This window comes from Neodiprion fabricii, chromosome 5 (genome assembly GCF_021155785.1).
Source record: "Neodiprion fabricii isolate iyNeoFabr1 chromosome 5, iyNeoFabr1.1, whole genome shotgun sequence".
In the NCBI taxonomy this organism is placed as follows: Eukaryota; Metazoa; Arthropoda; class Insecta; order Hymenoptera; family Diprionidae; genus Neodiprion; species Neodiprion fabricii.
The window spans coordinates 33,993,075-34,203,987 of NC_060243.1; the positions used below are offsets into that span (position 1 = coordinate 33,993,075).

General features: G+C 39.6%; 28 protein-coding genes and 2 long non-coding RNA genes across 88 annotated transcripts; 14 read left to right on the top strand and 16 right to left on the bottom strand.

Moving 5' to 3' along the window:
* Positions 1-2,842: 2,842 nt before the first annotated feature.
* On the bottom strand, positions 2,843-5,267 carry LOC124183647 (protein FAM185A-like). 3 transcript variants are annotated; one of them, XM_046572372.1, is made up of 5 exons: positions 4,895-5,264; positions 4,428-4,692; positions 3,846-4,051; positions 3,526-3,709; positions 2,843-3,453 (listed from the first exon to the last, which is right to left on the bottom strand). In XM_046572372.1, the coding sequence occupies exons 2-5, from the start codon at positions 4,594-4,596 to the stop codon at positions 3,128-3,130; spliced, it is 885 nt and encodes a 294-aa protein (XP_046428328.1). In that variant the 5' UTR covers positions 4,597-4,692; positions 4,895-5,264; the 3' UTR covers positions 2,843-3,127. The 3 variants fall into 3 exon arrangements, with proteins under 3 accessions (XP_046428328.1, XP_046428327.1, XP_046428326.1); XM_046572371.1 differs by having other exon boundaries at positions 2,843-3,444; positions 4,428-5,267; XM_046572370.1 differs by having other exon boundaries at positions 4,428-5,265.
* A 135-nt stretch (positions 5,268-5,402) lies between these two features.
* Positions 5,403-12,630, top strand: LOC124183648. 2 transcript variants are annotated; one of them, XM_046572373.1, is made up of 5 exons: positions 5,403-5,529; positions 6,650-6,715; positions 11,486-12,008; positions 12,094-12,256; positions 12,376-12,630. In XM_046572373.1, exons 2-5 carry the CDS (start codon positions 6,672-6,674, stop codon positions 12,483-12,485), a joined length of 840 nt encoding a protein of 279 aa, XP_046428329.1. In that variant the 5' UTR covers positions 5,403-5,529; positions 6,650-6,671; the 3' UTR covers positions 12,486-12,630. The 2 variants fall into 2 exon arrangements, with proteins under 2 accessions (XP_046428329.1, XP_046428330.1); XM_046572374.1 differs by lacking the exon at positions 5,403-5,529 and having other exon boundaries at positions 6,631-6,715.
* On the bottom strand, positions 5,552-13,225 carry LOC124183646 (mitochondrial tRNA-specific 2-thiouridylase 1). 2 transcript variants are annotated; one of them, XM_046572369.1, is made up of 8 exons: positions 13,028-13,225; positions 7,224-7,372; positions 6,992-7,157; positions 6,741-6,925; positions 6,434-6,660; positions 6,198-6,365; positions 5,895-6,129; positions 5,552-5,793 (listed from the first exon to the last, which is right to left on the bottom strand). In XM_046572369.1, the coding sequence occupies exons 2-8, from the start codon at positions 7,306-7,308 to the stop codon at positions 5,771-5,773; spliced, it is 1,089 nt and encodes a 362-aa protein (XP_046428325.1). In that variant the 5' UTR covers positions 7,309-7,372; positions 13,028-13,225; the 3' UTR covers positions 5,552-5,770. The 2 variants fall into 2 exon arrangements, with proteins under 2 accessions (XP_046428325.1, XP_046428324.1); XM_046572368.1 differs by having other exon boundaries at positions 5,902-6,129; positions 13,028-13,223.
* On the top strand, positions 7,864-11,306 carry LOC124183640 (presequence protease, mitochondrial). Its single transcript, XM_046572358.1, has 2 exons — positions 7,864-8,029; positions 8,156-11,306. Exon 2 carries the CDS (start codon positions 8,158-8,160, stop codon positions 11,209-11,211), a length of 3,054 nt encoding a protein of 1,017 aa, XP_046428314.1. The 5' UTR covers positions 7,864-8,029; positions 8,156-8,157; the 3' UTR covers positions 11,212-11,306.
* A 134-nt stretch (positions 13,226-13,359) lies between the features above and the next one.
* Positions 13,360-17,198, top strand: LOC124183649. Of its 3 annotated transcripts, none has more exons than XM_046572375.1 (4): positions 13,360-13,546; positions 13,693-13,994; positions 14,101-14,355; positions 14,517-17,198. In XM_046572375.1, the coding sequence occupies exons 2-4, from the start codon at positions 13,770-13,772 to the stop codon at positions 14,745-14,747; spliced, it is 711 nt and encodes a 236-aa protein (XP_046428331.1). In that variant the 5' UTR covers positions 13,360-13,546; positions 13,693-13,769; the 3' UTR covers positions 14,748-17,198. The 3 variants fall into 3 exon arrangements, with proteins under 3 accessions (XP_046428331.1, XP_046428334.1, XP_046428333.1); XM_046572378.1 differs by having other exon boundaries at positions 14,571-17,198; XM_046572377.1 differs by having other exon boundaries at positions 13,752-13,994.
* Positions 17,199-18,223: 1,025 nt separating this feature from the next.
* On the top strand, positions 18,224-21,799 carry LOC124183645 (membrane-bound alkaline phosphatase-like). Its single transcript, XM_046572366.1, has 7 exons — positions 18,224-18,323; positions 19,133-19,237; positions 19,436-19,656; positions 19,744-20,109; positions 20,450-20,792; positions 20,876-21,187; positions 21,444-21,799. The coding sequence occupies exons 1-7, from the start codon at positions 18,248-18,250 to the stop codon at positions 21,629-21,631; spliced, it is 1,611 nt and encodes a 536-aa protein (XP_046428322.1). The 5' UTR covers positions 18,224-18,247; the 3' UTR covers positions 21,632-21,799.
* A 1,370-nt stretch (positions 21,800-23,169) lies between these two features.
* Positions 23,170-26,498, top strand: LOC124183644 (membrane-bound alkaline phosphatase-like). Its single transcript, XM_046572365.1, has 7 exons — positions 23,170-23,351; positions 24,040-24,153; positions 24,342-24,562; positions 24,665-25,030; positions 25,099-25,441; positions 25,538-25,849; positions 26,238-26,498. The coding sequence occupies exons 1-7, from the start codon at positions 23,276-23,278 to the stop codon at positions 26,423-26,425; spliced, it is 1,620 nt and encodes a 539-aa protein (XP_046428321.1). The 5' UTR covers positions 23,170-23,275; the 3' UTR covers positions 26,426-26,498.
* A 2,975-nt stretch (positions 26,499-29,473) lies between these two features.
* Positions 29,474-35,323, top strand: LOC124183641 (sodium-dependent nutrient amino acid transporter 1-like). Its single transcript, XM_046572360.1, has 10 exons — positions 29,474-29,713; positions 31,062-31,121; positions 31,201-31,281; positions 31,344-31,828; positions 32,284-32,658; positions 32,749-32,938; positions 33,023-33,199; positions 33,263-33,539; positions 33,611-33,705; positions 34,378-35,323. Exons 1-10 carry the CDS (start codon positions 29,699-29,701, stop codon positions 34,546-34,548), a joined length of 1,926 nt encoding a protein of 641 aa, XP_046428316.1. The 5' UTR covers positions 29,474-29,698; the 3' UTR covers positions 34,549-35,323.
* Positions 35,037-37,010, bottom strand: LOC124183651. The gene is made up of 3 exons (XM_046572379.1): positions 36,754-37,010; positions 36,567-36,644; positions 35,037-35,479 (listed from the first exon to the last, which is right to left on the bottom strand). Exons 1-3 carry the CDS (start codon positions 36,967-36,969, stop codon positions 35,387-35,389), a joined length of 387 nt encoding a protein of 128 aa, XP_046428335.1. The 5' UTR covers positions 36,970-37,010; the 3' UTR covers positions 35,037-35,386.
* Positions 37,011-38,068: 1,058 nt separating this feature from the next.
* On the top strand, positions 38,069-42,991 carry LOC124183642 (sodium-dependent nutrient amino acid transporter 1-like). Of its 2 annotated transcripts, none has more exons than XM_046572361.1 (9): positions 38,069-38,214; positions 39,552-39,912; positions 40,208-40,478; positions 40,552-40,926; positions 40,998-41,187; positions 41,526-41,702; positions 41,777-41,876; positions 41,956-42,227; positions 42,599-42,991. In XM_046572361.1, exons 2-9 carry the CDS (start codon positions 39,561-39,563, stop codon positions 42,776-42,778), a joined length of 1,917 nt encoding a protein of 638 aa, XP_046428317.1. In that variant the 5' UTR covers positions 38,069-38,214; positions 39,552-39,560; the 3' UTR covers positions 42,779-42,991. The 2 variants fall into 2 exon arrangements, with proteins under 2 accessions (XP_046428317.1, XP_046428318.1); XM_046572362.1 differs by lacking the exon at positions 38,069-38,214 and adding an exon at positions 38,749-38,902.
* Positions 42,910-47,386, bottom strand: LOC124183643 (sodium-dependent nutrient amino acid transporter 1-like). 2 transcript variants are annotated; one of them, XM_046572364.1, is made up of 9 exons: positions 47,084-47,386; positions 46,089-46,392; positions 45,318-45,534; positions 44,874-45,248; positions 44,215-44,581; positions 44,054-44,153; positions 43,565-43,741; positions 43,388-43,482; positions 42,910-43,312 (listed from the first exon to the last, which is right to left on the bottom strand). In XM_046572364.1, the coding sequence occupies exons 1-9, from the start codon at positions 47,120-47,122 to the stop codon at positions 43,166-43,168; spliced, it is 1,821 nt and encodes a 606-aa protein (XP_046428320.1). In that variant the 5' UTR covers positions 47,123-47,386; the 3' UTR covers positions 42,910-43,165. The 2 variants fall into 2 exon arrangements, with proteins under 2 accessions (XP_046428320.1, XP_046428319.1); XM_046572363.1 differs by lacking the exon at positions 47,084-47,386 and adding an exon at positions 46,542-46,811.
* Positions 47,387-47,572: 186 nt separating this feature from the next.
* LOC124182809 (sodium-dependent nutrient amino acid transporter 1-like) lies at positions 47,573-52,261 on the bottom strand. Its single transcript, XM_046570526.1, has 8 exons — positions 51,194-52,261; positions 50,410-50,656; positions 50,055-50,280; positions 49,605-49,979; positions 49,174-49,540; positions 48,785-49,061; positions 48,613-48,707; positions 47,573-48,534 (listed from the first exon to the last, which is right to left on the bottom strand). Exons 1-8 carry the CDS (start codon positions 51,227-51,229, stop codon positions 48,400-48,402), a joined length of 1,758 nt encoding a protein of 585 aa, XP_046426482.1. The 5' UTR covers positions 51,230-52,261; the 3' UTR covers positions 47,573-48,399.
* Positions 52,262-52,828: 567 nt separating this feature from the next.
* On the bottom strand, positions 52,829-58,672 carry LOC124182730 (vang-like protein 2). The gene is made up of 4 exons (XM_046570341.1): positions 57,803-58,672; positions 56,907-57,501; positions 56,663-56,821; positions 52,829-56,581 (listed from the first exon to the last, which is right to left on the bottom strand). Exons 1-4 carry the CDS (start codon positions 57,943-57,945, stop codon positions 55,745-55,747), a joined length of 1,734 nt encoding a protein of 577 aa, XP_046426297.1. The 5' UTR covers positions 57,946-58,672; the 3' UTR covers positions 52,829-55,744.
* A 939-nt stretch (positions 58,673-59,611) lies between these two features.
* LOC124182734 (zinc finger Ran-binding domain-containing protein 2) lies at positions 59,612-62,798 on the top strand. 16 transcript variants are annotated; one of them, XM_046570350.1, is made up of 8 exons: positions 59,614-60,015; positions 60,316-60,368; positions 60,639-60,720; positions 60,805-61,144; positions 61,365-61,465; positions 61,537-61,578; positions 61,779-61,874; positions 62,049-62,798. In XM_046570350.1, exons 1-7 carry the CDS (start codon positions 59,945-59,947, stop codon positions 61,837-61,839), a joined length of 750 nt encoding a protein of 249 aa, XP_046426306.1. In that variant the 5' UTR covers positions 59,614-59,944; the 3' UTR covers positions 61,840-61,874; positions 62,049-62,798. The 16 variants fall into 16 exon arrangements, 13 of the variants coding, with proteins under 13 accessions (XP_046426317.1, XP_046426306.1, XP_046426307.1 ...); XM_046570351.1 differs by having other exon boundaries at positions 61,779-61,861; XM_046570349.1 differs by having other exon boundaries at positions 59,615-60,015; positions 61,779-61,856.
* Positions 62,348-70,020, bottom strand: LOC124182736 (protein BCL9 homolog). Its single transcript, XM_046570362.1, has 9 exons — positions 68,553-70,020; positions 68,237-68,478; positions 67,625-67,910; positions 67,053-67,417; positions 66,510-66,972; positions 66,116-66,326; positions 65,512-65,967; positions 64,755-65,322; positions 62,348-64,640 (listed from the first exon to the last, which is right to left on the bottom strand). The coding sequence occupies exons 1-9, from the start codon at positions 68,848-68,850 to the stop codon at positions 63,909-63,911; spliced, it is 3,621 nt and encodes a 1,206-aa protein (XP_046426318.1). The 5' UTR covers positions 68,851-70,020; the 3' UTR covers positions 62,348-63,908.
* A 171-nt stretch (positions 70,021-70,191) lies between these two features.
* LOC124182726 (RING finger protein unkempt) lies at positions 70,192-81,265 on the top strand. Of its 16 annotated transcripts, none has more exons than XM_046570318.1 (12): positions 70,192-70,822; positions 70,909-71,139; positions 72,456-72,878; positions 72,972-73,195; positions 73,833-73,957; positions 74,164-74,355; positions 74,446-74,638; positions 74,771-75,042; positions 75,160-75,369; positions 75,518-75,697; positions 76,202-76,381; positions 76,603-81,265. In XM_046570318.1, the coding sequence occupies exons 1-12, from the start codon at positions 70,740-70,742 to the stop codon at positions 76,765-76,767; spliced, it is 2,478 nt and encodes an 825-aa protein (XP_046426274.1). In that variant the 5' UTR covers positions 70,192-70,739; the 3' UTR covers positions 76,768-81,265. The 16 variants fall into 16 exon arrangements, with proteins under 16 accessions (XP_046426274.1, XP_046426272.1, XP_046426269.1 ...); XM_046570316.1 differs by having other exon boundaries at positions 72,972-73,174; positions 73,809-73,957; XM_046570313.1 differs by having other exon boundaries at positions 70,193-70,822; positions 73,818-73,957.
* LOC124182733 (cyclin-dependent kinase 20-like) lies at positions 81,209-83,787 on the bottom strand. The gene is made up of 5 exons (XM_046570347.1): positions 83,243-83,787; positions 82,984-83,172; positions 82,496-82,732; positions 81,972-82,199; positions 81,209-81,905 (listed from the first exon to the last, which is right to left on the bottom strand). Exons 1-5 carry the CDS (start codon positions 83,426-83,428, stop codon positions 81,747-81,749), a joined length of 999 nt encoding a protein of 332 aa, XP_046426303.1. The 5' UTR covers positions 83,429-83,787; the 3' UTR covers positions 81,209-81,746.
* Positions 83,788-84,935: 1,148 nt separating this feature from the next.
* LOC124182732 (inactive selenide, water dikinase-like protein) lies at positions 84,936-88,075 on the bottom strand. Of its 2 annotated transcripts, none has more exons than XM_046570345.1 (6): positions 87,447-88,075; positions 86,901-87,005; positions 86,419-86,680; positions 86,038-86,228; positions 85,540-85,784; positions 84,936-85,287 (listed from the first exon to the last, which is right to left on the bottom strand). In XM_046570345.1, exons 1-6 carry the CDS (start codon positions 87,730-87,732, stop codon positions 85,135-85,137), a joined length of 1,242 nt encoding a protein of 413 aa, XP_046426301.1. In that variant the 5' UTR covers positions 87,733-88,075; the 3' UTR covers positions 84,936-85,134. The 2 variants fall into 2 exon arrangements, with proteins under 2 accessions (XP_046426301.1, XP_046426302.1); XM_046570346.1 differs by lacking the exon at positions 87,447-88,075 and adding an exon at positions 87,075-87,165.
* A 2,702-nt stretch (positions 88,076-90,777) lies between these two features.
* On the top strand, positions 90,778-104,431 carry LOC124182731 (ceramide kinase). Of its 2 annotated transcripts, none has more exons than XM_046570342.1 (8): positions 90,778-91,277; positions 100,008-100,238; positions 100,357-100,550; positions 100,647-101,022; positions 101,493-101,645; positions 101,743-101,939; positions 102,029-102,204; positions 102,283-104,431. In XM_046570342.1, the coding sequence occupies exons 1-8, from the start codon at positions 91,151-91,153 to the stop codon at positions 102,362-102,364; spliced, it is 1,536 nt and encodes a 511-aa protein (XP_046426298.1). In that variant the 5' UTR covers positions 90,778-91,150; the 3' UTR covers positions 102,365-104,431. The 2 variants fall into 2 exon arrangements, with proteins under 2 accessions (XP_046426298.1, XP_046426299.1); XM_046570343.1 differs by lacking the exon at positions 90,778-91,277 and adding an exon at positions 99,611-99,892.
* A 3,045-nt stretch (positions 104,432-107,476) lies between these two features.
* On the bottom strand, positions 107,477-152,156 carry LOC124182728 (nuclear factor 1 C-type). 10 transcript variants are annotated; one of them, XM_046570332.1, is made up of 12 exons: positions 151,106-152,153; positions 143,715-143,870; positions 130,726-130,917; positions 130,426-130,609; positions 125,269-125,322; positions 124,041-124,136; positions 122,244-122,381; positions 121,446-121,592; positions 115,259-115,446; positions 113,759-114,106; positions 112,682-112,916; positions 107,477-111,914 (listed from the first exon to the last, which is right to left on the bottom strand). In XM_046570332.1, the coding sequence occupies exons 1-12, from the start codon at positions 151,184-151,186 to the stop codon at positions 111,685-111,687; spliced, it is 2,049 nt and encodes a 682-aa protein (XP_046426288.1). In that variant the 5' UTR covers positions 151,187-152,153; the 3' UTR covers positions 107,477-111,684. The 10 variants fall into 10 exon arrangements, with proteins under 10 accessions (XP_046426288.1, XP_046426287.1, XP_046426289.1 ...); XM_046570331.1 differs by having other exon boundaries at positions 113,759-114,112; XM_046570333.1 differs by having other exon boundaries at positions 113,759-114,076; positions 151,106-152,152.
* LOC124182738 lies at positions 134,043-134,521 on the top strand. The gene is made up of 2 exons (XR_006870849.1): positions 134,043-134,105; positions 134,368-134,521. It is a non-coding gene; the product is annotated as an uncharacterized LOC124182738 (long non-coding RNA).
* On the bottom strand, positions 146,565-148,198 carry LOC124182737. The gene is made up of 2 exons (XR_006870848.1): positions 147,932-148,198; positions 146,565-146,647 (listed from the first exon to the last, which is right to left on the bottom strand). It is a non-coding gene; the product is annotated as an uncharacterized LOC124182737 (long non-coding RNA).
* An 885-nt stretch (positions 152,157-153,041) lies between the features above and the next one.
* Positions 153,042-154,800, bottom strand: LOC124184086 (actin-related protein 2/3 complex subunit 4). Its single transcript, XM_046573497.1, has 4 exons — positions 154,521-154,800; positions 153,738-154,064; positions 153,485-153,655; positions 153,042-153,394 (listed from the first exon to the last, which is right to left on the bottom strand). The coding sequence occupies exons 1-4, from the start codon at positions 154,521-154,523 to the stop codon at positions 153,389-153,391; spliced, it is 507 nt and encodes a 168-aa protein (XP_046429453.1). The 5' UTR covers positions 154,524-154,800; the 3' UTR covers positions 153,042-153,388.
* Positions 154,801-155,030: 230 nt separating this feature from the next.
* On the top strand, positions 155,031-163,838 carry LOC124184083 (CTTNBP2 N-terminal-like protein). Of its 2 annotated transcripts, XM_046573490.1 has the most exons (8): positions 155,031-155,889; positions 156,848-156,949; positions 157,050-157,274; positions 157,398-158,022; positions 158,116-158,211; positions 158,348-158,463; positions 160,172-160,576; positions 160,778-163,838. In XM_046573490.1, exons 1-8 carry the CDS (start codon positions 155,695-155,697, stop codon positions 160,790-160,792), a joined length of 1,779 nt encoding a protein of 592 aa, XP_046429446.1. In that variant the 5' UTR covers positions 155,031-155,694; the 3' UTR covers positions 160,793-163,838. The 2 variants fall into 2 exon arrangements, with proteins under 2 accessions (XP_046429446.1, XP_046429445.1); XM_046573489.1 differs by having other exon boundaries at positions 160,172-163,838.
* A 237-nt stretch (positions 163,839-164,075) lies between these two features.
* LOC124184084 (integrator complex subunit 12-like) lies at positions 164,076-166,921 on the top strand. Of its 6 annotated transcripts, none has more exons than XM_046573495.1 (5): positions 164,076-164,772; positions 165,417-165,597; positions 165,831-166,199; positions 166,322-166,397; positions 166,479-166,921. In XM_046573495.1, exons 2-5 carry the CDS (start codon positions 165,439-165,441, stop codon positions 166,769-166,771), a joined length of 897 nt encoding a protein of 298 aa, XP_046429451.1. In that variant the 5' UTR covers positions 164,076-164,772; positions 165,417-165,438; the 3' UTR covers positions 166,772-166,921. The 6 variants fall into 6 exon arrangements, with proteins under 6 accessions (XP_046429451.1, XP_046429449.1, XP_046429447.1 ...); XM_046573493.1 differs by having other exon boundaries at positions 164,076-164,765; XM_046573491.1 differs by having other exon boundaries at positions 164,709-165,032.
* Positions 166,922-167,039: 118 nt separating this feature from the next.
* On the bottom strand, positions 167,040-179,754 carry LOC124184082 (plexin-B). Its single transcript, XM_046573488.1, has 7 exons — positions 179,186-179,754; positions 177,300-177,866; positions 176,060-176,985; positions 175,574-175,977; positions 174,969-175,467; positions 170,892-174,584; positions 167,040-170,792 (listed from the first exon to the last, which is right to left on the bottom strand). The coding sequence occupies exons 2-7, from the start codon at positions 177,694-177,696 to the stop codon at positions 170,685-170,687; spliced, it is 6,027 nt and encodes a 2,008-aa protein (XP_046429444.1). The 5' UTR covers positions 177,697-177,866; positions 179,186-179,754; the 3' UTR covers positions 167,040-170,684.
* Positions 179,755-180,770: 1,016 nt separating this feature from the next.
* On the bottom strand, positions 180,771-186,493 carry LOC124182283 (plasminogen activator inhibitor 1 RNA-binding protein-like). Of its 2 annotated transcripts, XM_046569317.1 has the most exons (7): positions 186,101-186,493; positions 184,568-184,721; positions 184,271-184,471; positions 183,697-183,708; positions 183,203-183,274; positions 182,470-183,091; positions 180,771-182,309 (listed from the first exon to the last, which is right to left on the bottom strand). In XM_046569317.1, the coding sequence occupies exons 1-7, from the start codon at positions 186,360-186,362 to the stop codon at positions 182,223-182,225; spliced, it is 1,410 nt and encodes a 469-aa protein (XP_046425273.1). In that variant the 5' UTR covers positions 186,363-186,493; the 3' UTR covers positions 180,771-182,222. The 2 variants fall into 2 exon arrangements, with proteins under 2 accessions (XP_046425273.1, XP_046425275.1); XM_046569319.1 differs by lacking the exon at positions 183,697-183,708 and having other exon boundaries at positions 186,101-186,492.
* Positions 186,494-187,005: 512 nt separating this feature from the next.
* LOC124182568 lies at positions 187,006-192,594 on the top strand. Of its 2 annotated transcripts, none has more exons than XM_046570010.1 (2): positions 187,006-187,561; positions 188,979-192,594. In XM_046570010.1, the coding sequence occupies exons 1-2, from the start codon at positions 187,144-187,146 to the stop codon at positions 190,469-190,471; spliced, it is 1,911 nt and encodes a 636-aa protein (XP_046425966.1). In that variant the 5' UTR covers positions 187,006-187,143; the 3' UTR covers positions 190,472-192,594. The 2 variants fall into 2 exon arrangements, with proteins under 2 accessions (XP_046425966.1, XP_046425967.1); XM_046570011.1 differs by lacking the exon at positions 187,006-187,561 and adding an exon at positions 188,122-188,357.
* LOC124182567 lies at positions 191,509-199,648 on the bottom strand. Of its 2 annotated transcripts, XM_046570007.1 has the most exons (8): positions 199,473-199,648; positions 199,143-199,229; positions 196,734-198,926; positions 196,462-196,624; positions 196,191-196,351; positions 195,898-196,111; positions 194,960-195,823; positions 191,509-194,872 (listed from the first exon to the last, which is right to left on the bottom strand). In XM_046570007.1, the coding sequence occupies exons 2-8, from the start codon at positions 199,221-199,223 to the stop codon at positions 193,137-193,139; spliced, it is 5,412 nt and encodes a 1,803-aa protein (XP_046425963.1). In that variant the 5' UTR covers positions 199,224-199,229; positions 199,473-199,648; the 3' UTR covers positions 191,509-193,136. The 2 variants fall into 2 exon arrangements, with proteins under 2 accessions (XP_046425963.1, XP_046425964.1); XM_046570008.1 differs by lacking the exon at positions 199,473-199,648 and having other exon boundaries at positions 199,090-199,149.
* A 3,956-nt stretch (positions 199,649-203,604) lies between these two features.
* LOC124182365 lies at positions 203,605-209,117 on the bottom strand. The gene is made up of 5 exons (XM_046569516.1): positions 208,605-209,117; positions 207,662-207,738; positions 206,583-207,578; positions 206,176-206,505; positions 203,605-206,025 (listed from the first exon to the last, which is right to left on the bottom strand). Exons 1-5 carry the CDS (start codon positions 209,092-209,094, stop codon positions 203,749-203,751), a joined length of 4,170 nt encoding a protein of 1,389 aa, XP_046425472.1. The 5' UTR covers positions 209,095-209,117; the 3' UTR covers positions 203,605-203,748.
* Between the last annotated feature and the right edge of the window lie 1,796 nt (positions 209,118-210,913).

The following is a 210,913-nucleotide window of genomic DNA, read 5'->3' on the forward strand; positions in this document are numbered from 1 at the left end:
ATTCCTTACCGTCCGCGAATTCGATCTTGTAATGCGGCATTTCGTAGATAACACGTATAATATGCGCCTACGTATGGGTATGTGTTTATTCATTTAGTTACTTTCAGTATAATACTTATATTTCCTCTCTTTCCCTTCGTTTTTATCTTTCCTGAGAAATATCAACCTGTTATGTATATATCTACTAGATCCATAGAACTCTACACTCTGCACTTTTTAGGTAATAACAGTCATGATTGTAATTACAAATTTCTTGCCTGAAGCTCAATTTTCTGCACTCTGGAAGAGATTAGTGATAGAATGTATGTTTGTGCAAAATGATTGACATTACGTGCGTTACTATCCTCGGTGAATTGAAAACTTATATACTTATTGTTAAAAGAATATAATAAGTTCAGAAACAAGAAATTTTGCATTGTGTCATCAGTTTCAAATTTTTCATTCGGCCATTTTCGATATCATCGCTAGAGTTCATCAAACAAACCGACAGACTTTTCCCTTTTCACTCTGATATAAAGTATCACGAAAACAATATTTCCGGCTTGTTTTTATTACGTTTCAAATATAACGGAACAAAATAAACTGCAGTAAGATACAGAGTACATAAAGTACATCATATAGTTTTTTTCGACCAGTCGAACGACATGCATTCGACATCTTTCCCCGTATACATATACCGCATTCTGCATAAACGTTAACATCTTTCCGTGTCATATGCGCCGAGAATATTTCGCTGCAGCCGACCTGCTCGCAGCCTCTTGCCGGCATGAGCTAAAGCTTTTACCTCGGTGTAGCCGTCACGTGGTGTAGAGAATGGGAGCTGGTATCTGCAGGGGTCCCATTGTGGCCGGATGCCATTTAGCCGTGGCTACGACAGCGGTTGCTACCGCGTGGGTGTTCAATAGAACGGCGAGCGATTAAACGACCCCGGGGGCGATTTTGGGACACGCGCGGCGTTCCACCCTGCGGGCATTCAACGGCGCTCACTCTTGCGGCTAATTCACACTCTTATTTATTTAATTGCACCGAGGTCAGCACGACCACACCTGGACTGCTCGTCAGCTCACCATCCCCGACTTGATCTGTACGCTCATACACGTGTTCGTGCATATATAAGGAATCTACACGCGATGTGTCAGGTTCCACTACAACACGTGCTTGTGTTGTATTTTTATATTCGCGTATAACAAAATAGCGACTAGCGCGTATGTCATCAAAGGATTACTCGTATATCTTCGGTGTTTTTTCATCTACTTTTTATCTTCAACCATACCTCTGCATCGACACTCGATCAGCCTGAATATATAGTGTGTCCCTGCGCGCGTGTGTGTACGTCGCTACAAGAGTGGCTGCACCCTAGTTGCCGTGTGTTTGACGGGCAAGGGGAGAGGGGGGAGAACGACCGGGGCGAGTATAATCAAATTTAAAATTCCCAACGCGGACGAGAGTTGGCGCGGCGTCCAATGAAAGAGTAAACCGACGAATGTAATCAAATCGGATCCCGCGCGTTGTCACATGACTCCGAATAAGCGCCGCTGGCCCGGAGCCCCGCGGTTCTCGTCCTCCGTCGATCGAATCGGCCCGCGAGATTTCCCCAGGGTGAAAATGAAAGCCTCCGAGACGCCCCCCTCCGTGTCTCCGCCTCCCCCGCCTCCGAATCTTCCTTCTGAGAGTCGCAAAACTCAACGCCCGGGTTCGACAGCCGTCATCAAAAGTTACAAAACAAGGGTACCTCTTAGAACTCCTTTTGAAGGATACCGAAATTCCTCTCCGAGTCTGACGTTCGACACTTCCCCCATCCCTGTCTTGTAAAATACACTTCCAAGAATATCATGGCTTATTCATTTTTTTTTAAATTTCATTACCTGCAGATTCATATTGTTTCTTGAAACAACTGATAAAACTTCACAGCAGCCTGCATGGTGTACGAATTTCTGTAATTACAATCCAATTCGGAGTCTCGGTTTGGATTAGCACTAATTATGAAGTGTATAATAGAAGTAGGGATATCTTAGGGTTAGAATAAGTGAGCTGATTTTGGGTGGAAATATGGGTGGCGATGTTAAACGTTAGTTGCCCGTAAGTGTAACCGTATAACCACAGATTTTTATACATAGGCATAGAAATCTGCGTGTGTAACTGACTTCAAAATTCAATTTTGTGTCAATCAGCGCCACGTCGGTTATTCTGTGTACCTTTATTTGCCTACAAAATTTGACCACATTTTAAACGCGTCGTCCATTAGAGAGTATGAGTGCCATCCTTCCGCACTCTCCACAGGGCCAAATCATTCTGCAGCAATGAGTGGGGAGATATACTTATAAGCTATCGCGACACATCACACACCAAGCGAGTGTTTAAGTCAGTTTAAGTACGTGCTAGGCCGCTGGTGTCGCTAGGCCCTGGGTCAGCCCCTTGACATCACTGCTCGTATACTAAAAATTGTACGCGTCTTGTCCCCGTTTTTTAGTTCCTCTACGTAGCGCTAGTAGTAGACTTCTGACACGCTCGCTGCTCTGGCTGACCGCGCGCCAGCTCGTCAGGTAGCTACTAGCGCCACTAGCGGTGGAAATTGGCGGCAGAATCGAGGCACATTTTGCGAACCACTTTTAGCACCGTGTGTCAGGGGGCTGCCCTGGGTCAATTGACTCGGGATAAAGCGCTTGCTGACATCTCGTGAGCGTTTTGAAACACGAACCCCTTCCCGGTTCCCGACTGTTGGGTAGCACAACATCATGTTCCCGCTCGAACTTTACGTTGCACCCGTTTGGATTTATTTACCCTGCAGTATATGTTACCGACTTGGGCAATAGGTTAAAATAATGCGACATCGGACAAAGAATTTGACAAACAGAAATACTTTTATTCAACAGTCGCGTCAGTATTACAGAGATTCACGCTTAGGTATATATCGGCGTTCACAAGACGCAAGGTAGGTATCGTACATGCATATGCACCATTTGGAATGGCACGCAATCAATCGACGACGATGATTGTCTTTAATGTCCTACGTATATATGTGAAAAACTTGATATAAAAATATAAATGAAAATAAACATTTTTTTCTCATAGTTTTATTATTGTTATGCTTCAACGTGTAGTCGCTCATTGTTCTCAAGAGGTAAGCCTAGCGCAGGAGCCTTCCAAGGTTCAAAGTGTCTGCCCAGCTCGCTTTACTTACCTTGATACTTTTATCCGACATTACATCGAGAGAGGTATCTCCCTTAAAAGTTTTAAACCGCTGAACATTGCGGGTGTGCTCTTCCATACCGTTTATACTACCATCGACATCGAGTCTGCCAGCCTTCAGGTTTAACTGTATGTCATTTTGTTCGGGTACTACGAGGTTGACATCGCCTGACGAGGATATGCTGGAATTAGCCGATAAACGAACAACACGTACCCTGGAGGGTCCTGTATTCAACTTCGCATCCAAGGATCCGTCTAGACAAACTATAAAAGTCAAAAATACATCAGGTTGCGGTGAAAAACCCCTTAAATAAACCATCTACTGCGACAACTTACGTATATTCAATCCTCCGTTTCCCGGTATGTCGATGGTAGAATCCATGTGGAGGTTGTTCAGGGTAAGATTACCGTTCTCAGTGGTGAAATATGAATTGGTACAGTAACTGCTGCCTATGTCGACATCCCCGTTTTCTGTGGACACCTTTAAATCCGTGCCCAAAAATTTATCGGCACGAACTGTCTGTAATAGAAAAAAGAAAAACCAAAAGAAAAACCAACGGAGGATGAAAAAGTAACGCAGAAAAAAAACAAAAAGAAAAATAAAACCCATCTGACTGTATGTATACGTATCACGCAAGAGACGGGTGAAATCTCACCCCTCTGTCGACAGTGTTGATTTCAATATTTCCTTGAAGAGTGCGACGCAGAGTAACGGAACCACCATCGTCAGACGACAGTATCATTTGACTCGCTTGCAACTTCTCCCCAGTTATATTACCCGCCGCGGTTCTTACTATGATCGAGTCTGATACCATGCCAGAAACATTGACGCTGCTCATACCGGCTGCCCGGACATCAACATCTGAAAAAAGTGAAGCGCAATTCGTGATACCTGTTTTCAGCTGATTTAAAACCATCTACCAAATTATATATCGTGGCTAACTTGTGAAATGAATAGGTATTTTTGCTAAACCCCGACGCACAATGGAATTACTGAACCCTAGTACGAAACCATGCATAGAAGTATCTGAAGAGTAATTATACCTCACTTATGCAGCGCTCAATTGATAGACACTAAAACTGGGATAAGACGAAAGGGCGTAATTTATCGCGTCTTCATACTTGCAAAAGTTTGAAACTCTGATCTCACGATTGTTAGCCTCAGAGCTACGTGACCTAAGCAATTTTAAACTGATTCATAACATTTATATTACGAAACAAAGTTCGTTTTTTCTTACCAAACCGGATTGGTGACTCTATGAGGCATTTGGCATTGGCGGGAATCGGCGTATCTCCTTTGACTTCCCAGACTTCGCGGTCATTTACTTCGACAGAGATAAGACTAGAGGGCCGGTTCTCCACGGCAGAGTCTTCAACAACCAGGACACGGACGAGGAGGGTATTCATATCAGGATACCTTTCGAAGTCGGTGGGTCGAATTTCAACGTCGCAAGGTACCTCGACGACCACCTTACCAAAAGGATTAACATTCTTTGCGACCTCCTGAAGAACGACCGCTCGCTTATTCTCATACTCGGTGGAACCTCCAAAGCAACGACTGCCCGCCGGAATATTCGCGTACAGTTTTTGGTTCAGACGAAGATACGATAGGAAAAATCGCCCACACGCCGTATTCATTCTGATACCTCCGCTGACCGAGAGCCAAGGAACCTAACTAAATGTAACTAACTTAACCTAGTCTAACCTTATCTATGTTCGTCTAACCCAGCCTACCCATTCGCACCCCTTTGGAGATATTTAGATGGCTTCGGTGTGTGGGAAATAGAGATTATCAGAGTCTACTCGAAAAGTGAAGAAACAGGGTAAGACGTCTTCAGAGACCCGGCAGCCAAATACAACTGGCTCCCTGGCTTTGAATGTATAATTACGGTACCGGCAACACACAACGAGGACCGGCCGACAAGTCTCAGGTTCTACTTTTTAGTACTGTGACCTTATCAACTCTTGAGGATTAGCTGTAGGATTGGGATTGTTCAGAAAAATCTAATTCGGCGATGCGTTCACATTCCAACGCACGTATTTACTTGATGAGAGGCGCGGCTATGCCGACTCTTATGTCAAAGCTTTCATTTGACAGATAATGCAAGAGAATAGGAACATGCATAAAACTCGGCCAATCGTAACGTTCTCTGGTCGAGCTACGCCATTGGTATGGGCTATCAAGTGAGTATTTTTCCTTTAGCTGTCCGTGGGGATTCGCAAAGCTTTCCCGCGCTCTGCAAGAACCTTAACCTCAAAGTTCAAAATATAGTCCGACGAATTCGTACGATCAGAATCGGTTGTCTTCTAGGATACACAAAAGCCTGCAGGGACGTAAAGGTAAAATAACGGCAACTCAACGTTTAAAAAATAAATATTTTATCAACTACATGGTAACAAAAGTATCATAATATTTTAATGCAAGACTGAATTATGCCTGGCCTCCTGAATTGGACGTTTTAAAGAATTCTGGCATTCCTCAGAATCATCCTGCTCCTCTTGTATATCTTTTCTGTTACTTTGATTTAATGAGTAAAGCGACGGTCCTACGTTCAGCATTTGTGCACCTCCTAGGCACTCGTTAGCCAAATACAACGCAGCAAACTGTCAGAATAAAACGTGGAATTAATCTTTGGAACTTCTATCAAACTAATCTCTTGTGAAACAAAATGTTCTATATATTTTCGGAAAACAAAAATATCGACCTCTTACCTGCCCTGGCGTCACAGCGCGAAGTGGCTTGTTGATACGGATAATCAATCGATTGTCGAGGGTTTGGAGTATTTTGCACGGAACGAGAGGATGGGTGTGTTGAAAGCGAAAATTGCAATTGAGAATGCCTTGGCGTTTAACTAAGTCTTCCATGCCAGGGTCGATCCAGTGAACCCTTGAAGTTAGTGCCAATTCCGTGTATAACGCAGGGTGGTTGGTTCCTTGAACCTGTGCATATTCCATAGAAATTAGGGTAGACCTTGCTATTGTTGCCAATTAAGAACATGCAAACGTACCACGAGAATATCATTGGATTTGGAATCTTTACGGAAAACAAAGTATGGCCTTCGGACACCTCCGATTCTACATCCCTGTCCCAAAGTCCAGTGGTGAATGCCGTTGTGCTTTCCGACGACTGTGCCGGTATCTAAGTCTATAAAGTTACCGGGTTTTTTGTCCACGTACTGAAAACAAAGGTGACTTTGTTTTTGGAATAAGTTCATTTATCGCTAGACTTTGTACAGATACGGACCTCCGAGATGAAGTCTTGAAAACGGCGTTTACCGATGAAACATATTCCTGTACTCTCTCTCTTATTAGCGACGTTATACAGGCCGTTTTCTCGTGCAATTTTCACAACATCCTTTTTGTAATATTCTCCTAACGGAAACATAGTTAGCCTGAGAGAATCTTGGGGTATTTGGCACAAAAAGAATGTTTGATCTTTTATTGCATCTTTCGCTTGCAGGAGTTTCACGTCTGCAACCAACATGGAAAGGGATCAAACTGTTGCCGCCATCGCTCATCAGAAAAGGTGCGTATTTTCCATTGTTCCTTACTTTTGTTTGAGACATAGCGTTGGAGGTAAGTACCAAAACTAGTATTTGCATAATGTCCAGTAGCGACTGCATCCGCACCCAGCTTGTTAGTCGAGTAATCAAAAAAGCTGCGAAACTTGATGAACTTGTTGCAACGGATATCTGGGTTGGGCGTATACCCACTCTCATAATCCTTCAGTAAATTACTAAAATAGAAATTCTCTTTATCGTAACAGTCTCTAAACGGCGTCAAGCACCAAGGGATGCTGTACCTGAAGACTTCGTTCCAGTACTCCTTGACGAAGTCGATGCGAGTCAGAGGCACCCCAAGTCTATCGCATACGCGTTCCGCATCTTTGTAATCTTGTTCGATCGTACATGTCCCGATCTCTTCGTTTGCATCCCAATTTTGCATGAAGACTCCAACGACATCGAAGCCTATAAAAGTGGAGAAAAGGTTTGCGTGATACAGCTGTTTGTTTCGCAGCTTTTAGAATCGCCAACCTTTTCTCTTCAATAGCAAGGCCGACACGGCGCTGTCCACGCCCCCAGACATGCCTACGACCACCCTCCGGATCCCCGAACGCATAATCTACCCGTCAATGTGCTCCTAGTCTAACCTCACTTAGATTCCGTGGACCCTGTTTACTCCACTGTAAAGTGTAAAAGTTTAAGCACGTGGAGTTGATGCGTTCGGAGAAAACCATAGATTAGGTGCGTCAGATAGAGTGGTTCGGAGGTGGTGACTGTAAGTTCGTTAACGAAAGTACACAAAAGTCACGGTTAGGTTAGGTTAGCGCTAGTAGAGAATCCCCAAAAGGCTAGAAAAGTAAGTCGCGATAAAGCGACTGCATCTTTATCAACTATCGTAAGTAAGCACATGCATTACATGCTCGACTTTTAAATCAGCTTTAATACTGTTAGGTGAATATCCACAGAAAGACTACGTTTCCGTCAACGACGTCTCCATCGAATATTCGAGGGTCGCCTAAAGGGGGTGCTGTGGTTGATTTCAACGTTGATGTATATATCTCTAAATATCGAAGTTCAAGTATCTACGCGAAAACGGGTTTATCAGCTCTGTTCTCTACGCAATTCTGAAGAATAACACTCCAACACATTTTCATTTGATGCGTTACTTCATATGGTTGCGTTACTTCATATGGACTTTATAAGCCAATCACATTGGCCTACAACAGCAAAAGCACCAATGAATTTATAGATCCGACCGTGTCAGGGACAGTCACGAGATAGTCATAAGAACGCATGTCCCCATTACCGAGCAGCGGAGTCAAAAGCCGGGTTTATAGGTTAGTTCCTTTAATCACGCAACCAACAACCTCATTCGGCAGTGCTAGTTATTGCATCAGCCAGTGAGGAGTTATCGGTCTTAGTAATTTTGATCGCGAAATCATTCTCAAATAAATTTCCATCAGCGATGTCTCGCCTCCTCGAGGTGGCCTGCAAAAGAGGGTTGCTGAGACGGCGGTCACAATTCGGCATCGCTCGAGCCTCTCTCGACGCGCGAGTCGCCGTCAGCGGTAAACCACTCGTCGACGCTTATAAGGAGGGTCAGAATATCCACGGATTCCGCGTCAACCAGGTTGCTGATGTGGAAGAGTTGAACCTGACTGCCGTGAGATTGGAGCATCTTGCGACTGCTGCGCAGTACTTCCATCTGCGACGAGAAGATGGGAACAATGCTTTCGCTGTCGGGTTCAGAACGACTCCAACCGACTCGACGGGACTTCCGCATATCTTGGAGCATACAACCCTCTGCGGGAGTGAGAAGTTTCCTTGTCGTGATCCATTTTTCAAAATGCTGCGTAGGTCTCTTGCGACCTTCATGAACGCAATGACTGGTCCAGACTACACAGTCTATCCATTTTCAACCCAGAACCTGAAGGACTTCAGGAACCTACAGGCTGTTTATCTGGACTCCGTTTTCAAACCAAACTTGAGGCTTCTAGATTTCAGACAAGAAGGCTGGCGCCTTGAACATGCCAACGTCAATGATAAGACGTCGCCTATCGTCTTTAAAGGTGTTGTGTTTAATGAGATGAAAGGCGCATTCAGCCAGAATGAGAGCATTTTTGCCGAACGTCTTCTCAATTCTATCTTACCCAGTCATACTTACGCAGTAATATCTGGAGGAGACCCTCTTGTTATACCCCAGCTCACCCATCAAGATCTAGTCAACTTTCACGCTAAATACTACCATCCCTCCAATGCTCGCTTTTTCTCTTATGGCAATTTCCCTCTTGAAGATCACTTGAGATTTGTAAATGATGAATATCTTTGCAAGTTCGATCATGTTGACGCATCAGCAACCAGGGTACCACCTGAAAAACGATGGAATCAACCTAAATCGGAACATATACAATGCAGGCCTGATCCCATGGCTACAGATCCGGAGAAGCAGAGCTCTATCGCAGTTGGCTGGCTGTGTTCTGACATCACTAATGTTCAGGAAACTTTTGAGTTGTACGTTCTCTCACAGCTTCTCCTGAAGGGTCCAAATTCTGCATTCTATAAGTCGCTGGTGGAGCCAAACATTGGTGGAGGTTTCAGTCCTGTCACTGGATACGATTCCCATTCCAGGGATACCACTTTTGTTGTTGGCTTACAAGGCGTTTCGCCACAAGATTTTTCCAAAGTTGATGAAATCGTTCAGAGCACTGTAGCCCATGTTGTGAACAATGGATTTGAACAGAGCCATGTTGAGGCTGTTCTTCATGGTATAGAACTGAACATTAAACACCAGACTTCTAACTTCGGACTCAATCTATTACTGAGCATGACTCCGCTCTGGAACCACGAGGGTGACATTGTGCAAGCAATGAAAGTGAATCAAGCAGTTGCCACGCTTAGAAAATCCCTGGAACGCAATCCTAGACACCTATGTGATCTAGTGAACAAATATCTCAAGGAAAACAAGCACAGGCTTACATTGACAATGTCACCAGACGAGACATACGAAGAACAAAAGAATGCCGCTGAGCGTGCTATCCTTGCCCAAAAATTGGATCGCCTCTCCCCTCAGGAATTTGATAAGATCTTTGAAGAAGGACAGGCACTGGTTGCAGAACAAGAGAAAAAGGAAGATACAAGCGTACTGCCCTCCTTGAAAATTGAAGACTTAGAGGACGACATACAACGTGTCCCCCTTATTGACCTTCATGTATCCGGTGTTCCTTTACAACTCGCCATTCAACCGACTAATGACGTCACCTACTTCCGAGGAATCCTAAACATTGCGGATCTCGATGATGAGCTCAAAGATTTGGTCCCACTTTTTAATACAATTGTCGCAAAGATGGGTACCGCTAACTATGACTACAGAACTTTCGATCAAATGACACAGCTCAAAACAGGTGGTCTGAGCCTCTCCCATCATATCGCTGAGCTGAAGAATCACATATGTAAATTCGAGGAGGGGATCCTCTTTCAGTCGTATTGTTTGGACAGAAACTCTGCTGATATGTGGAAGTTGTGGGAAGAGCTTTTCAATAACGTTGATCTAACCGACATGAAGAGGTTTGAAACCTTGGTGAAGGTGACAGCAGCCAATGTGGCGAATGGAATTGCTGATTTAGGACATATATATGCGCTAAGCAGCTCGGCCAGCCTTGTCTCGCCGATAGCTAGGCGTCGCGAAAGCTTATCTGGACTTGACTTTGTTGAAAAAATGAAGAGAATTGCCCAGGCTGAAGATTTGAGCCCTGTACTTAGCCAAATGCAGCAGATTGCCAAAAAAATTTTAAATAAAAAGCAGTTGAGGTCAGCTCTCAATTTATCGTCAGGTAGCAAGGATAATAGCTTGCTCGAGATCCAGTCTTTCTATGAGAAACTGCAAGGCGAAGCGGCACTAAAGTCACGTCTTATTACCGACGGAAAAGGGCTGGTGCAAGAGAACCAAGGCATTCATCATGTTCTTCCCTTCCCAGTGAACTATGCCTCCAAATCCATACTCACTGTCCCCTATCAGGATTCACGCTTTGCAGCTCTACGAGTGCTCTCGAAGCTTGTTACCTCTGTTTATCTTCACCCTGAAGTGAGAGAAAAGGGGGGTGCTTACGGAGGTGGTGCAAAACTGTCCTCAGATGGTGTATTTTCGTTTTTCTCATATCGAGACCCGAACTCCACACACACTCTGGAAGCATTCGATAGAACGTACGAATTCCTACAAAAGTACACACTGTCTCAAGAAGAGATCGACGAGGCTAAGCTCGGCATTTTTCAACATGTAGACTCTCCCGTGCCACCAGGACACCAGGGAATGACAAAGTTTATCCATGATCTGTCAGACGACGAAGTACAGTTACACAGAATTCAGCTGAAGGCTGTTACCAAAGATCAGTTGATGGCTGTTGCTGAGGAGTTTCTTAAACCAGAATCGACAGGGGTTCTGATAGGCAGATCGCTGATAGGACGCCCAAATCCAGCACTTCAAGAGCGGCCTGAAAAGTGGACAGTCGTTTCACACCAATAGGAGACTGTGGGGTAGCTCAAATCGAATAACATATTAATTGTTTTCATTTAACTTCAATAAATTATCCAACTGTTTACAATTTTCTAGTGAATCGATTACTGTGTTTCATTACTTATCCTTGTCCGAAAAATTAGGTCTCTATGTTCTGTGAAAGTTCCGTATGTTGCAATGCAAGATTCTTTTATCGTCTCTCACTTCAGGAGAAGAACAGTAAAACCTGTAGGCAGAGACAAAGTTTTCTCAAAAAAATTCAAATATTTCTTCATCATTTCAGTCAACCACCCACTGCTCAGGATTACTATTACTTCAGATGCCATGCAGTGGGTGAGAGCAGCCCAAGTACTCCTTGCAAGAAGACTACCACCGATTCGGAGCCTGGCGTTCTGCCAATCTTTAATAGATACAATATTCTCAACGGGGCTAGACCCCACGTACCAGTTACAGTCGAGGACATACCAGAGTATTTTACTGAGGATAACTATCGACATTGTGTCAGTACAATAAGGACTATCGGTATCGTCAGAAGATATGAACACGAGTCCTATATGCTAGAATCTGTGAACCAGACGACAAATCGAGTTCAGATTCCATTGACGAGAGGGATTAATCGTGACCTGCGGACTTACAAGAGTATCAAGCGCATCATTGGCTCAGGGAAAGAACGTAAGGTAACAAAAAAAAAGAAACTGAAACAAGCAGAAACGAACGCAAATGAAAATAGTACAAAAGTCTCGGCAACAGATCTTCCATATCCAGACTTTATCCAAGACCCATTGCAGATGGGAGATACGAGAGTGGTGAGTAAACGCATCCAAATTTGTGGTAATGGTGAAACGTTTGTATGAGAAAATCGACCTTAATAAACTGTGTTTCATATCTCAGAAAGATGGGACAGTTTACTTGGTACTGGGAACCCTGCAGTGGGTAAAAGGTGAACCTATGATCGATGCTCACAGATTCATCTATGTGCATGACCTAAAGTCTACGTACGAGTCATTCATGCTACAGCATGCTATAGCCCGCCGTCACATTGATTTCTACAAACGTAAGTTGGGGGTTATTGTTAGTCTTGAACTGATACGCAGTACCGTTACTACGTTTATTTTAACATACCCTAACACACTTATCTCTATTTCAAATAATAATTTGATCTCTCTTGTGCAGCCCATCCCGAGGAGATTAGAGAAGTCGTCCGAAGACCGAACGAAAAGAGGGAGCCAGCTTTTCCACGAACAAAGCCAACGTGTAAACGTGCGAACAATTGGCAAAAATGAAGTTAAGACCTGACCAGAAAGCAGAGCAGATTATATATGTGATTATAGTGCGTAAAGTTCAACGGTATATGATGTAATGTGTTTAAGTTAAAGGTTTCTTTGAATATTTTTATATCTTATAATAAAATGGAATGAAGTTTGGATTTCTGAATTTTTTTTGCTGTACTCAACTTGAGTCATTACGCATTCGTTTTCTTTTGAGAAATTACGTGGGTACAGGGTCTGACTGAATTGATATAGCGGTTTTCAATGACAGCCGAAATTTTTCTAAAAAATATGAAACGCAAAATATGTTAGTCTTCCTTTGTTGACGTTCTTGGAAAAGAAACCGCTCAATTTCAGAATCGATTAGGTAAAACGCTTGTCTTACTAAAAGCGGTTTTGAGCGAACACTGGCGTAGCAATCAAAGTGTACCAAATAAATTGCCTCAATTGAATTTTCATCAGTCGGTGGTCATTTCACAGTCATAATAATAGCCGACACTGCATTATACATCTGGGTACAAGCGATAGTAACATTTGTTCAAGTCATCTTTACGTACCGACCGTTTCCCGACTTGAGTTGCGCAACGCAGAGGGCGCCGCTTAACGATGAATTTACCTCGTTCATTTTCAATTTCGCCCCCATTAGGTTAGTAGTCACTAGTCAACGGGTTAGCAGTCGTTCTAGATCTTGTCAACGTACAAAGTTGTGTCTCCTCCTCTCTGCCTTCCCGGTGGGGACTATAAATTCGAGCCACTGTCAGATTTTTGACAGCTAGGAAGCGAAAAGGAGAAAGCGCAACAGTGAAAACGCGTTTATGCGTTGCGCGCGCAGATATTTTGCGGGAAAATACGTTTTGGCAGACTTCACACATGCGCACTTGGAGGGATAAAACAAGACAGCCATAGTGCTGTGTATATCCTCCTCGCACTCTCATGACGGTAATGTGACGTCAGGCGAAGCTTCCAATTGGCAGGTTGCGATCAGTCGTGTGTGCATCACAGATTCCGTATTGCGTTGTTTAAGGAACCTCCTGTCAGTTGTTTGCAGTAGAAAACTGGTTCCTCGCCGCCTTTGGGTTGGTCCTGTTTTTCAATCGTTTCGTATTACATACACGAGGCCGTGCAGTGTCTGATTCTCGTCGTGTGTATTTTGTTTTCTTGTCTCAACTTCATCGATCGCGACACCAATGTTTTGTTTTTTGCTTTCTGCACTCAACCGTAGCGGAGACAACTTCTAACGTGTTTCGTGTGGCCGAACTTACGAGTCTAAAATCATCGCAGGTCACGACTAAACGAGGGATGCCCGACAACGGGGCTGTTTACCAGCCAACCACCGTTGGCTACTCCTACGACACCGGGGTCGATGGCTTTTTGGGTGTCGGTTCGGTCACCAGGCATAAGCTCGGCCTCAGAAAATGGCTCGAATGGGTCAGCCTCTCCACCGCAGTCCCTCTAATATCGGCGGGCCTCATCTTCCTCATCGTCGCCCTGGTGTCCAGCGAATCAACCGGTCCTCAAATTGAGGTGCTTTCAAACAACGCTAAAACACGGCCGTTACTTAGTCGCTATTTTTACGTTATTACTATTACCATCGGAAACAATGTGACAATGCATAACTGTATGTCCTCAGGCCAAACAGATTCAGATTACCAAACCTATCGAAGTTCAGCCGATGCCGGTTGCTTCCGATACCAACAGCACTAAGAAATGCTCACGACCGATTAATCGGAATCGATATAGCGGTGATGATTCGAATGGAAGAACAATGACCATTGGCGCGACATTGTTGGCATTTGGTTTTCTTCTTGGCCTGGTTTGGGGATGGCTCCGGTTTTACAAGAAGAGAGAATCGCCCAGGAATGAGCCATCTGGGGGTGGAGGACAAGTATGTACATATTAGCGAGATGCCCTTGTATAGCATATGAACTGAAGAACTGAATGAGTAGCCCCCGTGATTAATTTCGTCCCGAATGTTTTACGCCTGTTTTTCTACCCCGCTTGTTTGTTTCTTTACCTTACGCACCACTTTTGTTATTATGATAAAAGATGTTGGGCGGTTTGAACCCGTCAACTGACTTGCTGGTGGGTTCCCCTTCGCAGTACGGGCCGGTACTCACCGAGGTCCCAAGTCACCCGAAAATAAAGCAGATCACCAATCACCAGAATACTACTTCTGCGCTCTCTGACCAGGAAGAGGAGACTAGGACCCTAATGCAAGAACCTCCGTCTTTCAGCCCTAACTCCAACAACACCAGCAAAAATCAGCATCCAGAATGAACTCCTGCTCGACTTGAAGTGGAGTATTGAGCTTAAAAAAGTCTGGACAGAATTAATAATTTCAAGTAACCTGTTCGTATTTATCCGAGCAGCCAGCAATCTGTTCGTCTTTATTTTTATTTATTTTTTGTTTTACTGAATTTTCAATCAACCAACCAATGCCAGTTGAATTATCAAATACGATCCGGTTATACCCGCATGTTACCGAAAAATTTGACGTTTTATGTGTAGAAACTAAAGATGTGTGAAATGACCGAGCTGGTAAAGAGTCTCTTATTTTGTTCTGTACGTAATTAAATTTGTACAAAAAAGAGAAGAGACCTCTTACATACGGTTGTATAGTATATGCGTATTTCTGACTGCTTTTCTTAATCTTCGATGGTCGGGCAATTGCCGCGTTTTCTATTTATATATTGCAAATTTACTTGTTCTGTTTAGTGCCTGAATCGGCTTTGTGACATAAACGTGAGATCTATAAACTACTAATTATACACTTACTTTATGTTTGACTAATAAAATAAGACCTATTGTTTCGCGCAAAGTGCTTTCGCATTTCTATTTTTTAATTTTTCATTCTTCTAGAATCTTGTTCTATTAATTTTATATTCGAGGCATTGATATTCAAATTGTTTAATTCATAAATTCGATTAACTTCGCACATTTTTTAATATCGCCTAAGTCCCCTTCAGATATAAGTAGCGATATTATTAAACAAAGTTGATTCAATTCTTTTACGCTTATAGTCTAAAAAAAAGGAGAGGCGAAAAAAGCATAGGTATATGAAAAGGTAATTTTATTCAATTACTTCGATACTGGTAATTTTAAGACTAATATTTTCTATTCAATTTTATAGACTGATGATTTAATTTTAATCGAGTAATATGGATCTATATCTATGAATGCTGTCAGTCTTGTCGTTACAAAGTTAGGGTATCGACAAGTTGGCATATTTTATTGCGTCCTCGTGTGCAAAATCACGCTCTCATTGATTACTTAAGAAAGATGTGTGTATATATATTGGCGATTTGATTGATTTACTCATTAATATATTATGTGTTTTACAGGTTGTCTCAACTTACATAAATCGTGCATTAGAATATCGGAAATGAGGACTACTATCGAAAAATGGTTCGGATGATAATATTATAGTTTCGAGGAGAACACACGATGGACACCGATATCAGTTTCGTTGTAAGTAGTACTTCTTGCGAGAAACTAGCACGAACGTAGTTTTCTTGAATTGTACCCAACCTTTTCCTGGAACAGATGTTGTACTTTACGTTAGTGCACATTCAGCCATACGCGATTAAGGTTCATACCATTCACGGATCACCAGTTACGACTATTCGCAACTCGAAAATTTTTCATGATACTAAGTTCCGGGAAAATAGTATCAATAATAACAATTTTGAGGTATCGTAAGGTCCAGTGCAATACTCTGCTCGCCACACCACAGCATTTCCAACGTCGGCTGCAACTCTGTATTCAGACAGAGGAAAATGTGTTTGAACATTTAATAAACTCTTGAAACAATCGTGCTTTTACCCAAAATGATTGCGATTGAAAAAGTACCTCACAATAAAGAAGTATTTAAATACATGAATGCAGCATCGCTAACAGTAATTGCATTTCAAACAGAACATGTATCATGACTTCCCGAGTTTCGAACAGTCATAACTCGCGATCTGTGAATGACATGAACTTGTATCACGTACAGCTAAATTCGCATTACCGTGAGGTACAACATTCTTTCCGGAAAAACAATCGGTTGCTATTCCAGAAAACTACCTTCATGCTAGTTTCTCACAAGCAGTACTAATCAAAACCAAACTGGTACCATTATGTAACCCCCTCGACATTGGAATATTCTCATCGGAACCATTTTTCGATGGTACTCCTCATTTCTAAAATATTGTAATGCACAGTTTAAGTTGCACACCCGTGTACATCTATATCATTGTATATACCTCAGACAATACTTAGGCACAAGGCACAATGTCCCAAAATTTAACGTCCTAAAAAGAATTTTACAACCCAACAAACGTTTTGGATTACCATGTCGTATTTGAGATGATGAATTTTGGGATGGTGGACATAATTTGGCCGACTTTTGGACAAATTTTGGCTATCGCATTTTCTGGGACGTATAGATGCAAACAAATTTGTATATAATACAACAATTGGATATATGTATTAATTAATATATTAAGAAAAATTCAAAATGCAAAATAACTTATAAAAAAAAGAAAATTTAAATTTAAGTGAGTTGATTGACTTACTCAACGTCTTTATGACATTAAATGTATGTATGTACCTATTAGTGTCTATTGGTATCTATTGCTTTACTAGGCAAACGTCTACGAAGTACTGGCACTGCTAAATCTTACTAAATATGCTATACTAAATATTCAAAAATTAATTAATGAATAATAAATTTATTTTCATTTTTAACAATGCATATTTTACATAATTTATATTTTCTCACTTTTTCAGAGATCAAAATTACGATTAATTAACTGATACGATACCATTAATTAAGTTGAACCGTTTGATATGGCTTATGAAGTGTCCAACTTATAACTGTTACCTGAATCACCATTTCATTCGATAATCTCTTTGCGTAGCTAAAATTGAAATCATCTTAATCTGTGTGCTGATTGTATCAAACTCAGGGCGTAATGGTCTTGAATGACTTTATGCCTAACGGCAGCGTGCGAGCTTCGAGGCGAGCCCAAAACTTGGGTTTATTAGGAGCATGGCATTGCCATGCTTTGCGAATGTTTATCAAATCATAAGTGTGATAAAGGGCAGGTGTTTATCGGTAAAAAGAATCCGCAGAATCAACGAATCAGAGGCAATTACAAAATTGTCATAGAAGCAGAAAACGCCTGATCACAATCAGCAATGACACTAGAATAAGCAAAATTCCATACTCGACAACAATCGCAACACTATGTAATGAATAATCATTTTTGATCAACTGTACTGCGGGTTGTCGATTATAAAAATATTGCACAATTTGATGTGCGAATGCGAATCAATTAAATTATCGTGGGATGTTAACGTGCATCGTTTATTTGATAATCCCCTATCACCCACTTGTACACAATCTTTGAGACCATTATCTCTAATCACTCCAAGCTCTTTGAGTGCGCAGTGCAGTTCACGTGACCACAAAGGCGAGATCCTAACTCACGGATTAAGAAATCAGTAAATTATTGGCATTCACGCACCTTTCCATTACACGTGTAATGTGTCGTCAAACGACATGACACGCCCGAATATATGAATGCAAGATAATGCTTTGTAGGTACATACCATGAGTCTCAACACGTGTCGGGGAGAAGAGGGCTCGCCATGAAATCTTATATTAGAAGTTCTGGTCGCCGACTTCCTTACAACAGTTAGATCGGTACCGGGAGGAGGTTCCTTGTGACTTTAGTACTTAATTATTTTTTTTCTCTCTTCGGCCTTAGCTGAAATCCAGGTTTTCGATCACTATGAAACCTTTACTGCACTTCTTCCTCCTTGCTGTGAGTGTGGCGGCTGTTGCTGGGCGTCCCAGTTTGACGTCAGGTAAATATCGATCGGGATATTGCAACGAGTCTAGATTCAAAGTTGTATCTTGAGGGTGGTGATGTTAAAATACATCACGTACGCCGTACTGCCAATCTTCACGTGTTAAGTCATAAGATCTTTTGCAAGAATTCAGCGTGTAATTTATTACATGATTTATCTTATAAAATCGTAAAAATACATCAAAAATCACGTATTCAATTTAAAAAGCGCGAACCATCAGACATATCTACCAGATCAAAAATCCTATTAAATCACTATAGATCAATAATCTAGTAAATCGGATGATTTGTGTTTTTGTAATTTGTTATGTAATTTGTTATATGTTTTATTGAATTTACAAGAAAATCATGTAATAAATTACATGTTGAATTCTTTCAAAACATTTTATGATTTAAAACATCAACATTTTCAGTAGGGGTGACTTCATGCCATAGTTTTTGGTTTCACGATTTCCACGTTAGGAGCTGCAGTTATATTCAAGTTTAATGCTATACGGTCACGTTTTATGCACGTTTATTGTTATCCTGATATTACTTAAGCGCATGATAATTTTGTGTTAGCTGCGGCTGGTGCTTGAACAAATAACTTTTATCTAATCCCATCGATAATAAGCGATTGGCAGAAAAAACAAGCAAAAATTCGAATCGTTGGAGTAACAGATTTTTACTAGCGATGGAAATTTGTTCGGAAACAAAGAATAGGCTTAGTATTGAGTCTATAACTATGTGAACTTAATTCAAAGGATAGCAAATACATAAAAGTACGCAAAGACCTCGAGATGTGAGAATAAGTAATTTTTTTCGCAGAGGAAGCGGAGGAATCGCGGTGGCATCCGAATTCTCTGGAAAAACTAGATAGGTCAGAGAGATCCCTGGGAAAATTAGGTGTTGCTGATCTTTCGAATGAAACGAGTACGTAATGTAAACATAAACAAAGTGCAGGAACCTGTGCTATGGTCTCATCAGTCATAAAACCATAACTGATTTCGTGTATGACTTATAATTTACCGAACAACTATTGATTCTTTTTATAAATATGTTGTATCATTTCTTCCGTAAGTGTCACACTGATGACCCTATGTGACAATTTTCTTCGTCTTGATTTGACAGCCACAGCTTACTGGTACAATGACGGGCAAACCGCGCTCAAGTCGAAGGCAAAAAACAGGCTGAACACAAACAAAGCAAAGAATGTAATCATGTTCCTCGGTGACGGAATGTCAATTCCTACTTTAATGGCTGCTCGAACGTATCTTGGACAGCTCCATGGGTACAGTGGAGAGGAGCATTCTTTGCACTGGGAAACGTTTCCCTTCACTGGATTCTCCAAGGTGACATAACTATAGACAACAGGCTTCTTCTAGATTCTGGGAAAGATGGTCAAGCTCAGAATTTCAGTACCCTTTAACTGCTTCCAGACCTACAATCTTAACCGGCAAGTAGCTGACTCTGCAAGTACAGCGACGGCTTACCTCTGCGGAGTTAAGACTAACAACGGACAGCTTGGTGTCAACGGTATCGTGACTCGCGGAGATTGCGAAGCCTCAACTGACACTGATAATCATGTGTCGTCCATTGCCGAATGGGCTCTGAACGAAGGAAAATCGGCCGGAATTGTTACGACTACGAGGGTGACACACGCCTCACCCGCTGGAGCATACGCGCACACCTCTGAGCGAAATTGGGAGACCGACGCAGACGTGACGGACGACGGTTACAACCCCACAGTTTGCAAGGACATAGCAACGCAGCTCGTGACTGAATACCCTGGAAAAGACTTTCAAGTAAGTCCTTGACTGATAACCGGAGTAATGGTCGGTTAGCTAATGCGCAAGGTAGTATTGAAAAATGTCCTCATTACGTCAGAGCCTGGTTGTCGGTGCCATTTTATCACCACATAACCTAAGTTTTTAATTCTGATGGAGGCAAATCGTAATTCTTGGGCTTTTAATTTGCTCATGTCACATAAATTAATCAAACATAATCATTAATATGCCTGTTCCTACCATCCATACGCATCAAAACACGGTCAACGGTCAGCTGCCAACCCGATTGCATTAGTTTAATTTTTTTCCACCAGGTAATGCATTGCATAATGACAATCCCAATAATGAAGTATTTCAGGTTGTTTTAGGCGGTGGACGTCGAACGTTTCTCCCAAACTCAACCGTCGACGACGAAGGTAGTTACGGTTATAGAGAAGATGGTGTGGATTTGATCGAGACCTGGAAGCAGAACAAGGCTGATCGTAACAGCTCGTACAGTTACGTTTGGAACCGAAGTGGCCTCCGGAACGTAATAGACAATCCCGACGATGTCGACTACGTCTTGGGACTCTTCGAGAGTTCCCACTGTCAGTACCACCTGGAATCGACCCCCGAAACTGAGCCCACTCTCGCAGAGATGACGGAAGCGGCCATAAAGATCCTACGGAAGAATGACAACGGGTACTTCCTATTCGTGGAGGGTACGTAGAAGGGTGCAAATTCCGTCGCAACAGAGTGAGAGATTAAACTATAAGCTACCGATTCCTTCTTCCAACTCCAATAGGTGGCCGCATTGATCATGCCCATCATTCGTCGTATGCGCACCTTGCCTTGGACGAAACGGTGGAAATGGCGGCCGCGGTTCGTGTTGCGGACCAGCTGACCGAGGAGAGCGACACCCTTATTGTTGTGACGTCAGACCACGCACACGTCATGAGTATATCCGGATACCCAAGTCGCGGAAACGATATTCTCGGGGTCGCCGATATTAGCGGAGTTGACAATCTTCCCTACACAACGCTGAGCTACGCCAACGGTCCTGGATACAAAACGCCATCCAATAGTACCCGATACGACATCTCTGACGACGATTTGAGTAAGACGTTTTGCTTGTTAGGTGTTGTCACATACATTGAAAACCAAAAAATGCGGTTTGGACTTGTATGGAATATTTTCTGGTGTGAATCTAACACTATCTAACGTTCAAGTTCTGAATTGACCAGAAAAAAATAAGACTATAGTGGTTGACACCGGCTACTATTAGTCAATTTTAACATAGCATTTTATACAGTGTAGACATTAGCCATTTCGCAAACGTTTTTTTCAACCGCTTTTACTCACAAACCTTGCAGCTCTTGTGAGGTACGAATACGCTGCGACCGTTCCACTGTCTTCGGAAACTCACGGCGGAGACGACGTGGCGATATTTGCTCGTGGTCCGTGGTCCCACCTCTTTTCCGGTACCCTAGAGCAAAGCAGCATTGCCCACTTCATGGCGTACGCAGCCTGTATTGGTACAGGCCTCACGGCTTGCACGTGATGATAGGTGGCAAATCCGTTTTCCCAGCATTTGAGGATTTCAAGACTGAGCACGGATGATACAAAATCCTTATATTTTGTAGCCTTGATTGTGCGTTTGGCCGTTATTCAACGAGTGTGAAAAATTCAAGTCATTGTGTTTTCTGAAATAAAGAATAATTCGCAATTACGTAGTACCCGTATAATTTTTTTCACATACCTTCGTTGAAACATAGTCTGATTAATTACCTACGTTTGATGTGCTCCTGTGTAAGACACTCGAGAATGGCCCGTTACAAAATCATTACTAATTTCTCGCTCATTGTCGAATTTTATCTTTAAAACTAATCGCTGCATTGATCTGACGCATTATTACCACGTCAAAGTATCATTGAGCCCCAGTTTCCTGTACTCCCATCATCCCGGCTAAATTACACGTGACAGAAGTCTTGCACGTTGATTAAATGAGCAAGATAATCAGCAGCAGAGCATATAAATTCACTGTAAGCAATTGAGTCGAAATCGTGAGACTTGTGAGCCGTGAAAATGTGACAACTGTGACGTTTTTATGTAGGTAAATAAATTAATCGTTTCAAATTATCATGTTGTTATATTATGCATGCATACTGATATTTTGGATTCCGCAGGTCCACGTGGATTCGGTTTTTGCTTACGCAATTGCGCACAAGATTTTTATATAATATTTTTAATCCTAGAACGGTAAGGTTTTTCTTTTTTACTTATTTCGGTATTGTGGGGTGAAAAAACGCCCCAATTTTGTAAATTCCATCTCTCGGGTACATCGCATCGTTAATAGTCCTATAGGGTACGATTTTATTCGTTTTTTAATAAAGAATCACGTGGGCCAAAAACGTTTTTGCTCGAGTTGTAAGAAATTGGTCGAAAATTGATGTGTCTCGAGTCGAGAACGTAAATTGTTCACTTGCGGCCGGAAATTTAAATTCGCGTGGGGTGTCCCCCCCGCCCCGCCGTTACTGTTCTAGGATTAACGCAAGAAATTATTCACTAATAAATTGGAAGTGGAATCCTTCGTAGGGTGCGAAAATTAATTCGTTGTAGATTAATCAAAACATATTTCAGATGAGCTGTATAATTATGCTAGATCTGTGATGAACTGTTTATTGATGTGTCAACTGTTGTTTACTATAATTACGTAGCCAAGCGATGTCAAATTAATTTTAGCCATACCCAACGAATTCCTTAAACAGAAACAAGAGTAGGTATAACATATCATAAATGCCGAATATTCGCACTTCACGTACTTATAAAGTTTCAATTAACAACGAAGTCCACGTCCCACTGACCATAGTAATCTCTGTCTCTTTAAAATGTTGATCTCAAGTTACGATTTGAGCGTAATTATCAATCGTAACATCGTACTTTCAAGATTATTTCTTATTAGGTAATCCTGTGATGTACAGACGTTAACATGTTCCGTATATCTAACGGCAGATAACACTTACCAATGTGAATCCATCTTTGCTTCGGGGCGAAGAGGGCAGCCGTTTAGGCTTATAAGTATAAGTTCTTCGAGGTAGTAGCCTTTCAGCAGTTAGATCATTGCCGTGAAGTGCTTGATTGCCATATCATCAGTTGTCCGTCGCCACTGCGTTTCTTGGTGATCGGTCCCTGCTCTTTGGTCACCATGACGTCACTGCGGCACATCCTACCGGTTGCCCTGATCGTGGCGGTGGTAGCTGGTCGTCCGGACATATCCCGAGGTAAATATGCTTTCAATGTTAACATGCGATCACACAGGTGTCATGAAATATTGAACTTGACTGTCTATCACAATTAAGTCTTATTTTAGTTAAGATACAGTTGTTTTACTTGAAAATATGTGAAGTGGGTGAAGTGGCTTCGATTGTGATAAGCGATTATAGAAGAAAAAACGTTGCTTTTTATGGAAAAACAAAACCGCAGTCGACAACTGATCACGAAAACGTTTAATATTTGGTATAGCAAAGGCTTTTCCATCGATTAATTTGGTCTACACGGGTTTGAGATATTCTTGAATCAGAACACCTTCTGATAATCGTATACCTTACAGTCTATAACATCTCTGATAACCTTGTTCACCATATCTCATCGTTTCAATTTTTCACCTGCCTACATTTATCGATTAGAACATCATCCACTCGACGTCTGTCTAAAGGTTATTGCATGATGGATATAATTCATCGCACATCCATTGGACTTCTGCGACATCACGGGATATAAATTATCGGGTGTGATAATCATCTCATGCGTTATTAGATTTCAATTATTGGTGGTGTTGTACCAACGAGAATTGTGGTTGAGAATCCCATTGAAAGTTTATCGGACCAATTGTAGGTATAAACGGGTATCGTTTATGGAATGTGTAAGCTATCAGGATTAAGACTGTGCAAAATCATTTTTCTTTAATAGCGGACATAGAGGAAGAATATTGGCACCAGACTGGCAGGTACACTGCTGGGCGATCACTGGATAGATCTGGATCACAGACTAGTCGAAGTTCAGCTGATCTTGAGGATGAAACGAGTAAGAATTATTTGTTCTCAATTTACTCTGAGAACACCTTGCTATTGTCTGGTAAAACACCGTAAATGGCTAAGGCGTTCAGAAATTTGATAGTGAAATTCCTACTCTCAAGACTTTCTAATTGTAAGTTTAGTATGCCAATCTCTAAGGAACTGTGACTTCAATACCATATGAGATATAATTGACAGCCTCAGCTTACTGGAATAACCTGGCGCAGTCTATGCTAAAGACGAAAACAAAAGTACGTCAGAATACAAATCAAGCTAAAAATATCATCATCTTCCTTGGAGACGGCATGTCCATTCCCACTTTGGCGGCTGCGCGAATGTACCTGGGACAGCTGAAGGGTGAAACTGGAGAAGAGGATGAATTGCACTGGGAATCATTTCCCTACAGCGGTCTTTCCAAGGTATTATACTACAGTTCGCTTTAAGAATCAATGGATTTACTTCAGAGTCGTTGGAACGTGTGGCAAAGTTTATCGTGCATATTGAAACAACTTTGTTCGTAGACCTACTGCGTGGATTCACAAGTCGCTGATTCCGCCTGTTCAGCAACGGCGTATCTCACCGGAGTTAAGACGAACGATGGAGTGATCGGCTTGAACGCTGGAGTGTCCTACGGAGATTGCGAGGCCATGACCAATACCAGCAACCACTTATCGTCCATTGCCCAGTGGGCTTTGGAAGGAGGAAAATCAGCCGGTATTGTGACCACGACCAGAGTAACGCACGCTTCGCCGTCAGGCACGTATGCAAGAACCGCTGACAGAAATTGGGAGTCCGACGCTGACGTAAATGACGACGGTTTCAACGCCTCGGTCTGTCTGGACATCGCGACTCAGCTCATCACGACGTATCCTGGTCAAGATTTCCAGGTACCTACAAGACTCGAACTTTGAATTGTCTCTTTACCAGGGAATGTGCGAATGAGTAATTAACGCAGGTAATCCTCGGTGGTGGACGTCGTGAATTTCTCCCGACCACAACCGTCGACGACGAGGGTGATTACGGGTACAGAGAAGACGGCGTCGACCTTATCGAGACCTGGAAGCAGGACAAAACTGATCGCGACAGCTCGTATAGTTACGTTTGGAACAGAAGCGGACTCCGACAGATTATCGACAACCCCGACGATGTTGACTACCTTCTAGGTCTGTTTGAGAGCAGTCACTGCCAGTACCAATTGGAGGCGGATCCAGTGACGGAACCGACTCTCACCGAGATGACTGAAGCGGCGATAAAGATTCTGCAGAAAAACAGCAACGGGTATTTCCTCTTCGTCGAAGGCAAGTCATGGATTGCAACGATTCGTTTGACAGAATTTTGAAAAAACGCATTGTAACTACGATTCGCTCATTTCTGCTCTATTCAAACCCGGACAGGGGGTCGCATAGATCACGCTCATCACAGCACCTACACTCGCTTGGCTTTGGCTGAGACGGTGGAACTCGCATCGGCCGTTCGTATTGCCGATGAAATGACGGACGAAAGCGACACCTTGATTCTCGTGACAGCGGATCACGCTCACGTCATGAGTTTATCCGGATATCCAGTGCGCGGTAACGACATCTTAGGACTGTCTGGCATCAATGGCGCGGATGGTCTGCCATACACGACCCTCAGCTACGCAAACGGGCCTGGATACAAAACGCCTTCGAACAGCACTCGCTATGACCTTTCGGAAGACGACTTTAGTAAGCCGTTCTGCTTCCCTTTCGTCGCGTTTACGCTGCCCTGATGAAAATGATTTCTACGATTTTCAATTTTTCGAGAAATTGTTAGACATTTCATACAATTTTGTGCAAAAAAATGGTTTTCCTACAAAATCGTAAATATGCATAGTTTGTCATAAAAACTTGTAGATTTTCATGAAAATTTGTATCTTGTCAGCAAAAAATTTACAAGCTACTACAATTTGTTAACGAAAATTAACAATTCTTCACGATAAACTATTCGTATTTACAATTTTCTTAGAAATAATACGAAATGTTCCAATTTCTGTAATTATTCGTAGTAGTAGAAATTTTCATCAAGGTGATCGTACAGCGTTGACATCGTTTGTAATTTTTTGTCACCTTGCAGCCTACGTAAGATACGAATATCCCGCAATGGTCCCCCTCAATTCGGAAACCCATGGCGGAGACGACGTCGCTATCTTCACTCGTGGTCCATGGTCGCATCTGTTTACCGGAACTCTGGAACAGAACACCATTCCTCACTTCATGGCGTACGCCGCTTGTATTGGCAGCGGCCTCACGGCTTGCACGTGAAACTTTCAGGCAGTTCGGCGTGATCCATAATTACCTCAGAATATTAATAAACATTAATTTTTTCCAAGCCGAATGTTGAATTGAATTAATCAGTCGAAAGATCCTGCGTTTCCTACCCAATCCTCCGCCGAAAATGTCGAAATCTCTTGTACACAACCGAACGAAACTTTATACAGTATATCCTTATACAGGTTGAGGAAAAAGTATAGAAACCCCTCAAAATTTCGCGGGGTTCGGTGAAAAACTAATTGCTCAGGTTAAATCATAAGTCATTTTTAACAAAGGATTCAATGATAACCTTCGATTTAACCTTAAACCTCATCTTCAAGGTCATTTAGAGATCAACTTTGATTTTTTAAGTCGGTACATCCATTTTTAATGTTAGAATCGAATAGAGCGGGAAATTTTACATTTCTTAAATTTCTTCTGAAAATTTCCCACTCTTTCTGATTCTGGCACAAAAAATGGGGGTTCCCATTTGAAAGATCAAAGTTGATCTCAAAATAATCTTGAAGGTGAGGTTCAAGGTGCAATCAAAGGTCAGGCTTCGATCCCTTGTTAAAAATGACCTAAGATTGAACTTTGGTAATTTTTTTTCTCACCAAACCCCGCCAGGCTACTAAGGTTTTTCATACTTTTTCCTCACCCTGTATATTACGTATAATTTTTTAGTTCCGTGAACGGTATAGATTGTAGATTTTTAGTTAACATGATGTTAACGACAGTGTAGCCATAACGAGTGCAACGGATATTATACAATGACATGAGTATCTGTAAACAGTAAATAACAAAAGGTTCTCCTGGTCATGGGAAATAGCCATGAATGTCAGAGGTTTTTTAATCCGTTCCTCAGCAACGAGGTATGAATTATTAATGCGTTTTTGCCTAAATTAAAAATTAAAAAAATAAATTTTCCTCAACCAAATTAGAGGAGTCGGAAGTAATGCAAACTTTTTTATCATACTCGTTTATCTCTATTTCGTACTGCGCGAATTCATCATAAAACATTGTTGATCAGTCTTCTGATCGTGGGATACAAATGAAAAACGTCTAGCGTCCATTGTATGTCAAAGAGTGAATATTTATCACCCGATCGTTCCACCGAGATGGGTATCGGTGAATAGAAGTTGTTTGTTCGAAATAAATTGCAGTTGAAAAGAAAAATTGCGTAGGCACGTATATTGACAATGGTTAACAATACTGCGACGTTGACATCGGAGATCATAATATGTATTGTTGCGAATATCTGCTTCGAAAAATATTTTCTCACAGTTACGAGACAAAGAAACAGCCAATGCAACGGGCATTTTCCACGATCGTGGGATTACTAATAAACGATTTCCGCCTATGCGCACTGTATTAAAAAAAATCCTCAGAGACTTTTCCTCCGAATGATGTTAAATCTAGGCTTGCTGTACTCGCAGTTTTTCAACATTCCTCCGTATCCTCGATACACGGTGTCTCAATAACGTGCGAAAGTGAGAGTGACAGTGAGAGTAAGATAATGCTTTGTGCCGTGCCGTGCCTTTCCATGCAAGGTTCAAATCGCTGAGTTATGTATACCCCATACACACACATTATACACCTGCTTCTACTGCAATCGTTGCGTGATTTCAGATCAACGTAACATCGTAAAATGCCAGTTCTACATTCAGGGTTTCCATGCTTTTTGGAATCTGAAATTCCCCGACTATTCCAGGTATTCCCGCATGAAAATAGGATTGTTCCAGTAATCTGTCTAGAAATATACCACTGATGATTGCCAAATTTATTTACACATTACTTACTAATATCTTCAATCTTACCTACATACTAACTATCTTACTGTCTAACTACCAATTTACAAACAATAGCCTGCGATTTCCCGTGAGAAAAAAAAAACGAAAGAAGGTTTGTCATTAAATAATAAATATACAATGTACGAAGTGATGCGACGAAAATACATTTTGATTGCAATCTTTTCTTTCTTAACATTTACTTTGTATAAGAACGAGTTTATTTCTTCGACAGTCTCAAAATTCCCTGAGCTTTACAAGTTTCTAGGCTTGCGCGTGCCAATTCTCGACATTCCCGTCTCCAGACTGAAGTGGGAAAACCAAAAATTTGTCCCGTCTTTCAGCGATTGACGCGACCAGATGGAGATCGGTAGTCTGAATGTATTATAAGATTATGACTGACGTCATGCATGACGCGTTCGCGGAATAGTCGAGGACCTTTACACACATGAGGATAACCTCGAGTTAGATCTGACTTTTAAGAATCCATACCGGAATTTCCTTGAGCGTTGTACATGTAGCTACACCATAACTTTGACGTATATGTGCTCTCACAGCCGGGATTCAGCGTGTTAAATCAGATCAGCAACAGACACAGGTACATAATTTAAGAATGCGGAGCTCAGTGCACTCGGAATTGTCATTCTGTCAACGTATTTGTATAGGGTCTACGAAACTTTCTCATTTTTGATCAGCGAATCATGGATTATAATGTTACATGAATATGAGTTGATTTGTTCGAATGTATGACAAAAAGTAAATAAGAAAGTGTGAAAGACTCGCTCCACTTCGACATCTACGTGCAAGAGAGTATATATTAGGTATAACCAGAGTTCGGTGAATTGGACCATAACGATTTCGATATTTAGGAATTTTTATCCTTTCAGAAAAGATTCAAAAAAGTGTTCACATCTCCACGGTCAGGTTATAGCAGCGTTGCTATAAATGCTACGATTCATTGGCAGTTACCGTTAATAATGGCACTGAAGTCTGCAACGCCACGAGCAAATGAAAGAGTCCGAAAAGAATGTTCCTGCTATTAAACTTTTTTTTCTCGTACCATGGCTCACACTAATTTAGCGATGCTGCGGTAAAAGAGGCTGCCCAAAACATAAACGTTCCCGCGGACCACATTCTGGACGAAGCAAGGGAGAAAAAGAGGATGATAAAAAATATCCGGTGGTAGCCGAATAGCTGAGGTCAGAGAGGCGAAGTACAACTATCCCTACTTCGTAACGAACGATGTTAAACTTTTCCAACTGGTGATCACCGACAGGCAGTAAGTGGTTCGACTTCGGCAGAACAGCACCTGCAGATCTCCTCCTCCTTCGCTGCTGTCCACCTGCTCCCGTAAATCGCGTCGAAAGCAGTATATCACCCTGTAGTGGTCCATAGTCTGTGGGTTTCGATTCTGGGTGTTATGCTCACGCAGTGTCCACCCGCATTTGAATCGCTAGACTTGGGTTGGTGAGGCAATTGGGACCAACCCGCGGGCAGGATGGTCGTGCCAAAGGTGGGTAGGCGATATTCCAATAAACCCTTATAACACTGTCAGAAAATTCACGGTGTCAATTAAAGTCCAAACATCGTCGGTGTAAATCGGTCGATACTCGACACCAAGTGGTCTTAAAATCAACACCAAAATGGTGTGGACTTCTACAGAATATTCATTTAACACCGCATTTCCAACAGTGTAACTTCAAAATTGTGAGAGAAAATCAGAGCGGCGATATAAGTCGCGAAAAAGTGCTCGTCTCGTGAACATTGATTGAAAAAAAGAATCGGTCGGGAATCGTTACGCATACGTATATATTTCGCAAAGGTTGTCTGTCAAGCCGAGTACATGATGTAGTCATGTTTTGTATACCAAGACGTAAATTGGTAAGATACATTTGTGAAATCGGTAAAAAAAAAAAATTGAGAACACGTTTTATCTCGCAATCGCAGTAGTGTAATACATTCCGAAAGTGTGGACACCGTGAAGTTTGGATGGTTTGGTTTTTCTTGTGCAGGTACCGTGCAACTGAATGATGCGTATAAAATATACTTGCTACTTCGGCATTGATCAATAAATTATGGCCAGCGAACAACTATGCGTCAAAGAATAGCATTGAAAATAGAAAGTGCCCTAAGACGGAATCTCGACTCAAGTCCGTTTAACATCGGGATTCATGCTTTGCAATACACGCGAGTCCCTTTAAAACAATTAACATACTTTTGGCACTACCCGATGTCGAAGCGTATTTCATAGTCAAGAAAATCGACGTTTACGGTTTCATTATAAATCCGAACAGTTTTTTAACTGCTCGCTATCTTCCGAGGATTTTAAATTGGCACAGTTTATAGAATACTTGTTCTCACAAGACGACCGATTTCTGGAGAATGTGACGAGCCCAGGAAAAATCAGGTTCTGAATATTGGTTTTGTAATAATATATGCACACGGCCGCGTCGCATCAACTAGGCGATGCAAAAAGTGAAGGTCGAAATCAGCTAGTTACCATTCATGGCAGAGTGAACGTCAATAGAACAACTCGCGACAGCGAGATAGCATTTCGTGTTTGCGATCTTGCGATACTTTCATAGTCAACGGTAATAAAAGCCGGTAAATTATCGACCCAGCATTCGATTCGATATAACAATTTCAAACCATAGCCGAACTATTCGCATGCCGGTGTTATACGGAATACTCATATATTCGTAGATGCCTGTAAGACTAGTCGGTCACGCGTTATGTCATTATTAAGCACGTGGGGAATACCGTGGCTCGCACACAAACCAGAATCGCGGCGAAATATATTTCAGATTACGACTGGTGCCCCTTTCATCAGCCGTTGCGTAACCTGAGTGTTTCTTTCGTAGGATGGGAGGCGGAATCCGTCCTTTCTCGGCGACGACGGTGCAGCCGTCGATCTGGGTAAGGTGAGTACGATATCAAGACGAGTTTGTTCGGTGTGATTCCACCCCATCGGCAATTTCTGATCCTTGAACAATATTTCAGGAAATCGCGAGGGAGTATGGGAATAATGATTCCAACTTCGGTCACTTTCAAACGCCGTCCACCGCACCTAAGGAACAAATGGTAAGCTGGTCCTAAGCCTCTTCGAATCCCGTAATAAAACATGGTCGTCATCACGATTTCAGACCATAGCCGAGGACGGCGAGGAGCGAGCGACTTGGGGAAGTGGACTCGAGTTTTTGATGTCTTGTATCGCGATGTCCATTGGCCTGGGCAACGTGTGGCGATTTCCTTTCACGGCGTACGAAAACGGTGGCGGTGCCTTCCTCATTCCGTATATAATCGTCCTCTTCGTCGTCGGCAAGCCGTTCTACTATCTCGAAATGATAATGGGCCAGTTCACCAGCAGATCATCGGTCAAGATGTGGGCCCTGGCTCCTGGCTTTAAAGGTGTCGGCTGGGCGCAGATGTTCTCGATGATCTCCGTCGGGACGTATTACTGCTCTCTGATGTCCTTGACGCTATTTTATCTGATCAAAAGTTTCAGCTACGAACTCCCGTGGTCTAGGTGCCTTGAGGAGTGGGATGGCTGCGTGGACTCTGTCAAGTCCAACGATTCAGTAATAGCCGGAAACGGGACAATGAGAAGTTCCGCGGAGCTATACTTCTCGTGAGTTCTCCTATCAAAAGATAAGCCAACTCACAAGGAAGGTATCAAAGGTCGATCTCTTCGATTTGATTTCTTTTGTAATATGTTATAGTAGACTAAAAACCACCCTTTAAAGTAAGGCAGGTCAAGAGGTGATTTGGCAGTTTCACCCACAAAAACATAATATTTTTTAACCAATCCAACTGGAGAAGTCTTCTCATAACGAGAAATGAACAACGCAATTCTCTCAGTATTAAAAAAAAAAATTAAAACTGCAAAATTTCCACTCGACATGCCTTATTTTGGAGGGTGGTTACTCCCCCTTAAAGTGTTTGATGGCAGATACAAAAAATGCACATCACTCGGTTTTTAGTTTACTATAACATATTACAAAAGGAATCAAATCGAAGAGATCGACCTGGGATACCTTTCTTGTCAGTGCAGGATAAAATTTACAACATCTCGTTATACTATAGGAAAACTGTTCTGAGGGAAAAGGAGAACATTGATGATGGCATCGGGCTACCTGATTGGAGGCTTACGTTGTGCCTACTTTTCGCATGGTGTTGTATATTCGGCGTACTTGCCCGCGGAGTGAAGGGATCCGGGAAGGCGGCCTACTTTCTGGCCATCTTTCCCTACATAATTATGATAGCTCTGCTCATCCGAGCTGTGACCCTCGAAGGCGCCATCGACGGAATCATTTTCTTCATCAAACCGAATTGGGAGAAACTGTTCGACCCGAACGTCTGGTACGCAGCGGTTACGCAGTGTTTCTTCTCTCTGTCGGTTTGCTTTGGCGGAGTGGTTATGTACTCGTCGTACAACGAATTCGACCACAACATATACAGGTATATTTCGATAAATCTAGACAGTTTCGCTCCCACGTAATCAGGTTTTTAAGGATAGTGAACCATGCGATAATTCTGACTCTTCCTCAGAGACGCGATGGTTGTAACGACCCTCGACACTTTCACCAGTCTCATGGCTGGCTTCACGATATTTGGAATACTCGGTAATCTCGCCCACGAACTCGGCACCGACGATATTCGCAACGTTGTTCGGGGAGGCACTGGTCTCGCCTTCATATCGTATCCAGACGCCATCGCCAAGTTTTCGGTGTTGCCACAGGTACGTTTACGATTAGCTTCTCTCGCGTTCCTATTGCACGTGAGAATTAACTGAGTAAATCCATCTCTCAACTGGTCATTTCAGGCCTTCTCCTTTCTATTCTTTCTCATGCTATACGTATTGGGCATCGGCAGCGCCATTGCCTTGGCCGGTGGAATTAACAGCGTGATCTGCGACCAGTTCCCAACGTGGAAACACTGGCACGTTGTCCTAGGAACGTCCATCTTTGGGTTTCTGGTTGGAATGGTCTACTGCACCCCGGTAAGTATGCAAATTCATGTAATTCAACCGTTGGTCTGACGATTTCTTTCACCCCGAAAACAGGGAGGCCAGTTTGTGCTTCAGTTAGTCGATTACTACGCAGGATCCTTCATCGTCTTTGTACTCGCCACGTTTGAGGTGACTGGTATATTTTGGGTCTACGGACTGGAGAACTTCATCGACGATGTTGAGTTCATGCTCGACAGACGGCCGTCGGTTTACTGGAGGCTATGTTGGGGCGTCGTGACGCCGGTTCTTCTCGCTGCGATTCTTATTTACACGATCGCGATAATGGAGCCGTTGAAGTACAGCGGTATTTCGTATCCAGACAGTGCCCACAGTAAGATCATTCTCCCTGATCGACAGTACGTTTCTTAAATTCAAAAATATTCATCCGTGGATACATTTCAGCTGCTGGATGGCTGCTCATGACATTTGGAGCTATCCAAATTCCCCTGTGGATGGGGGTGACGATAATTTCCAAGCGAAATCTGGGGCTACCCGAGGTGAGTTGCTTTTCGGGTTAAACAAGTACTACTAACAAGTTCACGGAGCCTAGATATAAGGAGAATGATCGAAATAGGTTTTTTTTGTTTTTATTTGCGGCCAGAAAAAAGGAGAAATATCATTTTCTCACAATGTCCATGAGGGTAGAACTGGTGATATCAATGTCAGGTTGACGGCGTCCGTTTGTTATTGTTTGTATCACGTGGTATGACGGGCATTCTCCTTCTTGAATTTAACAAACCTGACGTTAGCAACTCTAGCGCCTCTAGTGTAGAAAGATCTTATTCTAGATTTTCGGCCGTTTCTTATGCATTACGATCGTTTTCCCTATATCTCCCCATTTTTGGCGCAGAATTAGTAATGTTAATTTCTTCCACTCGGCTCGTTCCTCTTCTACGGTCGTTCGAAACATGTAAAACAAGCAGCTGTCAACATTTGGTCATCACTTAATACTCATAATATTTGAACGACCAAAGAACACAGACGCTCTGAGTGTCAAAAATCGGTACTACTAACTCTGCGCTAAAATGTGGCCCAATTTTGTATTCCGGAATTTCGTCTCCTACTCTGTTACTTTATGAATCCTACTATCGCTGGTTCAAGCGTAGTCCGCAATTTGAAGCAGCAGACTATATCACAATTTTCAATAACCGTTATTTCCGCACCTGCAGATGATATACGCCGCTTTTGAGCCTTCCAAACACTGGGGCCCAAAAAACCCGGCCCGACTGGCTTCCTGGCGCGAATTCAAGGAATGTGCTAGAAAAAGACGAGCCGAGAGGACCGCCTCAAAGGCTAAGCAGATCCTATACGTGCTGGTAGGCTGCGAGGAAAAGTTGTGATCTAAATCCCAGTTACATGGAATATTCATCATCACCATTGACGCTTTGCCGATTGCCAATTAGATTTAACAGGATAAGGCACTTTACACGTAATTTTTTTATTTCTCGACTTTATTACGCTACGTTTGTAAGACACATGCCAAGTGCAAGCACATCAGGCCAATCAATGTATAGTATAAATATCACAAAGGTAAAAAATTAGATCGCTAGAAACTTGCTAAATCAAAACTTCGAGAAGTTGCACTTGTTATAATTGATACTGTTATTATTATTGTTTTTATTTTTATTATTATTATTATTATTATTATCATATCTGTTTTGTAAGGGAACATAAATTTCTTTGCGAAATTTTTTTTATAACCATCTCGTGTTATACGGTCATTGCAGTAACAAACATTTCCTAATAATTGTATTCACTGTTTGTTGCTAATTTATTATTACTCACAATCTATGTGCTACCTCCATGATGGAAAATGGTATTTACTCAACGGGAGATATCAACGCTTGTTTTTTTTTTTTTTTGTTTCATTCTAGCTACGCTGTGCGTATACATAGATATGTAATATATACGAGTTCCGATTGCAAAAAGGGCAATGATTCACGGCTGTGTTTCGCAATTATCAGTATTTCTTTTAGTAAATAAGTTGACGGTTTTTCGTGTGTAGAAAAAAGAGAGTACAATTTTATCTCTTGGCAATGATGACATAGCAAAAAAGTGGACAAAAAATATTAATCAATTATACGTATATCTATTTAAATACATACTGTATACCTACTTTATACTCATTTCTATCGACATTGAGATGACGGGAACCTTCATTCATATGAAGCAGGCATCCTAGTCCGCTTCGTAATCGATAAAATTCCAGTCCTCGACCAACTCTTCTTCCATATCCTGGACACGATCCAAGTCCTCCGGTTCAGAGACCACCTATTGACGAAAATGTCGGAGTCAAGTTTACGAATACCGTCAATGGATTAACAGATTGACTGGTACGAGTTTTCCAGATTTCCTGCCAAAACCGGTAGCCACACACGTTGACTGAACCGACCAAATTAGACCAAAATTGGTACGCGGAGTTTTTTTGGGTCCCTGGTCCTAAAACTTATTTTTTGAATTTGTTACACCCTGGGAGTAAAAATAGGGGTGGGTCAGGGTAAATTTTCCGTTTTATTATGAATTTCGTTGTTATATTGAAATTCGAAATTTTGGAATCTGCGGTTTCATTGCGAACGCTAATTTTATGAACTGCCACCCCCTGAGGATGAAGATAGGGGCTTTTCAGGGTAAATTTTAAGTTTCATTGTAAATTTTTTCACCTTCAGTTGCAGATTTAGGTATGCAGTTTTATTTTAACTATGGCTAAGTTTTTACTACTTTATGCTTATTTTTCTCTTCTTTTAGTCTCCAATTTTGGATTCATAGTAACCGAAAAAAAACCCAACTGATGATTTTCAGATCGACTGTCTAGTTCTACAAAAGTTTCAAGTATTGCCGTCGCCATTTTGGATCCTCTATTTTTCAATTCTTTAAATCTGATAAGGGAGTCATCATCGGCGTCTCAAAAAAGAACCCAGTAATGATTTTTAGATGAACTGCCTAGTTTTACAAAAATTTCTATTATTGTCGTTGCCATTTTGTATCCTTCAATTCTGTTAACGAATTCATCATCAGCGACTCCAAAACTCCCCGTGTAACAAGTTTTAAAAGACTTATTCCACTTCTTGACTTTTTGGTACAAGGGTGCTGAGGCCTGGTCGTAATTACCGGTAATTAAAGCCACCATTTTCAGTCCCTCATATTAAATTCTTCAATTCTGCTTACCAATTCGGATTCAACGACCCCAAAGACGATAGTTTACCAATTTTTGTTCAAATCCATCGAGAAATAACAGAGTTATTAAAAAATGTGCATGTATTCAGCATTACCTGTCAATCGGTCAATAAGGAACCCCGATAATGAAATAAAAAGCAAGCTTCAAAGCTGCTCGATGAATCGATAAAAACCCAACTCTGACCTTGATTCGAAGTCTTTCTCTCTCAGCCTGAAGCTCAGCGTCGAATTCTTTCTGCTTTTGTGCACGCTCTTCACAAATCTTCAACCATAAAATAGATCGAACGATATTCAGTCGAGTATCATTGTGATCTGATTTCAGTGTTTACTCATGTATTTTACATAACCAGTAGACCTGCATATCTCTGTACCTTGTAGTTGAGAAGCCAGTGACCGAGATACTCAGCAGGATTGTAAGGCTTTTTGCTGGTAATGTCGCTGAGGGCCTTCGTCAAGGGATTTCTGAAATTACTCATCAAGTAAAAACCCTCGAGAGTCATATACTCTTCCGAATAAGACTGCATCGATGGGCAAGATTCTTCCGACCGGCTGCGTTGCTCAGCCAATACTTGCCAAGTGCCCAACATTCGAGCTATCTCTTCGTCAGTGAAACCCAATGCTTTCAATAATCTGAATAAAATCGTCACGGTACTTAGTAGCGGTTTTTTTACATTCGTTTACTTGAACAGAAATTGGAAACCGGTAGCAGATACACGACTCCGAGTGACCTTTAAACTTGCAAACTGGTTTTAGGATAAGCTGGTTCACCTGATTGTCTCGTCGTTGAGCCCGTAGGTAAGAATCCGTTTCAACAGATCGTCGCTGATGCCTTTGCTTCGAAGTAGATCAGCGAGATCATTTTCAAGGTCACGCTTCCCTTCATTGGCGATCAATTCGACGAGCCGTAGAGCTGCGGATGTCTTGTCTGGGTCATCGAACAGTTCCCTCCCATCAGCTCCGAATGTCTGGCCAGCTTTGAAACTCCGTATATCGTCCGGATCCAGACCCGACAGCCTCATCAGTTCGGTCTACGATATAGAAATTCACCATATGAACCGTTCGCCGAGTACAACCCGAGCACAAGGACGTTCTGGAAATCAAATTACCTCTCGATCCCCGATTCCAGAGAGTAGCGAGAGCGACGACAGCAGCAACTGACGCAATTCCCGCTTCGTGTAAGGTCCAGCTGTTACTTCCACGTGGGTGCCGGTCTTCTCAAGGACAACCTTCTCCGGCATTTCTTTGTACGGTGGTCTCGACATTCTCGCTTCTTTCGGTGTGCAAGTTAAACGGAACAGAATAAAGGCGAGGATGGTGATCACGACGAAAGTATGGTTATCTCTCTGGAGACGATCACGAATTGCCTCGCTACTGAGACAACTGACAATCACCTCCGTGTCAACATTGAGTAACAATTGATGTTGATGGGCTCGAATCCTGACGGCCGTTGGAAAAATACTTACTGATTATAACACAGAAATATTACCTGGTCATTCACGGAATGCGTCTCACATTACAGCTTCAGCAATGGAAAGATAAATCAAGGTTGAAGTGTGACAGGAGAAGCGCTCGTTATCATTGTAACGTAGCTCTGTCGTAAATGCAGTATGACAGAAAACGATTAATCAGATAAGATGGGCCTCGATCCTTCATGCAAAGTACTCGTACGACCGAAGTTTATTACTTGCCGAGCTGTACTGCAGTCGCATTGGATCTTACCGTGCAGCTCCGCGAAATAGAAAGTGGTGCACATGGAATAGCCAGTTTTGAAGAACCAAGGACGCGTCACAGGACGCGTTAAAGGACGCGGAAGGAGGAAGGCCGCTTACAGGGTAGGGAATGAAGATATTTCCGGAAGTGTTCGTTGACCAAATCATTTTCAGTGATACCAGGTATCCAATTTCGTGCCTCTGTTCTGTTATGGCTAACGGCGACAAGTTTCGAAGTGAACATAACATCAACTAATCTTGCAGGTGGCACAATAGCTTGGGATAAATCCTGTGAAAAGTAAATTTTTTCGGTTTATTACCATCTCGCTTGGGAGTATAATTTCTTTAGGAGTTTACACTCGCTTATGGACAAGGCTTACAAAGAGCCGTAAGAATTGAGTGATATTACTGAATAAATACGACATCTGTGTACTGAATGAAAAAATAACAGTCAAGGCCAGACATTATCTATTTCAAGGGTAACTTGGTGGAAAATATCTCAAAAAGTCAAAATTAATCTTATCTATAATAGAACAAAGTGATATGAGGCACTGCCGTAGGTACCTGAGATAATAAAAGTTGCCGTAAATCATTTTAGCACAAGTATTAGAGATTCTTTCGTTTTCAAGTTCCTGCGTTCTACGTTATGTACCATTAGTGCTGTACGTAATATATTAATACCTCGAGTAGGGTATATCAGTGCACAGACGATGAAACGCTAAATGAATTCCAATGAAAATTAAGTGATTGATCGGGGTGATAACGGGTGCTGCGTAGCGTAAAGCGTCCACAGATTAAGTCGTGCAGACAGGTGATAATCCCACATTATCACATATACCCAGCAAAGTTACTCGTGTCAAAATTTTTTATCTCTTAATTCAACATCATAAATTTCTTATCACGTTTCACAAAAATACCTTGAGTGAAAGCCACACATTACGGTATATCCCCAATATTATGAATTTCTCGATGCTGCGCGATCAACCCTGAAAATGACCGCTCTACTAGGCAGTCAAACTGGATCAGTGTAGATGAGCTTCACATCTGATCAGACAAAAATATCGTCGATACGACGAATAAAGCGGCAGCAAAAAAAGTCGGATAACTTATCAGATGTTTAGGCAACGGTAACCTGGATTAATTTTTTGCTTTTGCTACTTGTTTTGGGAACAAATTAAAAATGATGGAACAGAAAACTTGGTTGAAAAAATTACTGTCGATCACGGATAGATTTTTGTCGGGAAATTGAAGAGTCCATTTAGCGGGTCTGAGGCATAGTATTAGCAGAATTAGTGTCAATGATTTTACTGGAAACTCATAATTTCCTTTCTAAATTTCTATATGCTCGGAGCAACTTGCATATAAATTACATACTGGAATTAAATTCACAAGGCCCGCAGTCTGTGCGAGTGTTCAGTCAACCTCTGATTGCCCGGCTGATCATATCTGTTCACATTTAGAAAAACGAGATGAACGGTAGTGACAATCTGGGTTACGAAAATGGCTCGGTCAATGATGGTGGAAAGACAATTGTGGATAGAAAAGAAGAGGCCAAATCACCGCAGTCAGTGGAAACCGAGAGAGCTACCTGGGGAAACAGTATCGAGTTCCTCATGTCTTGCATCGCGTTATCCATCGGATTTGGCAACGTATGGCGGTTTCCATTTACTGCTTACGAAAACGGAGGTGGTGCATTTCTAATTCCATACATAATTGTGTTATTCCTGATTGGTAAACCGTTTTATTATCTGGAGATGATTATCGGTCAATTTTGCAGCAGTTCCCATATCAAAGTCTGGAGAATTTCACCGGGTTTCAAAGGTATGTATAAGTGTTGCAGTATTCTACGTATATCTGAGCGCGTCAATTTATCAATAAAAATTCAAAATTATGATCAAACGACTTTTCAAAACATTTCTCGTGTGAAGTTCTACCATATCTTTCCGGATGACCAAGTGACTGCCAAAGCCATTCTCCGTTATTAACATACATGTTAAAAACAAACGAATACGAAGGGCTTCAAAAATGAACACCAATTTTGTGCAACACAAGATGAGTCTGGTTTAATGTGACGTACCGTTGATCGAGCCTAACCGTTCCGATTCGACACTTCCAGGTGTGGGATGGGCCCAAATGTGTTCGCTCGCAATCCTCGCGTCTTATTACTGCTCGCTGATGGCCCTGAACTTGTTCTACTTGTTTGCCTCATTCGCCTCAGAATTGCCTTGGGCACGATGCCGAGAAGAATGGGGCGAAAACTGCGTTGACTCCGGAATAGGTCTGAATAGAATTTTGCGAAGTGAGACGAACTCCACAGCCAACTCATCGTCGTTTGGAAAAACGTTGCGTTCTGTGGACCAGCAAAGCTCCGCAGAGTTGTATTTCCTGTGAGACAGTCCCTTCATCCTTTGTCTGCATAAACTCAGCTGTCTGCAATTCATCTGATGATTTCGCTTGCAGGAAGGAAGTCCTGAAGGAGTACGACAACATAGACAACGGAATCGGGCTACCGGACTGGCGGCTGACCCTCTGTCTTCTTGGTAGCTGGGCTTGCATCTGTGCGGTACTTTCACGCGGGGTAAAAAGCACCGGAAAAGCTTCCTACTTCCTCGCGATATTTCCGTATGTCATTATGATAGCGCTCCTAATCAGAGCCTCGACCTTGGACGGCGCGGGGAACGGGATCCTCTTCTTCATCACTCCAGACTGGGAAAAGATTCTCGACCCACAAGTTTGGTACGCGGCCATTACTCAGTGCTTCTTTTCGCTATCGGTCTGCTTCGGCTCGATCATTATGTACTCCTCCCATAACGAATTCAGACACAACATTTACCGGTGAGCAGCACTCCGATATGGTGTTTGATAGTTGTGAGACTTCTCATGTGCATTTTCAATGCCGATTACAGAGACGCGATGATTGTCACGACCCTCGACACCTTCACAAGCATGATGGCCGGCTGCACCATTTTCGGAATATTGGGAAACCTAGCCTATGAGACTGGAAGTGACGACATCAGCACTGTGGTTCGCGGAGGAACTGGTCTGGCCTTTGTTTCTTATCCAGACGCAATTGCAAAGTTCAATACTGTACCTCAGGTATGGAAAAACTGTCCGATTCCGCTATTGGAAAATGTCCTCATGAGCCTGGTTGACCGCGCTAATTTATCACCGCATAAACAAAGTTTTTAATTTTAATGGTGGCAAATCGTCATTATTGGGGTTTAAAATGACTCACGTCACATAAATTAATGAAACTTAATCATCAACATACCTGTTCTACCATCCACACGCGAAAAAACAAGGCCAACGGTCAGCTGTCAGCCTGGTTGCATAAGTTTGATTTTTTTTTTACGAGATGACGCATTGCAAGGTGACAATTCCACCAATAGACATCGCGTTATTGATACTTTTCTTTCTTTTCATCACTTACACAGCTTTTTTCGGTTTTGTTCTTCACGATGATGTTCGTTCTGGGCATTGGCAGCGGCGTAGGGATGAGTTCTGGTATTATAACCGGGCTATGCGACCAGTTCCCGAACCTTAAGCGCTGGCAAGTTATGATTGGCACTGCTGCAACAGGTTTTGCTTTTGGAACAGTTTACGTCACTCCCGTAAGTCTTAGCTGAAGAATCAAATGACGTCACCTCAGTCGAGGTTGTGATTTGATTATAGAATTCTGTTTCAGGGTGGCCAGTTCATCTTGACTCTTGTAGATTACTACGGGGCTTCCTTCATTGTCTTCATCTTAGCCACCTTCGAAATTATAGGCATCATTTGGGTTTACGGTGAGTCATCCACATCTCAAAGTTGGACCACAAATTAATTCAGAGAAACTCGTTCCTTGTCAATGATTAACCGCTGCAGGCTTGGAAAACTTCTTGGAAGACATAGAATTCATGCTGGATAGAAAAGTCGGAATGTACTGGCGCCTCTGCTGGTTTCTTATAGTGCCATTAGCTCTGATCGGTGTCTTCATTTACACCACCATAGAGATGACCCCGTTGACATACGGTGATGTGGCATTTCCACCGAGTGCCCATGCTGCTGGATGGACACTGACTGCTATTGGAGTTTTACAAATACCCATTTGGATGGCGATAGCGCTCATGAAGTATAAAAATTTGTCCTTCAAAGCGGTGAGTGTTGTGCGGTTGAATACTGAAACCGGGGTTCTTGATGCTTTCAGTCACAGTGGGATGCTTAGCGTCTAACCTCGAAAATTTCCATGTCCTAGCCTTATCACAGTTTGTTTACAACTTCAAATGATCTTTGTTACTTCGTATAAACGTAAGAACCCTCGAGTAACAAGTTTCGCGCAGAATCATCGAATTCTGATAGTTTTTGCGATTTTATATCCGTCATGTTCAATCCGCCACCTTGGACTTAGAAATTATAAAAATCGGACGTCAGATTCGTAATCAGCAACCTCAATCACCCCCCAATAACTAACTGCAGGCTAAAATATTGATATAGAATATGCATCTTTGTTTTCTCAAATTTTTGCTAGATGGTGCAATCGGCATTTCGACCGGCAGCTAAGTGGGGCCCTCGACTAACGCATCATCGTCAAGAATGGCTGATTTTCAAGGATGAAAAAGCCAGGCAAGGAGAGAGCAGGACGCAATCGTGGTTTGTCCAAAAACTCCACGTACTGTTCAACATTGAAGAGACTAAATCCAAAACTTAGCCATGCGTCATATTCGAAGAATCACGAGAGGGCACTATGGTGCATATCTTACGTTTCGAAATTGCATACAGCTACAAGCCCGCTCTCAATGCTATTCACAGCGAGCTATTCTAGGATTTTTTATAAAGTGGTAGGTACATCAACCGCATGAAAGTCAGTCATCATAATTTGAATTGATCAATTAGCAGCATCACCGAATTAATTTTTAATCCAAATGTATTCTCTCTAGTCATCTTGATGACCTTGTTTCATTAAACGCAACGCATATATTTTGTTGAGAACTGTAACTGGTTATTATAATAAATAAGCATTTGAATAATCCTACAGCACACTATACAAATTGTTTGAAATAGAAAAATATATCGATTGACAAATACTGTGCGTTTATCATCTGCCAACTAATACCGCCCAGAACTTTTCTCCCACTGTATTCAGCTTCCGTTCTCGGATTAATCGTTTTATCTCCTTGAATTCTTCCCATTTCCTTTTGGTTTCTGGATCTTTCGGTCCCCATTCGGCTGTTGGTTTAAATATCTAAAAGTCAAAAGTGAAACTCTTATACACAAGTATATAAATTAAAAAATCATGTATGATAAATTTGATACATACGTCGGACCATGGCTTATCTCTGTTCTGCAATCCGGTGATCATAGCCCATGCTGGAAATTGCACGATTCCAAAAAAAAGTAACGCCCATCCAGCAGCTGTAATAAATATTGTTAGATCATTTTGTACGTAGACATTGCCGTGTACAACTCTGGTATTTCAATCAATTTTATCGTTCACCGTAGGCTGATGTAGGATATTCCACGTCATTGTACACCAACGGGGTTATATTGATGAGGAAATAAATGAGGATGGTAAAGAGCATGAGAGGCGTCAACAGGCCCCAGCAGAATCGCCAGTAGAAAGACGGACGTTTCCCAGTCATGAATTCAATATCATCGAGAAAATTATCAACTCCTGAATCGGGCAGATAATATCTACTGTCATAATTTTTCTCAATTGTTTTGACCGGTGTTTTAAAGCAGTGATGCTCTATCGAGAATCGGATAATGGACAGATTTGTCATGCCTGTTCTTGATGAACTGACAGTATTACTTATCTTTATCGAATAAAAGATAACTTCGGTCTTTATTCAATAAGAATCAAATAAAAACAAATGACAACAAAAAATATGTTGACCAGTGTATTGGAATTACTGTTGTTCCGTAAAAAGTAGATAAACCTTACACTGGCTCGTAAATTTTTGACGCTATCAAATATGAACGTTACCGTAGATCCAAGAAATGCCGACCACTTCGAAGCACGCGAGACAAACCAGGATAAAAGTTCCGCCAAAGTAGTCGATCAAATTCAGTATGTATTGACCTCCCTTCGAAAAAAGAAAGATATACTGTATCAAGTGGCGATGAAAGAAATTATGCATCACTCACCGGAGTGCAGTAGATCGTCCCGAACAGAAATCCGACGATGCCGACTCCCAGTGCCACCATCCAATGCACAGAACTTGGAAACTGGTCCATGATGACACTGATCAACACATTGGAAACAGCTACGGCTGTTCCAACACCCAGGACGAATAGCATCAGGAAGAAGAGGACTGCAAAAAGTTGGGGAACGACAGTGAACTTGGCCAATGCGTCGGGATATGATATGAAGGCCAGTCCAGTTCCGCTCCGTACTACAGTGCTTATATCGTCACTACCCAATTCATAGGCCAAATTTCCGAGGATGCCAAATATCGTAGTGCCGGCGAGAAGACTTGTGAATAGGTCCAGGGTCGTCACGATGGTGCAGTCTCTGGAATGTTGAAAAATCAAGAGTAACTTAATAGAGTTAATGCAATTTCGTGGTTTTTTACAGAAAGTTTTTTGTAGTATCTTTATATCTTTCTAATTCCTAGTTAGATCCCTACATATATGCCTAGAGCTAAGTTGACTAACCTGATATGTACTCCGACAGAGACAAACGCTCTCTGCATACAGCCATGTCGTAATACAGACAGGTTATAATAAAGAGTTTTTTTAATCCTAAAACATCCAGCTCTAAAATACCCCATAATATTTCTGGATCGTAAATTTATAAAACAAACCTTTTAACGTTGTGGCGAAAGTCGTTGTACGATGCGTACATGGTGACTGCCCCAAAACATACGCCGAGTGAAAAGAAAGCCTGGGTAACAGCTGCGTACCATACTTGAGGTTCGAAAATTTTCGTCCAAATCGGTTTGTACAAGAAGACGATGCCGTTGATCGCCCCCGGCAGAGTTACGGCTCTAACCAAGAGTACGATCATCATTGTGTAGGGGAACAAGGCCAGGAAGTAAGACGCCTTTCCCGCGCTTTTCATACCGCGTGAAAGAACAAGGATAACAGCAAGCCAACTTCCGGCTAAGCAAAGAACAAGTCTCCAGGACGGAGTACCAATTCCGTTGCTGATGTCGTCGGTCTCGTTCAGCACAACGTTTCTGAAAATTCAAGTCATGTTGTCAGTGGTTTTGTTTGTTCGATAGAGTGCAGGTTGGTGCAATGCTTACAGGAAGAAGAGCTCTGCAGAGCTTGATTGCGGACTGTTTGAAGTTGCGTTGCTGACTCCGGATGAACTATAACAAGTGTCGCCCCATTCTTCACGGCACGTAGCCCACGGCAAAACCGATTGAAAGCTTGACAGCAGGTAAAATAACGTCAGAGCCATTAGCGCGCAGTAATATGTGGTTATGGAAAAGACTGCAACCGTGACACCGAAACCGATACCTGGAGGATAGTATATTGCGTAACAAGGAGGCAAACTCGGTTTTTTCAAGCGAAACGTAAGTTTGCAATATGAGTCGTGAGTGAGCCGAAAACGAATATTGCAAATTCGCGAGGCGAAAAGACCGTTGCCTCCTTGTTGCACACGATTCTTTACACAACAAGAGTATGTTACGGGTTTTTTCACGTAGCACGAAATTGAGGTTAGGTTCGCATAATGTCAGATTTGTTCGCGACGGCGCACGCGCACAGTGCGAAAAAGACTACTTTCAACTCCTAGGACTTGAATGTAGTCTTTTCAGTACTCCGTGCATGCGCATTCGTACTCATTCGACCGTCATAGAAACAGGTACGTAGTGCACAGAAACACTCATGGAAAAACGCGTCAAACATACTCGCGTTATGTAAAAGCTATTTGTGCAAATCTTGAAAGTTGTACTTGGCCATTACGTGTTGCGTGGGTATAATCACGATGCTGAGAATATTATTCTTTAACACACTATCCCGAAAAATTGGAGTGTCTCAAAGTTCGGAGACAATTGCAATTCGTAAGGTACCTTTGAACGCTGGTGATACCGACCAAATTTCAACGCAGGATCTGCTACTGAATTGGCCAAGGATCATCTCCATGTAGTAAAACGGTTTTCCGATAATGAAGAGCACAACGAGATACGGGATGAGAAAGGCTCCACCACCGTTTTCGTACGCGGTGTACGGAAACCGCCACACGTTTCCGAAACCAACGGAAAAAGCCACGCATGACATTAAGAATTCCATTCCACTGCCCCACTTGGCCCTGGAGTTCCCATTTTTCGCAATTTCCAAGTCCTCGTTAGCAGCTCCGGAATCAGTGTTTTTATCCTGCATTTGTTCATCGGAAGAATGAGCATGAATTCAGCATATTCCAAATAACACAATAGTATTTTATCTACAAGTCTAGATGATAAATAAATGGTTCTTCAGGCGTTGAAACCATGACATCACTGCAAATTATATTCTGTACTGTTCACCTTGGAAGGACCATTGAACCTCATCGAGATTGCAGATTGCATTATAAGGCTTGTGGAGGCTCCTTCACAAATTCACTAAACAGATTAATACTTTAATACGTTCAACAAGAACGAGTAGATTGTCTGTTAACATGACGCAACGAAACGATGCCTCAATATAGAAATATTTCCCCAAGGTCTGACAAGTATTACTGCCATACGATTAAATGTAAGTGCTCAAACAGCTCATCAATAACTATTGAACGCGGTGATCACTCCTTGTCTGGCAGCGATCGAACCGTGTTGTAAAATTGAGCTACCTTAATCCAGGGTCATCCCTCATTGTCTCATCTTGTCAAGTGTCAACAAAATCTATATGAGGTCAAATAGTCCCCATGGGCCACGTGAGCTTGCATCAAAACAAACTTCGGTCACGTATAATTCTTCGGATGATTGAATAGGCGTCTCCAAGATTTGTACTTGATACATATTATATTAACATGCGACAAAATAAAAAACGAACGATATAGCTCACGTCGGATTTCGCAGTCGTGCATACGCACCTTGTCATTGTCCATGATACGGTGGATATGGTTCAACATCTACCCTACGAACATCTCCGTCCTTCCGAGTCGATCACATGAGAACAACTACTCAAAGTTTCAATGTACTTATCCACGAGTTGAGCGGTGCTTGTTATTATTGTTACTTACCACGAATTGAACCGAATTCCTGCGAGACCGCACGATGTCAATTTCGGACGTTCGTTAAATCCGGGCAATAGTTCCGGAAAACGGATAAAAAAAATAATTGGTTGCCAATTTTGAACTTTCGCATATAAATACGTTTGCGATTTTATCTTGGTTCTGTGCGTAATCTTGCACTTTGAGAATCGGCAAGGGTTTGCAGAGTTTTAATTCCTATACGCTGTCCGCATTTTGGAAAAGCCTTGGGCTAAATATTAACCGACGATAAGTTATTATACAGATAATATTTTGCGACGTTTATAACACCGTCGGTGGAATAGGCGTGGAAATAAGCGTGACGCGAAATAGTAAAAAAAAAATTTATTTGTCCAATAAACATTGCAAATCCTATAATCACCCATTTGAGGCTATCGCTGAGGAATTGTGTTTTGGGGAGCACTATCTTTATCCGATGACCAATAACTCACGCAGTAAAATTGTATTAGAGATAAGCGTTATTGCGATATTTTCCATCGTCCACAAGTCATTTCAGACGCCATAAACGTCTTGCAACTGATTATGAATAACACGGTACGCAACATCTTATCCTCACAAAGTTTGACAATGAAAGTAAATCTCAAGCCTACTAAATTGCAAGAACACATAGCTTGAAGTGGGACGAGTTGGCACACCGCTTGCACAAGTTTAAAGCATGCAGTTTGCGCGACGCTTAGTTTATCTGTAACTCTTGCAAACATCGTAGAGCTACGCGAAACGTGCCAACGACTGGCCTTTGTACAAAGCTGCCGTGTAACCGTTCGCACCAAGCCAAAACGACCAAATGCTGTCAATAAAGTTTACACCTGCCTAGGCTATAAGCATTGACTCCCTACTTCCAGGCTTCTAAAAATGTATATCTGGAGTTAGTTCATTGTTTACATTATACAAAGTAATTGCACTGGAAGTAGACGCGTATTTTTTTATTCTTTTGCAGGTGTTATCTTATTCTATTCTGTTTGTTTTTTGCTTAACCGCGTGACATGCCATGAAGCTCACTGTGAGCTGAATATATTCGATCTTAAAAGGTTTGAGTGAAAAATTGTAAGGTGGTCGAAACGATACTGCAATTATGGTAGATTTAGATGATTGGTATGCATATACATAGATTCGATCTAGGTGTAATTTGATGAAAGCTACTTGAAAAAGAGATCATAAAGTCCGTTCGAAGAAGATTTCGCTTTCATGTCTTTGAAGGACTCCCACTCGAGGCGATGCTTGGGGTCGGTCGGACCCCACTTGGAGGTAGGTTGAAAAGCATTCCTGAATGTCTGGCAAAGGGAAAACATTCGCTATAGAAAAGCATTGAAAATTTTTACACACAATTCACGCATGCCCTTTTCACTGACCTCTGCAACCGAAGAGCTTTTCTTTGTATACAGCTGATAAACGATCCATCCAAAGATCTGCAACACTGCAAAGCCCAGGATCGCCCAACCAGCGGCTAGAGACGCATTCATGAAATCGGTCAAAATTGTGATTGAAACTGGCAAAGATGGCGAGGCGCAACATGTCACAAACCGTAAGCAGAAGTTGGGAACATAGTGTCATTGTATGTCGGCGGCTCGTATATTGCTACCGTGTATACCAGAATCACGATCATCAAAAGGGGAGTGACGATCATCCAACAAACTCTCCAATAAATCCCGGGCCTCACGCCTGTCATGAATTCCACATCATCAATGAACTTCCGGAGACCGTAGATCCAAAAGACTGTCAGAATTTCTACGGTCCCAACAATTATGGCGACGAATGTCCCGCCGTAGTAATCCACAAGGGTCAATATCCACTGTCCGCCCTGTAAGATAGAGGGAGAGATGCTATCAGCGAAATTCCTATTGTGATTAATCGTGAAATCCGTTAATGGGTCTTCGCTGATCGCCGATACCCGCATTGGCTATCAATCTTACCGGCGTGACGTAAACAAGGCCGATACAATAACCGACGACGGATATGATGAGCATGATTTTCCACTGGTTGACGTGAGGAAACCGATCGCAAACCACACTGAACGCCGCACCGCAGAGCGCCATGGCACTGCCCACTCCAAGGACCAACATCATGACGAAGAAGAGGACCGAAAAGAGCTGGGGAACGAACGTGAACCTGGCCAAGGCTTCCGGGTACGAAATAAAAGCCAGGCCAGTTCCGCCCCGAACTACGGTGCTCACGTCATCCGTCCCCATTTCGTAGGCCAGGTTACCAAGGATTCCGAATATCGTGCAGCCGGCAATGAGGCTGGTGAACGTGTCCAGGGTCGTGACGATCATTACATCCCTACAAGCAGCTATGGGTTGTACATAACTGGACGTTGGTGCTGTTGACGGGCTTGATCACTTACCTGTAAAGCTTGTGGTTGAAGTTGTTGTAGGAAGAATACATCACGATAGCCCCAAAGCAGACACTGAGAGAGAAGAAACACTGCGTTATGGCAGCGTACCAGACTGTTGGTGACCAAAGCTTAGTCCAGTCTGGAGTAATAAAGAACATGATTCCGATCCCGGAACCGGAAAGGGTCACCGCCCTGATCAGAAGTGCGATCATGACAACGTAGGGGAAAAGTGCGAGGAAGTAGGCAGCCTTTCCTGAACTCTTGACCCCGCGAAAGAGAACCATGTAAACAGCGATCCAACTGACAAGCAAACAGAGGCTGAGCTGCCAAGATGGTGTTCCAATGCCTTCGTCAATGGAGTCAACCTCGTTGAGAACAACCTTTCTGAAATAAAGATCGACGGTTGGTTTTTTTGTCTAGGTTTGGTTTACAGCCGATGCGTGTTTGTCGATTTCCTACAGGAAGTATAACTCAGCTGAACTCTGTAGCGAGCCGTTTCCGGTAACTGCAGTAATGTTCACGGAGCCTCCAGAGTCGAAACAAGTCGATCCCCATTCCTCACGACACGTTGCCCAAGGGAGTTCCGACTGGAAACTGACCACCAAATAGAACAGGGTTATGGCCATCAACACTGTGTAGTACGAAACAACGCATAGCGCAGCTATCAGCTGGCCATATCCGATCCCTGAGAGTAGAAAATTAACCAAGCATCAATATTTCTAGTTGCCATTAGCAAGGTCCTTTGCCTAGGTTTGCAAGTACAGTTTTATTGGTAAATCGGGAGTCAAGAATTAACTAAAGAACACCTTCCCACCTTTCATAGCCGGGGAAAGCGACCATACTTTAATGCACGACTTGCTCGTAAATTGGCCCAGGATTGCCTCCAAATAATAGAATGGCTTGCCGACTATTAGTAGGACGATTATGTATGGAATGAGGAAAGCTCCGCCGCCATTTTGGTACGCTGTATAAGGAAATCTCCAGATGTTACCCAACCCTACGGAAGTCGCAATGCAGGACATCAGGAACTCTAAGCCCCCTCCCCATTCTGCTCTGATTGCCTGAAAAGTTTTCACTATTTTTACGAATATGAATTCACAAAGAATTTTCGAATGCTAATAAATAACTAGGGACAAGATCGATACTAAAATGTTTAGTAGTTCCAGCTTGAATAATTCCTAAAAACTGAGTAAGAAATCCTTGTCTAGACTAGAATACCCGCTTCAAGAGCTTTTCACCAAGTTTCCAACAAAATTACGATATAGCATAGTAAAGAAAAATCTTTGTCGCAATACACGTTGAAAAAGTGAATTCTTACGAATACTCAAAGAATGAAGAAAGATTGCAAAACAGATTAGATATATTCAAGTATGAAATACTGCAAAACGTATTCATCAGAAAATATGCAAATATACATTTATAACGTATACAGTGAAAGAATCAAAGTTTACCAAGTAATAGTGGTCTTCAAAAATTATAAAATTATTGAAGTCATTGTTTGTATAAATTTAATTCCAATTAAAATTAACGGTTATAGAATTACCCTACTTTGTTCTAATTGTAAGTAATTAAGCTTTGCATCAATTAAAAAACGTTACCTGCGGCTTGTTCTCTGAAACGACCATCTTTTCCATACCATATAGAGATTAATAAACCCTTAAAACGAACAATCGACACCTGCAGAAATTTTTCAACCGGGTTAAAAAGTTCGTTTCCGTTCCTTCATAAACGGTTCACCAGGGTTGTGATACCTTTCGTTGTTCCCAGTTAACGCTCAGCAATGTTCACTCACAGCCGGCAAAACCGCACTGCGAGCACGCCGCGGGTAAACTCGAGTCACAGTGATATTTTTTTGGTTTACTGACTGAACGAGGGATTGACGTCTCGCTGTTTGTCTGCGTCACATACCTACTCTTGAACAGTTCGACAAGGTGCGTCCTTGAGCAATTGTAACAGTTATCTCTTATCCGGCACATATTACGCATCTGCAGAAGACGTTCTGGATAAGATAGAGCAACGCAATGCGAAGATTTCGACACGAAGGAATCGTGGACGCACTATTAATCATCCTTCGTGTACTAGGGCTGACAGGCGCGGCAAAATTACTAGGGTATAGTTGTGGAGCACTCCGCACGTCGAAATTTAGTACATGTAGATATCCAAATCTTAGATATTTGCAGTTTCGAAATATTAAATTTATATAACGCGAGCACGTTTTACGCGATTTTCCATACGTTTTTTACGTACACCAGATGCTCGTTTTTATGACGATCAAGTGAGTCTGCGAACGCGCATGTGCGGAGTACTGCAAAGATCACTTTCAAGCCTTAGGAGTTGAAAGTGGTTTTTTCTGTACTGCGCGCATGCGCGGTCGTGAACATATCTGACATTACGCGACCCTAACCTCAATTTCGTGAAAAAACTCTCAACGTATTCTTCATATATAAAGAATCGTGTGCAACAACGAGGCAACGGTCTTTTTGCCTCGCGTATTCGCAATATTCATCTTCACCTCACCTACGACTGATATTGCAAACTTGACCTCTCGAAAAGACCGAGGTTGCCGCCTTATTACACAATATTCTATTTGTTTAAATTACTAGAATATCAATGATTCTGCATGATCACTTATTGGACGATGTAGCTATAATGCATATTCACCAAGATGTAGCTGAAGTATTAGATCTTAATAACCTTCTGATAAACGAATTCATCAAGCTTAACAATTACCGAAAGGCAACTTTAAGTATATCAAAGAAAAATAAGTGTATTTTGTATAAAAAAGACCGAAAATCTTAACGGCGTTATTTAATGCTAGTACAAATTAACCCCCCTCCCTTCGCACACACACCTACACTGAGCACCTACACACTCGAAAATATACATTCTGCCGCGTCTGATAGAGCAATTCGTCGTATTGGTAGTTCAACTACCGAACGATAAACAATAAAGTTACGAACACCTGGACGGAATTGATACCGGGATGATAGAGCCCCCTTCTCAATGCTGTCAAAAATATCGACCCCATTGTAAACCATAATCGGGAAATAGTTGATAGGTAAATGAACAGCACGAATAAAGAAATATCTGTTTTCTAAAAAAGAACAAAAAAAAAAAAAGCAGAAGAGGAAAAAAAAACTTCAAGGGTGAAATTGCAATTCTGTTAATATCGGTCTATTCTTTTGACAGTCGTTTCAGCATCGCACTGTATGTTAATATTGAAAGCACGCTTAATGGAGACGGTCGAGACGAGATTTGAAATTCGCTGTAAAAGCATTAGTTATTTTTGCGTTAATTTTGGGAAAAGTTACAAGGTCATTTTTCGTTACGTATCAATGACTCAAGTATTTCGCTTTAGAAAAAACAAAAATCCCATTTATGACGAGGATTAATTTTTGGCCATTCTGATACTCTTAGCTTTGGATACAGATAATTATCATTCATCGACGAGTGGTTAAAAAGGGTAATTGTTGTATCAGATCGCTTTCGACACAATCCCTGGTTAAATCTAGCTTTAATTAAAAAGATACGATAATGACGAGTTACACAGGTTTTTTGATTTCATCGATTTGACAATTAGTCATTTGACTACATAGTAACATCGCTACGTTAAATATTGTCATCGGGTAGTCTGTTTTTTAATTGGACAGAGAATTCACCAGCAAGTAGTTATCAGGAAAATATCAAGACGTAAAATGTATCACCGATAACAAAGTGAGACTTTGCAATTATTTCGATCACTTTATCTCGACAACTCAACGGAATTTGGTATTCTTCTTTGATCTATCGTATTGAAATTTTTATATCATATTGTCTAAAATACAACTTCACAGAATTGTTGTGACACGAAGAAAAAGATTGTATGGTAGGGTAGCTCAGGCCTGCGATAATCCATATCAGGAATTATTATTATTCACCAACATAGCTGCTAATCGATTTTATCGGTACTTTTTTAATCCCGTACTATATAATTGTTTTGAATTACAGACAACTTCGTCCAACGACAAAGATGGATTGTATGGTAGAGTAGCATCGATCATAATCGATCTTTTGACTGACTGATCATAATGGAAATTGCCGCAGAATACATTTTTATAATACAACTGTATCGTAGGGTGGTTCTTATTTTGGTATTGTCGGAATTTCTTCGCGTTCACTCCCCAAAAGTAATTGACATATATTATAAATTACTTTAAGACTATATATCATTAAAAAAATTCTTCTAGCTATTTGGCAGGAAATTTAATGCCCTGCAAAAAAGATCTCTTGTAAAATTCTGGTAAATATTTATTATGGTATCAACGAAGAACTGACTTAATTTTTTTCACTAATATTGTGACAAATATTAATTTTACAAAAATTTTACGTGCGACCTTTTTTGTAGAGCAATAAATTTTCTATAGAATAGCCAGAGGATTCAAATGTATGCATTTTTCCATATAAAAGTTCGACTGCTTGACAGGGCATGTTAGAGTTATCGGAAAAATTCAGGTTTCGCCAGATTTTTTTTTATACATATATATTGATTACTTCTAGGGGGGAGCGCAAAGAAGTTCCGATATGACCAAAATAAGAACCACCCTACTGTGTAGGTACTCTGTATAAAGTATAGTATTAAAAAATGATGCGATCACTAGGTAGATTTTCTATCTCTAATGCTATGAAATCGTCTGTGACACCTATCTCATCTCTTTATTTGCGTAACATGTAATTAATATTTAAATAAAATTTTACATTTTGGGGTTTTGTCTTTGAAGGTAATTATTTGACTCTGTTATTTTTCGTTTTTGCAACGTGTATTCTCATATTTTAATTGTCTTTTCACGCGCCACGCATATAAATAAAAAATAGTTGCATAAAAAAGCTACACTAGGTACAATAAAAAGGGCATAGTACAAAATAAGTACAAAAAAGGCTTTAGCTATACAATTATGTGCATGTATATAGTATATACTAATACGTATCATAAATTCATAATTGTACGATTTGAAATAGCCTGATAACTATTACAATTACAATTACAATAATTATTTTTGCTATTACTTACGGTTAATAACGTTAAATAATTATTATACTACAGTAGACAGTACGTCGCGACGATAGTATTAAACTATACATAAAATTATGATATGTAGCCGCAAATGAGCCAATCAGATCCTTGTTCCGTTCTTACCTGTTTAAAAATAATTTGTGGATTGTTATGAAAAAAAAATTTGAGCTACAAACCGCTTGGCCAGCAACGTTTGCAGACAGTTTATCTAAGACTTATAAGTAATCACGTCGTCTGTAAGCTCCCTGACTTGACACATTGGCATAGCATTACAATCGGCACGCTCAGACATAGGTATCATGAATATCATTGCAAAGATTGTGCGCACTGTGATAGCGGACATTGCAATTTTATCTATAATAAACTTCCTTCCACTTTTATTTTCGTTTCTCTCTATTTTCCCTGCCATACAAACGACAGAGTTCACACCTCAAGCTTTGAACACGAATTGATAATGGACTCTATAATTGTAAAATAGAAAATAAAATTTTTAAAAAGAACATAGGCTCTACAGCTTGCAATTTTTACGTATCTTAAGTAATCAATACATATGTCGCATATTTGTTCAGTATGCAATTTACCTAGTTTTACGAATAGCACTATCGCAATTATAAGGTTGATTTTATTTCAAATACCACAGACATTAAGAAAAAAAAAACCTAGTGCGTATCTTCAATAGATAACGAATAATCATTTCCACGTGTAGAATAGGTAAAACAGAAATAATTTGTTCATCGCGATGTTTATATTTGTGTTGGCCTCCATGAAAAATTTATATCATACTTTAAAAACGTGTTGTAACTAATTTCATGACCTATCCAATTGCTTCTACACTTTACACGCATCATAAAAACAATTACGTTATCTAGTGGATACGTCTGTATAACTCGGTCAATGTATTTCGAAATATAACGAGTTTTCTCCATACGGAACGGCTTGTATCCCCTTGAACCACAACTTACGAGCTAAGTAAAATCAATTAAAGCAATTCTCCCAAAATCGTTACCAGATTTCATCCGCCATTTTTTTCAGCTTCATCACTAATACTTTATAACTAATCTCTTTTGTGACCTACTATTATTATTTTATTTTGTTAAGGCTAAACAGAAGTCTCGGAATTAAGTCGTAGCAAAAATTTGTTAGACTTGGGATGTGCGAGTTGCTCGGTGAGATTAAAATGCGGTATCCTATGCACTGTGCAAAGCAACGCGATTTCGCCCTGCCGTAGTTGAAATTCACAACCAGAGGTCAGAGATCTCGACGGCAATTCCCCTTCGCAAACTAAAGCCCAATGCTGAGACCTCCTCTGCCGTTCTTTTTCATTAGCCAGGACAGGACCCGGAGCGAAAAACGGCTCCAGGAAGGCACGAGGGGCCGCATCTTGGGCGAGACACCTAGCGAGCCGCCCCAAAATCGATTCTACCGAGTGTCGAGGCTGCTGACGCGTTACCCGTAAATATTTCTGAAGGGCCCGCGCCATAGATGGAAAAACAGCCTGTGCCGCCTCCATCGGATCCATTGGGCCCGGATTTGGTGCGGATTCGGCCTCCGAATGGAGGCGTTTTATGTGAGCGAACGCCTCCTCGGCAGCGGTGATTAGACGTGCCTTACGCTTTCTCACCCGACGCTCGTAATCGTGTTCCTCGTAAAAACGCTCGTTATGACTTGAGTCACGCCGACGGGCTTGAGCTGCGAGGACTGCTCGGTCCCCACCAGCTCCACGTTGAGTGACAGTGGTCCCGGAGCCACCGTCAACCTCGTAGAACTTGAAACTGGACTGTTTTCTATTGGATTTCGAAACCGGCAGGCGCTCTAGATAAGGATTGTAAACAGGAAACTCTGTGTAATACTTTTTCAGAACCCATACAGCCGCTCTCTGGATTGACAATTGCCCTATAGCATAAGATCTCGATTCTCCGTCTGGAGATCGTACTACCTGTAATAATCAACAATCGCGTATTAATTGGTTTTGACAGAGTAAACGTTCAACTTGAATTTTCTGAGCAAAATATTTTACCTTGAGATAAAACGTGGGCTGCAGGTGACGAATTTCAACAAGCAGTACGGCCACATAGTGAATAAACAAGAGAGTGTCGGTCAGAGTTCCAGCGTAGCTTACTAAGCTCTTATACTCTGTAATTTCCCCGTTTGCTGCAGTCTTTGCACTTTCCGTCAGCTGAAAACAAAAAACGCGACGAATTACTCTGTGAACAAAATTTACAAACTACACTTTAAAGAATTAAAAAACGGAAGATATGTACCTGAACAACGTAAAAAAGCCAGTACGTGCAAATGCACAACAGCGTTAGCATCAGTACACCAAATCTGAATAGGAATATTCGAGGCATGGTAGCGTTCGCAGGTCTGAGAAAGACTGCCCAACTCCCGATCCCTAACAAGACAAGCTTGAAAGCCAGGCCTACAAGCTGCCCCTTGCACTCTGCGTTGCAGGAAAGACGTTGAAGCCTTTGTTGAAGAGTAAGGACATTAGTCGAGTCTGGAAAGAAACCCAGCTTCGGGAGCACAACCATCGCTATAGGGCTGAAGAACGCACTAATTCCAAGGACCGTTGTAACTGCTGGTCCCACGTAACGGTTACACGTGAAACCAAAGGATCCGTCACTCTCGTTCTGCCAGTTGCTGACATCTTCTGTCGATTCCGACCTATCTGAGGTGTTTCCAGTAACTGCGGTCGTATTTTCTCCCCAGTTTTCATCCTGAGGCAATATCTGCACCTCGATCACCTCTTGGCCCAAGTGGTCGACATTCTCCCCACGCACATTGACAGTTGTCTGAAACGGAGCCATTTCACTGGGGTCCAAATTCTGCCTTTCCTTTCTTTGGCTGCGGCTACTTCTGTAACAGAAAAAAATTAGTGGATAACAGTTCTATGCTGAAGAAATAAAGTTTTCTTAATATTTAACGGTTCAAGTTCGGTTCTAGTCTGTAATTCCAGACTTTTCCCAACCCATAAAAAATCATAGCACTGTTATTGACTTAAACAATTACTATGAAAATAAGATATCGAAAACAAAGAATCTTGCAAAGTCTGAAACACTTGAATGTAACACATGACTAGGCTATCAGTGACAAACTTGAATCCTGAGGTTTCTGTGTCAGGAGATGTAACAAACAATAACAAATAATAACCATATACCTCGACGACCTGTGAGAATATTGACGATTGTGATGATGAGATTTGTTGTTGTGTGATCTATGATGCTTTTGCGAGCCTCTACTGTGGTGGCTGTGGCTATGGCTATGCTCGCTAGCCCCTGACTTCACGCTCTCCGTCTCCATGCCCTCCGCACAGGCAACAGCCAGCTAACCCATACAAGCATTACCTCCTCTTGTAGATTTAATCCGAAAAATCGCCGACTTCCAAGCTTGGTGATATTAATAACAAAGCGAGTATAGCTTTAGGGTTTGACACTTCCGTTTTCCTCTCTTGTGAAATCTCATGTTAATTCATTCATTCGTTTACTCGTACCATGTATTCAAAACAATCTCTTGATTTGTTTCTTTATTTATTTACTTATTTATATAGTTATATGTCACTGAACTCTTCATGGTTATTTTCTTCTTTTTTCATACTTCCATTAATTTTCTCTATTTACCCATGATCGTACATGGAGTAATTATGGTGTTTCTGAAGGTTGGTCGATGCGTAACCAGAATTTTTTTAGCTAGGCTGATATTCGTCACAGGTATTTTACACGGCGGCATCAGTATCAGACCAAAGTGACGCCGACACACCTAATGTTTACGACTACGAACCCCCTTGAAGCTTGCGCTGGTTGTTAACCGCAGCTGCATTCCGAGATAATTAACGGGTCGAGGGGTAGCAACGATTGCTGCGCTTCCACGCTTTCCATATATATATGACGCTTTCACGCCTCATGGCTCAGCAGCAATCTTCAAGCCCGGTATCCACACGCGACAGATCAAGTACTACCGTGATATAAGAAGATAAGGCGTGTTCCTCCGGCGGACGCACTTTCGTCCCGTACTGCGCCGACCATGTGGAAGCCATCTTAAAAATATACGACGCTATATTGCATTCACACTTTAAAATGTACGCCATGTGCGCTAAGCGATCTCGAATGCGATTGGTTGAAAATCCAAGACGGCCTTCACATGGTCGGGGCACGCAATTGGTTCCGAGAGACAACTGCGCAGGTACATCTTATCGTCTTTACATCATGACTACTACTGTGATTGTGAGTCACCGCGAACTTCAACCAATCAGAATCTAACTATCGCGTGGAAAGAGGAAAACCTAACCCATGCCTCCCAGAACGAAAGAGGAATGGGTTAGCTTCGTTGCATCCACAGACTTACAGAGATAGACTGTGCGGTTTGTGCACCGATCTGAAGCCGTAATTAGAAAAAGAGACCAACAGCTGGAGGGAATCCCTCACTCTAATTGGTGACCTGGTGGGGGAAACTCATAGATTCATACAAATATACCGCTTGCTTATCTTATTTCTTGCTTTTCCCACCAGCTGCTCGCCACTTTTTCAACCGTGCAGCAGAGAGGTCCGGTTTAGCTGTCTTCTCTCTTTCTAATTACGGCTTGAGCTCGACGCACGGGCCGCTCAGTCCAGAGCACGGTCTTACATACAGGTCTTGCGACTCTGAGTTTCGACGTGGGCCTCTGAACGTGTCAAGCCGCTAGCGTCGCTGCGATCGAGGGATGCCCGGTGCGACAAGGATGACGATAGTCGCACTCGCGCGTCACATGGGCGAAATTGTGAACGAAACACGATACGGAACACGCACGTCAGTCATCAAAGGCTTATTCAAACATTGTAGGTTATGTTGATGCATCCCTCGATCGCAGCTCCATCTGGATTTTTCTTCAACAGAGAAGCCACTCTCTACCATTGGAATTCTATTGAGTCGCAAGACCTGTATGTAAGACCGTGGTCCAGAGAGAAACCTCTCTCCACAGTTCCGTGTGCCAATCTCCACACGAAAAATTTGTCTAAATCACGTGACTAAACTGGCAAGAGAAGGGACAGCGGACAGTGAATTTCTGACGAAGGTACAACTCTATTCCGACTTTTCCAGCGGCGCACGGCTCGAAGCTCTGGGTGTATTTGACGCCCCATAGGTAGAAGCACACGGCAGTTGAACGGTGACAATATAACTACCTACGTACACATATATCTATACGTGTCGGCATACACGTAGACAGGCACACGAATTGGTCCTCGGTTGGACGTCACCCGAAACGCGAAACAGCGACGAGGATTGGCGACGTCGCGACGCCTTGCAGATTTATTTAGATTTAAGTATGGACACTAAAGTCGATGACGAGGGGCATCGGAGTATTAACGATGGTGACTGGATCTGCCCCGACTCCCAGTGCGTATTTTAGCAAACATGCAACGATTTTTAAATATTGTTAAACGCGTAAACCAATCGATCGGTCCGTGCATTTACCGTTTGCTGTGCTCTCTCTTCTCTGTACTGTTGATACTCTCATCTGGTTCTTCCCGATATTATCTATCGTATTAGTCTATTTTATTTTGTTCTTATTTTCATTTATAACGCCGTCTCGCATTCGAATCTTCTAAGAGACGTTGCATACGCCGTCAATAAAAAAAAGAACGAATCGTCGAGAATTAAGTACTTTGGTCAACTATTTTGTTTTAACTTTTACAGGTGTGGCAATGTTAACTTTGCTAGACGCAATTCTTGTAATCGGTGCGGCAAAGGTAAGTATGCAAACAGCGAGAAAACCACGTTTTTCATCCATTTCCTTATCAGATAAATAAAAAATCATCTACCCAATGTCAATCTTTTATTCTCCCTTTCAACTAAGTTATAAGTTTATCAATTCATTTTACACATATAGGTTTCACATACTAAAATTATATGTAAACTTAATACTTTGTCAATTTGGTTGTCAGTTTTGATTTTGAGAACAGTCAAAACTTACCAAACTTTATTCATCTCTCATCGCATTAAGTTTGATCGATTTTCAGACAGAGGGGAATGTCCTAAGAAAAAAAAGTTAGGACAAGAGATCGGCAAAGCTGCTGCGGAGAAAAGCAGGGGCTTGTTTAGGTAACTATGACAAAAAAAAAATGGAAAAAAACATGTTTACGAAAGACACTGATTTTTTAATCAACGGCTCTTTTTTATTTGCAGTGCGGATGACTGGCAGTGCAGCAAGTGTGGTAATGTGAATTGGGCACGGAGACAGCAGTGCAATATGTGCAATGCTCCGAAATTTGGTGAGGTTGAGGAACGAACTGGGTATGGAGGCGGTTACAATGATCGTGGAGTTGTCGAGTACAAGGAGCGAAAGGATGACGATGATGACGAATATGACGAATTTGGAAGGCGGAGGAAAAAGCGAAAACTCGAAAGCAGAACTTCCGACGAGGACTCCAAGGACTCATTTAAATATGTCAGCCCACCCAGAAGCAAACCGAAAGAAGATATCAAAATTGAGGAGCTGAAACCAGAGGGAAACAAAGAGGCTGATGTAATAAGTGAAAAGCTTTGTCTGGAGAGTCAAATCCCTTACCATTTGTCTTAATTTGCAGCCACCCAAAACCCCTACTTAGTATGCAAATTAGAATCCACATATTTCACCTTTTTTTTCATTGTAGCCGTATAAATATTGCACTTACATCAGTTATGGAAGGTTCAGTTTTCTTTTCACTTTCAAGTTGATAATCTGTTTCTCTTCCATCTTCTTTCAGAATGAAGATGAGGAGGAGGAAGAAGAGGAGGATGACGATGATGGCGATTTGTCCAAATATGATCTCAGTGAATGGGACGACTTTGTTCCAACCGAAAAAACGTAATAATTGCACTAATGCTAATGTCGTATGAGTGAAAAAAAAGTACAAACAAAACTTTAACCCTTTTCAGGTTAAACTGCAAAGTTACAACCTCGCGAGATCAACGGTCAAGGTAAACACGGTACGCTGCAAGTCACTTAAAGCAGCTATTTTGAATCACAGTTTTTGTTTGGCTAACTAGATTACAGAAACTTCAGTTACTAATAATTTTTCATCTTTCGAGTCTTAGTTTTGAACTTTTCATATACGAAAGCTGCGATGCAAAACAGTTCTTCAAGGCGAATTCTATACCTACTTACCCTTATTTTGTAGTCATTCAACTTTTTACAGAAACGGTGGTGAAAGACTGGACTCTGGCACATCCAGCCAATAAATGGCTGGACAGGACAGGTTTGGTCTGGATTTTGGGTATAAACTTGATTACAAAAGACAAACTTTATGTCTGAATTGATAAAGAGATTCGCTATTCGCACTGATATCTTTTTTTCTAGAAAACGATTAACTTACAAATAATAAACGGTCTGGCGAATCTTTTAGATTGAACAAAAAGTACAAATGCAAAATTTATTTTTTGTTTTCCAGATGACACAATACGCGACAAGAGTTGCTGAGTACCGATGAGCGATCATTGCTGTAAGGTGTGGCACAGTGATTTGAAAATGGCAACGCCTGATCCTGTGCCACTCGAAATAATGTTAAAAACGAGAATGAACAGCACATCCAGCACTCGTTAATACCATAGCAGAGACACGTTTACTGGTTGCCACCTCACAATCAAGTTTGCAGTCTTAGATAAGCCTTTATATCTACTAAAACCAAACCATTTTATTCCACCGAGTGATTTATGACTTTTTTATTCTCTTCATTTGGATCCTTTTTTCTCATGATAACTATTGGGTCATCGTCCTGCGCCTTAGAACATTATAAATGCTAATATCACGAACTCGAATTGCTTGAATCAAGCCAATAGTACCTAATTAAATAAGCGGGGAATACAAACCCTCCTTGCGATATCCCATTGCAGTAATGAAGTTGAAAAAAACAAGATCGGTTACATAATGAAATATTACAGACCTGTGGTCAATTTGATACAGAATTGCATAAAACATAATTCGAAATTACTCAAAACGTCGTTTTGATAAAGATTAATTTTTAGTATTATTATAAATAACGATCTATCAACTCGCACACAGTCACATACAAAACAATAAAGACATTTGTCGTTGATTACAATGATGATACCGTCCCAGTTTACGACACGGGTGAAAAAAAAAAAAAAGAAAATTACCATCCGCAGGCAATTACTAATTAAATCCGATGATTTATGTCCTCGGTAAAAGGTGATGAATTACGAAAATTATGATAGATTAATTCTTGTATCAACTTCTTGTAAATATCTTTATTTTATTTTTCATTTATAATAAAAATCATTCTTCAACAACATAATTGTTCATAGTCAATTACTTTTTTATTTTATTTTTATTTTATGTTTTCTCTCTTTTTTTCTTTCTCTCGTTCTCAATTGCTCTCTCTCTCACTCTCTCACTCTCTCTTTGCCGCTATTGAAACACACTAAGCGACTACTATCTGGGGGAGGGGGGAGGGAGGGGCATGATTATGCACAAAGTTGGTCATAGGAAAGGATAACTGGGTAAACAGGTGAGGAGGCGTGAAACGTTTCATCAGGTATTTATATAGTGTGTATCTTTATGTACAATAATAAAATTGAGCTGAATTATTTACTGGTATATCAATCATTCGTGATTCTGTTGAGAAAGAATAAACAATTTCCAATTCAATACTGGCTCTTTTCGGTTACCCATCCTATGTACAATTTGCCTTCTCATTCTTTGTTTGTAGATATTCTCTTGACTGTTATGAAAAATGAATGACTATATATGTGTACGAATAAGATTAGGTAAAATACGTTACCTAAAATTGTTATTTCAAACTATACATGTCGGGCATGTAATACAGAATAATCAATAATAATGTGTGACATACATTTTTTGTATCCCCTTATCTTGTTTTCGATCTCGAACGGTACCTCAAATGATCGAGAAAAACTTCCTCGATATCTATATTAATACGTAAAATTAAAATGCGAGATATTCAGTCATTTGAAATCCAAGATCGGGTTTGAGCAATTTTAAAAATTATGCACATCATATCCTTGTCAGCAGTCAGTAAGGAATTGGAAAATCGAAAGAAGTTCAGAGCAAGTAATTCTGTGCCACTTCTTATAAGTTGAGTCGGAGTTTCGGTGGGGTAGCATTCTATAAACTTACACCATCTTTATTTCTTCCACCCATTTTTTTTTCATTCCATTGCCTTTTATCCCAGGACAAATCTATACCTACCCGTTCGACCGGCAAAAATACAGTAAAAAAGAAAAAGAAAAAAAAAAAAAGAAACATTCACGTGCATACTAAACTCAACTTACTACTTGGGCATAAAGAACTGCTGATGTGAGTGGGAGTTTGGCGGTGGGTGAAGATTGGGATGTGGAGGTCCGCTGCCCCTCGTTCCTGTCGCATAAAGCTGCTGTTGAAAGTTGTGAAACTGCTGAGCATAGTTCGGGTCTGACATGCTGGGTCCGCCGCCGACAAACGGGCTGCTTTTGAAATTGCTGGTCGCGCCTCCCATGCTCGGCGGCAAGGGCTGCGAGGCGTCGGGAGGGCCGAGGCCCATGGGACTTCCCTTGCTCCCAGGGACGTACATGCCAGGGTTTGGCTGATTTTGTACCTGAGGAACCATTTCTGGCGGGAAGACTTTGTCTGGATCCATCATGCTACCGGGAAAAACGCCACCGCCGACCATATGCTGCATCCGCATAATATTCGGCTGTGGTCTCATATTCCCTACAGGTCTCATAGAGGGATGAACACCAACAGAATTGTTCATTGGTTGTCCGTCCATTCGCGGAGGTCCTCCCATACCCGGCAACCCTCCCATCACGTTTGACATTCCCGCATGTGGTCCCATATTATTGGGAACGCATCCATTCGGAAAATACTGAAGGTTCACAGACGGTGTAGACATCTTCGACTCAAGATTTGATAACGGATTTGTAAACCTCTGAAGGAAATCGAGGCTCGGTGGTCCTCGTGGCGCGTGCCCAACGTTTGGCCGCGCTGGAAGGTACTGGATGGTATTCGGAGCGCTGGGTTTTACCTAAACATGAAATTGGATTTTCAAATATTGGGTCATTGGTTCACAGAAGATGACTATGAAATAGTATAAAACACGGTTACAAGCAAATAAACAGTCAAGGAAAAATTGTAAGACCTGAACATTAGCTCCGTTGTAAGGACTAGGGCCAGGACCATGTCCCATGTGTCTCGGAGGGCCGTGGCCGTCGTTGGGATAAGGACCAGGGTGCATCATGGGGTGTGACATCATCGGGTTTCCCATTTTGTTGCTAATACCCGGACTACCGGTATGAGGAGTGGGACTATAACTGGCAGGCGGTCCGCCGAGTCCCATGCAGAGTCCCCCGACGTCACCAGGCTCACTGCCAGGCCCTGGCATGTGGCACCCGTTCATCTCTCCCATCTGCATCATGTGCTGCATACCGTGTGGATTGAACGGCATCATCCCCGTGTTTCCAGAGTGCATAGGACCATCCGGACCACCGCCTAAAGCGTTACTAGCCGCAGTGTTGGTCAGCTGCTGGCTCATCTGAGCTAGCGACGTTATCGGGTCAAAATGATTCGTACTCATTCCTCCAAGACTGCCTAATCTACCGCCGATGTTGTTCGGATTTAACGGAACGTTATCCGCGGGTTGATTCACGTTCACTGACGGCCTACTACATGGAAATCCTGGCCCCAGAGGCGGACCGCTATTCCCTGAACTTGTTGAATTTCCACATTGCTGCTGTTGTTGCTGTTGTTGTTGCTGTTGCTGCTGCTGTTGTTGTTGTTGTTGTTGTTGTTGTTGTTGTTGTTGTTGTTGTTGTTGTTGTTGTTGTTGTTGTTGTTGTTGTTGTTGTTGCTGCTGCTGCTGCTGCTGCTGCTGCTGCTGCTGCTGCTGCTGTTGCTGCTGCTGGTGCTGTTGTTGTTGTTGTTGTTGTTGTTGTTGTTGTTGTTGTTGTTGTTGTTGTTGCTGCTGCTGTTGTTGCTGTTGCTGCTGCTGCTGCTGCTGCTGCTGCTCTTTGCCAGATGGTGGAGAAGTGTCTACTTTAGTGTTCGGTGACGCAGGCACCGTCCTGGGGGGTCCCATGCTGTCCGAAATGTTGGTATTGTGAGGAGCCGGACTGTTTTGCGCACTTGTAGTCGTAGTTGCGCTAGTTTTATTCCCATTTTTCATAGTGTCAACCGGCGTGTGCGGTGTTGCAGTACCCGGTGTATGCGGGCTATGCAACGGCCCCGTGAACCCCCTGTTAACCCCATCCATCGAGGGACTTGCACCTTCCGATCTAGTTGGGAACTGACTACTGCTCTCCATATTTCCAGGTATCATTCTGTTTTGCACATCATTATTGCTATTGCTCGTACTCCTGAAAATAAACGAAAGAATGGTTGGTTAAGATACCGTATTCAAAAGGTACGTACACTCGGGATATCACAATGATATACATTGTACATGGAGTCATAAAATTGTTATACATTGCAAAGCAAAATACCAAAATGTGAGGTTACACTTACGTTGGCAAATTCGTGTCTTTGAGACTGGTGTTTGGCTGTTTTTGTATCGTGAGTTCCTGCCCCTCAAAGGTGTTAAGATATTGAATTTGTTGAGGACTGGGTACTGGCATAAGATTTGCCTCTTTGACACCGCTCGCGTTCACCGCTGTACCATGTTGCTGTTTCTGCTGTGCCAGCGATTGCAACGTTCGGCAAAACATACCATCCATTGCTAAAAACAAAAATTATGCATTATAGTTTAAGAATGATATTGAACCTTATGGAACAATGATCAAAATTAACGTCTTGAAATGATGAAGTATTAGGTTCACACCAAAATGACAAACTACATAAAGAATAAAATGTGAAAAAAATTGAAACTCTAAGCGATGCAATCACTTTTCTTTCTACTTACTGGTAGATGGTTGACTAGATGGAAAGTCAAGGGGGTCCTTTTGAGTTGTGGCTCCATTAGGACTGAGGGTAGTAAGGTGTGAATGTGAGATGGGGGTCCCTGGGTTGCTGTGGTTCAGTCTAGGCCCTGGTGCTCCAGTGGGAGGGCCAGCTCCAGGATTGGGAGAATCCTGACTCGTAGGACTCTGGCCAGTGAGATGTCCAGATCTTTGTACATTGTTTCCAAGTTGAAACTGCCTGTTGCAATCTGCCGGGGAATTCAGGGCCGAACTAGCACGTGGCGAAGGAAGAGACAAGTTGCTAGTTGGATTGTTGGGCGACGATGGGTTTGGGCTCTGTATGGCAATTGGCACGCTCGCCGACCTCGTTGTCTGGTGATAAGGAGGCGGAGGTCCCTGGCCACGTGGTGTCGGTCCGATGCCTGCCCCTCTCAAAGTTGCAGTGTTAGGACTGCCTACCCCTACCTATAACGAGATGTTCATATTGTAACCTCTGAAACATTGAATCGGAGCATCTGACTACCATAAAATCAACTAATATAGACCTTATTTTTGCCGTCAAAAAAGTGGTGTTGCAATTTGTGCCAGTCAACGGCAGGCGGGCCTGCTAAAGGGCCGCTAGAAACATTCCCCGCGCCTTGTGCAGGTGCCTGAGGAGGCCCTTGGGTAGGGTCCAAGCTGCCAGCAGCAGGGCCTTCGTCTTTGCGCTCGGGGAAAAGCATCATATGCATTTTTCTTATAGTGGCAAGCTGCTCTTCACGGTGCAGACGTTGCTGAGGGGTCAAATTCTCGTCAGGTACCTTGACACCCTGCAGAGAAGGCTGCAGACCTGAGGAACCAGGACTGTTCGGTGCCCCCAGGAGGCTTGGGCTGTGGCCCAATGCGGTGCTAGTTGGTGGCTGAGAATTACCTGTCCAGGATCAAAAATCGTTGACGTCATCAATCATATACATACAACCGCTGCTTTTCCAGAGCTCGTCTAAGCTCCGGGCAGCCAATTAAAAATACGATTCACCGCTCTCCAAACAACATTCAACATTCGTTCATTTTTATTACTTTCGGTCAAAAGCGGATAGTCGAATTTCGTTTGGTCCAACTCAATTATTAGCGGTAATACCTGGGTTGTTAGGGGAGTTCGGCACAAGGCAAGGCACATCGATATTGTTATCGTCGAGGGAGGAGTCTGGGTTGCCCATTGAGCTACTGCCATTCAAGTTTCTGATTGTACTTTGCTCATTCCAAAACGGAGGCGCATTAGGTTCAAGTGCAGGAAGGTCCGGCGGCTGCTCGGTGGGAAAAGCACTATTCGGCCCGCCCTGTTGGCCTTTCTGCTTCATCATCGCTAGATTATTCAACCACTGGGCAGGGTTTGGTCTGAACTGGTTCACCTTACTAGGGTGTTTCTGAAACGACAATGGTGATAAAAAAATTCTTCTATTTCAATAATCTGCAGAAATATACCAATTGCTATCTTCGCTCAGTGGTTTACAATATAAATCAATACGCTATGGTGGTCTCAACTATTCTTCAATATTGATATCTGTCATTATCAAGTTTAATTTGATAGAAAATTATTGAATCATTGGAAGAATAAAAAAGTTAACAAGTTACGATAAAAGGGAGCAATTTCTGCAATTAATGACTTAAAGGTATATTATATTTCAAAATTTAAATAAAATACCCTGACTTTTCCTGACTTTCCAGATTTGTGACGATCCTGCCTACGTACCTCCAGATACTTCTTGGTGCCTGGCTGTGCGCAATGATAAGCAATTATCGATGGGAATTGTCCCTGCAAAACCGCTTCTGCGCCTTTATTTGCCAGCATAGTAGAAAATACAAATATCTGGCTCTGCTGTTGCATGTACTGAGCATCCCCTCCGCCTGTGCCAGTGCCCATTTGCTTGGCAAGCACATTGCTCACTAGGGGTTGAATTCCGTCAGACGAGAGTCCAACGCTTGCTGCACAGTCTGGGTAAAATAATAAATAGTAATCGTTAATCTATGCCCAAGGTGAAAAATTAACCAAGATACCGAGTACGCACCATTTTGCAGATCATCGCCAGGATGGTTCTGTTCATTTTCCTGTTTTACAGAGCCAAGTATGGATTGATTATTAGTACTATTTTGATTTTCTTGAGACATAGTGCCATCCGTGTGATTGGGATCGATGTTTGAATCCCTTTGGCATTCCGTCGATTCCTCCCTGATGGTGTTCTCATTATTGCCAGTTCCTGCTACCCCGGACTCCTCCTTTATTTTAACCGAATCTGTATCAGGTTCCTCCTTGACGACGGTGGTCGTAACGCACGTTGCTTCGCTCGATTTTTTCTCCGTTTTCATTTTCGTATTATCGGAGACGAGCGACGACGACGTCAAACGGCTGTTGATACTTTTTCACCACTGAGCAGCATGGCCAGTCTAGTTTTTCAATCCATCCATGATTAAGGATAACAATTCCACCGATACAACATCCAATGATTAACTCAAGATATTCTTTAGATCTCTTGTCCGTCAAGAAAGATTGGAAAAAAAATACCCAAGAAACACAGGAGCGAAAAGATGAAAAGAAATAAAAATAAGAATATCCAATATCCACACTCGAGCACACACACGCGCGAGAAAAGCACAAAACTGAAAAACTCGTGATATGCGAAGTGAGAATAAATTTTTAAAAAAAGTATGTAGGAACTACGTATTACGTGCACTGATCAAGGCAGCAGCGTGTCCCCAACCAGAAGCATGTTTTGGCTTCACCTTCGGCCAGCAGAGTGTTATTGTTCGGCTGGGACGCGGGGGAGGAATCACCTGATGCGAGAATGGAGGTTGAAATTGCTTTACTTCACGCAGGATACGTCGCACTTGTTCACACGGACAGTTGTTTATTATCCGATTTTATAGGCACTGGGAGAACTGGGTTGATGGTAAAACGCTCCGCACGACGGCGGATTGAGTTCAGAGTCGCGAGAGTCGAGAGGCCGAAATGTCAGCCCATAAAGCCTCGGATTACCGAGGTCTGCATGCCTTCGGCCGTGGAAAATTTTTTATCCGTTATACAGACGCCGGTATTACTGTTATTGAGGCTTGTCCACCGATCGACGACGTTACACTTGATTTTCACCGCCTAGAACCTCGGCATTGTGTTTCTTCAGCTTTTATTTGTCACTTCATGGTCGCTTTGCTTATTTATTTCTTTTCAAACACGCTTGCCAACCCCTAGCCTATTGTTAATTCATCAAGGGTATACACAGTATGCAATATCAGATTTTGTTACTAGATTTTTCGTTCAGATCTGCCACTATTAAGTGCAGTATTGCCATGTATGTTATGTACTGTGCATTCAACCATTTGCTGGGAGTTCTGACGATGATCGGTGGTTCTGTGTTTCACCCGCTCTACTTGGATTGTTGGTGATCTCTATTTCACTTCTAGAGAATTAGGTCCATGAATTTTCAGCGCTACCGCAGTTCATTTTGCAACTCAGCCATGGGAAAAGGAACGAATATAGTTCACGGACAGTGCCCGAAATTTTGAAACACGACCGAACGTTGTATAGTTAGTCCATATGATAAAGTAACACAAGCGCGAGGTGCTGCCATCTAACGTTTTATCTCGCTCGTAAATGCGTGGCGAAAAGTGTGCAACATTATAAAATCATTACTCGGGCTGGTATGTGTGAAAGAGAAAAATTGGATACAAAAATAACAATAAAATAAAAATTATCGACCGATCTATTCGTAGACAAAGCGATGAAAGGATAAAAGTGACGAAAGAATCTCCGGCTGAAATCCATATCGTGAGATATCAGCGGCGACCCAGTACAAACAATATCGGACAACTAGTGCGTGTTGAACCAGTGACGCCGCAACACAAAGAAATTACGCATATGAACGAGCGCAATAGCGACAGACGCGACAGCATCGAACTGCAGTGCGAGTCAGGATAGTTGCTAGAATTACGCAAGATTCTACAAGCAACGTTGAGGAGGAGACATTTTCATCGCGTTTATGGGCGATAGAATTCGATCACCGAGTAACGGTAATAAAAGCATCGTATCGTTTGACAATAAAAGAAGTGTGTTAGGCGGGGGGTAAAGCGCATCGGCATGAGTGCGTGTTTACGTTCGGTACCAAAACACCAATGACCTTGAAACTCGTGATTATTCGGGGGTCACGTGACGCACGGGACGGCCAGGGATTGGCAGACCGCGACGCGTACCCTGCGCCCCTGGGATGCTCGATAGATCGTTTCGCAAGATGAAGTCCGAATCAAAACCTTTGTTGACAGCTCAGACAGAAAAGGCAAATCATTACACGTAAGTAGTGCCTGGCGGGGCCCCCGAGTGTGACGACAGACAGTGGTGCAGTGCTCACGGTCCAGTGTACAACGAATAATGTGTAGTTCTGTGGATTCGCATTCCAGATATTTGAAGGAATTCCGCGTGGAACAATGCCCCCTCTTTATACAACGCAAATGCACCCAGCACAGGCCCTTCACCTGCTTCAACTGGCACTTTATGAACCAGCGGCGACGAAGGCCCGTAAAAAAACGTGATCGGACCTTCAATTACAGCGCCGACAATTACTGCACCAAGTACGATGAGACATCCGGCATTTGTGCCGACGGAGACGAGTGAGTACTTCCTTATCTCCCCTCCCCATCCCCATCCCCCTTTACCCTCCGTCCAACACCCACCCGCTTTTTTTTCTTATCGTCGCCCATATTTAACCACCCTCTGAAGCTCGAACATTATTTTCTTACATCATTCGGACCGCGCTACCCGCCAATTTCTCACACCGTCGCGGCTCTCCACACGATTTTCGCATTATTTTCACACACGCCAGGAGCTGATTTTGCACAAAGGAACTCTGTCGGTATTGATTTTCTCCTACTTATCCTAACAACAAAGAACCAACACTGCCTTGTACTCTTTCATATTATTCTCATTTATCCTACACAGTTGTTTGTTCACCAATAATAAATCCATACTGTATACCAGGGATGGCCAACCGATCGATCGATCCTGGCTATCAGGCCAGTCGATCGCGACAAAGCAAAGAAAAATACATAACTGTCAAACAAATATTTCATGTAATTCTGCGGTAAAGATTTGAGATTGGTAGATCGCACAGAGTCTGGACAGTAAACGATAGATCTCGGGTCCGATCAAGTTGGTTATCCCTGCTGTATACCGACGATCGTTCTATAATTTGACCACTTCACTAGTCATTGTTGTTTACTGGTTCATTTGCAGAACCAAAGTGACCTGCTTACCTGCGTTACCAATTTCATATTATCTCTGTTATGTCCGCGTTACAAATAATGCATTCTAAACTTCTATTTCCTTCAATGATTACACCGTCAGCAAATGAGAGGTGATGACCCAATGGATAAATGGTCAAAAAGCATCAGGTTCATCCTGTACAGAGTTGTTGTCTAGGCTCTAGTCATTATTGTGGCTTGCCGATTGCCTCAAGTTTAACAGACTGTCTGAAAACTTGCTTAGATTTCTTGTAGTTGGCCAAACTATAGGTGATATTAGTTAAAAAGAATTTAATCCCCTTAGAATGAATAATATTGAGTGTTTTACATCTCGTACTGTTAAAAAATAGATCAGTTATTTTTAGCGAATATGAAGGATTATCAAAACGTTCTGTAAAATATACACAGCATTCCTTTAATCGTATTTAAGGATGCAGGTTCTACGTCATCGTCAATGTCACAAATTATCCAGAATATGGCATCATAGAATTTTGACTCGGGACTATGTAATTTCACAAAACTATATTTTAGTTCGAATCGTCATTCGAGGGATAAATTTTAAATTTGATACGTTCATTGGTTCTTAATTTCTGTTAATTAGAATCAGCCAATCGATACCTTTTTCAATAGTAGGGAACGCAAAGGCAAAGTAGAATGATTGGGTTTTAAATTTCTGCCTGGTCCAGATGTCCGTTCCTGCACCGTACTGCGGGGGATACGGAGAGACGGTATCACCTCCGCTACTACAAAACCTGCATGTGCGTTCACGACACCGATTCAAGGGGTTTCTGCGTAAAAAATGGTCCACACTGCGCGTTTGCACATGGAAATCATGATCTACGACCGCCGGTATATGACATCAAGGAGATTCAGGCCCTTGAGAACCCAGATTCAGATCCAAACTCGTCGACGAATGGGCCAAACATACTGGATAAAGAAAGGAATCTCATGAACGAAGACCCCAAATGGCAGGACACCAATTATGTACTAGGAAATTACAAGACTGAGCCGTGCAAACGACCGCCTCGGCTCTGCAGGCAAGGCTATGCCTGCCCGCAGTATCATAACAGCAAAGACAAAAGGCGCAGCCCTAGGAAGTACAAGTACAGGTGAATTTTTATAATTATTCTGTGCATTCATATACGATTAGGTATCACCCTTGGTATCAAAATGATGTTTTTCAATATCAAATTCCTTCAAAGATCCACACCATGTCCAAATGTTAAACATGGGGAAGAATGGGGTGAGCCTGGTAACTGCGAGCAAGGCGATGCCTGCACTTATTGCCACACGCGAACAGAGCAGCAGTTTCATCCGGAAATATACAAGTCTACAAAGTGCAACGACGTGCAGCAGGCTGGTTATTGTCCTCGCGGCGTATTTTGCGCCTTCGCACACGTTGACCGTGAGTGTAACCTCATCAATCGTACGTAACAATGTCTTTTCATAAAGATTGTAAGCTTAGGATGTGTGATAAATGTACTTTACTAGCTTGACGTGACACATTATTTTATTTGTGTAAATTTTTATTCTTGACTGTTCTCTCGCAAAACACAATTTCCTTCCTTCAAAGCATGCATTTAAACAAATTAATTTTCAGTCCAGCTGTGGAAGATCATGCTAATAAATGTGTTTATCGTAATTCAATTTTGATTATATTTTTTTTTTTAATTTATTCATTTGAATTTTGGCCATTTCTCGGGTTTACAATTTCATAAATTTTATAGTATTTTCGTAAAACAGTAAACAGTCGAGTTTCAGATTTGGAATGAATAATGGTAATAATTGAATTTGGGCTGCATGAATATTGACTTGAGTGATTTGGGGAAACTGGTCACGTTGCGATCGTAAATCATGTTAGTTCTTTCTTTTGTAAAGTCTTCTCCACTATGAAATCTAGTCAATAGTTTATCAGTAAATTGTAAATTGCCATTATATTCTATGCTTGAGTCGTTTGGGTTTCATCTTCTGTTAAACTATAAACTTAACTGTGAGAGTCGCTCAAGATTGATATATTGAAAAATTGGTACGGTATGCTGATGGAGCAGTCTTGCCAACAGAAGAAATGAGCCTCGCGAGGGATATGGCCGTGCCTCTTGACGGCACCAACATCGCCGACCTAATAAGCAGCGTTCTGACACCCGACAAAAAGCTTCACGACAAGGATAAACCACCGAGCGATAGCAGTGTAAGTCTATATGTTCCTATTCTTCATTAATTTCATACTCATTGTCTGAGCTAAACGAGACCGAAGGCAACCTCGGATACATTGAAAAAACTCTTGACAATGGCACGGATGCGGTAGTTCTTTTGTTTTCATCCCAATTTTATGGATTCATAATTTTATTGCATCATTGTCGATGGTAGACAACTGACAATCACAGATTCGTTTAGTTTACCGGGTTTCAGAATGGCAGTGGGGGAGATGTCTCGGAATCTGCTAGCACGACCAGCAGCATCGGGAGCAATAGTTCTCACAGCAAGGCGCCGGGTGCTCAACTTCACAATTCATCTTCCGCTGCTTCAGCAGCCGCTCATCAAAAACTCACAAGCATACTTTACAACTCCTCGTCAATTCTACAAGCTGTAAATATGAAATACCATTAATTTATCTTTGAAGATGGCTCGATAAATATTCTGTTTATCTTTATACTCTATCCGTTACCATTTTTTCAGAGTGAAATAAGGAAGCAAATGATGGCAATAGAGAGCGATCCTCTATTGAACAAAGCTGAAAAAGCTCAGCGCAAACATAGTCTCTACATAGCTTTCAATCTCAATGGCACACTTGGTAGTCACTCTTTGGGCTCAACTGTATCTCCTCGCTCAACGTCTTTCTACCCTAGCGATACAGTTGAATCTGTTATCGGTATGTTGAACAAATAAGCTGAATTACCTAAACTCAGTTGGCGAGAAATAGAATACTATTCATTTAAGAATATCAGAAAAACGACTGTGTTCATTTCTAATCGTGTGTACAAATGTTTATCCATATTTTTAGGCAATGCACTGGATGACATACATTTAGATGACCCATTGAGCTTAGTAGACTCTATTCATAGAGATAGTAATTCGCCAATGAGCAATTCTATATCGGCTGGTTTGGCTAGCTCTGGTTTATTAGGAAGTTCAGCTCCGGTGAATATACCTGGAATGACGGAAAGATCTGTACTCAGTAATTTTTCACCATCCACTTCAAGTCCTCTACAACAATTACAGTCTGCTGGTTTTCTTACCGGGTCAAGATTTTCTCATCAAGATTCAATGGAATCGGTAAATAGAGAGACATTGATTAAATATACTGAATTTCCTTAATTTAATTTATTTGCTAAATGAAAAGTACTCTTGCTTATTTTCCCCTTCTACGTTACGTCTTATCTTTCTCCATAGACCATGCCTTTCATGAGCCAAGCTTCGGATCCGTTCAGCAATCACATCTCTCAACTCAGTAGCTCTGCCTCAAAACTCAGCGGATTTAACAGTAGTTTATTCGACTTTGCGAATCAGGGCATGTCTCCGTCTCGTGCTCAGCCACTCCCAGCTTCACCCTTAGTCAACGCATTCTCCATTAGTCCCAGCAATACAGGCACATTATCAGAGGTGAGTAAGCGACCTGCCAATCTTTTTTTTTCCCCTTTACAATGAACCGAAAATAATACAATAGATAGCAAAAACGGGCAAATATGTAGAAGAAATTAGCCGAATCAAATTATTTCATTCTGAACGATGACGAGGATTTTTATTCAAGCCTCCGTTCGTTGAATTCGATCAGGTTCAAAGGCTCCGGGAAGAGCTGACTTCGAGTCGTGCACAACTCGCGACGTGGGACGAGCGCATAAACCAGGCAAGAGCTGCTTGTACAGCCTGGCAGCTGGAAAGCGAAGAAGCTAAGCGTAAAGCGTCTATTGCCGAACAACAGAGGGATGAGGTGATTGTTTATCCTCCATTTTATCGGGGAGTTTTCCACTCAAGTTCAGACGTGCTTATACTATTAATTGCCACGTTCATGATGTAAGCAATTGCAGTATAAGTCGTATTAATTACCCCTGGTGAAAATAATGATACATTCCATTAGCACCCTCAAATAGTCATACAAATATAGATTTGCTTTGTGATAGACAAAGCTGATTTTTTTTTTTTTTTTTTTTTTTCCCCTTTTCCAGCCCGCAGACTAAGTTGAGGTTCATGGAATGTTGCAAAAAAACTTATTACTTTGTCAGTTTAGATAGCAGATAACAGTCTAGGTTTGAATTTTTATGGACATTGCGTTATTTCGTCGATAAATCCACAGTGGAAAATAATTTTTTGGTTAATATTAACAAATTTTCCAGATGATTGAGTAAACTTCTCTTAGTTTTTAAGAATCTTGGTAGAAAGCTCCCCGTTGTAAAAAATCATTGTTCAATCACAAGAGAGATGCATTGTACTTTAGAGCATGGATTGCTTGCAGGCCTTGTTGCAGGTAAAAGCATTGAGAGTTGAAAACGAAGCGACCGTGGGTGGACCTTATCTTCATGCCCTAAGAAGGACTAGCGAGCTCAGATCACTGTCCATAGCGACGCTCAAATCTCTGCAATCTCAACTACGATCTGACCTTGAGGAAGTAGAAAAGGTAAACCATTCAAACCTGTTTAATAAAAAATTGTTGGTTGTCAGTTTCTATGCGAGCAGAAGCGCGAATAGAATTTTACATTGACAACTCTTTATTTTTCACCATTCGGCAATGCATAAAGATTTTTTCGTCACACAATCACCAGTCCATCTCCGAATAGGAGTCGCTTCTGCGTCGGTTGATGAAATTGCTCTTTGTTGAGGCTTAGATTATGTTTTCAGGTACTCTATCTCGAAACTGCAACAAAATGCATGGTCTGCGAGGAACAGAACCGAACAGTTACTTTGTCACCATGCAACCACTACGTTGTGTGTTCGGGTTGTGCACCAAATCAGCGTGAATGTCCTTACTGCCAGACACCGGTCGTCTCCACCAGTCAAGCCTGAGCTACAATTCATTGAAATTTTACTAATGCATTTATTATTTTAAATCGGTGAAGGATCTTACTTGTCTTTTACTAAAGAGAGAAAAAAAAAAGCAGCAGTAATTGGGTAATTAATATACCACGTTATACCACTCGCAGTTTCAAACCGAAACAAAAACTGAAATAGGGTTGAAATAGGATAGTCGTTGAAAATGGTAATATATCGAGGGACGCAAGTATACGGCAAACACGCCTTAATAATTGAAAATCTGAGTTTCTTATACTTCTCATTGATTTTTTAAATATCTTTTTTCTTATATTATTATTATTATTTTTTTTTTTTCGTACAACCCGATTACCTTACCGATTGATTAATTTTGCATTCCGATAATCGCTTCTTTTTTTTCCTTATATATATATCATGCTTTTATATCTAACTTGTTCCTTGCAGTTGATGAATGAATATTACCTCGACATGTATATGTGTGTGTGTGTTATTTCATTGAACTAAGTTTTCCACCACATTCAAATGTACTAAAAAAAAAGAAAGGTTAGCTAACACCGAGAGTTACTGATAATGTATATTATTTTCTGATTTCATATGTTCAAAACCACAGCTAAAAATATAAAAATTGCAGTATTCAGTTCCTCATTCACATGTAACTTTTACTTTTGTACACAGTGTACTCGTGTAATCGCAATAATAGGTATATTTGTTTGATGAAACAGTGTTAAGAAAGAGAAAAAACAGGCTACTGATACTGGATGAATAAGTTTATAGTGACTATCAATGAGATTTTTTATTTTTTCATGACACAAACTTGACAATTTCGATTTACCGATTTTGCATAGAAGGTCAAATCCAAATAAAATAATTTCACATTTTTTTCTCTATCTAATCTCGATAATTGTAACTTTTGCAAAAATTTAAGAAATAAATTCGTAATTGCGAGTATAATACTATGAACAAACGGAAAAAATATATATATATAAACTGATACCGTTGAAAGAAAAGTGCAGATATACAATGTACCTATGAATGTTTAAGACATTTAATTCAAGCAAGTAATAACACTAACCTACTGTTATTTTATCGCCGCGTTTACATTTTCATATTACGAAAAAGCTTCTATACGTACATATTATATAAATATATACATAAATGAAAAGAAAAATAATAGTACGGATGCTTTGAGTAGAACAACGGCGTTGAAATGTTAAATGTGTACTAATTATGGAACTAAAAATTCAATTTTAATATTGTATAGACGCAAAGTCGAAAGGGTTAAGCAGCTGTCAAAGACGTTACTTACTTTCGACGATTAGTGTATAAAATATCTAAATCCCGGCGAAATTATGTGGCGTAAATTTGGACTTTTGTAGAAATTAAGGGAACGCGTATTAGAGTGCTTTAAAATTTTTCTACAGTGTTTTGAGTTATGTACAGGTTACATACCTGTATGCTGCAATGAATACGTAACTAAAGAACGTGTACGATTTAATAATTTACTCTATAAATTTTGCTCATACTGATAAAAGGGTATATACATACATACGTAGATACATACACGCATACACTACTATGTATACGTATGCATGTACAGTTTGTATATCGATTTGTTTCACTTTTTTCCCCGGAACATCCGATATGTCAGCCGTTTCATATGATATGTTGACTAAAATATTGTATTTACTATGAAATAAATATGTATCGTGTTAAGCGAGTAGTTGAGGGAGGCATACAAGGAGAATTAGAAAGACGACGAGCAGGACTAGTTTAGGTGGCTAGGATAGATAGGCGGTTATCAAATTTTTTCTTCATAGACAAAAAGTATCAAAATAAAATCAACCTTAAAGACTATTATTATTAATAATATTATTATTATTATCATTATTATTACTACAACTGTTATTATCGTCATCAATATTAATTTTTATTTAATATTATACTTTTATAACCGTCGTTGTAATACCCGCACCGCACAATAAGCTTACATGTATTCATTCACAATTTATAATTAAAGCAAAGGTTTGATTATCACATAAGCTCACGACGGTATCTAATCATACATACATGTGTGCACATATGCACGTACATATAATATGTATATTTTTCGATGCTGAAATGTGCGAGAGAAGGGTATTAAACGAGAATAAATCTTACTTAATTATCTGAATATGGAACATTATAGAATCACGAAAAGTTCGCGATCAAGTTTTCAATTACGTCTTGTTCTTTCTACACTATTAGATAAAAAAGAGCAAAAAAAAAAAAAATATTCACTTACCTATCGCTTAAAGTTAGTAATAACATCATAGAAAACAATATAAAATGAAACAAGCAAAGAAAATATGTTGAGGCCAAAAATGAAATATTCTCCTTTTGTTGGTTCAATTCTTAAAGATTACAAGTGAAGAAACAAATATAATGTATACATAAAATATACGATTACTCTTCTATGGTATGGATGGGCTCGTATCGTCTATACTCTATAGCATTATATTTTTCGTTACATTTATATACGCATAATGAAGAGAAAAAAAAGGAAGAAAAAATATGCTATTCATCAGATTTTGTAGCTTTCAATAATATTGCGCATCTCCTATCAAACAAATGACCGAAATTCATACATAAACATTTACTACTAATAATAATAGTGAAATGCGTTCTAATAAGATTTTTCTAGAACAAAAGAAAAATGCAAAAAAAAAAAAAAATCAAAATTTTTTGTTATATTTAATGTAAAACTTAGAAGCTCAGTCGAATGGCAATGAAATTGAGCAAATTTCCTTGTTAATCGATAGCCGTACATGCCATAGCTTTTTTTCAATTACATACTCCATAAGATTAATCAATTTAGACCTAGGGTAATATATTTTTCAATTGTGTTTGTGCAGTAGTGTTCTTAAGCCAATGACTTGAAATGAAAAACTATATAAAATATATAAAGAAATATATGAAAAACTCTGCTGGTTTTCAAATAATGCAGCGTTTATTACGATTTTACGAAACAGGTATGTGTTTACCTTACCAAAAACAGTTCAATGTGGGTGGGTGTGTTACAATGTATCGAGGATCGATTGAATATTTAGAGATTTTTCCAAAAAATTGAATAGGCGTGCGTGTGGCTGAGGAACACTATTTCTCTTAGATTATTGTGATCATAAATTAGACGAGAAAAATTGAATATTTAAGTTTAATCTAGAATCTAACGTTTTACAAATCGCTGTCTCATATAAAATCGTCTTACATTAATCACTGAAGTGATATTTAAAAAATGTGCTGTCTAAATCCGCCCAAACTTATTACAATTCTCTGATATTTACGCGAATAGCATTTAAGTACGAGACGAAGCAGTAATCCAAAATTGAACCCCTTATTCAACCAAGTTTCGAGTTTGCTTTTGAGTAATTGTTTTATGTTTGGGCTGATTTTATGGCTTATTTGATGTATAGATTTAGAATATAAAAAGCATTAATATGAATGGAACTATTTGATTCGAGATTCAAAAAGCAAACAAGCAAGCAGTACAAGAAAAGTTATTAGGATCACATTAAACTGAATAGAGTGTAGGGTAGGTATTCCTGATAATATAATTACGAATCTTACAAAATAATAAATACAATATATTATTATTATTATGCTATTTTACCTATGATAATAATAATATTACAATTATAAAATTAAATTATTGTAAAAGTAACAAATTTAGCTACGAATAGGGTAATAGGAGAGTAACAAAATAAATGGTTAGCTTATATTATGTATGAAAAAAATTGAATAATGCAAAACAGTTGAATATTTATACGCTACTTACTGCCCGTGTTGTTGGTTTCGTTGTCAACAAAGCTTTCCATTATTTTCTTATGAAAAAAACTTGAAAGTCAAAAAGGAGAAAAAGAGAACGGAAGGAAGAAAGAAAACTAAAAAGCTTGACTCAATTTTAGCTTCAAAATATTTTTATTTCTTGCAGAAAATCTATATTCCTGGTACATTCAAGTAAACAGACAATTACAAAACGCTTGCAATTATTATCGCGATTAGAGGTGTTATTGCAATAAATGAAACAACGTCTAAAAGGATAAAAGAATGCGAAAATAAAATTTTTGAAATGGTTCAACAACGCACTGAAAGAGAAATTCTTTTCAATACATACTATCGTCGCTCCAGCGCGAAGAAAACCAACAATAGGGTAGACTAAATTGAACAATATATTTTTGACAAATTACAATAACGCAGATATAAATGTCAAAGCAACAGCCATATGGACGATTATTCATATAGGTATACCTTACTCATGGCTTGATTATGGCTATCTGTATCACATTCATGGCACATTTTGTGAGACAATATTGTAAGCATTTTACACGTGAAACTATATTCTAGTGTCATTATTGTCATCGTTACTCTTATTATTGCTGGTATTACTTCGCTGTCTTTTATCATTATCGACATTCTCGTGTATATCATTGCACTCGCTAAGAATATCGTAATTATTTAGTATCATCAGATCTCGGAATAAAAATTAATTTTACGCGACGACCATGTTTTTTTTTTTAATTTCTTTAACGAATCTTTAATCAATAATTGTCCGTATGGTTATTGTCTAAGATCTACACATAATCACTAGGCTACTACTGTACAATAATAAATTTTAAATTACCTAATATAGTAATAAACATGGAAAAAAGTTGCTGATCATTTATATATTAAAATTTATAATGTATGCAATGTGAGGACCTTTAGCAGTTGCCTTCGATCACTCACGCGTCTTGTTACTGATATTCTTTGTTATTTTCCACAGAGACCGCGCCTTAGCATTCTATTCTCAGAAAAAATCAATTGAAAACGCCAAGTTGTTTTACCGCTCTGGGATTTTTAACGAAGGAATTAGCGGTTTTGCCTTTCTAGAAGTAAGCCAAATAGAAGTTCTTGGGTAACAGTCGGATGTCGTAAGATCTTTGCAAAATATAGTCATCGACGTAAAACGATTAGCAAGGTTACACGATGCTCAACAAATTTTGAAACAAGACTGTACGTTTCAAGTTTCCTTTAACTTCTTCCGGCTTTACTTGAACCCGATGATCCGGCGTTGGTTTCGGCAAAGCAGATTCAGGGCAGGGGAACGGCCGCGAATGAAAATATAAATGTTTTAGTGCCTGAAACAAGAAGTCGTTGAAGAAAATTAAGTCTGTCTGATTACACTGCCTAAGAATCTCACACACCGATGAGGCAGTTAAGCGTTTCGATGAGTTGTAGACTAGAAGCTGTTTGATCAGATCTATAGCATCCGGTGTCGCATCTGGTACAATCAAATCCCAGGGCAAACCTTTGTGACACGGGAATGTGATTTTGTTGTAATCTGGCAGAGTAGTCAAATCGGGCCAAGATTCCGTCGTCGGCGAGCCAAGCAGTCGCAAAACGATAGCCAGCTGCTCGATGTCAGTTTCTCCCTAAAACAGACCGAAGGGCAGGTGCGCAATTGCATGTACAAGGACGATGCAACTGAACATCATATTGAAGTTAGTAACGTTATTGTAACGATTGATGCCGTGGAAAAACCGTCATTCCGCCATTTTGAAATTGCCTAAAATCCAGTAGACCGTAATAAAACAAAACACACTCGTATTTTGAAATCTTAGTCCCTTAAAAATCATTGTAAAATTAAGGAAATAGTGATTCTTTCCCCAATTTTTCGTGGCGATAATATTACCAATTTCAACCTCGTAACTTTTGTATCCACGCTTACGGCGAATAAAGGCGCGCTGTTAAGTATTTCTCCGAAAATGCATCCCACCGCCCATATGTCTACCGCTGTAGTATAATAACGTGCACCGTACAACAATTCCGGTGCTCGATACCATCGTGTTGCAACTCGGTGCGAATAGGAATGACTGTTGTCGTCCCAGACCAATCGGCCAAGACCAAAATCGGCTATTTTCAACACGCCCTCTCGGTTCACAAGCAAGTTGGCAGGTTTCAAATCCTAGGAAACCAGAGTTTTATGAGTTTAAACTCTTTGTCCAATTAAACTGATCAGCCTAACTTGATAAATAGTTGTTTAAATTCATTTAGACGGTTAACTATTCTGTAATTCAATGTCAGAGCTTCTGTCTGTCATCTTTTAGGGTATTGAAGTTTGGTGCGTGTGCATAAAATGATGAGACAGTGTTCAAACCAGTGTAAGTTATTCACGGATGTAGGTTTGAAGACGCTGTTTAAACCTTCTAAACTCACCCTGTGCATGACATTATTTGCATGCATGTACGATACACCCTCGAACAACATCTTAACGTAAGTTTTCTTTTGAGAATCGTTTAGCGGCCTCTCCGAGTCTCTAATTATCTCCCACACGCCGGATGGCATGTACTCAAATACCATGACAAAATCCAAACCCACTGGGAAAACGTCGATTAACTCGACTACCTGTGGGTATCGATCATAAAGATGGTTAAAAATGATGAAATTGACCCGCAGTTGTGCTGCTATTCCTTACGTTGCGGTGTCTCAGCTCTTGCAGAGTCTTGACTTCTCGTAATACGGAGGTCGGAATACCCTCGTCGATCTTTTTGAGCAATACTTTTTTCAACGCCACCTCATTGCCCTGCTCGACGTGATAAGCTTTCAATACCAGCCCATGCGCGCCTTCGCCAATCCTTCCGACCACAACGTATTTCTCCATCCCGGAAACTAGTATCCGATTCTTCGATTTCAAATCTTTGCCGTTTCAATTCTCAAAGCGTCATTTCAAGCGTCAGATTCTTAATTTTTGAATTGCTTTCCAAGCAATATATTTCGAACTTCCGACCGTGGCGCTGTCTTGTCAACCACTCGAAACCTGCACATAGACTATACAGACACACTGCCTCTCATAGTTCAAAACAAAATACCATGACAATGGTCGTTTTATTTTATCACATCCAAGCCCATTAGAGGTGGTTCCTGGTGCTGTACGACCGCTTCGGATAAAATTCAAGTACCGTTTCAACGACAGAAATGGAGCCTTCGTGATACCCTTACCTGTCGACGGTCTCAATACCACCATTTTGACAATCGCGTGCATCGATTTCATGGCTTACGTATGAGTTTAATATATGCATGCACACCCACATCACGGTTAGGTTAGGAGGGTGTCGTACGATTAAGTGGCGAACGGTAATAACCAAGAGGCGACTATGTTATTGACAAAGTAGCGCTTTATTAAAATGTTATATGACAAATTTCACCCCCATCATTCTCAAAGTTTACCAACGTCTGTTTACAAATGTGCTCGCAGAATTATTATGGTCTGATTTCATAAACGTTTTTTAGGGTACGAATAATTGAGTCTGTAGAAAAGTACGGTATTAATTATGAATAACAAAGGAAAAATACTTTATGAAAACTAGAGCAATTGACTCAATCAAGATATGCAATTTATAACTTACCCAGATTCGGTAACTTATTGCAATTGGGTGTAATAAGCATTTGAATTAGAATTTTTGTAATCTGTCTCAACGAGAATACATTTTGGTTAGCCAAGCTTGCCCGGCTAGTTCGCCATAAGCTTTTACTTTAATTCTCTTCACTTTCACTCTTCATTATTATTTATAGGGAATTAGTTTACTCGGCCTCATCATTCCGACGCCAACTTGCCAGATAAATTTCGGTTTGATTATAACAGAGTTAATCTTTCCATTGTTTCTCTACAAGCATATGCATAATAGCTACGCCCCTAATAGTCAAAGATTAGGAAATATTGAGAAAAGAAAGCATAGAAAAGAACCAGGAATTTGGAACAACATTGTCAAAATAAGTCAACATAATTACACGTAACTGTTGAATTGAAGATTTTTTTTTTCTCACTTTGGTTATGCAATTGAAAGTGATTATAATATCAACGTCAATTGGAATTTGCTTTCATTTTCAGATGCACTCAACGTTGAAATTTGATAAAAAATAAAAAATCACAGTTTCGTCTTGTATAAAAGCAAACCGTTGTTTTATATTTTATAGTAATTATGTTTTTCATATATGTATAATGTATATATACTAGCTGATGATATCTCTTCATTAACTTGTTTTACTGGCGTTGTTTTCCTTTGCCTCTTCGTTTTTACCTCATACATGAATTGTTCTACGATCATGTATTGTATAAAATAAAAACACACACACACACACATATATATGCGTGTGTGTGTGTGTTCTTATTACGTATATTAGATATTATCAAGCTCTCCAAGAACTTGGGAAACACAAAGTGGTTTCCCGTCTATTCGATAATCCGATCAACATTCGTGGCGATCTTACAATAATTGCTAACCAACAGCTATTAGCACTGCAAGATCTAACCACCTTGAATGCGTGATATCAAACTCATATAACATAATCATCCGTAAGATCACCCCTCTACCAGAGTTCACCATCTTTTTCCTTCGCGGGTACTTCGATGACTCGCGGTTTGTCGATTATCCTCGCTGTACGATTACCCTTCTCAACGATCCCGATGATCCATGCTTGGTAACCCTCTTGTTTTTCAATGTCCTTACAATATGCAGCAGCCTAAAAATAAACGCCGAAAAATAAAGCTTGGATACACCTTATTGGAAACAAGCGTACACATAGAAAAATTTCGATTGTTTAAGAGTTGACGACACCGAGTCAACACATTGTTGACGCAGCTTGGGAATCCTCAAAAATTTATCTTCCTGCTCGTTCTTTAGGACATTTTACCGGTCTAAAATGCCCTACTGTATTCAGCAGGTCGAAGTTTTTTCATTCTTAGGATTATTCTTTATTATGGTTATAGCAAACCTGTTCTCGTGGAAGACAGATGAGCAATCCGCCACTGGTCTCTGCGGAGTGGCCTTGAAGCAATTGGAACATGTTACCACATGCTTTAGCAACTGCTGCCATTTTGGCGATAACCGGAAGATTGTGTATAACGAATGAAACTTCATTCTTCTGATGTTTTGCCAGGTTTTGGGCATGACCCAAGAGGCCAAAGCCTGTGACGTCCGTTGCCCCATGTGCATTATATTTATGCATGAGTCGTGCAGCTGTAAGAATCAAATAAACGTTTGAAACCTCTACAAAATGAAAATGAATTTTAATTGAACATGTACAAGGAATTTGTGACGACTACTGCCAGTGAACAAGATCAGAGCGCCATGGAATCCTCAACTGATTATTCTATGCCTGGTAGTGTTGTCAGACCGTGCAGAATTGCAAAATGGTCCAATGTGTATGGCCAGGCAAATAGAAAAAATCTCTAAAAAATTTTCTGGTGTCCTGATGTAACACTAAATGTACCTATTCTGTTTAGCCTAGCCATGCTGTCCATTGCACGCTGATATGCCTTTCTCACATCATCTTCGCTGACTACTAGTTTGATCCTATTCCAACGATCGGGCTGATCTAGCCACTGGTGAGCGTTGACTGCCACCTGGGTTCCAAGCGGCTTTGTTAGCACCAAGACATCGCCAACAACCGCGTTGTCCGGCCTAAACGTTGAAAAGGACACAGAAAAAAAAATTGTTCAAGGTACCTAGAGTCAATCCAAGACTGATGAAAAATCATCCAAATAACTTCATGATCTAGAAACATTTAGAGTTAATTAGGAAAAGTGATAGGCAGCAGTGCTGGAAAAGCTATTAAACACCTAATTTAAACAACTTGAATTATTTTGCATACACGATGTATTCGTTGGGTTGGCAAACCGTAGAGGCAACACCCCCAATTGTACACCATGGATTAACGACAGTTTGACCACCAGTAACAGTCGTCCCTGCTTCAAGAGCAGAGTCCTTGAAGCCTCTCATTATAAGTGGAACAACAACGTCCCTTTCTTTTTCAGTCATCTTGGTGCTGACCCCCAAAAGCATCAGCATATTGTCGCACTCCGTAACACCCATAGCGTACAAATCACTGATCACATTGGCGCATGCAATTTTGCCTGAGAAAAAAAATAAGATTTCTCTGCTCGTTGATGATATGTAGTCGAAGCAATGAAAAATAAAACTAATATACACACATATAGTAATAACGACGTATGCCTATTTATTTGTTATTTGCAGGACCACGAGAGACGAGTTATAAGAAAAAAAACGCAAGAATAATTTCACCTGCTGTACTGAAAAATAACCGGTCATTTTCAACAGTTTTAGAAATCTTACCCATCATGTAAGGATCGTCTACCAAAGGATAAAAAAAGTCCGTTGTCTGTACTAGACTCAAACCACCATGCCTCAACGGCGTTACGGAGGAATCCATGCCAATGCCTGCAAAAAAATGAATAAAAAGTGAGAAAAGTTATAAGATTCATCATGTAACGTATTTAGACTGCAAACGAGAATACGAATATTCATGCGTCTTCTTCAGATGCGTGGGAAACAATGGGATCGTGAAAAGATATTCGGACAACATAATGGCGGCGAACGCATTACGAGAAAAAAAAATAGGCGGGAATTGACAACGTGGCGGACGGACGCCCAGCGCCGGCCGGCCGGCTGGCCGGTCGCCATTTCCACAAATTTTATCCATTGGCGGGGTAAACGTGAATTTTCTGTATATGCGAACGAATAATCATGCAACCGTATAGCGGTTTCAATAACGAAAAAAAATGCTTCGTGGATTAATCCGTGGATACGGTAGTGATCCGAGGTAACAAAGAGTGACCATGCACAATCAGAAGAACGTATAATGATAAGAAATCAACTTACCAATGCGCGGAATAGCCATATGCATAAAATGGGCATGCTCATGATCTTGGACGTTATTATCGTCCGCCTGTAGTCCCTCAAGAAGTTTACCAAGAACCTCTTGAGGGACTTTACACCCTCATCCTTTCAAATCAGCAAAACGTGTCAGGCGGAAAGTACCGTCAAGATCATGTGCGACAGGGTCGAATGGCCTACGCAGCGCCAAGGCGTTAGGATTTCCTCCAAGTTCAAGTTGGGCCACGGACAGTGCGTCCTGAGTAACCGGCGTGCCCTGTAGTTCGGCCATCTTGGTAAACGACAGATTATCACCGAAGAATACAGTGGTTTAAAAGTCGAATATATACACGCTTCGTTGATCCTTGTAAATTTTTCTATAATATTATTATTTTAATGTTATTTTCTCCGAAAACACGAAAAGTTTACCGGCGACACTAATCTCGATCACTAAAGTCTAAAAGAAGCGTGGATCTATTACTCTGAAATAAATTCTCGGTCTAGTATACCGGGCGACACAAACTCCGCAGCAAGACAGCCACTGCTACTTATTTGCCCCCTATCTAACGCGTCGCTCCTGAATACTACGTACTGCCGAACTCCGAGCAAACGAGGAATATAGTTGCACCAGCGTCGACTAGCCGGGATCAACGAATGAAACAAAATGGACACTTGCGGCGCTGCTATGATCGAGAATTACGGGTTGCGCGCAAACCCGACGCGCAGCCCCTTCCAGTAACTGCGTGAATTTCAACGGCGATATCCATTGGCTCTTTTAAACTACGTCCGAGTTTCACCATGAGTTCAGGGCTGTAGATATACAGCGCCGATTAACCGCGAAAGAAAATTAATTTCACAGTATAGTTCGGAATAAGTATTTTCTCGTAATGCAAATTTTACCATTTATTATGTGATTTACACTATCTTAATTTTCCTAAATTGTAAACTTTTCCCCCAACTAGAGTCCGTTGGTTATCAGGTCACACGATAATTTGTGAAGTAACAACAAAGAGAGTAACAGCAAGATCGATGATAACCAATGCGAATCAGGAAACAAAAGGGCGATGTGACCACCCTCAATTCGGTACGCCTCTGTGACGTACCTTGTACGAATTCTCAAAAGCAATGTGACCATTAACGACCCTTTCGTTAATTCCAACTTTACTGGTTATGTGAATTTCATCGGAATAAACCGAACTGATGTATCTATCAGCAAACATAATGATAACCTTTGTTTATACGTCAGCGCCTACGATATGTAGTGCTGTACGTACTTTGGGATAACTATAAGCCATGGATATGAATTCACTACAGTGCCGCAGTTTTCAGGGCCGTCCATATAAACTACAGCTCCGCTCCGAATCGCCTGAATACATTTATTTACGCGAATACTATGTATCCTTGTTGAACTGCTGTTATCTAGATAATTTGTATGTACCTTGCAAGTTCTTACAGTTTTGCGTCCACCCTCTTGAACCTGCTAAAATGCTAAGCTGTTTGGAATATTTACTGCCCCGCAAACTGAATGCGACTCCTTATAGAAAAAAAGGTGTGTTCGCATAGTCCGTAACCGTTGTCCTCATTGCCCGCGTCCCTGCGGTCTAAAGTATATGCACGAAGAAGTAGTATACGTATATCAATCTTTGGCTGTGTCAATCTAACCTAACGTAACCTTAAACTACCAGGGATTCTCAAATTCCACATTGTGAATTCTTAACTATATTCATTTTCAAGCAAGATACGCTGTTTACGTCCTCCTCAAGAACAAGAGCCTGCAGCAAGCTTGCATATTGCACACATCCATAACGCATCATCTAATCGTTACATCTCGAATGTACGTACGAAATCCCAATTCATCGGTGGATTTCATCGTATAATATACAAATAGTTGGACGGCGTTACTTAATTATAATAGTTATAGCCACAGCGGAATTGTGCTAAATTGATATTCAGATTATCCAATACAATAGTATCAAATAAAGTAAACATAACATATACTACATGACCAATTGATCTCTTATATTTCCTTATCCATTGTAACTGATTCTGCTTTCTTTACTGTAATCGCTGTAAGGATGTAGTTGTATCTATAGTTAAGCAGTTTAAGCAGTCCATGCTTTACCTATTCCATGACATGCTGTGTGTGAACAATGACTGACTCGGAATGTTGTCCGAAGGAAGGAATGTTTCCCGCGCAAAACTTGCTCTGGCTCTATAACCTCCTCAATCAGAGTTCCTAATCGCTAGAGGATGGTCGAGGTGAATGCACGTAGAGATCGCAACTGGCTACAGTAGACACTGATGAGAAAATATTTATAATCTACATACGAAAATAAATCATTCATAAAATATGTACATATATACAAAGATGATAATGTCGAATTTATCCACTTAGAGACCTATAGACTATTGTCATCGGCAATAAAATTAATTTTCCCGGTAATTAGGTTAGGTTACAATCGCATCGTGGATCTACGTTATACCTATAAGACAATTAACGGAAAACCGGGATTCATCATGACCAAAATTATTCCATAATAGGGCAAATTACTAAAGTTATAGAAATGAGCGCCAGAAATTCCGCAGCAAAGTAACATGGAGCCACGTACGTAATGTGTATACGCATTCGCACCCGACATCTGTATGCATACATATACGTACATATTCGCAATGTATACCTATGTATATATGTTTGGTTGTGTAGCAAAACAGAGCAGAATGCGCGAACAGCACTTCCAGAAAGTTCTGCACCTCGACCTTATCCCGACACATCACGTCGTGTGCTATAGTAGTATAGTATAACCCACATACATATGTACAATAATCTGTATATTTTTGCGTAGCTAGTATGCTCGGTGCGCTTCTAGACAAATTGAGAGATCGCAAATAGTTCAGTATTATCTTTTACGGAGCTTTATCCGATAAATTAACGAATATAGCGAAAGCTGTCCTAAGTACCGGAGTATCAGCCACGAATTATTCATCCATGCGATTCGAGGAAAATTGTTGTAATTTTAGAAGCAAAGCATTGCCGGTAGTAAAATCCAGACCGACTTATAATTCTTACAGGTGTTGTATAGGATTCTTCCTAACGTGACATTCGTGCTCCACGAACAATACTACGAATATACTTGATTGGTGGAATGTTGGTAAATAATCAGAATGAACAGAGTTATCCAAAGAGTATTGCGTCAACGATAAGATATCGGCGTATTATGGAAATTCGTTGGTAACATTGATTTCTGTGTTACCACCCGAGTTCACGAGCAGGTAGCTATACTTCAATTGTTTCAAAATACCCAGCCACTCCTCCACCCACTCTGGGACACTGGTAGTCAGTCAGTAAAGTCAGTTTCAGTACTTCAGTAGTCGGCAGGCGCAGCCAGCCAGGAGTTGACCGCAGATAGGTGAATGATTCTTACGTCCGTCCGTATATACGCAACGCGTTTCTGTACATACAATTCATCGGTGTCAGATCGATCCGTTGACGCTATGCGGTGCCGCTAAAGTTTGTCCGACGGCGAGAGTTTTGGGGAGGGACGAAAGAATATGTCGACCGTTTGAATAGCGGTATTTTGTAATGATAAAAGGTGGTGACTCCGATAACAAGTAAACGAGAACGGAAGCGTCAATAATATACACCTGCAACGGCAGAGCACAGCTGGGAAAATAAAAGTAAATTTAAGACTCGTACTCAGACCGTCACCGCGATGCAGGAATTTAACGATCATGCCTCGGATGCAGTGCTCCTCAACACGTTTGTGATTCGTAAAAAGAGATGCAGGGTATATTTTCATCGGGGAACCCTCATCTGGGAAACCGAACGACCTCCTTACAGTGAGTAATTATGGTTTCTTTGCACGTTATTTAACATCCACATTGTATATACTGCAGCTACACATTAACAAATTGCTTTGTATATTTTATTGTCATGGCGGAAGAAATGAAAAGAATTTCACATTAATTCCTCCCTGATGTGTTGATCTATATGATAATATATGACTGCGTAAATAATTTCACTCTACATGTTAGCGATTGTGCTGTCATGTTCATCACGATAAAGATCTTTTGATTCTTACTTACGAACTGCAGATCACGTCATGTCATATTATATGTGAAATATGAATTGCTATCGACTACCGATAACCTTTTCTATAGAGATCATCAACGGAAAATATCTTAACTTCCTAAGTTTCTTTTTCGATATTTCGGCCCGCATTTTCAGCCAGATTTGCTGCTTATTAACTGAAATTATCGAAAAAAGATTCTGTGAGATATGTGTCCCAAAATCCGATTCAATAAAATCGTACAATATGATACAAAAAATGAACAAAAAATGTTTGAAATCTGACTTGAAATGACTAAATATTCGTCGGTCAGTTATTTTCCTTGTTCGATGGCAGTTTATTCAAGGACGTTTTGAGCACCTGTATATGTACATAACTTCTGATCCCAAGGCAAGACACAGTACAATTATAGACCGCTGTACGTGGCATAAGTAAAAAAGTAAACGAATAATAAAACGCAGGTAAGCAATCAGCTGACAAATCTATATTTCACCAATTCACGGTCAAATCTTTTTTTCAGTTAAACGTGCACGATGTCAATTGTGAAACACATAGTATGCAATACTGGGTCAATTTCTAACAGTGCGTGAGTTAAAATGTGTTAAAATATAAGGTCCAAACGGTCGATGAAACTTTCTATCTCTACCTTTGAAACTATCGAATATACGGAAATCATGATCAGTCGACGAAAATGCGAAAATCAACAGAAATTATTCTGTACCAATATGCATCTATACATATAAATGATTACGTTGATAAAAGTCGGCCAATACTGCGATCGAAAGTGAAAGTTGGTAATTTTTTAAGATCTCAGATACATGCAGATCCGTACACTTTGCTTTACTGGATAGGATAAAACGAATCGTAGAGTTTAAGAAAATTTGTGTGGCAACACCACGTAGAATTCATTTCTGTACATATACGCAGATATACATTCATTTTTATATGTGTCGATTGTCATCGGTATTATTACAATTATTCTGAATTATAGTTGCAGTGATATATTTCAAACGATCCGATTTAATGAAGTGTAGATAGTACGGATATTTATACCTATGTGTACAGTGCATACATTGATATTATGATATTATTACGTGAATCTTCTACTCGGTTATACATTCACGCATGCTAGTAACAGTAAAGGCAGTTCAATCTGTTCCTGAATCACGAAGGGGAATGACATTAATTAATGACGCACGTATCAAACGCTTAGCTAGTCTGAATTAAAACAATTAGCGGCATTTGATGTACATACATACGTTATCTTTACCGTTATATACAATTATAACACAACAGAAGAAGACTAGGACCGCACAATTGTCGTTACAATAACCGTTATGATTGTAATCATTAGTATTACGGTTCATATTGTTGTGTAACCGAAGAATTTATATTAGATATAGGTATATATGATCATTGTGTTCTGCAGATTGCCGTTCAATTGATAAATTTACCGATGATTTAACAATGATTTTCAAAACGTTAAGAGAACAATAAAGTTATGTATCAACTTTTATATTATATATTTATTTTCTGGATAACTTGCATTAATTTATTCTACACATGTACAGGCAAACGTAGATATATTATAATTGAAAAAATAGGTCTCATTAATCTACGAAACGTGCAGCTAATAACTTACATATAATTATACGTATAGCTATAATAGTTATACGTATCACTCAAACATTATATATAAACGGGAAGAAGATATTTGATAATACGTATAATACAAAGGTCAGGCTATGCATACCCATAGGCTATATGTGCAGCTTGTAGCTAATTGTATGTTGCATATAATAACGTACAGGTCTTTATCGCGCATAGATCAACTACATTGTCGTGTTATATCTAAACTAAGTTATTTTTATTTGTTTTGTTACCATTGCTATTGAATCATGTGCAGAAACAACATTAACCGGTTGTTACAAGTATTAAAATTTTATTACGTTCGTTTGCTTCCATTTTTGATTCTGTACGTCATTGGAATTGGACGTGCACGCTTTTTCTCACTTGGCCGTAATAGAAGGTACAAAGAAAAAAGGCCAAGTAAATCGCCAGGTATTAAAATACTCGTTGAGTTATGCTGATTCGTGGCCTTTCATCTTATTATATTTCATGAATATTACCCGCACATATCCTATACCCGTCTGTAATATCGTATTGCAGTAGCTAGAGGTGCGGTAATAAACAAAAAACACTATTTGAATTATTCTATAATGAATTTTAATACTTCGCGTTAGCTAACCAAGTTGAATGGAATCCATTATAACGTCAGAGTTACGCAACTGGCAGATTAGAGTAGAAATAAAAACGATGAAACTGGTGAAACATAACTGAAAGCTATTAGCTATGTACAAGTTATATTAAAATTATTTAATTTTCACTATCTATAATTGTATTATTTCCTTACAAAAAAATGAAAACGTGGAAATATTCGTCGCATGGCATTATTGAAGAGCAATCGATTATTTCACGAAGAGATAAACGTGCAGATAATCTTCATCTCGTGCATGCAAATAGCGCTCGCATCATTGAGCCTGAGACTCTCCCAAGGTATTCCGGAACAAGAAGAGCGGGTCTTGCGCACGTCGTCAAGGTCGCGCACGCTTCGAATTACAACGACTTGAAGTTGGGCCGAAACAACAAATTTTTTCAGTAAACACAAATGTCTCCGGAATTCAGAAGAAATTAAATTATAATTTGAATTAGTGTACATTTAGTTACGCTGATAGTAATGGACATCAAAATACCAATGTAAGGCTACTGCTGTAATGTTATAAAACCCACCGACTTGACCCGACACTCCATTAACGTAATTATCACCGTATCGTCAAAATTTCAAGAGCGAAGGAAAAGTTGAGAGATTCAGAAAAACCGAATCAATGTTTATTATAATTCTACCTACGTAGTTGAATAAGAATCGCTGCGTCATACGTCACGTATTTGCGTATATCGACAAAAAACTACTGTCGGCTAATGATTTGCGCCAACATGCAAGAAACTGTATTATTTATACCCCGCTGTTAGTCTATTCCTTTGTGTCGTGCGTTCTCATCTGGCTTGATTAATTGTTATGATAGAGTGCGATTTTTATCTTCAACACTGCGAAAACAGCCGGCGGCCGTTGTTTCGTCGGTACACTTGCCCTTATCAGGCGTAATATTTCCGTTGCCCTCTCTCCAATGTTGAGGCACTTAACGTCTTTACCTCACTTGCGTTTGAAAACAAAAAACGTTGTCGAGTTACTGATCAGGGGCGTATGTATGACTATTATTCCCTAGTGTTGAAAATCCAAATTTTAGACTAGGTTAGGTTGGGTTGAGTTAGACACGAGGCGAGTTAAAACAATTTCCCAATTATGGACTGAGAGAAAATGTAAAGTTCATCCAGAAATTGAAAAAGTTTTTTCAAAACCTTATCAACAAATCATTATTATAGGCTGGCTATAAAGATAGGAAGTGGTATGTCTGATGACAAACTGTATCCATCACTAACGACAAATTTCTTCCATTCTCGGGAAATTCGTCAATGGATTACTCATTTTTCAAATAGTTCACGTATAAAGTCGTCCCTAAATTATAGTGCCCGGTGTTCAATAATTCAGACGTTATTGGCTCGGGACGACGCTCCTGACCGAATGGACTATAAATATGTATGTAGGTACGTTCCTGTGGGCCCTATTGAAAATTTCTATAATAATATCATAGAGTCCATCTAAATTTGCTGTCTGCTGGATTCCTACAGGATCCCATCGGAAAATAGAACGAACCAGAGAGTTTTGAGAATAGGATTGAGAAACATGACACAAAGTGATAAGTCTATCGCGTTTTTGAATCCGATTCTATAAAATTCTTTCAGAATCTGTCATGTCCTATCAAACTTTTCCCGCACGAATGGCGTATTGCTTCGATGAAGGTGAGAGGATTAAACGTTAAGTTAGTATTATGTTAGTGTAGACATAGTCGGAGCTGCCAGCGCGTCTGGTAAGGGCGAACACTCTCTTATTGATCGAGGCAGAGACCGCGAATCATAGAGATATTATACATAGAGTAGGCAAAGTATAGGGGTGAGCATAAGTGGAAAGGCCTGACGGATAGAAAGAGAAAGAAAATCGAGCGACCGTTTTATCCTTGTTTGCGTACGCATTTACGCATGCGTCAGAATCATAAGCTGCTCTACTTCTGCGCAATGAAATACTGCGCATGCTTGGTAGCATAGTGTAAGGAGTAAAATGTGCTCGATATAGGACCAATTTTCGTACAAGGTCGCACATTCCGCCAGTTGGCGTTTATAAGTTGTTTGTGAGTTGACGTCACGGCAGGTCATGGTAATCCTACGGCGCATGCACGTGTACAAAATGAAATATAACCTCAACTAAACGTTGATGAACGCATGAAAAAACGCGCTAGGTCACGCATCGCGTTGAGTCTCGTCGTTTCACGAATTCAATAAAAGGGTCAATTTCTCGTTTAAGGGATGTAAGAATCGTGGCGGGACCTGCAGGAGTAAAATAGTATTCGCATTTGCATTCTGCGTGGACTGAAGAATTCAGTCTACGTTTTATGTGTAACATCCTGATCTACCTCGGATACTAATTTATTAACAGTTTTGAATGGACCGCTTGTTGCGACGTCAACTGGCTGAACTTTTCTATTGGTTAGTCTCCGAAAAGCTGCACTGCACACCCAACTCCTTACACTGTTTTTAGTACAAAAAGATAGATTAGTCACTCTCTTTTTGTCGATTGGAAGCTTGTATGGCTCACTTGTTTACTTTTTATTTATAATATCTCTATACCGTAAATCCATTATAGGTATACACCAGTTCACGGAGGGTGGAATAGTGCGGATACTAGCATAGTACATCAATATATTTCCATATACGATATTTAACGCTATCTAGCGCGTCTGAGGACAAACTTACAAATAACCCCTACCTCTGGATCTTGCGCTAAGTTCAAATCAATTCAGACATGAATATGAAGGAAAATAAAGTAAACATTGCGTAATATTAGAAATATAAGTTGATTAGAAACTTCTGCATAAGACAATATTTAATTACACGCATCCATAAATAAAATTCAAATACCGCTTACATTGTATACAATAGTAATTAAAATTTACACGTGAAATATACAATTTGTACAATAAGCGATAATGTATAATATATGTAAAATATATAAATTATTGCCTATACAATTAATTTATTATCACTGAATCGAAAAATGTCACAAGGCGTGAACCTGACATTTACTTCTTCACCAAGGTCCGTAGATAGACGAGTGGACAAGGGAAGGTCTTCGCATGGTCGGCATTTTGTTCCAATTTGTGTATAGTGCGTAGACTTTATATTACAGTCTGAACATAATGGAAAAAAAAATAAAAAAAATTGATAAACCCTAGGTCACCGCCATTTGAAATCACTATCGTAGTTCTTACGGAAGATTCCTCTATCCAATCGCCTATCTACGGACGTTGTTCTTTACCAAACATCGTCACTCGCCTTAAGAAAGTATAACGGAGTTTCCTTTGATCTGAAAATTCACCCCTGACTTCAATGCATTGATGACAAAAGAACCTGCTTTACGAATTCGCTCCGGAGTGGAAGGTAGTAAGGGGTGTTAGTAGCCATTGATCCGTACCACGGTCCCTATACTAAGTCCCATCTTATATAAATGGATTCTGGTTCAAGCACTCCGCCAGTCCAACCCAAATAAGGCGGGTATTTTTCGAGGTGGATCCAAAAATATTTGGACCAATCGAATCCTTTGCCTTCCATCTGTGAATTCCACATTCTTCGGATGTGACGCTTGTAAAGTGAAGCTCCGTCGTACCGTAGGTTTTACTTTTCCACCGAAAATTGGTTTCAGAATTGTCCACATTCTTCTCACTTCCTTCGTTCCCCACTTGCAGCCATTTAAAATTTGTTCTCACGTAACGGTGTTTACCCATTAACGGAGACCATACACTTAGCGGTTCGTTAGGGGTTACTTAAACTTTTAACGGTGTTGCAGTTACGCCATCGCGCCCCAAAACAGAAAAAAGAACAGTTAGCAGACCCGGTTGAGGTGACTATGTTTTCATGGGCTGGCAGAATTTGATTCTACTTCAGTATATAAATAGATGTGGAACTTTGAATCAACGATGTTATGTTATGAATACTCAACGTCGTTGCCAATTCTCTTTGTGTTGCCTCAGTAGCACATATATCTATTATACAGGGTGGACAAAAAAAAATTGGGTTCATTCAAAACGTGAATAAACTTTAAGCGCGTTCACCAATTTGCAAGAACTTCTTTCTGCCTGAAATTACAAGAATAAACGTTTCATTTCGCGTTTAAAAATACGGAGAATCTTCATTCCTCACCGAGATACAAGCTGAAGAGATAAGAATTTGGAAAAAGTTGCTGGGAGAAAGAAAATAGCGGGTTTTCAACTTAATTTTTATTTCAAGTTATGACTCAAAGTCTAATCTAATCTATTTCGGTTCAATCGATGCTGAAAATTTTACAATAACCTATGTTTAGCTCATATTCTTCTCATTTTTCACATTTCACAATTTCCGATACCTAATTCATGTGATCAACACAATCGAAGAAAAAGTGGACGGGGAGTAGAATTTAGTGAGAAGGATTTTTTGCGGCTACTGTTGACAGAACTCTCCTTCGCCAAGATGCAATTACTTGTACAGTGAAGAGTATAAGGACAGGTTGTGTGACTTCCAATTCCATACGTCAGTGAATGATTCCCCCAATGACTACAAATGTGATATTCAAGGCAATTCGCAAAGATTAAAAAGTCAGCTTTGACGCCGTCTCGAAATATCTCGCAAATGGTCGTTTTATCTGTTTGGTGGTCGATTATTCGTGACTGAAGTCTGATTAAATTCTGGATAACCGTTGGCTGAATCAATTTTGGTCAAGTTTTCCATATGATTTACGGCCGACATTTGTGACAGTCTACTTTCTTGATAATTTTCCGAAAACTGAATTTTACCCTCAGAGCGCGCGTTTTGACTCTAATATTACAAGAATTGTTTCATGTGTTGTGAAAAGAAATGTTTCTATGAAAATTTTTGAAATGCCAGAGGCAAACTTCAATTGGAAATAGAATTATCTCGACGATATTATGTGAATTATATCGTAAAGATTTGAACATAAAAAATGTATACAATTTAGAGAAAGAAAAATCCTCGTGGAAAATGATTTATAGGAATTTTTGAATAGTGAAATTCGCAAGTACTGGACTTATAGTTAGATATTGCCAGTGGATTAAAGTGATATTTTGATGATACCAAAGTGGATTTTCTGAGTGTAATTTTGGTAAAGCCCCATCGTAAAAATTTCACAACTACACCGATGAATTGAGTGGAATTTGAGTGATCAGCTGCAATATCATTCTAATACCACTGATTTTAGGATCCACTGAAAAAACACTGCAATAATACCCTGGAAGTGAATCCGCCAGGATTTGGCTGTCTGTAACTCTTGGTCCGTTGCTCGCAGCGCATTCGGACAGCGCGCAATCGATTTCTCTAGCAAAATGACGTAGATATAGTGCATCAAAGAATTGATTTCAGCACTTTGAAGACCATCGGAATTTCCTCAAATAATCGAAAGGGAATTCAAAAAAGAGCATAGGACTAACAGCAGCAGCATTATGACGAAAATCTATCGTTTTCCCTGGCGAATTCATTAGCATTTCACATCATCATTCGAATAATATAATTTTCTTCAATTCACCCAACTCACAGATCCTCTTTGTTCCGTTCAAGTTCCGTCCCACCGTTGATCAAAGAAACGATCGTCATTACGCACGCATACCATCGCACGCATCGAGTAGTTTTGCAGAATTTTCTGACGCAAATACTTGTGCGATTTTCCATGCATACAGTCATGTGCATGCGAATGAGTATATTCACACAGTATCGATATATTTGCATGGCGTGTAGATACTTAGTGACTCATAGCTACGAGCTTGTCGCAGATGTCACGTTATGCCTATATATTATGATAAGTAAAATTCCCAAGTATTCTCAAATTTCCAATTCTCAAGTATACGAGCGCATTATATGCTACGAGCTATCGTCTGAGAATAATAATTAAGATTTTGTTTTTGAAAACGTTTCCCGTAAAACTGTTTGGCGCATTTTATAGTGGACAGCAGCGAAGTTTGTTTTTTGTATCACTAGAAGGTCGAAAAAAATCTGCTGAACCATCATTTGACAGTGGAACGAAAGATGCCAAGCTTCACTATTCAAGACTCATGATTTACAAATTAAAAAACATTGCAAGGCAATCTTGATCACTTAATATTTCTCATCGCTGCAGACAGATGATTAAATTAATCCCATGCGTCACGCTTCCTACCAGCGGGATCAAAAGTAAAAAAATTGTAGTGTCTACAATTATTTATATATACATGTACTTATAATACAGATGAACAAAATAGAATATTCACTTTAGTTTAGACATTACTAATAGAATTGTATTTTGCAGCAAGGTGGACTTTACCTTTGACCGACGTCCTAGCAGCTCATTATGGCAATGATGCAGACGTAGATAACACTGGTGGTGTTGACGAAAAGTCCCAAGCCCCAACAAGTTTTGTGCTTCATTATGCGGCTCGTGGTTCTAAACACAAATGGAGTCATCACAGCGTTAGAATGAGTCACACCGATTCTAGACAAGTAGCTTCTTGGGTGAAGACTATTCGTAACTATCTGTCAGGTCAGTTTACAGTCGAGTCATAAAGAATCCCACCGTTTTGAGCAATTAACTTTAACCACTCTCATACTTCGATTTGATCGTAATTTTAAAAGTAAAACCCCACATCATTATATTCCAGGTTTGACCCATCGTCCTAGAAAAATAATGGTCTTTGTTAATCCAATCGGGGGTAAGAAAAAGGGCTTGAAAATATGGGAAAGTGATGTTCAACCGCTGCTTGCCATAGCAGGCGTTGAAGCAAGGATGTTGGTCACCGAAAGAGCGGGACACATCCGAGACACATTGCTTACCTGCAATTTGGACGACGTTGAGGTGAATAGAAAAATGATAAACCGAATTCCGTGCGCTGGTATTTATACAAAAAAATAAGAAGGTCAACGCAACTAATACTAACATACAATTTCACAGGCTGTTGCTTGCATTGGTGGAGACGGCACCTTTTCCGAGGTGTTCAACGGGTTGGTATTACGGACTGTAAAGGACAAGGACCTGGACCCAAATGATCCAGAAGCTGTCTTACCGCCCCCAAAATTACCAGTCGGTGTTATTCCGAGCGGAAGTACCGATACTGTAGCCTACAGCCTCCACGGGACGATCGACGTTCAAACTGCCGTTATACATATCATTTTTGGAGACACAACAGGACTCGATTTATCATCTGTCCACAACAATCGTTCCTTGCTAAGGTTATACGCTAGCGTCCTTAGCTATGGCTACCTTGGCGACGTAATCCGAGATAGTGAAAAGTTTCGCTGGATGGGACCACAGAGATACGATTATTCAGGTCGGTAGATGCGCGTGATATCAGATTTCTCTTCATCAGAAATCGGAGTGAAAATTTTTTACATAACACGTGCATATTTTACGCATTTTTCCATGCGTATTTTTCGTACACAAAGTACCCGTTTCTACGACGGTCGAGTGACTCTGCGAGTGCGCATGCGCAGAGTACAGATAAGACCAGTTTCAAGTTCTGCACGCATGCGCTGTCGGAAACGAATCTCACATTACGCGACCCTAACCTCAATTTCGTGCTTTATGAAAAGACGCGTAACATACTCTTGTTGTATAAAGAATCGTATGCACGAAGGAGGCAACTGTCCTTTCGCCTTGCGTATTTGCAATATTCGTCTTCCGCTCACCCACGACTCATACTGCAAACTTACCTCCTTGTTACACAATATGCTATTGTCTATTGCAATTTGGTAGTTAACAGGCCCGTTTCTTCACTTACCAGTTTATCACATGTTTCAGGGTTCAAGAAAATACTCGCCAACAAAGGATACGAAGGGGAAATAGAGCTCTTATCGGATCCGTGTCATCCAGCTGCTAGCACTAAATGCACAGAAAATTGTACCAGATGCTTTGAACATACACGTAATAACGATTGCGATAAAGAAATATTGAGTAAGCGATAACAGTACCTTTAGTTGTTTTTCACTGCACTTCTCGGCATCGATTTGAAACTTCTCACTAATACCGATGTTTTGATTCTGTTTTTCAGAATGGCGGACAGTGAGAGGTAAATTCTTTATGGTCAATGGTGCCAATGTTTCATGTGCATGCGATCGAAGTCCCTCAGGCTTTAGTCCACACTGTCACATCGGAGATGGATGTATTGACGTGATATTGATCAGGCACACATCGTTTTTAAATAACATCAGAGTCCTTTTGAGATTGAGCAGTAGGAATAAGAATTTGGTAAGAAGAATGCTCGAAGATTTTTGTCGCGTTATGAATTATCTTTTTGCATCTACCTAACTAAGCATCAACCCTTTTACGCAATCCAGTACGATCTCCCTTTCGTCGAAGTATACAGAGCCAGGGAATTCAAATTCCGACCTCTTCCGTCTGTGATAAATGTACCTGCTGACAACACCGAGGTGAACATACCTCAATCGCAGCCTGACCTCAGCGTGTGGAATTGCGATGGCGAAGTAATTCAGGATTTGAATTTGAAAATCAGGTAAGGTACTCATAATAATTCTCGTAATAACATTGAACTGGAGCATTCACGTCTGACTTCCATTAATCTCTTTTTCAGGGTACACTGCCAGTTACTTAAAGTTTATACGAGGCGTATGCAGGATTCCATTACCGATACATCTTGCTTTTGTCCGCTTTAAAGAGCGGGAACTGAGAATTCGGAAAAGCGGGAATTCTGTTTACATTTGCGCTTCACAAGATACCGATTTTTTTTATCTCCCTTTGAGTCCACCCCAGAAATTTCATATCAATAATTAAACGTTGTAGTTCCTTTCATAAGCTTGCCTCGTATTGTTAAGACATGCCACTTTTATTGATACGATTATTATTTTTTATCTGGTATTATATTTTTAAAACATGATTAGTATTTATATTTTTATTAAATATTATATACACATGAAATACGCATAATATCATCGCTATGCGCGCGCTAAATTTTGGGAATTGCTCGGGAGCTTTCGTTATTCAACAGAGTAACAAGTGCTACACTTCACGTATTTGCATTTACTTTGAACCGATCTCATTTTTTGTTTCTATTCTTTCCCCCCTCTATGCATGGTTTTGATTTTTCTTTGCTAAAGGGAAAAAACCATGATGTTGGGACGATATATTGGTTGGCGAATTACTCGGTCGTTATTAAAGTTTGCAAAGCACTGAATTACGATACAATAGGTGCTTTAATAAGATGCGCAGTCTACCCTCCAGTATATTAAGTAATTAAATAGGTTTTAAATGCTCGACTATGGCATAGAATTGTATTAGACACTTAAGGTGCAATGGTTTTGTAAAGAGAAAGTTTATTCCATACGATGTTTTGCTTTGTTCTCTTCATTAAGTTTTTTTTTTTTTTGTGATTTTGTTACTAGCGATACGGAAGTGAATGTTTACCCAATTTGTTTTTAGAAGAAAATATTGCGTGATGATTGAGTATATCAATGTAGAATATAAGTTTTGCATACATGTAGAAGGTGGATTTATAATTTCTAAATTAATAGAAAATATCAGCTTGATTATTATTGAGAATGTTAAATTAAAACTGGAAATCGATACGATAAGATTATTCGTGTGTCTGTAGGTTCATAATATTAAATGATTATATAGTGACGGATACACGTAGCTTGATAAATATTTTAGAAAGTATACAGGGTGACCTAGAGATTCATAAGACTATTGACATTTTCAGGTTGATACAAATAATTTTGCCTTTTCTCTTCTGCTGTTTGTTTTAACCTCTTGATGAAGGGCAGTATTACGCATTTTAAAAACGTTTTCCATGCCTGATCCGAAATCTATGACTACGAAGTGACGAATGGGTACGTTGTTACTGCAGAGTATTACACTTTAATTTTATACCCGAGATAAGCAGTGGTGCGATATATTTTATGTAAACTTTATATACTTCGTTTGTGATGATTCTGTAATGTATGTGTATAAGAGTGAAGCTTGAAATAGTATTATGAAAATATTTGATATTATAATACATACTATGTTAGGTTCATTCTTGAGTATAAATGACAAAGTGAATGAGATGAACTTTTTTGAAAACGCCTGCGAGATTACATTAGAAGAATATATTATGTTAGGCAATGATCTGATTTTTATATGCCCACAGGTTCAATATAGAATTGTTAAAAATCGCACGGTTCCGGCATCGATAGTTTTTTTTTCTAATTAACGATGAATCCATCATTGTTTTCATACGTGAACGTCTCAAATTTGATTTATGAATACCACACTTATTATACACATATTGTTATAACCATTTTTCACGTAATTATAATTTAGTAAATTTAGTTGGGCAGATTACGCGAACGATATCAATAGGGTACTGGCATAATTTTTACAGCTATTATTTTACAATATTTCAGGTTATTGCAAGCATGGAGATTTTTCAATGTACAAATTCATTCCGCATACTCCAAATACTTGTACCGAAATAAAAGTATTTATACGACAACAAAGGATGTTGTTTATCGATTTCGAGGAATCGGGTTATCAATAAAATTGAGATCTTATGCGCGTACCCTATTTTCACGCAATTGTTAATTGTACGTCTTTTAGTGCTACAGAGTGAAAAAAAAAAATCAGTTGAACTGTGAATTGTTCCTCAGAAAATCATCTCAGGCCGTAAATGAATTGGGAGATCCTTTACGATAATCGTATTGGCGGAATGAATCATAAGTATTATGTAATTTATAAATAGAAAAGCATAAAGAGTATACAAGGTAGAGGTGAAATGGTTTCCGAATTACATGATTCCCGACTTCTGAGAATATCGATTGAAATTCAAATAACAACAAGTATACATGTATGTATTTAAACCGTATACGATTTCGGCATTTCAATTAATTTTCAATGTGTAAATCCCAGTAATTGTAATAAAAAATTTCTCTGTTTTTATCCCCGTATTTGTAGTTTGTTATAATACGTTCAATTGTATTGAAAATTAAGGAGGACTACAACGAGGTACGTCGCACACTACAAAACTTTCACGCATATATAATGTACATTAACCATTGTGCATAAACGTAACAAGTTGTCTTTATATATGTACTAAGAATTTTAATGATTAATATTGTCGGATATATATGTAATACATAATATCAATTATTATTTCAAACATTATGGACACGGGATATATAATGGCGGAGCAAGGTATATATATTTATATACTGCGGTGCTAAATTCCTCGACATTACATCGCGATTTTTCGGTGATTATATCGTATTGACGTACATTATATTTTACAATAATAATATAGCAATACAATGGAAAATCACCAATTATAATAAATGAAAAATGAATAATATTTTCCTCAATAGATCGTACTATTATCATGCTATCATTAATTTATTTATTTATTTTATTTTTTGTTATTGTAGTTATTATTATTATTAGTTTTATTGTTATTAACATTATTATCGTCATCGTTATTAAAATTATTTACTCGTGGACTCGCGGTGTTATCAGTTCTGTCCTTCGTTTTCACTTACGATTTGCAGTCTCCATCACTATAATAATTCCATCAGTCACGCAGCTCATCTGCCATTCTACACGTTATACATGAGTATGCATATATATATATATGTACATACATACATATGCATACTCATGTATAACGTGTAGAATGTATATATATATATATATATACGTTATCGCCAAAATAGGCAGATCAATATCCCGATCTTAAATTACAAAAGCTGTAATCGAATAGTTCTGTATATTCGCCCGCACTATCAATTTAATATCAAATCTCAATCGAATATGATCAGACAGGTTTGACTTCTTATACACGTTTGTTTTTTTCACGTAAAAATAAATATTAATAGAAAAGAAACTTCACTTGCTTGCCTTATTCTTCCTCGCTCAATGAAGCACATTATACTACGTATTATATTTAGTCTAATCCCTGATGTATAACATGAACTTCGTTCACAATCGTAAGAAAAGAAAAAAAAGACACATAAATATATGATCGTGATACGAAAATACATAAATTATAGGACCAAACGATCCAAACAAAAAATCAATGCAAAGAGGAAAACAACGTTTCATTCTCTTCTTTTCTACTTTGTACAATAATACTACACAATTTTTATGTAATTTCTGCTCAATAAATATTCGATAAATATATTATTGCATTTATTATAATATAATTATGTATATATGGATTTGTGTATATTTATGTATATATTTGTATACATACATATATATATATATACATGTATGTATGTATGTATATTATAAATACATATATACCGTCATAGGCATGTTGCTATATTAATAGTAATAATAATTCACATTATTGTTATTAATATCATTATCATTATCATCATGATCGCGATCATTTTCGTCGTAATTCTTTATGCTCTTTATGTTAATAAGATTATTTTCATTGTTACTGTTAGTACTATTATTATTATTATTATTATTATTATTATTATCAATATTGTTATTCATTAATTATTTATGAGTAATATTAACTATGTATAGACTTGTTGTTATCGGTTAAGGGCTCGTTTCGTAATCAATTGTTAAGCTATGTATAATTGTTTCGAGTCTATCGCTATTTATCTATATTCAGAGTGGCCTATTAATAGTATATTATTGTTGATGACAAAAACAAATGCCAACGGATTCTGTTACGGTTGAAAGCGCTTCTTGATTTACTTTTCTCTTGTATGAAAAATCGGTTGTTTGCAAAAAAAAAAAAAAGAATAAAAAAATTCTCACGTTTTATCATCAAAATCGACGAATAATTTGTGATATTTATTTCAATTTTCTCTACCTTGGTATATAAACACTAAAAAAATACAAAAGTAAGGGGTGTTTCTATGTTATAATCCATGCATAAGTTCCGTGGTATGTGAAATATTGAAAATTCGATAACAATCTAAGCGTAAATTTTCAAATGTGTCAATCTGTTATCAAATATTAGTTATCAGTTTTCTAGAATAACAGATTAGATTAGAGATTTTAGAACCGTAGGCTCAAAATTGGGATCCAACTTGGTGTAATCGTAGCTGAGCAATATGGCGTCACAACTGGCTTATCGGCTGATCGTTTAGGTCGAATCCACAGCTAAATGATACGAATACAAGGAGACAATGAACTTAGTGCAAGCGGTTAGACTTCTTTTTTATTGCATTGCAACAATAACTAGAGAAATCACGATTAATTAACGAATTTTATCATCAAATACGTCCTGGGGTTAGCGTAATACATTTTCATCCGCGAGATGGCGTCTTTTCATATTTTGGATCCCAATTCGCCGATTCAGCCACTCTGCTTATCAAGTGGTAATTACAAGCAAAACTTTCTGTTGCTATCGTCGTTATCTGCATCAGTATGAAAGATTACATGAATTGAGATGCATTATTGGGCTTCATACAATCGTGATTCATCGCAATTATAAACATCGTTCGTAAACGGTCTTGGATCGCAGCCAATAGCGGTGGATCCGCGTATTTTGCACTCTTCATTTAGAGTATCAGGATAAATTTCTAACAGTGAGAAACTTTCGAGTCTATAAGTTTGCACGCACTGGTTACAATTTCACTGCGGCTACTTGTCTTCTTCAGTCGAGTTCAATTCAATCAAAATAATGAATTTTTTAAAGAATTAGCTCCACCTAAATCGTTACTTCGAAGACTGCAAAGCATTGCAAACATTTTTTCTTTTCAAATTTTCCAATATTACATGAGAGATTAGTATAATTTTTGGGAAAAAAATTTAACAGATTGATGACGTATAATTGTGCCATCGATTTTTACTTGAGGCATATAGAGTAAAAAAACGTTTTACATCTCGTTTGCGAAAACACTAGACACAATAATTTTTCATTGTTAATAATTCACATGATATTGGTATAACTTGCGTAATTGCAGTTTTGTTAGTAATTAGGGTTATTGCTTAACCTTACAGTCAACGAGCACAATTTTTATAATACCGCGTAATAATTACGCAGCATTTTATGAATAATATTTACATCGTGTGTCTGTATGTGTAAGTTTCTTTCATCTTTATATTAATTTATTTTCTCTTCTATGGTACGGTATACGTTACTTCGAATTATGGTAGTAGTAATAATGGTGGTAACGGTAGTAGTGGTAGTAGTTGTAGTATTAGTAGTGGTAGTAGTAGTATTAATAGTATTAGTGTTAGCAACGGTAGTAGTAGTCGTAACAGTATGTAGTAGTAGTAATAGCAGCAGTAGTAGTAGTAGTAGTAGTAGTAGTAGTAGTAGTAGTAGTTTAGCAGTAATACTAAAAGTTGTATGACTTTTATATTCAATATTACCATAGTACGCTACATAAATATGTATGTAGGTTTATAGGTATACGAAATTAGTATCAACTGAAACAGTGCCTGCCGTAAATTGAAGAGTTCAATTAACACGTACGCCTTTTGTTTAAAATCGGCAACCAATTTAGAAAGAATTAGACCATTTTATTTAGAAGAAGATATCTGCGGGTACCTTGTACTTGCGATACTATTTATCGTACTCGTATGAGAATTACTGGTAAATAATGAGTTTTTAAACGTGGGAGAAAATATCTTTGGAATAATTTTGATGCGTTGATTTTTATTTTCATTTGTGTGCTCCGAGATAGGTTTTCACGTACATAAATGCTAAATTATGTTTATCATTTGCATTTTAACCGTCTATTTATTTACTGCTACGTTTTGGTCGCGTTCTAATAGTTTTATCTATAAAAATATTGCTTCTCCGCTTTTCTCGAGCAGTTATCGTCGCATCTCGAACTTCGTAAGTGCATCGACGATTTTATATCTTTAATTTGGTTCCCGCAGGATCTTGGACAAGTCGTCACGTCGCAACCACATACGGTGTGATATGGTGAAAATTAATAACATAAATACCAACTGTACGGAATCTCGTTTTCAAAAGAGATTAGATTCTGTTCGATGTAAACTTATTATTATTATCATTATTACTATACGCTCGTAACGAAAAAAACTTTGTTCCTTGTACAAAAGAAAAAGCTTGCGTCAACTATGTCTATCTAAAAACAAAATTTAAATAAGAGAATTTACACCAACAGATAAATGGTCTTTCAAATACCTTTGTTTATTCATATTACCATGTTGCTTTAATTCTGGTATTGCACAACCTCAAGAAACAATTAACAGTTCATTGGCGCGTTTATAGAAATTGTATAGCGGTATATGTTTCACGAATTGCATGGAAGCGCACTCTTTCAGTTTATTCTAAATAAGTTTGTATAAGGTATATAATATAACAAGCTTTCGCGAATAACGTAAATAATGGTTTAATTTAATAGTATTCGGTAAGTGGTTGGTATATAGAAAGAATAAATATAATGTAGGTATATACGCTATAGGTATAGGTATTCGATATAGGTTAGGAAGCATATTTGGGTATTATAGGATATCTGCCGTTGGTTTGCAATTTTAGTATATGTATAATATATAATATATGTATAATCTTACTGTTATACTATTTTAATCGCTAATCATTAATAATAGTTATCATGAATTTTGTTTCTATCTAGCAGCCTCTGGTGACTAGCCGCGCACTAGTCTTAAACTAGTGTTAGCACTAGCCTGAGCATTAGGCATATACAATTAATTGTTCGACGAACTTGTTAATGACTACACACTCCCGTTCCATGTCCGTTAAAAAGGAATTGTCTTCTCTTTTTCCTTCCTTTGCCTCTGTACAGACCTATACAACTTTTGTTAATTTCTAATGCAAAATAAATACATCGTACTACTTAATAGAAATTTTTTTACATCTAACTCACGTGGTTTTTTTTTTTTCTTTTAATTTAAAATTTAATCCTCTTCTCATTTACCTTGTTATCAATCATCGCCGTCATCATCGTCGTCATCATCATTAATATTATTATTCTTATCAATTATTATTATTAATATTATTATCATTATCATTATCAAGTATTTATTGCATCGCGTTTTGCGAAATAAAAATAAGTGTAACTTTTTTTTTTGTCGCCTTATTTTCTTTTCATTTTTTTTACAAGTTTTTTTTTTTTTTTGTTTTTTTTCCGTTTGTCGACATATTATATAATAATTAATTGTATAACGTAACACAACATGATAATAACTTTTGTACCGTCCCGCACGTACTCTAAGATTATTAGAAAAATATTCTATCAATTGACAATCGCATGTACACTTGACTAGATACGTTTGAAGCCAAAAAAAAGGCAAACAAACGAACAAAAAATCAAAACAAACAACAAAAAACAAATACAGAAGAAAAAACGAAATAATAGTCGAGTAAAATTTACTTGAAATGTAACGATAGTAGTGAGAGAGAAAAAATAATAATAACCGTTGAGAACCATAACACCGCCGGACATGGACGAAAAGAGTTTGGCTAACGATGGAAGAACGATCGGTTTTACACTCTGCGCGGAAGAATCTTTCAACACGATCGCTAATTGCGTTTTTAATATTTAATTGCTTGGCAATGGGATATTGAGCAAATTACCAATCGCGTTATTGTATATTGGTATATCTATAATTTTTGTCTACGTGTGCATATATGTATACATATATGTACACACATGTAGATGTATACGATATATAACTTGAACGCGTTACACTTTTACTGCAAGTGTATGAATTTAGGGGGGGAAACAAAAAAATTAATATCACAATTAAGCGTCACGAATTATTCATTCCGCTGAGTCATGGTTACTAACCTTACATTACTTAATATTACTATATATACATACATATATATGTACCATGTCTGTGTATATATGTATATGCATATAGAAAAAAAACCTGGTACATACTTTCGAAACTTTTGTAATACGCGTTCTGCAGAGATGAGTGAAGAAAGTTACACGGCTCGATTTGTGTGCGTATAGAAAATTCCTTTTTTCCGCCTTGCTCGTTTTTCTGGTAAACGATATTATATGCATGTGTGTAGTTTGCAAAATTAAAACAGGGTATAAAAGGTGGGACATGGCGCTGTAATCTTCGAAGTATTGCGGTGGCTGCACAGCTGAGAAAAACATCAACGAATGATTGAATGATATTATACCTACCGATTACGTCGGAAATACATGAACAGGTATACAAGCGTTGGGAGTGAGTAACCGAAAACGAGTTTTTGGAAATGAATAAAGATTCTTTCACAGGTACCCAGGTTTCAGTCCGGCGTGGAGAGCGACGTTTTTTTTAAATTATTATTACTTTTATTGTTTATTATTATTACTCTTATTTTTTTCTTCAAATTGAACCGCGAATACGGATTAACAATAATTTAGACGTTCTATATAATATCGTAGTGGTGACAAAACTATAATATATCGACTACCGCGTGGAAAAAGTGGCTATTTCGAATTGCGCTTGAAGAACCGGCTATCTAGAGCTTAGCTTAAAAAAACGGCTATCTCATTCGTGAAATTTTTCCACCGCAAATTTAGTTGGTAGCACTGTCAGGCTCCATACTAAACTCGCGGTTGTGTTCCGAAATTCATGCAAGCTCCGTTTTGGGGATATAATAATAATAATATTATATTTCCACGTACAGGAGCGAGGTGGGAAAATATGCCCATTAAAGAGAAAAAGTTTCGAATGGAGATTTGAATCGGTGGATAAAGTAGGTATTCTTTGCACTAACATCCGAAATATCCGGTTCTTCAATCGAAACCCGAGATAGCAGGTTTTTCCACGCGGCCGTCGATATGCTCTCCTCGTATATTTATCAAAGGCAAACGTGGGCATATCATGATGCAGACGACTGAAGGAGAACTGTTGATATCAAAATAGCGTGTGTGACGATGAAAAGGCACCTTCCGTACGACGGAAAATGATGGTGGTACAGGTGGTGGTGATCAGCAGCGATCAGTATGTAAATGGCAATGAACGGAAATCTGCTGTTGCTGCAGACAAGCGGGGATGAGTATGCGGTGAAATGAAGAAGATGGGAAATCCCCCGGTGTCACGGAGAAGATTTCGGCCGACAAGACTTATCCTGCATCACTTGTTGTTGCTGCTGTTGTTGCTGCTGTTGCTGCTGTTGTTGCTGTTGTTGTTGCTGCTGTTGCTGCTGCTGCTGGTGATGATGGTGACTCGACGGATCATTTCCCACTCCAAGCTCGGTTCCCATCATTCCGCCATTACCGCTTTTATCCATCCCACTGTTCGCGTGCACCGAATGAAAGTACCGGTCTAAAATGAGTGCAGGGGGAGGGGGGAAAAATTTCTATAAAAGTTTATTCGCTGGATAATAATTCAGTTGCGATATGAAGAAATATCTATGTTCGTTAGGGTGGCCCTTAAAAGGTCATTTTTGAATTTCCCTCGGCTCACCTTCAAATCGACTCCACGTAATTCAAATATAATTTACAAATCTTTACAAATATTTATCTCAACTCTAACCCGTATCCAAAAGAGGGTGGATTTCCCCATCCAACCCTTTCGGGGATCGGATTTAGATGAAATTTGGTAATGAGGGATTTTTCGAATCGCCGATTACGAATCTAAACTGAAAAATTGAAAATTCAAAGTGGCCGATCCAATATGGTGGATCAAAACCCCAAAAGTCACTTGATATTGCCATATTGGATCCGCCGTTTTGAATTTGGTAATTTCGAGTTCAGATTCGTCATCAGCGATCTCGAAAACCCCCGAGTACCGCATTCTGTGAAAGTCAAATCACTTTTTGGATTCCGCTCCAGTGTATTGGATCCACCATTTTGAAAGAAACGCCCCTATACTAAATTTCATCGAAATCCGTTCAGTACATTTGAGTGTCCCTGAAAGTGTTTAATGGAATCCCCCTGTTTGGGGCATGGGTTAGAGTTGAGATAAAAATCTGAAAAAATTAGGCAGAATTATTTTTGAGGCACGAGCCGGTCGAAATTCAAAAATGAGCTTTTATAAGGACCGCCCTAAATTGTTCATTTCAAAACGTATGGCTCAAATGTTACTCTTACCCTCGTCCATCGCCGAGGGAGGTTCGCTGGCTGTGCCAGCGATTATAGGGGCCATCATGTTGTAGTCGTCTTCCAAGTTGATGAAGGGTGCAGCGCTCCAACGGGGTGGCACGTTGGAAACCGATCTCTGCGTAGCGACAGGTCGACTTACGGAAGCGGGCGACGAGAAGAGGGACAAATTGGTCGGCGAAATGACACCAGACATCGAGCTGATGGTAGGATAGGTGAATATTTGCTGCAAGTAGGCGTCGAACGCGATGCATGAGAGAGTGTGACACGAATAAAATGGCGGCGACGAGGGGCCATTCACTTGGAAATCAAATTGATGGGTTCGATTCATCAACATCCGTCCGAGTAATTTGACTAGGTGTTTCGTATCATGTGATTTTCATTGGTCAATTCCTAAGTTGCCCCTGATTTCGAACGATTTTCCAACCTTCTAAGTGATTTCTGAATTAAATAAAATCACAGACAACCACTAGAGGGACAGAAAATAACTAGGAATCACCAAGAATGCTGAGAAATCATTGAAAATCAGGCGTTAGATTAAAAATCAATCGAAATCACTTGATACATACACTAGAAAATAACGCGAATCACGTGATATACAATAGATCCACCACAGAAAAAAAAACAAAGTTTTGTACCATCACAAGAAAGAGACGAATCCCATATAATTTGGAGCTGCATGTTCCCATGATATAAGGAAATAAGGTGAAACAATGCCCATACGCTTTAGTTGAACCAATTTGAAAACATATAATCCAAGGTGACGTCATATAATAGGCTTGATATTTTGTCCTTTAGTGTTTATATTATCATGTTCGCAACATTTGACTGCACAAACTGGCATTTTCAGAAAACAGAATACACGGAAATACATAAGTGTAACCTCAAGTAACCTATTTACGTGATTTCTGTGCCGTCATCTTGGATATGCGCGGAATGACCGAAAATCGGCCTTCACTTCTGACCTTCTGACACATTTTATTCCCTTAGATCATGCATGTCCCACATGATTGCCTTGAGTGTATAGTCCCTTTAGCGACGGAGAAGAACGGAGACTGTTCAGCTCACCTGACCGGGCTGAGAGTGAAAATGGGCAAAGGTGTACTCCCGACTCGTGTGAGGCGCGGCGACGAGGATCCTTGCTGGGCTTTTCCTGTCGCCGGGGTCGATGGAGCCTTGGCACGAGGAGCTGACCAGACCGGCGGCCGCCATCTGCTCCGGACTGGCCCCGAGGTCCCCCGGATCGTTCGGAGAGGTCGACGACGTCGGCGGAGATCCGGCCGTCGCTACCGTCAGCTCCCCCGTAGACCTTATGATGGCGACTGGTCGCGCCATTGGGGCGGGCGGCGGGGGCGGTAACATCGAGCTTGGGTAATACTGTGAAAACTTTTGTATGCCACCACGGGTTCCAGCGAGCTGCGTCTGAAAATGGCATACGACACTCATCCACACAATCGTGCGCGCTCACCTACCCTGGACCGCCCTGCAATTTCTCTATAGACCATAGACTCGATTTCTCCTAGCATCGGTTCAATTGGTAGCAATTATATGTATATCTATATCTATCAAATACAATTTTACCGTTAATGCAGTAGTACACTGTTCAATAATTGTGGTTGACGCGAGACCCTTTTATTGCAAACCATCAATTGGGTTTGTATCCGTCGGTCCAGAGCAAGTGAAACACATTGGCACACAGAAAAAGCGCCCGAGAGTACCGAAGCTGCTTGTAGGAAATGAATTTCCAAATTTTCAGAGCGAGGGGACATTCGTTACTCAAATCGTCATTTATTGATTGGGGCTGTCTGGGTCACCGCGTTACATTTCGATTATGAAATCATCGCCCTCGTCTCTGCAGTAACTTGAATCTTAAATGCCCGAAAGCTTTTCCACGACTTCATTTCAGCAAGGGATATTGGCGGACTTTCAAATTTTTCCGACAACTTCAGCAAACTGTACTTTACGCGTTTTCCTCCTCCTGAGTCATAAAATTATCACTTCAAACTTTCAGAAAAGATAGAGAGTATGATCGCACTTTTGTGGTCACTAAATAAAGTTAAAATAATGATGAAAAAATTTGAATATATGTATATACATATTGTGGGAGTTAGCTATGGAGTAGCATGTCATATATATAACCTCAAAGCGACAGAGTAAGAATCAGTTGCAAGTATATTTATAGTGTCACAGTGATTTTTATAAACCGTTATTGATAGCTCAAGCCCAATTGCAAACTCTATCATTTCCCAAAGTTGAAAATGTATTCATTACGTACGCAGGAGAGAAAAAACCTGCAAATCACAATTCGCTCACTCGGCCGGTACTTACTCGGTCGATACTTCGAAATCCCTTATAACGATGTAATCAAGTCACTGTACGATGCAGACAACCGTATTGAAATCATCGTTCGGAAGCACGAAAGAAATCGGTGGTACGATTCGAGGAATGAGTGGCCCCAGCATGTAACTGACTCGAGAATTGGTAATCGCTTTTGTGTCATTTATTGTCAGAGATATAACGAGAACTCCATCGGCACTCTAGGGGCAATTTAAAAGCTACGGTAGATACCTGAGGTAGCTGCTGGGTATTTTCAGCCTCTTGACAAACAAACGTGACAAAATCCGAGAGAGTGTCGTGACCATTTTCTGGGTATTTGGCTGCCGCCGCTGTTCCAGGGTGCTCAGGTTGATAATAAGCCAGACCCGACATGCTCTGTCCCGAACCACCAGCTAATGCTTCGTGAGGAGAATGTAACCCTGAAACACAATCAGATCTCTAAATATCCAGGCGCAAAAAACCAGCGCCAAGTTCACCACCCCGTTATTCTTAATTAGTCGTTAAATCGTTTGTCAACATACGTTGTTCACCGTTGAAATTAATACAGTGACTTATTTTCCGTCATACATATTGTTTGTATTTAAATATTCATTGATTTATATGGTTGTGCATTAAGTTATTTTTCAGGGGCATGGGGTGGCTTGTGCGGCGCTGCTGAATGTTACAGTATACCGCATGGTACCTAACTGTCGCAGCATGTAGAGTGAATCAATTGATGAATCAGGTCAATGAGAGCCAAGGTTTTCGGTTGTTTTATAAGTGTACAAAACTTTGGCTCAATTGGCACTGAGGGTTCGTAAATATATATATATAGAAATTGTGCAGTTTACACGTTGCGATTGTGGTATTAAATAAGTTAGTACATGGTGGGAAGATGTAAATTACGAGTAAAAGCACTCGAGAAGCGTACATTGTATATAATAGCACGAAGTGACTGAAAAATGTATCATCACATATCGCAGATTGAGTGCAACAACAAACATCAAACAACAATTAGGTTACAACGATTAAACAACACATCAAACATCAAGGTAACAACATCAACATGAACAATATGTATAATTGTATATATAGATATGTAGAGAGAGATAGATAGAGAGAACAACAACACCGACATTGCAACAACAATATAGAACAGGTAGTATTGTACCAGTATAATGAATGTTAATCAAGATATTAAATCAATCAAGTGAATAATCAACTCATCCAGCATACGACATACCCAGAGCATTGGCGATGGTGTATACATAATAGTAAAGGTGATTGATAGATCGTATAAGTGTATACAGTCAGGCTTTGATTCTGAATAAAGAGTTTTCGTGTTCAAATTGACTGTCAAGATCAAGGAAAACAATTAGAAACTACACTTTCCATTCAAACGTTGGAAGAATCTGATGAACTATGCATGAAAAGTACAAGACGTAGTCTGCATTTTGTAATTCTTAATGCAAACGATTCTCGATTCGAGTTCTAATGACGAGTCAAATTCATTATCGATCAATTAAAACCCTTCAATTCGTGGAAATCCTAAACTGCAAGAAAGTATTTTTTGAACTTAAATTAAGGAAGCTTAAGCTTCCTTGGTTATCAGAATTTTGAAAGTGACGTAATTTCCAACTTCTACATTGTTACTTTATATTCATCCAGCTTCGTTGAATCGTTGAGGAGAATAAACAAAAAACAGTTGTTCGGAATCAAAGCTGTCGAAGTGCAGCCGAATGTAATAATAACTTATATATAAATGTTAAAGAAAACTGGTGTCAGAGGTGGGATCATATAAGACATACAGACAGATAGACAGTGACAGCGACAACTAGCTTACCAAACAGAGGTTGTGGTGGTGCGGACGCGCGTGAGCATAATTCAATTACGTATTCATACGTACAAATAATATGTACCATGGCATATGTAAAAAAATGAATTCAAAAATCTCTACCAGCTCTCAGGCAGGCCTGTCTGTCTGTCTGTTGTCTGTCCATCGGTCCATTCCTCTTTTGACCCGCTGGAGATATTACAATCTTTTTCGCAACACAAGGAAATTAGCTCTCTTATTATTTCTGATTGTTTTTTTTTTTTTTTTTATTCCCCGCCCTTTAGTAACTGTTGTATACATGTCTATCCGCGTAACGGACGTAACAGTCAGACAGACGAGCGATCGAGCGATATCGACAGAGAGGTAACAATGAGTGTAACATAATTATGCAACAAGCCCGGATTTTAGTCCTGGACAAATGTAACCACGATGATCTTTCATGTAACATATCCATTCAGACGCAAATACGAGTGAAAAACTCTAGATAAACCTTACAAAACGAGATGTATATTTCTTTTCTATATGCCTTCTACGGCTATTATTTTTATATTTAAGTATAGGTGAAAAAGTAGCTGCAGGTTTGACCAAACTTACGAAAAATGTAGAAATATTTTTATAATGTACAATTTGAGAAGCGAATCCATACGCAGGCACGAAATCAAAATGGCCGCCGCTGACTTCTTCGCTTGCGATTTTATTTCGGCCACGTATACATTTTTAGAAATCGCCGAGCATCGAGCCCATTTTTACAACGAATGTGATGACGGCAAGAGTAATTGAGCTATGATTTCACCGCTGATGGAAGGCCATGAAATTCAAAAATTTAGTTTTTAGAATTCACCCCTTAGTCATGATTCACTCGTACGTGTGTCTTATGTATTGCCTATAGTTCGAGATGTGATGTTTATTCGGAATGAAATCCAGGCCCGTTGGTTTAATATTTCACTTACGGGAGACACATTGCTGACGGCGCAGAGAGCATACAGAAAACCATATACGTATAAATATATACATATACATATATACATACAATTTACACTATAATGCGACATAGACCTTATTGTAAGTATATGCAGAACACCGTGTAGATCTCTCGATTTATCTTGCATCAACTGTTGTGAGTTCGATTCCCCGTCATTAAAGAGAAAAGCCCGTTACAAGTGATCCTCATGGTATTAATATGTACCCTAATCTGCAGATACGATTAAATATTACGTTATTGTTGTACGTAATATTGATTATATGTTGACGATACACGGCACAGTGATTCGAAGTATTTCTTACGCGGGTTATTCTGTGTGATCATATTTCTGGTTAAATAAGTATGAATTATACACATGGACTAGGTATAGCTGCGGTACAGTACATACATCAAACATGAATTGCCAGACGACTTGTCGGTCGATAAGAAAACAGTAACTGAACGAACGAACAAAAAATTATAACGTATTCTTCATTTCCGCCCTTTTCTTTGTAATTTTTGCATATTCATCACCGCGACGACGAGCTTATTATACTCATATGTATCCAGTTTTTTGGCTTTTATAATGTCACATTTACGATAATAACGCGTGTGAAATTATCTGCGCGAAATCGTTGTGAATATTCGATTGCTACACATTAAATAATTTCCATATACCTATATGTAAATAAAGGAAGAAGGGAATGAAAAAAAATTAGTGAACGATAAGAAAAAATTCTTTTTTTCATAAAAAACTAAACATAAAACATATACGAAATAAGTAATAAAATAATGCGTTGCAGGCGACTATACATGTACACATATAAGGGGGCAGTGGGCACAACGATGCAACGTCAATCATATTTAGGGAACGCAGAGTGAAACAACTAGTGTTATTAATAACGTACGGGTTCAGCCAAAAAAATGCGATTCTAATGTTTCTTCCCCATTTGATGCGTTCCTAAGTTACTCGTTTGATCGTATTGTCGAACCAAACAAGAAGAAAATTTATATTTTCATTGTCTTTCAAATCGCAGAAAAAAAAGAACAGAAATTGAAACTCAAGTTTCTTGCGTGTTTTTAAAAACTATTATTAGTATTCTGGCTCAACCCGCATTGGATTTTACTGTACATAATAATATATTTTATGGAGACGTGAAAGGTATGATTATAAGAAACAGAGCGAGCGATAAGAATGAGTGAGCGTTAGAGTGAAATAGAGATAGAGACGAAGGTATATTATGTATAGAATATTCAAGGTACACATGACTGCAGGCATACGCTAACATTTTAGAATAAAAAATAACTGTTTTTATAGGACCGTATTGCGATGAGTGCATGGAAACTACCAAAAACCAAGTTATACATACTTAAAATTTCGCTATTATTGCATCAAGCCCGGTGAGCCCGTATTCAAAATTCTTTGTCTTTTTTTCATTCTCCTCGACTTTCGATGAGCCTTGACTGTAATTCGTTGTTTGATAAATTGGTAGCCAATTTTATTTATATATCGCTATCAACGGTACTGTTGCAAATATATTTTATATTTCGGAATTACGACGCAAGTTAATGCGTTTGGGACAATTTTATTTATACATCGATTGGAATTTCCGAGTTTTTACTTCCTGTTCGTTTTTCTTCCATTTTTAATTCAACAATTTCACCGCTTTCTTTCAGCCGCGTTTAAAGTAAATGTGTTTTCAATTGATCGAACCAACGAAAGAATACTGCAACGTGATTTGTGCTTAAGGTACAACTTGGTGCGTGAATTTAAAAAAAAAATAATAACAATAAGGTAAAGAAAAAAAAAAATTAGGACAAAAAAACTAAATAAGGTCGGTAATATAGACGTAAATCATATTGGTATATATAGATAATATATATATATATACGATAATAATATTGAAATATATAGATACGTATAACATCATAACCAATCACAGAAGTACCTTTTGGTCGATAGTAAGCAAGCTTCTTTCTACGCTTGGGCTCAGACTGAAACAGACATTACATTTAATCCGCGATTAGTGATTTTTTGAATGTCTAGTCGCTCTTTATCATCAACATCATCATCATCATCATCATCATCATCATCATCATCATCATCATCATCATCATCATCACCATCATCATCACCATCATAATTATCATCATAATTCGATTCGATCTTCCGTTGTAGTTCACTTGTTTGTGTATCTCGAACTTTCTTTTCTTTTCCACGTCGCTTTTGTGTTGATTACATAGATTATACCTTATATAATTTAATAGTCAATTTATAATTTTATTCTTCGACTTATCTGGCCTGCATACCTATATAATATTGTATATACTGACAAACATTTTAATCACTCTGTAGCGTGTATACTGTATAAATAATCCCTATTGAAGTGTGTTAAGGTTTGCAAAATTATCGAGTAGGTAACTAAACCGCACATCCGCAATTTCACCCAATAACTGATGTAGACTTTCTAAAAAGGGTTGGCAATTTTTATCGATTACTATTCACTTTGGTTTTATGTCGTATTTGTATCATCGATTATCTTGCATAATCATGTGGAACACACAAGCCGCACTGTGGTCAATATTTTTTCGGCTAAATGGAAGGAGGGGAAATTCGCAAAATATTGTCGAAGTGAAATAATTACAGTTTGATTGATTACCTCGTTGAACCTCGTTTCGTCTCTTGATTATAGGTAGATAATTAGTGTATACCAACTATTATGTATAAGAAAGAATCCGCGAAAATGATATCTGATTTAGAAACTACATCTATATAATCTATATAGTATGTATTATGTATAACATACATACATATATTGTCGTAACGAATGACTGCAGCATTAATTATTCATGATTATATATCATGAAAGGTCACTTTTTGTGCTTTATTATTTATCATTACTTACATGATGCCTGCGGGGATGAGCTCAGTTTTGGGTCTATCGCACACTGGACACTAGACAACAATATTATATCAACGGCGAGGGGGGTTGGTGGTTAGTCACAAACAACAAATAATTAAAGAAAACACAAACGATTTTCAGAATCCGTTGACCTTTTTGTTATAATACAATTATAATAGGCGAGCATGTTTATGATGAAGTATGAATCATTATTCACGTCAGTGATTTCGATGTTAGATGTTTGTTCATTCGGCTCACAATTTCATATTATTATATATAATAGAATATATGTATACATATGTATTTTTTATCATATCTTACGTATATATACGCTAAAAGATATTATAAAACTCATGAGAATAATGCTGTTTTTTCAGCTAATTTTTTTACTATCGTTTACTATATACAACTATGTTCTTTTACTTCTTGGCATCTCGAGAAATATACATCGTAGGTATATTTTTTTGTCTTCAATACTTACAGAAAATATATTTCGGTTATTCTGACCCTAATAGATTTGACTTTCATATGATTAATTTTCGTACCATCTAGGTATAATGGATGATACGTATACTGTGACGAATCAAGCGTTGCATTCTTGTCGATTAGAATATAAAGATCAGCGTTATTTCTTCGGAATAATCTGCTCTCCGCAATAGTTCATACACGTATGTTCCAACGCTTTCGCGACTTATATATAAATAATTAATAATAATGTGGATTAAGAAAAACTCGACATACCGGTCTGAGAGTGCGGAGAGTCAACGCCTCGGTGAGCATCCTCCGGCCTCAAGACGGGCGAAAAATTCGAAGCACTCGAGACAGATACCGTCGGTGCTTTTTCAGTCTTGTTGTCATTTCTTATCAGCTGATGCACAGGCGGGGGGCCTAAATTAAATTCGATTTACCCAACGTAGACACAAAGCGAACAGTACGAAAGAAATCGGGTCGGTAAAACAGATATACGAATCGATGTAATCGGTAAATTAAGCTTTGATTCGGCCAAGCGAGCCGATCGAATTTTTCCCTTTCCCCTTGAATTTTGGACAGAAAAATATTTCAAAATAATAATGATATCAATAAAAATTACGAGATGAGTCAATACTTGATGCCACGGAAATATTTTTTCGTTTAACTTTGTAAAAAGTTAGACTATAACCCGTCCGCAGTGGATGTACTGGCGAAAAAAAACAAACAGTAGAAAACAAACGGGGTCGATAAAAAAGATAACCGTATTGATGTGATCGATAAGTTAACCTTCGATTCCGTCAAGCGAGCCGATCGCATTTACCCAAAGATCGGTATTATTCTCTTTCCCCTTGAATTTCGGACAGAAAAATATTTCAAAATAATAATGGTAGCAGTAATTACGAGATGAGTTAATACCCGATACCACGTAAATATTTTTTCGTCTAACTTTGTGAAAAGTTAGACCAGAACCTGTCCGCAGTGAATGAACCGGGGTCGGCTGTATTAATTATAGGTTAGATGATATGCAATGAGGTGGTAAAAAGAAGGAAAGAACTGTGTCGCACTTACTGAAGCTAGCCGCAGGTTGTGCATGGTCCGCAGAAGCGGCTGATGGCGGTGTGTAGCTGCTGCAGTAGTACGGCGGGTGCTCTATTTTGATCGAGTTTATTTGGGGCTGCATGTCGCTGAGGTCATGTAGTATGGAAGCTGAAACCAGACGCATGCCATATAGTAACTACAGCCTTGTTTTCTTCATCTTTTGAAAATTACTTAGGTATACGTACACATATATCTATATATGCTTACACGAGTGTATGTGTCGTAATGCACGCAAAAGAGAAAACCAGAACCAACAACAACATTAAAAACAACAACAACAACAACAAGAACAACAACAAACCAATTGTAAATTTGAAAAATAAAGAAATGCGCGTGACAGCTGAAGATGCGATATTATACTCAAACGCAATTCACAAGGAAAAAGCAGAGAATGTTATAAAATCAAAAGCCTAGATTTGCAAAAATTTTCATACACGAAGTACGTCTATATTGTGTAATAAATAAGGCTAAATATATGTATACGTGAAATGTGGGTTCATGGTTTCTATTCAAATATTTTCCAAGTTTGAACGCCGAGAATTTTTTTGTAACGTAGAACCAAAGTTCACATTTTTCCAATGTTTTTTATCCTTGATTTGCTTTGCTCTATCAGACCATCGAAAGACATATTTCCTGTATTTTACAGTAACACGTGTCTGCACCTAACAAATTTCCGACATTGAGACTGATTTAAAATCTAGTTGGTTAGCTGTGGACGTGGATTTGGACATTTCATGAATTCGGAAGTAAGAAGTTGGCACAGAGCCTATTGAGCGATTCTTTCACTCTGTCGCTACTCTCACAAATTTGAAGCCAATTTAATAACGCCTCGCACAGCAGCGAGAGACAAGTGATTACGAATCAATTTATCATACAAATTTATCAAATCAAAACTGTGTGTGTGATAAATTCCGTAACTTTGTTACTGGACAAGAATCGGACTCACTGTTTGTCATATTTGCACTTTGTCAATCAAATACTTCTCCCTGCCTTCTATTACAGTAAAATAAAAACTGAGAAGAAAAGATCTTCTATATGTATGCATAGAAATAGAGGGAAAAAAAATTAGAAAAGAGTAGGTACGTGCAGATAAATAAAATCGCTCGTTATTCGCGAAACTGCAGCAACGCCCTGCAGCGAGTGCTGAGGTAAGCTACTTTGGTCGGTGTGGGTCGAACTATATGGAGTTTCTGAGACCGTGAGCATTGTTCGGTTCTATAAATAAATTTCACGCTGCACACTCTGATATATAGTGGACTCATCCGTTATGCATACAAGTGTATCGTACATACGTTACATACGCTACATGTAGGTATATACCTGATACAACGTGTATATCGACTTCTGTAATACGCAAGTATCTTTCACGAGATTTTTTCCCCTTCAAACGTTGTGAAACAATTGTAAAAAAAAAAAAAAAAGAAAATCGCATTTCCTTAAAAACAATTGCAACATGTGTAAAAATAGAAGAAGAGACAAGCAGTTTAACGGATTGATAAATAGCGGGAAAATTTGAACTTAGACATATTTCCTTGTGCGTTATTGTTATACATACAGTAGTATTTGTAAGCGGTAAGAAAAAAGAAAAACAAAATACAAATGTAAACAAAACTATAACAAAAAATAGAATATGAATAAACAAAATTTCCCTTACTAAGATCTTATGCGGTGATAGGATGAGGCGGATATATTTTTAACATTACTATTATCGACTTTGTTGTTGTTGCTGTTCTTTTTTCTTTTTTTTTACAATTAGTTGTCGCCTACCTTTCGAGAGCATCCATAGCTCTTTGGAACTGAAGACACCCGTTGCCAGGATCGTGTCGTTGCAGACGACACCGTTGTAGAGTTCGTGATAACCACCTGGGAACACACCGAATCCCACGGAAACTAATTATATTACCTCACTTTATTTGCACGATTATAACCAGCCAAAAGTATAGGTAATGATAATTGGACAAAAAAAATTCAATCGCTGTTTCATGCTAAGCAAAAGAGAGAGATGAAAAAAATGAATCCTGCACGATTGCCTAACACCAATATTTTTTTGTCACACGATCGATTCTATCAATGTTATTATTACTTTTCATGACATTGTAACTGACATTACTCCTATCGTACTTTTTTATTTTTGCTGTTGCTGGTGTTATTATTATGTAACAAATATTTATAAAAATTGTGAATTTACGTTGCGCACTGCATTGAAGGTTTCTGCTATATTTTTAGCTCTTTCCCGCGCATCATCAAGTGATCATATCTGCCAAGATAAGATAATTCATTTTTGCTGGACGGCATTTATTGCTGTACGTAAGACTTGTTCTACCGGACATGTATTCCGACTTGCGTATGCAAATTTGCGGCAAGGATAATTGCTAGATAATTATTTCGAGAAAAAAATTGATCTAATGAATCGTTTGTTTAAGCTTAAACATTTCTTTCTCTCTCCATTTTGAACTGTCGACTTTCACCTGCGCACAACACTCACAAACAAATAAACAGACAAACACCTTGGTATGGTAAGGAATTTTTTGCCAATTGAGTGCACACTGAAAGCGTAAAAAAAAAGTAATAACAGTGATTATTTTTTTATTAAATAAAAACAATCAAAAAATGAAAAACGCAGGCCCGCATAAGATCTCAATATTTCCAATCTATACGCGTACTAAATATTTTCTTTCTTTCTTTCTTTCTTTCCTCCTTTCATAATTTTAGCACAACACGCGAAGTATATGTGCATAATATATATAATGTAAGCTGACAGAATACAAGAGAAGAGATTCGTGCCAATCATTTAAAAAAAAATGTCAATATAACAAAATAAACGCAGCAGATATATAATAGAATTGTAAAAAACGGTCAGACTTTTTTTTTAATTGTTAATTCTCGTTTACCTATTATTGCAAATTGTGCAAACTATAATAATTTCGCTGATGTACAACACACGTGTACAAGCATTGTTATACATTGAATATTATATTATTCCATTTTTTTATACCTTTTCGTCTCCTTTCTTCGTCTTTGCTAGTGTTGCAGATTCCATTGAGAACCTCTGAAAACAAACGAAAGGAGTGATAATGAAATTTCGGATAATGAAATAAAAAAAATAAAAATAAAAACGAGAAACCGATTTGAATGGTCAATATACACGTGTCCGCAATAACAGTTTTCAACATTATATATGCGTATACCCGTTAGGAGTTAATTACATTTAAAATTGGAGAGAGCGAAGCCGTTTCGCAACTGATTTACTTTTCGCGGTGGAAGAACAAAAAATGGAACAACGTTTTGAACATTCAATCAGCACGCGCGATAATGTTAAAATTTTAAAAATATTTTATGCAACGGTATTAATATTAATAACAATAATTGATGAACTAGAAACCGAGCTATTAGTATAGCTTTATTTTCGTCGTTGTTATACATGTATGTGTATATATATATACACGTGAAATGTATCTATGTGTATAGATACATGTATATACGCATATTGTTTTATGTATTAATGTGACCTTACGCAAATCTCATTACGCAATAGATATTACCAAAATACCCCTAGCCTAGAAGATTCGTTTCTAAGCTGCAGAGTACGACGTCGTAAACGATGATGCGCGGGATTGCGGAAAGAAACCCTGGCGAGTATACATGTATAATAAGCGCGTAAGTTACACTGCCATTTTGTTGTTCCGCGTGACCAGCAAAGCACAAAATGGCGCCGAGCCTAGGTGTTCGAAAGAGCGGGAAAATTGTAGAGTTTCAAGACCGTTTATTTTATATAACCGATTGAAATTTTGCGACGGTATGTATTAATATTTCTGTTAAGCGTATGCATGGCTGAATTATCCAAGACAAATGCCGTTTTGTAACACAAAACGAGACATCGCGTGGAAGTTGCTATATATATTATACATATATATACTATACTTACTAACGACGAAACGCAACTGTTACAGGGCAGTCAGTCCGCGCTTGTTTATTTATAGTCGAGCCAGCAGACATCGTGCGTTACAGCTATGCCTACTCTGCAGTAAACCGTTTTACTAAGCTGGGCTAAGCTTTAGGCAAAGTTCACAACGAACAATGGCGGTGCAACTATTTTACGACACGCATTACACGACTGGGGAATATTCGCCACGAGTTCCTGTAAGGTTATAATTTATGCCAAATCTCGGGGGTCAATTTTCCCGCCATATATTCGCTCATCGCGCCAATGCCTTGCGAGAAAAAACAACTGCCTAGATTGATCAGGAAAAATCGAAACATCGTGTATATGAGCTATTTGAATCGTTGGGAATAACAAATTAGATCATTAATCATCCCGAAAAGATGATGTTCCGTCAGATGAGTGCAGAGGTCAATTTTACCGACGGTACAAAAATTCTCTTTTATAATTCGTCATCTTTTTGCGCGGAAGGCACCAGTTCAAACATATAAGTTTCAGTCAATGTTGATCGCTTCTGAAATCTTAACGGTACTCGTTACAATTTACCGCATTTATGATTCAAAAATCCTGTCTTCATCCGATACAGGCATCTTTTCCGAACAGCCATTACCTACGGCACCGCGCCTAGATCAAAAGATCCTCAACCAAGCATCACCGCTGTCGATCTGATTCCTCGCGACAACTGCTTTTACGCTTGGACTGTGCAGAGTGTATGTATATTATATCTAAACAATATACACAACGAACTGACAAAGTATAAATACGGATCTTCATTTTGACATGATTCTCTAGATACTTCGAAAGACCGCGGCAAAACTGCCGCAGTGATTGTATGTATAACATGAAAATTAAGAAGTTTTATGGTGAATCAGGGGACAAGATGGCGTACTTACAGGTATGTAGTACCACTACCTTTACCGACCGAGCAAACTCACTCTCTTTTTTCCTACATTAAATTAACAAATGAACAGAACGGATATAAATTTTGACGGTGCATCACTCTTTCGCAGCGGGGTTCAGGAAAGCTACTCATGTCCCGAAAATGGTCAAAAATATGTGTGGTTATTTGACACGTGTTACTATTCCCGTATTTCCCGCATTTCAGAGGCAAAGCGTGCATAACTGAGATATTTTCCGCAATTCCGGTACGAATGAGGAGTGAAATGCGCCATCACGAGACTGTTTTCATCCAATATTGAGGTCGCTAGACGAGAACTAGGAATTACAATGATTTCGTAGTTAAAAGCTACTTGACTTTTTGGATATGAATAACTTTCCTGAGCTCCGCTACGAGAGAGCGATGCGCAGTCGAAATTTGAACCCTTTCCATCCATCTGTTTATTCAATATAGGATGAAAAAGGTGAGTGTGATCGGTCGGTAAGGGTAGAAGTACCACATACCCTTAATATCTTAAGATTATAACCTGTAAACGTGGCAGCGCGTGCGGCTTTTATACAGCTGTCCTGCAGCTAAATCTAGTGAAGGAATGCAGTACGCCGTGTCATTTGTCTCCGAGACGTATATCTCGATGTGGATTCGACCTGAGAGCTAAATATCGCTGTGCTCATTGCGCAAGTATCATGTCCTCAGCTCTTACTATAGACTAGAGGAATAGAGTATGGGACAGGTGCGTGTCTCAAATACAGTGTAAATATATATCCATACACATAATGCACACGTCGAAACTACCGCGTTAATACAGAGCAAAACGATTTTATACAACTATGTTCAGTATTTAGAACAGTTCAGGATCTAGGGACATTCTCTAATCTACCGCACGGATCCAGGTCTACAAACCTTTGCCCTGAACTATTTTTTACCAACATATGAGACATGAGACTTCCGCGCACTGTTTGATATGGAAATGCGCAAGTTTAAACAAGCTGCGTTCAGAGCTAAGCCATTACCATCATGCAACCTTGTATACGTGGAACGAAAAATATATTGTACCACTGGGAACATGATGATGTAGATTTATTTATATGCGAAGAAGCTTAAAGACATTCCCTTTTTATTTGCTTGCGAAGGGAAAAAGAGTTTGAAGTAGTTACGCACCGCGATAAGAAAAAACAGAACCAATATTGATAGGCCGATCGGATGGTGCAGTATATTGAAAGATATTCAGAAAGTATGAAAACACATATAAAAATCACTTAACACGTCGTCGTCATCATCATTTGTTTTTAGTCTTGTATCTTGACTATAATCTAACCTACCTTATACCTATATGATCAACATCATGAAAATTCCTTTACTCTTAAAATATACACAGTGGCACAATAATCTAAACCCAGACATGTTTCAAGGCTAAGATACTGAAGAGATCCGCATCTTACCCCATGATCATATGAAGAAACTGTGCGTTCACATCGTGTATATAATATACGTATATAAATATATACATCGTCGTCGAAGCGAATTACACTTACGTTATATACGAGTGAGTATGAACTTCCTTGCTTGTTTTTTTTTTTTTCATTTTATGCAAAAATAAAAAAAAACTTTAATCTCTCGTGCAAGTAGGAAACTGATCTAAAGTGAAGGCGAACAAATAAATAGTAGCAAGAAAAATGTGAGACTGTTAAGTTGGAAAGATAAATAGAGAAACTACCACCTACGGATATGCGATATTGAGCTACTCGAAAGCTACATAAGTTTATACACATATACACACACAAGAATCAACTATGCGGTGTAATAGCTATAAGATCAGAATGGGATACTGGAAGGAATGCCTAACCTACCCCATGTCTTGGCAACGAAGCGTTTGATTTTATTCCGTGTCATTTTTCTTTCTCTCCTTCTCAAATATATAAATGTATATACTATACGTAGTATACATATATAGATTGTATACTTTTTTCCACTAGTTTTTTCCATCTCACTCCCGCACATTTGATCTTGTTAGCAGTGCGGCAGGCGCGGCCAATTTTTGCGTCAACCGATTGTAAACATTACGAAAATTGCTGCCAAGCCGGTTGCTCTAGACACTCGTCGACCTAAGACGGGGTCCAGAGCCAATTGCACTACGTGTACACTCTAGTTATCCAGCTTGTGTACTCTGATAACAAATATAACACTTTCCACTGATCCGGATAGTCATTTTTGTTTAATAACTTGACGTTTGTTTTATTGGCGATGATGGGAAAAATTGTAATCAATTTATACAGATAACGTTAACAGTTTGATGAAAGAATGAGGCTGATTATGCACGCTATTGGAAATAATTTACCTCATAGTTACATTTCTGCTTGATACCGAGACTGACGAAAGTTTAGAAACAAAAAACGCGATCGTTCAATAACTTTCAGGGCTTGAAACAAGGCGAATTTCTTATCATAAGTAACTTAAAAGACTCCCGAAAGACGGATTACTATACCGATACTATTCTCGAAAAGCTGGTTTCTGTGATTGAGAAACAGAGACGGAAGGAAAAAAGAGGTTAATATTGGTTTCTTCCGCATAGACAGCGTGGTGTGTCTGTTATAGCCTGCTAATATTCAACGGTAGCGAAGTTGACGAATTGGCAAGGTTATAAACGTTGAAAAGTATAGGTATAATATGCGGAATGTGTACATCTACTTTGAAAGCAATGAAATTAATGAATGAACTGGTACATGGAAGAGATTCTTGGCGAACGGATGGGATACGAGCCTCTCACCCACTGACGCGTTCAGCCAAAGACAAGGAAGTCTCAACGATACCTGCACCTTGCTTGCGTATACGTGTACATATGGGCAAAGAAATATTGGCATCATTTGTGAGAAAATATGAAGTGAAATTGCAAAAGAAAAGAAAATAATGCAGCTAAACTTTGTTGATGCACATGTATGCGTTTCTATCTCGTATACATGAGTCGTTTTGCATTGAAACGATTGTTATTATCGTGTCGATAACCCTGATGATAATTTCTACTAAACGAATTTTTACCGTAATTGAATATACATTTCGTATTGTTTCTTACAAAATTGAAAATATGCACAGTTTTTCGCAATGAATTGTTAATTTTCGTTAACAAATTGTAGCAGCTTGTAGATTTTTTATTGTAAAAATACAAATCTTTATGTCAAACTATGCATATTTACAATATTGTACGAAATGTCCCAATTTGTCTAAAGATTCGTAGAAAATCATTGACACTTGATAAAATCGGGTTTTAGGAGGTGTAAGACAATGATTTGCGAATACATATAAGTGACGTTGCAGCTTACCGTGGCTGGTGATGAAGTTAGCCAAGTAAAGGTCTAACTCTCGGACGGAGACATTGATGTGATAAGGATTAACGCATAGGCCGGGCTGGGCGCATTCCGCTGTCTTCTCTAATCTCTCGCCATCCGTCGACTCGAGGGGAATCGCCTTGAATAGTATCACCATTACCAAATCCAACCGCCAGACCTGTGCGGCAGAAGGTTCGTCACGGATGAGCATTTGTCTTATGCTCGGAGCTTTGCAACAAGAAAATGATGGTACGAGAAAAGCAAAAAAAAATCGAAAATGCAAATGAAAGTCACCTTGTCCGCCTGGCGGAGGCAGTCGATCCGACGCATTTTGCCCTTTTGATCAGGGTTGCTGAGGACGCACATCGCTGGCCGCTTTCCGGTTATACTAAGAACAAAATCCTCTCGGTATTCCTGCGTTATGTCCTTTCTTAATTTCCCCAACAATCTCGAGGCCCATTTCTGTTTTACTTCTAATTTTTCATTCTGTAACAGAAAAGCACAAGAAAACTTCAGCGCGGGAATATATCGGTCGTAAGAGAAATTTTCTTCCTCGTCATCGCATCCAAGGAGGGGGTACAGCTTGGACGGTTTAAAATCGTACCTATTTTTTACGTTTCTTTTTTTTTTTCAAGAAAATGAAAACACTTGGAACAATTTGAGTTTGAAGGCTTTATTATACATAGTTTCAGGAATATTTAAAAATTTTTTTCATTTAAATTAATAACAAAATGACGGCATGGCGCGTATAAGAAGCGACGACCGCGTTTTCTTTTCACGTTAGGCTAAGAGCTGAGATCCAAAAAGATGTTTTGAACTCTACAAATTTTTTCTATCTGTTACAAATTGGACGGTGGTGTCAGGAGATGCGCCACCGCAAAATCCCTCGAGTTCGGAGTCGCTCGCTACTTATATGCGCCATGCCGCCATTTTGTTATTAATGTCAATGAAAAAATTCAAAAATTTCCTTGAAACTATAAATAACAGAGCCTTGAAACTCGAATTGCTCCAAGTGTTTTTATTTTCTTTAAAAAAAAACTCCTACAAATAGGCATCATTTTAGACCGTCCAAGCTGTCCCCCCCCCTTGATATACCGGTGAAAGAATACGCAATACAATAAGTGTAACTCAAATCGTACAGGTATGTGTGTACATTTATTTATTTATTTATTTATTTATTTATTTATTTTTTTCTTTCTTTCTTCGATGCTTCGAATGAAAATATGCGATTCACGCAGCCTGGGAACAGTCTCCGCACTCGGAATAGCAATTCGCGTTAAGAAACACGCATTGACAGTGAGCGGAATGCGTCGACGCGTTTGATACCGCAGAAACGTGCAGAACGCATCACGACAGCAATGACGTGATATTACTGAAAAATTCAAACCGTCAAGGGGAGAGAAAATCGTGTAGTCGGGCAATGAACCACGCGCGTTCGACTTCTAATACCTGTATTTTAATCCACTTAACTGTGTAATGACGGTACGAAATTCTAGTTTATAAGAAAAAATGAATCCCTTTCCGCTTTGCTTCCATATTCTGCAGCCACGCCACTGCACAAGCTTCAGGTAATCGCACGCGTGTTGAGATACCTGCTCCTTGATTGCATACACGATTCGCAGTGCGTAAACCCGATTAGGTATTCAGCGTGGATACTAAAGGATCGGCAACGTGCGGAGTCAAAGACGCTTTGACATGTGTCCTTCTCTGATATACATGCAGCTGCTATATAGGCGTGGCGTCCGTTAGCTCGAGTCGAGTTTCCTGGATTTTTTTTTATCTCGAGCGATTCTGCTGTTTCTGTTCTATTTTTTTGTTGCTTTCATACATTCTTAAATCTATTGAAAAATGTCTCATGACGTCAGAGTCTCGTTGTCGGCGCCATTTTATCACCACATAACCTAAGTTTTTAATTTTAATGGAGGCAAATCGTAATTCTTGGGGTTTCAAATTACTCGTGTCACATACATTAGTAAAACGTAATCAATAATATACCTGTTCTACTATCCACACGCGGAAAAACACGGTCAAATGTCAGCCTGGTTCCATTAAGCTGATTTTTTTCCACCAGACGACGCATATTACAAAGTGAAAATCCCAATATTACATATATAGCTAAAAGATTGTACAGTTAATTTGTGCAGATGCGTTGACTCAGTTGCATTGCCAACTTCATTATTGCAAATTCCCCGGGGCTAGAGAATTCCGTAACGATTGTAGCTGCATCTTTTATGAAATGAGTTCACCTAGAATTTTACCGGCATATTACTTTCCGCTAAGCATCAATTAAACTCGAACTGAGGCTGGACAGCTAATATGCTTGTTTGAAGGCATTATAACCTCGAATCACTGGTACCCGTAGGGATCTAGGGAATATTCGAGCTACTGGTCATACTTAAACAGGTCAAGGGCTTATCCTATTGTACCCAGCGTGTAAACAACTTATTTTTGGGAATTTATTTACGACAAAAGCAATATGATTAATTTTTTCATATGTTTTCAGGTACATCTTAAGGAATGTGTGTAAAATTTTTCATCAAAAAATATAAAAATTTTCACACGTCATTTTTATTCGCATCGGCTCCTGTGCGATCGGTCGGTATACATAATTCCGCAAACGTGGTTGATCTAAAATTCAAAAACAATGCCCTCATTAACTATACATGGTATTGGCTGTGGCGCGACGGGCGACTTTCTCAGTACGGTTTTTTTTTTGCAATATATACAATGTATTCATAATAATGATACGCATTACCTAAAATGATAAAGAGTTCAGGAATTTATTCACGTGACCTAAGACGAAAAACGAAAAAAAGCTCCGTCGTAACATAGCTAATACCATGTAATCGATGCAGATTTTTTTTTTTTGTTTCAGACCAACCCTATCTGAAAAATCATGTACACCAACCGATCACGCGGGGGAAACATCAGCTTACGCAAAAAATTATTTCATTATTTCCGAAATAAATTCCCAAAAATCATCCTGTTTGAACGCTGGTCACAGTAGGATACCCCCTTAAGACGAATGCATCGAAACACGCAAATCACTCACAATGATTGTTGTTTTGAAATTCGCATGTATACACATAATATTATATCAATATATCGTATATTCCTGGAGTAAGAAGTAAAAATTAATCACAGAGAGATGTAACGCGGAATAACCAACGGATAGCGAATTATATCTAGCTAGGAAAATCTAGATAACCAAGGAAGTGGAAATAAGGTGGGAGGTAGGTGAAGTGAGTATAGGTTTACATGGACGATCGGCCCAGCAGAGCGATCCGAACGCAACAGCTGCTCGCAATTTATTTTGGATATCGTCCGCACGGTCCTGCTTACTTACTCTCCGCGAATATACGTATGTAAATACATACACGCGTATACCTGCATACGCAGATGTGTGTATGCGTACGTACATTAGCTGCGTACACATGCACGCATATACACGCACGCACGCATCTGTATACACAGTTTGCCTCGGTATTTTACGTACGGCTATACGTACGTGTATGAGAGGCTTGCAACTTCCCCACTCTTCCGAGCTCTCGGGCTATTTTAGACAGCGGAAAATAAAGAGCAGCTTGCATTTTTAGACTAACGACGGCGACGGTCAGCTAAAGCAGTATAATCTACTAGACTTATCCTAAAACCACGGGGACCTATAATATAATGTATGTACCGCATACCCTTCACCAAATCCCGGAAGATTTTACAGATATTACTCAGTCATGTACTGCATATATTACAGTATATTTATATCTGCCAGTAGCACAAACATCGACGCTGACCTGGTCTGTGCAATATTTACTCAAATTTTCCTTTCTTGTTCCCGTAATTCTTCATCTTGTTTTCTAGCTACTTTCGACCTCACCTTATAGTTCCTAGGCACTGATATATATATATATAGATATACTAACATATCAGTGTTCCTAGGTTCGTGCAAGTTACTCTAGTCGGAGTATGGAACATCCATTCGTTGCTTACGATGTTCAAGTTGAAGATGATCACCAATACTGAACTGTACAAGTGTGTGTAATTAAGTTTTAGAATAAAACGAATAAAGCTGCGACTACCCGTTAAAGTATAATTCCTCGTATTCTGTATACTCTTAATTTGTGCCAAATACTGCACAGATAAAATACACCGTACAATCTCAAGGTATATAATTCTTCTGTGCGTTTCATAATTATCGTGTCACTTTCGAACGACTTGACCGATTGAGGTACGATATATCCGTATTGTCGAGACGATGGTTCTTAGCTGTGCAAAGATGAATTTTTTTTAACCGGGGGTTAGATTAGCTCCGGTTATAGGTTAGGTCATTAAATTTGAATGCGGGTGAAACCGCGACTGCCAGCTAGTACGATATATAATTAATATAATACCCGGAAAGTTTTCACAGAGAGAGAAAATCCACGCCTGCCGCAATACCGGCGAATGGGTAAAGTTTAATATTTATATTCAATTAGAAAGAACTCAGCTCTAGCCAGCGCCATTATTATTCAGCGAATTGTCGTAGGCGGCCATCTTGGAACGACTATGTGCACGCGGAGGGTTGCAGCCGTTGAAACGCTGTTCTCTGATTCAGATAACACCGCGTTTCTCTTATTCCTTAGTTGTCAAACATGCAATTATCAACGATTTCCATCGAGTCTGTATATTGATGTAATTATTATAATCCCTGTAGCTTATATAATTACACTTCGTATACGTAATAATCATGTAACGAATACTCGTATTCGCATTCGCAAAAATCGTGCAAATATTTTGCTAAGGCAACTCACAAATACTTCATATTTTACTTATAAAAATTGTGAAAATAATATTAAATAAAAGAAAAAACATTAGTTTAATAATGAACTTTTATCGTGAAATTTTGTCTCCACGTTTGAATCACACTCTAACCTCAAAATGAATTTGTTTCTGGTATCGATTTGTCGTTAAATAATCACACAAACAATCGGCTTGGTTCGGATCGGCTCGGCAATTTCTGGAATAAGATGCAAACGGTGGTAATGCGCGCGTGCGACTTGTATGATGTACCTGTTAGTTAATCAATCGTCAACTTTTAGCCGCAGAGAAACGGCGCCAGATTTAAAAATGTATATTCGCATACGCGTTTGCATTCGCGAATGCCTAAAAATTAACATTCGTTACATCACTAACACGTAATACTGGTATGATTAGTACGTTACTCAACCGGTTTACTTCTCTCCCTCAGTATATTTCGTTTACAACATTACACCGCAGCGCGAGAACGTTTGCGGAACATTATATTACAGCCACGTCTAAGATGTGCTTGCATGTTCGCCTCTAAGATATGGGTATAAATGTATAGTGCATTATACCGAAGCGACGTCGTCGTCGTCGTCGCGGGTCGCATGCAATGTAGACGCGCAAGCGAAGTAAACTGGCGGAGGTGGTACGTGAGGCGAATAAATGAATTCGAGTGGCTGCCGCAGGTATGCAAAGAAGTTGCAGTCGGGAAAACCGCAGCTGCATCTTAATCGATCAGAATAATCCGGTATAGAAACATGACGCGTTCACGCAACATACGCGGTGCACGCGCGGTTATGCATGTACCAATACATTTCTCATGATCTCCGGCATTATAAATACGTCTAATTATGCTTATGTTCCAAAAGAAAACAAGTTTGAACCGAAAACAAGTTGACCGGAAGCTCAGGGCATTAATGAATATTACTGTACATGCGTTATACGTGCATGTGTGTGTGCGCGCGTGTGTGCATTACGCGAAATGGTTGAGGAGAGCTAGATCCAGGGCAACCCACGGTTAACTATGTATGCGTGCATTACATACACATCCATAGGCAATGTGTATGTATAGCGTGCTATAAGCCTATCGATTTGGTTTTTCGGGTGCGGGCTTGCTTCCGGCTCTAGTAAAACTATACACCTATCCTCTATCTGTACGTCTACAACTATCGGGTCTAATATCTTGACTATCGTATAATTTTTGACTTTATCCTACCGCAGAGCCCAAGAAGAATTCTATCAATTTTCTTTCTTTACCTAGTTTGCCAAAAACTGCATTCATACCTTCTGCAGATATTAATTATACGTGAAACATAATATACATACGAGAAACATTCGTCCGCAATGAGATAAAAAATTTTAAGAACCGTCAAGTTTCGTAATGAGAAAAAAAACGAACCCGTAAAATATTGAGAACCCGTTTAAGTGCCCGCGAAAGAGTCAGTCGGGTTGCGACAATGCGGACAGTCGAAGTAGACACTCGCCGCTAAAGTCAGACGCGTCTGACGTAGCGCAGACCTCAACCACTCCTAACTCTAAAGTGATTCCAGCAGCACAGAATGCACATGAATCCAAGCTTAGGATGAACCAAAGTTCAACTAATCTAACCATGATTGAGAGAAGATAAATTTTGAAAGATATATAATGTTTTTTACATTCACCTTACAAGCTCGACAGAATGTATGAAAATTTTTTAAGTTTTGGATGAGTTTCCAAATTGAATCACCGAAGACAATAACTATTACTTTGCAGAGATATTGACGTGAAATTAGTATTTTATAAAGCTCGATGATTACGGTAAAAAAGAATTGGAAAAAATAGAAACATGTTTCTACATTCAGACCCAAGAAACCCATTCACAGATGTATTCCAAACACCTCGACGTTATAACCGGGAAGCGAATATTAAATGGTAAAATTCGCGCCGCACGACAGGCAGGGAAAATTCTGCGAAATGTGAGGGACCGGAAGCTAGAAGAGTCTTCGAGGCGCTAGGCTGCAACGATAAAGCAGCGAAAAGAGAAACGACAAAAAAAAAGAAAAGTAGAAAATAAAACCGTACATAGAAGCACTCGGATAGCGATGCAGCAGCAGCGGCGGCGAAGCGTCAGAAGTCAAGAGAGTATAAAATAAAACGTTCATTCTTATAACGGCGGGGAATGGAAAAAGCCTGCAACCGACTATAGGGGTAATATTTACAACGTTCTATGCAGTCTCGGGAATTGCCTATAAAGAAATCTGGGCGTAGCTTTGTACGCGTCATAACGTTGTAACGTAAGGTTATCCGGTGCAGGGCTCGGTGCCAAATTAATAAATATATCCCCAGTCCATTCCACTCCCCTAGAATATGAAAAAAGAATCGAAAGACTGAAAACCATACCCTTATACCGCATCAAACTAGCTACCGACTGCATGCCATAGGTACTTAGATGTAACTGCTGTGGGTATACATACGGAACATCCGAACATGCAGGAAAGCTGCAGCATGCCAATATGTATTTATGAATTATACGAATCTTCTCCCCGACGATATTCTGCATCCCTAACTATATCGATATTTTTCCGACTCTTGACACTTTTAGTCACATATTTTTCAACTCAATATTTTGGCCTGAATTTTGATACTCGGGAATTTTCGGGGTCGCTAAACACGAATCTGAAGTCGGAATTTGATAACTTCTAAATCCAAAATGGCAGATCCAATATGGCTGATGTAAATTCGATAATTCTCGTCGAAACTTGTTACTCGGGTGTTTTTGGGGTTATACGAAGAAACAAAGATCAATTGAAGTCATAAATGAACTGTGATAAGGCTATGACGTGGAAATTTTTGAGGTTAGACGCTGAGCATCCCACTGTGACTGAAAGGGTTTGATAATCATCGCTTACTTGCACAAATGTCTATCCGTAACACTCAGGCATATTGACAATTATGCATATTTACCGGTTATTATAATGTGTAATATATAAAATATAATATTCATTTGGTTATTTTGAAACGGTGCGAATAGTTCATTAATTCATTTCACATTCAGTATACCGATCCATATGGCAATATTGTTCGTATCTATACGTATATATTATCTCGCAAATATATTTCTCGGTGCATTCTCAAACTCGCCACGTGACCTAGATTATATTCACATGCATTTTATCATCGGAACAATTCCGCGGACCTGCAGCCACACTTGGCAATGATTTGGAGCTTTTTCATTCCGTTATGAAAAATGCTTCCTGTTGTTGGTCGGAAAGAAATGAAAATTATACGTGACAGATTATATACGAATAATTATATACCCATACTTTTATTCGCTTAAGTTGAATGTTACTTTTTTCGATTATACTCGTCGATTATACGAGTGACGGCCTACAATTTTTCTGCAGAAACTAAAGCACAACTTATTGATCCTAAGCTTTGACTTAAATTATTCTTATGCAAACCTCTTCGTCTACTTTCTCGTCATATTGCTTATTTGTTTTTTCCTTTTCTTCCCTTTCTTTTATCATTTCATACTTCTTACTTGAATTATACATAATTCCCTTCACTTTTTTCCATCACCGCGGTTGCTCGTCAGGCGATTGTCAATCATCGGCATTGGTATACAGATTTGCCAACAAAAGATTAACTTATTCAGGCCGTATATGAACGTTCACATAACTGGTACATATTGTTGTACACATATAAGAGAAGGAGACGAGGATCGGCCGAGCGGTTTCGCACGTGTGTATTTTTATGAAGATAGATAGAAGTCTGGCGGATACGCCTTCGGATGCGTATTGTTAGGGCTTATAGCCTTCGGCCATCAGTCAATTTGACAGATTTAACAACCCTCTCTGACTTTTCACTTCGGCCGATTGTGCAGCGTAAAGAAAAATGTGTCTCGCGCTTTTGGGGTGTGGGGATAGTTATGCGGGATGCGTCTGCGTGTATAAAAGTTGTAAGAGAATAACAACCGGAGAAACGAGAAAGCTGCAGGGAAGAAAAAGAATATTACACAAGAATTGTTACACAGAGCGGACGGCGCTAAGGCATAAGAAATTTTAAGTTATGGCATCCATTAGCAGAAACAGTAAGCGAAAACTTCCGCGATATATATAACACGGAAGAATCAGGAAATCTCAAGTTCTTTTCATATATTTTTTCGTCCTGAATGAGAAAGTTTCATACTTTATATCGCAATACATGGAAGAAATGAAAATTGTTCAAAAGATTAAATTAATTCCATAAATCCGATCTGTAAGCAATCGAAGCCTCGTAGGTATTATCTACAATATATAATTTGCGCACATATTAATTGTACGTATAATGTATGATAGGTATAACTTTACGTTTGCATCGTCAGTAAATTAACTAGAATGTATTTAGGCAGGTTAAAAGGTACCTCGAAGTATTAAATGGAGAAGTGCCCAATTCTACAGTAGATATAATACTGAAAATTTAACCCAACTGCCCTCCACTCTGGCGAAACTGTATGCAGAGCGAGTTTCACGTTTTAAACGGGAAAACAACGCAACTACGTACCTTATATGTACTACCGCAGTTTATATTACGAACGTGAAAATTAGACGCTCTACACGTACGTTTTTCGGTTGCGGGATAAAACTTTTCACTATTACACTTTACGGAAATTATCCAACCTGAACACAAACTTTGGATTACATTATCGTTACTTTCCTTAACCTGGGAAACATAGCAGCTCTGAATAATACTAATTTTAATTTTCCCACTTGATAAATGTCAATTATATGCATAATTTCGCTAATCGGTTCTGAATTCATTTTAATTTTTTTTTTTTTTTTTTTGCATCCGATTTGAACAATTTTACAACTACTGAAAGTTTTGTTCTAGAATTCGAATTTGAGCAATAATAAAAGAAGACTAAAATTATTTTCAACAATTAATCAATCACACACAAAATATTATGCCGAATATATCATTCTAGAGTATTCGACGAAAGTTTTACCCGCAAGTTCTATTTTCGTACAGTTTACACAGGTAATATACAAAACTAAACTACAATATGCGTGCATATTTATGATTTTTCGATCACTTTCATGGAGAGCAAGAATTAATCGTATTAGTATAACGACTGTTGCTAAAAGTATAATATTGTAGTTGGTGAAGAGGCTGAAATGAACTAGAACAAAAAAGAGACAGAAAAAATCAGTCAGAAAAGAGAAAACTCATTACGGAAAGAACCTCTACCTATACGTATAGAAGCGGTAAATCTATCTATATGTATACACGTATACAGGTCTGATGGAGTGGGTACGACTAACCAAGAGCGAGAGAGAGAGGGGGGCGGGGGAGAGAGAGAGAGAGAGAGAGGGAGAATGCTAGTTTGCATAAATTTAGGAAATACAACGAGGAAAATCGATATCCGCATAGAGATTATAGATGGTGGACGGTAGGCGCCACATAGCCGCAGCCTCCGTCGCTCCGTCGCTCGCTTACATAGATATATATATACTATATACATACATACACATACATGTTTATACATACATATATATATGCTCATCTCGTACGTTATACATGTGTGTATACGTACACATGCATAGATCTAGGTATATACACACCATGATAGGCAATTCACGTACATGTAGAAACAATTTTCCGCCGTAACTGCCTTCACGTTCCTTTTTCTCCTTTGACTGTTCTGTTTCGTTTTTTTCTTCTTCCCTTTTGTTTCGTGTTGTTGTTTTTCGTTTTTTTTTTTTGCTTTTTTTTTTCTCCGATGATACAACAAGATATTTCGAACAGCATTTAGAATAGATGTATTGTGCATTGCTCGTATTCAAAGCAATAACATTTTTTATCTAATAATGTATAATACAATATTATCATAAGATTATAGAATATACTGAATATCACGGAAAATTGAGATTTTAGCGGAAAAAATCGAGGTTCGCTTGAATTTTGTGTAAAATTTTGAACACAGTCTGCGGGAGTAGGCAGATGGGGAAAAAAGATGTTACAGAAACGATATGAAAATAAATTATGAACAAAAAAAAGTATCGCAAAATAGCTCAAAGAGCGCAGCATTCCGCGCAGATAATAAATCTAAACTTTTTGTACCGTCGTAAATTTATAACGTGGTGCAGTGGTCACGGTGCAAAGTATATGTATAGATATGCAGATGCGCGTCTATTGTACGTATATGCAAGTATACGTATATATGTTTATAAGCCAACCAACTGAACGCTGCAGAATTGTTGAAATTTAATGTAAGCTTTCGAAAGTTTCCCCGCGCAGACACGCATGTACGTATACACGTACGCATACGTATAGGTGTAATGCATCTGTTACGTGCATGCACATTCTGCGATTCTAGCTGCTGCAGCGTAAGCGCAGGCAGCATAGAATATAGTATAGGGATGTACCTATGTACACTAAGCGTAGGTATATCTACGCTTTTTCTTCATCTTTCGCTCCGCTGCAGATATGCACTTCGCATGAGCATCGAAACGGTTTTAGGAAATCATTGACGAGTCGATGTAGGAAAGTGTCGATCTTATTTAGGAACCCGCTTAAAGCTCTCCGACGGTAAAACAGTTTTCAAAACTCAAATTCACGGCGAACAGACCCATATTACGCCAGAAGTTGTCAGCCTTTCTATACACGAATTCTGTGGAATTCGACGTCATTGGAATATTGAGGAGTTTGACAATTAATACTGAATAATTGAACTACAATAAGCATTATACAAATAAGGTAAAACCGTGATTCAACCAACGTTAAAGACAGTTTGTTGCACGCATGTTTAAGGACGATAACCATAGCCACTAAACAAAAAATAATCGATGCATCGATTAGTCGCGTCCAAAAAATAATCGAACACGACTCGATTGAATCGGTAAGAATTAATCGATTAATCGATTATTTCGCTTTTTTTTGAAATGGTGCATATGAAATCAAAATTTCTTGAATTTTAGCATGTAGTCTTAATAGCGAAACATATTTTTGATAATTTATAGTGTCATTCAAAATATTTTTCAATGTCAGATGAACATATTCATTTATCTTTCACTTATTATATCAAATAGGTGTACTTAGTAAGTACGACAATGATAATATTGCGTCGTTCACGGGTGTAAAAAGACAAAAACGAATTGTGAAGAAAATTAATCGAGTTGGTCGATTAATCGAGTTTGAAAAATAATCGACTATACTCGATTAATCGGGAAAAAATAATCGATTATTCCTGATCATTCTTAGACGAAATTCTACGAATATGAAGGCAGCGGAAACTGGCTAAAAACCCGGTTGCAGGACTCGGCAGACCGATGAAAACCACGAATAGCGGACAGAGGATATAGGTATCTATGTATACCAACCGGCGGACTAGACTGCAGGTATCGATTTCGTACATGAAGAGTAAAGAGAAAACTCAGCGGTGTTCGTTCGTTGGCTTTTCATAAACGGCTAGCCTAGCCTAGTCTATCTGTGTATATACACACGCCTTTCCACCGCTCCTGTATGTACATGTGGATGTACATATGTAGGTACACTCCTCTTATCGGTATTTTCCCGACTGTATAACTTCGGCAGTTTCGTTTCGTTCACTAAATACCACTGCTGCTACCACTGCCGCTACTGCTTCTGCTGCTGCATCCTGGGATGAAAATATTGATCAACCGCAGAACGGGAAGAAAGTGGACGAAGAGTATGAACGGATATTCGAATGCCAATGGAAAATAGGTGGGCATAAGGTATAAGTCGGAGTTGCGTTCGCTGTCTTTGGGACACATATTGACAACATCGGTTTTACGGGAAAAAGACAAATCGACCCTAGGTTCCGGTTAATTATTATCAAAATCGTTTACCTCGATTGGTGTTGTTACGGTGTGGATATTTTTGTGTCGATTTTCGATTTAATCGATTATTTTTCATCACGATCGGTTTTTCGTTTTTACTCCCATGAACAATGCAATACAATATCAATTTATGTAATTCGAATATCAATTATTATCATCGGCTTACTTAGTAAGTATATTTGACATAATAAGCAGAGAGAATTGAATATTTTTACCTGAAAGTGAAAAATATTTTAAATGAAACTAGAAATTATCACAAAACTTTTCCGCTATTAGGAATGCGTAGTGAAATTTACGAAATTTTGGTTTCAATTGCACCGTTTCAAAGAAATACGGAATAATCGGTCAATCGATTCATTTTTACCTATTCAATCGAGTCGTGTTCAATTGTTTTCGTGGACTCTCGATTAATCGATGCACCGATTATTTTTACATTTTTGTCAGTGGCCATCGCTAATGGACGTCTCACGATCGGATGCAGGATTCAGCTAAGTTACCTCTACGATGTGGCTATTCAGACCCGGCAAATTATCTTTAAACGTAATGATTTTACCGTGGCAACCACAACAAGAATTAATTTCTTGGGCTTCTTTGTGTAATGAGCCCGATCAGGAGGTTATCATTGGGAGGTTAGGTTACAAGGTTTCGAACACTGCACGAAAAATCGGACAAGAAACTAGGACTCACCTGCAGTTCTTCCTTGCACTGTCTTTCCTCTTCGAGGCTCATTCGCTTCTCGTGCTTCTTGTAGTATCTCCGCTTGGCTGCCTGTAGATTGAACCACGTATACGAGAAAGACTTGACGAACGGTAGCAGAGCTTCTATAAACGGATGGAACTCATCCTGAAATCAATCGCATCATCGAGCTTTACAAGTCTGCGTCATTCTCCCCTACAACCGGTGACGAAAAAGATTATACCATCGATTAGTTTTTTTGTTTAAATACACTGAACGCTGCAGCATGCGCAAGGTTAAGAAAAACAGCTTTCATATTTAACAGTCATCATCATCATCATCATCGTGCTCGTTGGAGTTTTAATCACAGAAGGATAAAGGCAACAAAGTAAAAGAGGTGGATTGGGAAACCGTTTGGTCTATAATAAAACTAATATTACAGATTTCGCCGTAGTTTTTTCTTTCTCCATTTTGGAGGTTGAAATCAGTAACGTTGTCGTAATGAAACATTGGTGAAAAAATCACAATTTTTTATTAATTTTACAATGATTTCGAAGGAACTAAGATTTAGAAATATGAGTATGTTTTGTTTTATTGCGGTCTGCTGAATTTCAGACAATTTCAAAATGTCGAAATAACAGTTTTTCCTCAGCATGAATCGTTACAATAACGTTACCAACTTCAGACTTGTGTCCATGTGACTTGTATGATGCAAAGAACTACGCCGAAGATTCAAACTTCTACATTCTAATATGTATGTATGCAAACGTAGTAGTGGTGAGAGTACATAAGGGTTGAAATGTCGTCGACCTTTCGGTGGAGGATTTTCTCCCTCTCTTTTCAGCTAGCTCGAATCCTGCGTCTTCTGTCTACCGAACATACCTATATTGCAATCCCGCATCGTTGTTGAAACAGCGGAGTTCCGCGAAACGGAAACGAAAACGAGGGAAAAAAAAGCTTCAACAATGGCCGTGAGACAAGAAAATGAAAAAGTTTTAAATTTTGAATAGAAAAAAATTGTTTCCTTATTTATTTTGCGCGCTATCCATGTCCGCGGTGGTTGGTTTACACGACTCCAAGCTAGTTAGGAACCAATTCGAGTTGAATGAATTCCAATCGAATATTTGCTCAACCTAGATCGAATGAACGTGCACGTGGTTTAAATAGACCTACATGACTCTTCCATTTCCAACTTGGTCAACTATTCAACACAATTTATGACATCAATAGTTCGAATAGTTGACTATTGGTGAACGATAAACGTTTCCATAAGTAAACAATTCGCTGCATAATTTCTGTTGTATAAATAAAATCGTCGAAATTTTTACCATAAATCGACAAATACTCGTTACTTATGAATATCGAACCGCGTTGCCGTATAAAAATACGCGTCGAAAACAGTCGAGGGGATAGTTTACACATGCAAATCTGTAAACATAGTTCCCTTATAAACAATAAAATGTAGAAAGAGAAACCTTTTCGATCTGCACGGAGAAAAAAGTAATTGATCGTTCTGACGATATTACACATAGTATAGTAGATCCTACGTACATACGTGATGTCACGTCACAATTGTGACGATTTTATTCGCAAGCTCACAGCAGTCTACTGCTGACATCTGTTGGCACCGGTGAGTCAATAATGCTGCGAGCTTCTTGCCAAGATTCTTTTCACACCGAACGGTATGCACATTTACGTTTTATTTTTATTCTCATTACCGTAGTCATCGTCTCAAACCTCGTCACTATTATTGTGAATTATTTTTACTTTTCATGCTGTTATGGTAATGTGTCGAGCTTTGAATGATTTTCAAGAACCCCTCGTAATAATTTCTAGAATGTTAGAAGGTGTGAGAAAAATCGCGTTGACGATAACGATGTTCCAGAATTACATGTAAAAGCGTTATTTCAAAAGGAACACATCCGCCTCCATACGCTCTACGATGAAAGAACAACTGTGTACAGGTAAAAGCTCAGTCACATTAAGGCATTGTGACAATATCCTCATACCACGTGTTACATACGCGACATGCACAACACGCATGCAATCAAGCTCTTTAACGGTTAAACTTTTTTTCCATCTTTCACTTTGAATACAATATTAAGACGATCATTGGGCCAAAGCAAGAACTGCAGCGTTATTGCGCAACGCGGCGCTAAAATAAGAAATATTCTAGAGAGAGGCGAGAATCGAAAACAGAATAAAAAATAAGCATCGAAAGCTCGTGGCGACACCAACCATCGAATAGTGACAAGCACGTTGGCCGCTGTAGCACACACTACCGTCTCTCAATGTTTATTCTCCACCGCTAATAAAAGTTAGCTAGATTCGAGCCGGGGCCGCAGAGGACTGCTGATCGACTTTCTTTCTTCGTTCCACGTTGTCAGAAGTTGTTGCAGCCCGCACGATGTGCTAACGGCAATAGTAAGAGGACTGCAGCGAAGTGGTCGCGGAAGACCTCCTCTAGCCCCTCTTTTCTCAAATACCTTCGACTCATCTGCTTTACTTTTTTTCTTGTTCTCTCTTCCCCCGTTCTTCTTTTCTTTTCAACGGCTGCTTCCGATTTCTTTTTTTACTTTTTTTTTCGATTTCTTCTGCTTTGCTGTATTTTGTTCTTTTATTTTTAAATTTTATTAATATTATTATCTTTTCTCAACTGTGTTTATTTTCTCTGTTTTCTATTTTCTCATCACTATAATTAGTATATATTTATATCGTGTACCACACACTCCGAACTTATACTTTGTTCACGTGCCACACTGCGAGTTGTAAGTATTGGTGTATACAAATTCTCTGTTTTATGCAATGTGGTTGGTAAGTAAGTTTTAGGCGTGTATTCGTTTTTTTCTTCTCGTTTTTTACTCAATCGCGGCGCGGTTTTCTTCCAGTGTTTCAATTTCTTCCTGATGAATTTATCCACATTTACAGTGCTGGGAGCTTCAATTCTATATTTATATTCGCATTACACACGGTTAGGTGATATCGTGTGTATAGGTATATAACTTGGGCGCGCGCGCAATATGTATATATACGTGTAACTATATATCTATTATGTTTTTAACGCGAGGGACAGATTTTATTTTTAAACATTATGTTGGAGCAAGACGAAAATAAGAGAAGGCAAAATAAAAAATAAAAAATAAAGAAACCAAAAAAGAAAGAAAGAAAAATTACAAAAAATACAGTATGTACTGTAGAAATGACCGACCGCAAAATTTTTATTTTATACTTTGATCTGAACGATTGTAATTGTCCAACTGCATAAACGTTGTAAAGAGCCTAATATTGTTCGTAGATTTGCTTTTCTCGAAATTGTGAAAACCTGCAGACAATACGATATCAAATGCTATATCTACATGCTCGACGAATAGAGTTACAACTGACTAAAATTAGTAACAGGTAGTACTACCACTGCAGTCAGTCCATTTATACTTTTCATTAGGTAGGTATCTTTTTCCGTTCATATGTATTTAAATAAATGTATATTCGCGAGTTGATCCAAGGCATGTGTGGCGCGGTACTCGTTAAAAAAAACAATCGATCAACGATTAAACCTGCTTTGAATTTTTCGCCTTGAGAAGTGATGAAAAAAACAAAGAAAATCTATAGTGATTTATGACACAGCCGTTTTAACCTACTCCGCATCATTCCCAGCGTTCCGATTCGCACTACGATTTTATAATTCGTTTATTGTAATTGTGCGTATAAGAAGAAAGACGACACAAAGGTATTGATGACTATTACGTATATATACATATATAGGAGTTTGAAATTAGTGACCACTGTGGTTATATATTAAAATTGATTCGTCGAAATTGGTCGTAGTAAAATATCTTTTCATTGATTATTTAAAAGGTTGCGACGTTTCGATCGGCTACGGCCAATCATCATCAGGTAATAATTAATGACGATCCTATGAACTTCACGTGTTATTGTCTCGCCATGTCAGGAAAAAGTCCTTGACAGGGTTGAGTTGTCTTCTTCCTGACATGGCGAGACAATAACATGTTAAGCTCATAGGATCGTCAGTAATTATTGCCTGATGATGATTGACCGTAGCCGATGGAAACGTAGCAACCTTTTAAATAATCAATGAAAAGATATTTTACCATGACCAATATCGACGAATCAATTTTAATGCATATATATATATATATATATATATATATATATATATATATATATATATATATATATATAGACATATATATGTATAGGTATATAAACACCGTTTCTTCTAGATCGGCAAATTATTGTTTCTTAGATCCCTCTTCTCTTGGCACACGCGGCAAACTTGAGACGCTCTCTTTATCTTTCCCTCTTTTGTCTCTTTATATTTAAGGACTAACTTGCGTGCGGTTTTCCGCGCGTATCCCTCTCTCGTCAGAGAGGGAGAGAGAGGTCCGTCTCACTCTCTCGCGATCTTAGCGACTCTCGGGGCGTTAGCGCGCAAAGAGAATCGACGACGACAGAGTCGCGGCGGCACTGAGCAATGACGATCTGGTGAGAACCAGCAGACCTGCTCTCGCTCGCTTCTCCTCGGCTCCACGAACATACAGGTATGGCACCCCAAACCGTCTATTATTAGCCGTTGTCCTAGCCTGCTAGATTGCTGCCCTCGACGACCAAAACGTCACCCGCCGCCACACGCGGCTCACTTCGCCGCGGCAGCCTCGCGAAGCGGTATATTTGAAGAGCCTCTGTGCCGGCTGCGTCTTCATTCAGTCAAGTCAACCCTGTAACGGGCTTCGTTGCGATGGTCATTCCCCTGCCGGTAGACGCAGAAGCGCGAAACTTCCTACGGGAGGTTCAAGTTCTCAAGTTTTCGCATTTCCTGAAGAATTTACCCAGCGAATCAAGTAATTCAATGCCCCAAACTCGGTACATATAAGCCATGTTTGGTATTCCTCTGTCAATGTTATACTTCTCAACCCATTCAGTCACAGTGGGATGCTCAGCGTCCCACCTCGAAAATTTCCATGTCCTGGTCTTTTCACAGTTTATTTACAACTTAAAATGATTTTCGTTAATTTGTATTACCTCAAAAAAAAAACCCGAGTAACATGTTTCGGTCAGAATCATCGAATTTTCATACTTTCTTCGATTTTACATCCGCCATATTGGATCCGCCTTTTTGGATTTAGAAATTATCAAACTTCGACTTCAGATTTCTGATCCGCGACCCCAGAAATCTCGGAGTAACAAAATTCCAGCCAAAGTATTGAGTTGAAAAATATACAACTGAAAGGGTTAAACGCGATTAATTTCGCAATCTTAACACCGCGCGGATGTTTGGAGAATACATTGGTATTTCAGAATCAGGAAATCACGTCGAACAAAAGCGAGTATACTCAAACGATTGCGAAATATTCTTGCAGTGCTTGGCTTCCATTTTCTATTCATCTTTTTATATCAAGCAAGGATTAAACTTTCTTTTCAGCAACTTCACGTAGGTGTTATTTAAGTAATTTTTCTAAAACGTATAATAATAACTGACGTATCTTGCAAGCGGAGAAGAATTTCGCTAGTGGACAGATTTCTGATCATTATAAAATTGCACACTTGTAAATGAAATTGTAAATTCATATCCGGCCTAATTCATGTAATGGGAATGTGGAAATTTTAACAATTCTAAACGACGTCGGTGTGCAGTGAGCGTGGTAGCCACGTTCTTGTACAAACTCCATGCTGTGGAATCGCGTTGTAGGCGACCACTAGGCTGCTGCAACCAATCGATAGCCAAACTTCTCTGTCTGGCGAGACTGTGGACAAACGACTACGACGATACGGATTCGCACTGCATACTCGCGTTATGAAACGCGGTACACGTGCTACTTCCGTCTATGCGGAATAATTTATTATAACGCTCTGTTCAAAAGTCCCCGTTACTCTGATCCCACTTTTTTTACGTCGACTTGCAGTTTGAAAACGCTTGCTTCCCCTCGGAAAGTTAGTTTCCCAACTCTGGAAAAGAGGTTGAGGAATGACCTCGTGTTTGTTGAGATATCTTCAAGTTGAGCAAACGGCGCGTATGGTTCCGATTGATATAAACAAGTTTGGCATCGTTAACGATGTCTGATTGAGGAATTTTCCTCGAGGCTAAAGCTGTACAAGCTTTTCAAAAACTATTGAGTCAAACTGTAGAATACTCGTATACATAACCGTTGGTCAAGAGTTGAAGGATATTTCATCCCCGATACCCGTCCCGCAGAATACCAGAGTTGGGAAAGCTCCCGTGTTTGTCTAGACTCCACACCAGACGGTAGGATAATATGATTTCAGTTTGAGTCAAATCTGCGTAATTGCTGTATGGCGTCTGGATTGTGAAATGGCAAGTGGTGAGGAACAAAAAAAAAGACGAAGCGAAAAATATCTGTCTACAGTTAGTGAAACTTTTTTATCACCGATCTCTGACCATTGCGGAAAAAAGTGGTTTGACAAACGGCTGCACCACCGGGACTAGCTAAGACCTCTACCAAAGAACGTAATCAGATAGCGAGTAGACATCTTCGTCTGGCAAGGTTTACTGAACACCGATAGATTAAGATCTGCGAGACAGAAGGGAAAATAATAGTAGGAGAGATAGCTGAGTACTATACCGTTGGAGGATGACGGGTATTAAATCTCTTCGCGCGTTTGTAACGTAATTTCTGAAGTCTCAAGTTGCTCTGCACATGCAACTAATATTCGAATAGTATACCGATGCTTCTCAATGGATTAGTTTCCAACAGTTTTCGGCATTCTTACGCGAAGGATGTATAATTGTTTCGTTTGAGAAACATTGGGTCCTGTACCGGAGATGATCAGATACTGTATCATCCACTACGGAAAATTTCAAAATATTTCCGAAGCGTCGGTGCGTCCTTCGATGAGCCACTGATTATGAGCTGATTTCAAATAATGTGTAGGAATCAGTGTGTCGTAATTGGTGTACTTATCGATTCGAATCATTGTCTCATTCAAGTTTTAGTGCACCGAGTTTAGCTTCAAAATATCATCCAAGTGCGCCCGATTTGGGCCGGATTTTTGCATTCGGAAGACGTCTCAGCCACAACTCTGATTCACAGTTAATTTTTGATTCAATTTTAAGCAAAGAGTCAACCCTTAGTACACCACTACCGTATTATGCATATACCTCTAGTACACGTTCGCCTTCATTCAGTCATCTTCTAAATTATATGTATGATAAGTTGACAAAACATGATTGATATCTAGCCAACGAATGAGAATGACTACTTTTGGGCTGTGCAAATAATTATTATAAACAAAAAATAACAAGAGGCAGTGTGTTTGCGGTATGGTCAACAATGTTAGCACGTTTATAAGCATGTCGAAACAGTTCAAAGAAACGGATGCAGTTATATTTCGTTAGAGACAAATCTATTATTGATATCTATAAGCACCTGTCCTACGGAAGGAGCCTGAAGATATGTCGACACATCCGGTTCCACCATACAGCTCCTTAGAGTATCCGGGATGAACATGAGGAGATGTGTAGACGATGTCAATCCGGATTGTTGATGTTGCGTTTCGGGGTAATAGTTTTGACGATAATTACAATGATGTTGATTATTTGGTAAAATTGTTGGCGGTAATGAGTTATTATCACTGAAGATGTTTCTGTTATTACCGCCACAACGGTTATCTAGGCACTCGTAAATATTGGCGGTTGGTTAAAAAACCGTATTAAAATGTACTAAGGAAGAAAATAGTAAAAAAATATCCTACTACTAATATTATTATATCCCGCCGCACAGAACTCGAAGATAGAGCGTCAACCTCTCCGGGGATATCAACGAGAACAAACACCACCAACACCACAATTAACCGTCGTTTCGTAATAAGTACAAATAATTTGCTGGCTCTTCGCTGATCTGCTCTTCGGCGGTTTGAGGAAAATATCTCGTGCAGGCAATCCCTGCAGATCGACTTAGAAAGGTAAAACCTCTCGATAATATTCTGCTCTATCTTCCCTGCACTGTCGTCGGTCAGTCTGGGATTCTTCTTGCTCCTGCTCCTTTTGTTCTCGTTTTTGATATTCGGCGTCGCACTGGTCACGCTGCCGCTCTCGTACTTATTATCGTTACTACTATTATTGTTGTTGTTGTTATTATTATTATCTTCGTTGTTACGGTGGTGGTGCTGGTAATTGTTGGGTGGTGCAACACCGCACCCACGCACAAGCATCCTACCCAAACACACACCACACTCGGGGAGAATGTATAAGAGATGTTCAAAATGAGTGTATAAATAATAAATAAACAAATAAATAAACTCAACTATCAGACCGACCCGCAGCCGATGCTTACGAGGCGTCGTACACCCTCGTTACCGTGCGGAAGACGCAGTCCCAAACTAGTGGAACACCACCAGCTACGAGATGAGAATATAGTCAAGCCTTGCCGCTTACCGCTTGCGTCGGCGTGCGTTTGCAGGGGGTCGAGGGGCACGACGTTTGAAAAGCGCAAGCTCTGAACACCCGAAGAGTCGCGACTCGCGCCGCGCCGCAACGCCGAGCTTCGCTCTCCTCTCTCTCTCCCTTCCGCCCTCTCGCGCATTGCTCTGCTTGTCTTTCAGCCCAGAAGGGGGGGGACTCCCCGTTATTACCGAGCAAACGGGGTTAGATGCGCGCGAATCGCGCCTCTCTTGTTTTTTTTTCTGTCTTTCACTCGCGCCTCCTCTCTTTTATTTACCCACCGAGGATAATTCTTCTTTTCTTTCCCGCTGAAAATCGACTGAAATTTTTTTCTTTCTTAGTATCTAACCGAGAGTTGAGGTATTGTAATCCTTTTGAATTCATGTTGATGCATTTTTTTTCGTGACGATCGAAATCTCGAATGCTTATTGTATTTGTAATTCGATTGGTAAGCAGAGCGACGTCCGATAATTTGGTAGAATAGCCGTTCGAGGTGAAAAAAGTTCACGAACATTCCGTAAATTTCGTCTTTTTTCGGCAATTCACCAACATCATAAATAATTTAAAGGGATTATCAAAAAAAATAGGTCGCCACGGATATAAAAGATTCTGTATTCATCGAAAAAAACTCAACTGCAGTCGATAAAAGCCACCGCGCGCTATTTTCAAACGGAAATTACTGTTACACGTCGTACTATATTAGAAATTCACTCATAATTTTCCATATTCTTGAAAAAAATTAGCACTCCCGTAAAACATTCCTACCTGCCATTTTACGAATGGTCTTTTTCGAATAAAATTATTTTCAAACGAATTCACACATTGTCCACGAGCTATTCGTCAAAAAACTGTACTTTATACGCACATAGTCATTTTCACCCAAACAGGTAAGAAGGAATTGAAAGACACTCGACAGATCGTAGTTAATCATTACTGTTGTTATTATTATTATTATTATTATTATTATTACTAGCACTATTATAATTATTATTCATCGATTGTTACAGTATTATATATTTTTTTTTCTAAAAGAATACGCACTGATAAGTGACGTAAGGCCGGAATGGCAGCAGGTAAAAAAAATTCGATTGACATCACGTCATCACATGGATGACTCATTGGTGGAACGGCTTTTAAATACAAATTACCGATTAACCAGGGGTCACAGGGTTTTTTTTTATCAACATTTGAGCGATTCAATATAGCTTACAAGTCCTATAGTGACATCCCGATTTTCCTTCGGCTATGATCTTGTAGCTTTGTGAACAGGCTAAAACTAAAAACGGATAATAAATGAAAGTTTACTTAATTTAAGAGTATTATTCCAAAGAATAAACACAACTGACAATGAATGATGAATACTAACCCTTTTTAAAAATTCCTCTGCACAGATTCGAGCTCTCGCGTTCACAGATAGTTTCATTTCGCTGATTTCCTTGTCTATTTCTTCCATGAAATGAATAACAAAGTCAACGAGCTTGTGCTTGAACATTTGTTCAGTGTGGAAGTTTGTGATTAGAAAACTGATATCGTACCCCTGGAAGTGAGAATGTGACAACAATTGTGGTCCAGTTGCTGGAGTATTGGAAAGGAGGTCTTGGTCAAAGTAAGCAACTTACATCTATTGGTTTCCTCCTAAGTATAACAAAATTCTCAGCGCGCATCATCATAAACCTCATAAATTTGTGGCATAAAATCTTTTCAATCTCATCGGCCTGTTTGACAGATATGCTAACTCTGACACTATTGATGCTGGATTCAATCAGCACCCTTTCTTTGTCGTTTCTGCTTATCATCACTGGGGTCAGGAGAAGCTCTTTACTCGACATCACCTCCACCTCTGGCTTATTGTGACGCTCTACATCCTGGGAGGAAAAGTTTTCCAAACACATCGCTGCTGTCAGTGTACGTCGCACTGCTGTTAGATAAGGCTTCAATGTTGCCGACTGTAAAAATGCATCGTTAATAAAGATATTTGAACATGTATATCACTCTGCAGCTAAACTAATAAATGTTTGGAGAGGAAAAACAGGAAGTCTAATCGAGAATCCGGAACTATTGGTATCAAAAATTTTATATCGGTATAAGATATCAAATTCAAATGATCAATCTCTGTGTTGGTTTTATTAAATATCATTCACAAAAAACATTATTCAACATTCCGATATTGAATGGATTTTCATACGAAGTAGGTGTAGGTCTAAACAATTTTGGTCTAGGGATTCCAGAATTAAACAGGAGTACTGTATTGTCGTTATTTTAATATAAATGTGAAAGCGTTCGTTCCAGCTCATTTGTTATCAAGCCGAGATCACATCCGTTGTAGAAGATAAGGGAAAGAGGTGGAAAGCAAAGGTAACCATAACCTAAACTTTGAGGCAAGACAAACATGAACTACTTACCATTGTTTATCTGTATATTATCCTTATCTGAGCCCGTTTATTTCTGGTCTGTTTTCAATTTTCGGTCAAGCTTTCTGTAGTCTACTTCTCACTTTCACGTCCTACAATCCCGCTACTAATAATTCACTCAACCCAAAGCAAATGACACATTCCCAAACTTGAAGGGTTGGGTTGAGAGGATAGGTTCTTGACGTTCTTGACCATTGGCTGTCACAGATTTAAGACACGCCTCTGCGTCACCATCTATTGGCGGCTGTAGTACTAAACAATTCGACTGCTCCGCCAAACTTGGGTTGAATATAAAAAATGGGTGCGTCCTAAATTCGGTGGGCCCGGAGATAACTTGACGTTTCTGCATTACCGACGATCGTGTAAAATTCCGATGCACACGAGTCAATAACGACAGAAAACTGCAATTTTCCCCGTGTCCTTCGCCAGCAAACCCGTCCTACATAAGTAGGTAGGCGTTCTATACATATAAAAATTCAACGGTTGAAAGGACTTGAAATACGTTGTTTCACATCAAGTGCTGATACGGGGAATCGATGAATCGTTTTCCACCGCCGGAAGCGATAGGTTGATTCTATGAAGATTCACGGTGGTAACTCGATAATCGCAAATATCGTTTGCTTTGTGGTTGTCGGTTGATTTGTCACCGAAGGTAGAGATTCTTGATTCTCCCCTCGGTTATTATATTGTACTCACCAACTCCGTGGTCCCGGGATCGGAGGAGATTGATTTGTACCTCGAAAACGGCCCGGTCGTCGAGTAAGAGAGTATCGGACGGGTGTTAAAACGTGACCCCGAGTTTATCGCGCGGAGCCGGGATGATATGCTCGGAGTATTTGCCCGTTGGCTCGGGGCTGCGTTGCCCTCGGATTAGAGGACGTCTGCTCGATTTCTTCTAAATTAAAACCAACTACCGACTAGCATTTGACACGCATCCCGCTCGCCGTAGCCGGCAAATAACGCGAGATTGTCTTTTGTCTTTAACTGGTGTAGAAAGGAACGGCAGGCAGCCGTTTTTCGCCGCTTTTTAAACTGCCGAAACAACTGCCGTCAGAGGCATTCTGCTGATCTATCACAGTCAGACGTTAAGAAAGAATTAAAATAAAAACATCGCGTTAACCTCATACCACCGCACCACGCGTTTATTTGACAACGAAAACCCAAGATGGCATCGCAAAGTCAAAATTCTGTCAACGTAAATCCGCCCGCTAACGGACAATCCGCATCACCCGATATATCCGCTCCAAAATCGTCTCAACCCACCCAGGAAACAATGCAGCAACAGCAACAGCAAGAACAGCATCAGCAGCAGACAAATAATTTTGAACCAATTGACAAGAGTTCATCGAACACCCTTAAGGTATACCCTCTGTTAATTTATTACAAGCAGAAGAAACTTATCGTTGGCTGAGTTAATCTGTAATTTTGTATTTTCATCTTGGATATGACATAACTGTGGGGGTTTTGCGCAGGAAGTACATTGACCGAGATTGTGCAGCTTCAGGAATTCTCTGGTTAATCTTTTTTAGGAATTCTTCTTGGTTCGCTTACCAGATTGGTAATCCCAGTTAGATAATGCAGTGCAGTTTGTTCTTCGTTGTAAAATTTATAACAACCATTGTGTTCTTCAGCTTCTTTCTTTTTAATCTAAGACTTAGGTCTTGTCTGTTTTTATAAACTAAATTTTTCATTTTCCCAATCAATTGTCTGCTCCCAATAGTTCTTTATCACACCATATATCTGGTGATAAAAAACATTCCGTAACACGAATCATCCATGTCAGATTAAATGTAATTATTAACTAACTGAATAATTAAATTCCTTATTAATAATAGATATTTGGCGAAAATTGTAATATCTTGTACACGTCGAATTTCTTAGAAATTGTTATCCAAATTGATGATCAGTTGTGATTGTTTCTACTTTGCAATTCGTATTTATCTAAAACATTTGAATATATTTCATGCGCAGTTTACTCAATCTTTCATACTTTATCTGATTTTTATACGAGTGTGAAGATTAGATAAGAGGTAATTTTTTGTTTGTCTCATACTTATTATTCAAATAAATACAGAATCTGAGGGAAAAAAACCAAACAAAGGTTTCACAATTTTTGTTTCAAATATGTAAATTACTTGATTAGTATTGTTATTATTATTATCATCATCATTATCAGAAATCCAAAAAAAAAACTACATATTCCATTTATTTGTCCGTAAATTTTCAAATCTTTGTTCGTACTCTATTATTTTCAATCTATAAAACTCGCAGAAAATGCAGCTAAAGTTAACTAAAAAATCACATATATATCTTTACAGCGTAACCCTAAGATGAAACTGAAGAAGAAAGATCTGCTAAAACTTCTCGGATACTTGGAAGGAGAATTGCAAGCACGAGACATCGTCATAGCAGCTTTAAAAGTAACTCTATAATATCCTAAACATCAATATAGTGATGATAGATTACTTAGCTCTGAAGAATCTAAAAGAATGAGGAAACATGAAAAACTTTCAATTTCAGTCAGAGAAAATGAAGCATCTGTTGAACTCGCGTTACCTCTGCGGTACAAACGATGCTCAGGCTGCTTTGGCAAGGGATGACGCCGTTTTGGGTGGTGTGATAGTCGCGGATAAGAAGCAAGTTGATCAGCAAGTCGCAAGTCTGGAAGCATTGGTAATGCAGCAAAGACGGACGCAGTGTCGTATGGCAAAAGTTCTCAAGGATGCAGAGATAAGGCATAGAGCGGCAAGTGTAAATTTGATTGAATTTATCAAAATTTAACGTGTTAAAAAAAAAAAAGGAAGACAAGAACCACCAAAGTAAGCCAGTACTGAGATTCAAACAAGGCAATTTCATTGGATTTTTCAGGTAATCAAGGAGTTGGAAGAAGAGAAGCGAAAACACGAGCACGACACGGCTCAAGGTGACGACATAACGTACGGTCTTGAAAAGGAGAGAACACGACTTAAAAAGGAGCTCGAGGTTGAGAAACAGGAGAAAAAACGAATCGAGCTTGAGCTTAAAAAAGCCAACGATACACTGGAAGAGGAGAAAAATCGGCAAAAGCAAATCGTCTTGCTTCTGTTAGCAGAGAGAAAGAAGATAATAATGAAGTACATAGAGGAACGCAAGAGGTCCGAGGATCTGGCCCAGATTTTGAGCGAGGAAAAGGTGCGGATAGATTCCATGGCCGAGGGGCTGGAAGAGGAAAGCAAAAAGTCTTTGCAGATGGAGGCCGAGCTTGAAAAGCAACTGGCGCAGTTTGACATGGAGAGGCAACAGTACAGGCAAGCAATAATCAAAGAAGAGAAACGGGCCAAAGAGCTTGAGGCAGAAATAGAAAAACTGAAAGCTGAAATGGAGACGTGGAAGGACACTCAGAGTCGAACCGGACCCGCTAGGGTAGTCGGTGTGGCCCCACCACCTCCACCCGCGAAACCTGCTAATTTAGCCACAATGCCAACCATGAGGACTGCGACTGCCCCGCAAACGCGTAAGTATAAACGTCGTGTTTGCAAAAAAGTAATTTTGCACACCATTATGGTTCAATACTTAATTTTTACTGTCATATCTTTTTTCTGCCAAGTGAAAGGCACGGTTCTGGGAACAGGAACACCTATGGTGAGCAGTAAAGTCGTTCAGCCAACAGCTACCGTATCTAGCGTTCCAGTAAGCGGACCCAGTAAGTTTCAAACTTTCCAAATCTACGCTTTTCAACTTCGATTTAATCTCTTCCTGGATTGTTAAAAGAAGGAAGTATCGGTCGAGCGTGGAATGGGATTAACAATTTTCACTTTACCATGGTTTACTTGTTGCAGCAACGGGATTTGCTCGATCTGTGACGCCAGGGCAAGCTTTGAGGAACGTCGCTTATACTGCACCACCACCACCATCAACAGGAACTGGTGAGACTTCCATGCCAACGGAGCCACAGGTAATCCAACTACACTTCCCAACACATTCTACTCTCATTTAGTATTAGCGCTAAGCCTATTTACACCTGAAGAAGATGAATGTCTGAAACTATGACAATAATCATCCCGTTCTTAATCAATTAGCCACTGGATACCACAGCTTGTGGTACTGGGTGTTGAAAACAACAAAAAAAAAATCTTACCTTTTTGTTAACATGCTCTTCCAATAACTTGCTGTTCGTAAAATAATTAAAACTCGCTATTTCATGTATATAATATAAGTGTCTTGAAGGTACAATTTTTATCCAAGTTTCCTAGATCATTTATACGGGATTACATTCTTCAAAGCAAATAGGCTCGCAGCTTTTGAAATAGAGAGAAAAAGTATGAAAGAATTATTAAAATTTGATGAACAATAAATTATAGAATTTATAGTTGTTATCAAAGATGAATGAAGAACAGGCACGTTCATTTTCGCAATATCAACTGACTTCGTTAAGAAGAATCGTCGTTGAACTTTTTTTTTTCTATCAATTTTACATACGAAGTATACTTTTACGTAATTATTATTTTTTGATAATAGTAATAATAATAATAATATGTACATATATACGTGTAATGTATATGTATACATATTGAATAATTGACAATGCGTTAGAGTTTGACTCATGTTAGGTATAAATCTGAATTCTCCTTTAACGCAGCATGCAAAAATAACGCACCTACGTGATTAAAACACATACATAATACTGTTGCCAAACACTACCATACTTAATTCTAGTCATAGCTCGTTAGTGATTACGATACGTTATACATATATTTATTTTTTCCTCTCACATGCTTTTTTGTTTACTTAGTATCTGTGAATACACATTGATCCCAAAACATTGAATTTAAACAGTATTGTTTCTTTTCTTTCATTTATCGTTATACACATACATATGTAGTATATATATGCTTAAGCTCTTGTTTTAATTGTCGAATTTTCTAATCGATTCCTTTAATTTACGAAGTAGATTATTTCGATTGACTAAAACAGAAAAAGAAAAAATTATAATTGAAGTTATCCAAATCTATACTCGCTACAATGCATTTTTAAGTTAACAAACGAATATTACATATCTAAGCACAAAATTTTATTCTTATTGTTTTGCATTGTGTACATAATGAAATACGATTATTATTTGGTATGTACGATTATTATTCCTTTATTAAAAGCTCTATGCAACTCACTACTGAGAACCTTATTTCAAATCTTCTACCTGCTTACCCTCCTTTAAGCACCGTATCTATAATGCGTCTTTGTTAATTATGTTTCCGTAATCCATAATTCAATCCGAATTATTCCTACATACACCTTATTTCTAGTTATAACTATGTATACCGCTTTCTAAACACACGATTAATTGAATGTGGATTCTAAATTATTACAGTGATTTCTCCACATCAGTAAAAAACTGTAAACTCTGACTTTATATACGTCAGTTGAATAACTCGGAATACTAAAAACCCTCCTCCTTCCTCTAGACAGTGATTGTTGTATTGATGTCCTCGCATACTTATTAACAGATCTGTTTGTTGTTATTTTTTACCCTTCCTTCTTCTTGGATTTCGTTGAATTCCCGGTCGCTTTGGTTTGGTTCTACATTCTAACTTGGCAAATTGAAGATAAAAATATCGGGTTTGTCAAACGAGAGACTGCTAAGCGTGCGTTAATTGGTTTCTTAGGCACTAGAAAAACGGCCGATCGCCGCGGTGTCGTCGGCAGGTCCGACGAACGCCACAAAACTCGCAGCGGTTGGACAAAGCGGTGCAAAGCTTCCTTACCACGGGTCAACAGGTTCGCCTCAAATACCCGGATTACCCCTGGCTAAAAAGCCGTCGATATCTCGAGGAGTCCCACCGCCAGTACCACCCAACAAACCTGTCGTGCCGCCAAAGAAAGAAGCAGCATACCTAAGGCGAACAGAAACAGCTCAGCTCCCTCAAGACTCCTCAAAGTTTGCCAAACAAAACACTTCCCATCCAGCTACATCAGCCGCCTCTGTTCTGTCCCCAAGCACCATCTCCACCTCTTCCACGCAGCCCTCGCATCAAACTGTCACTTCCTCGAGTCATGCGGTAGAAGATGAGGTCGGTATTATTACGAATCCACGTTGACGTGATTTAAGTAAAGTAGAAAGGAAATAGAAAGTTATAAAAATTCAAATCAATACCGTATAGAAGCATTTCTCTCATAATCATACGAAAAGAGTGTAAAATTTTAGATAATTTATCAAAAACGAGTTCATACTTGGTGGACTTACTATTTCTTCTACTTCTATTCAATTTCAGAGCACTCCTCGCTGATATAAGAATCGGGACGAAGATCCGTTATCTTGCTAAGAAGAAAAAAAGTGTCTCCAGTCACGCAAATGCATATGTATATACAGTAATATCGTATATATACACATATATACTGTGATACACATGTATATAGATAGTAAATAGTATTTTATAAGAGTTCAATAGAGCGATGCGAGACAATTACGGGGAAAGAGTGTGAGAGATGGTACTCATTTAGGATGTACAAAATTCGTCTCAGGAGTCGCACACATTCGTCAGTTACTTATTTTAATTATTGCCAATAACATTATTATTATAACAATTGCATTAAACAGTTTGTATATTGTTAGATTAGACTAGCTAGTCAAACTAGCTAATGTTCCAAGATTTTCTCCTGAAACTCAAAACCGACGATACTTTTAAATCGTTAGTATTATTTCAGGCGCAATACTTCTTTAGATAAATTAATCCGAGTAAATGCCCGATGATTCTTAGTTCAATTCTCTGTTGTTGGAGTAGACTGTGTTACATTATTAAATTTAACTAAATAAATAAATAATAATAATAATGATAATAGGTGAACTCTCGACGAGGAAAGATAAGAGAATTGTAATATGTACTATACGACGATCAGTATATAAAACCCGATACTCGTAAAGATTTGGAGCCAGGATTAGCTACTGTCACTGCCTCGGGGAGATTGACTTTTACAAAACTAAAGATTTCATGCGACATGCAGATGCTACGAGAAAAGTTACTACCTACATGTACTAGGTATACAAATAACTAGTTAATTGAAGGCAGCTTGCTAAGTCAAGGAGTGAAAATATTTTCAAGAATAAATGAATTCTCATAAACTAACCGAGCAATGATTAGTTTATGTCGGACGTAAAACGACTCGTTGCAAAATTCTATGTCACAGATAACGTGGAATGTGTAATTGAATTATATTATCTCTGTTGGTTCTGTAAGTCCTTTGTGATATCGGTTTTTGTAACGTCCTATGTAAACGTTTACCTATACTAAACAGATACATACACCTATGTATATACACTATACATATATACATGGATGAATTGCGAGTAGGCGTGTCTCTTTAACAATAAGATGAGGTTTTCTTTACAATGTCTGAACAAAGAATTTCACAGATATTATCGGTACCTTGCGTTTATTCATTATTATCGTATCATATGTTATACCTATACAATATATATAAATGCGCTTTCTAATTAATTATAACTTAAGGTACTTACCAAGTATGCGCAAGAAAAATTACAACTCGCCTCAGAAAATCGATAATGCTGATTTATTTGTTGATCTATTTTCTTCAGGAAAAAAGCAAGTAACTTAAGTCTAATATGATAATGATGATAATAATAATAACAACAACAACAACAATAATAATGATAATAATACTGGCTGAAGATGTCAAGTCTCAAACGGAAACTTTTCTACAAGATAAAAAGGAGACATCGATGACCAATTACTTATGTTTCTGATTCAGTTGAGCTGGAATTCCTGCTTCGATTCGTGTATTATTTGGCAACAAAAAAAAAAAAAGTTACGACCACCTTTACCATTATAGCGGCAACTATTCTGATGTTACTGAATTTTGTTTCTCATGCGAGTCTTCCAGACATATTTTCCCCAAGATATATTGTTCCGAATTATTGGAATTCGTAAAATCTATCTAATCTGAGTTTCGTTTCACTGTTTGAAGCCGCGAAATAGATTTACTTCATGTTATTCGAAAATATCTTTCCTTCGAGTTTCAGTTTCGAAATTCTCAATAACGATTGATTAAACGTCATACAAATGCTTGCAATTTGTGATTTTCTTAAAATTGTTGTACATAATTTATAGCAAACTGATTAAGAAGTCAACGATTAGCCGATAGACTTTTTTTTGTTTTATAAACTTGTAAATAATACTATAATAATATTTTATAGCGCTATATACAAATAAATATTTGCGCTTATCTTGAGTTATAAAGATTTTGGGTAGTATTTATAATAGATCTGTGATTGTAATACTTTTTTAACTCTACCATATTATTTATATTATTGCCAACTATGCGTGGCGCGGTATATTGAAAAATTGTGGTTTTTGGATCAGTTTGCTTACGGATTTCAATTAGTAGATAAACCCTAGCCATAGTTTATACTTGACTTGCGAATACCGTATAATCAGTATGAGTATACATAAAAATTGTAGTTTGTATACGTTGTGTACATACATACCCAGAGTATTGTGATTCCCTGAAGTAAGATACTCGTGTGTGGTTCAACAATAACGTCACCTGCAAAGAGCGTCGTGTAGAAAAATGTATTTACCTAAATATGTATGCGTGTAGTTCATTTTCCAGTGTCATGCGATTACAGTAAAGTAAATTAAAATCAAGAAAGGTTTTCATGCGAGAGAATATGAATGTAAATATATAAAGAAAAATATATAAACGTAGTTGTATTGATCGATGTAGCAACAAGTAATATGATAATGACGATGATACGTGAAAGAAGAAACAAAAAAGGATGTAATTTGCAATTACCATCAACAACATCGATCACAATGACTTTACTTTAGACATACACAAAGTTTACCACAAAATTTTCATATAATTTACTTTACACAATTTCCTTAAAACGTACGACTGACTGCTTCACAATCATGCTATGGTTAACACAATACCCCGAAATGAAAATTTTTCAATAATACTATTGTTATCATCCTGATAAGACTTTCATAAAAAAAAAAAAAAAAAAAAAAAAAAAGGAATACTTATAAATATGATATACATTGTACAGCAGCCATGCTTATTGCATAGCGTAAAACTGTTTGAGCATTTCGAAAATCCTAAGTTTCAACCTGTACAATATTTTTAATACAACAAAAATGATGATACGCTGTTAATATAATATGTAAGCTACATATTTATTTATACGTCGGCTATCCGTCTAACCGCGTGTATAAATATCCCTGCGTACTCGAAATGAAAATGATCATAACTTATTCTCTTCTAGCAAACAAAATTGTACTTAACGTAAAATGTAAAATAAAATATCTGTGTGTAGATATGATGCTTGTAATTACGCCCATATCGTCACCCTGTTAAAAATTATTTTGTTATAAATCACATAACGCGTTATGACCGAAATTCGGATGTATTTTATCATGCAATTTAACATGTGAATACGAATTAATACATAACAAATCATACGATAAATCACGAAGTATAGATTATAACATAAAATACACAACAAATCATATACCGAAACCTATGATTTCTCATATGATTTACGTATTTTATGTTATAATCTATACTTCACGATTTACTATGAGATGTAAAAATACGTATTAAATCGTATTCACATGTTAAATTGGATCATAAAACACATCCGATTTTCGGTCATAACATTATGTGATTTATCACAGAATAATTTTCAGTAGGGTTGATTACAGTACAAATCGGACCGCCGCTACCTAAGAAAATATGACGTCACAACAGAAAAACATTCATTAGGCATATGGACGTGCCTACAGACCAACTTCGTGCTATAGACGTACTCTAAGATTTTATCATGGAGCAATATTAATGGTTTTATATATTGCAAATTTCAAATTACCCTCATGGTGTATTACACTACGATTACCCTTAGATTCTCGTCATTTTCTTCTCATGTTAAGTTTTCGAACAGAATATCTTTCGTGGACACTTATCGGTCTAGAATGAAAGCATTGTGATTTGCGGTATTTAAATTGTTACCGCAATCGGTTAAAACTTTGGAACGCACCAATTACATCACTGAACTCGACGAGTGCTTCGAACTCTATCGGCACAACAGATAACTCGCCGATACGATCACCAGATGTCGCTACGAATATTCAGTAATCGCAAAACAAGAGACTAGCATGAGAAATGGGTGGGAAAACTCGTGTTAGTAGTATGCATGTACCGTCTTCTCAAGTGGTCTGTGGTCCTTCTACCCCGCATCCGATGGTATTGGGTATAGCCTGCCGGTTGTTTTACAACGTTTTATATAGCGTTGTTCCATACATGCTCCGCACACATCAGCGTGAAGCACGTACTAAGTACAGCACTGCACAGGGCCAATAGCCACAATAGCAGTGGCACGTTGATTCTGCACAGAACTGAAGTAGACAGAAAATACTGATCCAATAGTACTTATCTATCCATTCCTCGTTTTTTTACAAAGATATTATTTAGGTTTTAAATCGATTTCAATGGTCGTATAATGTTAGGACGGTAATTATTAGAAACAATATATTATGTAGGGAATGACCTCATGTTTCTATTTAAGTCTGTTAAATACCGAAGTGAACTATTGTATCTAAAATAGCTTGGCTTGAAAAGAAAAATAAAATACCCTCGATATCAGGATTCGAAATCATTCTTCCACCATGTAAAACACATCTCCCTCATTCCTAAAACAGGAGAAAAACTTCAAATTGTTCAGTGAAAATTTAAGCAAATATGAGGAATTAAAATTATTCGAACCCCTCCTTTGTTTGATCACTTGTGATGCCTTCTATTTTTGAAAGGATCCCCAATATGATAAAAACATTGTCTTCCTTGTAAGATAGAAGTATAACCACGCAGCATATTTTATTTTTTAACATTTTTTCCCAGGTGAAACAGTGTTGCGATAATAATGTCTCAGTTGGATCTCGACCCTCAATTCATGCAAGGACTCCGTCTCCTACATTCGCCGAACAAGGATTCAGCAGAACAACTTCGGTCCCTTCTTGATGACGCAATCAGACAAAAACATGGCCCAGCGAAAATGCTCTGCAATGTTCTCCATAAAAAGGTACAAATAATAGATTATTTTTATTCCCCCAGTCCAGGACTCAATTTGTTAATTGTTCTTGATATTGAAAAGGCACTGTTCAACAGCATAGTATCAACATCATTGTTTAATCGCTTCATTTCGATTTTAATAATATGCTATATGAAATCTTATCGATTTTTGCCTCTCCCCAAAAATTAAAGGATCAATCTTTGTTCCATTGCAATATCGCAGTGAATTCATTTATTTTTCAGTACACAATGGAAGAGCCAGTGCTTAGTGACCACAGCAGTGGTAGTAGCAAGAAGAGCAAAGGATCCACCACGTCATCCAAGCACTCGAGCAAATCGAGTAAAAACAGTTCACCCATCAACCTACCTTTGCACGATACTCCCCCAGATATTATCCAGACAGATGACACTTTCGCCCTAGAGATTCTAGAAGATGATTTAACATGCGTCATTTGCAAGGGAATGGATGTAGGGGCAAGGAACCGACTTGTGGAATGTGTAGAATGCCATTCTCTCTATCACCAGGAGTGCCATACGCCTCACATTCTGGATACTCAAATAGATGATCCGAGACTAGTTTGGTATTGCTCGAGCTGTTCAAAATCTCAGCAGGTGGGTAAGGTTTTGTTTGAAAATTCTATACCCGCAGACATTTTTCATTTTGAGGCAGGTCTTCTAATTGTATTTGGAAGCTTGGTTGACTTTCATTTTAATTATTCCTTCAACCATCTCAGGCGTCAAAGGACAGAAGTTCGCCGCGAACTATTGCCGAAGGAAAATCGAAAGATCACAAAAAATCATCAGGTTCCAGTAAGTGTACCAAAAGGAAGAAGAGTTCAATGATATTTTCATACAAAATGCTTGATTCCTTCGTTAATTTGATTTCCGTAGCCTCGAAGCATTCCGACAAGTACAAATCAACTTCTAGTAACGCTACCTCGTCACAGTCGAATAGTGGTGGCAGTACACCAACAGGTGCATCTAGTGCACCAAAACTCACACCGAATATAAACATTGTCAGTGGGGACAGAAGATTAAGGGATATGATGAAGAAAGTGAAGCAAGAGAAACGCAGTAACAGTAGTGGTAGTAGTAAGCATTCTTCGTCAAATGCACTTTTATCTTCGTCAAAAACTGCCCAAGATAAGTCTTTACTGTTTAAGATAAAATCGGGCTCAGAATGAATGATAGGAATTAAATGCTTTTTTTTTATGTTCCTCTCATGCCGAGCAATCTTGCTTCGAGAGCCGATTTTGGATTGAAAAAAACTCTGTATGTAAATGTATCAAAGTAAAACAACCTTTTTTTTTTTATTTAAAAAAAAGTTTATCCAATTCTGACCAAACTTTTATCCCTTGCCCCTTTTTTTTACACAGGTATAACATGGTATGAAATGAATAATGGGAAGACATAATAAGAACGTTTAGTTTATAATACCAATATATTTTGCGATTTCTCAAATGTTTGTCCCTACGTCCCATTGAAAATTTGGCAAGAGTCGTTTTCGTTTGTTTGTTCATAATTTGTTTTTTTTTTATCTCATTTTTTTTCCGAGCGTCACTTAGAACCTAGTAGGTGCGGGATTTTTGGTTATTATGTACAGGGGTGTCATGGGGATATATTAGCATGCACACACATATATACATATTTCGTAATCTAATAATAAAATATGTTCGCTTCCTATATCAAAGTGGTGTGCCTACTCATATTACCCAACAATACCTAAAGTATTTCCAAGTACCCGTACAGAGTATGTTCCTATTTAATGCTAATCCAATATGGTGACTTAAGTGATTTCAAGCGCGCAGCAATAAGTGAATATTGATTGGTGAAAAGTTTTAATTTTCGTTACCATCTGTACAAAATTTATAAATATTTCGAGATATATGTATATTGTATGTATATATCAGCTGTAAAACCTATGTTCGCGTTTGTTGTGCACAACTTATATGAAAATTATAACAGAAACAATTGGCACATTTGTATAAAAAATGTACGTACGCGACTTCAGAATGTCTATATTAATGTATCTATATACCTTTTTATTTTAATTTTTAATTTTACTTTATATTATATCAATATGAACAAAGCTGTAATTGGCGTTATTGTTTTCTGAATCGTTTCATCTTTTCCTTTCTTTCATCTAAACAGCTACAATCATAAATAAGTTAAAATCATCATTTCGTACACAAATGTTAGTCTGTTTTTTAGTTTCTTCTCGTATAACACAAGCTGAAAAAGTACACTGTAACGGAGATGATGGACTAACATGAAAGTTTCAAAGTGATCACATTGGATATATTGAAGCCGGAATATGCTCTTGGGGTACTTTCAAAAAATTTTAATTCCTTGTGGTTATTTGCACGCATTCGCGCATTAAAGTAATTGTCTTCGGTGAGTCTGTCGTCCGTTCGTATCTGTGATCCACCCACTACGTAGTCGATTATTATGTGTGCGCGTTACGCGTGTTTTATTTTTCACTTTTCGAGTAAACATGTACGTTGCTCGCACATGCTGCTGCAAAATATCACTGTCCAATAATGCAATTCAACCGATTCCTTAGAATAAGGATAGCGTTAGCCGGTGTGGATAACATGTAGAAAAGTAAAAAATAAAAATAAAAATATACACATAAGACGAAACTCCAAGCATGACAATGTTTGCAATCGTCACAATTATAATAAACTTAATGACACAATGTCAAATGTAGCTGCACTATTAACGACGTACGTTCTTACAGTACTAGCTCATTCATAGGTATAAATAAATACAATACATAGAGAGAGAGAGAGAGATACATATGTTTGTGGCCGGAGGGGGGGGGGGGGGGGGGGGGGGGGCGAGAGCGAGAGCCTGGAGACAAAAAAAGGCGCAAAATAGAAAGAAAGGATAAGATAGAGAGATTTGTGTATTACTTAAGTACAGGGCTGAGCAATGTCCCAAACTCCCTGCCTTCCCGGACCACATTAGTTAATAATTCATACTTATAGATCAAACAGACATAACGGACCTAATCAATACTAATTAGATCAATTCGATAGTTTATAGAAGCGCATAGAGAGCCATGGCAGTGCGCGCTGAGTTAACTCTTGCCAAGACGCGATTTCCAGTCAAAAATTTGCGAAATATAAAAACGATTCGCCAGTCTCATAAAAATATATGTAGAAAAAAAAAAAAAAAAACAATTGTAAAAGATGAAAAGAAAAAAAAAAAAATCCGCAAATGTATTAAAGAAATATTGCAGTAAGGTATAATATATTATCACTACTAACGACACGTGTCTTCAATGCGCCAATATTTCGAATAATTTCGCAGTATTAAAGACGTGCGCCTCGGTTTGGATGGCCATGTGTATCACCGTGTATAAAATTTCAATTCGATCAGAACCTATTCAGGCACCTCAGCCTGACACAATTGTATAAAACGTACTTTAGATCGCGATATACATATATATATATACCAATATATATAATATTGTTCTTAACGATCATCAATAATCACTAATAATTAATAATATCAATAATTATTTATATAGAAGATTAATAATAATTCCCGATAATAATCATAATAATTGATAATAGATATTTCACAAGTCCGTTATTACAGTATTATTTCATAACAACCTTGGCTGTTACTCTTTTTATCCTTCTTCAATATCATCATCATCATCATCATCATCATTATTACTGTATAGAGTATAAACTAAATAATAATAATTAAAGAAAACAATATATATAAAAAAAAAAGTAACGAAGTAAATGATAAAAAAAATTACGTAATCCATGTACGTAGCTAGGCCTAGAGTAGACTGAGCTGCTCTTAATAACGCTTATTCATTAATCCTATGTCAATATCCTTAATTCGCAATATAATAATTTTTTTTTTCAGATCTGTTTCTCGCCAGGTTTCTTCACCTTATTAAACGGGTCGTATATACCTACGCACGACCGTTTCACATGAATTCACAGCGGGCTTAGCTACATTTTTTTATTTTTATTTAAGAGATTCATTGGAATAGAACCACGCAGCTTAACCACTTAAGCTTCTTAAGTCGTAATAATTATTTTCGTGACAAGTGTGCATAAGATTTGGATTTCATGAAGAGTGCGAAACTCACATATGCGCGCATCCCACAAATCGTATTTTCTGTACTACCTCTCGTCAAAAACTACAAAGTAGTAGAGTTGTTGACGGAGGTAGCACAGAAAAGAAATTATTTTAGTATGTGCTTCCATTAGCTTCCATTATTGTGGTTTTATCTTTGTATTTTTTATAATTTATTTATTTTAAGTAGAAGAGCATGAGAGTATCACTTTCCGTAAATGCTGTATCAACATGTGAAGGTACATGTAGTAGGTACGTATAGTTCCTAAAATCCCTCTGGCTAGCTTGCTACTATCCGAGAAGGTATGTCATGAATTTTTGAGAATTCAATGTTCTTGGATCATCAGGTCTTCAGTCAGTATTTAAACCACAAATGACTCCTCGCACACCATCGTCCAAATTGATAACAACAGTCCATCATCATTTAGAACAGTTGCTAATCCTTGATTGGACTTGATCTACGAATTCTTGCCCAACTTGCCGTTTTTACCTTAAAGATTAAGTAAGTTGTCCCTACACCTTAGAGAAATTTTTAACCGACATTATTTAGTCTTTTCTAATACTTCTTGGCGTTCCAATCTCAACGACTTTGTCACATCACCATTTTAATCATCAATATCATCACCGGGAATATCGAAAATAAAAAACGATCCACTAAAATCTCACTGGTTCTGCAGCGGCGTGTAGTATACTTATATGTATATATGAGAAATGCGGAGATACATTAGATGCGAAGTTGCGCATATTCAAATTATTCTTCTTCCTCAACTTATTCCTAGTTTTTTTTTTCTTTCATTTCTCTCGTATCTTTTCCCACATTTCCAACACTGCATATTATGGCTTTCGTTGACTTATTGATAGTCTACAGTCTCTGTACCATAGCATTAACGTTTCCACGCAATTTATGGCATCTCTGAAGCTGATTTAGTCGAGGCACTAGTCAGTATTCATGAGGGGGTCGTCGGGTCCTAGAGCAGAAAGAGCCAGGTTGTGTCAGCAGGCGCTAGTTTCTTCTCCTTCAAGCGTACATGCCACGTTCTCCAACCTGTGCGCAAGATGCAGCTTGCGACAGCCCGCATCGGTTTCCAAGGCCTCTAGGATCTGTAAGAGTAAGTGAAACAAAATCGTGTAAAATTCGTGACAACTTGCCGAGGCATAATCGTAATACTAATTTGGATAAATCAGACAATTCGTTCTCACTTGTTCGTAATATTTGCTGACATAAATATAGAGCTCTTTGAGTGCGGCGATAACATCAAACTCATTGGCATGAGCGGCGCTGAGCTGTTGCATAGCACTGGACATCTCCTGATCGGTAATCAGTGGCAGTCTTTGCACGTCACTGTAAAACCTTCCGACTTTTTCCCTATAGTGCGGTATATCCTTGGCAAAGAGAAGTTTATTGGACGGTGAGTCTTTTCCCAGCCTGTGCTCGGTGGTTGAGCAAGAATCCATGAACGTCTGCGCGATTACAGAAAGACTCGAGTCGACGGTGGTTGTTTTGTTTATGTCAAACATGAAATCAGGATTCTTGATGAAATTCACCCAGAACCTCAGCGGCAGGCTGTTCGATTTCCAGGCATGAGGCACTTCGGGGTCGGTCAGTCCGTGTCTCTTTGCCGCCTCATCCAACAGGTCAAAGAGCCACTTGACGGCACTGGGCAATGCTTCGTTGGCAGTTAAAATAGTGTTCAAAAAATCGTCGACAAACTTTTGCACTGTTCCCTTGGTCGAGAGCAATCTGGTGAGAAATATCTCTGGGATAGCTTTGTGGGTCCTTTCAGGAGGGTGATGTTTGCCCCCTGTAGTTCCCATTCCTGGAGGATAATGCCCTTCCTCTACCGGTCTGACAAGATGATACAGTCTCTGGTTGCCCCCGTGACCACTTTCGATGTCTCCGTTGGCTGTTATAACGGGAGGAGAGTGTTGAGAATTGAAATAAATCCCCCCCGGAGAATGAGAGTAGGATATAGGACTGAGCATGGCATGGTTGGGAGTGGAAGAGAGATGACCCGACGAGCAATGATTGCTGTGATGATGCGATGGCTTGCAGTTATGACACGGTGGTTTACAGCTCACAGAAAAGCCGTCGTTTTGTCTGGGTATCAACGACATCACCGCCGACTCTTTCACCCCGTAGTGAGCCAGCGTGTTTATTTTCTTCCATTCCTCGTTACACTTAGTTGTCAGATCTTCATCCTGCAAAGTGAGATGTCCTCCACGGCCATGTCGCCACTCAAGATCAACCTCATGAATGGACGGTCGTGCTGAAAATGGTGTGTTTTTATACAAGGCGTCTAATATCTTTGATTTCACTTGGTTTATCGTATCGCAGTCAAGCACTTTGCACTGTATTTTCTCATCAAGGTCATCCTGAACTACGTGCAATGTAACAACGCCATGTTCTATCTGTTCACGCAACAGTCTTTCCTCGGACAGAGAATACCTTGCATCGTGAGTTATAACATCGACTGGTCCTTTCTCGATCTGATGTTTTATTGCCTTGAAGAGTAGGAAAAGCGACGAACCGGCGTAATCTTTGAGGTAGTTATACATGCAAAGCGCCATCCAGTTGGTGAGCATCTTCTCAACAACAGATTCCGTTCTTCTCAACATCAGCTGAGGGTACTTTGTACCGACAGATTTATCAATTAGACGAAGCAAGAGATTCATCAAGATGTCAGTTGCATACTCCATTTTCCCCATAAGAACGACCATCAGAAGCGAAGCAACATTTACCTTGTCCCTGATGTTGAAGGACTTCTGTGCTTCCAGAGTATCGATAAATGTTAGTATAAAACACTTGTTGTTTATCAGCTGCTCAAACTGCAGCATAGCAGCATCATAATTTGTTCTCGGTATGTTGTTCCGTGGTCTTGGATCGTTCAGTATGGGATGATCGATAACGCCAGGAAAAAAGACCTTCATGATGTAATTTTTGTGGTCCAAGGTTGGTATGCCTGACGATTCAAGGTCCGCAGTAAGATCGGTCATGTCCGTTTGAAGCTCTGCAAAAGCCTGCTTGCATTCCATGCGAACGTTGCTTTCCAAAGTATCCATCTGTATCTGAATCCGTTTGTATTCTCGCTCAGCCTGCGTGCTTTTTCTTCTGTACAAAACGAGAACTACAACGAAGAGAAAAACCAGTCCAAAAGTACCAGCTGCAATTCCTGCGATAGCTTCGGGTGGAAATGGGTACGATTTGATAACGTCATACCGGAGGTATCCAATGGGAAACCTCAAACTTTGCCCGACACGAACAACGACCAAAGGCAGACCATCTTCCATTTTGATTCCAAGCTCGTCAGTGTCAGTTGGCTGCTGATCAGGCGGAGTGCAAACGAGCTGCGTTAAAGCCAGGGATGTCACGTTGCATGGCATGGTACCAACGGTAACATTAACGTCAGACTCGTCGCTTGCGTGATTCAAGTTTTCACCTTCTATGACGAGCGTATCTCCTTTGTAGAGTTTCACGCTATTTGGAAATGGGAAGAACTTTGGATCCTCAACATATAGCAGCTGATTCCTCAAGCTTTGAAAGTGCTTTTCCAGGTCTCTTACGGTTTCGACGTTGTCCATAACAAAACCTATTCTTAAAGCTAATTGAGATTCCTTTAGAACTTGAGATCCATGTTTATGGAGAGATCGTTTGACGCGCTGTGTCACTTTGAACTTCTCAGCTATGCAGGGACTTGGGCATTCCATTTGGGTAGGATTCAACACCGTGCAAATAGTTTTGTTAATCGGCACTGGATCGTTCTCAAGATAAACCTCCATCTCTGGTTTTTGTATTGTATCCAGATTAGTGCCGTGTACGGTGATCATTCTCCCACCTGAAGCAAAGCTTCTCAGTGGTTTTATCTCCATTATCGTAGGATCGTGCGTATAGTTGTACGGATTACTGTCCAGAGTACGATTCGCGCCGTCAATGCTCAACGTGAGCCGTCTTATTCGCCGCACCCGTCCAGACTTGCTAGTCACACAAGTAAGCCGAGTACTACTAGCTTGAGTGGCATTCACCTGACACGGGAGTTCGTCCAAAAATGCCGAAATCGTACTCCCAATATTAAGATACATCCCAGAAATAGCCAACTGCGTCCCGCCGCTCTGCGGTCCAATCGAGGGATACACACCGGTCAACTGGATGTCTTTGTAATTAAAAAGTACAGCACTCTCCGTGTACCCGGCATCGTTACCGACGACGACTGAGGCCGTAGCCTCATGAGGACTAGGACCAGTACGGCAAACTATTTTTACGGAAACCTCGTAGTCCTCTAGAGCGCAGGGTGTATCGCCAATATGTATTTTTCCCTCCACGTCGCTTTCCTTGAGTCCCAAGTTGCTTCCTTCTATGGTGACCAATGTACCGCCTTCGATCGGACCACTGAGAGGCTTTATCATGTCGATTCTTGGCTTAGGACACTCCAAGAAGGGTGAATAGAGGCAAGAGTGTCTGTAGACGCAGCTGTTTTCACACCAGGTGCACTCGTATTGTGGGTCTCTGGTAACGCAGAGGGAACAATCCGCGTGCTCTCTGTGGGAACCAAGGACTTCGCACTTGTAAAGAACCACTGTGGTCTGATCGACATGATGGTTCGTGTTCCAGACAACAGTAACTGCAGCTTCATATTTGCCCGATATTGCCTCGTAGGAATAAACAGTTTTGTCGCATACGATAAAGCGGTTGCTGTCGACGCGCGCTTGAACCCTGAGATTTGCACCTTCGATTGTAACGATACACTGGAAGCCTGTATGCCCGACTTGCGGATGTGGTAGGTTTTCAACCTCAAGAACTATTTCCTTCGGCACATTGTTTGGAAGCATCAATGGTTCATCCCTCCTTGCAAATCGTGGACAATATTGAACTCCGTGCGTCGCTAGATGTGATGGGTTCTGTGAAATCAAGTTTACTATCAGCACAATGTCTAATGACATAGAGGAAGTTATGGATAGATTTGCATATCTAGTACGTAACAACGTGACTAATAAAACAAGAGGAAACAATGATCATTAAAGCAACACCACGCATATCTATCCTGTTTTATACATATAAAACCATCAATCACAAGCACAAAAATTTACTATCTCCAGCTCAATCAGTTTTTACATTAACCTTTAGAGGACTGGCCTGGCTTCTTTTGGAGCCAGTAGGTAACTCGGAAACCCCTATTTATATACATAAATCATACCTTTGAAAATATCAAATTTCAAGGGAAAAATTCCGGCTCTCTACTCTATAAAGATTAATCTCGTGTCAATATACATGTAAATACTCACATTTTCTCCTGAGATGACATTGCCTTGGCAGCACGTGATATTGTGAGTGCATTTATTCTCATACACACACCAGCTGCAAGCCCACTGAGCTCTGACGCATTCCGAGCACATGGTGTGCCTGGAGCAGTCGTAGTAGGCAAAATTGCGTGATACAAAATCCTTGTTAATTTCGCTTGAACGGACAGACAAGGGTACCAATACGTGATCAGTATCTTCGGCGATGCTAGGTCTGCCTAACACAGGCGGAGTTGGACAGGACAATCCAAAACGAGTCATCTGAGCATCGATCGGCTCAGCATTTCCAAAGACGCATTTGTACTTAGCACCTGTCGGAAGCTCTGGCAAGGTTCTGATCGTCAACCTGACAGTTGTTATCTGATTTATGGGTATTCTGTCTGGCAGCACTTGCTCGAAATCTATGCACTGCTGTCCTGTACCCAATGACAACCATCGAGGACTGCTGTGGCTAGCTTTCTGGCAATCACCTCTTACCGTACACCTGAATCACATCATCAAAAATTCGTTGACAAGTACAGAAATAAAAGATTATGAAAATCAAAGCAAAATATTGAATACTAAATAATGAGTCTAGATTAATTACTCACTTTTTTTCCAACGAACACCAGCCGCAATATGGATCTTTGGCATCCAGACAGCTACTGCAGTTGGTGTAGCTGCTACAATGCTCTACTTTGACTTTGATGATTTTCGAGGTGGACAGTACATAAAGATATTTTCCATTAGATGAGATTGTAGTATCAGGCAGTAGTTTTTGTCCCCTATCAACAACAATGCTTTCGTAAACAGCTGCCTCGGCTCCTGATAGCAAAACCTTTTTCAAAACTCCGTCAGTTGTTCCTAAAAACGCGACCGTGTGACTTTCTGTGTTTGCTATAGTAACAGCGGACACAGATGTGTTATGAAAGTGTAGCACGGCCTGAGCAACTATTGGAGAGACACCAGAAATCTTGAGTCCAACTTCACAAAAATTTAAAATATTCCCCGTTGTCTGTAAAAGCAAATTTCATCATCGTTAATTACAGTACAAGATTGTCGACATCAAATCAAAACTTTTATACACGTTTACTTACTCCTGCCGTTGGACACTTTCCATCTTGGATAGGACCACTGACATATCCCATGTTCCTGTACTTGATGCTCCCATTGAAACACATGTGTATATTCTCGTTGAACTTCATTTCTATGTCTTGCAAACTGTAAACGCATACAGCGGATCGAGGTAGAGGTTCGCTGGTAATGCCTTTGCTTGGGGAAAATACCGACACAAAGACCGGATCTCCAATAGAAATCCCAAGCTGCATTGCCAGATCGCTACCAGCTGGAGCAACCTTGGCATCTTGTACTAAATTGTAAATGTGTTGTCTTCCGTCACCAGTGTCAACGGTACACTGAAGGGTGACTTCTGTATAGCTATCGTAATTTGGATCGCTAATGCAGCTGCGGGCGAGTCGAGAAACATAGCCAAGTTCCTCTTGCTCCGGTAGATGCGACTGCTTTTGAACAAGTACAAAGTACGCGTAATCGCTGGCATTAAAGCCGTAAACGTATTTAACTAAGAAATGATCACGATATTTTACGTCGATGTGTAAAATAGACTGCTTGTTGAAAGTATACTCAGCAAACTCCAGGGTGAATAGTTTTCTACTTGAAATGGCAGGAACGTCATGCCGGTAGTCTCCGTTGTTTGTGAATGTCGTGCCGACGTATAAAATGTTTGTTCTACCCCAGGGGTTGTATTTCTCAGGGCCAACAAAGGCGTACGTTGATGAATTGTCATCGTTTGCAGCCACGCTGGTCAGAATGAATTCTGGTTTCAGGGATATGTTGCTCATTTTGTACTTTTCGCAAGCTCCCTGAAGCAGGGAACCACAGACGATGAGGGTACGAGAATCAAGGTCAGCTACTAACACCTTGTTCACATTATCCATCAAAGAAGTAGTTATCTCCTTTGATGTACAACCACTGGCATGACACTGCGGATTGTCCATCCTTGGACCTGAAATAATTTAAACTTGTTTGCATACAAGTCTTCCAATACAATCATCGCCTATACGAACATTTGCTGTACAAATAATCTTGCTCAGAATTCGATTCTTCTTCAAAAAGACTCAACAATCTTTTCAAGCAGTACAATGCAGCAGTGGTTTCAGTCATAAAAACAAAGTATAAAAAATTGCTGCAACATATCACAATTCAAAAGATGAGTCGTCTCAGAATTTATTCCTAAATCAAGTCCAGTACAAACCATGATGAAACGCTGAAGAATGAAAATTAAAATCGAATAAGCATTACAATGGTGTAAATATTTACCAGTTGAAACAATCGCCTCTAATTGTAGATCCGAGTCTAACTGCATGAGTCTGTTAACAGCACCAGCGTATAGCCTGTTGGTGATGGGATCACTGGTAAGGTGGTTAAACTTAAGGGCACCTTCTCTAGTGGTGTTAAGAACTAAGGGAGAGAAATTGGATCTCAAGTTGCCCAGAGAAGGAAACTGAGCAACGATGTGGGGGGAGGTTTTTTCTGGTGAAAGGGGGACAGGACTGGCCGGTGCGTCCATAGCAGCAGCCGCTATGGTGACTAAAAGCCACGCAGCAATTGGCAGCGATGATACGGACCCGAGGCATTTGGAAAACAGCGACAACCGTGGAGGAGGAGGTACTGGGGGTGAAACAGGAAAAGGTGGTCGTGACCTGGGGAGCCTCATGGTGCACAGGGATAACAGGCACTGTGTCGCGACACAGTGAACTGGGGTACGAAGTGATTTAGGAAATGTGATTGGAGTATGTGCCCGGCTGGTAGTTAACCAGTGGCAGAATGGCACTACCAACTACGCCAGCATCCAGACGCCAACATGACGCTTAACGCTTCATGTCCCTGAAAAAGTGTAAGACAAAAGAAACTAATTAATCTTGGAGTAGGTCCAACATAATTACAATTAAATTTCCACGATTGATTCAACACTTCTAGGTCTTAAACAATATCGTTCGAATTATTTGAAAAGAAACAAACCACTGTCTATACTACAATTTGAATGTTCTTCCAAGTTTGAGTAGCCGTCCAAAGGAAGTAGTCGTTCATACTTTGTATTTGAAATTAGTTTCAGTATTAGAATCATAATTTTTACGAGAAAGACTAACTTTCAATGATATTTCTCAACATCGATCCATATTTTCATTAATTAGATTTCAGTGTCGGTAAAATTCCAGAATCAAACTAAAATAAGATTGCTCGGGATGAGCTATTATAAACCCTATCTGTGACAATTCCACATACTTTCAGTTCTTGCAGATTCATTTCTAGAACCCCACTTTATATACGTGTAGTGATTGAATCTATTTTGAGATATCAGAAACAATTGCCAGCAGCTATAGCAGTATTTAAGAACTCTTGCTGCATTGTCTAACGAGTTGGCAAGGGGAGTTTTGCAGCTAGTCATAAAAGACTGTGAGGCAAAGTGGACGGATATGAATTGAGCATGGGGGGAAGAGGAGTTCAGATCCTGCTGTTCAAAAAGCTATGGTAGTGTTGCCATTGTTCCAATAACTCAACGTGTAACATGTTCGTTTTATTTAAAACAGAACACGAGCAGAGATGGAAGTCGCTGTTATATTTCAATTCCTTTTTCAGTTATCGACAAAAAGGAGATAGTACATTGGTATGTAGAGAAAAAATTAAGTCGTAAAATAGAAATTAAATGTAAATGGTGAGAAAGGGGGGCGGGGGAGGAGTAACGCAGCAAACAAACACACTCACCCAAACGTAATCTGAAATAACACGTATGGTTTTGTATCCTCGCGGGTATCTCTTTGTACGCACACACGAGAGTACCAGAGGTGTGAGTGATGATAAGAGGAGTGAACTGAAGTACGGAACAGGTGCGAGAAACGATTCAGTTTAACCTGCTGCCTCGCGGGAGGATAATAGGCGGAATTAAAAAACGATTTCGAAGTCCCGCTAATTGCGGAGAAGAAACGAAGAAGGAAGGGTATAATCCAAGGAGCTCTCACCCTCTCCTCTCATTCACATTAATCAAAACGCATCTCTCGCGGCAGCGTTGTGTCGCACGCACAACCACCGCAATCCCAGCGTCGTTGTGTGGATATAATTGATACCCGCTGCATGTGAAGAGAGGAGAGCCGATCGGAGTAGGTCTTTGAACATGGTGTGTATGTACCTAATCGCTAGACGCATACCTTGATCGCCGATGAATCCCGATCGTCGCCGTCGCCGTCGTCGTCGATCCGTCGTGAAGTCACAATGACGGTGCCCGATTTATTGTTTAGTTTTATAGCGGCATAATAGCTAGGGTACATAGCTGGGCTCCTATACCTCACCGTCCGTTAGATCGTCGTCATCGCCGCTACCGCCGCAAAACATTCCTCTGATGTATAGAATTTCTTATATTTTTTTCTGCCTCTCTCCTCCGCTCCTCTCGCGAACGCTCGCTCGCACTCGCTCGCTCACTCTCTCTCTGTCTTTCTCGATCACACTGCTCTTCTCCCTCGCACGTATTACTGATCCTACGTTCGTTCGACGGCACGCACACAAACCATCCGCCACTGGCACTTGTGAGATAACAGGAAACAGCGGCGATCGGCACTTCGTTAACCAGTGTCGGACCGCCTACCGCAAACTACGGGATGCTCGCACTGTCAGTTCACTCGCGATAATACTAATCTGGGAGTTAGGCACGACCGCCATTAACGTTCGACTACTGACGGAGGCCGTGGCTGACCGCTAGGCGCTACTCGCTAGGCTACAGCGCAACGTGCGCTGCCAGCGCTTGTCGCTACCCCCACTCCCGGACTCGAGGCGATTATCGATATCTCGGCTTCGACCAATTGCCCAGCATTGGTTCTCTCAACGAGCGTTACTGTTGGCCGGAGCGGAGTCACGTGGTAGTCACCGACGCTGAGGATCGTAAACACAGCACAGTCGCAGTAACTCGCGCATAGAACGCCGTCGAGGTAATCCACGAATTTTAGGTCTGCTAAACGCACAGCTCATTTGATTGAACCGTTGTCGTGTTCTTATGAAAAATACTGAATGACAGAATGGCAGTACAGCCTACAACGTCGAATGTATACTTATTTTTAGGATTAAATTGAGATGTTACTATTGTAATCTATGTCTGGTGTCTCCGCTCACAATCACAAGGTTCGATAGACCAAGTTCGACAGAGGTTGTTTTTTTTAGTTATCGGCAGCCAGTACGGAAGCTCTAAAATCCCAATCGAATGACTGATCGTCAGCTTACGGACTATCCGGCAACGTGAGCGAGACAAACTGCCGAAAATACTGGCGGTCAATAACCGAACGGAACACAATCCAAAGTGCCGAGGCGCAACAAGTTCTATAAAACCGTAAATGCCGGGTGGCGACCATTTTGCTTAAATGAAATTCCCTGACTCTTCCAGTCATAAAAATTCGGAATTTCCTGACCTTTTGCAACGAAATTTAGGTGATGTTGAGTGACTTTTACACCCAAAAGATCTAGAAATTGAATGAGAAGGGAGAAGGTATAAATTACACAATACCATTTTCAAAAGTGAGCTTATCTAAATTTACGAAGCATGGTTGAAGTTTGAAGAATATTTTGAAAAAAGTAAGTTATACCATGTGGACCATTGAAATTCCCCGTCTAATACCGGTTTTTCCGGTCTGTAGCCACCTTGTGAATAGCACGCAGTTTTATAATGTTGAATATGTCTGTGAAGGGAGCTAAAGTCGAATTCCGAGCGTAACTAGATGGATAGCGATATAAATGAATGCGTTTAGATTTCGCTAGTCTTGTCACAATTTATTTGTAAATGTTATATTATTTACACATATACCCTAAGTCTCAAATATCGTAACATCATTTCATTATGAAGAGGTTGTGAATCTGGTTTATTTCAATATATAACAAACATAGTAAATAATTAATAGATATAGCAGAATTCATAGAATCGAAAGTATGACGAATGATGCGTAAAAAGTATAACATATCAATATGCTGTGTGGATTATTTTATTTTGTTTTTCTTACTCCTATCTTTTTCACCGTTCTCCTGGGGGTCTGTCATACAAATGTAAAGTTGAGTCTAAAGTCTGGGATGAATGTAGAATCGATCGTTCTTTTTGACAGTTTTCTTCGTAATACATATATCCGTTATGAATATACTAACGTGTTGGAGAAAAAAGGAAATTTTGGTTTCAATCTCTTTTCTACCTTCAAATATATAAATTTGTCAAATATTTCGCGCGCAATGAAAGACATATTTCGCATACGAAAAAAAAGCCTCGCCGGTGCTACTCAGCGCGCAACGACCAAGTATGTACACAGAGAAAGGCGTCATTCCCGTCTTCCCTCCTTCCCTCCCTCTCGAATATTGTATCAAAATTATAAAATAAAGAGAAGGTAGGTATAACATGTTAAAAGTTTCCACAAAGAATCATTAACATTATCAGTATTATTATTATTATTACTATTATTATTATCCCTATTACTATACGCGTGTCGTTACGTATCGCTACTTCGTGTTTTCGATGGCTTCTGATTCCATCAATTTTAGTTTATTCCATCGGTGTAACGTTAAAACGAGATATGCTACGTAGATGAAGGAACAAAAAAAAGTAGTTTGTAACACCCAGGATTATGTGACATCTTCGTGGTAAAAATAAAAAAAGGAAACCACGTTATGCCAAGCTGAAATATACCGTTGTCTGTCAAATTACTCAAGTAACCAGTACTTGTTCGTACAAATTTATAGTTCATTTCTTTTCGGCCACAACCTCATAGCCAATAAACTGCCATTCGATTACCAATTACTGTCAATCTAATTACTATTGTTTTCTTTTCTTTTATTTTCCGTGTGTGTAAAGAGACCAAGGCGTTCAACATTCATTTCACTCCCTCACTCTCCATTCGGACTAGTGCCTCTTACAAACTACATACAGCCGTACACAGCTTTTCACAAATATAAGGGATTTTTCTTTTTCCATAATCACCCGCATTTTTTCTTTTCTTTCTATTTTTGACTTTTTCTGTATTTCATATGTGTGTATAAGAGTGGGTGAATCGCAGCATGTGTGTTTGTGTGTATATGAAATGTTACTTTTTTCCGTTAATTACTATTTCTGACCGTTATTCACAATATAATGTGTATTATGCAAAATAGCAAGTGTGGAGCGAACTTATGCGGGACTGATTGTGGCGATATTGGGGCTGCATGATTTCAGAGCTACAGCTCTTACCCCAAGGAGGGAAAGTCGTGTTCATCATCTACCTTGGGTGCATTTTGACGCCCACGCGGCGATCTTTGTTCTGGCTGCTGAGGCTGAAACACAAAAATTCCAAATTTTTACACCATCTACTCAAATCGTCATGGACATGACACGAAATTTTCCTGCTAATTTCAGATCACGCGTATCTCAATAAGACTAGTGACATCTTTGAAAATGTATTCTCCGTTTATCAATATGAAATTCAACACTTACAGCAGCTACAGGGCGCGACTCGCGCTCACGATCACGTGGTTCGCGATCTCCGCGGTCTCCGCGATCTCCACGATCTCCGCGATCTCCACGGTCTCCGCGGTCACCACGATCGCCTCCATCCCTCGGAGCGCCACCACGACTTCCAAATCCACGACCGCCGTTCGCGCGTTCACCACGTGCGCCACGACCTCCGCGACCTCCACGTCCTCCGGTGCCGCGACGAGCGTCACTAAAGTGAAACTCGATGTCAAGGACATGCTTCTGCCTGCCCACACGCTGCGGATACTCAGCAGCAGCGTCGTATTCCTCCTCTTCGTCTTCTTCTTCCTCGACTCCTTCCTTCTTTTTCTCAAGAGCGTACATCTTCTTCCAACGAGTAAGATCCTCGCCCTCGCCTGCTTTGCGCAGATTATATTGGGGCTTTGCACGGTTACTCTGAAGTGCTTTCCACTCGTCAAGAGTCAATTCGCGCGATTCCTCCTCAGCCGGCGGCTTCTCTTCCGCCGAAGAGTCTGCTGCAGCTGGAGCGTCCCCTTCCTTAGGCTCGGCGACAACCGGGGATACATCTGCATCCGGTTTTTCGACAGCATTCCAGTCTTGGGTTTCTTGGATCATCTGCTCTCTGCACAAAAACGAAAATCGATTTCATTCATTTAATTGTGAAACAAGAAAATACGAGCTGTATTGAGACACATAAAGTGCAGATAAAATTGAGTAGGTCGTTATAACTTACTCAATTTCATCGCGATGAGTTCCCCAATTGTGGCTCCCACCACCCTCTCTCTTGTCAACAGGTTTCACTCCGCTGTAAACATTTTTTTTCAGGTGAATAATTGCTGTGAGCCAGTGAAAAACATAAACAAACGTTGAAACAGTGAAGTTGAGCTTCTGGTTAATGTAAAGGTTAGATAGCTGACATTATCTCTGATATAACAGCAAATCTGGCAGCCTCATGTGTTCACCACTACGACAATCGAAAAAATCTTGAGAATGTAGTTAAACAGCCTTTTTTCATATTTCAGAACTCTTCTGCTTATATTTAACGAGGTTTAATTTATCTAGGAATCTGTGTTCATTTCATTGTAGTATATTTACGAAAAGCAGCGACATAATTCCATTGCTACAGATACGATGAGAAAGATGTGAGATTTTGCACATTCCTAACAAAGGGGTATTAGAACAAGTGCGTCATTCGCATGCAAAGATATACATGGCAAAAATCCTTACCTCGGCTGCCCGCTTGCAGACATACACAAGAGAACACAACAGATTATCGTTTAAAAAGTGGAAGAGACTTGGACTCTAAAAGTTGGCTCTAGTGCAGATTGTATTTTAATAACGGAAACGTGTTTTTACCATGTTCAACTGGTAAGCTTACATCTGTTTAAAAACGGGATCTGCGATAGAGGCCTCAAAGTTCATGTGCGTGTATACAACCTTTGCCTTAATTTTTTCACCGTTGGCATATTTACATTGTCAATTTTACAAGTTATCCAAACGATTTATACTACTGTTATAAAAAGTCAATATTCGACACACAAATTCTTATTGTAAAACGAGTATCCAACAAATACAAAAAAAAAAAAAAAAATGGAGGGAATAGATTACACAACGGTAATTATTAATTTAATAATTTCAAGATCTTGAAAGTATTGCCAGAAAAAAATACCAAAATGCTATTTAATATAGATCGATTTTAAGACAAACTCGATTTTCCAGCGCAATATCCCGTTTTTAAATGAATCGCATTAAGACTTAGCACACAGGCATAATAGCGGTCATCCTGAAACACACAACTTACGTCTTCTCTGACCGTGACTGACGGTCCTGATCTCGTTCGCGTTTTGGACGGTTTTCGAAACCTCCCCGACCTCCCCGAGTACCGCCACGTCCACGGCCACCTACTCCTCGAGTTCCACCTCCACGTTCTCTGCGCTCAGTAAACTCACCACGCTGATTATCACCAACTGAACTACGGAACTCACGATTATCACGACCCTCTCTAAAATAGAGAATTTGAAATTACATCTCTGTGTCCTACTTGAGAAAAATAATTCGAAGTCCAGTATCAGAATATCATATTGATAGATTCACGCACCCGGAAGGTCCTCGTCTTGGTTCTCCTTGGCCACGAGGAGTACGTTGGTCGCCATCCTCTCGGTTGCGCCTGTTGTTGCGCTCTTCTCTAGACTCGCCGGAAAATTTCACGTTACGATCGCCACCGCTTGGTCTTACCGCAGGTTTTTTTTCCACTGTTTACAAAGAATGAGCCAGATATTCTTTAGAATAAAAAAAAAAAATGATTATAATTAACATAAAAAGTTAATCATAGAAAAATTCTTAAGCTTAAGTGCAAAAAAATCTTTCATACCAAATGAGACTGCGTCTGCTAATTTTATTTACTGAAGATTTCTGGATCGTTCATTTTAATGATTGGGTGTCTTAATTGAAATTGTTTCTGGATTTCTGAATGTTGCTTTGGAATTGGAACAATTCTATTTTGAAAAAAACTTTTCATATAACAAATATTTATATGGCTAAAGTACAAATACCATTAATTTCATTGAACATATTACACGTTCTCAATATATTAGGATAAAGGATTGCTCTCGATTATCCAAGTTGGGTGAAATGTAGTAGTTACAAATCATTGCGCTATCTGGACTATGCAATTGATATATGTGCAGTAAAATGCATAAATGCCTTTACCTTTCAGCTAAATTGTTTTTGAACGGAATCAAAATGTGAGTTCGATTCTATACGAATTATGCGACAATGCATCCCATTTTCTCATGTCTGCTGCATTGCCAGTCATTGCGACATATTTCATATAGAATCGAACTCGCATTTTGTTTCAAACCAAAAACAAGTTAGCCAGAAGGTTAACTCATTTGTGCATTTTACTGTAGAAGAATATCAGCGTTCAGAACCACTTTTGTGAACAAATCGAACTTGTGTTACGAGAAAAAAATTGTGTCGCAGCAAAATAGCTGGAAACGAGAACAAATTTATATCTATTGAGTAATATTGAGCGAATCTGAAATGGTGTACATCGGATGTCTTATAAGGTAGTGAAGTCCACGAGGTAAATTGCGACACAGCAGAACCAAATGCATTCTTAGCCAGTGAAATGGAAACGGAAAGGGATGGAGGAAGAGGGGCGGGGGGGTTGTATGTGTGTAGCTTACCGTGAGGGAACCCAACTTAACAGATACAATAGAAATAACTAAATAAATACTGTAAGAAAAGAATGATTGGTTACAGGCGAAATAAAGGCGAGGGTAACTGGTTCTCGGGTAGCGACGAGTAACGATGTGTATTACATACACGTAGTATTTATCGTGTATGCGGAAAGCGCAGCGCTTTACGGCGACGATAGGTATGTATAAAAGCGAGGACACGAAAATAAGATGGACGTGACACGAGGCGCGAGAAGTAAAGGGAGCTTGACAAAATGCGGAATAAGTAAGAATGCATCTGCGAAGGAGGGAAACACAGTTTTCCTAATTTTTCATAAATTTTCGGACACAGAGAGTGGAATAATTACACGTGGCTAGGCGGATAGATGTAATGGATCATCGCGGCATGTACGAGGCGCCACGAGGCGCGGAGCGTTGCGTATAAAACTAACCTTGATCCTTTTTCGGCTCCTGGTTTTTCGAGGGCGGCTGCTGCTGGGCGTCTTTAATTACACGGGTTTTCGGTGGCTTGTTGGCCGCAGGTTTCGGAAGCTGGTCTGGCTGCTTGGTCTTGTTCTCCTTTTCGGAGAGTTTTTCCTTCCTCTTTGCCTCTTTTTCCTGCTCCTTGGCTTTCAGTACCTCCAGAGGGTCCTCGTCCTCGTCCAGTGCGAGAAGGAACTTATTAGCAACAGCTATACTGTACGTGTTCTCCATGGCGTCTATTATCCTCTCTTCGTCGAGGATTATGCGAAAATTTCACGGCTACTTTTGAGCCCTTGTGTAACGGAGACATCCAATATTCCAATATGGCCGAGTCGAAGGCAGATCACCACGAGGTTTGTGCTCGGGCAGGAACCGCGGCCGAGTCTCGGCCCCAGCGCGTCCTTCTCCCACCACCGATTCGAAAACTTGGCAAAGTAAAATTTTTCTTCATTCCAAGGGATGGGAAAAATAACAAAATTAATTTACCAATATTTTATTTTTATAAATAATTCATGGTTTGTATAATAAATTGAGTTATTTCGGAACGGACGCGGCGCCACCAGCCGGCACGATTTCCATAAGCGGTTCTCCGTCAGGCGATGAAACTGAAAATAACTCTATCAAATTTCAATTTTCTAACCGTAAAAGGCACCGCTCTCACTCCCCAATTTCTGATAAACCGAATAAACGATAACTCGTGGCAAGGTTTTGTTTAAATATCGTTAAATGTAAAATAATACGACGGTCTCTGTTAGAGTCGGCGACGCTAGACCCCGCCCACAACCACCCTCGTCCAATGGGATCGTCGCTGGGTGGCGCGCGCGAAAATTTATAAATATTTTTGGCGGTTAACATCAGTTGCACGCGGTAGACGAGACGGTGCGGACGTTGTGAGCGCGTGTGGCATCGTTGCCGTTAGTTAATGCTGAATTAAAAGACCGGTATTTGGGGTGTTGAGGACTGTGTTAAGTGTGAATTGAAGCTTGTGGGGTGTCGCGAACAGCGGGCCCCGATGGAATTGCATACGCCAAAGCGAGAGTCGCGGGCCCTAGGCCTTCAGGACGGGCTTCCTTGCAGCCCGCCGATGTGCGACACGATGCTCTACCCCTGGAACTGGGGCGAGGAGGCGAGGAACGTGAACCTCAGCCCCGGAAGCTCGTGCTCGTCCCCGGAATACCGGGATCGCGGCGTCGCAGCCGTGCGAGGCAACGCCGGAACCGGCGTAAACGAGAACGGGAACGCCGACAGTACAGGCGCCGGTACACGTTCCTCATCATCGGAGAGTCATCGCCGAGGGCGGCCGAGAGCCGATGCCCTAACGAACCTGATGATGCAAGGCAGCACGTCACCGAGCAGCATCAAGTGCACCTTCTGCAACAGGGTCTTCCCGAGGGAGAAGAGTCTCCAGGCGCACCTGCGCACTCACACAGGTATAATAATACACCGGGCGGAGAGACGCCACCGGCAGAGTACGCTGTGTGCTTAAATATACTATACCTAACTTCACGTATACGCGTTCCCTCGTCGGACTTCACGTGTGCATGGCGAGTGGATCGGTCAGGGACGCTTTGGGAGGGGGGTGACTTTGGTTGCCTGCCTGCCTTCCCTTCTCCCTGCGGACCAACCGTCGTTCGGTTTGCCGTTGGCGTCACGCGTACACCGAAACGAATTAAATCCTACCGGCGTACGCGTCACGTAAACGTAACATGCGAAGGAGCTGGCTCAGCGCAACGAACCTTCCTTCTTTCCCTCCCGCTTTTCGCCACTTGCCGAAGTACATGATTCAGACTTTTCTTAAGTCGCAATTGCGTTTTGTTTCTCCTTTCTCTCTTTGATTTATCTTTATCCCCTTGCCCTTTAGCGCTCGGCCATTCGTATTTTTTCTCGCACCCTCTCGCCCTCCCCCTCATCCTTTCTCTTTCTCTCTCTTGGTGTGATATACTCTCACTTTCTGGCTCCTTCTTCACAGAGCTTGAAAGATCGAACGCTCTCAAGATGTCCGTCCTTTTTTCTTCTACTTCTTTGTCCTGATACAATGTAGCAAAGACATATGCATTTACAGAACAAAGGTGGATGGAGAGAGATGAAAGTCGTAGAAAAATGTTTAGGGAGCAACTGTTAAGTCACGTTTTGCACCGGAAATCTGTCGTTCAGTAATGACTGACCGTTGTCAACTGTGTCTATTAACAGGTGGAAACAAGGCGGTTAGAATGGAAAAAACAACAGGTTTCGAAATCTAAACGGGAAAGAGAGATTTCATCTCTATCACTATTTTCAAGTGATTGTAGGTCACCTTTGCTTCACCACCTGTTGTCAATATGGCCATAAATTGTGAGCATACGGACAAATGTAGGGAAATTGATATAAACGTCGCCAAGATGGGTGTAGACTGAGTGTGTGTATAGAGTTTCGAAAAATAATTTGATACCTAATTTGACCGATTCTCAACTCACATCCCGATACTCATGATATCAAGTTTAATAATATTGAAACATTACAATGAATATATTAGTATTTATCGAATAATATGGAAAATTGGTATCATTGACAGAGAAAGCCTGGGATTCTATCATGTAACTTTTGTCAGCAGAGGTTTTCACATGGGATGATAAAAGTTGCCTAATACATTCCTTGAAAAATTCAGAGAATTGAGATTAAAGTCCTTTGACAATTCTTTTTCGTCTGCCTTCAACACACAAACAAGTGAAAATAATGAAGATCAATTTCTCATACTAGATTATCTTCTCTAACATCAAAATTTCAAATAAATGTAGCGTAGTTGACTATATATCCTGAGTCCACTAAAAATAGCAAATATTTTATTTGTTTCCTTTTAATATGTTCAAGGAGAACGACCTTATCCTTGTGATTATCCGGGTTGCACAAAAGCCTTCACGCAATCCGGGCAGTTGAAAACACACCAGCGTCTTCACACAGGAGAGAAACCATTTCTGTGTACGGAATCTGGATGCGAAATGAGGTTTACTCATGCGAATCGGCATTGTCCGGATCATCCCTATGCGACGTTGACGAGATCCGATGACTTTGTGCTCAAGCCGGTAACCGGAAATACAGATCTGCCTCACGACGTCACACGATGGTTAGAGCGATACAAAATGTCAAGGGAAAGGGAGGATAGAACGCCAACTGGAAAGAGTGAGCGTAAGAAAAAGGCGTGGAAGTGCAGTATGGACAATCATAAGAGGACAAAATCCAGAAAAGGCCTGATGATGGACGCTACTGGTGAACAAGAAAATGTGGAGCGAAAAATTCAGTCCAGTCAAAGGCTCTACTGTGGGGAAAGCCAAGACAGCCAAGAGGAAAGCCAGGATGAGGATCCGGTGGAAGCCTGTGCCATGCTTCAGATATCCGAAGACGAAGAGTCGACTCAGACGAGCAAACTCCCCATAACTCCGGTTCGCAGATCACTGGACAGACTCCAGCCAAAGAAACGCTGGCTAAGAGAAGCCTGCCTTGAACAACAGCTCGCAAAGCCGCTAAGATGGGATCCGCCATCAAATGGTCAGCAAAACTCTGACTCTGCTCAACTGGACATTGAGATTGCCCAGGGCCAGTTCGGCACCTCATGGAACGAAGGTTCTTGCATCACAGAGCAGACTTCAGATTCAAGTCTGAGCACATTCAACGACACGTGCTACAAGTCTGAGACGGAGATATTGGACTCTGTATCTCTGGGGTCTAATCCTAACTCAGATATATCCTGGGATTTATCCATCAAAGTGCCTCCCATTGACAACGAAGTTACTGTGGAAAATTGCTCGGCCGAGATCGGCTTCGGTGACAATTCTACCTCCGTCAATCAGCACTGCTGGGATTCACTGGCACGCGAGATTCTGCCCAACAACAATACCAAAGCATTTAATGTCTCTCCGATAGCTGCGAGTTCGCACTGGGCCTTGACAAACTCGTTATTCGAGGAGCAACTTCCTCAGTCGAATTTTACGCCAGTCAAGAATAATCCTAATCAACGCTCTGCTGCGTCTGCGCTGTCCTGCACCAGGGAAAACGAGAGGAGACCTACGGTCCTGATGCTGGCTAGAAGCTGCGCCAACCCTGGTGTCAAGGAAGCTGCCCCAAACAACAAGACTGCAATGAATCAGGACAATGTCAATGAAAGAACAGGTGCAAAAGTTGTAGTGATTAAGCAGGAGATGCATCAGCAGGACAATCTGATACCTGAAGATAACCAGAAGTGGCTTGGTGCACTTGCACTCATGGAACTTGCGAAAACCCAACAGGAAGCTGCCAGAGTTTTGGAGCTGAACAACGAAACGAGATCCCTTGTATTACCTGCCAACAAACAGTACACGCATCTTTAGACTGTGATTGCCAATTTGGAAGCCCCTTTCATATTCTTTAAATCTGCAAACGAGTTTATGTCTCCGCTATTATAACTTCTTCTAACAAATTATACATTGGTTTTGGGCAATAATGTCTTCAAGGTAAAATGTTACATCCCAAAACCCGACTGAAACCTCATTATATTCAAAGATAGTCAATTATTGATCAATCACTTATTCCAGGTATAAGATGTTGCTCCAAAAGACGCTACAAGGTTAATTTGAAAAAATTTATATTTTTCCATTTCCACGCAGCATTAATTGGCTACATTTGTTGAGGAATCGTTTTCCACCGTATCGTTCAGGAGTGCTTCCAGATTGTTAATATCTTTGCAAAGATTTATAATGTGTTATTGAATTTGATGAAGCTGAAGCTAGCAGCCAAAGTTAGCAGCCAATGATGTTAAACTTTTTAGAAATAGAAAAATGCACTACAGTATTGGGGGTTCAAGGTATTTCACAAAATTTTGATTTCCGGACTTGACTACCTTATTCGAATGAACATTAGAACGTTGGCTGCTAATGCTGGCTGCTAACTTCAGCCTCGTTAATGTGTTTTTGAATTTGTGAGCTGAACTTTCCCAATCCAACCTTAGCCACACATTCCTGATTTGTGTTTCATATTTTGTAAGATCTCGTGTTCATTGTTGATAGCGGTTAGATCTGAAGTGTGCTCAAAAGTTACCATCTCTGGTTAAATAAAACTAAGAAACAAACCGTTGGAATGTGGAAACATTACGTGTGATGAAAGTTAAATTACTTTATGAATAGCTGAGTATGCATGCTGTGTTTTAAATATTCAATGGACCAAAAATAAAACTGATCAAATAACGCGACGATCATTTCCCAAAGAGGAAATTATTTACAAATGGTATAAAAGAATAAACCATTTGACATTTATCTATCAGGTAGCTCAGTTGCTTCTTATCCACTATTATTTTTTGTATTAAATATTGCCAGAATTGATATCTTTGGTAATAGAAAGTTAATGGAAAAAATTAACGACTTCAGTAAAAAATGTATGATTAACGTTTAATTTTAATATAATCTAACATGAATTTGTACAATGAAAGTATGACGACTTGTATGTACCTGTTGCTACTCTACAAACGAGCTAAGTTGTATGTACACAGTGGAAGTCTTGACAGTGAAACCCTGTCTAAAGGCCTGTAGAGATGATTTTATTAATCAAGTAACATGCAGTTGTTACTAATATCTTGCCTCAAACTTATGAGATCACGAAAGGATCGATTACTATAATAAAGTAAAAAAGCTGCAGTGGGATTTTGTTGAAAATTCCTATGGATCGTTATGTTGTTAATTTTTCATTTATAGGAGTAATGTGTAATGTTCTCGATCAAGTTCAAAAGTAATTATATACGTGATGCCTTCGGTGATAGAATATGCTTTAAGTCAGTGAAAATTGTCGAGTATGTAAGGTCAAAATAATGAGCCGTATCATTGTATATTTAAATATTGTTCGGTCTGTTTCTTTTTACCCAAAAGTGTTGCAGCTTTTTGGCATATCGTTTTTGAAACTAACTATGAAGGGTCCGATACGTAATTTCTATTCAAATGTTGATTAATACATTTAGATTTCCTTCTTTTTTTTTTTTTTGTTTATCCAAACTAAAGTTATTCAACAAGTTACTTGTTTGATCACACATCTCATCTCAAATAACGTAGATACTAGTCTAAAAGAAGCAAGGACCAATTTACTTCTCAGCAGACAGTGTGAAAAAACGAATTATTTATTACTATTGTATGAACTATTACGATGTATTGCTTTGTTCTACAAGGCGATAAAATTTTGTGTGATATTTAGTTGTAACAGAGAGAAAAAAAAATCTTCAGGAATGCTAAAGTAAATTTACAGCTATTATGATAACAATGTTATGACTCGAGTTTATTAAGTATTTAATTGGAACAAAATTAGTTACTATTTATCTGAAATTATTATTATTATGTTATAAGAATGCGTAACTTGTAACTCACGAAGAGAGTCGCAAACTCAGAGGAGCTTATGCGCTCATTTTACCCAGCTCCCAATTTACCACCAGATGTACATATATCTTATATTTTAATAAATATTTTCACACAAATTCCATACGGTACTTGTACTTACAATTTTTTTTTTTCAACCTGTGATGAAAAGACATCTTATACAGAGTTATCATTATTATTATTATTGATCAATGCTTTACAAATATTGGTGATATACATCGATTCGGAGCTCATTATTGATATGTGAGCATGCGAATGATCAAGGTGACATTCAATTAAAAGTAAAAGCTATTTTTAGATTTCATTGACCGTTTAGTAGAGAACAGGAAAACTTTGATGCAGTTATAACTTAAACATCTACTGTTTTAACACACAAAATTGAATTGATAAGTGTATTGTTTGGCTTTCATAACATATGATTAAACTGATTGGGCTTGTTAGCTTCACTTTCTGAAATTGAACATAATAAAAAATCTATGAGCAATCACGATCAAACTGATCAGCGATCAAGGGATCAAATTAGTATGCCAACTTCAATACAGATAGGATGTCATTCACTTTTAATATTGGGGTGTATTCTCTACCAATAGGAAAATCGTCTTTTAGCTTGATTAGACACTGACCTACCAGTATCGAGAAATCATTTGAACTTCTTTATTCTAGACGTCGCCAGGGTTTTGCTTCTTTGCATACAAGTTTCTCGTTTAGTCATTTCAGTCGATGCACTAGCACTTGATGTTGAAAGACTGCTTGTAGTATTCGAAATTTTCACATTCGATGATGTGGTTCCGTTCAATTGAGACTTGGATCTTAAAATTCTGGCCGAAGTTCTTATTCTACATGTTTGCACATTACTTTTACTCCGCTTTTCAATCATCGCCTGTTCCTCGAGGTCTGAAGTCTGAATTAGGTCAGAATTATTTGACTGCAAGCTCTCCTCTCCCAACAATATGGAATTTTCGATGTCAAACCGTGAATCGTTCGTTTTTTCTATCTCAAATGGCGTAACACAATCTGATTTATCCTGCTGACTCTTGCTTCTTGTTATAGCTGAGCTTTTGAATTTCGTCTTTCTCTCATCCAGGTCGCATGTTTCCGTTTTTGATTCGTACACTTCATTCATTGATAAGACGACGTCCGGGTCATCTAAATGTCTTTTCTGTTTAATATCACTGTTATGAGACCGTGACCTCGCAACTCTAGCAGAAGACCTCAATCTTTCTTTGTGCCCAATACGCTCAGGCATCGCAGGCCTCATGTCCATTTTACCATTGATCTGATCTGTGTCTGTTTCGGATTCATCTGCAAACTGAAATTTTACTCTCAAGTTTTTAACAACAGACAGTGTATCCTCGTACAGATTTGTCACCAGTGATTCGTTGTTCTTCTCCTTTTCCAGGCAGGAACCAGGCATCCATGATCCTTCATCAGTGGAATCTAAACGTGGCGCATTGGTAACAATGCGTTTTGACATTTTTTCGATTCCAATGTGTGTTTCTGTCAAGGAACTCACCAGTTTCTCCATATCATCCGGTTTCGTGCTTGATGAGTAACAATTTTGTTGAGAATTCTCACCATTACACAGGTACTTAATATCTAAAGATTCACTCCTTGATTCTGCAACAGCTATCTGCTGTTTTACTAGTTCGATTATCCGTTCGTTTTTGTCTGAGCCATGCAGCCCAGTTTCATCAAGAATTTCAGTTAGTTGCTTGGAAATGCTTGGGAACAGGAAAGCAGTCAGGTTGATTATTTGGGCAAACGTTTTCTCATCTTTAATTGATAAGTAAGAATTTTTGTGATAATTTTTATCGCCGGATTGGTGCCCAAAATTTAAGGATCCAGTATTTAAGTCATCATTCTTTCTTTGCTTTTTAACAAGTTCAACTAACCGCTCAATCATCTCTACTTCGCTCAATTTTGGTTGGACAAGAATTTGCGCTACTCGCTCGGAAAAGGGTGCGGATAGCAAAGTTGCGATGCTATTTATCCATGAACTCCTTTTATCATTCATGCTTTCCTCCGTATATCCTGGAATGGATCCTTCGTTCGTTTTTGGATTGCCGATATCAGATGCGGTGTCTAAATATTTTTCCAAATTTTTCCTCCTCACAGACGTGGGAAACGCGTGATCGCGAGATGCTTTTGGTCCCTGTCTGGACGACTTGGGTGATTGAGACACATCCACGTATTCGTCGAGGTCGATGCTTACTTTGGTCAACTTCAGCAAAGGTGGAGTCTTGTTGCGACGTATTGTTCTCGGCTTTTTAACACGTGACTTCATGGCTGGCGTGGTGATTTTCGAGGATTCGATATTGCTGCTTGTGCAGATGTATTTATTTACATCGATGCTGCTTGGGTCAGGTACTGTGAACTCTATAAACGGAAAGGAAAAATTGAATGAATAGAAAGATGAAACTCACATGAAATCAGAACGCAATACAAACAATTTAATATACTCACTATCAAAGTCAGCAGAATCTTGGAACATGTTGCAGAACTGGTATTCGAACACCATTTCTTTGGCAGATACGTAAACGGGATGACTTTGGAGATGAAATCTTTCGCAAATATTAACAGCTTGCAAAGCGACGCTCATTCCATCCTGCCTATCATCGAATTCCAATTCTCTTATGAACCGACTGAAGTTGATAAGAAATAGAACATGCTCGACTGCGTTGTAATAGCACTTCCAAGGGTGTTGTTTCACGCTGTCACTCTCTGGTACATTTTGCCAAGCAAATTTGTCACGATGTTTGAACTGCAGCATCTTTCTTTGCAGTACAAAAGCCCCACCGAAGTGAGACATGGCTTCGTTAAGGTATCCCTGCAAAAAGTATAGTTGTGCCCTGATGTGCGTACTGGCGAGTACAAGGTGCTGGTAACAAACGCTGCTGCATTTGTAACAGAGGCAGTTAATATGCTCCAAAAATTTTGGTTGCTTAAAAACCGTCTTCCTGAAGACAGGGGAAGAATCATTGACGCGAGAATCTCTGCAGCCTGGTTTATTTAGTCCCGTCGTCAGGGTCTCGGGGTTTTTTGTGTTCTGGGATTCCTTAATGTGTTCAATATCAAGAATGTACTCCAAGCCTTGCAGTTTGACAAGGCAGTCATCCAACTGCATGCGTGACAGGTCGATATAGCATAAATTCTTAAGACACTCTGCAACACGCAGCGTAAGCCCCGAGGACTGAGCTAACTTCAGTCGATTAGTAAGGTGGGATGAAATCTCCTTGAATGACAACAGGCTGTTCATACACAGCGACAGATGCGCTGTACACGTAAGAAGAATCTCAGAAGTGTATAGCTGCTTTTTCTTAACCCCCGCTGCAAGATAAAGAAAAATAAAGGTAATGATATTTCAGCTTCAACTTGTAAGTGAAATTAAGAGCAATAGTCACCCCTGGGTTGTGGTGAATATTCCATTAGAACCAACAAGGAATACAGGCATTTGACAAGATAAGTCATTTGTTTTTGGCACCTAGTATCATTCGAGCAAAATGGATAATTCTGAAGGGCGGTTTTCATGCTCAATAAAAAGAGCTGAACATTTTTGAGATGATGGACACTCGGGAGTGTCACAGTTCTGTCTAAAATTTTGGCCCCTTCTTCGTACTGAAAATGGAATTACGAAAAAATCAGTATAAACAGATTGAAAGCGAATAAAAACGGACGTTTGGAAGTGGTATAATACCTTGCCAATTTCAAAGTAAAATTTTGACAAACCAAGACAAAAGAATGCGATGGCGTCGTTACTTTCAGGCTCAGAGGAGGTTTGTAATTCGGTCATCAATTCATTCCCAGTTTTAATCCAGTCATTGTTGACATTCCATAGGGAAATACTTCGTCCCACCACTGTGTATTGCACAATTAATAACTATAATCTTACAAACGATATGTTTTGCTTTGCAAAAAAGTTTGTGCCATTTATAACTGGTTATTTAACAAACGATAAAGAAGTTTACCATAAAGACAAGTACTAGCATCTTTCAAGTTAGAAGCAAGTTTGTAAGCCAGATTCCACGCTTTACCCTCCAACATTGAAAAATGATGCAATCGACAGAATTCCCCAACAATCACCAGGGTGCGCAACATCATGAGCAAATGCCATTCTTCAATGGGGTTATTCTGTAAAGAGTAGCAGTCGATGCCATTGTTGATATTACTACTAGTATGAGTATTTTTTTTTAAACCCTATACTCTGTGAAAGTTAGAACATTTGAAACAGTCAACTTACCACATTGTTTTCAATGCAAAGGCTCCAATTGCTCAAGGCCTGGTTTAAGTTGACGAAAAGTTGAGAATCCTCTACAATATTGATCTTAGTGTACGCAGGTACAACGGTGTCACTTTTGTTGGGCTCTCCTTCAGGAGATGCTGATTTGGCGGCGCGCAGTGCAAACTTAGTTGTTTGCATCTCGGCTTTTGTATGATCTATGATATCATGCAGATTAACTACAAAAGTGTAAAAGTCAAGATTGGCAGCAGTCACAAGGTGTAAATTGCTGGCAGTTTTGTCCTCTTTCAACTTTATGATCGCCCGCTTCAAGTACTTGGTAAAATTCTGGTCATACTGATATTGGAGCATATGGTAGCCCAGCATTTGAACCCCTTGAGCGTACACCAGTCCCCCAGAATTGAGACTTTCCAACTCTTCGAGCGTGGCTTGCATAGAGAGGGACATATTGCACCGTCCCTCTAGCAAGCCCCTCAACTCCTGTATACAAAGTTCATTCAGATCATAATCGTCCAGCCTCACTTTAATCCCAATCAAGGAAAAAGAGTCAGTGTCTTCTCTCAGACAAGTGAGCATGGTCAATGATAAGATGTCCGATGATGTTGCACATGTGTGCTTTATGCTCGCCCACATGCGAAATGCTTTGCTGTCGGCATTCTGGTAACTCAGTAGCCCGTTCAAGGCACACAGTGTCAATGCTTCTCTGTAACTTCCATGATTATAGTGAACGCTACAGAGCCGGTGGAGGACATAGGATAGAGGATTCTTCATGGATAGCAAGCTGTTTGAGGATTTGAGCCCGTCAAATTTAACAATAGCAGAGCACAGAAGGGAGAAGAGGTACACACTCTCTTCGTACAACACTTTGTGACAGCTTACGCTTAGGTTGTAGATATGTATCGCACAATTATTCCAGAGAGGATACCATTGCGCGCAATTAAACTGCTTCATGTCAAATATTGCCGCGACAGTTTCTTCGAGCAGTTCTTGCACGAATGGAAATATACTGCTGAGCAAATCATTGGCAGGTATTTTGGAGAGGGTAGCCAAGCACTTCATGCTGACCACGGTGACTGTATGCGTACTTGCCCGCATTGCACAATTATTCTCACGACACACCTCGCAACCGTCTGACCAGCTCGAGTTTAAAACAGTAAACATGAGCTGTATTAGCCCAAGAATTTCCTGCATTGTTGGGGCCTTTAGAAATTCATGATTGTTAGCGGCAATGTAACGCTCCCAGTGCACCAGTACAGGCTGTAGAATGGAGTCTATCATTTGCATATTTAATGTGGCTCCCTTGCTGTCTTGATACATCTGAATACTGTTCAGAGTTTCTTTCCTGAGTTTTGAAAGTTCCCAATGCGATAATTCTTTTGAGTTACTTATAGACTTCAACAGTATCATTCCCATATTTCTATAGAGTAAAATGCAACAGGATAGTTCTGGATCTGCGCTTAAAGTGGTCTCAACGATTGAACAGCTATCTGCTAAGACTGTGGGAGCATTTACCGTCTGCGGTGAGGTAATGGCAAGAGCGGTAGCGGAATTTATGAAACGTAGAGCGTCTTTGTAAACGTCATACTTTCCTTCGCCTGTCAGACCTACATTAATCCTAGCTAAAAAGCTCCTTATAATACTACGATGGTTCTGATTACTGTTGTATTCAAACTGTCCGAGTAGAATATCAAGATTTTTTAGGTAGCGAAACGTTCTGCACAAGACAAACATGGTACGTTCCTTAACTATAACTTCCAGTACCCTCAACTCGTTATTTATTAAATCTAATAACAGCTGGTAGTCAGCTTTGTTGAGGTTGCAGGGTGGCGTAGTTCCGGTCACTTTGACTGCAGCATCACGCCACAAACTCGCAATTTTTGGGTAAACGTCTAATTCCTGAGGGGTCAAACCGTAAACAATGTTTCCAGCGAAAGACCATACTATAATATTCATAGCCTTATTATACAACTTCATGATGATTAATTTTCGAGCGACGTAATACAGGCTAGAGAAATACTTTATGAAATCTGGTACTTCTATCAGAGCATAGCATAACTCATCTGCTATTGTAAATATTCTTTTCCCGTTTTGGATGTCTAGAGGTTGCAACCGTTCTGCTGAGTGTGACAGACATAGCAGAGCTTTGAAGATGATCTTGTTCAATTTTGGATCGAGATCCCATTCTGACAGCTTCTGAAAAAGAATGAGAAAAAGAGATGAGATACTTATGAGATAGAGAACAGTTATCTCATTCCTGTCGGTTAATAGATTACATTTCGAGTATCATTTTAGGTAAGTACTATATTTAATATATAAAATCATGCTAGATACAATGAAGTAGTTTTCCCATCTTTACCACTTTCTAATCCAAATTCTGCATATCGTATAACATGTGATTTCTATAAGTACCTTTATTTCACTTGCCACACTTTCTAATTTATCAGCCAGAATCAAGTCTATCCATTTTTGAACCTTTCTTTGATGTTCCATTGTTTTCTGTAACAATTGTTGGAAACAATGGCATGTACCTAAACAAAAGTGCATAGAACTTAAATCAAGTTTGTGTTTTTTTTTTTTTGTTTTATTAAAAACAATGTGGTTTTTATATGTGGAGTTGAGAAATGACAAAAAAATATTTAATGTTTCCATCGAATTATCACAGTCCGCATGTTTCAACCGATAACCTAACTATAATTTCCGTTTCAGACATGTATTAAAAAATATGTTGCCTTTACTTACAGCTCAGAATATTATATTATTGGTATGCAACAACAATATCCCATAAATGCATTACGAGGCAATTATTAATTTAGCAACCAGCACGTTAATATTGAAATAAATAATAACGATAAACAGCCAAACTGACAACAAATTCAAACTACGGCGCGGCCATTTTTGTTTACGAAAAACGGAGGTAACTGGCAAAAAGGTTAGGATAAAGTGGACGTAATTATTCGTATACGATATTCAGCGCTGCCCAGCGGATCTGAGGTCAAACTAAATACTTCCTACCACTGAAATAGGTATTATCTCTATTTCAGCGTTGACTGTTCTTCTGTAACTTCAATGCGAAGTCAGTGCGATACCTAAATCTGATATTTCATACGAGTTCTAATTCCTTTTCTTGTGTTGATTTTATTCATTGATGATTAATTGGAGGCTAATATTTGAAAGTGATTTTTTTCCGTGATAAACTTAACTTTTGCGCAATATAATATGTAATTTAGTGTACGAATTGACCATAGTACCATTTACTAGCGGTACACAAGTCCGTGGGTACATCATGTACAGTACTCGAAAATAAAGAAGCCAATATCGTCAGTCGGAAGCAAGTTGCGCGAGGCGTCAAACTACAAACACGAGCAGATGTTGAGCAAATTGCCGCTGCAAGCCTTGTCAGGCGTAAATTTGAATGCCACGAACCGCAACGACTGTAATAGTGTTTTCCCGTTTAAATTTTTCACTAACAGCAGAGCCAATGAAGTAGGAAATCATTACATAGCGCTACTGTGATGAGCTGGATAATCCAATTACTTGAGGTGCATTCTGATAACAGCTTCAAGTTCTCAAAACATTGTTTCATCTTTATTCAATACGTAAAAGTAAAAACTGACAAATAATGTTTTAGTGCTCTGAGCGGCCATCATCAACTTCCTATTAGCGGATCCGGCTCAGGATACTATTACAGGTGCGCATTGAGTGCGGTTTGTCCAGTTTTCCTGTCGCTTAATTCGTTAAAGTTTAGAGACTCTGCGTTTAGTACGGACTTTTTTTAACTGAATTCTACATATACGTAAACCATACCTGCAGTACGCAAATCTATAATCAGCATGGCGCTACGTTTGAAAACTTGAACGAGCATGCAACCGAGCAATTTAAATATCATCAAATGCGTACAGATGTTTTGGGCAAGCCAAAGATTGATGTGATTGAAAAAAAAAAAAAACTTGCACACAATATGTATTTAGACATGCAGTTAGGTGACCAGAATTCTTTTAAATCATAAAACTGGTGTCTTATGCCTATACATGCGTGATAAAAGTGGTACATTTTGTATTTGGATTTTATTACTTGCGTACTGTTTTTTGTTTTTTCATTAAAAATCTAGTTGTTGGAATGCAACTCTACACATGTGGTGGGTATAATATGTAAAACTACATACTATAGTATTTATTATAATGTATGTGTATATAATAGTATTATGCCTTACGTGATCTTCTCACGTATTCAGCCTAATATTTATATGTACCATATAATATTATATGTACCTATGTATAATATGTATACTATTATTCGTAATAATACAATGATGAATTAAATATATTTTGATATTTATGAATGGACTCGTGACGGTTACACAGCAGTGCATTTTCTAACGTTATTGTACCAAATATTTGCGTACGCGTTAGTCCATAATTAATTGAATTCAATGTATTTCTTTGCATTCATCACCACGTGACTTCAATATTCACTCAAATATGATCAACTATTTACAAATATACAGAACTTGATTCAATTCCGATCGAATTGTACGATTTTAAACATTCGTACGGATTTCTTGAATTTGTCAACATGTATCGAAAATTTTGACGGCACTACTTTATACATATTACAATATCTGTATATATATATATATTTGCTTTTTGTTAAATTTCGTCCGGAAATAAGTCATGACTTACACAATGTACGGTGATAATGTTTAGTCAAAAAATACTACACTATAAGTAATTATTTTTATAATGGGGGGGGGGTAAATGTGCCGAAATATGATAGATGTAGTCTTAGGTACGATATGAACGACAATAACGTAAAACTAGCAAAATCTCTGAGGCGCGGTACGAAACTTCGTACTAACGGTTTGACGCAATTCACGACGACTCATAACTCGATCACTTCCTCCACATATGCTTTCGTTTTACATAATCGAAATGTGAGCTACACAGGCTCTCTACAAGTCTCTGTCAAGAAAAGATAGATAGATATTTGAGTGGTGATAGGTTTGACTGTTTTATCGTACAAAAACAAAAACAGCTTGGGGAAAGATTTCTTGCGCTGCCCTGGATGTTAAAAACATATCAGTACTTTTCTGTCGAATACCATTAAAAATCTAATTTTCGTTATATTTAAGGAATTTGCTAAAAAAATCTAAATTATCATTAATTATATTCTAAATGGCAAGTTTTTTCAATTAAAGAGAAATATAACAAACGTCGTAATCCGGATGCATGATAAACCGTTATATGCGCATTGTGACAACGGGTATTTGGTAGGAAGCAAAACCAAGAAATAGCACGCGACGACAGAGCGTACGTAACTTTGATTAGCAGGATATTGCAGAGTAAATGAATGATCGACACTTGGCGGAATTATGAATTCTCGCTAAAGGAACTGTTTGAATAAATGAAATATTGTTTGTTTAATATTTTTACATTTTTTTTTTCTTTCTTCTTTCAAATTGATCTTTGTTGATAAATAAACGACATCGTATCTTTACTTATAATTACTAATTATGATTTAAAACGAATAGTAAAAGAACTTCAAGTAATGAAAAATATAATTTACCTATTAGCTAATGTTTACAGTATCTACTTACTGTGTGTAATGATTATTACAGTTTATAAATTACATAAGTTTAGAAAGGGGAAAAACCCACGTGACAATTTATAAAGTGATTTTCAATGAATGCGAATTTGTCACATCCGTATTAAATATACTCGACGAAAGTGGTATAATTCTCTTCATCAACGAAAATAGCTTGTTTGTATTCGATACTGAAATACAGAAACTTGAACGCGACATGTGTTCGCACCTAGAAGCAAAGAGACAATTAAATATGTGTATGTGTTCACAGTTTCGTAAAAAAACACAAAGATTCCAATCGTGTCGAAAGCGAATACAATTCTCGTATGTTTATAAAACGTATCACATGTACAAAACAAGAAAAAAAAACCGGAGAAACGCGACTGAAAGGTATAAGAAAACGCGCTTCCAGTATCCAAACTCCTCTAGGTTTACGTTAATTTAGGAAAAAAAAAAGTAATAATAATAATAACCGATGGATAGTAATAAAAGTAATAAGTCTTTGCGAGTGAAAATTGCTCGGCTATCACCGGCTTCGTGCACATCTCTAACATACTTTTAGCATAGTAAAATCGCTGCCGAAATACACGTTTTGACTGGATCAAGATTCTCACATAATACCTAGTGAATTATTCTGATCTCGAATGGTATTCAGTGTACTTTTATTAATAGTTAAGAGCAAATGCCTTTTTTTTGCACAACATGTCTTCGTATTTTTTTTTTTGTCTCATTTTAACTTTTATCGTATGTTTCAAATCAGGATGCATGTTCTCCTGGACATGTCTCTTTTTTGCGTCATTCGTTATGTGCAATGAGTATAGCGATTCAATAATTATGGTTCAGAAAGACATATTTCAAAATACACGGATTATTCACAGCGCTGACTTCAATCTCTTGATAGTCTATCCAAACTTTACGTAGAAAACTGAGACCCTATCAGATTACTGCTTTTCTGAAATATGTTCTGTTAATATTCAAGACGTGCAAGTACACTGTCATATTTCCCGAACGAACGAATTCAAATAAACATTGCAAGGCATTTGATATATTATTTACTATACGGAGCTGTGCGAAATGGCGCATCGTGGATCTTGACTTTTGCCTGATGTTAACTAAAATACAAAACATCATCAGATTGTTGTGACAATACTGCATTGTAAAACAAGTCACGCAGTCTTTTTCAAGGCATGCCTATCGATCCTCTGAAAAGCTTAGCTTAGGCTGACGTGGCAAAGTTTGATTATTTACAATACTCGTCGCGTCATAATTAAAAATCAAACTAATAAATAAATAAATAAGAAATCTGAACCCAGTTTTATTACTTCTGATGCAAACTCTTTCCTCGGCGAACTGATTTATTTTAGAACGAGTTGGGCCGAAAAAAGCAGCCCGCTTGAGTTATCGACTTTCATAAATTTTATTAATTACACTGAGCTCACGTTCCTGTACTGTTTTCCGTTAATTGGTCTGCCTGCGCCAAAATTGCAGTGTTTTCTTCAACGTATAGTCTCTTAGCATCTCTCTTAGCCTCGCTGGATGCGGAACTTGATTTTCTCTTGTGGCTCGAACTTGAAGAGTGTGTTTGGGGAGCCGATGAATCTTCTCTGTGCTTCCGGCTGCTCGACGACGACGAAGACGACACTTTCCTATGTCCATGATGAGAGTCTCTCCGTTTTTCCAACTTCCTATCACGACCTTCTTTGCTATCTTGATTATCGCCGGTCGTCTGTTTGATAGATGACGTTTGTTCCCCTGCCTCCTTGATCCGCTCGGCCTCCTTCGCCTCAGTTTTACTGGGATGTGGACTGCTATGGTGATGTCGGTGTTTCTTGTGCTCCTTGTCTCTCTTCTCGCGTTCCCTCCTCTCTTTATGTCGTTGTTCCCTCTCCTTGTCGTCTTTGTGTTTCCGTTCAGGTTCTAGTTGTGAGGACCGATGCTCAGGAGACTTTGCAGTCTTATCCTCTCCATGTTTGTTATCACTCTCTGCGCACGACGGCATGCTCGGAGTCGTTTGAATCCCATTAGTAATGTCGGCGGGAGGAGGAGGCACAGCTTCTGGTTTCTCATTTATCCTCCTTTCCTTCGCCTCGTCCTCGGCCATTTCCACAAGCGCCTTGACAGCATTCTCCGTCGCGCATTCGAGTTTTGACATAAACGCGGACACAGTTTCGGCTTCGAGTAGGCGACAGTATTTCTCAACCTTGCTGGCATCTGTTGCCCATTTTTTTTCTGCAAGATCGAAGGTTTCCTTCTTCATCCTCTCGACCATTTCCTTGGATGCTTCTGCGACTGCGTCTCTAAGGGACTGGCACATCTCCTCTACGTCAGTTTTCGATTTATAAATGGCAATCTCCAATGCCTTGTCCACCACTTCGGTCGCGTAATTTTTACCAATTGTTTGCCTCGTCGAAAGAACGTCCTCCTCCAGTTCCACCTTCTCCGAAGCTTCCTTTTCCTGTAGAACAGACGTCACTGGATTGTACAAGCTCAGATCCGGTCGTTTTACGCACGTTTTAGGAGCTTTCGCCTGCGGCGGACTCTCAGAAATACATGTGGGCGACTCCTTGGTCGAGGAATAGTTGCTGCTGGATGACTTTCCGTGCTTAGGATGATTTTGTTCCAATTTGTGGCTACTGCTGTGCTTCTTCTTTTCACTAGAATTACTCGATGATTTGTGTTTGTCGTCATGCTTCTTGTTCTCGCCGCTACATCGTTCTTCCTTTTTTTCCCGGCTCCTTTTCCGTTCGACCGTTCGTTTTTTATGCTTACAGTTCTGCTGTGGGGTGGATCCTAGTACGCTACTCGCGTCACTCTCCTTCCTGTGATTACTCGACGAGTGTCTTCTGTGGTCCCGTGTTTTATTCTCGTCCTTGCGCTTGCTGTGCTGTTCAGACTTCTTCAGATTTCCTTGATACTCGGCGGCTCGTTCTTTTGCTTTCTTTTCCTCCAGTGAATCGGTGCTCACCCTGTGCTCACCGTGCTGACTATCTGTATTTTCTTTCTGTTCCTCGACGACGCTACCCCGCTCCAAATTCTTCTTTTCCTTGAAGTGGTGGGCAGTCTCAGTTACAGTGCGACTGTGCCTTATATTCAAGCTGCTCAATATCTCGGGGTAATACTGCTTTAACCTCACGTGCCATGCAACGCTTGAAACCGCCGACACTGTCCTGAACTGATGAATTATGTTACGTGGTAAAAAGTAAATGTCGTTATCGTAAAGGTTTATTCTAGCATAACGAATCCCCTGCCTGCGCAATTGGTTCAATTTGGCATCTTCAACCCATTGAACGCATTGGGATATGGGAGGTTCGTGCAAATCGAGTTGCAGCTTTTCAACCAGCTCGGAAAAATCACCGGCATAAAAAGCGACAACGTCTTTAGTTATCCTGTTGTACTCGTAAGACTGACCGCCATGGACTGCCTTCAATATTCCGACAGCCGCTGTCGTCATTCTATCTAAACCATGACCGACGTGGTCGGCATGAGCTCTTGTTCTATCCTCAAACATGTACTCACGGGCTTCGCTCAGCCGCGGCAGGTACTGAAGGTTACGTAATTCGTTTATGCCCGTTCTGCGACGTTTGCATGGACTCTTGTTCATGTCGGCTGTAGGAACAAGCTGTTCTCCCGGCCTGATCCACAGAATTGGTCCATCGTTCGACTCCTGTGGCGTCTCCATTTTCACCACAGACAAAGGACCCCAAGGCATGGTCTGAAAGTAATTTTGCTGAATTACAAAGAGGTTTTACCGTTGGAAAATCTCGGAAAAACAGAAGTTTCGTCGAGGTTTCACGATTGTAAGTTACAACTCTTTTGCTAGATTACACGAGACGAATGCAAGCACTCAAAGAGTCCAACTTACCATTCTCAGAAATGGATTTTCCTCAAGCCTCTGAAGAAGGTCTGGAAAGTATCCGCCAACTTCTTCATGGACGGTGCCAACAAGGCTTATTTGATGTAGCGGGCCATACCGCACAGTGCCGTTACTGAATGTCTTGACTGCCTGCTCCTTGTACTGTAACATAGTCGTTGTTTCTATGTCACTATTGCGGCCTAGAACCCCATTTTTAACGGTCAATGAGGGGTAATTGTCAGCCATGTGATCCAAAAGGTCTGGTAAATAAGCTGCTGCATTGTGGACTATTCCCATTACATGGTAAGCGTTCCCGTTTTCATCCTCGCCAAACACGACCTGCATGAATATATAAGTTTCAATTGAAAATATCACGAATGCTTGATTATAGCCAACGAAGGATAATCATTTCCAACCTTGAAGTATTCCTGAGCCAATTCTTCGACTTGTTCGTTAGATAGGGTGTCGAGTTCATCCTGGTACATGTGGACAACGTTCGCACCTCCATTGGGGTAAGTTTCAATGTGAATGAACTTCTTGTACTTCAATCCATCAAGGTGATCCCTGCTCTCAGCTAATTTGTTTAAAGTCTTGTAGTTCTTAGTCTGCAGATTCAGCCTCATATTCTCTGTATCCATGGTCGTCAGACTCTGAGAAATGGATTTGTGACAAAGCGGCAGCGTGCCACGATCGCGGCGGCATTGCACCCCAATACTGGCTCTCTTGATTTTGCTTCGTTTGTAGCATCGAGAGCAATGCCTTCTCTCACTGTGTTCTCGTCCGCGTTTTTCTCTTGACGAGTGAGGCTGCGATTTAAGGTTGTCACTGGTCGTTGACGTTGGAGGCGCTACACAAGGTGCTATGGTCTGTCCTGTAGTGGAATGAATCTCGATCTTAGTGTCATTGGAACTGCCAATTTCACTTTTGTTTACTTCGGCTTCGACCTTGTTTGGATCGGGTGGTTCTTTTTTAACGGCAATTTCTAGAAACTTTGATTCCTTAAGTCCGTTTTCACTCTCCTTGCCTATCACCTGAGGTGTCAAAGCGTCGCAAGGAGCATTATTTGGCATTGAACAAAATGGTTCGTCCATTAACGGAGTGCCTGGGCTCTCTGCATCATTGCTAGAGTTTTCTCTCTTAGTGACCGGGTTTGGGTTCCCTTCTGCATTTTTTAACTCTGTGCTAGGCATTGTTGCCGTCGTCGTTATCGTAGTATCGGGGCTATTGGGCCTTGCTGGAACCCTGAGTGGATAATCAGGACTCCTGGGGCTGCTGAAGATGTCCCCGCTACTCTGGGGACTTTCTCCATGATGCGGCGTTTTGTTAGAAGCATTTCCACACCCTTCGAGTTTTACCGGGAAATTTTGCGAGTGTATCGCTGGCGTTACTTCGCCTACAAACGTTGTGTCGGCCTATAAAAATTACATGCGAATGTCTCAATAAGTTATTTAAACAATTCATATGGAATTGAACGTCTAACTGTCGACATGCTTACATTCATAGAATGATTTGAAGAGCTCTTCGAAGATTTACTGAATTTCTTGCCGTGACATGCAAGGCGGTTTACCTCGTCTATAAAATACAAAGCATGATTAAATGACAGATTACCTTATGCAAGAACCTTGTATCCAATATTTTCTTCATTATGCTATTAATGGGAGAAAAGATGGCATATGGAATAACGTAATGAATTTAGATTTCCCAGACAGATATTGTTTCATATGTTTTTTGCTGAGGGAAGGATATTTTTGTGTAGGACTGTTGGATCAATGCTTTGGTTTGTGAATTTAATGATTGAATAAGTTGATTACAGTTTTTATATCTATCAACATCGAAAATTAATGAGTTCCAACCAGTTGAATTTCATAACCATGCACAGCCAAGTTACTTCTCACCATAATTAAAGATTTAGGAAAACGACAAGGAATGACGAATGTTTCAGACAAAATGTTTGCAAGTCAAGAAAAAATAGCCAAAGTATTTGACCTCGGTGTTTATAAAAATCATTTCAGCATTTCAAGGAACGGTTTCTACGGGTCAAGAACCCGTGAACAAAATTTGTTGCTTGGTATGAAAATTTGCTGATGAATCGATAGCTTTTTGAGTTTTGTTACAAATCGGTGACTGACATCTCAAGGTAGAACAAGTGAAATTCACATGCGTGCAAAAGCACTACCGTTAAAGAATACCATGACGAATACTTTGATTCTTGGCATACTTTCTCGCAGAGGCATGGGATAATAACGATAAAACTGCTATGGCGGCTTAGTATCTGTGGAAACACAAGTCTAAGTAACGGGAAGAGAAAAATGACGCGTAACTCCGCCAAGGCTGAATGAAATAACGAACCACTTGTGGTGGCGTACCGATCAGTTCCGATTGGACATTAAGTTGAAAAGGCTTTGGAGATAAAGAGAAGAGGTTTGTACGACGGTTACCATTTGCGTCCGCAGAAAGGGTGAGAGGCCTCTCCGCAGTAGCGTAGTACTCCAGAAACGTGATACCACTGGCTGATAGGGCTGGTGTTTGTTGAGGCGGAACGTGGGGGGTTGCCAGCGCCTTGACGACGACGCCGTCGTCACGACACCCGCTTCCCGGGGGACCTGGAGACCCAAGAGACCTCGGTGATCGAGGGGGCGAGGCGAAGTCCGTCTCGGCGTTGAATATCGCTGCGGGTCTCGGAGGCGTCTCGATGGACGCTGCAACTGTGTTGGCAGAGCGCTCGTGAGACGCGCCGTTGTCGTTGCTCGTTATTCTGCTCGTTCTCCTTGTATTGAGGCTTTTTTCGCGCTCGTTGAACGACGACGAGCTAGGTGTTGCAGGTCTGCTCGATATGTTGTCGCTTATCACTTCGCTTAATCGCGTTTCTGCACTATTTACATCGCGCTGTTCATTTGACACGGTGTTGCTACTATTCTCGGAAGCCATCTTGGATTTACGGATTAATATCGCAGCTGGGAGTCTGCGATCATTGCGAGATCAACCTCACCATGTACTATTTTTTTAAGGAATCTTAAACCGACTCCTAGATGGCGTAAGTACGATGTTTCTGACGGCAAAGAGGATGGAGGTCAACGTTGTTGGTTTCGTGAAAAAGTGGTTCGCAAAATGTCCCTCGATTCTGCCGCCAATTTCCACCACTAGTGGCGCTAGTAGTTACCTAACGAGCTTGCGCGCGGTCAGCGAGCACTCAGCGAGGGCAGCGAGCGTGTCAGAAGTCTACTAGCGCCACGTAGAGGAACTAAAAAACGGGGACAAGACGCGTACAATTTTTTAGTATACGAGCAGTGGTGAGTGTCAGGGGGCTGGTTTCCACTACTCAAAGTATGAAATAACTCACATAAGTATACTGAAACATCTAATTACCATGTAAAAGGATTGCATTGTTTGCATTGACAGAAAATGAGTAATAAGAGTAACAAATTTATCTTACTCCACATCTGCTCGCAAAATGCTTCTTTTCAAACCTCATGAGTAGGCGCAAAACAGATCTTTCCGGCACTGGGACGGAAAAGTCTTTTCCGCCGGCTAAAGGCGGGCGAAAGATACTACTCTTCCGCCCTCGGGCGCAAAGACCCGATTTGCGCCCGGTCACTCGGTTTGAAATAGCTATTTTCGTACCTAGGGTATAAATTTAAGTTATACATCCTAGTGCGATCCACCGTACGAAGGTATAAGGTATTACACACGTGGTGCGAACAATATTTTTCGTCCTACGTAGGCGTAAATAGGATTTAACGGTTCACTTCACAGGCGTGAAATCCGGCGTTACGCCTACTGTGGCGAAAAGAAGCACTTCTGCAGAGTAGGTATCAAGAAAAACGTCGTGTGCATTGCGGGCGCAAGGTTATTTTGGTGCAAGCAGCATACTCCTCTTCGGCTCGTGCCTCAAATTTCCCGTTCGCGAAATAATTTTTTGCGCCCTTGATACATAGTATACTAATTACATACACTTCTAACGGACCGGTGTAGCATTTGGTTTCTGTCTTTCTATTTTCCGAATCGTTGGAAGTGCATCCACTTAGACTTCATCTATTTGAAAGAATTGAATGAATCGTGAAACACATTTTCTCTTATCGGTGTCAGGTCCACACCTTATGATATCTTTTAATTCGTTGACAATAAATTAATTGGATAAGAAATAATTTTTACATTTTACATGTATTATACCGTTAGCGTGTATTATACAAATTGAGTACTTCAACTATACATTTTAATTACCATTGTATACAATGTAAGCGATATTTTTACTTTTTTTCATACATGAATGTACTTTAATATTGTTTCTGATATAAAAGTTTCTAATAAATTAGTATTTCAAATCTTACGCGTTGTTTACTTCGTTTGCCTTCTTGTGAATATTTAGATTGATTTGAATTTAGCGCAAAATCAAGATGTGTAGGGTATTTAGGTTGTTCTCAAACCTGCTAGATGATGCTGAATATCGTATAGGTTAGGACACGAGTATTACTTCGTGGGCTAGGAACTCTAGTACGCGATGTATACGAAAAAATACATAGCTGCCTTATGAAAGTGCCTACTTTATTCCTTCCCATCCTCTTTGGTAACAGCCGTTCATTAGAGTGCGTTTCGATATTTTCTGCAAATGGCGAGAGTATCATTCCGTGATTGTTTAGTACGCGGAAGTGAAGGGAGATAGATGAAGATTTGAACACTTGAAGCAAATATCGGAACGACCCTTATTGGAGTAAAAGCAGGCCGGCGACTGTCGATCACAAGTTTTGAA

Bases quoted from the DNA above. Each gene is read 5' to 3' on its own strand.
- LOC124183647 (XM_046572370.1), bottom strand. From the start codon at position 4,827: ATGAATACGGCGTGTGGGCGATTTTTCCTATCGTATCTTCGTCTGAAC. The intron at 4,052-4,427 runs GTAAGAAAAAAC...CACTTTTTTCAG, and splicing joins AGAGTCACCAATCCGGTTTG to ATGTTGATGTCCGGGCAGCC. The intron at 3,454-3,525 runs GTAAGTTGTCGC...TGACTTTTATAG, and splicing joins AAACGGAGGATTGAATATAC to TTTGTCTAGACGGATCCTTG.
- LOC124183648 (XM_046572373.1), top strand. From the start codon at position 6,672: ATGGAAAGGGATCAAACTGTTGCCGCCATCGCTCATCAGAAAAG. The intron at 12,009-12,093 runs GTGAGTAAACGC...TTCATATCTCAG, and splicing joins AGATGGGAGATACGAGAGTG to AAAGATGGGACAGTTTACTT. The intron at 12,257-12,375 runs GTAAGTTGGGGG...TCTCTTGTGCAG, and splicing joins TCACATTGATTTCTACAAAC to CCCATCCCGAGGAGATTAGA.
- LOC124183646 (XM_046572368.1), bottom strand. From the start codon at position 7,308: ATGCGTTCGGGGATCCGGAGGGTGGTCGTAGGCATGTCTGGGGGCGTG. The intron at 6,926-6,991 runs GTACAGCATCCC...TTTCTATTTTAG, and splicing joins TACTGGAACGAAGTCTTCAG to TAATTTACTGAAGGATTATG. The intron at 6,130-6,197 runs GTACGTTTGCAT...GAATATGCACAG, and splicing joins AATCCAATGATATTCTCGTG to GTTCAAGGAACCAACCACCC.
- LOC124183640 (XM_046572358.1), top strand. From the start codon at position 8,158: ATGTCTCGCCTCCTCGAGGTGGCCTGCAAAAGAGGGTTGCTGAGACGG.
- LOC124183649 (XM_046572375.1), top strand. From the start codon at position 13,770: ATGCCCGACAACGGGGCTGTTTACCAGCCAACCACCGTTGGCTACTCC. The intron at 13,995-14,100 runs GTGCTTTCAAAC...GTATGTCCTCAG, and splicing joins CAACCGGTCCTCAAATTGAG to GCCAAACAGATTCAGATTAC. The intron at 14,356-14,516 runs GTATGTACATAT...TTATGATAAAAG, and splicing joins CATCTGGGGGTGGAGGACAA to ATGTTGGGCGGTTTGAACCC.
- LOC124183645 (XM_046572366.1), top strand. From the start codon at position 18,248: ATGAAACCTTTACTGCACTTCTTCCTCCTTGCTGTGAGTGTGGCGGCT. The intron at 18,324-19,132 runs GTAAATATCGAT...TTTTTTTCGCAG, and splicing joins GCGTCCCAGTTTGACGTCAG to AGGAAGCGGAGGAATCGCGG. The intron at 20,793-20,875 runs GTACGTAGAAGG...CAACTCCAATAG, and splicing joins GTACTTCCTATTCGTGGAGG to GTGGCCGCATTGATCATGCC.
- LOC124183644 (XM_046572365.1), top strand. From the start codon at position 23,276: ATGACGTCACTGCGGCACATCCTACCGGTTGCCCTGATCGTGGCGGTG. The intron at 23,352-24,039 runs GTAAATATGCTT...TTTCTTTAATAG, and splicing joins TCGTCCGGACATATCCCGAG to CGGACATAGAGGAAGAATAT. The intron at 24,154-24,341 runs GTAAGAATTATT...TATAATTGACAG, and splicing joins TGATCTTGAGGATGAAACGA to CCTCAGCTTACTGGAATAAC.
- LOC124183641 (XM_046572360.1), top strand. The intron at 31,282-31,343 runs GTAAGCTGGTCC...TCACGATTTCAG, and splicing joins CCGCACCTAAGGAACAAATG to ACCATAGCCGAGGACGGCGA. The intron at 33,706-34,377 runs GTGAGTTGCTTT...CCGCACCTGCAG, and splicing joins GAAATCTGGGGCTACCCGAG to ATGATATACGCCGCTTTTGA.
- LOC124183651 (XM_046572379.1), bottom strand. From the start codon at position 36,969: ATGTTGGGCACTTGGCAAGTATTGGCTGAGCAACGCAGCCGGTCGGAA. The intron at 36,645-36,753 runs GTACAGAGATAT...TTATGGTTGAAG, and splicing joins ACTGGCTTCTCAACTACAAG to ATTTGTGAAGAGCGTGCACA. The intron at 35,480-36,566 runs GTCAGAGTTGGG...TTTCGTCAATAG, and splicing joins GAGAAAGACTTCGAATCAAG to GTGGTCTCTGAACCGGAGGA.
- LOC124183642 (XM_046572361.1), top strand. From the start codon at position 39,561: ATGAACGGTAGTGACAATCTGGGTTACGAAAATGGCTCGGTCAATGAT. The intron at 39,913-40,207 runs GTATGTATAAGT...CGACACTTCCAG, and splicing joins AATTTCACCGGGTTTCAAAG to GTGTGGGATGGGCCCAAATG. The intron at 41,877-41,955 runs GTGAGTCATCCA...TAACCGCTGCAG, and splicing joins AGGCATCATTTGGGTTTACG to GCTTGGAAAACTTCTTGGAA.
- LOC124183643 (XM_046572363.1), bottom strand. From the start codon at position 46,583: ATGCAATCTGCAATCTCGATGAGGTTCAATGGTCCTTCCAAG. The intron at 45,249-45,317 runs GTAAGCATTGCA...TTGAATTTTCAG, and splicing joins TCTGCAGAGCTCTTCTTCCT to AAACGTTGTGCTGAACGAGA. The intron at 43,742-44,053 runs GTAACGTTCATA...TGCCCGATTCAG, and splicing joins CGGCATTTCTTGGATCTACG to GAGTTGATAATTTTCTCGAT.
- LOC124182809 (XM_046570526.1), bottom strand. From the start codon at position 51,229: ATGGAAAAGATGGTCGTTTCAGAGAACAAGCCGCAG. The intron at 49,980-50,054 runs GTAGGAAATCGA...TCTTTATTTCAG, and splicing joins TCAGCTGAGTTATACTTCCT to AAAGGTTGTTCTCAACGAGG. The intron at 48,708-48,784 runs GTTTGTGACATG...ATGCGTCTCTAG, and splicing joins GTTCCCAACTTCTGCTTACG to CCGCTGGTTGGGCGATCCTG.
- LOC124182730 (XM_046570341.1), bottom strand. From the start codon at position 57,945: ATGGAGACGGAGAGCGTGAAGTCAGGGGCTAGCGAGCATAGCCATAGC. The intron at 57,502-57,802 runs GTATATGGTTAT...TTTCTGTTACAG, and splicing joins TATTCTCACAGGTCGTCGAG to AAGTAGCCGCAGCCAAAGAA. The intron at 56,582-56,662 runs GTAAAATATTTT...TGATTATTACAG, and splicing joins AGCCCACGTTTTATCTCAAG to GTAGTACGATCTCCAGACGG.
- LOC124182734 (XM_046570350.1), top strand. From the start codon at position 59,945: ATGGACACTAAAGTCGATGACGAGGGGCATCGGAGTATTAACGATGGT. The intron at 60,369-60,638 runs GTAAGTATGCAA...ATCGATTTTCAG, and splicing joins TTGTAATCGGTGCGGCAAAG to ACAGAGGGGAATGTCCTAAG. The intron at 61,466-61,536 runs GTAATAATTGCA...AACCCTTTTCAG, and splicing joins TTTGTTCCAACCGAAAAAAC to GTTAAACTGCAAAGTTACAA.
- LOC124182736 (XM_046570362.1), bottom strand. From the start codon at position 68,850: ATGAAAACGGAGAAAAAATCGAGCGAAGCAACGTGCGTTACGACCACC. The intron at 67,911-68,236 runs GTACGTAGGCAG...TTGTCGTTTCAG, and splicing joins GCACCAAGAAGTATCTGGAG to AAACACCCTAGTAAGGTGAA. The intron at 66,973-67,052 runs GTCTATATTAGT...ATCTCGTTATAG, and splicing joins TTTTTGACGGCAAAAATAAG to GTAGGGGTAGGCAGTCCTAA.
- LOC124182726 (XM_046570313.1), top strand. From the start codon at position 70,740: ATGCTCGATAGATCGTTTCGCAAGATGAAGTCCGAATCAAAACCTTTG. The intron at 73,958-74,163 runs GTAAGTCTATAT...AGATTCGTTTAG, and splicing joins AACCACCGAGCGATAGCAGT to TTTACCGGGTTTCAGAATGG. The intron at 75,043-75,159 runs GTAAATAGAGAG...CTTTCTCCATAG, and splicing joins ATCAAGATTCAATGGAATCG to ACCATGCCTTTCATGAGCCA.
- LOC124182733 (XM_046570347.1), bottom strand. From the start codon at position 83,428: ATGGAGAAATACGTTGTGGTCGGAAGGATTGGCGAAGGCGCGCATGGG. The intron at 82,733-82,983 runs GTGAGTTTAGAA...CTGGTTTCCTAG, and splicing joins CAAATAATGTCATGCACAGG to GATTTGAAACCTGCCAACTT. The intron at 82,200-82,495 runs GTAAGCGTGGAT...GGTCTGTTTTAG, and splicing joins ACAGCGCGCCTTTATTCGCC to GGAGAAACTGACATCGAGCA.
- LOC124182732 (XM_046570346.1), bottom strand. From the start codon at position 87,150: ATGTTGTCCGAATATCTTTTCACGATCCCATTGTTTCCCACGCATCTG. The intron at 87,006-87,074 runs GTTTGCAGTCTA...ATTTTTTTGCAG, and splicing joins GCATGAATATTCGTATTCTC to GCATTGGCATGGATTCCTCC. The intron at 86,681-86,900 runs GTAAGATTTCTA...TTTTTTTCTCAG, and splicing joins AGACGATCCTTACATGATGG to GCAAAATTGCATGCGCCAAT.
- LOC124182731 (XM_046570342.1), top strand. From the start codon at position 91,151: ATGCAGGAATTTAACGATCATGCCTCGGATGCAGTGCTCCTCAACACG. The intron at 100,551-100,646 runs GTGAATAGAAAA...ACAATTTCACAG, and splicing joins GCAATTTGGACGACGTTGAG to GCTGTTGCTTGCATTGGTGG. The intron at 101,023-101,492 runs GTCGGTAGATGC...CACATGTTTCAG, and splicing joins ACAGAGATACGATTATTCAG to GGTTCAAGAAAATACTCGCC.
- LOC124182728 (XM_046570331.1), bottom strand. From the start codon at position 151,186: ATGTTCATCCCGGATACTCTAAGGAGCTGTATGGTGGAACCGGATGTG. The intron at 130,918-143,714 runs GTGAGTCCTAGT...TTTCTGTTACAG, and splicing joins AGTGCAAGGAAGAACTGCAG to AATGAAAAATTAGAAGTAAA. The intron at 121,593-122,243 runs GTAAGTGCGACA...AATTTAATTTAG, and splicing joins ACAACCTGCGGCTAGCTTCA to GCCCCCCGCCTGTGCATCAG.
- LOC124184086 (XM_046573497.1), bottom strand. The intron at 153,656-153,737 runs GTAAGTTGCTTA...TCTCACTTCCAG, and splicing joins TTAGGAGGAAACCAATAGAT to GGGTACGATATCAGTTTTCT.
- LOC124184083 (XM_046573489.1), top strand. From the start codon at position 155,695: ATGGCATCGCAAAGTCAAAATTCTGTCAACGTAAATCCGCCCGCTAAC. The intron at 155,890-156,847 runs GTATACCCTCTG...ATATCTTTACAG, and splicing joins GTTCATCGAACACCCTTAAG to CGTAACCCTAAGATGAAACT. The intron at 158,023-158,115 runs GTAAGTATAAAC...TTTTCTGCCAAG, and splicing joins TGCGACTGCCCCGCAAACGC to TGAAAGGCACGGTTCTGGGA.
- LOC124184084 (XM_046573495.1), top strand. From the start codon at position 165,439: ATGTCTCAGTTGGATCTCGACCCTCAATTCATGCAAGGACTCCGTCTC. The intron at 165,598-165,830 runs GTACAAATAATA...TTTATTTTTCAG, and splicing joins GCAATGTTCTCCATAAAAAG to TACACAATGGAAGAGCCAGT. The intron at 166,398-166,478 runs GTAAGTGTACCA...TGATTTCCGTAG, and splicing joins CAAAAAATCATCAGGTTCCA to CCTCGAAGCATTCCGACAAG.
- LOC124184082 (XM_046573488.1), bottom strand. From the start codon at position 177,696: ATGAGGCTCCCCAGGTCACGACCACCTTTTCCTGTTTCACCCCCAGTA. The intron at 174,585-174,968 runs GTGAGTATTTAC...TTGATTTCACAG, and splicing joins ATGTCATCTCAGGAGAAAAT to AACCCATCACATCTAGCGAC. The intron at 170,793-170,891 runs GTGAGAACGAAT...TTACTCTTACAG, and splicing joins TCAGCAAATATTACGAACAA to ATCCTAGAGGCCTTGGAAAC.
- LOC124182283 (XM_046569317.1), bottom strand. From the start codon at position 186,362: ATGGAGAACACGTACAGTATAGCTGTTGCTAATAAGTTCCTTCTCGCA. The intron at 184,722-186,100 runs GTTAGTTTTATA...CTTTGTAAACAG, and splicing joins GGAGCCGAAAAAGGATCAAG to TGGAAAAAAAACCTGCGGTA. The intron at 184,472-184,567 runs GTGCGTGAATCT...TCTCTATTTTAG, and splicing joins CCAAGACGAGGACCTTCCGG to AGAGGGTCGTGATAATCGTG.
- LOC124182568 (XM_046570010.1), top strand. From the start codon at position 187,144: ATGGAATTGCATACGCCAAAGCGAGAGTCGCGGGCCCTAGGCCTTCAG. The intron at 187,562-188,978 runs GTATAATAATAC...AATATGTTCAAG, and splicing joins GCACCTGCGCACTCACACAG to GAGAACGACCTTATCCTTGT.
- LOC124182567 (XM_046570007.1), bottom strand. From the start codon at position 199,223: ATGGAACATCAAAGAAAGGTTCAAAAATGGATAGACTTGATTCTGGCT. The intron at 195,824-195,897 runs GTGACTATTGCT...TTTATCTTGCAG, and splicing joins ATATTCACCACAACCCAGGG to CGGGGGTTAAGAAAAAGCAG. The intron at 194,873-194,959 runs GTGAGTATATTA...TTCCGTTTATAG, and splicing joins AGATTCTGCTGACTTTGATA to AGTTCACAGTACCTGACCCA.
- LOC124182365 (XM_046569516.1), bottom strand. From the start codon at position 209,094: ATGGCTTCCGAGAATAGTAGCAACACCGTGTCAAATGAACAGCGCGAT. The intron at 207,739-208,604 runs GTAACCGTCGTA...TGTATTTTATAG, and splicing joins CCTTTCTGCGGACGCAAATG to ACGAGGTAAACCGCCTTGCA. The intron at 207,579-207,661 runs GTAAGCATGTCG...TAATTTTTATAG, and splicing joins CTTCAAATCATTCTATGAAT to GCCGACACAACGTTTGTAGG.